Source organism: Telmatherina bonti (assembly GCF_933228915.1).
Source record: "Telmatherina bonti genome assembly, chromosome: 14".
Classification (NCBI taxonomy): Eukaryota; Metazoa; Chordata; class Actinopteri; order Atheriniformes; family Telmatherinidae; genus Telmatherina; species Telmatherina bonti.
In genome coordinates this window covers 17,756,561-18,044,918 of record NC_136612.1, presented here as the reverse complement: position 1 = coordinate 18,044,918, position 288,358 = coordinate 17,756,561, and the positions used below count along the sequence as shown (strand labels likewise).

At 38.9% G+C, this 288,358-nt stretch overlaps 4 protein-coding genes across 4 annotated transcripts; 2 read left to right on the top strand and 2 right to left on the bottom strand.

Moving 5' to 3' along the window:
• Positions 1 to 14,147: 14,147 nt before the first annotated feature.
• grapa (GRB2 related adaptor protein a) lies at positions 14,148 to 50,016 on the bottom strand. Its single transcript, XM_079253609.1, has 5 exons — positions 49,769 to 50,016; positions 44,239 to 44,336; positions 43,079 to 43,198; positions 27,369 to 27,537; positions 14,148 to 15,398 (listed from the first exon to the last, which is right to left on the bottom strand). Exons 1-5 carry the CDS (start codon positions 49,844 to 49,846, stop codon positions 15,213 to 15,215), a joined length of 651 nt encoding a protein of 216 aa, XP_079109735.1. The 5' UTR covers positions 49,847 to 50,016; the 3' UTR covers positions 14,148 to 15,212.
• Positions 50,017 to 64,183: 14,167 nt separating this feature from the next.
• On the top strand, positions 64,184 to 75,372 carry epn2 (epsin 2; the record flags this gene model as incomplete). Its single annotated transcript, XM_079252880.1, has 9 exons — positions 64,184 to 64,611; positions 65,577 to 65,731; positions 70,724 to 70,836; positions 70,940 to 71,044; positions 71,496 to 71,646; positions 72,463 to 72,615; positions 73,076 to 73,168; positions 74,259 to 74,492; positions 75,020 to 75,372. The coding sequence occupies 9 exons, from the start codon at positions 64,184 to 64,186 to the stop codon at positions 75,370 to 75,372; spliced, it is 1,785 nt and encodes a 594-aa protein (XP_079109006.1).
• A 5,044-nt stretch (positions 75,373 to 80,416) lies between these two features.
• Positions 80,417 to 82,924, bottom strand: b9d1 (B9 protein domain 1; the record flags this gene model as incomplete). The annotated part of the gene is made up of 7 exons (XM_079253033.1): positions 82,785 to 82,924; positions 82,580 to 82,648; positions 81,822 to 81,930; positions 81,593 to 81,689; positions 81,405 to 81,467; positions 80,783 to 80,850; positions 80,417 to 80,571 (listed from the first exon to the last, which is right to left on the bottom strand). The coding sequence occupies exons 1-7, from the start codon at positions 82,845 to 82,847 to the stop codon at positions 80,417 to 80,419; spliced, it is 624 nt and encodes a 207-aa protein (XP_079109159.1). The 5' UTR covers positions 82,848 to 82,924.
• Positions 82,925 to 157,810: 74,886 nt separating this feature from the next.
• Positions 157,811 to 287,958, top strand: cacna1ha (calcium channel, voltage-dependent, T type, alpha 1H subunit a; the record flags this gene model as incomplete). Its single annotated transcript, XM_079253285.1, has 37 exons — positions 157,811 to 158,274; positions 216,658 to 216,769; positions 217,250 to 217,383; positions 218,440 to 218,537; positions 227,116 to 227,275; positions 231,819 to 232,140; positions 234,174 to 234,266; positions 239,765 to 240,003; positions 240,098 to 240,636; positions 248,820 to 248,986; positions 249,198 to 249,392; positions 255,007 to 255,158; positions 255,252 to 255,437; positions 255,569 to 255,686; positions 259,277 to 259,432; positions 260,336 to 260,423; positions 260,507 to 260,790; positions 262,818 to 263,189; positions 265,909 to 266,012; positions 266,390 to 266,513; positions 268,136 to 268,204; positions 268,336 to 268,520; positions 268,624 to 268,750; positions 269,182 to 269,307; positions 269,652 to 269,741; positions 270,445 to 270,658; positions 272,896 to 273,047; positions 274,991 to 275,100; positions 275,538 to 275,671; positions 275,880 to 275,950; positions 277,498 to 277,576; positions 281,719 to 281,840; positions 282,646 to 282,804; positions 283,002 to 283,142; positions 283,621 to 283,789; positions 286,349 to 286,506; positions 286,633 to 287,958. 37 exons carry the CDS (start codon positions 157,811 to 157,813, stop codon positions 287,956 to 287,958), a joined length of 7,539 nt encoding a protein of 2,512 aa, XP_079109411.1.
• Between the last annotated feature and the right edge of the window lie 400 nt (positions 287,959 to 288,358).

Here is a 288,358-nt window from a genome sequence, read left to right as displayed (position 1 = left end):
TTACTGGTATGTATGGAGTTGTTATTATCAGTTATTCGTTTTATTATAAAATTATTACTGAATGTCACAGGTTAACTTGACGAGTAAAAACAATAAATATAAATAGATAGTTCAAACTAAATGTATATAAGCAATGCCTATTCCATATTAAGTAGAGTGACCCAACATACTGAATGCAGTGGTGGAACAATGTGGGATGTCCTGTCTGAATCCAGTTACCAGTCAGCCAACAAGCAGCAACAGCTGAAAAACAGCTGGAAACTAGCGACTTTTATCATTGTTACAGCAACAATCATGTGTCTAATGTCCACATGGTCAAATCCGGAGACATATATCCCAACTGGATAGCTACAACAGCTCTTTCACTATATTTGCATCAGGTGGACATACAATTCACTTTTTTTTTAATCTCAAATATTGTCCATTTTTCATATTTTGACACTATGACAGTAAATTGACCAAAGCTTTAAACATTTTTTAAACCCTGACAACAACAAGAACAAAAAGAAAAAAAAAAACTGATGTGCAGTCTGCACACAGATCCCAGTTTTCATTTGAATGCAATATTGTCCCATATTCTACCTTGATTCTACCTTGAATAGAAATCTATTTAAGAGTTCTTACAGTTTGATGATTATTTAAGTAATAAATTTCATCTCACAATATTACTTTATAGTGTGCTTGTGTGTTCAATAATTGATTAAACCTTACATTTATTTTATATGGCTGTTGTTCAATAATGTTTTGAATTGTGTATTGCACCTTGGAGGTGGAGGGGGAAATAGGGTTCGTAGGAGCATGGCACTGTTAAAAACATAAAATCATAATTTCTCTATTTTCCTGCTGTTTCTTCTTGATCAAACCACTTTTCATGGTTTCTGTGATGAGTCATACCTTGAGGTGTCCAGCATGCATATTGGCCCTGTGACACATCGACAGGAAATGAGGTAATGCTGTTCGCTCCAACACAACATAAACAGACACCCTCCGTTTGAAGCCAGCATCGAGTAAGTCTCTGAAAATGTCGACATCTGTGAAGACATCCATCACCACTGCTATTACCTGGAAATACACACAAGTGCAGAGGCACAACTTATATTAGATAATCAAACATTGTGCGAACACACAGTTTAGAGATATAAAATTATAAACACACAAACCTCATTACAATGCGCAGAGAACTAGAAGATGTTAATTACACAAAGCCATAATCATTCTCTCAGTCCTTTGCTTTTATGGTAAATATATATATATATATATATATATATATATATATATATATATATATATATATATATATATATATATATATATATATATCTGCAATGGACTGGCGAGCTGTCCAGGGTGTACCCTGCCTGTCGCCCAAAGCCAGCTGGGATAGGCTCCAGCTTCCCCGCAACCCAGAATTGGATTAAGCGGTTCAGAAAATGAATGAATGAATGAATGAAAAAAAAAAAAAAAAAATATATATATATATATATATATATATATATATATATATATATATATATATATATATATATATATATATATTTATTTTCATTCATTCATTCATTCATAAATATATATATATATATATATATATATATATATATATATATATATATATATATATATATATATATATATATATATATATATATATATATATATATATGACTTTGCTGACTTATGCCAGAGGCTTTCCAGGAAAATGATCTAAGAACATTTCAGTTCAATAATACATCACATCAGAAGAACAGCTTCTAAGAAGAGATTGTGGCCTTAGATGAGTCAGCTGCATGAACAGACACACTGATACAAATGAACTATGGCAGTATATTGCACATGTACATGCAAATCTCTAGCATAGCACACATGCCCCAAAGTTGCTGGGGCATATTTGGTGTGAGGTGCTTCTTTGCATTCCAGATAAAGCAGCTTAATCTAGTTGCACTTTACTCTTGGTTGTCAGCTGGTCTCTGTACCCTGACGCCATGGCTGCTCATGCTAATGTTATCTCAACGTCCAACCTACTGTATGATCAGTCTTTGGAATAGGTGAAGCAATTATGGAAAAGATAGAAAGAGAGAGTTAAAAGTAGAAGCTTGTGAATTTCTAAACCACTTCTGAGAGAGATCTAATTTTGAGGCCATGAAAAATAAATATTAGTGAGTTGTTTAGGTTAACACAGCTGACAATACAAGCAAAAGGCCCAACACCCATAAATGTTGTTAAAATTTCATTATTTTTAACCCTTTACAGTAATGGTCTACCATTTGGTAGTAGTAAATTTGCAGTGACTTTGATGAATTTCTTTTTTAAAAAATTGTGGAAATGAACCTGCCTGGGCCATCTCTCTACCAAGTGGTTTGGGTGTGTAAAACACAAGTGTTTGTTATAACAAAATCTAACCATCTCACTGTTGGAGCCTCCAACTCAATCTGTTGGTTTCCTTTTAGGCTATGATGAATTGGCTTTCATTATGGGTTGTTTTTTTTTTGTTTTGTTTTTTTCTGTCTGTAAAGCGTCTGGAGATTATGTGATTTGACGCTCTAAAGTTGAATTGAATTGTTACATTATGACCAACCTCTTCTTTTTAACATTTCAACTATTTGAAAAAAAAAAAAAAAAAAAAAACATTTTTTCTGTTCATTTTTGTCCAAAACAAATGGAAAAACGTTGTGTTAGTGTGAAAGTTAAACTTAAACAGGGGAAAATAAAACATATATTCATAACCTAAAATACTCTACGCACAGGTATTAAATGTTAAATATTAATGACATTTAATTCACATAAGTAGCCTCTACTACATTAACAAATTATAATTTTATCATTCAAATACATAAACAAACACTAATAACGGAGTCGTATAATGGCGCACATACCTTTTGCGCCTGCACAATCATTTTCCTGACAACCTCCTTTATGTGGGCCTGACCGTCCAGGGGGGGCTGGGTGTACACGGTGGTGCGCGTCACCCCCCGGTACGAATCAGTGTCGGGCCAGCCAAGGTCCAACTGCGGGATGGATGTGTCCGACAGCTCCGGCCAGTAATGCAACGAAAGCGGCGTCTGGTTGTCTTCTCCCGTCCCAAATAAAAGCTCCGAGCCCGGGTCAAAAGGTTCAACCGCACCGGAGAGGACGTCCAGCTCCGGGTCCGAGAGGAATCCCCGCAGCCCACGCGACTCCAGGTACTTAACGAACGCCTCGCGGCCATCCTGTAGCAAAGCCTCGAGCGCGAGCCGCTGGTCTTCACAGTAAAAAAAGTCAGGTTTGGACTCGTGCGTCCGCGGGTTCACGTGGTTATCGTCCAGGCACTGTATCTGGGATAGAGCCATACCTCAAGTCCTAGATATTTACCAAGAAACAAATTGGAATTTATCTAAATCAACTACGTTTTATGAGACGAATTTCTCCAGACTTTATGTAAACAAAATTGTACAAAGGCACTTTCACTCCCAAACTGCGGTTCAAAAAGCAGACTGGTGTCATGCAGGTTTTGGTATACGATATTAGATAGTGCTCCCTTCTTCTTCTTCTTTTGCCTGACTTGTTGTTTAAATAGGCCATAACGCGTCAACACTCAGCCATTCCCTGTTAATAAATGCAGCACTCAGCCGGCAAGACAGCGAAAGTAAGTGAGTGACGTGCAGCCGGTTGCTTTGCCCGACAGGTGTGATTCCTGACAGGTAACACACACCCACTTCCACGTGACCTTTAAGACTGTCTAAGCAGGGCCCATTTCACGACAGCTGATCGACATGGAATGAGGGATGGTAACCCCCCCATTTTCCTAGTCTCTTTAAATCATTAGCCGTCAAAGTTATGAGATGTCACATGTCAGATCACGTCATAGCATCAGAACTGCTGTTTTTCTTGTTCTGTCAGGTAGCTTACAGTCTTGCTATCCAGTATACTGTAGCTGCCAAAAATGGAAAGTCACAATCAATGTAGTAAAAGTTCTGAAATCATCTTATTTCTTGTATGAAAAAAAGAGAACTAGAACTAGAACTAGACTAAAATCTTGCTTATCTTTTTTTTATTTTTTTTAAACAATTATGATCATTTAAAACTGACAGTCTGCAGCAACTGAAAACAAAAGAAACATGTCCCAACAAGGACAGCAGTCAAATAAAATGCACAATCTGTGAGTTTTCTGTTTAGGCTGTGCATCTCTTACATTCAAATATTGTTATCTGAACTTTAAATAAAACTTCAGAGGCAATTTCCTGCGTGTCACCTGGTGATCAGAGTGTAACTGACTCAAGTCTGCCTGATTTGATCACAGCAGCTATTAGGTCTTGTAAGTGGGACAAAAAGAAGAGTGTTGCTGATAAAATGGGTGTTTTGTTGCAGCTTTGCACCTCATGAGGTGTTCATCAGTGAGTCATAACATTACTGCAAATGTGTTTAAAGTGCGAATGCATGCAGTAAGTACCTGGAATGTGAAGTTTTGCTTTTATTTAAAATCAAATGCAAAAAAATTAATCATTGCATGTTGTAATAATTAACATTTTTAGCGAATGTTTAAGCTTCTTAGAGATAATTTTTTTAACTGACTAACATAATTAACTAAAGCTGAGGCAAGCACCACTAAATCAGTGGCAGTCCTGCTTGTTTTACACCCTGGGTGAACACCCTTCTTTGGGCCCCATTACATTTTCTAAATCCACAACACAAGAGCATGTCGAACTCCGTAGTTTTCTCTGGTCCCTTGCCAAATTTAATCAGCGATGACATGTTTAGCCGCATGTCATCTTTCAACTGCTGGTTGTCTAGGTGGTGTCCCGATAACAACGTGGGTTTTATAGATAATTGGAGCGCTTTTTGGGGAAAGCCTGGTCTTATTAGGAGAGATGTTATCCATCCCACGTTGGATGGAGCCGCTCTCTTATCTAGAAATATGGACTCTTTTATTAGTCAGCTAAATTGACTAGTCAGGGTTGGGACCAGGAGGCAGAATTGTAGTCCTACACACTTTTCTGCAGCTTCCCACCTGCCGCCGCCCACCAAAAACCCCATTCTGACCTTACACAACTCCCCAGCAGTAAGAATTAAACAACACAAAAACACTTCTGGGGTTAATCGTGAAAACCTCATAAAAATAAAAACAATAGATCTAATAAAATCTGAAAATAAGACAATAAAGTGTGGCCTACTGAATATCAGATCCCTCCCAAATAAGTCTTTATTAGTCAATGACTTGATAGGTGATCACCACATTGATTTATTCTGTCTTACGGAAACCTGGTTACAGCAAGAGGATTATGTTAGTATTAATGAAGCTACGCCAGCTAACTATTTAAACTTTCACATTCCTAGAACTACAGGCAGAGGAGGAAGTGTTGCAGCTATTTTTCAGTCAGAATTTTTAATTAATCCTAAGCACAAAACTAACTATAAATCCTTTGAATTCCTGACATTAAATTTATCTCATCCAAAATGGAATTCAGAGAAACCGCTCCTTTTAGCATTAGTGTATCGCCCACCTGGACCTTACTCCGAGTTTCTGACCGAATTCTCTGATCTCTTGTCTGAATTAGTGCTGACTACTGATAAGGTCATTGTACTAGGTGATTTTAATATTCATGTTGACGATGAAAATGATAGTTTAAACATTTCCTTTAGCTCTATTCTAAACTCAATTGGGGTTTCACAAAATGTTAATGGTGCCACTCACTCTCATGGTCATACTCTTGATCTGGTTTGTAACATATGGTATTGAGACCGATAAGCTCAAAGTATTTCCTCAAAACCCTTTCTTGTCTGATCAATTCTTATTAACCTTTGAATTCACTTTATTTGATTACTTACTGACCAAAAATAAATTCTATTATAGCAGATGTTTATCAGACAATAATATTACAAAATTTAAACAATCAATTGAATCAATTTTTTCACCTCTACCATGTGTTAGCATGACTGAGAGTCCCCCTTTAAGCTTTAGTCCCGCTCAGATTGATCAGCATGCTGATACTATAATAGCTTCAGTGCGTACAACCTTGCATAATGTTGCCCCCCTAAAGAAGAAGAAATTAGGTAAGATTATGAAGGCTCCCTGGTTTAATTCCCAGCTTCGAGCTCTAAAACAGGCGTCAAGACGTTTGGAAAACAGATGGCGTTCATCAGGATTAGAGGAGTCTCGCTTAACCTGGAAAGAAAGTTTACTTGTATACAAAAAAGCCTTACGTACGGCAAGAACAGCTTATTATTCATCATTGATAGAGGAAAACAAAAACAACCCTCGGTTTCTTTTCAGCACTGTAGCTAGGCTTACTAGGAGCCGGAGCGCTGTTGAGCCATGTATTCCTTTCTCACTTAGCTGTGATGATTTCATGTATTTTTTCAGGAATAAAATTGATACTATTAGAGATCAAATTCACAATACTCTTCCTTCTACCTATAATGTTGAGCCTGTTGTGGTCTCCGAAGCATCCTTAGAACCAGGATCTGACTTGTGTCTAAATAGTTTCTGTCCTGTCCAACCTTCTGAATTAACTAAAATAATAGCTTCATCTAAACCATCCACCTGTATCTTAGACCCTCTCCCAACGAGCCTCTTTAAGGACATTTTCCCTTTAATTAATACATCACTACTAAATCTTATCAATATGTCTTTAGTGACAGGATATGTACCACAATCATTTAAAACTGCTGTAATCAAGCCTTTACTTAAAAAGGAATCTCTGGATCCAGAGGTGATAGCAAATTATAGACCTATATCTAATCTCCCGTTTATGTCCAAAATTCTGGAGAAAATAGTTTCAGCTCAGCTACATGCCCACCTAAGCAGAAATAATTTATGCGAGGAGTTTCAGTCAGGATTTAGAGCTCATCATAGTACTGAGACAGCATTGGTGAAAGTTACTAATGACCTTCTTATGGCCTCAGACAAAGGACTTCTGTCCGTACTTATCTTACTTGATCTTAGTGCTGCATTTGATACAGTCGATCATAACATTCTGTTACAAAGACTAGAACACCTGATTGGAATTACAGGTACAGCGTTAAGCTGGTTTAAATCATATTTATCTGATAGACTTCAGTTTGTTCATGTAAATGACAAGTCCTCCTCCCAAACTACAGTAAGTCATGGAGTTCCTCAAGGTTCTGTACTTGGACCAGTACTCTTCACGCTATATATGCTCCCTTTAGGCAAAATTATTAGACAGCATGGAATAAACTTTCATTGTTATGCAGATGATACTCAAATGTACTTATCCTTAAAACCAGATGAAACAAATCGGCCCAATAGGCTACAAAATTGTCTCATAGACATAAAGACTTGGATGTCTAGAAATTTTCTCCTTTTAAACTCAGATAAGACTGAAGTAATTCTTGTTGGATCTGAAAAACTCAGAGCTAAATTTTCCAGTTTTGTCATGAACCTGGATGGCATTACTTTAGCTTCCAGTGCTACAGTGAGAAACCTTGGAGTAATATTTGACCCTGACCTGTCCTTTGGCCCACATATTAAGCAGGTTACTAAAACAGCCTTCTTTCATTTACGTAATATAGCCAAAATTAGGGACATTCTGTCTCAGAGTGATGCAGAAAAACTGGTTCACGCTTTTGTTACTTCGAGACTAGATTACTGTAACTCTCTATTACTGGGTTGTCCTAAATATGCCCTGAAAAGCCTTCAGCTGATCCAGAATTCTGCAGCCAGAGTCCTGACCAGAACCAGCAGGAGAGATCATATTTCTTCAGTTTTAGCCTCTCTTCATTGGCTGCCTGTTGAATCTAGAATAGAATTTAAAATCCTTCTCCTTACATATAAAGCCCTCCACAACCAGGCACCACTATATATCAAAGACCTCATAGTTCCTTATATACCAACTAGAGTACTTCGTTCGCAGACTGCAGGCTTACTCGTGGCTCCTAGAGTCTCAAAGAGCTGAGCAGGAGGCAGAGCCTTTGGTTATCAGGCCCCTCTCTTATGGAATAAGCTCCCAGTTAGTGTTAGGGAAGCAGACACCCTCCCCACCTTTAAGACTAGGCTGAAGACTTATCTTTTTGATAAGTCCTATAGCTAGGGATGGTTAGCATCCCTTAATTATGCTGCTATAGGTTTAGACTGCTGAGGGACATTTCCTGATACACTGAGCTTCTTTCTCTTTATCTCTTTCTTTTATCCCCACCCCCAATAACAGTGTTGCATCATTAAAATGTATGTCTCCTGTCTCAGCAGGTCTCCCTGGCCGGGAGTAGCAGTTCCTGTTGTCTGTTGTCTTTCTGTCCTGTTCCCCCCACACAGCAGAGGCAGATGGCTGCCTGTCCTTGAGCCGGGTTCTGCCGGAGGTTTCCTTCCTGTTAAAAGGGAGTTTTTTCCTTCCCACTGTCGCCAGTGTGCTTGCTCAGGATGGGAGATTGAGTTGGACTCAACTCAATCTGTTGGTTTCCTTATATAGGCTATTATGAATTGGCTTTCATTATGTTTTCCCCTTTCTGTAAAGCGTCTTGAGATGGCATTGCCGTGATTTGACGCCATATAAATAAAGTTGAATTGAATTGAATTGAAATTGAATACTTACTTAGGCATAAAACACTTCATAACTTATAAAATGTTAATGTACATTAGATATTAACATAGAAACCAAGGCACTCTTTTTTGCAAACAGCTAGTTCATGGTAGAACGAATAAAATAAAGTTAATATTTGCTGACCACACTCTGCCTTCATCAGGGTTTAACAATTATAATAATTTATACAATAATTTATAATATAAGTAGTGACAACATGTTGCTACTTTTGGTTCCTATTAGCAAGAGGCTAATTTGCACATTAATTTACATTAGACTGTGTCTATCTGTTTCTTTGCGTGCTTAATGCTCAGAGAGATGACACCAGAATCAAATGAATAGCTCATTACAGCCTGCGCAGAGCTGGATGACATGTGGATGAGAGAATTTGGCCATTTGATTAAAAGGTGTTGAAGAAAGGTTTTATGTAAAAGTTGCAGGATGGTAGGACCTGACTTGTGCATCACTGGCTTAAACAGCCTTCTCATTTCTCTTGAGATGATAAGTTGTCATCATTTTTATGCATGAGGACTCTGTACAAGAGTAAAAACAAAAAGGTTTGGACAGAATTACTGAAAAAGCGCTCGAGATTTGTCACCTGGCCTTTTTTGGAGTGGCAAAAAGGATCCTAAAACATGGTTACACACACACTGTCTGCTCATCAACTGATCATGCAGAACATCTGCCATCACTTCAGGCGTCGTGTTCGGCAGCAGGAACTAAAAGAGTGATTATTTTCAGCTTCTGCTCTGGCTGACTGTCTCTGCTCAGAACACTTTGAGTTAGTTAAAAGACTAATCTATGTTGAAGATCCATCAACTCTCTGACTAATTTGAATGTTCAGCTGGTTATTCCTCTGCTTCCTTGAAGAGCCCTTAACCAGCAGCCAGAAGCCAGTTTACACAATCAAACTGGTTCAGCTTTTCTCTTCCGTCTACCTCTCATGTCACTTTCATTGGTCTTCTGGTTCTTCCTGTTTTCATTTTAATTGCTGTACGTATTGTTTTTATTGTTCTCAGCCTCGTCTCATTGTGCTGTTTTCTACATCTCAGTTTTCTTTCTGTTTGCCTCTCCGTTTCCTCTTTCTGTGCATTTTGCTTCATGACAGTGCAGATTTAAGGTTCTTTTACTGTCTCACTTTTAGCGTATGACACAAATATGTCACACCGCTCAGATGGTTAAAAATGTCTCGATAGTTCTAAAAGTATCAGACGAGGAGCACAGCTGCACTATTTGAAGTAGACTTTTTAATCTTTTGTTCTTCTTTCCACTTGGATGCAGTTCGTTTATTGACTAATTGTCACTGGAGAGCCAAAGGTTATTCTGTCAGCAGGAATGAAAAAGTGGTTTATTAAACACAAAAGAGCAAGCAGTCAAGTGAAAAGGAAAAAAACAGGAATGCGTTAGAGGGAGTTAGAAGCTATAATCCTACTTCCTGGGACATTATGTTCAAATGGGACACCAAATGTCTGAGCATGTTCTGGTAGCATGTAACCTTTGACCTGATATGATGTTTACAATAAACATTACACAGGAGAAAGTTCTATTTGGATAATTTGCATAAATTAGATACTTCAAAATGTAGGAATCAACTAAGTATAACAATTGCATTAAAAGAATAATGACTGGATGTCAAATATGACTCAAAAACTTAAATAAATATAATATATTACTAAAAAATGTGTTTCAAAACGTATAAAATTAGTTTACTGAAATAATTTTTTTTACAATCTTATATTGCCATAATTTTTACTATGGTGTCTCTGAATAGACAAACAACAGTGTGTGAAGTGAGAAACCTTTTAGTTTTAGACTTGCAGCAGAGAGATGCTAAAGCACCATTTTGGGCAAGTAAGGCCTTAAAACATATATGACAACAATGCACATGAAGACAATTTGAAATAGTTTATCTGTAGTACAGTCATTGCTACGCCTGAGGCCACTGGATCCACTTACAGCAGGGGTGTCCAAAGTTGGTTTTCGAGGGCCGTTGTCCTGCAGGTTTTCAATGTATTCCTGCTTCAGCACACCAGACTCAAATAACATGGATCTCACAGCCTGTGAACTTCAGCACAATGACTCATTCATCTGAGTCAGGCGTGTTTGAGCAGGGATTCATTGAAAACCAGTAGGATTGTGGCCCTTGAGGACTAGAATTGGAAACCCCTGACTTACAGATTAAATCATGTTAATGTCTGGAAGTATTTTGGCCACTAATGGGGACTGTACATTTACAAATGTGCTTGGGATTTGAAGTAATTTCTACATCAACAATTACTGCTACATTTCAGTAATTCTTACATACTGTACCTTTAAGGTGTTTCCAATTTGGCTAGATTCAAGTAATCACAGCTGAAACCATTGACATGAAAATGTAATTGGTCCGTTCCATAGACTGTGTTGATGAAGGTTGCATGTGATTTGAAACAAAGCCAATTTGATTTTAACCCACAAGCATAACATACATTTTCTGAGACATTTAGCATCACATATGGTACAAACTTTGTTCAATGTCCTGTTGAACACAATATGATTTTTGTCTTCTGCCCTTTAAAGACATACTACAGAACCTTTGCCTTTTTCCCCATCATGTGCTCCCTATCGACGGCTAATTCTGCCTCCATCTTGAATTCTACCAAACCTGTTAGCTCTCCAGCCAGCAACAGATAATCTTACGATGACTCTTGTTTTGTCTCTTTCTCTCTTTTAATCTTCTTGCATTTCTTTGCTGAATCAGAGACGTTGCATGTTCAAAACAGCCAGTTCATAATTATACAGTGACGCAAAACGTCATGTCAAATGTAAGAGATGTATGGTGTGGTTGCTCTGCCTCAGGACGTTGCTGGGTAGCAGCGGCTCTAGAAATGCACATGACAGATGTCACTGTATCATCAAATTAGTCATGAGTTTTAAAGTAAAAGATACCACAAAGCAGAAGATATCACTATAAAACTTTTAAGTGTTACATGGTAATAAGTAATAAAATCCCTAAAAAAGTTTAATATTTTTTTTAATTTTACATTTTCTTAAAGGGACAAATGGAGACCTCATAATGAAAAATTGACTTATTTGATCATTTTTGAATGGGTTTGGTCTTTGTGGGTTAAGTGGCACAATCATGATGATGTTCTTTCAAAAGAACCCAAGCGTTATCAGGTTGGCTTGGTGTAACCCAGTAAAGAAAACTACTTCTTTTTCTCTTCCTTTTTATTTGTACAATTGTGCACTTTTATTTTGAAAAAATGTTTACTTTGAAGAGAGGAAATGTACTCCTCACTGCCTCGCTTTATTTTCCTGTTTTATGGTCATGTCGTGTGATAATGACCTTCTCATTTGTTAAGAGAAACGTTAGTCCCGCCTTCCAGGAGTGAACTGAAACACGGATTAATTTAGCGGTCTTTTTGCGTTCTGAACATGAGTGAGACAGACCGAGCTAAACTTTAATGATCGTCTTGTGAAAGGGAACACAAGCTAGAGAGGCTGTTTGACTGTGTCCTAGATGTGCTCGTGCAGAAACCTAATCTTGGCTAGGTTCTTTTGATGGTTAAGAAAACCTAATCTAGTCCCGGATATCTGATGTTATCCGGATGGAGATGGCGAGCCTGTGTCCTGAACTGAGCCAGACTCTCATCTGATGATCCCTGTTTCCAAAGGGTTAACCAACAAAGTGGTAACAACTCAAAACAGTGGAAAAGAAAGGAACTGGAACTAAAGAGACTATATGACCCGACTAACGACTAAAAAAAAAAAAGACAACCATTGAGCTCAAAAGGACTGGGGTTTTGTTTTTCAATTGTAGTATTTGTACAAATTATATTGTTTATTTTTTCCTGCTTTATTGCAAATAATAATAATTATTTTTGCTTATTTCCTGCCTCCAGCCATTTCACACTGCACCTACCGTAGTGCCCATTGTACTCCTGCCGAACCTAGTTATTGGCCTATACAATTACATAATCTTACTTTACTTGACGTCAGTCAGGGGTTACATTTGCATGTGATTTTTGTTTATTGTTCTTATATAGCAAATGTGCCACCTCTTCATCAACTTTCTGGAAAGTTTCCTGAAAGATAAATAAAAACAAAACATATTTTTAATGGAATAAAACAAAAAGGACGATCATCCACGCAGTATTGAAAACTTAGTCTCCCGAGTGGTAAAAAAAACCCAACAAATTGTTGAGCTCAGAACAACTCGGTTGAGTTATACACTAAGCCAAAAACCATTGAGCTTGTGTCTTTTTTGTCCTTGTAGTGTGTATCACATCTTTGGTTCTGTCAGATTCTGTCAGAGTGTATTTTAGTCGAGTCAACAAATTGAATCAGGGTAAGGCCTTTCTGTCAGAGAGCTCTCTGACTGGCCTTTCAGTGTTGTGAATTGGTGCACAAGAAAGGAGGTGGTAGTGATGACAGAAAGCTTAAGACTGGTTGATAAGAATGATTCTAGTTAGACCAGCACGTTTGGCATACCTTAAAAGCATAAAGCATGTTACAATGGAAACCTCTTTTTTTTCCCCTTCAATCAACAGGGTCTCACTACTGGCCCCTTCTTCAATGGCATTTTGGATCTTCATCTGCAAGTGTAGATTATATATTCTGCACACCAGTTGGATGTTTTCTTTGTGGTGTGATGGACTTTACAATTTTTATATTTACTTAGTTACCATGACATTATATTTTTAACATATCCGCTTAAGGAGTGGGATGCCGGCTCCTCTTATCTGGGTTTTCCCCTGAAGATGTCATCACACTCCCTATGCATATAGGATGAAAATGTAATGTCAAGGTAATTGCTTAAATATTAAAAATCTAAATTTTACCATAGTGGTGTGTTCAAGTGCCAGTTGTGTGCCCAGATGCTAGAAATGTGAGAGCCCAGTAGGGGTACTCATTGGTACCTCATGTCAATTTGATTTGTTGGAGCGAAATCTGATGCCAACAAGGTTGTCTCCGTTGTTCATTTTAAACTTACAAGACATCATTTCATTTACATTTTTATTGTATTGTGCGGCGTCTGCAGTAATGTGGACTCTGCACCAGTCTGCCGTGGTGAGGAAGGAGCTGAGCCAGAAGCCAGTCAATCTATGTTCCTACATTCACCTATGGTCACAAGCTGTGGGTAGTGACCAAAAGATCAAGATCCAGAATGCAGGATTAGATTAAAATTAATTTCCTCTGCAGGTTGGCCGGACTTTCCCTTAGAGATAGGGAGAGAAGCTCGGTGATCTGGGAGGGGCTCAGAATAGAGCCGCTGCTCCTCTGCATCGAGAGGAGCCAGTTGAGGTTGGTCGGGCATCTGGTTAGGATACCTCCTGGACGCCTCTATGTTGAGGTGTTCCAGGCACGTCCCTGCAGCAGGAGACCCCGGGAAAGACCCAGGTATCTCTCAGCTGGCCTGGGAACCCCCTGCAGAGCTGGCAAATGTGGCTGGGGAGAGGGAAGTGTTGGCTTTCCTGCTGAGGCTGCTGCCCCCGCGACCTGACCCCTGATAAGTGGCAGAAAATGGATGGATGGATGGATGGATGCATGCATGGATACATATTAATTATTATAGAAAGAATGCTGCAAAAAATTCAGAGGTAAATGTACTATTTTATTTAAATTGTCATTACAGGTAATGGAAGACCAGTCCAAGTTCTTCACATAAAATGTGGCTGTCTTTACCATTTGTGGCAACAGAAACAAAAGATTTTACAACTATTGATTCTAATTGCAATATATGTATTTTAGGATTATACATGAATAAGAATAAATACATAGAAACAAATGATCCACAGATTGAGTTTAAGGTATCACATTTTAAGCAGTGTTTGTTGTTTTTTAACAAAGCGCCATCTGATCAGTCATTGAAATAAAGCAACATCCTCTCATCCACTTTACAAACACACATACACCCACACACACAAGCGACACATCCAAAATCTTGCAAACTTTCATTCACTCCCTCAGTAACACACAACATTCACTCTTGTATGTAAAGTTCATAGATATTTACATGTTCGGAGTTACATTTTACAAACCTGTTCACCCACATTCACATACACACACCAGCTCAGTGACACCAGTGACAGCAATCTGCTTTGTCAGTATCCTTAATGTTTTACCAAAATATTCCCAACACAACGACTCACTAGTTGTGACCTTCCGGATTTCCTCATGGATAATGCTGAAGCAAATGTGCAGAGGAAAAAATTGTGCCCTTACTTGCCCTTTTGTCACAGGATCCCAAAACCCACACACTCTTGTTTTTTTCTCTGTCAGGTTAGTGTTTGTGTGTGTGTGTGTGTGTGTTTGTTACTTATAGTTAGCCTGCACCAGAGCTGATAAGCTGCAACAAATGATTATGCCTTGGAGTATGTGTGTGGATGTTTATTTATGACTGTTATTTGTGAGTCTTCCACAGTGTGAGTCCATGTCTGAATTTGTCACTTTTAAAAAGAAGTGGAGCTGAGGGGATCAGGCGGAAGAGACCGATGAGCCTGCAAAGCTTTGTTTGATGGGTAACATCACAGGGAGATGGGATGAGCCCCTCAGGAGTGACTTGATCACTAGTTTTGCTCCAGAAGTTAGAGGGCAAGTGCAGAACAGGGGAGCGGTGTTTGGTTTTCTTTGTTTTTTTTCTTTTTTTTCTGAGGGATTGGTTGGGTCAGAACGGCTCTTGGATGAACCTGTAGGAATAGCTGTTTGGTCACGTCACACATCAGGTCATTGGCAGTGGTAGATGGACTGGACGTATTCTGGGGGGAAGTAGCCCACACGTCCATGGCAACGACCCCTCCAACGTACTGAATCTGAGCAGTCAATGAGTTCGATGACATCACCACGCAGGAAGCGCAGCTGGGAGGGGTGGTGGGGGGTGAAGTCAAAGAGAGCATGGGCATGGTGGGTGCGCTGGGGAGGAGGGGAGAGAGAGAAAAAAAAGGAGGTTGAGAAAAACAATATTATTAGAAAATTGAGTCCATTACTGTTGATAAAGTCAATGTGAAAACAATGAAACAGAAACAGAAACAGCATTTTAAAGTAGATTCAGAACAGCAGAATATAGTGAATGTAAAAATACCACACATTTGCTGAATCCTGATTCTGAGTCAATGAACAATACACTAAAAAGAAAAACATTCTTAAACTCATGATGCATGAATTATTAAAAAAAACAATGCCCCAGTTTTTTCACTTGCAATATTTTACTTCTGCAGACATGTAAAGAGACATTTTTCATTGTCTTTAATATTAGACTTTTCACTTTGTTTACTTTATCTACTCTATAGAAATATTTTTAAAATCACATATTGTCATATTTATATAATAGAAAATATTCTATAAAAAATTGACGAGCATCATTGTCTTTTCCTGTTTATTACTGAGGTAAAGTTGGTAATTATGTGTACATGTATTGTTTATTCCTCAGTGAGTGGCAGTGTGTTGGGTGACTCTCCTAATGTCCACTGTAGAGGCATATATGCAAATATACCATCCCCACTTAATAATATGATAGAAAACAGTCTTTAATTCATCAAAGGGTTAAGGATATTTGTGTATGTAAGAGGTAATACTTGCAATGTGGGATTTAGTGCCATCTAGAGGCAAAGCAGCAAATTGCAACTAACTATATATTCTCATCTCATTCTTGCGAAGATTTAAGAAAATATTAAAAACTTGCTCTAAACTAAGTATCAAGTGGAAAAGAATTTATTCCTAGATGGAAGCGTCTACAACTAATCCAAATAAATGTTGGCATGTCAGGAAGCTATTATATACCACAAAAGCAGAATTAAAAGGAAGAACAGTTTAAACTTAAAGCTTCATGACTCAAGCAAGAGACAGACACGGAAACAGACGCACTCCGTATGAAAATGATGAGCTTGATGAACACATTAGAGTGAACTGTGATCCACTTACTATAGAAAATGACACCAAACAGGAGCGATGTGCTTCCTGCTATGACATGAATTGCCTTCAATTCCTCAGATCCTGTGCGTTCTCTGTCTTGCTGTGTTTGTCTTTGAGTAGTGCATAAGTAGTGCTTTTTCTTCTCCCCTGATAGCCGACCTTGTCTGATCTGTGTTGACTGGCGATGTGAAAGCAGTTTAAGAGCAGCAGAATAAACGTGGCTATTTTAAGGAAAGCATCTTGAACTTAACCAACCTCAGCTGTCAGCTGTGCACCCACAGAGGAAAGTGGATGTGGAATGAGCTGTGGGCGAACTGAGAGGCTACAAGGAATACCAATATGGTTTTGTTATGTGTGTGTGTGTGTTGAGGTATTTATGGTGCAATTGGTCTTTATCATTGTGGACCACTCTGTCATAATCTATCCATGCAGCAGCAGGGACACACAACATGAGTCAGACAGCAGAATTAGGGTTCAAGAGACACAGACTCAGACTTGCAAATCCATAAAACCCACATAGTCTCACACCTTATTGCATCCTGATCTACTCTAGTCTGTACTTTTACTTTGAGTGGGTTGCAATATATGTGAATACGGATGCACCATCTTAAGTGGATATGCATGTGTATGTAATGGCACATGAGGAGCTCATTCATTTTTCTGTTTCAGCCTGTGGGGAGCAATGGTTTGGAAGAAGAAATAGGTTCTATCCATTTTGGGATTGTCTCCAGCACTGACAGCAATCACAGTGGGACAATTCAATCTGTAACATCAATGGGAAACATCTTTGTACTAAATTTGGCTCTGCACACTTGCAGGCATGACATTTAAAGCTGAAAAAAGGCTTTCATGCTGCTTGCATTTGTACTTGGAAAAAAAATTGACAATGTGTCACAAAGAGGTCCATGTTTTGCATGGGGAAGGGCTGTTGTATAGAGAAAGAGCTTAGTGGCACAAGGACACAGGGATGTTAGGGATGTGTTAGGGGGAATTAATGAAAAAGCCAAGAATTATTTCCTATTCTGCCATGTGGTGATAAGAAGCCATCTTGAGACTCGTAATGAGCTAAAGAGGAATTAGCTTTTAATAAGTCATGACAGACTCAGCCTATGTTTGGGAATATGACCCATATAGTTAAACCAAATAGAAACATTAATAGGAAGAAAAATCGTGTCAAATAACCACTGCACGGTGCAAATTGATGTTAAAATTTCCTTGAATCATTTAAATATTTCACAGTCTCTTTCTGGACAGGACGTTTCAACTTTTTCTTGTGTCACTGAAGAAAGAACGATGTGTGACAGTGGCCGATGTAAACCATTACTATTCTAATGTTGCAAAAGGACAAAGAGGAATTGAAACTGCAGCTCGGTGTTTACTTTGTGGTCCTCTGGTAAACCACAGGTAGAAAGAATTCTTATTTCCTGTGTAATGATTCTCAGAACTATTGAAGAAAAAATTGACGCCCTATCTATAAACAGCTGTCTAAACAGCTAACTAGATAACTACCTGTTGCTATTTATCTGCATGGTTGTTTCCAGTGCTTTAAGTGAGCCGATATGCACTGGTACGCAGTACCGGCACTGTTAAATTCTATCCCTTTCCATACTGGGACTATTTTTTACAGCGTATAGTCCATACCGGGACTTTTGGGACTTGCCCGGCTTTCCTCAGCAGTCAGTATACTCTCCTATGAATTCACCACATATTACAGCTTAAATTAGTTGATTTTATTAAAAAAAAAAAAAAAAAAAAAAAAAGTTGCCTCAAAAGAAATGTATTGATAAGACCGGTTGAGACGCACAACGCTTGCTGTAGCCCACAACGTCACGCTGGACTTCATGTTGTTCACTCGCTTCTGTGCTTACATTGAAGTGGACATTCTTTGAATGAGAGTAAAGGTAAAGAAAAGAAAAAACTATCGCACCTGTAACGTTAGCCTGGCTCCAAAAGGGCTTGAGGACATGAACTGGAGCAGAGTTGAGTGATGACAGTAGCACTACTTAAAAGTCATTTACTACACCAGACAATGAAAGTCAGCTGCTGCAAACTAAGTGTATGGCTGGTCAGTATTTTGAGTTTTTGAAGATTATTTCTAGATTAAAGATAAGATAATATTGTTAAGTGGCATAGACCAGGCCTAATGCTGGGAAAAACATATTTCACACAGGAAAAGTGTAATTGTAATACAATGTTAAATTCGTCTGGTCATAAGCTAAATAAGTCTAAATGTATAACTTTTTTTTGTTTTTTTAACCCTTTTATGCATAATTGCCCTGTAGTGGGCACCTATTTACAAGCTTTTTTTTTTTTGCATATTTTATTCATGAATGAGGATGGTATTTTTGTAAATAAACCACTTATGTGGATGTTGGTGAGTCATCCAATATGTTTCCACTCACTTGACAATAAATAAAAATATGATACAATTGAACGTAATGCAATTACTTTGCCTTTTTTATAAATAGGAAAAGAAAATGATACAGCTATATTTTATAGAAGATTTACATAATATAATTATGATTATATGTTATTTTATAACATAAGTACATTAAAATAAATCATAAAAAATTCTAAATATCACTCAAAAAAGTATCATTGCATATTTGTAGAGGTAAAATACTGTATTTAAAAAATGTTGCATTGTTGTTTTTTTTATTTTTATTAATTTATGCATGAAAGGGTGAATGAACTTTAAGTTTATGTATTTACTTTTCAGTGTTATTTTTAATGTTCAGCAATCAGACTTGAAGTTCATAAAAGTGTCTCCATGGCACTTTGAATTTGGCAAATGTGGGTTTGATTTAGAACTTGCTGTGTTTGTTTTTATCATTTCTGTCCAATAAAACTTTTAATTTATAGATCAATTTGTAGATCTACATATAAGTATCACCCATGTTTTTGTTCCATATTTGCATGACAGCAAGTCATTAAGGGAGTACCACCACTTTTTTGTTCCACTTAAAGCACTGGTTGTTTGTAACTAGATGACTGGGTTTCAGTGATCTATCACTGTTCAACAAGTTTATATAATAATTAGATAAATGAAACTCTGCTAGCTAGCTACGAAAGCAAATAGCTAAAATTTGCTAGTTATGCTAATACTAAAAAAAAGGATAAATATGCCTACAGCTGACTATATTTAGTTGTTTCTCATTAAGTAGACAATAAAAGACACACTTAAAGTATCTTGTCAAAACGGCAAACTAATCTGTTACTTCTGAAACTGATGACTTTCTGTCCCTGAATAGAAGAAGGAAAACAGGCAGTGTGTCTTATATAAAATGCTGCTGGCTTTGTTTTGTAGTTGGCTAGCATAGATGTCCTCTCAGGGTGGTTGTGTGGACCCAATTACATCCTGAGCTGCCTTCACCACCTGCTTCAAATCGCTGCAGCTGCCATACCATACTGTGGAGCAGTAGGTAAACAGGTTGTCAATGGTGACAGGATAAAAGTTTACCAGCAGTTGTTGGGGTTGATGTATCTGCTTTAAATTACTTAGAAAGTAAAGTCTGTTTGGCCTTCTCTACCTGGTCAACAGACCACACTGGGTAAAGAAATGTGGAGTTGCAGAAATCTGAAGTTTTCTTCAGTGTGGAGGGCAGGGGGGCTCAGTGCATGTTGATTTTTTCAAAAACCTGTGGTTACATAATTAGTTTTAGAGCATTTACAAAAGCATCTGTGGGAAGTAAAATTTCAACCTACAAGGAAGCGGTAAGGGAATAGTGGTCTCAAATCTCATTCTTCTGGTTGCAGCTGATGTGCTTTACCATTTTCTACTAATACTTCAGCATATCTGTAATATCTCAACAGAATCAGTGCCCCGTCACCACATGGACATCCACCTACCACTCTCTGTTAACACATGATATATCTGCACTGCCGAAAAAACATTGAGTTCACACATTTCTTTGGGCCTGGGTTTAAAAAAATTCTAATAAACCAAAGTGCTTTGAAAGATTTCTGGTTTCCATGTATTAGTGGCTTCCATTGAACAGAACGAGACTGTCACAGTATTTAGGTTATACAGTTTATTAGCCTCCCACGTGAGAGCTCTCGTTTTGGCCCGTTTAACCACCATCACAACACCCTCCAGCTAAATTCATCCTTTGCACCTGCTCCAGATGCATTTCTTCCAAAAAACTTAATACACCACTTCCCCAGTGATTTGAAGCATGCTTCACTAGCTAGCAGTGATGCAGAATGCTACCAAACATCCGACAAATACATTTACGAGACTCTGCTGTATAAAAGCCAAAAACCTCTGTTTCAAGATCTGAACCTGCCATTTGACAGTTTTCTGCTCCACCAGGGGGAACAGATCGCTAACGCTGCTTTGCTTGAATGAAAGAAATACAATTCAAACTCATCTACCATTTTGAGCCAGTAAAAACTCAGAGCAATAAAATCAGGGTTTTAAAAAGTTGATTGGAAGCTCAAGTCTGGTTTTATTTAATGGCACACTATCGTCTATTCCAGTTCCACAAGATGGGGAGAAAAGAGCTCCCTTGCATCTGAGGGGCCAGATTTACTGAGGTAAATCTCACTCATCACATAGATCAATAAATGTGGATCAAATTTAAATGAAAGTAAGATCCAGACTAGGTTTTGTATTCAGCTCAATTAATTAACTTTATATCACCACTGAATCTATTTGACTCTGAGCCGAATGTGTCTGCTAAGATTTATCATTCTCTTGTCATATGGCACAAACTTGTTGGATACTAACAGTTCAAAACAGCGACCAGCTACCTGCAAGCCACAGCCCACAGAGTCACAAAGAGCTTATTTTTAGAATAAGATGACATTTTAAAATAAATGAAAGTAGCTGCTTTCAAAGCGGCATTCAAAAACAGCTCTAATCTGCAGGGCTGCCTTAAAAAACAGATGGTAGCATTACCGACAAACCACCTGGATACATGCAGATCTGGTCTGTTTGGGAGTTTTGTTAGGACGAAGTCCTTTTAATGAGGTTGTTAAAAACCTTCTAAGCCCATTAAAGTCAAAGCAAATCACAACACCAAAAAGCACTTGAAACATTATCAGGTCCTGCATGTTTTCTGCAAGGCAACTCTACTTTGCTTTCCAGACCTGGTTTCAGGTTTTTTAGCCTCTGCATGTGCTTGTGATAAGAACTAAGCAGTGCATTTTTTATTGAGTCTTTGTCACTTAACGGATATCACATTAGAGATGTATATGAAGTCAGAATTAATATTTGAGTAATACTATATTTACTGCTGCAGGGGATATTCTACTTTCACATGAATAATGAGCCAGTGACCACAAATGATGAGATTTATATCTAAAGACTTGCATGACCTTATTGTACTCTGTCACATCCCATTAGTTTCCTACATGTGGGGAGTACAGCAATGTGCTCGACTCAGCATGAGCAGGTCCATGATGAACATGCATTACAAGTCATTACGGGGTGAATTTTAAATAATTAACTGGATTTGACAATAACATGTAGGCTGCTGTTACTCATGTTATGGCAGCCTACATGGGAATGATATCAAATAAATCAGCCTGTTTAAAAAGCGTAAAGAAAGAAAATCATTCTGGATGCATCAAAGTTAAGCTGCTGCCTCCGTCTATGAATATGATAACGTGGCTATTTCTTCACATTAATAAAAGGGGTGGTAAAAAAAAAGTCATGTCAGATTTTCACTGAAAAAATATTCATGTAGATTATGTATGAAACATTTTGTTTGCTAATATTTTATCAGGTCCTGAATTTGCCCAGAGCTGCTGGAGTGTGTCAGACCTGACAATAAAAGCAAACAACACATTATCATTTTGAATGGATTATTTAAATCCAGCTGTATTAAAAAAATAAAATAAAATGAAATAAAACTAAACTGGTGTCATACTTTGAACTTCTATGCTTCCTGTGTCTTTTACTCTTCACTTAGTTCTTTAAATTCAACCATAGCTCCTGACGTGCCATCAGTGCTCCTCCAGGGTTCAAAATCTGTCCACCTTCATACCTAAACTTCATGTGAATTGTTTCAAGTAACCTGTTTTCATTTTAGTGTGTGGGGGTGTTGTTTTCTGCAGTGTCACAGCTTTTGTGTGTATTAAGAGCTTTCCCTCAGAGGTGGTATTTACAGAAAAAATGGAGGACTAGTGATGTCTTTGATACATAGCCTCAGGTTTTAATGTTATAGAATCTATTTTCATGTTAGAATATTAATATTTTAGTCATTTATTTTAAACAGTAAATTATGAAATTACAAGCATATTGGGAACTATGTGAATCATTTTTTCTTCCACCTGCTATTGTTATATGTGCAATAAGGCACAGTGTAGCGGTGGAATAGCGTGCCAATCAGTCTCTTGGTCCGTAGTAGTCATGGGTGGAGCATTTTATCCTCATCAAATAAGTCTGTGCCCTTTTTCATACTTTATCAGTTTGCAGATGTGCAGATTCTTGCAGAGCCTACATATCCATATGTTAATATATCTTTCTCTAGATCTTATGAAAGGAGTAAATAAAAGATTAATTTGGAGTTATGCTAAATAACAAGACTTTAGTCGGTCAGTAAACTGTATGCACACTGATTTTTTTTTAGCTAAATGTTACACTAAGCGGGCAAACATGTCCACCGAGATGAGGCAACTTTTTCCATCTTCATCCTCTCTAATTGGAAAGTCATTTTTATTTGGAGATCACTTCAGTTATTAGGAAAATAAAGAGTCTGAGAGAGACATTTTAGTCCTTCATGGGGACATGTTTGTACCAGAGGTGCAAACTAATCACATGCAGTGATCTATCCCTGTGGCAGCCGAATCTGAGATGTTGGCCCTCTGTGATCAGTGCGGCACGGCCGCTTCGCTAATGAATGGAGATTTAATCTCAGGTGCTGAGCCACAGGAGGGAAAATGATGTGATAAATATTAGCACACAGCTGGTTTTACAGTGATACCAACATGTTCTTGTGTCAGTATCGCTCTGGATCAAACCCTCCGTAGTGACTGAGAAGCCTGGGGGTGTAGTTCGTCTGCCACTCCCAGGAGCGCTTGTCATGCAGTGTGATCTTGTCTCTAATGCCAGGGAAAGCAACAGCTTTTCCCATGGTGACACCATTATGAGAGCTGCCTGACTTTTCATAGCCTGCCTATTTATTTCTTTTTAAATAAATGACTTTAAGTATTATCAACAAGAAATATATAGGATTAATATAATTTATTGTTTAAAAAATAATTTGTTATGTGTCACACATGAAGGCCCATTTGCTGTTTGATTGGATAGAAATTATGTATCAAAGCTCAAGTGATTCCAGTTGCCTTTAAAATCTATTTTCATTGAGGCTGCTGTGCTAAATCCCTCTGGCTAAGATTACAAATTTTTCTGCTCCAGTGTAGCAGCAGTCTTGTAATCTTCCATTAAGCGCTGCACCTTTGCATCACATTCTGCCGCTGCAGACGTTTCACCCAACATATGGAGCGTTCCCGGATTTGACAGCTCCATTGCAAAAACAGGCTCTGCCTTGAAAGTCGAGGCAAAATGACAAATGAACACTGGGGAAGCGTGTTCAGTTTGTTTCGATGCACTGATTTGACAACAGCCAATTAAATCACCATGTGTCTCAGTCTCACCGATACCTAAATTAAAAGGGAGTACATAAAGACAGTTGATAGAAAGAACAGATGTTTTTTGGTGGTTTGATGAGGAAATTTGTTGTGGCGTTGTCAGGAAAAAAAAATCGACATATGAAAAATTCTAATGTAATTCTTATATTTTATTTATGAGGGCATGCTAAAAAAAAGAATATTTCTAACGAGTGCTTAAAATAATCAAATACGTCCTCAGATGAACAGCAACACATAATAACTCAACTATGCCACTGTCATTTGACAACTGAACCAAAAATTGTGTAAAATGTTGAAAAAAAAAAAACCTGATTCAGTAGCTTGTAAAAACACCCAACAACAATAACTTATTAGTTTCTCTATGGACTAGTCTCTGATATTGTTGTGGAGGAGTTTTGGCCCACACGTATGGACTCAATACAAGGTCATAAATACTTTGCAGGATAAAATAAATGTTTGCAAATATTTTTAGTTTATATTTGTAAATCAAATTTTTGTTTTCCTGCAAAAACAGGAAATAAATTAACTTTGTAAATGTGCAGAATATTATTTGAATGGTCGTAAAAAGTTTTTTTGTTTTTTTTTTAAATATCCTGTCCAGAGAAACAAAACGCAAAACAATTGTAAGCTTAGCATGCAAATTTTGTCCTTTTCTTTATACCTTTATCTGACTGAATGGTAAACTATTTAAATTGTTCAGTCGGAGAGCAGATGGCTTCTTGTGAGCTCTAAAATGGGAGTAAATGTGTTTTAAAGTGTGATAGGGTTGTTACTGTCTTAGGGTAAATATAATATGGTGTGAGAAAAAGTGCTGCAGATTCTGCCTCTTTCTGCAAATCACCACTCGGCCGTTATTTGCAGTCGCTCGGCTTGTTTTCCTCCAACTGGCCTCCACGTGCCGCAGTTCTGGTACTTTGATTCTGAGGTGACTGCTTCTTCAGTCGTCTGCATCCAGCTCTGTCCCTGACAGCAGCTCTTCGGGGACAGAATTGAAGATTATACAGCGATGGGGGAGCGAGAGGCGGCTGTTGAAAAACAGTCATCTACAGTATTTCCCACATCCTGTCTACACGGGGGTGGGGCTAACAGCTTGTTTTTGCAGGTGCTGGGGAGAGCCATGGTGAGCCTTCGAATGCAGCAGCAGCTACCCAGAATCTAAACGCTGATTAAATAGTAACTGTGGCGCAGAGAGGCCAGCTGGAGGAGAACGACCAGGTGGAGGAGAAAGTGGGGAGACAGAGAGAGAGAGAGAGAGAGAGAGTCTGAAACACCTGCTGCTAGACTCTGGGTATAACTAATATCAGTTTATTATATTTAGTTTTCTGTTCAAGACCTGGTGGTTCATTGCACAGAAACACCATCCTAATCAAGTTACACCTGGTCGTAAAAGTGACTTCTTTAGTTTTCCAACGAATGATTCGGACTGCATTGGCTAGTTTTGGTCGAATTTAAATTAACTTAATTAAAAAAACAACCAAATATATAATTTGTTTTTATTATGTAAAACACTTTAAGCTGCTTTTGTATAAAAGGTGCTGTATAAATAAAGTTTGATTGATTCAACCAAAAGGACAAAAGTTGCATCTGAAACTTCCAAGTCTTGCATGCAGTTCTCACTTATTTGGCAGTCTGGACAGGATATTTGTCTTTTTTTTTTTTTTTTTTTTTAACCTTCATTTTCTTAAATTTTTGCATAAATTTATACATACATATATGCATGTATAGGTACACATTCACTCTTATACACACTTACATGCACATTATTCATTGTTTTGTTTTTTTGTTTTTTTTACAACCATGCAAATCATTTTCCTGCACATTTACAAACTTGTTTTATTTTTTTTTGTTTTTGTTTTTGTTTCTTTGGGCCAAATACTTCAGCTTCTTTTTTGCAGGATGACAGGACTTGATGGACAAACATAAACTCTGAAATGATTTGCAAACATTAATTTAATGCTGTAAAATATTTATGACTTCATACTGAGCCCATACATGTGGGCTTTACTGCTTTGGCCATCATGGTTTGTGGGCATTTGCGTATGCACATCTCTTTAATGGTGCCAGCACACCATTTTAATCAGACTGAAGTTTGGGTTTCACTGGGTCACCGCAACAATGGGATTCTTCTTTTTTCAGCCATTCTGATGTAGATTTGCTGGTAGGTTTGGGATCATTGACCTGTTTCTTGACCCAGTTTCTATCTTTGGCTATAAGACAGATGGCTTCACTTTTGACACTATATAGTGGATTTTATGATTGACTCAGGAACTACAAGGTATCCAGGCACTGTGGCAGCAAAACAAGCAGGAATCTTCACCTTTCCACTGCCGTGCTCAGCTTGTTTGAGGTGTTTCTGATATGCCAGGATCATTTGCCCAGAAGATATTGTTCGGAAGTTTTGTGATTGGTTCAGATGCAACTTTGCAACTTTGTAGGTTGTGTTGTCATGTTCTTTTTAAACAGATTGCATATTTCCTGGCAACCTTTCTAACCTATAGTCACATTTCTTTATCATTTATCTCTGTCATAAACTTTAACTTTTAACATGCTGACTGAAGCCTTTAAAGTCAGAGATGTAGATGTACTTCTTTGTTGTTTCTATCTCACTGTATGGATTTCAAGATGTTTGACCTCGTAAGCATTTCCATACTGATGCACGGCAACAAAACCTTCTCTGACCTCATTGCTGATGACTTTCCTCCTTGGCATTGTGCTAACACACACCTGAATGCCAAAGACCAGCAAGCAGCCAGTCTTCATCATATGGAGTCACATGGTCTCACTGCTTTTTATTTAAACATTTCAAGTGGATTTGATGAGCTGCTGCTACCCTCCTAATACCTAGAAATAATGATAAAAGTGTAGCTCATTTTATTATTCAAATGAATTAATAATTGCACATTGCAATGTGACATGGGTTGTTTTTCTTCTAAGTTTTTTTATATCAAAATTTAAGACTGATTAGAAAAAGCTTTAAATTGTGTTCTTATTTTTATTTTTTAAAGATCATTGATGTCTACACTGTACTCAAATGCATTTTGAGAAGTTTGTACTAGTCTAAAGAATCCAAATGACAAAGCAATTTTCATTGTTAGTTACGTGATTAAAAAAAAACGCCTAATATAATATTTTGTTAATACTTCTTGAAATAATTCTCTATATAAGTGTTTTACATATAAAATAACCTCTTCATCACAAAGTGCCATTATCTGCTAATATTTTTTCATTTTGCGAAATAGTAATCATCCAACAGTTGTCCAAAATGTCAGCTGTTTTTTTTGGTCATTTGGTCAAAGTTATTTCTTTGGTCATTATGATAAAACCAAAGGTGCTAAACACATACACTACACACATAAAACAGTCATATAAACTCACCCTGGCAAATTGTTCAGGGTCCTTCAGATACACCGACCTCTCCTTAGCGATGCTGTTGTTATGGTAGAACTCCACCAGCTCATTCAAAGACGAGAAGAGCTCGTCCCACACGTAGTACTGACCACAGCGATCCTGTAGGACCTTGAAGTGCTGTACATGATCCCCATAACTGCAAAATACAGAAACAGACACTTAAAAAGACATTATAAGTGTTTATCATTTGACCAGAGAGACAACAGATATGTGGAGGAGATGATTAAAGGCTGCTCATCAGATGTTGCTTTTCTACCTGTGAGTTTTTGCATGAACGGAAAGATGTCTGCACATCAAAGCCATTTGAGAGTGATATTTAACTAAAGTAAATCTTACAGTTTGAAGTCCAAAGATGCAATAATACTAACATAGAATATAGTTCATGTCCTCCCAGACGTATTTTAGTTGTGCCAGTGTCACTAGCAAAGTGTCACATTTATACACTACCAAGTGTCTTCCCATCGCAAGTTGTTTTTTGGCTTACAATGCATTTGGTCCAGCTTTGGGTTGACACAAACACTCTTGGCCTTAAGTCCACAAAGCCTTCCCTCAAAGCTGCACAGCTGTCAGCTGTTGGAGCTGGCATGCATTCATTACAGGCTTGTTCATTTATCCCCTCAAAAAACAAACCAAAAAAAAAAAAAAGAAAAATAACTGCAATGACCTCATTCCATACATAATTTTGTTATTCCATCTTTAAATTCAACCAACCTAAAACAAACCAGGTCAAGATGAGACTAGGACTAACAAAAATGGTATAAAAGAAGACACGAAAACTTAAATAAGAGCTATATTTATGTAAGTGTGTTTCACCTTTGGAGGATGGATGCAATTACCAATGCAAAGTTGCAAGCTCAGACAATGACATTTACATGGGCTGCTCTTGGGGATTCTGTGCAAAGGAGATCATGTCAAACAAATCTTTTTAGATTTCTGAGGCTTTCCAGAAATCACATTGCTCCAAGCAATGCTTTTAGAAAATGAACTGTGAGCTTTATTTGCAACAATCCGGTCATCACCAGGCATTTTGTAACATTTCATGTTACGTATCGATGAGCTTTGGTTTCCTGGGAGTGCAGTGAGATTTCTGTACAGCTACCTCATGAAAATTTAAAGCCAGTGACAGATAAAAATAGCAACAGTGTTGGAGTACATGCCTTGTTCCTATAATTAATACAGTTTGGCCATTGGTCATTGGCATTCACCTGCTTCTCTGTCCGGCTCTTTGGTGGTTGCTAAGTAACTTGCAAGCTTATCTTTAGAAATCTGGACATCTCCCAGTGATTATATGGTTATATAACTGCATCCAATGTGCAGCAGAAATCAGTACAACACCCCCATATTTCTAAACACATCACAGAGTGGGGGTGTGTGTTAGGCTTATGTTAATGATTGCTAAAATGTCATCTCACCACAGAACGACACTGGTAACGTACTCTTTTCTTTTTTTTTTCCACAAATTGTTCTCGTTGCTAAAAATGAACACATTATAGTATTTGTGGTGTAACCTCACCGATCTCTAGATGTTTCTGACTTTACTCTTTCGCTTCCAAGCCTTAAGAAGACCACTGATTTTTTTCCCCTTTCTTTCTTTTTTAACCAGGAATTCCTTTTCCATTCAGAGGCTGAAGTGTGTGAACAAACAGAGCTCTCTCCACGATGAGTGAACGGCATTCAGCCACACCTCCACCCTCTTTTGCTTTTTTACCCAGTGTGCCCTCATTTCTCTCCTTTCACCTTCAGTAAAACTCCCTAACATTATGAAATAGTGAGAAAGCAGGATACTGTTATGTTCAATATTCATCCAATCAAGTTATTAGTTTAGTATATTCAGATGTATTCATTCATTCCCATGTATTTTTGCCAAAGTTAAGGGCTGCATGGTGGTATAGTGGCTCGCACTGTGGCCTTACAGCTCGAATGTTGCTGGTTTGAGGCTCAGATGGTGGTCTTTCTGTGTGGACTTTCCACATTTTCTGTGCATGTGTGTATTCTGTCTGGGTACGCTGGCTTCCTCCTACTGTTCAAAGACATGAATGTGAGGTGAACTGGTTACTCTTAATTGTCCCTATGGGAGCAAGTGTGAGACAAACAACTGTGGCTTGTCCAGGGTGTACCCTGCCTTTTGCCCAGTGAATGCTGGAATAGGCTCCAGCTTCCCTGCGACCCTGGAAAAATGATGATTTCTTAATATTAAGCCTGCTGGTGTCTGTTATCGGACCTCAGTGTAACATTTCTTTCTACACTATATTCTCTCCCCTGTACAATACATCTGCTTCATTGTGAATCCATCACCTTGTTTGGTTCAGACTTATCCTTTCACATTCATGCAACAGATCTACTTTCATCTACATTGTGAATGATATGTCTTAACCCCACTTTGCCGCAGTTGTCTGCCACCCTCTGCTGCACTGGTGGGGCTCTTCCAGTAACATTGGCTGAGTAGCTGCATGTTTGTGTGGGTAGTGAAGCAAACGTTGTTTACCAGACACTGACTTTCCCTTTGGGGTATCCATTATGATGAAATGTAGAATGATTCATATCACTTTCAGGGAGGAAAAGAGTGAGAAAATATAACATTCTGAATTGCTCTACTGTCGATTTGCCATATATGCTAAGTGAGTCTCAAAACCAGAGAACTGAGCATGCCCAGTGGGCAGTGGGTCCTTTAACCGCAGGGTTTTCTGGAAAGCCACACGTGTGGACAGATAGTATAGGTGGGCTGTGGTGAGATTTATCACAAATGTAATGGGTTATGTGGAGAAAGAAACAAATCATTTAGACCAAAACTTCTCAGAGAGCATTTTTATGTGATGAGAAGTAGGATCAGTTTCATCTCAATGTCTACATCACCCAAGCATTTGATCTACCTTTCCAGATGAAGACATTATGTATGTGTCACTCCTGTTTCATCACATAGTAAAGCTTTTTACAAGCACATTTGGTGCCTTTAACCACCTGTTCAACCATTTGATGGGGCAGATTTTTTAGTTACTGTAATGATTTTTATTCAAAATTGTGAAAATAAACATGTCATCTCACCATCGGCTTGGTTTGGGTATGTTTTTGCAAAAGACTATTTCCAGTTTTCATTTAATGACTGTTACTCTGACATCCACCATTTGTTAGGAACATTGTTGTTATTATTCTCACTCATATGTAAGTCAATTTGGATAAAAGTGTCTGCTAAAGGACTGTAGAATAGAATAGAATAGAATAGAATTATTATTGTCCCAACGGAAACAAAAAAGGCAAAGAAACATTTTCTCTTCCTTTTTTGAAAGGCTTTCTTTCTTTTTCCGTTAACTAAACCCAACCCTTTCTGTGACTGTTTTATGACATCGTGCCTCCATTTAACCACATAACCTATGTTCTAGCTTCATAGGAAGTTTTCTAGTTTGATAACACAGACTGCAATTGCAACATCTGTGACCAACTGCGTGTACTCCATTTGCATAGCTCATTGCTTTGTTCCAATATGATAGTTCTGAAAAGCTAAGGAAGAAAAAACATAATGGGTTGTAAATGTATTTTCTAGACTCACAAAGCTAAAGGAAGTTAGTCACTTCAGTATTTGTGAATGACATGTTCTTCCCTTTATTTGAACTGCTAAACAGGATTTAAATAAAGAAAATTACACTTCAACAACATTTGTTTGTTTGAATATCAACTTCTCGTGCATGTAAACTGTAAGCTTATCCAGTGAGCTCTCCTTTAAGTCACCTTTGACCATATTTGGACTGAGGCCACATCTCCAACTGGTCATTTGTCAGTCTAATTACAGCTCAGACCTATGCAGACATTGCACAGTGTAAATGCTAAAAAGAAGGTAGACCCCATCGGCTCAGACACAGACTCGGACTGCAACAATATAGGATTTTAACTCGCGCTACCACCACTCCTCTGAGAGTTTGTGTGGGGACGGGAGAGAAAGGGAATTATTATTTACTGTTATAGTGTTGAAAAAAAAAATGAATAAACAAAATAACTGGGGCACGAACTGTAAATAAAACAAGAACACTGGCCTTGTCATTTTATTGACAAAGATAAAATGATGACGCTATCACGATGTGGATATTTTGATCTTTCAGTTCTTATCAGTGCTGCTGTGCAACAACTCTGCAAGCAGAAAGCTTGCAATGATATTAGGCAGAGTATGACTCAGCCTACTTGATGTCATTCTTGGCTTACTGAAAATATGGCAACTTGATAACCTAGCTGCTCCTGCAGCTATTTATCATTCTCATGCATAGAACAGCATGGAATATAGATTTCCAGAAAATCTTTGGTGTGTAAAATTAAATCCAGCCAGACTGCACTCAATTAAATCAAAAGAATAAAATGCTATTGTTTCATTGATTTTAATTGTCAGTAGGAGTTGGAGTACAGCTATCTGTTTGGATAGTATAAAAGAATGCGGTCCGAATTCTTAGAATGGGATCCATAACTTCACGTTTGTTTTCATGTAACTGGGCAGCATTCAATCAAATATTTATAGTTCAAAACATTGACAACAGCATTGCACTTCACACTCTGGCTCTGGTGTGAAGATTACAAGCCCACCTCTGTATCAGTACAAAAAAAGTTATCAACTTTAAAGGTGGAGTATGTAGGATTTTCAATATTTTCAAAATAAATTAACTAAAAAAATAACTACAATCATAATTAGATAATTTTTTAAAACATGTAGGTTCCAGTCTGTCTATATTTGATGTGTTATTAAATTACAAGTTTAATGATTGACAAAGACCCTTCTTAAATGTTTGCCTACCAGTAAAAAAAAAAGTGCTTTTTGTCATTTGTCATTAATTAAACTTGTAATTTAATAACGCATCAAATATGGACAGACTGGAACCTACATGTTTAAAAAAATTATCTAATTATGATTATAGTTATTTTATTAGTTAATTTATTTTGAAAATATTGAAAATCTTACATACTCCACCTTTAAGGGCAAATAATGAGAAAAAAAAAACAAAAAAAACAAAACAAGCGAAACAACTGAAAAAAAAACAACCCAAAAACTTAAAGACCTAAAACTCAAACAGCTAATGAGCTAAATCTCTGTTACATCACTATAAATGCACTAACACTGCCTTGAAAATCATATTCTGTTCTTTTTAACTAAAACTCTAGTCAGACGTAATAATTTTTTTTTTTAATCTGCAAAATTAAAACAAAAAAAAAGGACGGCTCTGTTGTATCATCAGCTGCCATATTGAAAGTTTTGATAATTAACATCCAGAGATGGCAGAGAACCAAAGAACCAGTTTGCTGTAGTAATGCAGACCACATCTGTCTCAGCTTGATCACTAACACACTCTCTCAAACACACACACATTCTCCAAGTGCCCTCTCATCTCGGATCCAGTGTAATTAAGGCCCACAGCGATGGAGAGATTGTGTTCTTTCTTTTTCCCAAGTAAAAGGAAATGAGAATGAGGATCTAAGGGAAAGAAGGAATGACATATTGAAAGAGAAAAAAAAAGAAATTGATTTAGCGATACAGCATAGACAGTTATACTGTAGATGAGAGCAGAAGTTATTTTTAAAACTTTTACCCCGTGCCAGCGCAAACTGAGATGCGTGAAGGTCAACCGTCTATCTTTCTCTCGACTTCCCTTGTCAGTTTATTCTCACTTCCCTGTTCTTGCTGTCTCTGTCATTCTGCCAGGCTCCCGTCCCCTAATCTGCTGTTCAGCTTCTAACCCGCGGCAGATGTCTGGATTACTTTGCGTGATTAGACTGACACCTCCAGCTGTCAATTTATCTCTGTGTGGTTATGCTGCAAATCAGCGATTACATCATGTTTTTGTCGGGCCATGTGTTTCATTTGGGGTGGACGATACCTCCGCGTTTCAGGCTGAGCCTATTGGTCATGCGTGTGTAAGCTTGTCCTTGTTTGTCAGCCATGCATTTGAGAGGGGTTCAGAACCGCTTGTCCCATTAATAAGGCATCACTTAGTTCAATAGCTGGGCTACAAGAGAGGCAGTAAGTGTGTTTGAGTTTATTTCTGTGTTCTCTGGTGGGGAGCTGTGAAGGAGCAAACCAGGGGAAGGATGATGAAAGATGTTTGTTAGAGTCAGTAAAGCTGAATGCATGTTGACGTGCATGTAAGTATAGTATTTACTAAATTCTTTGCACATTTTACATCTACTTGATGTCTTAGATGAAGACGTATTTATTCTATGCTAGCTTTTAACATGCAACCTACTGTATGATTTTAGCTAATTTGTTTTGTTTTTGTGTGTGTGTGTGAATGAAATAAAAATAAAAATAGTCGTAAAATTTTGTTCCAGAAAGACAGTTGCTTCAAGGGTCGACATAATCCCATTGTTTCAAAAGAGCCAAAGAACGACAGGCCTACGTTTGGCATGTGAGGGAAGAAGTAGCCCCTAAGCTAAGCTAAAGATACAGTCAAATTACTTTTCTAAGTAAACTATTTTAGCTTGAAGATCTTTAAAACTCTCGTTCAACCCTGCAAATCATACATTTTCTGTTACTGAAGACTTCTTGGACTGCCATGTTCATAAAGCAAGAATCAACCAACAGTTAGCTTGAATGACGTCTGGCAGCATGTAAGAGCAGCAAGCCTGATCAAAAGGAACCAAAATGGATAAGAGCGCCACTGAATCTAAATTAGTTTTGTTAAACAGGCAGCGTCTGCAACAATAACATTGTCACAATGTACTCATCCATAAACGTTTCAAACAAAAGAGCCCAAAAAAAGACCTCGGCAGACTATTTTCACTTCCTTTACCTGCTGTTATTTTAGTACTGACTTGTGTCTTCAGTGGAAAGGTTGATATGCTGGAGTCTGAGTGGGTGGCTGGTTCCTTTTTGCTAGAAAACTTGAGCCTGGTATGTCCAGGTTATGAAAGACCCAGCTCTCAGTGTCTCACTTTCTCTCATCTCCCTGCTAGCAGAGGCCACATTGGTAGGAAGTTTGGCTTTTGCACTTCATTGCAGCGACAAACATTAACATCTAATGATCCCGCCAACTTCTACTCTTAAACATTTTTATACACAGCTTGTATTTGTGTAAATATAAAGCATAATTTGCTGGCATTTTGTGTGTTTTCTCCAAATTTTTCAGTCTACCATGCTGGATCATGACATGCTGCTAATCAAAGTTCAACTTTGAAGTGAACACCCATTAAACAGTGAGTTCAGTCAGAATTTGTTTTTTTTTTAATAGTAATTACAGCACCACAAATGCTGTAATAAAGTTATTTAGCCAGTTCTATTCGTGAATGTGATTTTTTTTTTTTTTTTTTAATCTCAAACACATATACAGTACAAGAAGTAAATTTCACATTTCTGTAACAGTGTACCTTATTTAGATAGGCTTATTTAGATACGACTCCTTGATGATCTTGCCATGTTAAAGCATTATATACATTTCACAACATGGTTTAAGACACAGAAGAAAAACTGCAGACTTAAAAAGATAAATATAAACCGATAAAATGAAAGCACTTTAGTGAATCTAAACTAAACATCTTGGCAAAAATGTCTTCAGATGTTTTCAAGACCACTTTATTTAATCTATCTATGTTTTATATGCTCAACTTCAAAAGAAAAATACCCTTACTTCTCTTTTTGTAAGAGTTAGTATCCTATCGGTATGTAAATCTATAAAAGAATTGTTTATTTAAAAAACTTAGCACAAAAACCAGCAAATACATGTTAAGAAGGATTGCTAAATAAACATATTATAAAGTACTATAAAATATTTATTGTTTACATATGCATTATTACTATTCAAATATTGTTTCTATGCAGAGTCACAACCCTGATAATGTTCAACCACAATTTTTGCACAATGACTTCTGCATATGCATTGTGTAATTCCTTCATTGCTGGTTGGTGTACAAGTTATCAGATGAAGGAGAAGAGGGTAAAGGCATAAGTAAAATGAAAAAATAAATAAATAAATAAATATATATATATATATATATATATATATATATATATATATATATATATATATATATATATATATATATGTGTGTGTGTGTGTGTGTGTGTGTGTGTGTGTGTGTGTGTGTAGAATGATATAGGCTACAGTAGGGAAAAAAAGGGGGGAAACCCTATAAAAGCTTTATCTTCCAGAGGACTGCCAGCTTCTTTTTACGCTAAGTAATAAATAGATATGAATATAAAAATATGAAATAAGAAAAGAAATAAAAATCATATACCAAATCCATCCACCATAGGCTATTGTTGCTCCTATCAATTTTATGCTGCTCGCTCTTTCTCTTCTGTCTCTCTCCATCTTACTTTGTTTTTCAATACTTTTCTATTTCTCTCTGTATTCATGTTTTTCATGTCTTTCTCAATTGTTTTATGGTCACTGAACTGTGATATTGAACCGCGCCATATGATGTCAGTTAAGTGTCAGACACTTAACTAAAGAATTTAGAACCAAATAGCACTGTGGATCAAAAGAGAAATCAATGTTGAATATTAAACAATAAAATGAGAATATTTTACTGAATCCCAGCTAAAGATTTTGGAAAAATGCATATAATTCATTTGTTAGTTTTATGCTTAAAGCTTCAAAGGAAAATGAGCTGATTACTTCCAAAGTTGTGCCACGCAAGGTTAATTTAATCTTAGCAGTCATCTCAGGTTTGTCTACCTTTAGAATTATGCTCTCAGTATAGGTTAATACGAAATAGTTCTCACAAAACAAAAATACTATTGCAAAACACTTTTAAAAAGGCAACACAACTTTACATTTCAGAAAAAAAGTACAAAACTTGCTGATGAAAACTTACATTTGCGACTTTTAAGTTCCGAACACATTGCTGGAACATTCCTAACCAACAACAAGGCAACTTTACATTTACACAAAACACTTTTACTATTTTCAGAACACTTTTACAAGTTTACCAAAACCCTTTTACAAGTTCAGGAAAAGTAATTACAAAGACGTGACCTGGAAATGATATTGTGATGTTGGGCCAAAACAGGAAATCACTCAGTAGGAGAACCGGTTAGTGAGCAGCTTAACTAGCAGTAGTCTTTAACTTATTTTGTGGCAACTGTTGACACAGATTGGACTTTCTTGCTAATGTTGAGGGGGACGTGATTGACTTCATGGACTGCTTTGCTAAGTATTTTGATGAAGGCCACACATACAGTGTGATTGTTGACATGATGGAAAGGCTATATACTGTCTGCTTGTCTTTACGGACTGTAAAAGTTCAATTAAAGTATATAATGTAGAAATTTTCCATAGAAAAAGCCTGCCAGCATTAAATTCAGTCTGCTTGCTGGCATTTGTTCATGGGAAACTGGTAAAAAAAAATGAATTCTCACTTTTACAATTTGAACAGTCAAAGTCATTGCAAATACGTAATATCACCTCCGCATCACGTCCTTGTAAATGTATTTCCAGAATTTGTAAAAGGGTTTTTGTAAACTTCTGAAAGTATTTTGGAAGATTTAAAATTGCCTGAAAATTGTAAAAAAAAAAAAAATGTTTCATGTCAGTGTAAAGTTGCTTTGTTGTTTGTAAAAATGTTCCAGCAATGTATTCAGACCTTTGTGGAAATGTTTGGCATCTGCACATGTAGTCTGCATCAAGTACTGTAAAAGTGTTTTATACACGTTTTTTCCTGCAATGTAAAGTTGCTTTTCCCCTGCTAAAGCGCTTCATAATTATGTTTTTGTTTTGTAAGAAATATGTTGTGTTAACCTCGATTAAGCGTGTACATTGTGAGGCAACTTGTGAATATAAGCCACCTCAATTTTTTCAGATATTTTTTCAAAATAACAACATGAGTTATCCTAACTTTTTGAAAATATTGTAAAATATATAATTAAGGCATTTCTTTCAGACTGGGTCGTTAATAACACATTTTTTTCAGTGATGTAACAGGGTCAGATGTGTTTTCATTTCTGATTCACCCACTCTTTAAAGAAGAATTTGACAGGAGAAAAAGTGCCTGCCGGCCCTGCCCCACTTTTTCATACCAAGGGGATGTTACGTAACGTTACTTGCTCAATTCTTCACTTCTTTAACACATTTTCTCTGCATGCATTAATTTATCCAGCTAGTGTTTTTCAGAGTTTGTCCAAGTGTGAAATTACCCCCCAAGTGATGACATTCATGGGACACTGAACCCACTGCGTGTTGCTTAAAGCTCAGAGAAGATGCAGCTGTAACGTAAGCAGAGCCTACAGGGTCACTTCTCTTTAATGGTTCGTCTTTGAAGTAATGTCCCTGATAAGAGACTAATGATGACTGATAACAAGCTGCATGAACAGTCATTTCATGCAGCATAGGTGTTAATCTGAGTGAAATAATAAAGCAATAGACAAACTGCTCTTTTTGTGGGCGTCAGGGTGTCGTAGGATTACTCTTTCAACATATTTAGCTTGTAATTCAGCCTTTTTTTTTTAGACATTACCACCTGTTCAAAGTACAACAGGATGCCATTTCACTTTTGGAGAGTGCTATTCCTCATTAAATGCAGAAAAAATGATGTTGTACAAATTTCATATTGGGATGGGTGGGTCATGCATGTTTAAGCAGTGATAACTCAAAAACTTATGAAGAAATTTAGATGGGTGCCAATGCAGCTCCTGGTCGCCACCATAGGGTGCAGCTATTTTACAAAGACAGAGCACCTGTGTGGCTATAGACACAGAAAAGATCCTAACATGTGTGACTAAGGGGCTGTAGACTGACACTAACATATAAACACATTTACAGCATGATGTATGTGTGTGTGTGAATGAGAGAGAATAAGAGCAGAGGTGAAGGGATGCGTGTCTGTGTAAAGAGCGCTAAAAAAAAAAAAACATCAAACAACCAAGGGCAATTCACAAACATGCTATAAAAAAATCTTGAACCATGAGTGCCAGAAGGGTTGGAGAAACACATGCATGTAATTTATTTTACCCTAATGTGAACGGAGTGTAAAAAGTGCCAAGTTTAAAACACAGGAGATTTGCTTTTTGGTTTGAGAATCCAGGTTTAATTTGAATGGGGGTTAATGAGAGAAAAGTTGCTTGGAGCATAGCTCCAAGTCTGTAAGTCTCAGCTCTTTCACACCCGAGGTTCATTCTGAAGCCAACTTAAATTCCTCTGTTTTGTTATTTGATTGGTGTATGCAGAGGAAAAACTGAGCGTGAGACACACTTGTTTGAGAAATGATCAGAATAATGTTTTGCAATGGACTGGCGACCTGTCCAGGGTGGACCTTTATTGGACTAAGCAGCATAGAAAATGACTGAATGAATTTTTGGGGCCAGATGTAGCATGCAAAGGGATTTTGGGGAATTTTCTTTTTTTTTTCCCTAAAAAATAATCTGCGTTTGTGTCAAATCTGTAAAAGATACAAAAATGTACTTTTACTCAATTAAGATTTTTTTTTTATTTTTTTTTTTTATCTTTTATGGCCTCTTAAAATGTTGAATACTGTTTTAGGTGAAAATACACCTGAGCTGTAAATTTCCAAAGTAAGCAAAATTTTTCTCTCATTTCAGCCAAATTCCATTCCTTCCTATGGAACAAAAAAAAAAAATCAAGTATTTTACAAATTACAATAACACCATAAGACTTTTGTACAGCAAAACGTATAACATACTATTTGCAGTCAAGATGCATGTTTTGATATAACCTTTGTGGAGGGGTAGAGTTGAAGCTGTGGGTGGAGTTGAACGCTGAAAGTCATGAAATTCACTGGGAAATTCACAGACTTAACTTCCCAAATGTAAAGTGAACGTGCAGAGCTTCACCTATGACACACACTTTCATTCACTCAGAATCATTGTTTACAGACACCTGACTCATACCAACAGGATCAGGCTGACAAGGGAAAGAAAATGTCTTTTGTTTTACACGACCTTCACCTGATAAAAGATGCAGGCCACAGGAAAAGCAATTGTGTGCCACAGCGGAAATTTAATTTCAATCTTGAGAAGACAGTAAACAGGAAAAAAAAAAATCTCAAGAGCATATGTCTGAGGGGAAAGGGTTGGCGATACTGTTGCTGGAAATAGTCTTGTCTTCATCTACTATGCTCCTGTCCGTTTTAAGTTTCAGCTTTTTTTTACCCCTGACTTTGACTCTTCTCCTACTGAATCCTAACTTACCAGTATGTCTTTATACTTATAAATACTGTTCAGGATAACAGGGCTGGAGGTTTCACTGCTTCTTTTTAGTTGTAAATACATCTGGAAAGGGTTGAACATTTCAAAGCACTGACTAGAGACAAATAAACCTAGCCAAGACTTTGCCTTCTCTTTGGCTTCCCTTGTCTCTCTGAGTTCCGCTCTGTTCTCCATGTTGCTGTTTCCTAATGAGACCATTATGACACATTTTTTAGAACAATTTCACTCCTCTCTAATTAAGACTGTTTCAAACTGCCCCACACATCACTAGGAGACATTTATAGCTTCTGTTTTGGTGCATGGAAAAATGGCTGGATGTCTCTTTTTCTTTGAATGTTATTTTAACTGACTTACAAAAAGATATATGTAGTAAAAAAAAGCACAAAAGACATCAAGAGGAGAAACAAACTTTTATAACTGAGGTGAACCAAGTGAATATAGCTTAGATTTCTTAAAGTCATGTATCTCTAAGGATATTTAGTGGATCTGTGAACCCAAATTACTATTAAACCATCCAGAAGCTTGCCTGATTTTTAACTTTGAGTTAAGCTTTAGCCTCATTCACGATTTAACAATTTATTTAAGAACTTAAAGCAGTCCTGCTGAACTTTGTGTTTTTTAGTAAGTTACCCCCTAACAATGTCTAATTTGGCATCAGCCTTGTATTCTGTCTCTTCTCTGAGCTTTCTCAGGCCAGTAAAAGTCAGTTAATTTTGTCTTATCGCTCGCTCTGTCACTTTCTCTCTTTCTTTTCCTGTTTTATGCCTTTGCAGAATTGGACATGGTACCCATTCAGAACAGCCTTTTGTTTGATATCCGGTTGCCAGAATGTGACACAGTTCAGTAAAGAGAAGGTTATGCTCCAGGTTAGAACACAAAGTTGTAAAGTATGTTTTGTTTTTGCATCAGGGTGCTGCAGGGTGATTACGGCTCAAGGAATATGCATAATTATTGTTACTGTCCCATCAAAACAGGTCAGGAAACAATAACAACATACACCACCTTATTTGCAGTTAAAAAAAAAAAAAAAGAAACTGTGAGACTAGACTTGACTAAAAATTGCCAGACATGGGCCACTGTTAGCTTTCTGCATTCTCTAATCACAACTAATGACGTGATTTTATGTCCACAAAGATCACTTTCATAAAGACAAAATATTATGTTACTGCTGTATGACATGAAATAAGTTACAGGTTCAGAGATCACAAAACCCGGTTTGTCTCATTTATGACCTGTGATTGGCTGGAAGTTAAATGGGACATGTTAACTTTTTGATTTGTGTGTGTTTTTGTGTGTGTGTGTTAAAACAGGATGGAGAGAGTCAGTACATGTTCGAGCTGTTAGTAGCTGCGGCCAGTGGTTACAGCTCCAGTCCCCCATGTCTTTCTCTGTATAAATCATTAATCACGCTGAATCACACTTGGCCATTCCTTCAGAAAAAGACCAGTTTAACATTTTAATACACTCTGACTACAATTTTTAATTGACTTTATATTGTTTTTATGTATATCCGGGCTTCGCACCTAAGCCCTTAAAAACCGCATAAAATTCTGCAATTCATTCACAGGTTTGCTTTCATAAACAGATAATATGAAAATAATTGTCACAATGTAGATAGTCACTAAAAATATTAAGTAGTGAGTTGTAAACATGTAGGTGGAAAAACTGCTGCAAAGTGTGAACCAGGAAGTGAAATTTTCCATTTGACATTAAGTGAAATTCTTTTCTCTTCTCTGCAAGAAACTGAATACTCAAAACTCAAAACTCAAAACGGGAAGATTTACTCTTAAAAAAAAAAAGAAGAGGGCTGAGTTGCTGAATTGTAGTCAAGTAAAGAAAGAGCAAATCTCTCCTTTGGATGCACCTGCTGCTGAGTCAAAGAGCTGGGAAAATGCCCAGCTAGGCAAAAAGGATTCCTCATCTCTTGATAAGTGTCTCAGTTGGCATCACTTCACTTTCCAAAAATAAGCTACTAAATAAGCCATTGGGATAGTTTCACTGGCATAGTGTGAAAGGAACTTGTCCCCGTGCCACATATTCTACCTTTCAAAAAGTATTCAAAGTTGACACAGTTTTAATAAGGCTCCATATGCTGCTCAGCAAATCTTTTCTTTAAAATAAAGTTATCACAGAGCACACCGAGGTCTAAAATTCTCTTACTTACAGGGACTTTCCAATTCATCACTATAGTTTCTGTATATCTACATGGTTTTTACATGAGACCATCATGTTGACCTGCTTTCAGGGTGCAATATGCCCATATTCTAGTGAGATCTGTGGTCTTAGAAGATAGTAGATACTTTTTACGAGTGGATTTTTGTGCTGGGTCTTAACAAACCAAACCGTGACTGTAAATAAAGTGAGCAGTTTGTGTGGAGAAGAGATTTGTAGCAAAATATGCAAATTTGATCAAAGATTAATCTCGGTTTCAGCCTGTAAAACTGGATTGCATTGGCCACAGACTGCAAAAGACTGAGGTTTCCACAGTCAATGCCGTCAAAATGTCTCCTCTGACAGGAGCGCCATAAGAACCACAAAAACACCTGACCCAGTTTTAAAGCTGCTGCACCAACCTAGCAACAATAGCCAGACAGACGTCAATAAACAGCAGGGAAAGAAAACACAATAGGCATAAAAATCCTGTTTGTCGCTTCTTAGATCTATTTTCCTTGCAGCAGCTTCTTTTCCCTGCCCTCTGTCTTCTCTAATTTTCCCTTCAAAGTTCCCTCTCCTTTCTGGCTTCCCGGGACTTGTCTTCAGGCAAATCCCTGGAGGGAGAGAGATATCATGCCAAGGAATTTTCACAACCAACCACAAAACAACCTGCAAATCCAACACTTTACCCCTGACTTGAGCCAGGTTTTCTTAAAGCCCAAGGGTCCAGCGAGGAGCCAATCCTTAATTCCAGTTCTAGCCTTTATCAGCACCCAAACTCAGACTAGAGCCCTCACACACCCGGACTCTCCATCCAATATCCACATAGTCCCCTGAGGCACAACGCCAAGCCTCAGCTGCATCCTTCACCGTCATCCTCCCCTTGACAGGACGACCAATCCGCTACACCAGCGGCTCTGGATGCTGCAGTCTGCCACACAGGATTAACTCACATTATACCAGAGGGATTACAGATCCCTCTCTTACCTTCTGCTTCACACCTTATACTCTAGCCCTCCTTCTCTGTCTGCTCCAATGGTCCCCTACTGCCATTATAAAAACTGTTTGCAGGCACCCATGCTCTTGAATGCACACACCCAAAGCATAGTAATGGACAAACATGGAGAAATCCTGCTAAATAAACATGTGAAGATGGATCTACTAATTCAATTACTTTGCAACTGATGAAATGGAAAAAAACGTCAATGATCCGTATGAAGAAACATGACGGGTTTAGTAAAGGGTAATATAAAAGAATATAAAAGAATGCATGAATCACATCAGTGTGCCAAGATGCCATCCTGAGAAAAAGAAGTATTAGCATGGCAAAAGTGGATGCACATGGTTAGCATTTAGCTTGCAATGGCACGTGTGAGGAATAATTATCTCTTACCTGACAGACATCGAAAACTCCCCTGGAGCGCTCTCGCTTTCTCTGACTAGAAAAGCTCCACACTCTCTGTGTCTGAGTCGACTTTCCGCCACACCACGAGATATGCGGCCTGCAAACCAGCTGGAGGCACGGCAGAAAAAGAGAAAGAGGTCATTGGCGTAACCGTTTTATACACATTTATGAAAATGACTGCGTGGGGGTCTGAAAAGCTGCAGCGACAGTAAAGCACAAAACCTTGACAAAGGAGTTGTTGTTAATGGATTTCTACTGGCTCTGATGTTTGAAGAGCATCTCAGAAAAGAACAGCGCTGACAGAAATGAAAGAGGCTCAAGTTAAGAAAGGAATGTGTGAAATATGTGAAGTTATTTAAAAAAATTTGCTGCTAAATTTGTACATGAAACAAATCCCCGAAAGGCTTGATTTTAGTCGTTGGCTGTGTAGCGTGAGTAACAGTGTCATATTTCATCTCACTTTTTGCTCATTGGCCTTGCTTAGTAGGGTAGTTTGCTTGGATGCAAGGCTTCTTTAAGTGACATTCTGTCTTCATGAGCCGATCGAGTCAAATGAACAGAAAGTCCATACAGTAAACTGTACAAATCATGTCATCCTGCTAATGGTTTTAGCTGTTAGGCCATAATTATATTTTTTTCTCGTGGCCCTAGGAAGAAATATGAAGGGCTGAAAAGGAAAGATAACACTCTGAGACACAAAACCCTGCAGATTCATCATAAGGGGTGCACAAGCTTGACTAGACAACTCCAACTTGACCATACGTCCGTGTTCATTAACAAGCCAAAGCTGATGGAATTGCTGTCTTGTCAGTTTGCTTTTTGTCACCACAAACGTAGAGCCCAGCTGGTGTTTGACTATCTGATGGGGAAAACAGGGTGTACCAGCAGATTTACTGTAAACACACGCCTATGGGGGGGAGGGGGCTGGATCGTGTGATTATGTAAGGCAACGAGCGAGAGGGTCCCTTTGGGTACGCTGCCTTATGCCAGGGTGCAGATGTCCAAAGCAGAGCAAAAAAACGCCCAGAGCTGTCCGCTGCACGCATCCTCACTGATGAGCTTTTAGATAGACCAGCGCTGGATGTGTTGAGTGTATTCATCTGATTCAAAGATAAGCTGAAACTGTACGTGCATGTGTGTGTACTTACGCATGTGGCCGCAGGTTAATGTAATTTTTTGGCACAAAGCCTTTCCTGTTGTGGAGCTCAGCTGTGTACCAGTTGGGATCATCTTCCATGTTGGTGATCTAGGAGCAAACACACACACACACACAAATGAAATGTCTGTAATAGTGTTTGGGTAGGCTTAAATGGTTGTGAAAGGTCACGTTTTTTTGTTTTTTTTTCAGCTGACATATATGAACCTGCCTTATTTTTATAACCCATTCTGAACTGGTTACGTATTGTTTCCTGGTCATTGTTACTTTTTATTGGTTTACAATCAAGATTAGTTATTCAGTACCATCAGTCAGTGTCTATATACAGACGTTTACATTGGCGTATATCCTTGCTCTTTCTCTCTCATACACACCGTATATATATATATATATAAAAATATATATATATATATATATATATATATATATATATATATATATATATATATATATTTATATATATATATATATATATATTTATATATATATATATATATATATATATATACATATATATATATATGTGTCAGTGTCAGTTACATGGCAGCCAATAGTTATATATGAATGGGCAGTAGCTGCACTGGCACCTATCAAAATCCATCCATACATCCATCCATCTATCCATCCATTTTCTTAACCGCTTTGTCCAATTAAAGGCCATGGAAAGCTGGAGCCTATCCCTGCAATCATTGGACGAGAGGCAGGTGCACCCTGGACAGGTTTTCAGTCTATCAAAGGACAGCACAGAGAGACAAACAACCATCTATGTTAACAATCACTCCTAGGCACAATTTAGAGTAACCAATTAACCAAACATGCATGTCTTTGGATGGTGGGAAGAAGCCAGAGTTCCCGGAGAGAACCCACGCATACACAGTGAGAACATGCAAACTCCACACAGAAAGGCCACTGTTCAAATATGCAATAAAACCTTGGGATGTGTGTTATGTCCACCAATTATTTCTAGTCAGAGGGGATTAGCCTAAGGAAGGAAACCCTCTCCCAGCTTAGGCTGCTGCGACCCACGACTCGTGGCCTGCAACGCGACCCCGGATATGCAGATGAAAATAGATGAATGAACAGTGGCGATTAGGTGGGTACCTGTGTTTGTCTGTGTTGTTGCTGTTATCACTATTTATATAATTACTTATGGTTATTTGCAGTTTGTTTTTGTAGCTAAATTTAAATTTTAAACATTTATTTTATCGCTTTTAATAATTTTATTTAGTCACACGACTTGCCTCATTTCTTTTGTTTTTGTTTTTGTTTTTTTGCTGTGTAAAGCATTATGGTTTACTGTTATATGTTTGATAAAGTCCACCATGAATACTGGAGGGAGTGCTTATAGACTATAACTGCTTACTTACTGTTTTGTCTTTTTTATGTATTTTTATGGACTTTTTTTAAATCAATCTTTAAATAAAGATTGATTGATTTATTGATTGGATACAGCTTACAGTGGCTATATTATACACATTTCTGTCTAATTTATTTTAATATGCAAGTCCAGAAGGGCAAGAAATAAACAAGCATTTTTCACACACCCCTTCATTTATTTTGTGTTGACCCTCTCAGATCAGCGTCTGCCAGAAACAAGCAAACAGAGAAAGCTCCGCCCTATGTCCTGCCTGCGGGCTGCATCTGATTGGTCAACTACTAGGAGTAGTTATACTGAGCAGTGAAGGTGGATGTGGCATTCCTCTCTTCAACATGCACAGCCTCGGGAAGATGACCAATCACTGAGTCCCTCCACAGGACCTGACTGAAATTTCTAAGTAGAAAAAACTCTCTAAAACCAATCGTTTCTGTCGCCATGGAAATCAAACGTAGAGTGCTGGAAACCATGTATTTGGGTAATAAAAGAAACAGTGCCGCTCATATGTCTGATGAGTATTCAAAGCTATAACACCGTAGAGAGCTCAGAAAACTAGAAACAGCATAATAGAACCTATATAAAATATAAATGTATGTTGTGACAGAAGATGATAACTAATGTTACAGTGGATTCCAGCAGCTACAATACAAGAACAGATACATTGATTGGTTGGTCTTTCTGTGTTTACTTTCTTTCTGCAGATGCTTTTACTTCAACAAAATAAATCTTAATTTAACAATATGAATACATTATTAAATCTGTGACTGAAAAAATAAGAAATTGTACAGAATTTAAACCAATTTTTTTAACTAAAACTCAAAGTTTTGCTTTTGACAATGGACAAGACTATAAGCTGCTATGTAAGCATTTCCAAACACTCACAAAACTCTCAATATTTAACCAAAGTTTATGATTGGTCCTGCAATGATTCTTCTTCGCATTGCAGTTAGTGCTATGTGTTTTATTGGTTCCTACTAAAGTTACAGTCTTGACACGAAGATTAAATTTAAAAGCAACCAGTAAAATCTTAAATGTTTAAAGTGTGACTCAGTTCAGATAGTTCAGATAATTTCGTAGTAATTATAATGCCGGTTTAGATGAGGAAAAATCCAGTCACAGTGTTATATATTGTGCTTATATCACATATGATTAAAAAAATATTCCCAAGCCTGAAAATTAACAGCATTTTTTCTGCTTGAAGGGAGAAGTGTTCAATTTTATTGTTATAAAAATAGGCGTAACATCCTTGAAGTAACTTGTGCTCCAGATCAGATTTATTAAAGACATCGGAGATTTGTGACAATGATTTGTTTGTATTTATTTGTGTTTAGAAAAGCTTTTCAGAAACACTGTGCTTGTGATGAGGGCAGTTAAAAGCACATCCCATCGTGGTGTGCTCTTACTTTAATGTTTATCTGTTTTATTCCTTCTGTCACTGCTGCATTCAGTAGTCTAATCCAGCAGTAGCAAGGCTTGTCATTCTGATATTTTAAGATGCTTTTTTCCCTTCTTTTTCCCTTGTTCTGGTTGGCTTGCAGTGACACATTTTATAAACCTCTTATTCTCTTTATCCCTCATACCAAGCTTCGTTGCTTTCTCAGCGTTTGTCAAATTGCTTCAGTGTTTCATCAGTGAAATTAAAACGATTATAGTTATGTAAGATAAACAATAGTTGACCAGTTAGACCTTGTTTTATGTGGTATATGATAGATAAAACCATGTTTTACACTTAGTTCCCAGAAGACACTTTCAAAGGATCAGTCTAATATTGTACCTTCACTTCTTTTATTGGCTGAAAATGACTTTAAGTCCCTTTGAATGGAGGCCAATCAACAAAAGCAGCATTATTTCAACACTGTTAACAGCAACAGGTTTGCCTAACAAACTCTGATTTCTATTATGTTGACTGATGGAAGTACTATTAGAATACATGGTCACTGTAGCTAAATTTCGTTGAAAATAGAAAACGAAAGTCTTTGTGTCCGTTGTAACAGCTTGGTCATACTGTCTTTAATCTTTAAACAGAATATCAAATCAGCCCGTTTTTTTTTTTTTTAATCTCTATAGCTATTTTTTATCATTTCTCTATGAGTCAACACTCATCTCAGTCTGATGGATCCAGCCACGCACAATTCAGCACAATAAAAAAAATTAACAAAACAATTCACCCCAATAGCATGACACATAAGCTCCTATTCATACTGTCAAAAGGATTTGGAAATTCAGCATCTCTAGGACCAATGGCACTGTTTTCTCCTAGAAATGTCAGTTACGGCATATAAAAAGCACTTATTAACACCCAGGAGTACCAACATGGAGCGTTTGTTTATTTAATATAATTCTTTTGCTTGACGCATTTGTGACTTTTTTATGCTCTTTTAAATCTGAGGCCATCTGGTGCTTCAAGTAGAAGTGAACAAATATGAAGAGTCATTTAAAAGTAGCATTTGACACCAGTCTGAACCAGGACTGGAGGCAGCCAAGACAGTCATTTATTCATCATGGGGAAATAAAGCGTGACACATAAGCCAAGTAGTGTCTAGGTGTCTAGCCTACCTAAGTTTATGCAAATGCATGACTGCGACCATAAAGCAAATCCACATTAAAGGCAACTATAATTACTCAAGCATCAGAACTAAATGCCACCTCATGTCGACTGCAAGCACAAATTGGTCTGCAGCAGAAATTAGAAGAAACTTTAATGATGTGTTCCATTAGAGGAGAGTGTGTAATAGTGTACAAAAGGGAAATTACATACTAAGGTGTTATTATCTTGTGGGATCAAAGGCATATCATGGCTTGTTTTATAAAAATCGACTTTACTAAAAACTTCTCAAGATTTCCACACAACCTTTGAGTGTGAGGGGGAAATAAATTAAAGCTGAACAAGTGAAGCACAATATAAAGAAGCAATAGATCCCACTGTGACCTATCAAGGATTTATCCATGTATGACTGTCAAACAGCTGGTGCCACAGTGTGAGTGGAGAGTAGAGCTCTGGCTCTTTAACCCCGAGGTTTACAGTCAGTGTTCTAAAGGGACAATTTTCCACCACAGTAATTTCCAGCTGTGCAGGGGAAAAAGAGAGAGGAAAAAAAAACCTAAAGAACTACACTGCTATGCCACATCGGGAAATGTTTATCTTCTGTCTTACTGATGGATGAAAAGATTGATGTGATGCCTCTCTTGTGGTTGTAATGTAAATATCAAGCTGTACCCAGGTGCTAAGTGGAATGAATGATTAAATATTAAGAACATAAGAAGCACAAAAAGAGGGGAAACTGTTGCATAAAATGTAAAAATTTCATTTGTTTGATTTAAAATGCTGTGGATGTTGTGTGAGGGCCGATGTTCAGACAAACTGCAATGTGTTTCTAAACCCCAATCATACAGGATACTGAGTCGGATGCTTAAATGTAGGCAGAAAGGATATGAAATTAATTAACAATTACAATAATTATAAAAGGCTGAAAGTAGGAAAATTACTGTCAAAACTGAGCATGACAATATGATGGCAAGATGATTTTTTGACAGTTTAAACAAAAACATCCAAAGGATTGTCACTGCGTCTACTCATTTCCAGCCTGTATGTAAAACTAAGCTATAATCAGCAACTCATTTACTTTAAATCAAGATGCTATCAGTTTATATTTTCTAGAGCAATAAAGGAATCAATAAACTTGTTTCTAAAACAATCATCAGTTTAATCATTGACATTTACACAGCTACCTGGGGTCTAAAACAATTCTTCACCAACATAAGCAACAGTAAAAGAGACAGTGAAGCCATTTCTGTGCTGGTTTTGTTTGAATCTTTCTTAAACTATCAAGCAATACCTGTACATCTATTTATTTATTTACACATTATTTATTTATCCCAAGTGTTTAGGATGAGCAGGGCTAGATAAGCATAAAACCAGGACTTTAAACAGGAAGTCGTTTTGTCTTAGGAAGTTAAAGTTCTTATTGTAATTGTCACATAGATAGATGGATAGATAGATAGATAGATAGATAGATAGATAGATAGATAGATAGATAGATAGATAGATAGATAGATAGATAGATAGATAGATAGATAGATAGATAGATAGATAGATAGATAGATAGATAGATAGATAGATAGATAGATAGATAGAACTTTGTCTTACCTTGAGCATGTCTCCCTTGTTGAAACTGAGTTCATCAGCCTCTGTCGCCCGGAAGGTATACATTGCCACTGCTTCCATGCTGAACCCCCCCAGCACATACACACTCACTCACACATACACACTCAAACACACACACTGGTTCCCCCAATAGTTCCCCAAGAATGGGGAGTTAGACAAGGAGGAGATTGGTATGACAAAGACAGATGACAGGAAAGGACACAGTTAAAAAAGAAACAGGAAGAGGAGAACAGAAGAAGAGAGATCTGGTCTGTCCTTGGAGCAACAGAGCGAACGGCGTAGGAGAGTCAGAGCAGAGGATGAGAGTGAGCGCACTCGGTGAGGGGAAAAACACGACTGGCTGCTGCTCAGCAACACACAGCCATGAGTAACACTCTGAGAGACACAGAGCAAGAGAGAGAGAGAGAGAGAGTCAGATCGGAGGGGCAAAAGAGTGGGAGGCACTTCCTGTGTATATATTTGTCTTATGCACCCGATGTGGCTTCTGTGGATTGTGTAAATGCTTCATCAATCTGTGTGTGTGTGTGTGTGTGTGTGTGTGTGTGTGTGTGTGTGTGTGTGTGTCTGCGGTTTGTCGTTGCAATTTTTCCAATTCGAAAACTATGTTCAGTGTCACACTTTGAAGCTCTTGTTAGTTCCTGCTCATTTATCATTGCCCATTAACCTGTTTCAAATGAAGCAGGAAGTACATTTAAAAAGTCATTTAAAACCAATTTAAGAAGTTATTATTGTTTTACTTTTTCATTAACTTTTTGTTCAAAAAAGAAAAATAAAACTCAACAAGGAGCCTCTTATGTTGTGTTTGTTGTCTCGTGATGGACCAGATGCTTTTTACTGGGTCAGGGTCTGGAGTGTAGCCAGGACAATTTAGCGCTAATGCTCATTTCATATCCCAAAAAATTCTGGATTGGGCACGTTTTTTGGAATAAAATTAATTCACCTCCATATATTAAAACAGCAAAACAGGTGCATACATACACACACACACACACACACACACACACACACATATATATACATATATATATATACACAGATAAGGTTTTAGAATCAGGCAACCTGTTTTGGTTGGTACAAGAGACCTTAGGATAACTGGTTGAACTTTCCACTCTGCCGCCCAGAAGCGTGCTAATGAACCAATGAAATGATCTTGTCTGAAAGATCATGCAAAGGCAATGATCATGACCACACCAAACAGGAGTCCAGGTGGAGGCTGTGCAGAGAGTAGCAAAGAGTATCGTAAAATGTAAGCAGGTACGGCATGCATGGAGCATCATAATAAGGTGGCTGGAATAGTATTCAGGGAACATCTGTACCGAGTTTGGGGTGGATGTTTCATGGTCAAGTTGGGAAATACCATCTGAAAAATGATTAAAGATCATCATGATAATGATGAAAATCAATATTTCTATGCTCCATTTACATTAATGGATGCCATGTTTAACAGTTGTCATGACATTAATATCATGGCCACAAGGTCTCTAAATTCTAAGCGTAATTAGTCTTTTCGATGCTTGCATGTGTAAATGAACCAGGAGGTCATTTATGGAATTTATTGTCTGATCTGATCTAAGTTTCTCTGAAAAGTTGCCATTTTCTACCTGTCTTACAGCTGCTGCTCTTGGTGTGCACGGTCTAGTGTTCTCTGCTGGTCGTATCACAAAGAAAGTGAAAGTAAGTAGATATACAGAGGGCAATATACTGTATGTCATTACAGACTGTTAGGGCCTACGTGGAACACATCTGTCTCGTGTTGTTGTGCTGTTATCAGCAGGAAAAACATACAGCTGTAAATGAAGATCTGCACCATGCAGCTGGATTGACCGTTCACACCCAGAGACGGCTGTAAATCTGGCTTTACCGATGAGCGCGGGATAAAGCTGTCAGTTCTACTGCACTCATTCAGCACTGTGATAAGAATGAATTTCCTCTGCACCTGATAGGTTGTTAGAGACACGCCCATGTGTCAGCTTTAGATAAATGTACATATCAGCTTGTTGAATGGTAAAGGTCAGAAGTTAAAAACGTGAAGGATTTGTGTTAAGAGTTGGAGACTTGGGAGATTTTCTTTTTCTTCAAATGTAACAAAGCAGTCAGATTAACTACCGATGCAACTTCCACAAATGCATGACAACCATCTGGCTGTTCAATGCGTCTGTGGCAGGAAGTTGTGGACAAGAACAGAACTAAGCAGAATGAGACAAAACAGAAGAAGTGTGTTTTCTTTAGTATGATCTGTCCAGGAAATCCCCTGTCAGCTGGCTGCTTGACTCAGCCATTAGAAGAAGGATTAAAGGAGGAAGAGGGGGGGCGATATGCAGGGATGGAAGAGAAGAGGAAGAGGTGAAGAGGAAGTGAAACTGCCTTTCAGCTGAAGAGCCAAGCACTTATCTGTCCTGGACTATTTTATTCTCCTCGTGTGTAATTTACTGTGTGCTTCTGGTCGTCTCAGATGCTTTGAAGATAAATGGACGTCCCCCTCATAAGCTTTCCTGTCCCCGAGTGGAGCCTCTCAGCTTCACATGTCAAATATAATACGGGTGAAAACTTTTTTTTTTCATTGAATTCACTCTTTTTTCAGTTCAAGTGTCTGTGGGTGGTTCTTTTTTCACACCATTGTCATTTGTTCATGCTCAGCCAAAGCAAGGATGTCGCTTCCTGTGTACTTTTCAGTGCAACCAGCAGTGTATTTCTTTTGTGAAATTTTGTAAATAGATTTATTTCATTTTGATTAAATTGATAAGTAAATTTTGCAAAAAATTGTGAATGCCAGGTTGCATTACATACTCATGCATAAACCATTAAAAAAAAAAAAAAAAACTGTTAAAATGTTGGTTAAATGCAATCTAAAATCTTTGTGTGGCTACAGTGTTTGCGCATTACTCATAAAAGACAAGCCAAGACAAGGTGCAAGCTTTTCTGTTTCAGTGACATTAACACTTCATGTTATCAGGTGCACCGATGCAAAAGGTATGAGACAGATGAGCAGGTTTATATTTGTTCATGTGTCCGTGAGTGTTGGCGGAAAAAACAAGAGGGTACCAATTCTGCCAGCTTCCCCTATAAAGTAAAACCAGCGCCTGCCAGCCTCTGTTTAATTCTCGACCCACGTTCTCATGTTTCTTTTCTTGACTTTAATTTTCTACAGATGTTGTCTGCAAAAATGTTTGCAACTGTTGGGTTTCTTCTTCTTTTTGCCTCTTGTCTCTGTCATGTTGCAACAAGACATATGTTCTTTCTCCACTTTTAACCATCAACAAGCAGAGTCGCTGAGTGATTTTAAGAAATGTATGACACTTGTGAAGATTGATTCATCTCAGTTGTTGATGCTCACCACCTTTTCTTTTTCTTTGCTTTTGTTAAATATCTTCAAAAACTCACTAAATAAATTCATAGTTGATAACTTAGCTATACAGCCAGTATTCATTCACTACTATGGGCAATTTAGAGTACCCATACAGCCAGTATATTACCTGGAATCTTATCAGGTTAAATTGTTAGAGATGTGTAATGCAGAGTCTTTTGTTCAAATTTATTAGTTACAGAAAGCACTGAATCAAGGAAACTGATTTTCTTTTAAATTAGATTAAATGAGTTAGAAATTGTATTACCCTGTTTATGAGGAGGTAGGGATATAGCTTTAAAAATCAAAACAAAGCTAAAACTAACATAATTTTTGTAAACATGTTTGTATAAAACTTTTTTTTTTTTTATTTAAAGGTGACCATCATCCTATTTACAGCCATGGATATTATTGACTTTATGCCAAATATTAGTTGAATTAAATTAAATTAAATTATTAAAATTACACATTTTTCAGACCTTTGCTGTTTTGTTTTGTGTTTTTTTCTTTTATTATAGTAAATCCATGTTTTCTGTTCAAACATTTCATTTTGGACAATATTTTTTTTACTTCTGTTTTTAGTTTTGCTTTTCTAATCTCTGTGTATATTCTAGTTCCACACAATCTAACTAATCTCAACCCAAATTTGACATCACAAGCCTTGTCCATTGATCTTCAAAGCCAGTGGAGTCTGTGCCACGTGTTCCTGAAAAAATGGCTGCTGCTCTGTTATTCTGCCCTTCAGACTATATCCAACACCTGTTTTTGAAACTATTACCACTTCTATGGCTCTTGTTCTAGCTGCCCTCATCACACACACCGCTCAGAAAACTTCTTCAGAGTGTAACCACCACATCTTTTACTTATAGTTTAACACAAATGATGTATTCAAAATCTGGAACAATCTGTGTTTAGTGGTATTTAAACTGTTTGGATTACATTTGTAGATGAGCTTATAACCTTGGCCATCTTTACATAAAATGTGAAACTATCCTCTGCTCCCTTCTCATCTTTTCAAGTAAAATTTCTACCAACCTCTTTTGAAACTCTTGAACATGGTGGCATTTTTACTAATAACCTGGCAGGACTGGTAGGTCATCCTCTGTCTGCTTTTCTCTTTTGCTGATTCTGGCTCCACCTGCAATAACACACACCTTCACAGACTGAAAACTGAATCCTATTAATCCATTTCTTCTTTTTCCATGAAATGTTTCCTATTATAAACCGATATACCAGTATCAATAATCTTTAAGCTTATAAGTAAACTGAAGACAGGTTTTCAAACTGATGTGACTCACATGCATAATCCCTGCCATTGTGGCTGAGTTTCTGATGTGTGGCAAACACAGCTCAGTTATGTAATTTGAGTGAGATATAGCAAGTGTCTGACAGAAACTGAACATCGCGAGCGCCTCTTGATTTGTGGGGCTGATGCATTTTCTGACATTTTGATATGTTGACAGAGTGAAGAGGCAGATGAGGAGAATGAAGCTGTCATATGAATCTGGAATAAGTTTTGAGGGAATTTACTTACTTGTAGATGCAACGGTGCCTACATAGATGTATGCTGCTCAGCTAATCCTTTGACACTTCCTCTACTACTTATTCTGCATGATAAGGACGTGCTTTGTCATTGTATTTGACCGGATGGTGCTAAAAGGAAAGTTTCTGCCTGCTACTCACTCGGTTCCTAGGTGGGTGGCAGTCCTGCAGGTTTTCAGTGTGTCCCTGCTCCAACACAGCATACTTGAATTGAATGGTTTCAACAACCCATGAAGCTTTGCACAATGACAAATTAATCTGAGTCAGGTGTGTTGGAGCAGAGATCCATTTAAAACCTGTGGAATGTGGCCCTCATAGGACTGAATTGAGTACCCCTTAATAAGGTATAGACGTTTTCAATAGGGCGATAAAAAGGAAAGCAAAAAAATTATTGAAATACTGAAAAACACATTGCTTCAGGCAGCCTATTAGGGAGATCTATTTAATTACTTTTAAATGGCAATAAAACACACATCAGTTTGCAAAGTAAAACGCTCCTGACCTCTAGCGGTTGATAGAGGAACTGCATACAAATATGTCATGACATGACATTTCTGCCCTGCATTTGCTGTCCAAAGTGACATATACTGAAAATACTTTTGGTTTGATAAGTTAGGTAAGATTTGATTATTCACTGAACATGTGATTACAGTCATGTAGAAATGATTTTATTTATTCTTTTATATTTTTTTTTATTTATTTTTCTGTGAAACTCATCTACCACATTAAACAGGTTCAGTGTATCAGATTCCCAATTCACCTTCAGGATTCTCTTTTATTGCATGGAGGGGTAAATGAAAGATAGAAATGGCCACAATTCCTCCATCAGTTCCATTTTCTTTCATTTCTGTTGTATTTTGGAGAAATACATACACACACACACAGACATCACATCCTCTTCACTTACCAAACCTGATCTGATGCATAATCTTCCTTATAAATACAGTCATATAATCAAAAATGATAACTTCTTTGTGGTAGTTGGATGCCTGCTGAGATGAGTTATCAGCTTAGATTCCCACAAAACACATTGAAACCTATTAATACAGTAAGGAATCAGCGGGAAATCAAAGTAAACATCTTTACAGCTGCTACACATATAAGAATTTATTTCTTTTAAATCCTGGCCTGCCATGGTCTTTTCTTTTTATTTCTGCTTGAATCAGCATAACTAGAAAAGCTCCATTCATCAATGTAATGTTACAAAAGTCCATTTCTCTTTCTGCTTCATTCTGTCAGAGTAACATAGACATAAATTGGCCAGGCTTAGACGTTGTTAGGCTTATCCTGTTCTCTGAACAACCTCAGCAAGATAAGGATAGAGGATGAAATGCCAAAAAATCTCCCTGCCATTCAGGAGATACTATAGCATATTAAAAGAAAGCGAAAAAGCCGCCCCCAGGCGTCACATTGGACATACTGTTTGGCTGTTGCCAACTCTGCCATCTGTGCCGGGACAATTACAAAACAATGACGTTTTCTTTCCTCCCCACTATTTCTAAGTAAGACGCTCTAATCATAGCTCACTCTTCACTAACCTGAGAAACTTTAAGCCTATTTATTAACCTGGTTGGACTAAACAAAAGTGTGTGATGCACGTATGTCTAAAACGTGTGACGAATACGTCCCTCCCTTTATTTAAAACCCTCTGAGACAGTTCCACAGGAAAGAGGAAAAGTCTGGTGAGTGGAATGCTGCTCTGCAAAGTTTGTGGTGTACATGGACACACCTGCAATACAAACTCTCAGCCCTTCCTTGAACCGACAAATCACGACACGCACTTGATTGTGAAATGATCTTACTGAGAGCTTCCTCTACAAAGACGTACTTTTCCCCAAAGAAAACTTTATCCCTTATCATAGTTATCATTTTTGAAAGTAAGAGGATGCTAGTTGTTTCCAAACTGTGACATCTACCTGAAATTTGAAAAGGAAAGAAATACAGTAAGATAAAAACAAGTACATTAGGGGGAAATCAAGGCATAATTCAACAAAAATTAATCTGAAACATGTAAACTGACCACATGAAGGAAAATTAAATTACAAAGCGATGTAAACTTGTTAAGACACAATGCCTATAAAATAGGGTTGTGATGATATGCTTTTGTCCCGATTTGATTCGATTCCGATTTTTTGGGTGCGATTTGACTTAAATTGCGATTCTCAAAATTCTTCAATATTGCTGATTTTTGTAGATTAAAAACAAAATTTCTTTTATAAAACTTCTTTTTGCGAGTAATTTTTATTGATTTCAGTTAGGAGAAAACAACACAGTAGCCAGACCATCATTCTGCTGCAATAATGCCCAAGAAGACAAGTAAAAATATCAATAAAACCAATAAAAATGACAGAAATTTTATAGATTAATTTTTATTTCATTGAAAACATTTTTTTAAAAAAACAACTCGATTTTAAAATTGAGAAACAAAAAAATCCCAATTTTCGATTTTTCGATTCGATTTTCCCACCCCTGCTACAAAACATATACAATGAAACAACACAATAATGATAGTTTTACTTGCTTTGAGCTGACATTAAAAAAAAAAAAAAAAAAAATCTGCTACAGAGAAGAAAGAATAACTTTAAGAGAGTAAAAAGAAGACCTAAAAGACACAATTAGCAAAATATTTGCAAATACAAATGTTGATACTCAAAAACTGATCAAACACATACAAAACAGAAGAAATAAAATACCAAATGAGGAGGGGTTACTACTATATCTCATGTCTACAGGCCCGTTTTTCCATATTCCGAGCATGTCCGTGCCCCTGGCAAGTCAAGCCGCCTTGGTCACACCCTTCCCGGCTACCCCCCACCTCCACACTCTGCCCGCCATGTTCTGAAGGAGGAGGAGATACGTGTAGTCCTGGCTTTAGCTCGTTTAGCATTAGCAACACAAAGGTAGGCGGAGGCGCAACAAGCTCCTTGCCGAAATAACTACTCACTCCTGATATCTTTCCTTGGGAGCGTTTAAACTCTTTCAAAGGTTTACGGAGTAACACCAGAACCCAACATTGCGCAAACATTACGGTAAGTGGCCCCTAGCTTTGGTTACAGTGTAGTTGTTTGTTTTTCCAGGATGTCCTGTAATCCAGTTTGCTGCGGTGATGTCTCCACCGAGCACCCGTCTTGGCTGCTAGCTCCAAGTACTGCTAACTAGCTTAGCATGATATTTTACTGACCTGAGATAGAAAGTACGTTTTGGGGGCTTACTTATATGATTGTCGAGTTGAATATAGCGTTGATAGCGAAGCCAATAAATAGTACACATTGTAGCACATGTAGTTGGTAAGAGATCAACAGTTGTGTTTTAATTAAAAGTAAACGAGAAAGACTGTTAGCTGATTCATCACAAGCTCGGCTAGCTTTGATCCAACTTTTTAAAAGCCAAGTTATGAAATTCATTTTTAATTTTAGAAACAGTCATTGCTGTTTTTTTTTCCAAGTGCAGTTGTGTGTCAACAACAAAAAACGACTTGTACAGAGTATGTAATAAAACTAAGTTGGGGACATTTATGTAGGGTTTGTACTTTTTGAGTAAGCTGGGGAAACTGGTTAGCACAGTTCCAATCAAAGCCTCAAGTTCTTCGCTAGCTTGTTTTGCTAGCTGTCCAAAAGTACTTAACTCAAGTTTGCGCTCTACTTGCTATCATTAGCGACATCCATGAGCAGCAAGTGGGCGACTTATTCCACCCGATGTATAAATATGACGTCGCTCTGACTTAAATTTCCCACACACATCATTTTTGCTTACCAAATGTTATGGTTAAAATTTCCATACACTATTCTTAGCCGAAACCACTTTAGCTTTTATGCTAAGTGTACCGCTCCACATCAGGGGGGCGCCGTGATTTATTATTTATTTATTTCCTTTTCTTTTTCTTTAAAACCGGCGTAATTATTTTAATTTATTTACCAACGTTTCACTTTGGAAAAAAGGTATTTCTGAATTATAGTTTAATTATGATAATTTGTAAAAGAAAACTTTACGTGCTTTGTTATTTTTAGATAAATTCTTTTCGGTGTTGGGCGCTGTCCTCATTTTTGTTACTAATCGCGTTGATAGATCAGCTGTAAAAGAGGGTTGTTATCAAATATATTAATGTTATCGATAAGAATTTTATAATACATGGTCATAGATATTGTTTTTTTGGTGTATGCTTTTAAAAAATTGACTTTCGTTAAAGACATACTAACGTTGCCAGGGAGAGGGACAGGGCTTTGTCTATTGTCAGGATGATCTGTCAGTCACAGTGGCTGACAAGTGCATCATCATCATTATCATCATCATCACTGTCCTCCTTCCATCTCTCTTAGCTTTTGACTCTCTCGGAAAGTTGATAATTAGAAAAGGAGATGCGAATCAAAAGTTATCTTCCCCTCCTGTCACAGTTGAAGCTCGTGTGTCTCACAATTAAGCATCATTTGTGTGATTGACTTTGTGTGACTGCTAGTTTGACTTATCAGGGGCTTAATCCTTCTGTTACTGACCAGTGTCAGCTTAACTGGTGTGTTAACTGGCTTGTTGTAACACTGCAGCGTCATTAAAAGGAAGTAAATGAGTGGTTAAGGAACTTGCTGGATAACTTGATGGCACACTCTCGCACCTCCTGCTCTGTCTTAATACACAAATATACTCTGTCACACTCAGACACAGGTGCCTGGTTGTGCAAGACTTCTATCTCAAGATCAGCTTTACTCTTTCTGTGCGACAAGGTGTACCTGTTCTTGGTGTGCTTCCTCTCAACCCTTAATGCTAATCAGTTTACCTTGCCAACACACACACACACATACTGGAGCTTAGTTTAACTTGTGTTCTTTCAATTCAATTCAATTCAACTTTATTTATATAGTGTCAAATCACGGCAATGCCATCTCAAGACGCTTTACAGACAGAGGGGAAACATAATGAAAGCCAATTCATAATAGCCTATGTAAGGAAACCAACAGATTGAGTTGAGTCCAACTCAATCTCCCATCCTGAGCAAGCACACTGGCGACAGTGGGAAGGAAAAAACTCCCTTTTAACAGGAAGGAAACCTCCGGCAGAACCCGGCTCAAGGACAGGCAGCCATCTGCCTCTGCTGTGTGGGGGGAAGAGGACACAAAGACAACAGACAACAGGAACTGCTACTCCCGGCCAGGGAGACCTGCTGAGACAGGAGACATACATGTTAATGATGCAACACTGTTATTGGGGGGGGGGGGGGGATAAAAGAGAGAGATAAAGAGAAAGAAGCTCAGTGTATCAGGAAATGTCCCTCAGCAGTCTAAACCTGTAGCAGCATAATTAAGGGATGCTAACCATCCCTAGCTATAGGACTTATCAAAAAGATAAGTCTTCAGCCTAGTCTTAAAGGTGGGGAGGGTGTCTGCTTCCCTAACACTAACTGGGAGCTTATTCCATAAGAGATGGGCCTGATAACCAAAGGCTCTGCCTCCTGCTCGGCTCTTTGAGACTCTAGGAACCACAAGTAAGCCTGCAGTCTGCGAACGAAGTACTCTGCTTGGTATATAAGGAACTATGAGGTCTTTGATATATAGTGGTGCCTGGTTGTGGAGGGCTTTATATGTAAGGAGAAGGATTTTAAATTCTATTCTAGATTCAACAGGCAGCCAATGAAGAGAGGCTAAAACTGGAGAAATATGATCTCTCCTGCTGGTTCTGGTCAGGACTCTGGCTGCAGAATTCTGGATCAGCTGAAGGCTTTTCAGGGCATATTTAGGACAGCCCAGTAATAGAGAGTTACAGTAATCTAGTCTCGAAGTAACAAAAGCGTGAACCAGTTTTTCTGCATCACTCTGAGACAAAATGTCCCTAATTTTGGCTATATTACGTAAATGAAAGAAGGCTGTTTTAGTAACCTGCTTAATATGTGGGCCAAAGGACAGGTCAGGGTCAAATATTACTCCAAGGTTTCTCACTGTAGCACTGACAGCTCTCCTGTGTCCAGTGCTCACTTACTTCTGGATAGCAATTTGCTGTCAATATCACAGGTTTGGATCAGCCATTGTTGTAGCAACTATGGCTGTCTCTCTCTGTAAGACAGTTGAACAGGGAGAAATGAGGAAAATGCTTTCATTGGTCACACTGCAACAGCTCCTTTGAGTCCTCTGCCAAACCAGTGGTAATGATTCTCCAATTATGTTGTTCTGTTGCGCACATTAGGGTTTCAGGCAGATCTTCTATTGTTTTTGACAGTTTCATATAATTAAACTGTGGTATTGTTTTTATTTTTCTGCATTTCACCTGCAGTTCATTCACTTGGGGTTTAGAGGTTACAGTGTTTGGATCAGGGTGATTTGGGAAACGTTGTTTTAGTTTCCTGCCAAAACTTAAAATGCAATATTCTTTATTAGTGCTGACAAGGAGATGGTTTGCAGTTAAAGTAGCATTTAGATAACAATCTATCTTGATTTAAAATTGTACTTTGTTTAAGTCATTATGCAATCATTGTGTTATCTGTCTTGACCATAGCCACTTATGTTTGTTTGGCTTAAAGAGATGCAGTTCACTGCTGAATTATTTGGATAAAGATGATTTTATATTTGAGTGGGATTTGCATGCAGCCCTCAACTCAAGTGTCAAAGCTTCCAGCAGAGATAGTGTAGTGTATATTTGGTATAACATGTATTTGCAGGAGTCTTTTTCCTGTCTTCTCTTGAAAATTTCTGGTTTTGTTCTTCTGACCAAGGTTTTATTACCCATTTGACTTGTGTGCTTCCACACCACTGACAGTTTTCCAAATTCTTTTTATGGTCCATGAACACAAAATGATTATGGTAAGCATATATAGAGGATATGTCATAAATAAGCTGCAAACATAAAATATAACTTATGATGTTTACATAAGTGAACAGTTTTTTTTTTTTTTTTTTAATTCTTGCCACCCCAAAACAAAAATCTGTGTTTAGTTTTAATAGCAATAAAAGAGTAGGTAATTGTTGGTATAAATGTGTAGAAAAATTATTGATTTAATTGTAATTGGTGCTGTTTTAAAGGGAGGAATAGGGTAAAAATTATCTTTTCATCTGCCTCTGTTTGACAAACGGTGGATGAGATGGGTTGGCAGATGTGTCCTTTTCCTTCATGCTATGCAGACAGTTTGATCAGACTGATGAGAAGTAAAGTCATTTTTGACATAATTAACATGCAATGATATATGATGATTTCAGCTCTCACACAAACACAGTCTTGTGTGCTGAACGAAGGATGATCGGGGTGTCTGTTGGTAGGGGGGTTGTTCCGGGATGTGAAGTGGGCACGGGAGGGTGGGATAGGACGAGACAGACTCCCCTCTCTTCCTCCTGTCGGCTATGGGTGAATAGGTGATTATAGCAGCAGATGTGTCATTAGGTCTGATCTGTATTCATGCGGATGCAGTGGGTAAGATGGGTGATGAGGGAACCTTTGGAGAGGGGGGTGGGGCTATGCCCCACAAGAATCATGTTTCAAAGGTTTTAAGTGAATTTATTTGTTAGATGTGCCTATTTGTTGACTTATTACCCAACCACATACACTAGTTTCCTTAACTTTGGTGCATTCAGCTGTTTCTAATAGTTCCAGACTCCCCATGAACAACATATCGCTAAAATTTAAAGGGGGGTTTATTATATGTTAACACTGGATAGGAAAAAAAAAAAGAATTTCTCATCAGGAAGGCTTTTGGTTGCAGGGCCTGTTGATGCACGCTCAGTGCAGAGATCAGATTACTGAATGAGATAAGTCATAGGTTTGTGGAGATGGTTGTCAGAGTATAATGATGATGGGCACAGAAAATCTTTTGCGTTGCTCTTGTGCTTCCTGACAGCATGCAGTGTTTCCATTTGAGCTTTAAGTGTTTTGCAACCACCCCGCTTCCAGCAGGCTGTATTACTGAAACATCCAAATACTACTTCGTTAAAAGGAGACTCATGACAGTAAATGTGTGTTCCATACAGCTCAGGGTTTTCATGATCAAGAGTTTTCATGTGAACTTGGAGGCTGCACAGCTGTGGGTCTACGCCCACTTTTTTCTTTATTTGTCAGGAAGTGATTACAGGCTGGGACATTGATCTTGAAAAACAAGACAAAGGCGTCATCAGTGACTCAAGTCATCATTACACTGGAAATGTTTTGTTTTTTTTACTCAACCACTAATAGGAAACAGTTTTATTGTGAAAAGTGTGTTGCTGTGTAAGGATGTAGATAATTTGTAGAATGGCATTACCAACTTGAAATCAAGTTGTGTCTGACTAAATATATCTGTTTTGTTTTAAGGTATGATTGGCATTTTGTGATCATCGGACCAAGTGGCTGATTTAAAATAATTAAATTGCAGCCATGTGTTGATAAACTGTTTGTCAGTAATGTGACGCCAGATCAAGTCTGATCTGCTTAGCTTATCTGCAATTTTGTGCCTTTTTCTCTTCATGGTCTGTCAACGAGTAAAAAAAATACAAGTTGATAATGGAGTTCATTATGTGTTTTATTCATTTTAAATAACCTGTAACAATTTTCTTTTGCTGCCATTGACAAATTAGCTTGAGAAATGAACAGTTTTTGTGACCTTCTCATGCTGCTAAACTATTTATTTTGTATTGATTATCACAATAAATTGTCTTTACATTGTGAGCTAAAGAAACACTGCTAATATTTATTGACATCACTTCATTCACCTTTGCAATAAGGTGAAGTGCATTCAGTAAATCATATGCTATGATGTTTGCATTGCATGTAAACAAAGATTGTCTTGCGAGCCCTCTCATTGAGCCCTATCTAAGGTTTACAAACAGTATGACCACATAGACCTGAGGTGTTCAGCGTTATTTTTTCCAGCATCCTACTTTTTAATTTGCCATCATGTTAACTTACTGTAAACTTAAGTGGCACTTTTGAAAGTCAAAGTTGCTGTATGATATGCAAGTAGGCAGACATGGAAAAAGCTTATCTCAGTCTGAAAGTATGAAACATGTTTGTGTAGTTTCAGAAGGGAAAGCACAACAGCTGCCCCTGTAAATAGGATTCATCAAGATGTTATTGTTGAGATGTACAAATTGGCAAAACGTCTTTTTGTAAGTTATGACTTAAGCAGTTGTCCAAAATACTTCTTTCCCCCCCCTGAATGTCTATTTCCTATCTTCCCCACACTAATCTATTATTTGTCTGTTTGTCCTAGGTAATGGCGTGGTCATGTGTGCAGCCTGCACTGCGTGTGTGGAGATGGTTTTAACAGGCGCCGCTCTAGAGGACACGGAAACACTGCACTGGCCTGGAGACGGCTCATAAACGCATACATAACACACTTTAACACACAAGGATAAACAGAATTATACAAACCACTGCCGTGCAGTGAAAAAGGGCACAAAACTCAAGCTACACCTGAAGGTTACACACATTTACACCCCGTGTACGTGTGTGTTAGCCTTTTTTTTTTTTCATTCCAGCACTACTAGTGTCCCAAGTTCCTCTCTAACGAGAGTGCACATTTTATTTTATTTCTTTGTATCTGTCCCATCTTCTCCACCGCCACAATGCCAAGCACCATCCGCCGGCAGATGAAAAACATGGTGAACAACTATTCTGAAGCAGAGAAGAAAGTCAGAGAGGCCACGTCCAATGACCCCTGGGGCCCTTCATCTTCACTCATGTCAGAGATCGCAGACCTCACGTACAATGTGGTTGCCTTCAGCGAAATCATGAACATGATCTGGAAGCGGCTGAATGACCACGGCAAGAACTGGCGTCACGTCTACAAAGCTCTTACTCTGCTCGACTACCTGATCAAGACCGGGTCTGAGAGAGTGGCGCTGCAGTGCAAAGAGAACATCTTCGCCATCCAGACCCTGAAGGACTTCCAGTACATCGACAGAGATGGGAAAGACCAGGGCATCAACGTCAGGGAGAAGAGCAAGCAGCTAGTGGTCCTACTCAAAGATGAAGACCGCCTTAAAGGAGAGAGGTGAACTTAAAAATTCAGCTTGTGTTTTTATTTACTGGAAGTGGAGCGATTGATTATTTTTATCCCCTTCAGGGTGTATTTAATGCCAAGAAGCTCTTGTCTTGCTTCTAATGGTTTTAGTCAGTGTTTGTTCTCTTCCCTGCTTTTAGCTGTGGCAGTGAAACCAAGAAAAGCCAATAAAAACCAAAAACTAAAGTCTGCTGCTTTGTCCCAGACTTTCGCTCTACATCCTCTGCCATGCAGCGAGCAGCAGAGTTCTGCATTTAGAAACGGCTGCACAGTTCAAGCATGACTGACACTTGCACTGTTTTCCTTCTTTCTCTTATTTTGATTATTATAAAATAAATGACTGCTACTTTAAACTGCGTGCAATGCAAAGCCTTGTCCACATAAAACTGAATCAAGCTTTGATCCCTGACAACTTCATCTGTGGTGGAGATAAGAAACTCAGTTTCCAGTTTTATCTTCTGCACAGTGTAAGGAGGAATTTTGGCCATGTGCCGTTATCTCTTGTCTTTTACTTGCAAATAAAGACATGGACAGGATGGTGCTTTGTTAACAGGGCTTTTTTTTTTTTTTTTGTATCTTTACACACAAATGTACAGTTGCTCATCTACTAAACTGAAATGCTAGTCTGGGAAGAAACTTGATTTAAGCTCTAATTTCTAGAAAAGTTTGAGAATGTGGAGGTTCTTGCTGCAGAATGATGAGAATTCCTGCTATAGTCTGAAGCTTTGACAGAAATGTTTCTTTATCTAATAAATGTTTCCCTGTGAAAGTGAAGCCATTATTGTCAAATTAAATTTGCTAAATAGATTTATTCTTGTCACTTTTTGCTCCATAGACCTGTCACCTTCACATTTCTTGCTAACTTGTCCATTGGGACCTCACCTGAGGGATTATGAGAATGTGGCGTTAAAGTAAACAAATTAATCAAGCTCTGTTGTTCTTTTTTGCCTTATTAGGTCTCAGGCTTTGAAGACCAAAGAGCGTATGGCCCAGGTATCTACAGGGAGCAGTCAAATGGGTTTTGGCCGAGGTTCATCTCAGCCCAACCTTTCAACATCCTACAGTGAAGAGTATGGCAGATCAGAGGGCTCGCCTGCCTCTTACCATGGCTGTGAGTACACACGAATAGATTAAATGCACACACATAATGCTTATTCCTGTATTTAAGCAACATTTCTAATGGCGTCGAGTTGATTGTTACGACTGTAGCTCAGATGCTGAAACTTTGGCCTGCATCGTGAAACTCTCCCCTCCCCCTGTTCTGTTTCTGGCTTGCAGTCCTGCAGTAGGGCTGCATTCCTGAGTGCCCTCCTTCTCCCCCCCACACACACACACGCATACACGCACTCACTCACAAAAGAGGAAAGAGAATCCCCCCATCAAAAAAAAAAAAAAAATCATCTTTCATCCACATGACACAAAAATCTGCTCTCTTCAGTGATGCGCTCATTATTTTATAAGACAGTGACAGTGTAGCGAAGCAGATCACGCTGTGATTTCCTTTATGGGAACTCCAGAATCTAATCCATTTTTTTGTACCTGCACAAGGGGACCATTTCTGGGAATAAGAGCTACTTTCCTTGGTGTTTGAACTGGTCTAGTTGGATCCAACAGCTATCGGGGGTGAGAGTCCACCATGTTCGTTGCCATGCATGTGGTTGGAGCCGGTGTGAATTTTGCATTTAACGTGAAGGGTCCATTTCAGCCTCATGTTTAGGCTCACATTCCTGTGTGCTTTATGTTTGAATTCGTGGCTCTGGAGCGGAAACTTCAGCAGCCGGGTCATCAGTGGAGAAATCTGAACAACAGACTGACCAATTGGAGGTTTACTAGACTGTGGATGTGGGAAGTGACTGGGAATCGTTGAGATTCCAATTGAACTTTCAGAGAATGATCGTGCAGACGGGGCGTGAATAAATGGTCCTGTGAGAGTGGGTGTCAATGTAAGCCTGTTTTAGAACTTTTTAATTATCCACATATATTTACAAACAAGATTAAGACAAGGAATTTAGTTTTGGCTTTCTAGTACTTCACATGTTAACAGTTTACATGTTTTTTTTTTTCCAGATAGAAAACGTGGATTTTTTATTTATCTTTTTCAGAATATTCATATGAAGTGTAATAAATAGGAATTGTGTGAGCAATTCTTGATTTTGACAAGAAAAGTTTTGGTTTCTCAGACTTTTCGCTACTGAAGACTTCAGTGAAAATACAAACGTTTTTAGGTTTATCATTTAATACTCTCTAATCCCAAACAGTGTTTAGTCCAGACACTGCTTTTGATTTATTTTGTTATAATTATAGTTTGTATGTAATTAATGATATATTCTCAGAGAGTATACACATACACAGCTGGTCATATGCCTTCATGTTTTATTGGACCGCTTTTAAATTTGATTGCAACACACAGTTGATATTGTTTTGATATGTTTCTGCAATTTCATTAGATTTATTTCCATCCAGTGTTGCACTAATTTTCACCAAGATCTTGTATTGATGATGAGGAGTCTGTTTACTGCACAAAGCCTTCTCCAGCACAGCCTAAAGATTCTCCCCGAGGTTCAGGGCTGGACTGTCTGCTGGCCAGTCCATGAGCATTCCCCACATAGGCTTTTACAGTAGACACTAGACATGATCCCAGCATCACTTCATCTGCTTCTCTTCTTAGCTTGATGCTCCTATCACTCTGGAACAGAGCAAACCTGGACGAATCAGACCACATAACCTTCTTCCATTGCTCCGGAGTCCTTAGCAAATAGAAGCTTTTTTTTCTCCAGTTAGCCTCATGAACAGTGGTTTTCTTATGGCTAATCAGCTGTTCAGTCTCAATTCCTGTCGCTCCCTTCACATTGTTCATGTGGAAATGTTCTTACAATCACAAATAGACATAGCCCTGAGTTCTACTGTTGGTTTTCTTACTAAACTTCTAAGTGATCACTGATCACCACAGTAAAAGATGTTTTTCTGACCACAATTCTTCCTCAAAGATGGTGATTCCCCACAATACTTCCAGTTTTTAATAATGCATTGGACAGCTCTTAACTCAATTTTAGTAGCTTCTGCAGTCCATTTTGTACTAGGTGCATGCCAATGACTTGACCCTTCAACAGATAAATATCTTTCCTGTGAGCACTGAATGTGTCTTTCCACATGGTTGTTCAGAAATGTTGAGTATTCATTGCATCAGTTAGGATTAATCAACTTGCTGTCAGCTGAAAGATGATTATATCTGCAGTAATTATCCAATAGGAGGCCCATATTCTTTTGCTGAGTTAAAACCAGGTCAGGTGATGACCTTTTTTTTTTTTTTTTTTTTTTTTTGACCAGGCAGTTTTATAACAGTATTGTAAAAAAAAATCCATCCATGGCAGCCTAATTCTTCAAAATAAATAGCCTTTGTTTGTCTGTTTGCACTCTTTACTGACACCACAAGTTCACCAGTCTGTAAATGTAGTTTACTGTACATGGCAATAAAAGCCTTTCAGATCCAGTGTTAAGGAATCTGAAATGTGAGTGTGTGGAAAATGTATCAAGTTTTCAAGGGTGTCACTATTCAGTCGAAGTTGTGTGCCCTGTTATCACTCCCTAAATCTGCTATAAAAGCCCGTTTCATAGCTGCAACTCCATTTTTATGTTATTGCAGAAAGCATTAATATGACTACAGATGGTAAGATAAGAAATAAGGTCTTTGCTTCTTCAGCCACTGGGAAACGGTTGTGGGAAATTGACTGACTGAGAAAATTAAACTTTTTATCTTGCAGGCAGAGTTGTGTGTGCGTGTGTGTGTGTGTGTAGACTACCAAGAAGCCATATATGGTCTATTCCCACAGTGGTGGGCAAGGAACTGGTATGTTTTAGTTGGCTTTAAGTTTTATTTATTTGTCTTTTGTGACCAGAAAAGATTAAATGTTGTGATGTTTTCATTTGTGCACCAGTTTGCCCTTTCTTGTAGTGTTGGAGAAGGTTCCTCTTTTTTTTTTTTTTTTTTTTTGCTTTGGATGCAGTTTTTTGAGAAAACATCACTCAAATTTTACTTTTTAAACAAAAATGTCGTGTGTGTGTGTGTGTGTGTGTGTGTGTGTGTGTGTGTGTGTGTGTGTGTGTGTGTGTGTGTGTGTGTGTGTGTGTGTGTGTGTGTGTGTGTGTGTGTGTGTCTGTTTGAAAACAAGTGAAACATAGTTTGACAAGTGAAAAAAAATGTTCTGAGGTAAAACAGTCGTGTAAGCTAATCACTCTGTTCACTTATTTGCTTCATATGGATAGACTTTTATTTTGTATTGTATTTATTTGCTTGTGTGTATCTGATATGATCATATCAATCAAACGTTGTCTGGCGGATCGCATTGTCTCTCCAGCTTTGCTGCAGCTGTCCTCACTGTCTATTTAGGGCAGATATGTAGCTGATGTTGAAGCCAGGGCTCCAGTTCCATCAGCTAAACAAACACACCTTTAGCCCTGACCACTTTCCCCTGAGATATGTAGCCCAGAGACGGAGCGGTGGGGCATGGGCTTGACAGGAAGGCGGTGGAGGAGACGTAGAGACGAGATGTAGAGACGTCAGTTAAGATTTAAGGTAGGGAGACAAGGAATGAGACGTGAAGCTGGAGCCAAAAGCAGATTAAGAATCATTTATGAGGAGTTTAGACTGGAAATGTTTTAGGCTCTTGGAATATCTGATTGATTACTCGTTGTACAAATGTCTTCATTGTCATTTTCTGGAACATTAAAGTGAGTAATTACTGATAATTTGCTGACAAAAAAATAAGGTATTGGCGTGTTTAGACGTTTGTCTTTCTCTTGATCAGCTGACTTTTTCTTAGATGTTTAACAACAGCATTATTGATGACAAAAGCCTTGTTGGTAGACTGCTAATGCTTGCCGTAACCATACAGAGTGTCATCTAGCAGATGCTACAGCACCCAGGTCGCCAATTGTCAAGTTCGTCAGGGATTGCATAAATAAGAACAACGATAAAAGCCTAACCCACAAGTGTACAAAACCCAGCTTAATGCACTTTCTATGACAACAGTTGAACTATTAAGAATATAAAATAATGCTCCTTCCAGGTTGGGATTCTGCTCATTTCCAGGCTGTCTTAACAGAAGTGTACATTTTCTCTTAAAATCACATCATGAAAATGAAAATATTTTATGGTATATGGCTCTCAGACTGACTCTCATTTGTACAATATTCTAAAAATAAAAAAGTTGAAGTGTTGTGTGGACAGAAAAATCTTGTCAGAGAGCAGGCGCATGTTAGTCAAAGTGAGAAGTTTCAAAGACTGTCTTGTCAAATAATGAAACTATTGTTGAGCCATGTCATGTCTGTCTATACTGTTCTATACTGTTCATTATGAACAGTATAGTGAAAACCCGCATGCATACGGGATTCTGGTAATAATATGATCAGTCTTAAGACTGTTGAGGGCTAATAGCCTCTGCCATCTGAAAATGACCCCTTTTCTTTGTCTCATTTAATACTGGTAAGGATAAACAACCTTTGCATGTGAATCATCACCGAGAAAATAAATTTAGCTGAAGAAAACTCCGCGGGCACCTTTGTACACCCACAACATTCACACAGAAATGAAGTAGACATAATGACACTACACAGAGAAAGGAAATCAAATAAGTGCTGTTTCATGTGGTTCTCGTGGAAATGTGAAAGCAGCAGTTTTGAAAGTCAAACCTACAAAGTGACTCAGAGAATTAAAACAATGGATGTTACCTTAATGAGTGTTGTAACATTCTTATCCTGGGAAGGTTGTGTGTTTGTGTGCGTGTGTATTCGTCACGTGTATTGTATGTGTGTGTTTCCCTTAGCTGCCACATGGTCTTAGCTAATCCCATTAGCTGAATGGACATGTCTTCCCCTCAGACGCTCGCTGATGGCTGATAATCACACATACATTAGCACATACACACTGCTTTTATACAGTTAAAATCATGGGTAAAAATAATGAATAAAATGCGATTGTAAATATTGTGTTTATTATGGTTAGAGTATACAAAAACCAGTGACTGGAACCCGTGATGTGTATTAGTTTATAATCATATATACAGTATGTTATAACAGTGACTTAAACACACCTTCTGTTTGTTAGCCACATCTCCCAATGCTGGGTCCGAGCTGGAGCAGGCCAGGCCTCAGACCAGTGGAGAGGAGGAGCTGCAGCTACAACTTGCCTTAGCCATGAGCAGAGAAGCTGCAGAGCAGGTACACTGTACACTGTCACAAACACACATCTGAAAAACAACCAATGAACTTGATGTAGGCTCTATAAGAAATTTGTGTACATGGTGTATCTCCATTTGTTTAGGAGGAACGCATTCGCAGAGGGGATGACCTGAGACTACAAATGGCTTTGGAGGAGAGCAAGAAAGAAGGTCCAGGCTCTGCGAAGCTGGCCAAGAAGAAGAAAGAGGTAAAACGCACCGGAACATTGGGGCTGGGCTGACTCAGTTCTTCCATTATCAGAAACGCATGCCTGAAATAGTCTCGTCTCTCCCCGTCCTCTCTTTCCTGACTGACCCCATGTGCTCCATCAGCAGCAGTAACTGGCAGCAGACTGCCTCGTTCTCTCATCATTATTCTGCCTGAATAACTGGCTGCCTGGCTGGACTTTTTGGGCACACAGTGCTTAAGTGTTGAAGTATGCTTGCATGACATGAGCTCTTGTTTTTCTCAATAGTTAGTGACATAAATACCATCACTATGTTTGAGCAGCTTTACTTTTTTTTATAGACCAAACGATCGTTTGGTCATTTTTTCTTTCATATGTTCTTCAAAATCCAATTTTTTTCCATTGTGTTTTTTTCAGTCTTCCCTGTTCAGTTGTCTTGTTTTTTCACCCAAGCTCTCTTGTATTTTACTAGCCACAGTCATCTTTGATGGATCTAATGGATGTTCCTGAGCCACGTGCTACTGCTGACCCGTGGGGCTCAGGAGCCGGAGCCGGAGCCGGAGCCGGGGCCGGGGCCGGGGCCGGAGCTACAGCTGCATCAGCAGACCCGTGGCAGCCTTATGGTAAGTGTACATATATGATCTCACAGGTAAAGGTCACATTTAATTATATCCACGTACTGACTGACTTTATCAAGAAGTACAAACCAAAGTTGCTGCATGTTTGTGTGTGAGTGCGCCATCTCTGCTCTCCACCTGCAGCTCGTAGGACTGTGAGTCTTTGTTCAATAGGAATGCTGCTCCACTGGCTCGGCAGCATTGCTGGTCTGGGAGCAGGGAGGTAGTTAGAGGAAGATTCTGTAGGCAGGGGGAAAAAAAAAGGGAGTGTGAGAGGTTTGTGATGCAGGAAGGGAGGCTTAGAGATTAAAATGTGACACTCTTTTCAGTGTAGACAAAGTGCATGTTTATGAGCTTATGGGAAGGACATTTCCTTTCTTCATTAACTTGACACCAACCAACCTTTGATTCTAATTTCATTTATGTTGGTCCACATTTGCCTGTTGGTCTCAACATAGCTTAAATCTAAAGTCTATGGAAAGTAATGGATGGATGCACATAATTATGGGACTTTAGATGACACAAAATCTGCATTTAAAAGGAAATCTCTTCATGAAGTGATTACATCAGTAAAACCTGACTGCTTCAGTGACAAAGTTTAGTACACTTGATATTCCACAAGTTTCTTGGTTTTTAACTACTCTTCACCGCTGCTACCATTTACACAACCACAATGTTTTCAAAGCTAAGTGGGGCAACAGGAAAATGTCACGAGGCAGGAATGGGAGGTATTAGGTATCAGCTCTTTAGTGTCATATATGAAACTAGATAGAATGAATTATTGTCAGTAATAATCCCATTCCCCCCCACCCCCTCCCCCAGGCTCTGTCCCTAAACAAGCAGCACCAGTGGACCCATGGGGTGCTCCTCCCTCTGTCCCACCTATGAAAAGCAGTGATCCTTGGGCAGCGAACTCTACTCCTGCTGCAGACCCCTGGAGCTCTGCAGCTGCCCGCCCCAAGACTTCCAACACAGGTGCCCACTTTTTTTCCCTCCCTGTTTGTTTTTATTAATCAGTCTCCTCTGCAGTTTAACATTCACCTAGGATGTTGTAATCGTGGTGTTTAGTTAATCTGACCATCAGTAAGGAGTGACTGGAGAAACGCAGGATGGTTTAAATATTCTGTTTATTTGGTTTAAAAAAACATTTTTAATCCATTGTTGGCTCTTTTTTTTTTTTTGCTTAATCTCACAACGACACACATTAACTGATGAGTAACGCCTTTCAATGCCCATCCGCATGCTTTCACCTGCTTATTGTGTTTATTTATTTACTTTACCAAAGTATCTGTACTCATCCGTGTTTGTGTTGTCTGTTTCCATTTGTCTGTGTGTGCTTGTGTTTTGTTTTTTTTTGTTTTGCACTTGTCTGTGTATTGTCTGCTTGGTATGTATGTGTGTGTGTGTGTGTGTGTATGCATTGTCTTATTTACAGGTAGCTTTGACCTGTTCAGTACGTCCAATGGTACATCCAAAGAAGACTTCTCAGAGTTTGACAGCCTGCGCTCTTCCTCCTCTGTTCCCACTGGTACTCACCCTGTCTTTGTCCCTCTAATGACACGGAGTCTGTGTTGCTTCCCCCTCAGTGTGTGAAAAGATGCCTGTCTGCGGACACAGTGTTACTGCAGGGCACAGACACGCACGTCTCGTCTTTGTATGTGCCACCAGACTTGAGCAAAGACGGCGTTTGTACCGCTGGAGTCATGGTTTTACGTTGTTGGCTTCACACGGCAAATGCATTCAGATTCGGCTTAGTTGAAATGTAATGGTTCAAATAAGCCGTCTTTCTAGGTCTGGTCTGATTTCACTGTGGTGTGACCTAATGCAGCTTTCGTGGGTGCAAAACTAAATAGATTTTCAGCCCTAGGCCATGCAGTTTATGGAAACAATCTCAGATCTGCTGTGACATTGTAATGGTTTGTCCAGCGCGTCTAAATTTGAGGCAAATTAATCTGAAATTCAGAATTTTTGGTGCTGTTTGAGATTATTCCAGTGACTGGTTTGGCAGAGGTCTGAATTTTTTTTTTTTCTTCTTCAAATTCTCGGTGTGGAAGGGTGACTTAGTCCAACATAAGACAAGGAAAAGACCTTTGGAAAGACAACATTTTTAGAAATCCTTCTGTAGGCAGAGGCCATCCAAACAGATTCAGCTCATTCTTCATATTATTTTGATTCAGTTACCGTCTCATTTTTATTATTAAGTTTTTTTTTTGTTTTTTTTGAAGCTCTGCCTCAGCTTATATCCTGTCATGTTGTGGTTTTCACCTTTGACACTTCTCTCTGTGTTTGCTGGCATGCTGGGTTTGTGAGAGTGCATTAACAAATGTCTCCACTGCTGTCTCCCACAAAACAGCCAGGCTGTCTGCCTCTGATGTCCTCTCATAAAATAACGTTACTGCTTTTATTGCATTGACTCTGCTTGATTTTTCAGTAAATGCGTATGCAGATACTCAAGTACAACCACACTTTTGAACGTGCTAAAGCACCAGTGAATAAGAAATCCAGACTGAAGATTTGGCAAAAATGAACACAAAGAAAATCCACACTACTGCAAAATTCAAGAACAAAACAAGAAAAACAAGGTTTTGGTCAAATAAGCTTATCTTTTGTGTCTTCAGGTGATGTGGGCGTTGCATCGTCTGTCCCCTCTCAACACAGTTTGGCAAGTAGCAGCAGCCTGGACCTGTTCGACCCCTTGCCCACCTTAGGATCCTCTTCTGTTACCATCAACCCGATGAGAAAGACTCCAGAATCCTTTCTTGGGCCCAATGCCGCTCTGGTCAACCTGGACTCTCTGGTGACTAAGCCAGCCCAGCCTGCACCAGTCGTGAACCCGTTCTTGAGTTCTACAGGTAAAATAAAGTTCTCCAAAGTGTTATTATTGCGGTTCCATATGAGGCAAAGCCTCCCTAAACTTTTACTGTGTGTAAATGATAGGGGTGGGAAAATTGAATCGAAAGTCGGGATTTTTTTGTTTCACAATTTAAAATTTTTTATTTTTTTTTGGTTAAAAAATAGTTTTTTTTTTAGTTTTTTTTTTAATGAAATAAAATTAATCCACTATAATATTTTTGTCATTTTTATTGGTTTTATTGATCTTTTTACTTGTCTTCTTGGGCATTATAGCAGCTACTGTGTTGTTTTCTCCTAACTGAAATAGAAAAAAAATTACTCGCAAAAAGAAGTTTTATAAAAAAAAATTTTGTTTTTATTCTACAAAAATCATCAATATTGAAGAATTTTAATCAAATCGGCACCCAAAAAATCTGTATGGAATTGAATCGGGACAAAAGCATATCGTCGCAGCTCTAGTAAATGATGGATGAAGCTACTGATCCATGACTTTATATTTAGGTGATGATCTGTTTACTTCATTCAGGTGGCGCTGCTCCAGCTCCCCATGCCAACCCTTTCCAGGTGAGCCAGCCAGCTCCGCCTACCCTCAACCAGATGCGCGTCAGCCCGATGCCCTCTGGCTTTGGTGGCATAGCGGAGCCCATGGCCATCTCTTCCGTGCCCGCTCAGCCTGTCGCCGCAGTCCCCCTGACAGGGATGGCCCCCATGGGCCGCATGATGCCAGGAATGGGGGTTGGCTCTGTGGGAGGTGTGGGAACAGGCGTCGGAATGAGTGCAGGGATTCCAGCCTCCATGTCCATGCCCCAGCCACTGATGAGCATGCCCCCCCAGGCTGGGGTGCAGCCTGCCGGAACCACCAACCCCTTCCTGTTGTGAAAGGGTGACTGGGGGGAGTTTTTCTCCAGAGTAACCCCTTTTTCTTCTTCTTCATCTTTTGCTCCTTCAGAAGTTTCAGTATGAACAAGAAGATGTCTGACCCCAGTTATCCATTTATAACCCAGTCCCAGCCATATCCCAGTCCAACCTTCCCCTAAACTTCCTCCCGTTCCCTCTCCTCTCTCCTACGCTACAAGCTGCCCAGTCCTGTGTGTTCCAGACTGATCTTAAGATGATGCTGATGATCACAGAGATTTTTCATCTGTGTACAGGCTCAAAGAGAGACAGTGTTTAGTTTTTTTTTCCCACTGACACAGGACAGGATCCACACTCTCCTCCCTGTTTTTTTTTTTTTCTTTCTTTTTTCTCTCTCATCCAAGCAACTCTTCCACCTTGCGTATTTCCCTTTGGACTGCTCCTCTCCTCTCCTGTGCTGGAGTGACAGGAGAGTAACTGTACTAATACCAGGATCTTATCTGTTCAACAGAACTAATCTTTTATAAGCCCTGTCAGCTGGTGTGTGTGTCTGTATGTGTGAGTACACATCTCAGTACTTTTTACACTCTGTATATTCCAGTGAGTTTTACTGAGATGCACTGGAGTAAGGATGAGCAATGATCAAATGTCTTTATACTCTTTGTGTGTACGTGTTACAAAGCAGGAATTTTGCACAATTTTTGCTTTTTTTTTTTTTTTTGTTTCTCTTTCTGCGACTGTTGGACTCACCGTTACACCTTAGCTTAGGGAGGAAGTCTGACAAAACAACCGAGACAACATGCACACACTGTCTCGGCTGTTGGTACAACTCAGTTACAACTCTACCACTTCTCCACCCCTCCAAACTCGGACTTTTTTTTTTTTTTTTTTTTTCCCCCCCTGACCTTCCACGTGAACTTTGCTCTCGAGGGGTCACGGATTTAACAACGAACACTCCTCACAAGACCTGGCCCCCTTCCTTTCAATCCTAGGTGATGAAACGATAAGGAAAAAGACATTTTGTCAGTATGTGTTTGTATTTTACTGCTCAGATACTAACAGCCACATGTTAATGTGCTTTCCACCAAGCCCCCCCCCTGCCCCATGTGAGTGTTTGTTTATAAAGGAAAACATGATTTGTATTTGCATCAGTATTTTGCTATCTGAACAAATGGATGCAGCGAGGCATTGTTGGACAGTTTTTTTTTCTTTTTTTAAATATGTTTCTAGGGTTAAAGGGATGAGAGAGGGTTTGTTTGTGTGTTTGTGTGCGCACATGACACATGCATTTAGCTTCCAAGTGTACTTTAATGAGCAAGTTTTTTCCATTTCTCTGGTCATTAGAAACTAAGCTTTGAATTTGCTCTGATTAGCTTAAATGCAACTGCAAACAAGGGTTTAGCTCTCAGCAGCCTTAAACATGTGTGTGTATGTCTGTGTGGAGCCATATATCAAGGGACGTTACTACGGTGACGATGTTGTGAAGAAAACTCGGGGTTTATAAGGGCACGTCGGCCACTAATCATTGTGAAACGACTACCTCTGACTGGATTTGCTGTGGCTAATCTACGTACAAGAACATCACCTTGTGCTCACACACACACACACACACACACACACACACACCATTAAACAGGGTTGCACCAGGATCAGCCTATTCATAGCACAGGGAATCCCACAGCAAACAACAGTGTGTCATGTCACGTAAACAAGCTTTTGTTGATTACTTTTTGTTGTTATTTACTTGTTAGACGTAAAATCCGTAGCCGAGCCTTTCTGAGTTTTGGAGCTGTGCACAAGCAAAGCCATGTGTCACCTTCATTCTCTCTCTCTTTTTTTTTTTTTTTTGTCTTTCTGTCATTTTAGCTTCTTCACCCTATGGGTAGGCTTTGTCATTCTCTTCTCTTAGAAGCACAACTGTTACCAAAGTCATAGCGATTGTGATTTCTGAGGAAGCCACATGTGGAATACTTTAAAAGTAGGGTCACACTTCACTGACATCATATTGTTTTTTTTTATGATCATTTTTTTCTGTTTATGAATGCTAATGGTATGCGAGACAACATTGTTTAAGTGTTTTTATAAGTCAGAGCTTATTTCCAGTTGTGTGAGAAAGTGTTTTCTGTTGGCCACATGTTACAGACGGCAAGCTGAGCATCTCTGTCTCTGGACGCACAGCAAAAGACAAACTGCGCCAGTTGTGTAAAATCTTTTCTCTAAAGTTACTGTTGTCTCTTCACGTCTGTCACTAACTGCCAGTGTTTTTAGATGTTCAGGGCTTTTTAAAGAATCGCTCTTTTCTGGTGGGAGTGGACCCCCCCTAGTGGTCTGCTGTAGAATATCGGCCACACTGCAGGAAGACCTTACAAGGGGCTCCACTCTGATTTTGATCATTCTAGGTGCATCAGTGATGATTTTTCAGCTGAGAAACCTTAAAGTCTAGATGCAGACCAGCAAATATTTTTAATCCCGACTAAATATATGCAAAAATTGGAGTGGAAAAACAAAAAAGAAAGGGGACTAGTAGACTTTGACTCTTGATGTGTTTTGCGATTTGCTAATAAAGTCTGTTTATTGAAATGCAACTGATATTCTAGCAGAGATATGTCGCGTGTATTTCGCTGTAACCTGACCTTAAACTACTGCAGCGACTGTGGAAAAGTTTGTGTACGCAGTGAAATAGAAAGGTGGGGAAATAAAAGCCTTTAATGTTTTGAACAAATGAAAATGGTCCGCTTTTGAGACACTTTTTTTCTTGATCCCTGGCAGCGGCAGCAGCAGCAGCAGCAGCAGCATCAGATTCACTCCGGTTCAGTGAAAATGTGGCCTATGTGTAGCGAGTTCCTCTGTCTCATGTATTCACTATGCGTTTATCAAGATGACTAACTGACTTTATGAGCTGTATGTCTTTATATGCATAAACTGACTCCTTTATTCTTTTTTTCATGTCTGTTTAGCTACCCCTCTCATAGTACTGGGAGCAACCTGCTTTTTTTTTTTCTCTTTTAAATTGGTTCGTGCTCAACCTGTTGGCATTATAACTGTATAATATAATTTATCATTTGTACTATTGTAACATACTGTTCTTCTGTATACCTTATTATTCTGTGTAATGGGATTTTGTAGGAAACTTCATTGTGGTATTTTAACGGCATCTAAACAAACGCAGCAGACCGCACCAGGTTGGATGAGGACAACTGTAGCTGCATCGGTTCAAAATAAAAGTGAGTTTCACTTCAGCTCTGTAAGGCGCATGTCTGTCTTCTCTTCATATCAAATCAAACTAAAGAAACTTTATTCATCCCCAAGGGGAAATTCAAATAAGACTGTTGATGCAAATCCCTGTTTCACTTATGGGTATTTAAATCTAGAACTTTCTTGTCTGTAAGTATGGGGCAATTATGGACCAAAGCTCACTAGCCATGTTAATAGATACAGCATGATGGTTCATTCAGACTTACCTTCATTCTTCATAGCTGTAATTCAGCAAAGTGTTGGAAATATGGTCACAAAAGGGTGTAAATGATCAACATTATTCAGGTAGGCTGCTGTGTTCATGTAATGCTCAGTTGGTACTAAGGGAGCCAAAGTGGGCAAGGGAAATATCCCCCACACCATTACGCCATCGCCACCAGCCTGATCTATTGATGCAAAGCAGGACAGATTCATGTTTTCATGTTGTTTTACACCACTGTCTGACCTCCATCTGAATGTGAGCGCTGAAGTGGAGACTTGGCAACCGTTTCCACTTTTATATTGTCCAGTTGTCAGGCTCAGATTTGATTGAACCCAGTATGGTTTTCTATGGTTGTAGCCGATCTGTTTCAATGTTTTATGTGTTTTGTTATAATATTTCATGTCTATGTCCCTAAATATGTTCAGTTTCGGGTGTGGGATTGGATGATTACTTCTGTTAAGCAATGGGACAGGTGTACCTTTTTTAAAGTGCCCAGTGAGTGTATTTCAGTATCTGAAGTCACTACTGACTCCCAAGTGCTGTAACAAAAAGCAAAACAAATCTTATTTTATTGCAGGTCCTTTAGTCCTGACAAAATGTTCTTGAGTGGTCTGCTGTAGACTTCCAGAGTAAGTCATCACTCAACAGTTATGTAATGTGTATTTAACCTCAGAAGAGGCTACGTTTGATGTGCTGTTGGTTTAATTTTAAACTTCAAATCTCATCATTAGCTAAGTAGTTTGCAAACTTAACTTAAATTAGCTGATGGTTGATTGTTGGGACTCTGTTTCATATTTTACATCCTGAAAAGGAAATACGACTTTTATTAGCCTTTAATTTGCTTCATGAAAAATGTGAATCTGTCAAGAAGGCACCATCAGTACAGAGCTCACAAAAAAAAGGACTGGTGAAATATTGCTTAGTTGAGCAACGGTTTTTTGGTGTTTGCTGCAAAAACAGGAACTGTTGGAAGTCCAAGATTTAGGGATACAATATGTGACTTACTAGCAAGCGGCAGTTTTCTCCAGCGGTGGTGTTTTAACAACTTGGGTCAGCCGAACACATGACTGATGAGTTTGTGCCTAAGATTCAGTCGTTGTCCAGCTGTCCATGTTCCAGCTAGAGGGAAATGTATTTCACCAAAGTCTAGCTGCATTCTGCATCTCCAGTGTGTGGAGCTGTCTATCAACTGGATGGTCTCTCATATCATAATCTGCTCCAAGGCTTATCAATCACTGTACTTGTCAATAGAGGAAAGATAAGAAGGAGATTTGGAAACAGGAGTGGTTCCCGCTACGCCACTGAAATAAAAGGATCTACTGCAGCATCTCTATCTATTCAACCATAAAATGTCACATATTTCATCAAGACCTCAAGTAATGACATCATACTGAAAAGGTATGCCAACCTAGAATTCAAACACAGATTATCTGGTATGTATTTATTTAAAAAAAGTATAAAAGCATAGTGAGAGTCCAATACATTATATATCTAAAAAAAGAAAAATGTCCAGATGACTAATGGCTGTTACATTTATACAGAGTCCAATGGGAAAATCCATTTTTGACTAATGTGGAGATACGAACAAAGGAAATTGTGATGAAATCTTTATTACATGTGTGCTCTTTCCTCTGTTGACCATTCTGACGTGGCAGACTCTAAGTTTAATGGGACTGGTGGTCCTGTGTCGTAGCCCATCCTCTTCATGTCTTTAGTCATGATATTAAAGGAGATGGTAACAAAGCCTTGGGAACGAACTCTTGTCACTGCAATGCCAAAATAACACATTTAATTCAGCAAAATGTAGAAAAAAAACAAAAGCATTATACAGATGTAATGTTTAATGGGTGTAGTCAGCGGTTTCACTTTAGCATGTAATTTGTCCCTGACCTGAAAGGATGAAGATAACATTACAACTAGCATTTTGCTGTCAGTACTCTGAAGAACCAGATACTATATGTACACAGCAGCACACACCTTCTCTGCCTTCACCCTGCGCCACTACTTTAGGGTCCGTGTACTCAGGCCGCCGTCCCAACAGCCAGCTAAAAAAAGAGTAAAGTGTTTATAAAGTACACAAAAATGCAACTAATGATGCAAATGAACTGTCACCCTGAAGTGATGCTTAGTATGCAGAGGGTTGAATTGTCAGCATGAGTGTGAGATTTTAAGACAATTAGAAGATGAAACCTTAACAAAGTTGCAAGGCTTAGCATAGTTTATGGAGCTCATTGAGGTCAGCCTTGAATGTTTATCCGACTTCAAATGTTGCTTTAAACCCCTGTTTAGGTAGCTTGATTTTCTGATCCTGAGTGAACCGTCTCACAATGTTTGAAGAGTTACTATTTGTAAAGCTCTATGTTGATCTGCTGACCATCCTTATGACAGCTTTACACCTGTCCTACTGGTCCTGACAAGTCAGTTACATGATTCAGCATATTTAATGTTACTAACAGCCCTTTGTGTATTCTTTCTCACACTGATGACAATAGCAAGCATACAGAGCAAATATACCCTCGATTGGAGTTCCATACACACAGAGAAGTATTATGGAGTGGCTGCTCCCCCCTGCAGGCATAAGCCATGAGGCACATCTCACCCTGTGAACTTCTGCAGTCTCCACGTGGGCTCAGGAACAAACATGGGGATGGTTTTTGTATGTCTGAGAAGTAAAAACACATTTTACTTGTTAGCATCTCAATTTGAAATTAATACATTAAACCAAATCTAGTTAGAGTTTCAATCTAGGAATGATAAAAAGGTTTAATAGATAAAAGGAACACTGACTGTCCGGGTGTGAAGGGGACATATGTTGCCCCGTAGCCCCTCACCACATCGTTGCCAAACACATCTGGTCCATAAACACTAACCACAAGCTGAGGCCCTGGAAAATAAAAGAGGCATAAATTATTACTTTAAAACATCTGATTTCTGCTTGTTCTGGATATTTTGAACATCCAGTTAAAAATATTATGGCTACTAACCAAACAAATATTTGTATGAGGAAAATACTCACAGCCAGATGGGTTTGTGCTCTTAAACGTTATCTCCAATGGAAAGTTCCAGATTAATTTGTGTGAATGACTGCTTTTACAGGTTATCTGAGTAATGCCTTCTTCCAACCCCTGAAAGGACAGAAGCACACAGAAAACTCAAAATGAAAACTGGTCCAACCAAACATATTGTATGTGCTCAATGTCAGCTTTATTTATATAGCACATTTAAAAGCAAACGGCCATTCAAAACACATACAGTTGTACTCCTATGTATTCATACCCTTTCATTAAAAAAGGTTGAATTTACAACAGTCACTCAAATAACTGGAGACTTAAAAAAGGAACAATAACTAAAAAATTTTTTAAATATAATTTAGTAATATAAGACACAGTTTTTTCATTTAATTGAGTTAAAGAAAGAAAAAAAAGACAAACAAACAAATTGATCCTGGACAAATTAGAGCACTTTTCTGTTTAACAGTGGGACAAAATATCTGTCAACAGGTGCAGAAGTCTGACTGAGAAGAACAGACTATGGTAAACAGGTGAGTCTTAAGACGAGCTTTTAAAACATTAAAAGCCTCTTTGCCGAGCCTTTTAATGTTTTAAAAGAGTAAAGAGTTCCACAATGTTCATTACACAGTGATAACAACATAACATGACACTCCTAGTCAGTTCCACAGCGTTCATTACACAGTGAAAATACTCCTTGTAATTTCTATATCAGTAAGTCCATTAGATGATTATAAGGCAAACAAGCCATTAGCCATATTCTCACCGTGGTGGGAGCCCAGTCGTGGCCGTAGACGAAACAATATTTGCAGTACAAGCTGTCATATTCTGGAAACTGTAATAAAAGAAAAAAATGTATTATAAAGTAAAACAAACCAAATGTGTAGTGAATAGTTTTAATACCATGCTATAGGGGTTGCTAATGTTAGCTAGAGAGTGAAAAAATAGAGTCACGAAGCCAAAAGACTCACGTTAGCGCCTTCTATTTGTCCATTTACTGTCAGAAGAAATACAGAAGTGGTGCTTGTAGCCATTACGGTTTTTATAAAAGTCAATTCTACGAGTTTTTACTAAGCTAATAATGTTTGACCTGCATTGTCGGAGCCCGTTTCTAAGGCAACGTTTGTTCTTTTCTACGGCTGCCTGCGTGGATCAAAATATGTCGGCGCGAACGCCCAAAAACGTGATGCGTTAATCGCAATGTCCACGAGGAAGCGACAGTGTATCAAAAGCTTTTATATACAGTCTGGTACAGACCAACTATGTGGTGGTCCCAGGTCAAGCTGGTTTTGTTAGAGCATGCACACGACTACAAATAAGGAAAAGAGAAAAAGGAAAAGCAATACAATGAGGAATAAAGTTTTCTTGTGTTTCAATTGCAAAAAAAAAAAAAAAAGCAAAATAATATTTGAGATTTGTGTAATCAGTTCACTAAAAGGCAACAAAACAATCCATTGAATCGTAATCTGACCATCTTGGCAAAATGTGACTAAGTACAAGGAAATATGATATGGTCTTCAGCGCTCATAAATACTCGTAAGAGTCTATGAAATATCTATAAAGCTCTGAGTTAAAAAATGCAGCATTATTTAAAGGTGCTGGACTTAAAACCAACAGCTATCATGGCGAGCAAGATCTAGTACCGAAGAAGAAACAGTACAGAGACCCTGACATGTTCAAGATGTGTGTAATTTGCACTTCTCACTTCAACTGGCTCCAAACTATAAAATACAGACTGAGACAAGCTTAGAAAAATTAGTTGATAATCAATAAGTACAATCAAGGTTAGAACTGTGGGCAAAATCTTCAAAATTATAATGAACAGCAAGAGAGTGTTAATCTTCCGGAAGCCCCAACAGGGACTTATATCAAGACTTTCACAGGGGCAATAAAGCCAATCAGGATGATGAAGTCAATTTATCACACAAAGACGTTTCACATTGTAACACTGTTAGGAAACCAAATAACTTATACCTAAGTGGTTGACAGTTTCTACTGTTGATTACTTTTCTTTTTGCTCTTGTTCACACACTGTGTCTGCAGGAACGTAAAAGGTTCCTGAAAGTAAAACACTTTTGGATTGTTTCAGTCTGTGGTTTCCAATGTTGCACATGAGCAGGTTTTATGTTCTGGTGTGTAAGATATAGGAATACTTCATACCAGATATACCAAATTGTTGTTGCTATTCATTTTATTGCAAATGCATTTGCTTAGAAAAAACGTGCAGCATATAACCCATATACAGCATATACAGTGTTTCTCAAATGGGGGTTAATTTACCCATTTGGGATACTTGGGACTACAAGAGAAAATTTAAAAAAAAAAAAAAAACTAAAAAAAAAACAGAGCGATGACTTGTTATATTTTCTACCTTTCTTGCTATCAGATTGCAGTTTGTTGCCAGTTGAGGTGCTCATGATTAATACACAGATGTGGGAAAGTACACGTATGTACATTTCAAATAAATTCTAGATATTAAAAATTTAAAATCATATATTAAATACTGTATTTGTCAGTTCCAGATATGTGTGAATGAACATTTTGTGATTGTGAAGATCCATTGTGATCTGTAAGTTGTAATTAATTTGTAAATGTAAAAATATACATGTAATAAAATTATATATAAAATTAAATAAAAATGTTTATAGCGATAGGATATAAAGTAGAAATACAATAAAATCATATATTTAATGTATATAAAGTTACTAAAATGCATTTATAAATATATATGTAACCAGTGCCACCTGGTGGGTGGAGGCTGCCTCTCTGAGTTTATAAAAGTGTGAGGAAGTGCCAGGTGTTTTTGAGGCTGGTGAGGAGGTGAGCCTCATGTGGAGAGTGAGCTTGTGTGGCCATACAAGATTTTAAAGAAGGTACAACCTGTTTATGGCTTCGCTGTGTGGGGGCACCGACGTGGCAGTTGCTGAATGGGTTTTTTTTTGTCACTGTTTCCTGCTGTCCTAAGATTTTGGTTTTGTTATAGTACTTAGTCCGCCTGGCCTTGCATGGCATACTGAACGGTATTGGATTATCAGCTGTGAGGCGGACTAACTATTTTTGTTATCTTCATTTAATTTTCTTTTGTTTATTTGGAGTACTCCCACCCCCTCCCCCCCCCCAAATCTGAGGGTTGGTCTTCACAAGTGAGACTTGCAGTGTTAGCTGATTGATGTGCTTCGTGGTGCCACGTTTGGTTTGTTCTTCAGGGTTCTGGATATGCTGGGGTTATTTGGAAGTGTATGACCAGTCTGGGTTAAATTGAAGTGGGATTTTCTCTTAAGTCTCTGTTAATAAAATTGCTTGTTTGTTTAAATACCGAGTTCTATGTTTATTCTTAGTTATTCCTGCAACATATACATTTCATCAGTTTTATAAACAATTTAAAAATAAAAATTTAAAATGTATTTAAAAAATGTTTTTAGAAAAATAGTGCTTTTTTTTTAAAAAATAAAATCCCAGTATGTAATTAAACATAATACAATATTTTTAAATAGAATACATAAAATAAAATTTCAGAGTAGACAAAATAAAATAATAAAAATGAAATGTGGAATTGACAGAGCCAAAACTCTGTTGCTTATGATGTTTTCTAAAAGCATAGTTTATTATATATGCATAGCTTAATGATGTAACTTGTACTTTACGCTAAAACAAATTGAAAATGTGGAGTTTTTGCCTTGTTTAGGTGATTAAGCTGTTATTTTTCCAGCTCAACCACTTGATATCAAATTGGATTGAATGTGGCTCCTGAACCTAAATGGAAATAAACACCCCTGGTTTAGGGGTTAAAAAAGATTTTTTTTAATAAGGGCTACAGTAATGAAAACTTTATGGGAACCACTGGCCAAAGACACTGCTAATCACCTTCCTTGCCCTTACGTTTCATTGCGCCATCTTTTTATAACAGCAGCCATGTAGTGGAAAATAAATTGCTCCAGAGCAGGTGACCAGGGAGGTCTGGGTGTAAACACGCTTCTCATCTGATTGCAATTTGTGCTGTAAGGTGTCATTACACACTCTGGACCTTTGGGTTGTTTTAGGACCTCTGGGTTTCAAATCACACAATTCAACTATACTGCCCTGGAAATGGCTTCATCTGTCCAATTAAAGCCCCCCCTCCCAAATAGTTGTTAAAACATAAAGTAGCTCTTAAACTGTGAATATAATGTTTCAGTATATCGCTGATAATATTCAACTCTGCAAAATACTTTTCTCTAAAGGCCAATTAATTGTGACGAGCACAAAGTACTTTCATATCACAAATTAAGTAAACAGAGCAAAGACTAAACCACAACATTTAAACTCCCAACTTGCCTGCAGGTAATACATTATCTAGCTGGGGATCCAACGTGGTCTTCTTGGATGAAGTGATTGCAGATGCTGAGGCTTGACGTTCTCTGCTGCTTTACAACACTGAAGAAAAACATTACAAAATACTGAAGCAAAACAATAAATAAAGTCTAACTTTTAATTAGATGTTCTCATACTGTCACATAGTTATTGTTATAAATATGTGCCGTCTCTAACTTATTTCTCCATTTTCTGCAGGTTGTACATGTTGTTCTGTCTTTCCTGTCCTCTCCTCCCCAACCAGTCGAGGCAGATGGCTGCCCTCCCCTGAGCCGGGTTCTGCTGGAGGTTTTCTTCCTGTTAAAAGGGAGTTTTTTCCTTCCCACTGTCGCCTCGCGTATGCTCAGGATGGGGGATTGGATCAAAGTCATGATTCGATGCAATGATTTGGTTTCTATTATAGGATATGGATGAATTGGCTCGAAATAAAGAGCCCTGTGACAACATTGTTGTGAAGAGGGGCTATACTAGTAAAGCTGAATTGAATATTTTGTTGCTTAGATTTCAGTGGGAAAAATCAGCGGTTTCCATCAGCTTGCTCTCCGTCTGCCACCTACATTTCTTTCTTTTCCCTCGTGTCTACATTTATCCTGCTGTCAGACACCAGACACTCCTCTGAGTTTCTGTCCTTTACAGAAGCTCGCTCTGCTTTCTCCTTTACTTTACTTCTTTTTCGTTACTTCTCTTTTCTATGTTTCTGACTTTAGCTAACTACTCCACTCTTCTGTTTGTGCCATGCATCTGGCTGCCATTTGCAATTACTCACCGTGTAGCAGAGAGCTCTTCATCTGGTCCTCAACTCACTGTCCTGCAGGTTTTAGATATTTCCCTGCTGCAGTGCACCTGACAGGCCTTTTTATTTGAGAAAAGTCTGATGTAGCAGGGAAACCTCTTAAACCTGCAGGACAGTGGCTCACGGAGACGGGAGTTGGAGATCCCCGTGTCAGCTATGCCAGGTTGTGTTCCCTGCAACCGCTTGCAGCGTTTATTTCCTACATAACATTCTTAACTGAGCATCCGTTTTTCATCTTTTGCCATTCTACTGGACTTCCATGTCCTCACCACTGCTGTATCAAATAACCCCCCCCCCCTTAGGGAATTTTACTTGTCTGTGTCCTGTCTTCCGCTTCTCCATCTCTGTTAAAAAAGGAATCTCCGTTTTTTTTTTTAAATTTATTTATTCTTTCATGCCTGTACAGTTTTTTTTTTTTTTTTTTTTTAAATCATTCTATGTCCTCCTTCTCTGCTGCATATTTGAGTATTTTTCTCCAAGCCCTTGGCCCACACCACTACTCCCGTCACTTTTCATCTTCCTCCCAGCATCTCCCTGTCCCTCCTTTTCTTCCACCCACTATTTTACTGTCTCTCCTTTTTCTCCTTCTGCCAAATTAGGCTCTTTTTGTTTCCCCACCTCCTGAATTCCATCTCATTTTCACTGCTTTGGCTCCTTCTGCCAACATTATCCTCTTGTTTCCTCTCATCGTCCAAGCTGTTTGTTTCTCCATCCCCCTGCTTGCAGTTTCAGTAGCATCCTTGCCTCATTCCTGTATCTCTTTTTCTCCTCTCTGCCATTCACATTCCTGTCCCTCTTCTTTTCCTCCTCCATCTCCCAAGACCTCCTTACTCCTGCCAAATGCCTGATTTAGGGTCAGCCAGCAACACGAATGGCGGCCCATTTATAGATGTTGCAGGGTGGTCAATCCAAAGGGGTGATGCAGCATACAGCGTCTTACTTCTCTGAACTCTTTAACTGAAGTGTTTGATGCAACTTGGCGTTGTATGTATGAATGAATGAGCTCAAAGGGCTGCGCATTTATTTCCTTCATTGGTTTTAAATCAAACTCAACATAAGAAAACAGACTTTAACAGTCATTTGCACTTTGCAGAACAAGATAGAAATGGATACTTCCTGTTTGCTTTTGAAGATTTGTAGATTATAAAAAAGCAGTCAGAGATTTAAAGAAAGAAGTCTTTACATCTACACTGGACGAGTGATTCATCAGGAACAGGGGTGGGTGATAATAATAAGAGACATAGTATTAATGACTTTTTCTGGCTTTTAAAAACACAACATATTATGCTTGACATGGTTGATTTAGTCATATTCATCGATTGTTTTTAGTTCCCAAAGAATGCAGGCTGTTAAATAGTTCAAACACTTTGCTACTTAGATGAGACCAGTCATTTCCGTACACTTCCCCCCCCCTGCAGACGCAGTGCATGAACAAGGTGTGTGCAGGGCCAGTGGGGGGTACAAACAGAAGAAAAATATGGCAACGAGACGGAAAAAGAGCAGAGGAGGCAGAAGTGTGGAAAGCAAAGTGGACAGGGAGGGAGAGAAGAACAAGATGAGGAAGGAGATGGCGAATAATTAATAAAGCAGCAAAGCAGATAGAGGATCGAAAGTGGGGTGGAGGAGCTGCACGAGGGAGGAGAAAAGCTGATCGGTAAATATTGATGCGATTCAAAATTACTGACGAGAGGCTACAAATGAAGGAACTAAATCTTTTAGTCATCTTGGAAAATGAATGAGTTGGCAGCAATATTGTGAAAGCCCACCCAGGACGACTCAGACCTTCACAATACATTGACTCGTTGTTTGCTTTGCAACTATCAGGAGGAATAAACCTCAGTATCACACTCAAATGCTAAAATTTAATTAGTTAATCCTCATCACAACATGAGAAATCTGTCCCTCCAGATTAGGACTGCTGGTCAAATTTCACATGGCAAACTATAACTAGAAATGATGATGGACAGGTTAGCCAATAAATGCAATCACTAAAGTGCAGAGGAAGTGTGTGTGTGTGTGTGTGAGAGAGAGAAAGTGGATAGTTATGGTTTGAAAGGATTAAAAGAAGCATTTCCTTAGCAATTTATTACTGCTGACACCATCATGACCGCATCTGTACTGCCACAGAAACCCACCCTGTTTGCTACTGACTTTTATAGAAAGTCTAGCCAGCAAGGCACATTTTTGTTGATTTGTCCCTTTTTATTCAGGAGATGCTGATTTCACACCATCTGCTTTTGGTGAAGACAACTACTGATTAAAAAACAAACTATCTGTGCAAGTTTCTGTCTAAGTCACCGTCCACTCCTGCACTGTAGTGCGGTTAAATCCTACAGTTGGATGTGCTTGTGTGGATGTTTGTGCATGTGTGTGGTCCATCTTTGGCCCAGTTTGGATCTTGTATTCCCTGTGGGAGAAGCACCAAAACTCCAAATCATATTTTTAAACTCACCCTCCCTCAGACTTTGAGTCCTCTGGGTTCCCAAAAGGCCTATGTGTCCAAAGTGAAGCTGCTCCTTTTAAACTGAGAGCTTCCTTTTCAAACGCAGTGCAGGTTTGTGCAGTTATGAACAGACTTCATTTTCTTTCAAGTCAACAACATTATCCCTGAAGGAATAATTTAATAATTTGAGGAGATATGCTTCGTTGGTTTCTTACTGAGACTTGGAATGGAAAATAAATAATATCACTAGGGAAAAAAAGGAGAGAAAAAGTTAGAAAAGCTCTGATCAAAGTCCAGACACATTTTAAAAGTCAATGCTGACCTGTTCAGAATCAAATTCAATTACTATAATGGAAAAACTTCAACCTGATGGTATAAACTCATACAGAAAACAGAGGGACCTGCACAGGAACCAGTGTTGCATGCAATACTGGACAACATTCTTTTTTGTGAGGGCTAAAACTCAACCTGTCTCTTTAAAATATCCTAGAAGTGTTGTTTTGGATCTAAAATGAAAATTAGCCAGGTCTAAAGTTCAGCCATTTCTTTCTTTCTGTTTTTTTCTTCTTTTTTAAAACCATTATAAATAAATAAATAAACATATATATATATATATATATATATATATATATATATATATACACATATATATATATATGTATGTATATATATATATGTATGTATATATATATATATATATATATATACATACATATATATATATATATATATATATATATATATATATATATATATATATGTATATATATATATATATATATATATACATATATATATATATATATATGTTTATTTATTTATTTATTTATAATGGTTAAAAAAAAGAAGAAAAAAACAGAAAGAAAGAAATGGCTGAACTTTAGACCTGGCTAATTTTCATTTTAGATCCAAAACAACACTTCTAGGATATTTTAAAGAGACAGGTTGAGTATATATATATATATATATATATATATATATATATATATATATATATATATACCATTACCCCTCATTTACACATAGGGCTACACTATATAGCACAGTTTATAGTGAACTCATTCTGTTGGCAATTCAGACACAAAGTTGGCAATTTTCATTTTTTTTACAGATCATGTGACTACCACATTGTTCTCAATTCAATCCAACTTCCTGTGAAAAAAGATATTTTCTCATTTTCTATTTTATTGTTTCTTTGTTGCATATTTATTCATTAAATATAAAATGAATATTCTATAATTTTTTCTTAACCTTCTTTGACATTTGTGTCACTTGCGCCACTATGAGCACCTGCCCTCAATGCATTGTGGTCTCTATTGACCTGTCTAGTGATCATTGATGCTCGTTACTTTTCAAGATGCATTATGGGTAATATTGAATGCACTTTTTTTTTTTTTTTTTCCCTCTTTCTGGACTTTTTGACATCCCTAGAAAATAGCTGGACCACTATGCAGGGCACTATGTAGGGAATAGGGTGGACATTTGGACACAGCAACTGACTGTTTTTTGAGTGCATTGGGAAAACATTTAATCACCATTCTGCCTCATTTCAAATGAGTCATCTGGCTATCTATTGGTTTAGCTGCCCGGGTGCAAGCATTTATTCTCACAAAGGATGCTACTCAGGTGGAAACAAAGCAGGAACAACTCACTTCATCTGTTCATAAACCAAGTTTATCAACTGTAACTTCTCCCACTGAGGCTTTGAAAGAGACAGCTGCAACTTATAGACAACAAGGAGCAAAACTGAACAATTTTACTTGTCCATGAGACAGTGAGAAGATACACTGTTTCCAGAGGGTCGATGTCACTGTTTTGTTAGAAAATTTATGGTGCAATTTATATAAAAGCCTTGCGATGGACAGGCGAGCTGTCCAGGATGTACCCTGCCTTTCGCCCAAAGAATACTGGGATAGGCTGCAGCTTCCCTGCGACCCTTCATTGTACTAAGCGGTTAGGATAATGAATGAATAAATGAATTTATATAAAATATTATCTCTCAAACATCTTTAGCATCCATACAAAGCCGTATCATGACACTTCCACCTCCGTGTTTAACAGTCAAGACTGTGTATGCTGTGGATTTGTACTGAACCTGATTTGAGCTGAACAAGTTAGTGCTCACATATAAAGCAACAAGCATCTGCTCAACCATCCGCCATCAGGTGTTTCTTAATATTCTGTAGAAAAATGTAGGTTTCTGATCTGTTCTGACATCATTCAGAGGTCACCCATGTGTGATTATCTGGGCTGTGACAGAAACTCTGACCTCAGCGGATAATTCCCACACCAAGTCGAGCACCTGCCAGACTGACCTAGATTGTACAAGACTAAACATCTGCAGCCACGACTGCTTTCTAAAAAGAAGTTGTTTGATATTCTCCTTCTGCCTTTCTACATTGCAACAACTGAATATTCATGCAAAAAAAAAAAAAAAAAAAAAAAGTTATTGAGGGCTCAGTGAATACACGATTGGTGAATAAGGCAGTGATATTCGCAGCAGCAACCTCGTCCTCTACTCTGAGATCTTGCTCTGCCCCCAGGGTACAACCCAGCATTATAACCTCTACTGTCCTTCACTGAGGAGGCAACAGGAGATGAGAGGAGGAGGAGGGGGAGGAGGAGGGAACAAGGTGGCACACGAGTTAAGTGCAAGGACAAAAAGAAAAAAAAAAAGGAAGCAGTCTACTTGTTTCACAAGACTGATGCTTTCAAGGGTCATCAAGATGTGAGCAATGGTGAAGAGGATGTAATCAAACAGCTGTTGAGAAGGGAAAAGGGGAAGAAGAGAGAGATCTGACGATCTCAGAGGGGAGGTTATTTAGATATTCATCATTGGAGTCAGTATTTAAGGTCAGGTGAGTCTACTGAGCCCCCATGGGAGGAGCAATATGTCCTGATGCTGTTGGCGGTGGTTGGGGAGGAAAATGTGATGAGAGATTTTTATTTATATGCATTCAAGTTTCTTGGATGTGAGCAGATTTTCTTTAAATAACATCTTATCAATAACAATTTTCCCATTTCTGATATGTTTAGGAAGGGCTATTAATGAGGAATGTTCCACAAACCTGCCATAAAATCAAACTTTGTTATGTACTGCTGACTTCTTGTGATGTAGTTTAAATGAATGAAGCCTATTAAGGAGCCACTCATTGCAACTATGTATTGCATTTAATTCCATGTCCTGGGAGAGGATGACTACCTGCCCTGAACTCTTACGTTTACTATTTGGTATGGTATATCGAATAAAATCAGAAGCCAAAAACTTTAAATGCTAAATAAATAAAAATGCAAAAGAGCCTGAGTCATCGCTCCCATGCACTGCCATGAGCTCAAGTTGCATTTGTAGTCAGGGGGAGCAGAGGAAGGCTTAAGTGATCCAATTGTACGTTTCCCTCCCGTTAATCACCCGTATCTTTTCCAACAGCTGGCAGATCTGAAACGCAGCTGAATAACCTGGTTTACTCAACACCTGCAGGACTTCAGGAAGTACAGGAGAGGAAGGAGAAATACCTTCTACATTGTAGCTTTTGCAAGGTGGAGCTCACCAGACCGGACAGGTAAAGGAATTTTTTAGTCTTGAAAAACAAAAAAAAAGACTTTTACTGGGATAACAGTGTTTTTCAGTTTAGGATTATGTCACCCCTCGGATTTCACTGACACGGTTTCGCCCATCTCAGTAGTTTACCATTATATGACAGCGGAGAAACCTTAAATTTCACACCTTCAAACTGGTAGATGAAAAGATTCCCCCCCCCCCCCCCCCCCCAAACCCCCCGATCCCCATGACCCTGAACACTCGCTGCATGAATGGTCATTTTTCACAGTTTGCTTGTATCTGGACAGATGGTCGAAGCTATATAACTCACTCATCTGTTCGATGTGATCTATAGTGGTGTGAATACCACAGTATATTATATCCCCAGCCAGTGGGGGGGGGGGGGTAGCATCCAGAAGATGTTCCCACCTGAAGAACCAAATCATAGTCAGAGCATTGATTTTTATCCACAGAGAAGAGAAGGTTTATATGCTATAAATAGAACATGTGACAATAACCAGAGGCAATAGGAATAGAGGAAGCATGGCCAAAGCAATAAACAAGCACCTAATCCTATTTAAGACCATTAAAAAACAAATAAATAATCCCATTAAAAAGACTATTTTTAACTCCCTAAAATGATCCAAATATGGAAGATGGTTTAAAAAGAAGTCACATTTACCTTGTAAAATAAATTTACAGTGAATCCATAAGGCACTGAGCTTAACAGAATCTCAAGTTCTGTCTACTAGAAAAGATCAAAACGTGTCAGTGCTGATCATGTAGAATGAATTTCATTTGTCCTGAAAATGTTGTCTGAATTCATCTTAAGTTCATTTTTAAAACCCCATTTTAAAAGTCCATGAGTCTGGCCCTCCGAGCAGCCTGTCAGAAGACCAGACACATTCGTGCATATGGACAAATTGACCTCAGCTTTACTTAATCTCTGCCTTTAAAAAAAGGATGAATTAGTAAAATAAATAGAGAGGAATTTCTTACTGGGATTAAAACGCAGTCTGCACCGACATGCACACTTGCTACACTGACCAGCTGGATCCATTTATCCATAGTCCATCCATCATGCCCACATCCATCTCTCAAGAATATTCCATCAGACTGACATGTCTGCCTTCCCTTATTGCAAAGATGAGCTCGGCAGCCCTCTGCACAACCTCGTCTGTACAGACAGACACTGTCAGACATGCATGTTTCAAAAAGTAGGAATTCAAAAAGCAGCACACAAAGACAAGAAACTGAATACAGAACCACCTAGGTCTCCCTACCCTTCTACATACTGTCTTTATTTACTCTTTATGTCTTATTGGTTTGGATCTTTCTTCTTTTTTTTTTTTTTAATCATTTTGCTGACAGAGATCAGAGGTTATTATTCAACACATGACGACTTTTTTCTGCTTGGCATCCAGTACTTTTACATGTATGCGTGTGTCATTGGTAAAATGCCAGATGTCTGCATCTTTTTGCTTACAGGGATTAATAATATGGCCTCCATAAAACTTTAATCAATAGATGAAATGGCTCAGAGAAGAAGAGCCTCCAACTGTCTCTTCATACAGTTTGCATCAGCAATCGAGTTAAAGAAAGGAGGTCAGGTAAAAGTGTCATCAATTTATGGATGTAGTCTGAGCAATGAAAATGGCATTTATTATGGACGTTGTTAGTAATGTATGCATATCTGGATCTGTGTGTGTGTGTGGAAAGAAAAAAAATAGCGGCTAAGAGGGCGGGGAGACAGAGCATCGTCATTAATATGGCTCCTCCATTAGCTTGAGTGCTTCTGTGACAACATAATGGCCGTCACCCAGACAACAGGGTCAACGTAGTTATGAACACGCCTGGCAACTGCTGATGTGGATGAAGAAAAGTGGGTCCCGAAGTCCCCCTTCATACAAAAATGCACAGATATGCTCAGCTTGGATAGGGCAACTCTGGGATTTGAGAGGTTTTTTGAACTAATCAATAATGAACGAACTGTGGATGGCAAATGAAAGAAAGAGCTTGTAAGAGTGAGCGAACGAGGATGACTGGAGGGAAACAGCTAGTGGATGAAATTGAGAGAGACGGAGTGTGATGGGAGAGCCGTCCCATGAGAGTTGGTTTTCAAGACAGCCCAGTTATGATGGGGTTTTTTACCGGTCACATTTTCCCCAAAAAACATTCTCGCAGTGAAATGATCTGGCCTGTGATGAACCGATGGACAGAGAAGTGCTCAACATGGTCATGCACACACCTGAAAGCAGGAATATTTTATATTTTATGTATATATATATATATATATATATATATATATATATATATATATATATATATATATATATATATATATATATATATATATAGATATTCATTCATTCATTCATTTTCTGAACTGCTTATTCTAATTCAGGGTCGCGGGGAAGCTGGAGCCTATCCCAGCCGGCTTTGGGCGACAGGCAGGGTACACCCTGGACAGCTCGCCAGTCCATCGCAGGGCCACACACAGAGAGATGAACAACCACACTCATGCTCACACTCACTCCTAGGGGCAATTTATATATATATATATATATATATATATATATATATATATATATATATATATATATATATATATATATATATATATATATATATATATATATGTATATATAAATATACATATATATATATAAATTGCCAAGCAAGTGTTTGCCATGTTTCAAACTAGTCCAAAATGCAGAATTTTGGTTGGAAAGTTACCAAGTGTGTATTTAAGATAGACTAATGTGCACATTTTTTATGAACTTTCATCTCTATTACATTCATGTTTTGTGATATCTTGAACTGCCAAATTGAAATCTGGATACTCACAGAAACCAATTTAAAGCCCAGTGTAAGCGCTGTCTGAAAAGCACAACAACACCACAATGTGATAGCAACAACCTCCAACAAGCAAGGAAAAAACTAATCAGTCATAACTTGTGTTGAAACATAAAACTAAACATCGTCTCTATAAATTTAATCCCTTATGTAACCTTTGTGTTCCTCACAATCTATCATTATGTGACATCCACTGTGCTCCTTCAGCTCAGGAATGATCCTTATTGTAACGTTAGGTTTAAGAATTGTAAAATGACAAAAGAAAATTCTGACAAATCCATACAAAATGCTGACAAATTCATAAGCCCCCAACTAAATGCACTATTTTCAATAAATTGTCAGGGAATTAAATTTAAATCTGGCAACCAGGTTGGTTGCTGGTTTTGGATGAAGCAGCTGTCCAATAAATGATAAAGATATAAAAAAAAATCCCTGCTTCATGCACTCCCATTCAACAATGTAGAAATATATGTATATAGGATCAGGTTACACAGTAGTCATAAGAGTTTCTTATCTGCAGTTTTTCACACATGGACCTGCACATCTTTGCTGTTCATAGAGCTAAAATATGTCCATTATTACTGTGTGTCAGACTGATTACAGAGCAGTGAGCTGCTCAGCTGGAAGAAGTAGTTTCTATTCTAAAAGTTCACTTGTATGTTATATAAATGTTGGGATAGGAGGAATAGATATTTCAGTATTGATCTGTACATCACTGCGCATTAATCTTTTCAGATTACAACATAGATAAAAGTGTAGATCAGGGGGCAGATACGCAATTCTTCCTGGGGTCAAAATTGTCTTTACATCTAAAATTTGTTTTTCTTATACATTTATTTATATTCTATATACTATACTCTAAATTAATCTGTACAACATATTTGTACACACTGTGATCCAAACACAAGTGTTTTTTAGATTTTGTATGTTTAACATGGTGTGGGCTCTACTGTCCTTTACTGTCCAGCAGTAGATGAGAAAATGGGTCAGGGAGATGTGGGAACTGAACACCTGCATGTAATAAGCAGCTGCTTCGCCCATCCCCCTTTTCAAACCAAAATTGTAAAAAAAATTTTGTAAAATTGTTTTTGTAAAATTGTTTTTGCAAATTGTGAATTTGGTTTGAAACAAATGAATAAACAAACAAACATGTGAAGGAAACACCATTTAGCATTTAGCTTAAAAAAACAGTTATCTTTCTGTCTGGTAATTTTGGTCCTGAAGTGCAACATTTCTTCAACGGTAGAGTAACCCTGCTGCTCTGCTGTTGCCTCCACTGTCTGAAAACTCAGACAAAAACCTCTGATAAACTTTCCTCCTCGGGAGACTGAGAGGAGAAGAAGCTGCGGCTAGCTTCAGTTAGCTTCGAGGTAAACTCCCTTCACTTCACCCAGCAACGGTGAAGCAGAGACCGCTTTGTGGTGTTTATTGCTCAAGCTTGCAGCAAAACTGGCAGCTTCTCAGAGCTAACTTCCTATGCTCCCCACCCAGCTGACATTCTGTGTGTCTCTCTCTCCTCTCTCTAGCTAAACCATTTTTAAAGTGGCCACGCTGTTCTGTTAACACAGCACTGTAAACAGCACTGTGTCCTGCCCAGTAAGTTATGTGTCTGTTTAACACAAACATTAGTTGTCCAGTGCCAACAATCTTTTTTTTAAATTGTACTACTTGAATTCCCCTATGAGGGACTGGCAACTTGTCCAGGGTATCGCTGTTTGTACCACTTATTTGCTGCATGGCTGAACTTTGTGAATCACGATGAAAGTGAAATTAAAAATGTCATAATGTTCAGATTTTGGCCTTTATTTGCTTGGTTTAGTTCAGTGTTAAATTGTATAATTAAACTGTTGATTAAAACACTAGTCATATTTTTTAAATGAAACTTAAATAGAAACTCTGAAAGATACAAAATGCAGAGCCATCTGGAAGCCAAAAGAGCCGACTCTTCTAAGGGAGCTGAGTCAAAAGAGCCAAATCTTTGAAAAGAGATGAACTTTCCATGACTTTTCATTTTGGACATAAAAATAGTCACAGAAGAAGGAATCTGGTAAGAGTAAAGTTAGTACAGGAAGTTCTGTTTTCTGCATCAGCTGATTGTATTAAAAATAGAAGACTGCAAACCTAAGGATGGATAGATGAAGGACTGTAATGTATTATGTATCGTTGAATGTTTAACACTGTGAGATAACTGTGGTTATCTTGAGCTGAGCAACATATAGAGCTGTGTGTGTTTTTGTGTAGAAATGTATCAGTGCAGTAGGCAAGGTCCCACAGGCAATAAAATCTATATTTCAAGAGCTGCAGAGCTGCTGTAGACTTCTGCCTGCTGCTTTGAAGACCAACGGGTGGTGTTGGATGGGGCTGGGGGAGGGTTTTCGGTTGGGATGGGTGAAAGAGGCGAAGCTGTAGTGGGCACGGACAGCGGGGAAAGAGAATATGACACTTGTAATGAACGGAGAAGGACGTGAAAGATGGGAAAAATCTGAAGTGATCGTCAACAGATGCGTGCAGTGAGAAGAAGTTCTGGTGGAGCCATGCTGCCAGGTCCCATGTTGGAAAAAAACAACACTCCTCGAGATATCTGGCACCAGGCAGAGCTGCTCAGCAAAACAGAAAGGAGATTAAAAAATATATATATATATATGACTTGCTTATCTGCTGTCCCTTCACTGACATTTTCAAATACCCTCTTGACACACTTTGAACATATCTGAGGGCACAGATTACAGAGAGGCTCTGCTAAAGATAGATTCCTACACACAGTATATCCATCATTCTTTGTCCATTACAATGTCGCATAAAGTGCTCCTACATCTCACCGTGTGACTCATTCCAAATTGCACAAATAATCTAACATTTTTTTTTAAATAATGGGAATAAACCAAGCATTTGAATTACTGTTTGTTTACGTCACATGAGCTGAGGTCAGTCTTTTATGGTCAGGTCATTGCCTTTAACATTCATCTTGGTATTAAATGACCGGCGGTGTGGAGCAAGTTAGTTTTGTCCATTAGTTCAGAGCTTTACCCAAACATTACAAAGTAAAATGTTTAGACGGCATAAAAATGCTGCATTTCTCCCATTATTTAGATTTATTTAAGTTTATATCTTTTATGTTGTAAAATAATATAACACAAGTAAAAAGTTTGAACACTATTCACAGACATTAATAGAGTTTTTGATGGGTGCTACAGGTCTCTCTCCAAATGGCGTTTGTTGATGTGAGATAAACATACACACCTGTGTCAAGCAGCGTCTTTCATACACTGTTTCTCTTCATCCATATTCAGTGACTGTAACAAAACCTTTAGTTTCTGCTGAATTTAATGTAGTAAATTTAGGAGTTGATGGTGCACTTTGAAACTTTAACCTTTTAAAAAAAAGCCATCCTTTCTTCATCGCCTTTTTGCAAACTGTGCGATATTTCTGGATTTGAAGTTTTTAAACTTACACCATCACTTCCCCTCTGTGAAACCTCCCCTTTGTCACTGACTGCAACAGACACCAAACGCATGACTATCCACTCTAAAGCTTACCAGTTAGAGAGAGAGATCCACCCCTCCCATAAAACCCCGTTAAACCTTTGAGATGTACCAGAGTGGCTTTATTAGTTATTGTGTGAACTCAATTAGTGTGACTACAACAAAATATCTTTCTTTTCGTGGATGACCTTTTTATAAAAGGTTATATTTGTGCAGGTTTTCCTGAATACTACAACAGTGCACCAGTACTCCAACATCTACTAAATTTTTCTTCTCCTTGTTTCTTAATTGCACTACGTTACCAGAGATCACATCACCACCACCTCTCCAGCTCTTGAGCTAATAGAAGAGGATATTTTAGATTTACTTTTTTTAGAGAGCCCTTCACATTTATTAATTAAGATGAAACTTGGGCAATCCAATTCCTCAATTTGTAGTGCAATTAGCTGACATGGCAATTAAATTATGAGACTCAGTCAACCCTTTACAGGGCAGTCAATGAAACACGTTGAAATTAGAAATTAAATTGTCCAGGTATGTACCAAGACCTCCATTCTGTCGTTACATTAACAAAACAAAAAAAAAAGTTTCATGCTGAAAATGAAAGAAAACAAAGTGATCAAAAATAGTCATTTGCCCCATAAAGGGTTAACGTTAGACTTTGCTAAAAACCTAATTGTTAAAATATATATTAATATAAACTAACATATAAATAAACATAATCATGCATAAAGACAGCAGAAGGATTTATATAAATTCTTTTTTCCAAGATAGAATAATCATGACATTAAGTGATCAAGGTTACCTTTCTTCAGGAACAGCTTTAAATTTAGTCAATTTATTATGAAAATTAAGCAAGTTAATCATGATGTAATTCATCTTATACTTATTCAATGTCATGTCATTATGTTGTCATGTTTTTACAAGCTATGCCGCACGCACTTCATGTCAACCTCATGAAGAACAGACAAAAATATTTGCATTTTTAAACAAACCTTGGGTGGAAACACTCGCTTACCTGTGAGCATGTGGTTTGATGGGGGGGGGGGGGACTCGTAATGGAAAAATCAGAATTTTATTGTAATTGTTGTCATTTCTGAAGAGTTTTACAGCTTAGATGGGCTTAAATGGACACCTCACATTCAGCTTCCATCTCTTAACAGTTGTAAACTACCTTGGTAGATAGCTGCTCACTCCATGCCTCCACAGTTCTTCCTCGTCTCCTGAAACAGCACACACGTTCAAAAGCATTTTCTGGATGAGCTGGTTGAGTGTTCTCTCTGTCTGCTGTTAGTGAGAGGAGCCAAACTACAAATAAAATCACATGTAGACGGTTCAAAACACTGCAGTGGCATTTTGTACTTGATGTTTGAGACATAACTACTTTATACATCATATGTCAAACAAATCGGGATGCATAGAGTATATTCAGTACATATGCCTACCTCTTAATGTAATATATCAGAAAAACCTGCATCCTGTTTACATGGATGTAAAAGAGCAGCAAGGTGGTTAAGTGTCACCTAATTTCCAATAACATCAGATTTGTTATGCTGTTAGACATATGTGGGAAGATCAAGCCTGTTAAATATGTTACCTATACATGATGCAGAGAGTCATAATGCTATGGCTGACTGGTATATTTGCTCATGTACAACACACAGAGAGCAAGTGCGAATGAGCTGATCTGTGAGATGTATAACAATGTCAACTCAACAGACAACTCAACAGTTTGAAATGCAGCGGTGAAGGGCTGCAGCTGGAAAACTGACTAACTGGTCTTTTCATTTATTTGAGCAATTTGTCCTGGTGGGTCACACGACAGCAGGATGGCACTCTCACTGAATAAACAATAGACCTCAGATCATTTTTTTTTCTGACTCAAGCTACGCCCCTGAGGGAAATTTCTATCATGCTGAGAAGAGAAGCAGCTCTGATCGCTTTCAGAGGATCAGTGATAACAAACGGGAATACCAGCCAATGAATGCATTAATATGCATATGAACCAGAGTGGGAGCCTTTGACATCACACGACAGGACGATTCGCGCATCGAACGTGTTGATACATCTGAACGCTTGCTGTCTGCGGATTCCCACACTTTTCTGCATGTGCGTGGGTGCATGCATGTTTGCTTGTGTATGAGAGTGTGCACACATGCATGCACTCGCAGCAGAGTGCACGCTTCTGCGCTCAAGCAGCGCAGTCTGGTTGCATAGCAACAAAAACAGCCCATTCCCCTCTGTTCCCTTCTTCCTTTTTCTTTTTTCCTCTGTCTGAGTGTTTGAACTGGAAGAGTAACCTGAAAACCCTCTTAAAGCTTCCACACGATCACCTCTGAGTGTGCTCGAACGCGGCGTGTGCGCGGCGCATGAGTGCACCTGTGTAGATGTCAGTGTGTGTTTGAGCGCCTGATATCTGTAGATCCCACTAAGATGAAAACATGAAAGAGTTAGTGAGAGGAAGAAGTCATCCTCCCAGCTCTGCAAACTTACAAAAGGGGTGGGGGAATAAATCAAGCATGCATTTTGACTTCAAACTGTATTTGAACATTCATAATTTCTAATATCGGTAAGGGCTTTAAAATTTGCTTCCATGCTGCAGATTTCTTTCTTCATCTCCTAATGTGTTATTTTTTTTCCCTTTTATTCTCTCTTTACTCTCTCAGATGCACACAGCCACAGCTAAAGTGGGAATTCTGCATGTCTTGACAATCACATTACCTCCTTCAACCGCCCCAGTGGCCTAGTTGGAGAAATATGCATAACTCCTTCATTTACCCCTGCAGCTGAACAAGTACACCAGATAATTCACTGAACCAACAGATGCAGCGGAATTGAGTGTTATTATCTAGCCTGTATTGTGCTGAGACATCCTCCTGATGTTACACTTTTACCAATGTCCCTGTATGAAATGCAGCTCTGATATGTTTGTGTATGTAACCGACACGCAGCCTCGAAGCATCATCTCCATACTTAACAGCAATAATCACACACACAATTCAAAACAGCATCACTCCCCAAAACTACAGCCGCAGATTAAGGCCATACATATGGTGTAATTTTGTCTTCCCAGATGTGACACAGCATGCATGTACTGGGATTGTTTAATGTATGCAGGGAGCGTTGAAGTATGAGAGAGGGCCCAATTGCTGGCTGTGGCCAGATATGCTCAATTTTATGCCTTTGACAACGTGAGAAGATTGGATTTGGATAAACGCAAATGTAATGTGGTATCTCACTGTGCAGCCAGCGGAGAGGTTGTTATGACCCAGTGATCCAAACATTAATAAAAAGTTAAATCCTGCCAGGGGAAGGCAAAACAAAGCAGAGCTGGTGAATGCAAATGCTTTCAGCTTCCCTGCCCTGCATGAAGACAAGCTTTTCTAGATGACGGGCATTCATTACATCTGTGATAAAGACTGTTGTTTTCTAAATGACTCAAATTGTCGTACTGTCAATGTGTTGTGTTCATTATATCCAATTCTTACACTTAAGGGATGCATACTAACATGATGTGATGACAATCATCCATTGTTCATCCACTGAACAAAGAACAAGTTCTGTTTACAACCTTTGTAGACAAAATTTCTACAGGCAGCCAAGGAAAAGGAAAATTTCTCGATTGAATTGTGTTATTGCTTTTTGCAGATGATGTGGTTTTATTGACTCGAAAGAATGTTGACCTGGTTTTAAAAGGGTGGATTGGTCACTTCGAGTTTGAAGGTCATTGGCCTCAAATATTTAGGTGTCTTGTTCAAGAATTGGAGTAGAAAGTAAGAGAAGAGGGGTAGACTGGACCTGCATGACGTGGTCATTGTGTTTGTTTGTTGGTAGTGAAAAAGCTGAAAACATGCCAACATGATTGATTTACCAATCACCCTGTGTACCAAGAACAAACTAAGATCTTGAGCTAATGACTAATTGAAATAATGACTAAAAGAGCAAGATTATGAAACCAAAGGCTTGAAATAGGTTTCTTTCAAAAGGTGGCATGCTTTACACTGGATAATAGGATGAGGAGCCATCCAGGAGCGGTTCAGAGTAGAGCTGCAACCACTCAGTATTGGAAGGAGCCAGTTGAGGTGGTTTGGGCATCTAATCAGGAACCCTTCTGGACACTTCCCAGGGGAGGTGGTTCAGGCATGTCCTATCAGGAAGAGGCATTAGGGAAGACCTCCTGGAAGGATGATATCTAGCTGGTGAGTCAGGAACACCTGTAAAAAAAAGAGAAAGTACCTCTTCTGAATACTTCCTGCCCAACACTAAAATAAAGTAACAAATAACTGAACATATTCTAGTGTTGTGCATAAGCTGCTGCCGCCCAGAGGAGGATTGTTCTCTGAGGACCCGTCCCAAACCAGGATAAATGCATCAGAAAGGGCATCCGGCGTAAAACATGTGCCAATTCACCCGAGCGATTATTTGCTGTGGCGCCCCTTCAGAGGGACGAGCCGAAAAAGAAACAAAAATATTCCAGTGTAGCGCACAAGGGAGATATTTTCTCAGTTTGGAGATCAAAAGCTTGTGTGCACTGCACTTAGTTAAAAGCCAGTCTGCTTGGAAGAAAGGTAAATTTGAACGTGATCTCTACAGATTTAGGAAACCACTTTTGTGACTCTTCTACTGGAAAAAAAAAAATCATCTGAACTACTGGTACCTTTATAGTGGAAGAATGTCCAACATAAATGTTGGGACACCCCTCAGTTTGTTAGTAGTCTGTAAACATGACAAACGGTTGACTAATCGAGGCAAACATCCTATGAGACTCTGGTTGCAGAGGCGAGAGGTTACTTCCCTGTACCTTTTGCCATTCCTGTCAGATTAATGAGACTGTACAAGTTGAGAGTGGAACTGCAGCTGTAGAGGTGAAACGGGCCAATCTGCAGTGGTTTCAGCAAGCTTAATCAAAACTTAGATAAGATGGCTCATATAGCCAAGATACAGCAGCCACTAAAACAAACCTCATTAAATCTTTATTGCTTATATGCACATTTACATCACCAAGGTAGATTTAGATGATGGGGCATTTTTTAAGATAATTTTGAGTCACATTTAAAATACACATTGTGAGATTGTTGTTCATGGTCTGCTGCTTCTCATACTGTCTGCACTCTACCTGAAATTAAATTATTAACTACTTTTGTGGCTGGAGAGTTTCTATACTGCTGAAAAAGCATTTGTGTCTTCTCTCTCTCTGTTTTTATTTTTTTTCTTTGTACTTGCCTTTCATGTCCATGGCTGCTAATGCTAAATGTTTAGTTGCAGTATAGCCATGTTATATAAGAGTCATGTAATGAGGTATTTTCAGAATATTTCTGCTGTTTTTGGTAAGGCAATGGAGTTACAGTTACAGCAACTGCACCAATTTGTCACAACACAATTAGAATTTGTTCAACTGTTATTTAATGGAAAGTAAAGTATAAGGTGGTAGATGACAAATAGATAAAACCCAGATGTTATACAAAAAGAAAAAAAAGGACAAAAAAAACCAGAGGGCAGTGAAGGAAAAGAGCCAAAAAAGGGTTCAGCTTTGCTGCCAGAAATGCCAATTGTCTGACATGCTGTGATGGTTATGTCTTACTGGAACATCCACCTGGCATAAATGGACGGTTAGTGTCAGGAAAACTTTTAATATCTAAAGATATCGAGTGCACTTGGTTTTATTGTTTGCCTGTGTGTTTGTATTTGTGTACATTGTTCCATATTAATCAGACTCTGTGACATCTCATGAATTAAACATAAACTACAGCTTTTTTAAGAAACTCCAAGTTCTACAAGACTAATAAAACCATTGTCTTAGTGCAGATTCTGCTTCTTGGGCTACTTCAGTTCAACCGAAAGTGTGTTGATGGTCATATATAGTCATTGTCTCTTTCAGGCATATTAGCCTTTAATTGAGGATGAAAAACAAATCAACACACCACAACACAAAGTAAAAGATTATTTGCTGGGAAGAGAAATATTAAACACAATATATGCTGGCCCTGCAATGGACTGGCGACCTGTCCATGGTGTAACCCTGCCTCTCGCCCAGTGGTTGCTGGGATAAGCTCTAGCTTCTCAATAACCTTTATTTGGAAGAAGCAGTTAGGTAAATGGATCGATGAACACATCCACATAATGACTGAATGATTCTGGTTGAGAAAAAAAAATTTGTACAGATATAAGCTTTTCCAGAGAGGTTTCCAGAAGAACAAAAACCAGGATGTAATTATGCTAGAGCTTTCAATTCACACATGGTTCTCCTTAAGCTTGTTATATACTCCACAAGAAGCGATGACTTGGTTTTTGGTCTTGAGGCTGCAAGAACAAGAAATTAATTTTTTTATCTGGTCAAATCATACTCCACTAGAACAGGGGTCACCCACTCTTATCCTCGAGGGCTGCCATCCTGTTTTAGTGTTTCCCACGTACAACCAACGTGATTGATATGAAAAGGTTCTCCAACCACTTGTTGTCATCTTCTGCACCTACCTATTAATAAGCAATTAATTCTGGTCAGGTATGTTGCAGCGGGGAAACACTAAAACCTGCAGGATGGTAGCTCATGAGGACTGGAGTTGGTGACTCCTGCTCTACAAGCTTTGTCTGCAACAGGACTGAAATCACAGCAATGAACCTGATTATTTCACATTTGTACAGTTTGTAGGTCGTACTCGTAGCTGGGTCCATGTGTTTAAATGCCACATTCTTGTACTTTTTCACCAATTTGATCAGCTGTGTTATTAAAAGTATCCCTTTAACCTGCATCAGCAAAGATGTGGAAGTGGCAACTGTCTGCTTCATGCTTTTCCATGTTAACCACACCCACCTCAAATCTCAGATTGATCCAACAATACTTCCCGGAGCCCCTCAGAAGGAAGGTTTTGCCAGCCCAATGTGTCAAGAACTGTCTTCACCCACATCTGCTACAACACACTGACATCATTTTATTCTCAAGGCCTCAAGAACAAGAAACCAGCCCCGCATCTTGCAGAGTATATGGCGAGCTTTTTGGGGTCTCAGTGCTTTCTGGTGAACCAGCCTGTGTTCACACCAGTTTAACCAGAATCAAAGCGGACAGATGTACTCTGATGAAGTAAACATCAACATCTTAGAGATTTGATCCTATCAGGTGACAGTTGAATGGTCCAACTTTCTTATAACCTATAGTTTCAAAAAATAAACAGGCTACATTCAGATGACAAAGTGAATTTCATAAAATACAAGGATGTCAGCATAACTTGGCTTAAATTTCAGTCTGTTGCCAGGCAATAAAACAATGTTGTAAATATATGAAGATGTTACTCTATGGGGGCATTCACATTATTGAGATCCTGTTCGGCCATTTTTATTATTATTCCGCCAAACTTTGCCGTGCTACTCCTCCTGCGCTGTTCAAGTCACTTCAATCATTCAGATCTTAAACCGTGCAGCTCCTTCGGGACATGTGTGCTAGGATTTTTTTTATTTGAAATCTTTGTAGTTTTTGAGATATTTAGCATTTTGTAAAAATAAATTCAGCCTTGTGATTGGATGAAAGTCCTTCCAACCAAATGCGGGTTGGACCTTGCAAAAATTCAGCACAGCGATTGGTCAACATGGTTTCAGAGCTCTGCACCAGTTTGCAGTGTCCGGTTCATCAATTTGCCGTCCCCGGTGTCTTTCCTGCAAAATATTTGAAATGCTACTCTTCCGTCACAGTTTGTCTCACTTCAACCATTCAAGTATCAAAATCTTCAGCCCATTCAGGAGATATGTTCTACGGCTTTTGGTCTTTGTAACATGTAAACTTTTTAAGTTATTTAAGTTTTTGTCAATGTATTGAAATCTGTTCCTGTGATTGGACGAAACGGAATTCAGCTCAGCAATTGGTCCATTTTGTACACCGGAACACAGGTACACATACAAGGCACTGGTTCAAATGCAGCATTTAACATATAGATCCATTGTTGTTTATCGGCTGTTGCTTGTGTGACGGCATGCAGTTCTGCAGACTGCTCAAAGTGAACTGTTGGTCTCAGCTGTGCACTTTAAGGAGCAAAGGAATTTATTTGCAAATGTCACAGTGAAATATGAAGGATCTGTTACAACAATGCTCCCTGCAACATTTCAACACTTTGATAAATCTTAAACAACTTAAAAAAAAAGTTTTTCACATTAAACAATAAAGTGTGTCACATATTTACTGGAGTTTAGTTCAACCTCACATATGTTTTTGCAATCCCGCTAATTACACCCTGCTGGAAGTGAAAAAAAAAGGCGTTCCCATCCCAACTGGAAAACATTTAAATGCTTTTTCCAGGTTGCATCTATGAGAACTGCTGGTGTATTGAGTAAGTCAGTGTGCTGCAAACCAGGAGTTCATGGGTTCAATCCCGTTGTGGGGCAAATAAAGAATATTTCAGTTGTGCTTTTTTATTCCAATTTCTTACACTTATACAATTTCATTTCAATCATTCAGCATAGTTCAATAAATGGGCATTCACATTTGCTATTATTTCAATAATAGCTGGTTCTAGTTTACATTATTAAACTTTATTTTATCTTTTTTATAACACAGCTTGCAATAAAACACGTATATTAAAACTGAGGGCCAGTGTTGTGGAAAAACTCTGGAGCGATTGCATCATCAGGTTGTAAAACAAGATGCAAAACAAGGTAGGCAAGTTTGGTCCTAGATAACACCAGTCCTGCGGGCTTTTGGTCAACTGAGTGGCCAATTTTATTAATGAGTCATTGTGCAGGACTTTATAGGATGTTTGATCTATTTCATTGTAGTCAAGTGTGTTGGATCAGAGACACATTAATAACCTGCAGGATTGGAGCGCTCATAGGACCAAATGTGCCTAAACCTGGTCTAGGGTGGTACACGTAGAATGGAAAAGGGTAGTGTATCACTTTGGGATAGTTACCTCCACCAAGGAGGTTATGTTTTTACTTGTGTTTGTATGTGTTCAAGATAACTAAAAAAGTTATGGATGGATTTTTCATGAAATTTTCAGGAGTTGCAGGAAATGTGAAAAGGAAGAACTTATTTAATTTTGGTGGTGATCCAGATCACGGTATGGATCCAGGAACTTTTTAAAGGCCTTGGTGGAAGTTTTGCGCTCTCCAGGTGCTTTTCTATTTTTAGAAGTCCTGCCTTTTCAGATCATTAAAACACAACACAGTTTATTTTTAATCTTTATGCTGCTAATGAGCAAAATACTGATATATTTATCAGTTTCTTCTACTTGTACTCAGTCATACTTTACATACATTTTGTTTCATACAACGTTTGAAACAAATTATGCATATGAACAACATAAGCATTATTTCTCTGCAGCGACAATACACACAACACAATAGCTACATGATTGCTGCTACACAAAACTCAACAAGCTATTTAGCATTGATGAAAGTCGCCTTGCTGCATCAATGAATTGAGACTCTTAGACACAACACCACTTAAGAGCCTCTTGTAGGACAGCACAACTACTGCTCAGATATCCACACAGAAAACACTTGAAGATCCTTAACCTTCTGGTGTTTGAATCATGAAAAAACAATGCTACATTTTTTCACATGCAATGTTTTACATACATGTACAAAGATACCATTCATTGTCTTTAATATTATTTGACTTTTTAATTAGTTTATCTTATCTGTTCTATAGAAATATATTCATTATTATCATTTATTTGTCTTTTTTTCTATTACGATATTGTTCTGTTTATCACTGAAGAAAAGTTGGTAATTACATGTATGTGCATATATAAAATTTTTACTCTGTATGTGTTCATTCTTCAGTGAGTGGCTGGGTGTTGGATGATTCTCCTAATGTCCACTGAAGTGGCAAAAATAGCAAATATACTATCCTCACTTAGGTGTAGGTGTCCACCTAAGCTTGTTATGACTGTCACATCTCCACTCCTCTTGTATTTTCATACAGAAAAGGTAAGGGGTCATTGTTATTAAGAAAAACTGTTGCTGCAAAGGTTGCTCGGAGTCTCAAATGTCCTAAAATACATGTTTAAATCACATTTTCATCATTCCCAGAGCCTAAAGTTTCATCAAGAGAACCATGCAGCCGCCACTGCTCTGCTTTCTTTCAACTCTTTATTTTGCTGTCATGTTTTCCCAAGCTAAATAAGTCAAATATATCTGTACTCTTTATGAAAAAAGATGACATGATAACCAGGCCAAAATAAAGAACTACTTTGCAATGCGGTGTATCTGGCAGCTATATGCTCAAAATCAGCTCATTGAGATAAGGTATTTATTGGATTTAAACTGTGCTGTAGATATACTGCCCTACGACAGACTATTCTGTGTCATTGATGCCCCACCTGCAGTCTTTCAGCACTATGTAGGGTTTAGCATGGGCACTTGGAAAGGCTGATTATAATCAATTCACTGGACATTTTGACTCTACAATCAATCATAGGAGAAGGTCATCGATCATAGTTTTACCTTGTTGGGTTTTTATAGTTTATACATATGACCATAGGGACTGTACCTTCTTATGTTCTTCTTACAAGCTTAATCAAATATGGTACTTTTGTAGTGTTTGGCAAGTGATAAAAATTAAAATGTATGTGTTCAGCAAAAAGCAACAAAACCCAAGTCTCTGATAAACTGGATAATAAATTGCAATTTTGGCAGATCACACAGTTTTCAAGGTCAAGAACGAAAACCACATACTTAGCTTGATGGGTCTTCACCTTCACTATACTACATTTTTCTAATACTCTTAAGCCAGCAGTAATGTTTGTAGGAGTTTGCGCTAAAGCAGCTCTTAAGTAAATTTCAACCAGTGCGACTGCTATCCTAGACCAGTTTTAGCCTGCAACAATAGATACACCACACAAGACAGTTTTATATAAACCTTAACACAGTTATTCAACAATTGCAAACTGAACCCTGTGGAAGTTACACAGAGTCTAATGCTTACATATTTATCTCCTACCAATGCATTAACTGTCGGGGTCACCGAGTTTTGGATGTAAGTCAGCAAAAGTTTATCATCTGTGAAGATTCAAACTGCACTTATCCTGTTATTATTGAAAGCTTTGGGTGTCAGGTGCCCATATCTCAATGCTGAGATCATGCATTACATATATTCATAAAAAAAATGTGTCTAAATGCACCCTGAGGTCAAAAGAACCTTTAGAAATTAATTAAACTTACAGTATGTGCTCTGCAAATACTAAAAGCTTTTTGGAGACAATTTGGGTGTTATGATGTTTATATAATGACTCAGTTTAATTCATATACTTCATTCTAGATCTTTATTCATTTCCATGAGTGATCTACTGCCTAAAATACCCAAACCCCTTGACAGACATCAGCATAGGAAGACAATCAATGCTGGTTGCTTTGTTTTACAGTAGTGTTCTAGTTGCAACTCTTATAGGCTTTCTGACTGACTATCTGGCATGTTTCTGTTCATGATCTAATTGCAGCGCATTGTTGTGAAGATAAATTGGCAAGTCTATGAAAATGCATAACAGGGGTACAAATATGTCTGAAGTAATTAATAAGTGGAAGCAGGTGTGCTGATAATGAACTGAAAACAGGTGTGGGATGTCAGAAGCTGGCGATAGATATGGGAGATCTCTGGTAGGTGGGAGAGTACTAGAAAAAGGACAAAATCTTTCATCCTGGGCCACACATTTCAAAACAAATAAGAACATTTAAACGTCACAAAGAATTTTTTCATTTTTATTAAAAACTACATTCCTTCAGTGAATAACGCTTAGCCAAACACAAGATTTGATGATTGGATATCCCTCATATTGTAACTATGGTGCTCCAGGTAAAAAAGACATTACATGTTAAAAGTGGGGGCCAAAAAGCATGCAAATGATCACCTAATATAAGCTTATCAGCTTAATTGCTCCTATGCAGCCATTCATTTGTGTAATTTGGCATGCATCCAGTCCTTAAATGCTTGTTAATTATTTTTACTGATGGAAGATGAGCAGTGAAGTTGTAAGAAGGAAATCCAGTGGAGAGGGGAAAAATAAAAACATGGAGGTCATGTCGCAACAATTAGATCATTATGCCAAGTTCCAAAGTCTTCTATGGCAAAACAAAGTGAAGTAGTGGGCAGGGCATCAGCACCTGTTTGGAAGCTACTGACTGAAAGGGTCAGCATCAGTAGGTCACCTCTGAATATTGTATGTGCTTTTCGTCTGAGTGAGGGATCATACCCTTTGCAGCTGTTCGACAAAAGAATGCTGGAGTGGTCAGGACGAAAGGATGGATTTAGGACTGATCTATTGTGAAAATCCATAAAGGGTTACTGCAGTATTGCACATGTGTTGCATTGTGAACCTTTGTATGTTTTTCCACATAATGTTAAAACTTGTATATGGACAAAATTAGCTATTTATTCCACCTTAAAGAGTGGAGTTGTATTACGAAGGTGCAAAACCCAATTTGTCACTTGTTATACTTCTGTTCTAAATCAAATTTCTACAATACATTCACCCCCGAGACAGCCAGTTGTGACCACAACAATTAACTAGCTAACTTAATTTTCCCAAACTTAAGTCTGTTTCGGCTAAAGTCAGAGCTCCATGAATCTGGGAAGATGTAGAAAGAGTAAACAAACAGACTCCCATCCCTTTCATTGTAAAATGACTTTTTTATGTTCACCTAGCTAGTTAGCTACTATGCTGTCAGCTAGCTAGCTATCAGTTAACGCTTGTTGTTCATGTAGCACGTTATTTGACCCGAATAGCAATTCCTAAAACCTTGCCTTAACACTGTGAATATACTGAAATTTAACAATATTAAAATAGTCAGCATTCCCATATATTATAAAATAAATATTAGGACATAACAATTTATATTTACTGAAGGTTTGGGATGAAGCAAAGTAAGCAATGAGCTATGAGATGAATTAGTGGTTTCAATTTATCTATTTATTTAATTCACTTGCGCATGTATTTTAAAACTGCAACAATTTATAGCTGGGTCTGCTAATGTTGTTGTATTCCGTGTGTCCTGAACACTGACATTAACTGGTATGTGTAATCTACTGTATGTGGATGCATGTGATTAATGTCCTGCCTTAGCTGCTAACCATGTTTGCAAACGGAATTGCCCCTTGAGGAAAAATAAAGTTTTCTAAATCTAAGCATAAAACTTGTAAATGTAGAGATAATGATTTGATTTTTGTCTTTTATCACTGAAAACGAAGCGGCAACTTCCGGTGGTTAAAAGTGAAACCTACGCTGAAGTGCCAAAAATTTCAGTTAATCTGTCATTGAATTAGCTCCAAAACAAAGCAAATTCCCATTGATTCCCATGTTAAAAAGGCCAACTTCACAGCAGAAATAAACACGTTTACAGCCTGGTTTAAAAAGGTGGCTACTAGGAGACATAGCTTTTGCCCACCTACTTCCATTAGCTGGTTAACTCCCATTTGCTCCAGGTTAGCTCAGTTAGGTCTTTTCTACAGGTTGGTCGGGAGTTTGTTAGATGTTAATCATCTACTGCCACGCTCCCAGACCCCCTCTCAGTTCTACCTCTTTGCCCACTTTTGTACTTTCCTGGAGCGACAGCACGTGTGACACTGCCAAAATGGTAACAGTGGGAACCTTCCGGTTAGCTTCACTTGTTGTTTTAGTGTTTTAATGCACATCACAGAGGCTGTCTATCTTTTATGTAGTCAACGGTGAAAACATTGTATTACTTGTACATGTGGTTACCTCAATAACAGTTTTAACTAAATCCTACATTTTACTTTAAACAACTCTGCACATTTCAAAAGATAATTATTGTTTTTTAAGTACATTATCAGGCCATACTCAGCGGAATCAAGGATTAGGAAATGTTATCTTGAAAGAAAGTGAAATGATGTTTCACTCAGTATAGAAGTAACAAAGCACATCTTACAGCTGCAGGGGTGCCGCCAGGAATTTTGGGCCCTATGAAAGACAATGCCATAGACCCCACCACTTGATTGCAAATTTTAGATCTTTGTTTTTGCTGCAACTGCTTCAAGCAGAACAAATAAACAGCTCCTCATGGGAGGATGACTGGGATAGGGAGGGGACTGGGACAGAGAAGGGACTGGGGGTGTAGCAGACTCATTTATGTGATGGAGACAATGTGAATTAATTTAAAATAAATATATATTGCTAAAAATTTACTAGCACTAGTTAAATGTTAAACTCTGGGAGGCATTTTCCTCTCACCTGGTCTAGTTGTGTCTGAATGCTTGAGAATTCTCAGACTTGTGAGCTTTCTGACTTAAAGCTCAGCCTCTAAATTAGGTACAAACACCTGATGGGCTTATTGCAGAAACTGAAGACCCAGGGTTTTGTTATTTGAAAAAAAAAAAAAAAAAAAATACAACACTTATTTTCTGTTTCAGAAACACCCGGTGTGACGCGCGGGTCAAGTTATTCTCTCCCCCATTTATAAATCCATCTTTCCTGACCAATTCCCGTCGCTTCACAATAAATATGCATGTGAAGGCTGATTTTATTTGGCCTGATATGTGCTTGAGAACAGAGTGAATGTAGCAGCAACAAATCATGCATGATCACCATTTACAGGCACCGCATCGGCGCATTTACTGCGCCGCCCACAATTACAGCGAATATTTCTAGACCCAGCCTGACCCAACCTGCAGGAAATATTGAGGGTCATGTGTCGCCCTGCACCACCAGCTGACATAATCAATGATAGGATGTTTGCAAGCTCAGACACTGAAGAGGGCAAAGTGAAGTTAGCAGTAGCCTGTTGATTGCTAGCTTATTCTACGGAGCAACAGGTTTATTTAAACTGATTACAAACTAAACCAGGGCTACTCAATTAGATATTCAGATTTTCAATTAAAAAAATTATCAGAGCCAATAAATAAAGTAAGGGAAAATAAATCAGTAAAAATAAATGAATAAAAATAAGACACATTTACATTTAAAAAAAAATTAGCATTTTATTAATTTTTCTATTTTAAATTCAGTCCCACAGGACGAATGCACAATATAGAATAAGGAAAAATCCAGTCAGAGCCTATTTTTCTCCTAACTTTTAACATAAAAAGGTCATATCAAAGTAAACTTCTCTGGTGCCTCCTCACGCTATAATCTTTAAACACCGCATATTAAACACATCGGTTTGGCGTTCTCGAATGTGACGGCAAAATAAACAAATACTTATCAGTCCAGACGGGATTAAATCTGCGGTTTTTGTTGTCAATTTTGCGTTTTGGGACAGAGAGCGACATGTTTGCTGGCGCTGCTCTTATGGCAAGCTGCCGTATGCTCTTACAACTTCAAAACACAACACTCGCTGGGGTTAATGTTGCTAGGCAACCAAGAGTTGCATTCATAGTCTGCACAACTGGAGGATTGTAGGCTACTTAATCAGTGTAGGAATGACGGAAGGTTCTTGATTAAAATCTTTATTCTTTACATAGCTTGGCCACATAGAAGTTGGTTCTGGGCCGCATGTGGCCCACGGGCTGCCATTTGAAGACGCCTGAACTAAACGGATATTGGGCTCTTTCAAACTGCTGCTGATGGAACTGATGCTTCAGAAGGGTGATGGTGGTGGGGGCGCCCCTGATATCAATTAATTCATTCTATTTTGGTAACCACATCACTTTTAAACACAATAAAAAATGTAAAGCCTCTTTTCCAACACTTGATGGATTCACAAAATTTTATGCAATGTAGCATAGAGTTGAGCAGAGATCTTGGCAGGGTGGCACAAATGTGAGTAGATATAAAAAAAAACCCCCACTATTCTTTGTGAAATTATTTCCATAATTTTAACTATCAGTAGTTTTTTGTCATAAAAGCGGTTGACAGTATAAACCAGCAATGTTAAGATGGGAAAAAAAGGAGTGTGCAGCTATTACTGGTTTCCATTAGGTCATGTCTACCCACTGTTTTATAAAACCTGTTGTTCTTTTATTTTGCTGTAATGTTGTGCAGTAAAGCAGTTCACAAACATTTTACAAACATTTATAAACTAACAGGAGCTTGGACATCCTCAGTGAGCACAATTTAGTTGTTGTTAATGTGTGCATGTAAATAAAAATATGCCAGAGTTTAATCAGTACAGGTAGATAGGTTAATTCATATAGTTTATCAGCAAAACAAGCACGTTTTTAAGGTGTTACTTAGGACGGAATGACCGTCTGCTGCAGCCCTGCACCCTCATGCCCATTAATAACCACTTGTTTGATGATTCATGATGAGGAACTTGTGCTGTGCACTTCACAAAGCAAATACTTGCAAAAGGACTGCCGACACCTCTTGTATATGTCGGTTGTTTTAAAGTGACAGAGATAGTTATACTGTTTAATTTTTTTATATAAGTCAGTTCGTTAAAAATAATTGATTTCCTAAGAAAAACAACGGGTTACATCAAATCTTTTCTTTGATTCAGTCACCCATCATGAGCATGGATAGATGGGGCAGCAGGCAAAAATCAAGAGGGAAAATTCCCTTTTGACAGGAAGGAATTATAAGTAATTCATGTTCAAGGAACAGCTATGCTCCTGCAATTTAGGTTGGATATTTCAAGATCTCTTCACAACAGCACTAAACATCAGCTGCTTAGGAAGTAGATGTAAAACAGATATTGGGCTAACAGTCCCATCTTGCACTCTCAATCAGAGAGTCAGGTTTAATGTAAAATAATAAAAATAGCATAAACAGCCATAAGACATACAATCAGTTGAATGCAGATATGTTCTTTTTATTGCCTTCATCTGTTCTTTCTTCAAGTATCTTTTAAAGTCAGATTGGTGAGATTAATGTGATTGCAGCCATTGCTCCTTCCCATTACTGGCCTCAATCAATGATGCTTTAAGACACCTTTAAAGACTTTGAGTTGCTTTCAGTTCACATCATTTTCACATAACAGCTGGCACACAATGTAACAATGACAGGCTGTTCCTTATGTAACGGAGATTGACCTACTGGACCGATACAATCCAAGATGTCCTACAAACAGAACATTGATATGGATCATTTTCTTTCATAAGACTGAGTAAAAAAAAACTGACAAAGAAAGATTCTTAAAGCATCAGAGTGATAGCGCCTTAAAGGAGATTTCTGCCTGAGGGTTGGGGTTAGGGTTAGCATGTGAAGTCCCAAATCAAATGTACAACTAAATGAGAGTATCAAACATAATTTTGTTAAGCAACAGATGGTTTTCCCTTCTTTCCCTCTTAAACACATGCATGCTTACAGATCATAAATATGTAAACTGCTGAGATTTTTTTTTGACTTGCTAAATGGGGTAAGTGTTAAAGATGCAGATATTGCACAAGTTCAGTCTTGTGCACTGTCTCACACTGATAAATAATATGAAAAGTTGGAATTTGGTCTGATTTGTTGCCAAAATTCTCCTGAGAAATCCCTCACTACTGTTCATAAAACTGTTCTTAAACATGAAACTGAATATTTGATTTCTGAAAACAGATAATGTAGAGAGATTAATCTTTCCCCCCCAAAACACTTTACATTCCATCCATTTATAATATTTGCCTGCTGCATACCTGTCCCCTTGCCAGGTTTGCAGTGTGACAGCTTTCAGTGTCTAACTGATAGCAGCTAATGGAGTTAGTAATGCTGGAGAGCAAAATTAAATGATTTGACATGCAAATGCAAAATAGCCTGGCAACACATTTTTGGGTATAATGTTCCCTGCACCAGCTGGTCATTTGTCAGCCTTGCCAATGGTTGTGTATTGGCTACAGACTGGTACGGACATGGTGTGAAGCTGTACTATTTGATTTGTTTAGTCAGAGAACTATGTAATCTGCATTTCAAATTTTAGTTTGCAAGCACAAACTGATGGAAAATATTTGTGCAAGAAAACTGAATGATATGCTCAATTTTTACCTGTTAAATCTTTTTAGACATTTCCAAGTTGTGCAAGTTAGGTTGTCATTTCCTTGATGGTTATCACAAAGTATAGCCATCAAGGAGGGCTAAAACAAGTTGAAACAAACATCTGCACACATACAATCATTTTCCATCTAATCCTGGTCACATGGGTGGGAATCTGAAACCACGTCAGACATCCTGTTCACAAGTCCATAAATATAATTTCTGCACCATCCTGCTGAGACCCTTGCCCTCCCATGTGAAGAAGGCCCTTCGGATTATCACTAAAGACAAAAATATCTATGTTGTCCTAGTATATCAAGGGCAAAAAACATGTTTCCCTAATGCATTTAATAATTTTCATTTCTGCAAACTAATGTCAAATATGAAAGGAAGGGCAAGCTTATGTAATCACTGTCATAGAGAGCAGGAAGAACAAAGAACAGATGTCCTGGCCTCCTTTGTTTGTTTGATCCTAATCTGGCTCCATTATGGTTAAATATAGAAAATTTATGTCGCAGTAACAGATAAGCTGTTAGAAATCGTAGCCATCACCATATCTAAACGTGCAGGATTACTTTCTGCTTTTTAGAGGACGAGAATTTGATTGGATTGTAATTATTATGTGTAAATCCAGACTTTTATCCTGTATGCATCTAAATACAGTCCAAGTAGCTTTTTGTTTCTGGTGTTAGTTTGTCTCCCAGCAAGTAAATAAATAAATAAAAGCCTGTTTAAGTCAAGATTTTTGTTTGGAAACTTCACAACATGCATTCTTTTCACACACAAGTGAGCAGCTTGGTTCCTTCTCATCAGTATGTGCCATGATGCAGCAGTGAGGTTTAGTGGTTTGTTCTGGACTCTAACTTCATCAATAATCCATACACAGACCTGACCTGTCCTCGTGACCTTAGCATGTGAACACCAATTGACACATTACATCCAGGACTGCACATTTGTGATTATTTCATCTGGGGACTCAAGTTTAGATTAAGGTAGCACCTTCTGTAAAAGTGTCTTCCTTCCCAAAGCTAAACAACCCTGAGATAAACAAGAGAAAAAAAGATTGTTATTAGCGTTGAATCAAAGTAGAAATGAAGCAGTAAGATTGTTACGTCATACCAAGAAGCTGAAAGTACTTATGTAACAGGGGGTGGCCGGGGGCGTGTTAAAATAAAATAAATAAAGAAAATAAAAACAGGTAAAAGAGGGTCCTTCCGGCCACCTTGGTTCTTTTAAAAATCAGGGGGAGCAGAGTCAACCACACGAAGTCTCAATAAAAACCAATTTAATAAAAACAAGATAAAATAATAAAAAAGGTTAAAAAGTTAAAATAATAAAACCCCAGTCCTCTAAAATGTCCTTTGAAAACGTCCTTTAAAATGACCACTGTGTGGCTTGGGGTGGCCCTCCTCTCTGCAGCGACGGATCCAGTCTTCTCAGCCTTCCTTCGGCGACGCCACGTCCAGGACCTGCAGAGAGGAGCATACGCGGCAGTCTACACGCTTAGGAGGGGAACCCTCCTGCCTGGCCCTGCAGCCAGCCTCTCCCTCTGGACCCTAAACTAAGCCATTTTTACTCACGCTTGGTCCTGGGCCAGGAATATCCGTAGGCCCAGGACTGAGAAGCAGCGCCTTAGGGTCCAAACCGGCTGCTGCACTTCAGGCTCCGCCTTGCCACCATCAAGCCGCGGTGGGACCAGTCATCACTGGCCCCTCAGCAGTCTCGTCGTCGTCATTCATTTTCTGCTTATCAAAGTAGCTGGCCGACCCATTGGCATAGTTTTTACTGTAGATTGCTTCTGCTGTGCATGTAGCCATACTCTGATGCTAAAAAAAGGCAAATCAAAGTATCAATTTTTGGTTTTAATCTCTTTTATACATGTTCTCTAAAGAAGCAAAAGGCAAAATCCTTTCACCGCAAGGTTTGCTGTTGAGCACTGCCTGTAGAGCAACACAATATGTGTGTCATGATTTGCTCCTGGCGGTGGTGTTTTCTCCTCTGGGTTTTAGGTGAGGCTGAGCGGACTTCCTGGAGGATCAGGGCGGAGTCTGGAGTGAAGATGGAACACACCTGCAGCTCATCTGGCACTGGCTACTTCAGGACCTGCAGGAGATCCAGTCTCTTCCAGAATATCTTGCAGTATCTGTGGTAAATCTAGCTCATTTGAGAATACTGTGTGTACCAAGTGACTGAGCCAACCTTGTCTGTTTACTCCCTTCTGCGACATAATGTCACCTGGATCCACTCAACCCCTTAAAGATCAATCTCCAGCTGATCCACCTGCCTCCTCGCCCTGCCATCTTGGTCTTCCTCACCACTCTCAGAATCTTGAACAACTCTCTCCAGCCTATCAACCACCTGTGGACACAGTAAGCCATATTTCCCGACCCATTTCCTCAGTCAGTAACTTCATTTTGAACTTCACTAATCTTCTCCTCGTGAGACACTTCCTGGACAGAACAACTGTTTATATAACCATCCAAACTCAAGCAATAAAATGATTCATTCCTCCACTCATCCCACCTAGTGTACAGTTTCCACTGCTGTGACAGTGTGCCATGAGACACCCCTTCCTTTATCTCTCCTCTTACTTGCCTCAAACAAAGTGTAAAAACACTGACCTACACAATGTCACCACTTTGTGGAAAGTTTCAAAGTAACATATAATGTGTATGTAGTTTACTTCCAGTAGAAGACGTCAAACTGTAGCCCAGCTCTCGTAGTGCTCTCCACTTTGGAAATACAAAGCCATTGTTCATCTGTTTTTTACCTTTCTTCATCCAACAACTGCTTCACCAATGACCCTAGTCAAGAGATTTTAGAGGTATACTGCATTGTAGTTGTATTCAGTTAAAAATTTGTTGCGTTTTTCATTTTGCTTTGAAAATACACAGTGCTATTGTTCTCTTGCTGCAGCCTTTTATAGGTAGGGATAACCTGCTAGAAAAGTGAGGAGGTTGCATTTCACAAGAGCTCGACCGGCTGGTAAAAACAGGAGATCAAGACAGAGAGACAGCGTGTGATGTCATATGTCCATGTGTAATCATATCTTTAGTTCTTCACATAACAATATTTTAATTCCTTCAATCCAGACATAGCAATTATTGTGTCTTTAAAGCCTGGACTTCATTCTGAGTCATGTGTTCTGTGCTACGTTTCATTTACAGCTTAATCCGCTGGTTTCTTTGCTTCAACACCACTGCAGGTGCTGCACTCATTTATTCAGCTAATCAACAGTAGCCTTTAGGTGATCTTTACCTGCTGCTGTACAGCTGATGGCTCTTCTTGTGTAGTGCGCTCATGTGCTCTCGGAGGTAAACATCTTCTCATATAGTTATTTTATTGACTGGAAGGGTTCATCTTCCACAATGTAGGAAGTGCAGCTAAAACATATTTTATAAAGGTCTGTTTTTTCCTCTTATTCTATAGGTTTAGCTTTGGGAGCATAAAGTGAGTCTTTTATGATTATAATTCCATCATGAAGTTGAGATCACATACAATGAATGTGTTTTCAATGAATGAACACATGAACACATGCCGCTACATTGGTTTAATAACAATAAAAGATAAAGTGTATCATCAGGGAAGTTACTGTCAGGGAAGTCCAGGGTTTACTGGAGGGATTACAGGGATATTTCATATTTATTTCTGGTGCATTCTTATATGCACTGCAAACACAACCACTGAAAAATCCATACTGGTATGTCGTCCTACAAGAAGGTATTTTCAGCAATATTCCAATAGGAGCTGACTAAGAACCTGCAAAAAGTCTCAAAGCACTGCAAATCTAGAATTTACAATTTCTTTAAAAGCTCATTTATGGTCCCTTTACGTAAAAAGATGTGTTTCAGATGTCACTGCCCTTGTACTTTCTTATACCTCACACTAGTGTCAGTCGTTAGCACCAAGCATAAAGAGATTGTTTATAATTGCCCTTTGTATAATATGTGGATTAGGAAACTCTTTTACAACTTTTACAGTTACTTTAACGTTCTTTTATTTGTGCAGAGTGGCTCAGGTGGAAGAGAACTTGTCTTCCAAATGGATGGTAGGTGGTTTGATTCCCTGACTACATGCCTAAGGTCCTTGGGCTAAACATGCCTGGAAAAGTATAAGCCCAAGTCCATTTACCATTAAATCACAGAGCATTACGCAAGATAAAGTAGGTTTAGGATTTTTAACTGCTCAACTTTAAGCCTTCCCATAACATTTTCCTTGACGTTTTCACCCAAACTGTCATTGTTTATATGACTGGGAATTGCTTTTCATCCCTTTAAGAAAGGCAGGAGACAAAGCAAAGATTTGGCATCTTCAAAACTGACAGATTTTAATAATCAAGAGTGATGTATTGATGCAAGTTAAGTGGATTTACAGTTTTACAGCGCCATTGACTGTTTTACAATCACACAATAAACCTCTCCCCTTAATTATGTCAGCCCTGTGAGGTTCACACGCATACATTAAATGTAACACACAAAGAGCATACAGTGTGTTTCCTTTGTGCACTTAAGAGCATGTTATCTCTTTACACACCAACACACACCATTAGTTACAGTTCAGTTGTTATTGACAGCCGAGTGGCCGCATCTCTCGAGTTATCCTGTAACAAGTCGCCCAAGGGTTCAGGAACAGATTACCCAAAGAACCCAGCTACATCACCTACCTGCACGTACGTGTTGTGAGTTCAGTGTTATACTATAGGTTTCTTTGCATTTACATGTGGCTCATGTGCCAGCATGACGGAGATGAAAGAGAACGTAAATAAGAGGGTGATTGATTTTATTTGAGTGTAAAAGAAACACATAAATCAAACATCAACAGACAGAAAAGCAATGTTAGGAACTGGTGATTTCACCCTAGTTCTTTAAATCTGTGAAACATGGACTCACAATCTAAAATTTCAAGTTATGTCTTTCTGTTTGTCTAGATATGCATAAATATACATACCATTTTGCAGGCATGATCTTCTCAATTCTCCATATCAGAGCTTATTTTGTCAAAACAGCTGCTGTCACAGCTGTGGGCCATTTGAATAGCAAACATTTTGTTTTTTTTGATAGCCTTGTAGCATTGAGCAATGATGCATTGCTTTTATTCTCTCTACTTCATTGTCACACAATGAGCACTCATCCAGTAAATACAATTTAAGAACACAACCTACTCAAACACTTGAGGAAAACACTCGGAAATAGGAGATTTATTTCATGTGCACAACTTGTGTTTACACGTGACTTTGTATTTTATCGTGTCATTGACTTGCATGTGTGCAGGTGTTCCTCTCAACGTGTACTTCAAGAAGCTTTTCTCTTCAACAGACTGAGGGCTACTCTTGTGGAAGTAAATCCTGCTTATACTAAAGCTGTTGTTAATACAGCCATCCTTTGTCCTGCACAGCTTGAAGCTCCACTCAGTTTTTTTTACTCACATTTATTTACTATCTATTAGAGCTCTCTGTAGTAACCATTTTAGATTTTCTTTCTTCGTTTTCACGGTTTCTTAAGCTGATTTATTATTGAATTGACCATGAGCCTAAAGTCTTGCAATCCACTACAGGGAGTATAATTTCACTTCCAGCAGCAGCACCTGGATGGCAGTTCCTGTGAGCTCACTGAGCAGCAAAGATGCTCGGAAAACAAGGTGACAACACAGTCATTTACTTGTTAGCATAATTGGCACTAATTGTTCAGCATGATTATCAAGTGGTGGGGTAAGGTCATAGAGAGGGAATTGGTCCTCTTCTCATATCTGACAATATACAATTTAAACACTATGCTTAAATTTGATATAATGGTGAAACACTGCTGTTGTACATCAAAATATCATAAGCATTATATGAGATGCTGAGATCCAGTATTGGCATGATTTAACATGGGAAAAAAATGAGTCTTCAGTTTACAGCTTTTGCAATAAATGTTATGCAACAAGTAAATGGACAGAGTACTTTGACATTTTGCAGGAATATGCATATTTGGTTTCTGGCCATAAATCAGATCAAACCATTGTTACTTGAGTGCAACCAGCAGTCAATTAGATGAGCCCAGCACAGACAGACCCTACAGAGTAAAAAGGAAAACTACTTGGATCTGTCCACAGGTAACAAATTCAATCCACCAGCACATCTAAATCTCACTAATTATCACTGTTGTTGCCTGGCAACTTCATAGTGGCCACTCTTTTCAGCTGTGAAACAGATTTGTGCTTATTGTAACAAGCAGAACATGCCAGTTATTTTGCTAAACGGTTAACTGGAGTCTTTTGTGACTATTTTATGTTTTGTTTTCATTTCATTCCGAAAAGACTTAAAATCTTCTGTCCGGAAAGCTATTCATTTAGGCGGGATCTATAAATACAATATAAAAAAGACACTAGTTTCCTTTTGTCTGTATGAAAATCTTTCATGTGATGTAATCTATTTACATTCTCACTTAGTGATGCTGTGTAACTGGCCAGTTAACATGCTACATGAGTATGCAGACACATCACAACCTGCTTCCTCATATTAGAAAGAGTCTCATGTTTTTTTTCCCCCAAAAGGTGACAGTATGTCCGAATTATAATCACCAGTGGAACCAAGCTGAACGGAGGTTACACTGCATTTCAGACAGGTGATCTGCTGGGGTATTAGCCAAATGCTGCTCTGACATGGAAGCATAATGGCCCTTTAAATCAGGCGGCCAAAACAGAGTAAGTTTTGCAGATTAGCTTAAAACCTCTACCAACTGATAAGTCAGGTCGATCTTTGGCCGTCATTTAAGTTCAGCAGGTAACAGCATTAAAATAATTGTTAAAGCAATTTCTGATTATGTTTCTATTCAGCTACTCTAAGCAACAAAACATGTCCCAATCTAGCCCATTAATACTGTATTGTTGTAACTTTTTGTGATTTTTAGTATTTCTAGTTTACTTTTATGCTTTTTGACACCACCTGTACTTCTTTTAATATTATATGTAAATCACTTTGAATTGTCTGTCACGTGTGTTCCTGCTCAAGTGTGTTCCTGCTCTCGGTGAGGACAGACGCTTTTTCTCTCCCTCCCGTTCCCACTCTGACCTGCTGCTTCTTTGTATTGTCAATCTATCTATCTGAGCCTCTTGTTCCTCTTTCTTTCCGAATTTAAATCATAGATGTGGTCAGCTGATCTCTCAATGCAACATATCAAATCCTTTTTCCCCAAAGAATGGGCGAAGGGGAGCCCGCACGTCCCGATGGAATGCATGCTGCTGGATACGTGATGAAGGTCAGGTGCCTGCTCCTTCTTTCTGTGGAGGATTTCTACACAATTGGATTTATGATAACTGGGTTTCTGCTGTTTGGTGTGTGCGGTTTCCTGGTGTCTCGCAAATTTTGGAAGATCTGTGATGGACTTTGCCGAGCAAGTAGCACTCGAACTCATGCGTGACAGCACTGGACCGTGACTGGAGCTGGTCGTGGTTCTGGTGCTTATCCGAAACATCTTGGAGAAGCGGTTGCTCGGTTTTGGTGGAAACTGACCCCCAATTCGGTTGTTTCTGAGTCCGACAGAGACCACTAAGGACTCAAAGCTGAGCCAAACGAAGCTTAGCTTGACCCAAAACAAAGCTGTTATCTGAATCTGGCTCCCTGCACTGGCCTTGGGCAGGCTGGTTATCACGTCTCCTGGAATGTAATGCTGTCTGATGCTCAGTCCCCCTCCTAACCCTCCTCCCTCTCTCAGGCCTGTGGAACTTAAACTGAACTCAGCTCTCAAGGCTGCATTTACATCAGGTGGCACAGATGAACTGGGGAAAGTTCACAGACTCACTCTCTGAACGCACACACTCACACCCACTCACACCCACTGTTACAGACACACTCTCCTAACTGTCACTGCTTTCTCTGGACCTCACCCCTCCTTCCACTCACAGACGACGAGTTGGATGGGCATGCTGCCTAGCTGGCTACAACCTCACTTGGCTGTCTGGCAGACCCCCCACCCCCCCCATCCATATTGTGTGTTGTCTATTGTCGGAATTTGTGCTTATGCTTAGAGATGTGTTTTTCTTTTTTTTGTTGCAGCTTCATCCTTCCCCATTAGGTGAATTGTCGAGGTACTTCTTTTTTTTTTTTTTTCCAACACCCACCCATCCTTCCTCATGTCAAATTTCCTCATTTATAAGGCAGCACCAGTAAAACTGGCTGCAGGGCCTAAGTATCAGTTTCATTCTGTAAACTTGTCAAACGTAAATGTCTGTATGCCTAATCTTGGGCGAGCTGGCTTGAACCTTGAATTTCCCCTCAGGGATAAATAAAATATCTTTGATTTGATTTGATGAAAGAGATGTACAAATAATTTTTCCTTGCCTGTAATTAATGACCTCAAACAGACACCATTGCACTTTGTTTAAAGTAGAACTATTATGTGCATTTCAGGCTAATTTATTTTTATTTCTGAGACCAGAAGGGCTGGGATTGATTGAGTTATTGTCACAAATTGCTTTATTTGCTTCAAACCGACCCTCTCTGTAGGCTGTCAGATCAGCCTGTGGGTAAAACGAGTGGATTGAGACTCTTCTGCATTAAGCCCCGCCTCCTGCCACTGCACTACATCGCAGCGCAACTGCTTTCGCCGTCATTGTAACATCTCATAAACAGAAGGATTAGGCTAATATGAACTCAATAAAAAAACAAAATACAATGTCATCACATAGCATACAGCCCTACATGTTGGAACCTGAATCAGACCCTGAAAACGAAGTGGAAAACAGCAACCCACAGCAACGAATGCAGCAGGATGTCTCTCTTTGGTAAACTCACCAGCCATCGTTGGAAATAACTTTATCCCACGTTTTCCACCCGCCTGATGTATTTGTACATGCCCTTGTTAACCAGTAGAAGGTAACCAATCACCGAACCTTATCCCCCGGGACGTCACAAGGATTTCCAAGTAGAAAAAACTCTCTAAAACGACACGTTTTTTGTCGCCATGGAAACCGAACGGAGAGAGTGCTGGTACTCAAACTCGAACTCGAACATGCATTTAGGTGATAAAAAAACAGTGCTGTTCACATGTCTGATGAGGATTCAACACTGTAACACTGTGGAAAGGTAGGAAAACTTGAAATACCATAACAGCACCCCTTTAATGTTTTCCGTCGCCAACTATCTACAAATTGACAACCTAAATAAGTGAATAACTTTTTAGATGAGTTCATCTACAGACATTTTCTCAAAAAATATCCCACTTTAACCCATTCTTTCCTTTCTTTTCTTTCTTGATAGAGCGTCCCTTTTCTCTCATGCTGCGATGTAGTTTTGGTTGCAACAAACTTTGATTGCTCTGAAAGATACATGCTTTCTTTGTTGTGGTAACACCGTTTTCCTGCCAGCAATTGCATTCCCCTCCATTTAAAACGTATTTGGCTCGGGTCATTGTCCAGCTGAAGGAATGGAACAACTGTTTATTTTTTGAGCATTTGGACAAATATACCTGCTACATATTTTTTTGTTAGTTCAAGTTTGTGTGTGAAGTATTCCCCTCTTCAGTCATAGCTAAGTCAGCAAAGCATATAAAAATGTAGCAATAATACCACATGACGCTCTGTTCTTGTTTGCAGGTTCAATATAAAAGGAAGCTACAGTTCCCCTCTAGATGTGTGTTCTTTGTGAAATAATGCATTGTCTTTAATCCTAATTTTCCAAAACTGAAAATTTTAAATTTGATTTGCAAGAAAAGTCACCAAATACGCCCTAAGCCAACAAATCTGCCTGAGAAGTTTAGTCTATACTGCAAAACTGCATCGTGTTCTGTGGATGAAGAGCTACAATCTTCTCAAGAACCTGATAATACATGAGTTAGAAATATTTTTTTTTCTATCGTACCTATTGCACCTATGGCACCACAGATTTTACATGGTAGATTTTTATATAGCTATTGAGTGTAATTATTTTAAAAGTTTTTTTTAAAGGTCCTAAAGTGAGAAACAAGCTTTCTTAAAAGTTCTGAAATGGCCCATGTCTTGCATTGGGAATCTATTTTTGCATACTATTAAAGCTCATTCAACAACTTTAAACACATATTATAGCTGTATGAAATCATCTGAACTGAGCTGGTGCATGTGAATAAAAAGTCAATTGGTAAAAAGTAACAGGGACTGGGTTGGATCAGTGTTTCCAGTTGTGCGTTTCTCCTCTCTCACTGGGGCGTGGGGGGATTTAACAGAGTACATTTATTTGTTGGAGCAAACTGAGTTAATAAGTCAGTGTCAGAAGGAACACAAAACTAAAACCGTGAGGAATATATAGTTTGAAGGCAGAGTTTCTGCTGCCTTAGAGCACCACCCAGCAACACACGCACACACACCTGTCAGGAGATAATGTTTACCCACAGCGTCATCTGCCTGAAGGAGTATTTTCCTGGTAATTGGACCTGACCATCAGTTGTTCTGGCAGTCTTGTTTCGATTTTTTTTGTATTGCTTTTTTTTTTTTCTCTGTCTTTGTGTCTGCATCATGTAATTCAACTTCATTTAGGCTTCTGCTGCTTGTGCTGCTGTTACACTGAATTAATCAATATAATGTGAATTTTGCCATTATTATCCTATAAGCTTTTCTTTAAACTACTCTGTAAGCACCTACCTCAACTCAGTCCCACTTTCTTATGACTCATCTTCTTTTCGTTGACTCCAAGTTATCCCACACTCTCGTACCTGTCATGACAGTTCTCTTCACTTTCACCGCTCGCCTGTCTGTTCTCTTCTGTCTGTTTCACTGGCCTGTTTTAAATGTGTGTATTGTCTACATCTTTTCCTAAAATGTGAGAACATTTGTTCACAGATTCTGTAAAACACGACTGCACATCCCAGTTCTCGTACATACTTTTTTAAAAATTTATTTATATTTTCTTGAACTGAAAGAATTCTTTAGGACAGAACAACCATTACTGTTTTTCCACTGGGATAAAATAACATGATGTAGAACAATAACTTCTGAGTTCTGGTTGGAATAACACACATATCAGATTCAAATTGAAAACATAAAATTAATCCAAGGGGGAAACCATTACATCACATGTCATTACATTACAATAAACCCATTTGTCTTAGAATCCAGTAAGAAACGTCTTTTTCTTCCAGGATGCTTTATGATGTCATGAATTTAGCTCTGAACACTGAGTAATCCAGTAGCAAGTGGATAAAAACACACTGGCTGTTTTGAACAAGCACTTTGGCTGATAAAGAAAAACCTAGCAATAAAACATTATTGGAGGAAGAAAGGAAAAGAAAGAGAAAAGACATGAGCAAGTAAAATGCACAAGTCTTCTACTGGCTGGACAGAGCTCAGAGTACAAGTAGGATGCAAGATGAATATGGGATTACCAATCTTTAGGGAAATATCAATGAGAAAATCTGTAAAAGTTCTCATATGCATGTTTGCTTTTGATAAATAATCATTCATATATTTATCCAGACGAGGGTTATGATTCCCTTCCTTTTTTCTGTCTTTGCGTTTTTCACTGAGTTTAATTGGCAGCAGAAAAAAAAAAAAACTTCAACATTTTTTTTTACTATTTCACTAGTATCCACTAAAAAGTTTGTCCTCCAACATAAACTGCATCCACAACATTGAAAAAGACAAGTTTATTTTACTAACTAGATTAAAAAAAAGTTGTATGTTTTGCAGCAGAAAAGATGCATTATCAAATCAAAGATACTTTATTCATCTCCAAGGGGAAATTTAAAGTTAAAGACAGCTTGTCAAAGGTTTGGCAGACAGACATTTAACATTTATGACAGATATACAGGCTCGACAGCCAGTTTTACCGGGGGCACCTTATAACAGATAAGAACAGAGATATATTATGATCATAGGGGTCGAGGGGAAAAAAAAAACAAAACATGTACCTCCAGACTGTGCCTCAAAATGGCACAGTGTGGAGAGACAGAAATAAACACCTCATATAGGTTTGAGCGCAAACTCCTCCTTATTTACTTTCATTATGTTTTGGTTCCATGTCATTTCTTATCTTTGTGATGAGACATTAGGGACGTAGCAGACTTTTAATGTCTCTTAATACCTCTTTGTACCACTTAGTTGGCTCTTGTCCAGAGTTTTTGGCAAAAAGAAATTAATTCTTGGATTTAACCAAACAAAAAGGTACAATCCTCTTATTTAAATTTTACTTCATAGGTGATCATCTTTCAGGTATAGCAACAAGTTAATTAACCTGAACTGATACAATGAGTAGCTTGTATTTTCACAAACAATGTTTTCCTGTGGTTGTGAAAACGCAGTTTATCCCTTCAGGAGAGTTGAATCATTGGTGATAATCATGCAGAGGAAATAACTAAAAAGATTCTAGAAACTACTAAAGTTGGGTTAAGAACTGTACAATGCATGAATAAAAGCTTAAATGATAGTAGGGAACCATCGTCTTCAACAATGAGAATGTTGATGATCATGATTCGTGATTGTTTAAACATTTATGAAATATCAAGAGAAATGACAAAACTCAGGGGCTTAATAGAAGAGCATGTCATCATATACTATGCGAACTCGAGGAATTGGGGCTCAACAGCAAAAAGAAACTACTGACCAGTGGGAGTAACTGGGGGAAAAAGGCTTGCATTTCTCAGGAAGCATAACAATTGCACTCTGGAGCAACAGAAGAAGGTCATGTAGTCTTATGAGTCCCGATTTACTCTGTTCTATCAGGATAAGAGGCGAGCCAGATGAAGTGATGCAGCCATGCTTCATGTGTACTATACAAGACTGTAGGGGCAGTCTATAATCTGGGGTGATTGAAGTTGGTCTGGTCTAGGTTCAGCAACATCATGAGCCCAAACAATGAGGGTGTTAACTAAAATATACAGAATAACCAGGTTATTTCATCAATCGATTCTTTCTTTTTTGATGGCTTATTTAAAGATGATAATGTGAGGATTCATCAGACTCAAACGGTGAAACAGTGGTTCAGGGAACATGTAGGATTATTTTCACACATAGATTGTTTTTTTTGTGATAGTTTATATAACACATCTTGGTACATCGTAATGTTTTAATTTAATCTCATACAGTATTCTAATGATACCTGTAGCTGATTCTCTCTCTTTTTTTTAAAGTTTTAAACATTTATTTCTAGCCAAGACATCTTTTAAAGTTGAAGTTGTTTACTATTTTAGAAAAGTCTGTTGGCAAAAGCCTAAAAGAACAAACCAACTTACATGTTGAAATGCAGTGAACATGATTTCACTGGCATAAAAATGAATCAAAATAGAATTTAGTGAGGGAAGTTTGCACCCTAAACCTAAATCTAATAGACTGAAAATGTATAAAAGTTAGCTTCTCTCAATGTCGGTTTCAGATGAATTGCTAATTAGGAACACAAATTAGTTAAACTAGAAAAAGCACTCGAAGAGTGCAGGTCACATTTCTAAAAGATTCCTGGATCCAAATGGTGATTCGGATCACCACCAAATTAAATCAGTTCTTCCTTTTCACATTTCCAACAACTCCTGAAAAATTTTGCGAAAATCCCTCCATAACTTTTGAGTTATCTTGAACACAAACAAACAGACAAACAAACAGATAAACACCGGTAAATCACAACTTTCTTGGAGGAGGTAATAACAATTTCCATTGCAGAAACACTGAAGTAGCCTTTGTGCTGTTGTGTTAAGCAGTTTTAGTTTATTTGACATTTAACATAAACGTCTTTTTTAACAAAATTAAAGCAGAACTTTTAATTTTTTTAATTTATTTTTATTTTCTTACTGAGGCAAAACCCCAGTGGCCTCAAAGTGTCTTGTATAACTCTGCCTAACTTTAACCTACATTTAATCGGCCTCTTTAAAAACACCTGTGTGTGTGCTTGTAACCAGCCGAGGTCAACAAGGTCCAGACCTCATTAATTTTTTAAAACTAAAAATACAAATTGAACATAAACACAGCTGCTTAGAAATAGCAACTGTTGACAATGTCATAGGTTGAGTACATTCATGGCATATTTTGAAACTTTCAATAACTTCTAGAAGGAAACTGCTCGAAATTGTCAGTCGCAGAGAAGTTGAAACTGGTATGTTGTGTCTGAACACATAAAGATAGCAAGCATTCTATAAAGACAAAGACATAAAAAGAAAAAAATATATATATATATAATATATATATATATATATCGTAGCATTATAATTCCGAGGCAGCAAAGCTTTTGTCAGTCGTACGGCATCTTTGTTAAAACATCTGAGCTTATAGTGAGGTGTGCATGCCATATAATCACAAACATTGATATTACTGCATGTCTTACTCACTTAAAGCAGCCAACAGTCTCATAGTTTCTTCATCATGCAGGAAACCTTCGATGAGACGTAAAACTAGAAAGGGAAAGGGCCTTTTTTGCAATCAGCCCCAAACTCCGGAACAACCCCTCCATATCAATACTGTCTCCACAGTGGACTGTTTTAAAGGTGCATCACTTAAGTTTCAGACCTTAAAACTCTGCTTTCCATACTTGTTTGATGACACAATGACATCCATCATGTGTATTTCTGAAGCCAAGCAGCCCAACAGCATCCTGAGGCTGAGAAACCGCACTATACAACTTTTACATCCAGGATGCTGGTGACGTTGCAGCAGAAATTTGCTTCTCGCTAGAAAATGCATCAGCTGTTTTGAATGCACAGCACTGCTGATTCAGCAAAGAAATGCAAGAATAAAAGAGAGAAAGAGACACAACAAAAGTCATCATAATATTGTCATTTGCTGGCAAAAGAGAGCTAACAGGCAAGATATAAGATTGATGCCATATTAGTCGTCAATAGGGGGCACTTGACGGGAGAAATGGCAAAAGTTCTTTAAGTCACATCTATAGACACTTTTATTCTTTGGCATTTAGCACCATGACTCGTTTTGTGGACCACTGTTTTTTTTTTTTTAATTTTTTTTTTTTTAATTTTCACTTCTGTTATTTTATCTATTATGTTAACAAGACTTGGCTACTGTTTTACTATATTCATTAATATTGCTGAATTTTTATGTAGAGCACTTTGGAGAAATGTAGAGATATGTTTTTAAAATGTGATTTATAAATAAAGGAGATTGGACTAAATGTATGTGGAAAGTAAGGAATGGATTTTAATTTCTTCATTACAGAAGAAAACCAGTTGGAGTCCTATTGTGCTAGTCTATATCTACAGTATAATCTATAAAAGCGCCTGTATTCCAGACTTGTTCTAAATGATGAATGAGTGTTATTTAATCTGACTAATAAAAATTGCTGTTGTGTCTTCTTTTTTTCATGTTGGTGCACACTTGCCACCAGGACTATAAGTGTTCATCTGAAAATTGGATAAACTGAGACTGTTTCCTGTCCAGTTGCCAGTTGTAAGGTTGAATCCTATTGCCCCTTGACCGTACCTCGTAGGGGGAAGTGGTAGGAGTAATGTATAAACCCCTTCGAACAAAGATTTCTTTAGAAGCAAAATTCAAATAAAGGGGTACAAAAATTTTCTCAGAATGCCAAGAAAATCACCGACTCGAAGGCTGCTAGCGCATCCAAAGAGATTCACAAATGTATTTTCTCCATTGGTAAAGTTTGAACATTTTACAACAATTGTTGTATTATCTACTTTAACATTATTATGATGTGTAATAGTTATTTTCTTCATAAAATACGCATCGTTGTGTAAAAGTCACTTTCTTCTTAAAATACACATGGAAAAAAAAAAAGATGGAATTATGTTCAGGTTTCAGTAAAATTAACGTGACCAAGCTAAACACAAGCAGTCCTCTATGTATACAGTGATGATTTTATCAATACAAACCTTGGCAACCTCACTGCTGGTCTTCAGTTACAGTGAGGGATCCAGTTTATGCAACTGTCATGTACATATCGGATGTAATGTTAAAGTTACCCTGTAATTTTAATGAAGCAGGGTCTATGTGAGTTGATTGGTTGGTGCATTAAATTTAAGTTGTGTTCAAGTTGCGAGCATCCATGCAACACATTAAAGGATGCCAGTAGTTCATGCAAGAGAGATTTTGTTGAGATTTCCGGCAGCAGCCTGTCATGTCCACTTATCTAATGGCCAGCTGTGACTGCTGATAATGTATGCGACTGTTGAAGGGGTATCCCAATTCGTAGGGGTTGACTTTCAGCCCGATCACTTCTAGCTCTAATTAAGGGGCAAGTGGCAAGAGAAAGGTGGAAAACAGAGAAATGCAATTAGGCCTAAGAATCAATAGATATTTCTCACTTTCTTGTGCTATCAGAGTGGTATTTTTACATCACCAGCTGCAAAGATTTTAATAAAAATTTTATGGTGTATTTATATAAATGTAGCTAATTTGAATGTTTTTGTATTATCTAATAGGGTTCTTTTCTAAAGAAAAAAATGTCCTAATATTCCTTACCAATTGATTTTAGTTGCCTATTGCATTATTTTATAAAAAAAAAAAAACAAAAAACAAATTTTGCTGATGCATTTGAACTTTTTTGTGACACTTTTATGTCCCGAAATGATTTTTAATGCCATCTGGATTGACTTCTGCTGATTCATAGAATTAGCGGCTGATGCACCAATTGGATTAGAATGGCTACATAACCAGCAGCAGGACAGATAAGCATCCCTCTAGATTAGGCTAGATGATTTAATGATCATTATGAGATTAATGGACCGTTGCAGCAAACAAAACAAATCAGACAAAAAGCAATACATAAATGCATTGCAAGTTCACTCTTTTCTTCAAATAGAAAGTCTGATCAAAATACTATTTTTGCAATATATGATGCATGATATACAAAAATATGTATATAAGATACTATATGTATATCTGCATATGTAACATGAATATAACACTTCCTAACAGTACAGCAAACTAAAGTAACACGCAGCAGAGTCCAAAAACTGTCTGTCTGTCTGATCTAACTCTGAAAATAGGGATGCATAATTTATTGATTAATTGGATAGTCTCACTTGGAACTTATCATATGACTTCTGTGTTAGATTAACGCTTTGTTGCAGTGGGTTTTGAGATCAAACGGTGGACACAGACTTATTATCTGATGGCTAACCTCATCTGCCACGCAGAGCAGAAGCATCTTTTGAAGTTCGGAGAGCAGCTTCATTAAGTCATCTTCACTGCATCAGCCTCTCTCCTTCTCCATCCAACAAGTCACCTGTCCCTCCTGCCGTCTTTCTTCCAGCTTGTCTTGGAATCCCCTTTGATCTGTGGTATGACAGCAGCTGCACTCTGTAGCTTCCGAAAAGTCCATGAATAAACTGACAAGTGCTTTTCCTTGCTCGCCACACACACACACACACACACACACACACACACACACACACACACACACACACACACACACACACACACACAAAAGCAGGTCACAGATCTCACAGGAATGCAGTGTTTTAGGGCTGAGCAGCCAGCTGGTCTGTTTACAAGTTGAACCTATAAATTCTGAGAACACAAATAACATTGGGAGAGCATACAAACTATAAAAGAAAAAAAGGACACAGATTGATTGGCATATTACCTCACAGCAAGTATTTCAGGGGAGATTTATGGACCAATTGCTTTTTGTCTGTGCACTTTATATTTTTTGTGCCTTTGTGATGCACAGGTAGCTGTGGTTCAGGTGCTAGGATGTGTCATCCACTAATAGTAGGGTTGATGAACAAGATGTTGAACTGCAGGTTGTCTGTTTTGTGTCGTGTCAAGGCAGCACAGGCCATAGAATTAACTGAAGAAAGAGGCATGACAGCTCTACAAAGCTTAATAATGATGAAACTCAGGATGCGTGGTTTATAATGTCATGCGTTTTAGTAACTTGTAAAAAAAAACAAAATATAAAACTGAATGAATCCAGTAGGCAGTGTAAACCCCAAATGATGCTTCAACAAGCTATTTGTACTTCCTTAAGGTGTGTGAGTTTGTTTTTAAATATATGATGTACATTGTCAGGTAAAGAAACAGACAGCACAGCCAAAGTAAATTACATGTGCAGCCATTGCGGTTGTTGAACTTCTTCTTTGTTGCTTTTACTGGGTGCATGCCACTTACACTGTGCAACACTGTGCCGATGGTTTCTAATGGTACTGCTCCATTTGCGGCGTCAGCAGATGCAAGCAGTCCGAAAACCGACCAAATCATGCATGCAGTGGGTTTATTGGTGCTCCATGTGTTTAGAAGTTTCTCTGTATTTTATAACCTTTACCCAGTATACTTCTGCAGAACTTTGATTTGACTTGGTTGGCAAGCCCACAGTTTTCCTGTGCACCTTTGAAAGTGATGTTGTAGAATTTGTACCCTTCATGAGGTAGTAAGTATGGGGTTCCAGTCAGGACGGAAAGCTCTGTATATCATGACCATATCTACTGTATGAAACACTACATTTTTTGTTTTTTTTATTACAATAAATCAAAAAATCCTCCATAGTTGGTTTCCTTTAGTGAAGAGAAGAGAACAGATAAATAAGTCATTGGTGATCAACAGATGACATGACAAGTTGTGTATCAACCAGATGTTGGGGCATGTCTGAAATTGTTGGCACCATTTTTTTCATACGATGACACGGTACATGTGGCCTGGTTGTGGTTTGGTTCATGTGACCCAGATCTGTCTGTGCCCTCTGAAATGTAAACCACAGAGACCTGTTAAGTCTTACCTTTAAAATGCTTGTCTACCTTTGCTGGTGTGTCAGATATTACAATCTTATTTCAAATTCAATTGAGTTTCTTAGAGTTTACAGAAACGGAGTTGATTAAAACTCACAAAAACATCCACATCACATTCGGTTCAAAATGAAAACTATTTGTATACTTACTTGACCACTGTTCAGGTGCTTTTAATCTGGAGATCACACATTATTTCATGGTTTGATGAAGATATACATGTACCCAGGGCTCATATTACAGAGTTTTTGTGGGTGAGCCCTACTTTTGGGAATGCATCACAACTTCATAAGTCATGGCATGCCAGTATAATTTAGTGTATGTACAGTCAAAAACAGTGTTATTAACATAACATTCAGCTACTGCTTTTTGGTGCTGATACATCAAAAGCATCTTATTCATGGATGGAAAACTCTTTAAGCAACCACCAAGAGCAACAATGGTCGCTGTTAAGTGGGTTGCTCCTGGCACATAGCAAACAAACAGTGCTACTGTCCATTCTGATGAAATAAATGGAACAGGATGGATGTGCACCTCTGTCAGACAGACCAACCCCTGCTGCAGAGCTTTCCTGTCATGATCTGTGAATTTGATCATGCTTTTTGTTTGCCTTTTGTCTTGTTGTTTTAGGACTGGACACTTTTGAAAACCCAGCTATACCTTACAAAATGGTACAAGTCATATACTTATGTAATTTGTAATTCATGATGAATTAATGATGATCTCAGTGTTCAGTCATGTGATTACTTTACCCCTAATTCAGTGTTTCTCAATTCCGGTCCTCAGGCAGCCTTGAGGGGGGTTTTAGACATGATCCTCCTCCTAAGCACCTGAGTCAGATTTTTGAACTTCCTCATCAAGTTCTTTGCAGCCTGTTAACAAGCCCTTTATTTCATTCAGGTGTGTTAAAGTAGGGTTGTCTATAAAACATGCAGGGCAGGGCAGCGTGACGACCAGAATTGAGAAACACTGCCCTAATTGATCATCAAGTGATGAACATTAGTTCAGTTAATTCATCAATGTGGCATATTTGCCAATTTAGATGAAAATATAACATTTAATTCCCTGCAACTGATTTTTTCTTTCATTTTTATTTAATGCAAGGCACTCAAAGAAGTTCACTTGGGTGAACATGGATTTTTAAAAGTACTTGGACTGACTATTAGGGTTTCAAAATCACTGTATTAATGTGTATTAATGTATTAAAGAAAGATTTGACACTATATATGGGAATATTCTATATCAAATAGATAGCTGCTTTAGATACAACAAAACAAACAAAAAACTCACAATCAACCTTTATTCATACTCACTGCTCTCTGGTTTGCTTACAGTTCTTCACCTGCCTATGTGTTGCTTGTCATCTTCCATAGCATTAATTTTTACTACACTTCTGACATCAACAGCTTCCTCAGGGTAAACTTTGCTCTTATTACCTGATTTATTACCTCTTCATTATTTGACTGATTCCCTGTTTGTTGGGTCTGTGATCTTTTTGTGGTCTGTCCTTTTTCTAGCAGGTTTGCTGCAACGCTTTCTTCATATTTTGGCAAAGGATTCAATGGTTCCCCATATGTTCAGAAGTTTCTCTGTATTTATAACCTCTACCCAGTCTACATCTGCAGAACTTTGATTTGACTTGTTTGGAAAGCCCACAGTTTTCCAGTGCACCTCTGTAGGTGGATTTGCAGAATTTGTACATGTCATGTGATACTAAGTACCCACTCTGTTATTCCCCACAATTTTGATTTGACGTGTTTGGAGAGCCCGCAGTTTCCTGTGCGCCTTTGTAGGTGGTTCTTCACAATTTCTTAACCAAGTTAGAGTTCATATGATTCCAAATACATGGCAGGCAATCAGCAGCATATATGCATAAAAAAGTAATAAAAAATGAAGTTGAAAAACATAAATCTTACTGTCTAGTCACAATTTTTTTTTCTCACTGTGCAGCTCTACGCTGCTGTAAACAATGCTCCTTTATTTTATACATTTATCAATTATTGATATATTATTTTGAAGATGTACAATAACCCTTTCTCTCTCTCTTTTTTTTCTTTAAATAAATAATCAGTATAGATTCTGCCGGTAGAAAATTTGTGTTTTCGTTGAACAAAATCTACAACTTTATCCAGTTTTCTGTCCTAAATAGAAAGATTTCTAGTTTAAATAAAATCATGGGTGTATTTGAAGTGATCGCTGTGCTGAAAAAATGGAATAAGCACAACAACAGAAAACAAACGTGAACGGATTTCTCCAGAAGTTATACCACAAGGGTCCTCCTTTGAACTATTTGGTTTCAGTAAATCCCAACACACCATGTAAAGTCCTACACAGTACATTTACTTCACACAGCAAACAGCCATGAAAACAAAGGCTTTACCTAAAGATACCTCAAGACAGAATTACAAAGCTCAAAGAGAAATCATGCTGTCAGATTATATGGTCCATCTGCCAACGGTTCTTAGATGCAATTCTTTGATTGGACGGCAGAATGGGAAGGTGATTATTATACAACGATGCATAGGTCTGTTGATCCAGTTTGTCCATCCTCAAAGCCTCTTCAGATCAGGAGTCTGTTTGCATGATCAGTATCATCAGGTTGTTCTTCTGCAGCGACTGCGTTCAGATAAGATTGCTATAGTGGACACTAATCCCCCTTTGATGAACATATGTTTTAATCTCCCAGCCACCCACCCTCATTCGCACACACAATGCACAAAGACTGAAAATTACCAACAGGAAGGAAAATGTGATACACACAGAGAGAAAGAGAGAGAGAGAGAGAGATTAGACAGACAGATAAAAAGTGTGAAATGTCACAGACAAAGAGCAAGGCATGATGAGAATTAACCATGAGAAGCTATCAGGACAAAGACCTTTTGGCCTCACACGTGCACTTTGCCTCACATGCACATACCCAGGAAATGGATTAGTGAGTTTGGTTGTTTGGAAGCGGATTGGGGGAAATGGCGATTCACTATATCTGCTCTGATGCCCTCAGGTTTGCTCTTGCAGGCGTGTGTATGCATGTGTGTATTTATGTGCATGTGTCGCACTGTCTCATTAGGAAGAGGAAACCAACTCTGTGGGGGCGAATTTGCCTCAAACCTTGTTAGAAATGTTTGAACCTTGTGATACTTTACACATACAAATAAAAACCACACATTTACACACACACACACACACAAACACACACACACACACACACACACAGCACACACACACACACACACACAGCACAGATAAACACTGTATTTTGTTGGAGGGCAATACTAGATGCTCTAATATAATAGGCCATATTTAGTGTGTGTGTGCGTGTGTTTCCTCTTTGTGTGCAGAAGATGATGTAAAGAAGCTGAAATTCTAGTGAAGATGCAGCAACTAAGGTGAAAATGACAGCAAATAATAGTTGACTGAGCATTACCTGTCAAGGTACAAGCGCTTCTAACTTTTTTTTCTTTTTTTTTTGCTTAGTATTGACTCTGTCCACACAGAAAGACAAAACACAACCAGAGAAAGTTCCATGGCATCCATCCATCCATCCTGAGGTCAGGTCACAGAGATGAAAGGTCCAGAGAGGAAACACATACATTATCCTTTTTTTTCATACATCTTTTCCTCAACAACATTCTCCACTTACTACTGGGGGATCCCAACGTTTTCCCACTGGTATTGATAGAACTGTGTTCTGGCTCTGCCTTGTGGTCGCCTCCCATTCAGAGGCACAGAGGAGCAGTACTACTATTTCAAGTCCTTCCCCAATCATTTAGCTCTACGCTGTATCCCGCTCTACACCCTGAGCTCAGACAAAATCAGAAACACACACTTATTTCAGTCACTTGCACTCACAATCTCATTCTGCTGGTCATGACCAAAGGGCTAGCTAGACCATTTAAACAACAGTTCTGCTCAGTTTCTTCTTTAAAATGTGGGCAAAAACGTCATTACTGTGTATGAAGCCCCAAACCAGTCCATCCAATTTTCCACTTTGTCATTACTGGGACCAAGATCCTGAGATTCTTAAACTCCCATGGTGAAAAAGCATTGCATTGGATTCAGTAGGACTTCCTTTCACCCCATTACTCCCCACTCATCAGAGATGAAGGTCAGTTTGTATGCATGCAGAGCCCTTATGGTACACACTTGTGTTTTTATTCTCTAAACAACTTGTTCTGACAATCCAACACACTTCTGGTTTCATTAATTATGCAGTCACACTTTGTCTTTTCCTCAACGTGCAGGTAGAGTAACATGTTTAAAAAAAAAAAAAAAACAAGTCTTTTATGTGTATTAGTGTAAATTTATGTAAAATATGCTAATCTGAAAATGAATGAAATGACTTTATACTTTATTTATCCCTAGGGAAATTATAACATTGTGTTTTTTTTCTTTCTTTTTATTATCCATCCATCCATCCATCCATCTTCTGCCGCTTATCCGGGATCGGGTCGCGGGCGCAGCAGCCTAAGCAGGGAAGCCCAGAGTTCCCTCTCCCCAGCCACATTTGCCAATTCTGCGGGGGGGATCCCGAGGCGTTCCCAGGCCGGCCGAGAGATATAATCCCTCCAGCGTGTCCTGGGTCTTCCCCGGGGTCTCCTCCCAGAGGGACGTGCCTGGAACACCTCACCAGGGAGGCGTCCAGGAGGCATCCTGACCAGATGCCCGAGCCACCTCAACTGGTCCCTCTCAATGCGGAGGAGCAGCGGCTCTACTCTGAGCTCCTCCCGGATGACCGAGCTCCTCACCCTATCTCTAAGGGTGAGCCTGGCCACCCTGCGGAGGAAACTCATTTCAGCCGCCTGTATACGAGATCTCGTTCTTTCGGTCACGACCCACAGCTCATGACCATAGGTGAGGATAGGAACTTAGATCGACTGGTAAATCGAGAGCTTCGCCTTCTGGCTCAGCTCCTTCTGCACCACGACAGACCGGCGCAGAGCCCGCATTACTGCAGACGCCGCACCGATCCATCTGTCGATCTCGCGCTCCATCCTTCCCTCACTCGTGAACAAGACCCCGAGATATTTAAACTCCTCCACTTGAGGCAGGACCTCAATCCCGACCCGGAGAGGGCAATCCACCCTATTCCGGCTGAGGACCATGGTCTCAGATTTGGAGGTGCTGATTCTCATCCCAGCCGCTTCACACTCGGCTGCGAATCGCTCAAGCGAGAGCTGGAGATCACGACCAGATGAAGCCAACTGCAAAAAGCAATCTGCAAAAAGCAGGGACCCAATCCTGAGGCCACCAAGTCGGATCCCCTCAACACCTCGGCTGCGCCTAGAAATTCTGTCCATATAAGTTGAACAATGAACAGAATTGATGATAAAGGGCAGCCTTGGCGGAGTCCAACCCTCACCGGAAACGAATCCGACTTACTACCGGCAATGCGGACCAAGCTCTGACACCTGTCGTACAGGGACCGGACAGCCCGTACAAGGGGGTCCGGTACCCCATACTCCCAGAGTACCCCCCACAGGAGCCCCCGGGGGACACGGTTGAATGCCTTCTCCAGGTCCACAAAGCACATGTAGACTGGTTGGGCAAACTCCCATGCCCCCTCCAGGACCCCAAAGAGGGTATAGAGCTGGTCCACTGTTCCGCGACCAGGACGAAAACCACACTGCTCCTCCTCAATCCGGGATTCGACTATCCGGTGGACCTTCCTCTCCAGGACCCCTGAATAGACCTTACCAGGGAGGCTGAGGAGTGTGATTCGGCGCCTCTCACCATGAGCAACTCCAGAGTGGAAGAAAGTCCAGCCCCTTTCGAGGGTACTGGTTCCAGAGCCCAAGCCATGCGTCGAGGTGAGTCCAACTATATCTAGCCGGAACCGCTCAACCTCGCGCACAAGCTCAGGCTCCTTCCCCACCAGAGAGGTGATGTTCCACGTCCCCAGAGCCAGCTTCTGCAGCCGGGGATCGGACCGCCAGGGTCCCCGCCCCTTGCTGCCGCCCAGCTCACGTTGCACCCGACCCCTACGGCTCCTCCCGCAGATGGTGAGCCCCCGGGAGGTGGGGCCCATGTAACCCTTTTGGACTGAGCCCGACCGGGCCCCATGGGCGAAGGCCCGGCCACCAGACGCTCGCTCTCGTACACCACCTCCAGGCCTGGCTCCAGACGGGGGTCCCGGTAACCCACGTCCGGGCAAGGGAACATTCATGCCCAGGTTGGTCGTCATCATAGAGGTCGATGATGATCTTTTTATTGTTGTTCATTAAAAACCCTTATAATAATTTATTGCGAAAAGATTGTACCTTGTTCTGCAAAATAATGGCTACTGGCAGAAATTATTACTGGCACCATCCTGCCTTGCGTCGGACCTAACAAAGCCTCACACTGAACACACTCCGTTGATTCATCAATGTGGTTTTAAGGATGTGAAGAATCTTCCATTATATTTAGCTATTTGTGCTGCATTTTTGGCAGTCTTAAGAGTCCAAAGTACACGGAGACATCAAATGAGGAGCACAGCCTCCAAACCAGCGTGAAAAGAATCATCCTTGAAAATTAACTCGATGGCAATTGTCTGAAAAAAGTCAACTGTGTCTTAAAAAAATCACAACAGTAGGGTCGGACTTACTACAGTTTATTGTCATCTTATGGCATATTCTAGACTAGAACATGCCAGAACCTTCACTTCCCTGCAACAATCTACATATTTTCACTTTGGATGGAGATTTCCATAAGTGTGACTCAAAATTGAATTTGCATGTGGATAATAATGCACAAAAAAGGTAATGTATACAAAGGTTTGATGGAGGAAACTCAGGGCTGAAAATGACGATAGTCAAGGGGGTTATTTTCCGTGTTTTAAATTTTTATCCTGTGCTTTCATGCAAATTATTGTTTCTGTTGGTTTGATCCGTTTAAACTAACTTTTTGCTAGTCAGCATTCAATAAACTTGTTGCATCATCTCTGAAACCCTTGCTTTGTTGTCCTTTAAGAAAACCTGAATGCACAAAAACAAAACAAGAAACATGTCTACGTTTGGCGTAATTTGTGTAATAAAATGGTATAATGGTATAATAATTTTCTGTGCAAGCATTATTAAAATTCTGAGGTAGCATTTCCAGTCATTGTCCTTGCAAATAGTTGAGTCAACTCATAAGTGCTTTATCATGCATTGCAGAACCCCGATACTGACTAGTTTATTTGTATAAGTTGTTTGTGGACAGAGGAACATGTAAAATACGTAGCTTGAGACGGTGACCTGATGTAGATACAACAGTTTGAAACATATTAAACTGTAAACATTGTTGCTGGGTTGTTACTGCTTGGTGAGAAAATTCTGCAAACAGTTATTGGAAACAAAACAATTGTATAATTAAAATAATAAGATAGCAATCTTTGATCCCGTAAAAGGAATTCATGTAAAATGTCCACTTTTTTTTTTTTTGCAAATGTCAAATGTAAAAACGGAAACTGACATATTTCTAACTCGACTGGTATCACGGACTCTCCCAGATGGTAGGAAATGCAGGGTATTAACATTGAATGGGGGTGGATGGTGAAGCAAGGAGGCAAGAGGGTTAAATCTCTTTGATTGGAATGCACAGCTGCACAAGGACACACACGTGCACACTCAAAAATGCACATGCACATTGTTACACAGCTGAGTATGTGAGGAATGTGCGGGGTTTCTAGAAGTGTAGCAAGACTTCACAGAGCTGTGTGAGTCAGCACTGGAGGTCTGCGTCTTCCTGTCTGCCCCTCATCTTTCTGTTTATCTCGGTGTCACCTCGAGCACATCTCACTCTTTCACCATCTCACTTTTATTGGTGCGTCTCAGAGCAGCTTGCACTTGGTCTCAACACACTTTCGTACGTGTGTCTGTGTCTCACTTTGTGTCTGTCTCCCTGCAGGAGCTCATAATTTTGCAGTCAGTGCATACACATCTGACAGCTGTTTAGACACACTCAGTGGAGTGGAATGTAAAAGACGAGCACAAAGTGATATAAAGACAGTTAGATGCACTAAGAAAAGTTGTTAAGGCGGATGAACCCACCAAGAGAAAGCTACCTGCACATGCCCCCCCACCCCGTATTTGAGAATCTTTCAGCTGAAATAAAAAAGCAAATAACTAGATTTCCATGTTCTAAGGATAGTTATTTCAAAAAGAAAGAAAAGCACTGTCAAAGACATTTCTCTCACAATCTTCTCACATTCACCTGCACCCCCTATAAATCCCACTTAGTATGTATGGATAAATAGAATTAAACAGTCTTTTTGAGAGTTCCGGTCATTAGAAATTATGTCACTGAATGTTTTTTTTTTTTTTTATATTAAAGATTGTACAGTGTTTGTGATGCTAATAAAAGATTATTTCTAAGTTGTTTTCTAATTGTAAATCTTATTTAAAGACTCATTCAGTTTGGATATCTCCTAAGCAAAAACTAAATATTTAACACATCCCCAAGTCTGCTTCTACCTGCTCGCAGGTCTGTTTGTTGCAGTAAAATATAGGCATACAGTAGCAGTCAAAAAAGTAGTCAAGTAAAACAGTAGGAGAATGTGTCTCAACCTTTGATTAGTAGCATATGGGAATTAATAATTATAAAATCATTTCTAACATAATGATTTATAAGACTTATATCTTTAATGCTTTGTGATCCTGTTTTAAACATCTACAACCTGAGTCATTATCAACTTGGTCAAAATGACGTCTTTTGTTTACTCACACTAAAAAGCGGAAAATTGTCATGGTGGCAACAGAATGTAAAATCTTCACTAAAATAACATTTTCATTTTGGAAACATGTTTATGTTCATAGCTTCCAAGTGGTGGACGGAAATAGAAGTAACAGTTTAATATAGAACAAGTGACCAAAATGAGCAAAAGTCATTTGGAAGTAACATTCCAACAAAGGCAAAAAAAAAGACATTCCTGCCTCAATGAGTCAGAACAATTTCATTCATTTTTTTCAATCATGTGAAACAAACAAACTAAGGAGTCCCACATTGTTTACTTTAGAACATATTAAATTTTACTTTCAATTGATGACGGGATACTTCTCTGTTCACACAACAGCCAGTCGGGGGATTAATTTCCCTCCTTCACAGAATGCCTCCTGCATATCAAGCATCATTTAGCATTAACAGTTGACTTTTTGGATATTTTACCTGCTATTCATTTGCTGTTTTTATATTTTTGTGATTTCATAGACACGTTGTGTAAAAATCCACCTTAAAAAATCAAGAATACCATATTTTTTTAACATTATTATGCCATTATATATGTCTGCTCTTTGATATTTGTTTATATGTTAACTGAAGAAAACAAAATACTTTTAGTCAACCTGATCAAGTGACAAATTATAAAATAAAAAAAGATGGTCCACAGAAAAATACATCACAGCTGCATGATAAAGACTAAAGAATGGGACATTAGCTAAGTTTTCCTGCCTCAGGTCTCAGGTTGTAGAATCTAGTTGCACCACAGCTTTTGTCTTGAGGATGGTAAATGAATGTACTTATGTAGTGCTTTTCCAGTTATGCTGACCACTCTAGGTGCTTTACACTACTTGTCACATTCACACACACGCACTCATACTTGGGGTTCAGTGTCTTGCCCCAGGACACTCCGGCATGTAGTCAGGGAAAGCCTGGAATTGATCTCCCATCGTTTCAGTTGGAATACGACCTCTATTCCTCCTGAGCTACAGCCGCTGATATGTGCAATGTTGTGCTGTTAACCGTCACCAACATTCATTAAAAAACTCTTGGAACGGAGAGGAGGGCCTCATTTTTGTCATCAGACTGTAGTTGAATCTCAAAAGAAGATTTAATGCCTACAAGCGAATACTGCAGGCAATTTGGGAACATTTTTCAAGAGGTACTCCCCTCATGTTTAGCCATATTGCTCATGCCACAGAAGTACCATCTTCACAAGTTACACCTCATTGTAAAGGCAACTAACAAGGCCTTGCAATGGTATATAATACAGCACCAGTGATTTTAAGCAGAGAAATAATCAACCAAATAAAAAGTGACTTTATTTTTGCGCCAACAGCAAAAAGTAGCAGACATGGCTCAGTACAGAGGATTTAGAGGATCGCTACTAATAGCATCTTGCTTTACCATTAATGGCACAACTGCTGGTTTAAAGAAACATATTTAATAATGAACTCAAATAACATTAGCTTCATTTGTTAAAGGTAGAATTACATAGGTTACAGGGCTGACATCTTTGCCTGGCAAAACAGTGGGAAGGCAATCTACACGTCACAGTGGATGTAATTCTGAAAACCTTCACGCTGTGTTCTACAGCTGCTCAACTCTGGATTAAGGAGAAAGAAAGAAATATGTTTGTTATTGTAACTGTTCACCCGCTGGTCTTATCAATGACTAAAGAAAACTGTAATGGCTTCTTCTACAAAAAAGTCTGTGACCAAGGATCATGTTCTACCGTGTAACACTGTTACTTTACACAGTCACCATGTTGCTTGTGGGAAAGTTTTTGCCTCATATAGTAATGGTGTCTGTGTGATAAAATGTCACAGAGGAGGCTGAGAGATGATTTAAAACATAACCCGGTTATAATCCAGTTACTGATGTGATGGTGACACATCAGTCTCCGTCTCACTCACACTCTATGTGTCAGTGTGTTTTTTATCTTTTGCTTCCCACCATCTCTCTCACTCCATCTCACTGTGACTTTGATCACCTTTATTCATCTGTATTTACTCTCTGCCCTGTTTTTGGTCTCAGCTTCTCTGTCTCTGGATCGGTTTGAAGTCTACCAGTAGGGGTATACGTGGGCTGCAACCTGCAGGCCTTTGTACTGAAAATGAGCTTTATTTATATAGAGAGGTGTACAGGCAGTCAGCTCCTCTGTGTGTTTGTGTGTATTCAGTTTTATGTTCAATAGATGAAAACGGAGAGGATGCTGACACAACATAATCGCACTTCAGATGCTGCAGAATCCAGGAAAAGGTTGACTTGTCGGATGCTTTTGCATTAGATCCTGTACAGTTTTGACTCGTTACTAATCAAATATTTCTCTGAAATCTCATTTTATACAAATATAAAGTAAGTCTCCATTACATTACATTAAAACATACAAACATGACATTCATAAAACATAAACGATGTAAAAGGAAAAAAAACCACTGAAATGTATAAATGGTAGATGATTGTCTAGAAGCTCTCAGGTGGAGCAAACTGTAAAATAAGCTTTGGCCTGGCGCTCATCATGCGACTAATTACTGTTCCTAGCATATGTTATTAGCATTCTTGCTTTAAAAACGAGTAGATATTGAGGTATTCGATGTCTAGACTAATCTGAAATGAGATGTGTGACAAAGTAGCGTTGTCACGTACGCTGCCGACAGACGCCAAGTGGATACACAGACATACACATCCATGCTCACCTGGCTATTGTCATGGGGACGGCTGTGCCACAAGCAACACACCGTAGCAGCCATATTCAAGCCATTCCATCTGCCATACAGCATGATATTAAGGGTGCACACTTGATATTTTCGCAAATAATACAGTGAATATGATGCTGGTCTGTTACTTGCTGTGTCCATTCCACTCACGCTTGTGTTTGGTAGAAACTGAGGCAACGCATGAGTCGCGCTGAAGACGCCTATCCATGTAGAATGCGAAAATGACGTGTTGTATTGAGATGATTGTAATGACGGTTTAGTTTTACCAATGTGTACAATTGATCTGTACATTCTGGATCTTAATTTGTTGTGGGGACACAAGAGGAACTTGACAAAACCAATAAATGCATGGTAAATGGGAAGTTTCTTGTCTGAGGGGAGGGGCTTCAGGTATATAAAGAGCTCTTTCAGAGCTGAACAGGGAGAGGAGTCGGACGTGGAATTGTTTCCAGAGCTGGCAACAATAGCGAAACCATCGATAAGAAACCTAAATGGAAACACGACTGCGCCAGAGTCTTTGTATAGCAAAGAACCTTGTCACAATATGCCTCTATAACTGGTGTAAATTTCAGCAAAATTTGTAAATGTAACATTAAACTAAGATTGGCAAGACTTTCATCATGTCAGGTTAATTCTACTGATCACTAAGATCCTCTGCGTGAGGCAGAGTTTTATTAAGTCCTGATCACATCAGCTGTAACTTCTCCAAGGGGTTTATGTGTTAATATTTAAAGGACATCGTTTCATATCCACTGCTGCAGCACCTCCAGTCAACACCCAGTCTAAAACATCTGTCTGCTGTTACTTTACAAAAGGTCTGCCACACTTGCCAACAGACAGACGGTATACAAATGTGTTTAAAAGCAACATGAGCAAATGAAAGAAGACATGAAGATATGAAGGAAATTATCCACAGTTTATGAGAAGTTTGACATAAACTTTAAACCTCAAATGTGCAGTTTTTCAGAAAAGAAAAATGTTGAATGTCTCTCTAAAACATCAGCCTTCATGATGAAAACAAATGGAGCCAAACCTGAAAGAGAAGCTCAAAGTAGAGGACAAATAATTTAAAAAAAAAAAAGAGTAAAGAAAAAATGAATTTTCTTTCACTGAAAGAGTTGCTCATGAACAAACATGCATGGCCTTCCGGCATTCAAAACAGAGAGCTTATGAACAAAAAATATGATGCAATGAAAGGACATGGGCTGTCTACAGAGAACATCAGCACACAGCACTTTCTCCACTTAAATGCAACTTTTTTGCTGTTTAAAATGTCACACAGTGACACCTAAACTAAAATGAACTAGCTTTCACCAAATGATGGACATTCTTGAAAAAAAATAGCAACTAAGGAAGTTCATATTTGCTGTGGTTTAACATTCACTGTGCATTTCAGGCTAATTTATTTTAATGTCTGAGATCAGAAGGGCTGGTATTGATTGAATTATTGTCACAAATCGCTTTATTTACTTCAGACCGACCCTCTCCGTAGGCTGTCAGATCAGCCTGTGGGCAAAACGAGTGGATTGAGACTCTTCCGCATTAAGCCCCGCCTCCAGCCGATGCGCTACATCAGGAGCACACACCGCACCTGCTTTCACCGTCATTGTAACATCTCATAAACAGAAGGATTAGTCTAATATGAACTCAATAAAAAAAATAATAAAAAAAAAATACAATGTCAGCACAACCCACAGCAACGAATGCAGCAGGATGTCTCTCTTTGGTAAACTCACCAGCCATCGTTGGAAATAACTTTATCTGACGTTTTCCACCCGCCTGATGTATTTGTACATCCCTTGTTAACCAGTAGAAGGTAAACAATCACTCAACCTTTTCCCCTGGGACGTCACAAGGATTTCCAAGTAGAAAAAACTCTCTGAAACGACGCGTTTTTCGTCGCCATGGAAACCGAACGGAGAGAGTACTGGAATTCAAACTCAAACATGCATTTAGGTGATAAAAAAAACAGTGCTGTTCACATGTCTGATGAGGATTCAATACTGTAACACTGTAGAAAGCTCAGAAAACTTAAAATACCATAATAGGACCCCTTTAACTGGGAGGTTAGGGTAAATGGGAGATTGGTTGGTGTTAGGCCATTGTACCTGATACAGACGACCCCTTGAGATGTTGTTTTCTGCGTTGGGGTCGTCTGTATTAAGTCACAATATTTTTTTTTATAGTTTTTTTCGAAGTTTATTATAGGTTGTGTACACAGTGTGTGGGTGTGTACATGTACCTGTATGTGTGTGTATGTATATGTGTATATATGGTGGTGGGAAGGCTGTGTGGGGTTTCTAAGTGTGTCATGAACTTTGTGCTCTTTTTGATTCATGAAAAGTGCTTTATAAATAACATTTGACTTGATTAGCCACGATACCTCTCAAATGCGCCACAAAAGCAGGCTATACAGTCTGCAAATGTTCAGTTGAGTAAACATTTTGGCCAGTTAGCAGCCAACCTAGCTTGAAAACCTGAAAAGTACTGGTATATTATAAGCCAGCTGGCATCTTGCACTACATTTCAACTCGCAGTAGCAGTTTAGGCACACATTATATCGGCAAGCTTCAAGCTACACCAGAGAAATCATAGCAAGCGTGCAAATATGTATCAACTTTTGACATGTCAAGCAAGTAAAAGCCAGTCAAGTGGCCTTTGATTCATGCACACGATGACATGGTTATCCTTAGCATGACAACATATATGACTGAGCTGCATGACTGGGTAAGCTCTGTAGCATGACAAATTTTCTTCTAAAGCTGTTGGTTGTGCCACTCTAAACTCTGTGCGTATGCTTGTGTGGACGTGCTGGAAGATTATGCAACGGTTTCCTGTTTACCAATGCACTGATATTTTCGCTTCTCCCATGACTTCATTAGAACGATTACGTTGCCATTTGGCTTGACAGAAGATTGACATAACACCAGACAGCTCCCCATCCATGCAACATTTCCTGCAGAGTCATATTTAGTTCTGTATCACATGATCTTGTATTCAGTAAAATACCAAGATGTGCGTATTCATTGTCCTCATGCAAAAACATGACACACACTCATGTGTGCATATGTGTGGAAAAGGAGTGCCTGTAACTTGGAAAAGCCCCCTGAAGGAGGCAGGACATGCAGGGTATCCCCTCCTCAAATGCATCGGAAGGCCTAATGACAAGGGTGCAGTCAGCAAAGTCACAAGGGGAAGGGATGAAGAGGAGAACATATGCATATAAGGTAAGGCAGAGCGGAAAGAAACAGGTTGTGGTGAAATCTTTATGAGCTGCGTGAGATTTGGTTGTATTCAGTCATTACTTTGAAGACTCGATGTCTTTGTTATGTTTTGTGGCACACAGCTTGAGAAATCCCTTGTCAGTCAAGGAGTGAGTTGACATTATTTCACTTGCAGTTTCTGTCACATGTTTAATTTTTTATTTGTTTTGTAGGTGATGTAATAATCTTTCAAATTCAGATGTTTTCATACAGCTGCACACAGCCACTTTCTACCCTCTTGTGCTGTAATGCACATTTGCTTGTCTTGGTAAAGCTGCAGACCAGAGTAGTCTGGTTTTCCAGATGAAAACCAACAAACATACTAATTGCATACATCTCACATCAAGTGTCATCTGCCATTGTTTATGTCTTATTAAATGCATGTTTTTATATCTAATTTTTTTCATTTCAAACAACACATCTTTGCTTTCCTTTCTCTGCTGCACAGCACTTCAAAAATCCCTCTAAGCAGGATCGAGTGATGCGAGATGAGACACAGATGAGAAATGCAGGAGGAAACGGCTGGATGATGAAAGTGTAGGAGTCAGAGTGAAGAGGAGGATGGAGGATGATGGGATGAGGGGGGGATGGGGAGCTGCATGGAAGAGCCAGCAAATGCATGGCAGATATGTCCAGCTGAGGGACGAGTTATTGATCGTCTGTGAGAATCACAAACATTTAAACTGACTTAGACTAGTGGTGACACATAGAGCCTGAATGAAATTAATGCAGTGTGAAGTTAGAGATGTTTTCTTTAATCAACACATAGCGCATTTGTTTCCTTGTGAGATTGCAGCCACACGCATTGTATAGAATCAGCAGAATAATTAGACGCTCCAGATACTTTCTGTTGAGTAATAAAAGGGAACAAAGCTGAAAAAAGCTGATATATTTCTTCTCTGTGGGAGACAAGCTGTACTACTTGCTAATAACACTTTGGTAAAGAGATGCTTGGAGAAAAATGTAATTTTTATTTATTCATTTTTTTGCTAGTTCATGAAATATATCATGTTTGGCTGCATTTCAACTAGTACAAATTACATAAAGGGTAAAAAGGGGATACTTTGAGCAGCTGAGCAGGGCATGACAGAGGAGCCAACATTTAGCTAAAACCTCATGGGAGCCATTTTTTGGGCCAAGCCCACAATAATGAGGATAAAACTCCAACTGTGCATGAGCGAAAGAGAGCCACAGCAGTGGGGGAGAAAGACAGGTGTCAGGGAAGGGGTGTAGTGCAGAGCTTGATCTGTCAGCATGCTCCACGCTTCTGCCCACAGCTGAGAATGAATGGACACACAAACATACTGGGGGTCTCTAACTCCTGTTATGACTTCTATGGGTCAGCGTGTTGGGTTTTACTTTTAAAAAGGAAATGTCACGTTCCACAGACAGATACTGCTCCACACACAGATTTCTTTTCCAGCTGTCTTTGTTGTAATTGCCAACAATTACAACATCATGGAAGAGAGAAACTGTAATTAATCACAACTTGTAATATTCTCTCTTTTCTGTTCATCCTTGCGGTTGTTGCCATTTCTTTAGAAGATTGCACTTGTTTGCAATAGTTTCACTTCTATTATTTTCTGAAGATAATATAGTTTATGTACATCCATGTCAGTGGAACTAATTCTGATCCAACTTCCAAACCCTCCTTTGTAATAATTGTTAATGTTTGAACTCAAATGATCCACAGCTTTTGGGTCTAGCTATTAGGCAAGAAATAACGATAGACCGTATATAAAAGATGGACGGAGCCTCCGGCGATTAAAAGTGAAGCCTATGTGGAAGTGCATAAAACTGCAGTTCTTTCTTCATCCACTAGGGGCTGCAAAACAGAGCAAATCCCCATAGACTCCCATGTTAAAAAGACCAACTTCACAGCAGAAATAAACATGTTTACAGCCTGGTTCAAAAATCCATTTTCGCTTTAATAGGTCAGGTTTATCTTCATGACAACTGTGGGGGGAGTGTTTTTTTTCTAACTTGCCCGTTTAAAAGTAATTTAATCTCCAAATTTGGCATATTTAGGGCCGTGTCCTTTTGACTGACAGTTACCCGATCTTCAAAAAAGAAGAACGTAGAACAACCACGATTTTTAGCCGGGTAACAACGTGACTTAGCTTTAGCCCCCTTACCTCTGTTAGCTGGTTAGCTCCTGTTATCTCCAGGTTAGCTTGGTTAACTCTTAGCTTCAGAAGCTCGGAGTTCGCTCGATGTCAATCATCCACCATGGCGCTCATAGCGCCCCTCTCAGCTCCACCTCTTTGCCCATATTTGTATTTTCCGGACGAGACGACCAGCATGACCCTGCCAAGATGGCGATGGTAGGAACCTCCCACCGAGCTTCAATTCAGCTCTTCAGAAACCAATGGGTGACGTCACAGAGGCTCCGTCCATCTTTTTATATACGGTCTATGGATATAACACACATCATCACACAGGCTATGCATGTTTGTATGAAGTACAGATTGAATGAAGTTCATACAAGAGTGTCCACAAGATTCTGCATGTTTTAGTTTCGCTGCTTCAAACAAATTTCTGTTTGGCTTTTTAAAGATGTGGCTTTTCAGTCAGAGAATTGAATCAGGGCGTCAACCTTCTGGATAATTCTTGATCAGCTTCACTGTGAAAAGCTTGGAACAGGCTAACATCTGCGAGCCAACTATTTATCCATTATGTTCCAGTGTTGCTGACGCTTTGAGGTGATATTTAAGCCGCTGTGGCACCACGGCAGAGCAAAAAATTGGATTACCTGCAATCCGATTACTACAGATTGTATTTTAAAGAATGACATTAATCAAAAAGATGAACTACTAACTAGGAAATTGAAAGACTCTCACTGGAAGACTGCTTTGGAATTCAGCATTGTTTTCTGTTGGCTGATTTTACTTTGTGTTTGTTTTCTACTTGGTCGTCTACATTGTAAACTTTTGTACTTTATTGCAGTTCACAGCTTACTTGGTTAACTTGGTACAGTTTAGGCAACGAAACCACCTGGTTTGGTGTTAACACTGCTCTGCTAGGCCTCAAAACAAATGGTGGTGGCGTGTTTGTTAAAGGTAAATGCAAACAAAACAGAAGCTGATAAACTTCTTAGTATTTCAAGGGATTCTTTTGTGTCCACAACAACGTTTCTGATTAGCTTTTTAATGGCTTCCAAAGAACATCTTGGTCTGAACCAATTTTTTTTTTTTTTTGTGTCACATGGATGGGGGAAGAGGAAGAATGCAGGATGAGTCAGGCAGACAGATATAGGAAGTAATTATCTATTTAAAAAAACACAAGGAGTTTGACAGACAAATCCAAAGCTGAAAAACCTATTACCCAACTGACCAAGGCAAAGAGAACTCATGAAAACCAAGACATAGAGGTTGATACGGCAAACAGAAGTGGCAGAGAACAGTGGCAGCTCAGCAGAGGATGTGCCGAGGGAGAGGGATGAATGAGGAGCAGGTGTGATAATCAGAAACCAAGAATCAGGTGAGCAGCCTAACCAAAACCCATAAACCACGACATTTTCTTTAGAAAAATAAACAGTCCCTTTGAATTATCAGAAAAGATCATTTGTCACGCATAGCATATGATCCATTTTATGTCACTTGAGATCGCCCTGAGATGGAAGCAAAAAATACATTTAAATGCAAAAGATTTTGAAATAAACTTCAGTTTCATTAATTTATTTTGCAGTTAAAATGTTCTCCCTTCAAATATGACCCCATGCAGGGCGTCTTTATGGAACAGCACATATTGGTGCTTAAATATTCACCCTCCAGGTCTTGTGAAACCAGCAGCGGATGAGTTGTAAAACTCTTGTCCCCCAATGGTAACAGTTGACTCATAACATGGACATATTTCTGCCTCTAACTAAACTAAATGACTGGCTAAACTCAATCAGGAAATGACAACATTTTATCGTTTACATGTAACCATAGCAACTATGGAGCGATGCTGGTGATGGCTTTGTCGTAAACTGCTATTTCAGCCCGAAACAAGATCATTTTATAAAGCAAACTGTGTCATTTTGATTACTTTTCAGTCCCGATTAGCAGTGTTATGATGTTCTTCAATGAATTTCAGAAGCAAAACAAGCAATTGTTGGTTTTGAACTCGCATCATGCACTCCCTCCTAATGAGGATTTTGTCACCTAAATGTAGTTTTATTTGCATAGCCCCACTTTACAACATCATTTCAGGGCACTTTACAGATACATCAACTTGAGCTCATTCATAATAAATAACCTAGCAAAGGGAAACCAACAGACTGGATCCAAGTCAAGATTCAATCCAATCCCCCAAAACTGAGCATGCATGAGGCGAAAGTGGAAAGAAAGACTCCTTTCAACCAGAAGGCAAAACCTGCAGAACTCTGCTCAGGGGGGAGGACCATCTGCTTGGACTGGTTGGGGTGAAGAGGACAAGAGAGACAGGTCAACATGCACCGCAGCTTTAATCTCAGAAGACTTGTGGAAAAAGGGGAGATATGTTCACGATTTCAGTATTGTCATATATTTATATGTGTAGGAAACAGAGGCGAGTAATGAAATGAAAGTGCCCAGTGAATTAACTATATCTAAAAATGATGTCTGCTCAGATGTGGTAAACTTTGACCTCTCACCTTTAGCGTGCAGTATTTTACAGGATACCATGATGGATTGTTTGTTCAGTTGGAGGAGTTGTGGAACTTCTCTAAGTAAGTCACTGTGTTTCTGCTTTGTGAAGAGCTTGACTGTGACTGATGCATTACTCCCAGCTTCAATTTTCAAAGATGTTGTCCATCCAGAGATGTGTTACTTAAATGCCAACATTGGTTAATTAAATCACAACCGACTTTGTTTCCATGTCCGTTTTATATTTTCATTGAATTAATTAAAAATTGACCCAGTCACGCCGCTCATTTACAGGGTATAGACGGCCAAAATGAAGAGTGATGGACTGCATGCAGAAGATAAAGGCAGGGACAACAGGATGGGGAAAGAGTGCTTATGTCAAGTTGTTGGCTGCCAATCTGTGCAAGATATTAAAAATGAAAACAATTTAATACGCTGCTCAGTATTTTACATAATATTCTCACTGTAACAAGTTAACAGAATTGTCCATAGTAAGAAAACTGGATTGGTTTAGATTGGATTAATCTTAATAACTCTTAATGAAGGAAAGACTTGCTGTATACAGTTGTGCTCATATGTATTCATACCGTTTCATTAAAGGAAAGGCTGAATTTACAGTCACTCAAATAACTGGAGACTTAAAAATCAAACAATAACTAAAAATTTGCAAAAATACAATTTAGTTATATAAGACACAGTTTTTTCATTTTATTGAGTTGAAGAAAGAAAAACAAACAAACAAACAAATTGGTCCTGGACAAATTAGAGCACTCTTCTGTTAAACAGTGGGACAAAATACCTGTCAACAGGTGCAGAAGTCTGACTGAGAGGAACAGAAAACACCTGACTGTAGCGGAAACATGAAAGGATTGTTTAACAAAATATTAGTTTATGAGTGATGTAATATGTAATAAATTATCTTATTTGTTTGCGTTTAAAAAAAAATAGTTCCATTGAACCAGAATTAGAAAATAATGTAATGATGTTCATAATTTTTTTTTATTCATTATTACTTTAGTCAATTTCAGCTTATTTTACAGGTAGCTGTTTTCCATCTTTTAGGGTATGAAGAAATACGAGCACAACTGTATATATATATATATATATATATATATATATATATATATATATATATATATATATATATATATATATATATATATATTATACACAGAATTTGTGTATATATATGAACCTCAAAACGCGCACTACCTCGTGCGTTTTTAGCGTACATAAAGCTGTGTGCCCACGATGTGAAACATTCCCTTCACCGGACGCCACGTCACGTGTCAAAGCTTCAGGTTCTTGGCCAAGTGTTGTTTCCTTTCTTTTTTTCTATTTCCACCTAAGATTTTTCACTGATCTTCCGCGCAGTAGCCTAACCCGCTTGGTCCGACCCACCCGCGCGCATCTCCGCTCCACGCTGCGTAACCAACACCTCAGCAGGGATGGACGGGTGGATGGACGCATGGATAGATGCTCCCGTTTAATAGAACGCGTAAGTCAAGACCACTTCAAGTGACTTCCTTTCCTTCTTCCAGTGATTTCCAACGACCACCGGATTATCTCTGATCACTGACAAGCAGAGAAAGAAAAGGAGACTTGTTTTGCGGAGAGAGGAGGAGAGGAAGAAAGAGCTGAAAGGGAAGGTCCGGGTTGCTGAGAACGACGGAAAGTCACGGATCATGCTTATGGGAACTCCCGATTCCGTTTTGATAAGGTATTTTAACTCACATAAGTTGTTCGTGTTACATTTAACGTATACATTAAAAAGAAAACCCAGCACTGAACGTACTTTCCTTCAAAATTATACATTAAAAATCATAGATGCCGAGCGCTCCATTCCCCGCGGCGCTTTTTGTTTCCTTTGACACAATTTAAAACGCCCATACGAGCACTTCCCAAGTGCAATTCATATTAAAGTATGTTAAATATTCTCTCCCTTCTTAAATAACCATCAAGCCCTTTAAGGATGCGAATGATTGTCTTAAATATCAGATGCGTTTTTCTTATTTCCTTGTAGTGGTAAATGACGGACAAAGCCCATTAAAAAGGGTAGAAAAAAACCCCCGAACAACCTTTAAACAGTAAAGTCTCTTTAACTGAATTATCGTTAGTAATGTTCTATGTTTCTCCATATTATTGCACTTATTAAAATACACAGTATTATTGTTGCGTATTGCTTTTTTTTCCCTCTCCATATTTTTTGGCGCATTCCCTGCCCACCATTGAGTGGTGTGGGCTAAAAAACGTTCACTAGACCAGAGACAGAGCGGTCCATCTGTTCAATCACATAGCAACAGGAAGAGAGAGGGAGACAGGGTGAAAAATACTAATAGTGAAAAAAAAAAAGAAAATCCAACTACTTCTAGGTTTTTATATTGTAAATCAGTAGCACTGTGTCCGTGTTGCAGTGTAAGACAAGTATTTAAGTCCCAGAAACCACTCACAGATTTCCAGCCTGCAATCATTTGTGTTTCTGCTGTGAAGACTGAGTTATGTCATATTCTTATGCGATTTATGTAAGACTCTGACAAAGACTCATCGTTTTGTGCGATGATGAAAAACACCGCTTTACGTTCCAGAAAGGGCTGAAAGATGACGAAGGGTGTAAAGTAAAGGAAGGTTAGAGAAATAAAGGTTTATTTGGTTTGTTTTGTGATTTCTCTTCGCTGAGCTCCTCCTCTCTCTCCTCCTGTTTTCCTCTGTCACTCCTGCTCATCTCTGCAAAATGATCTCTCCTCCACCTGCACTGCCTGGCCTCCATCTCTCCCGCTTTCTGACCTCCCCTTAGAGTGGCTCTGCCTGATGCTCTATCATGACTGATGGCGAGGGAAGAGCGCGCTTTCAGTACGCAGAGTGCCAGGAGCAGGAGGAGGCACAGGAGGACGTGAGGGTTGCTGTGTCAACGCCCCACAGGAGCGACGCCCCAGGTCATGATGCTGACCCAGGAGGAGGCCAGGATGAAGAGAGGAAGGACAAGGAAGTGGAGGAGAGGAGAGCGAGGAGTGGCAGTGGTTGGGGAGAGGCTGGAGAAGGAGGAGGAGGAGGAGGAGAGGAGTGGAGTCCTGAAGTTCAGGAGCATGAGGAGCAGGAACCAGAGCTAGAAGTGGAAGTTGGACCAACTGTGGGAGTTCGCATCACAGCTCCTATTCGTGATCCAGACTGCGTCTCCGAGGAGGAGGAACAGCAGCCGTATCCAGCCCTGGCTCCCGTAGCCTTCTTCTGCTTGAAGCAGACAACAAGGCCTCGCAACTGGTGTCTTCGCATCGTTTGTAACCCATATCCTTTCTTATGCTGGAAATCTAACTCCTGACAGCCGGTAAGACGAAAAAAATGTGCCGAATCCCGCGTGTGTGAGTATAACCATTGCATGTATCGCTCAGTTTACACATTCAAAACACACAACACAGCCCAGAAGCACACTCAGGCTTACAGGCTTTAAAGCCATGAATGATCCCTGTAATGGTATCGGCTTGCATGTTTCTGGTTGGTGAAACAGGTGGTGAAATCTGAGACGTCATTTGACCGAACAAAGGAACGCCATTTTTGGGTTCAGCAGATGAGTGATGAAGTGCATGACTTCCTTTTGGTGTTGGTGCAGTTTGTTTGTACTGGTCTTGTCCTTCAGTAAGCCAAACGTTTGGGCTGTTTTCCACTGGGTTGGATATTAGTTGAACAGTTAACATCCACTGAGCTTGTAATTCTCATCGTGTAATTATAGTAGAAGTTTGGTTCTCATCAGCTTCCGTAAGGTGGCTCCGTCTAAAAAAAAAAATGTCTTTGTGCACATTTTTGGCCTCATTATTGTGTTTGTTTTTTTTTCTCAAGCTTAAACTAAGACATCATCTTCATTATTGTGAACAGAAAAGGCAAAGTGCAGTTCAGCAGGTCTCGAGCATTTTTCAAACTCAAAGACTCACTGTGTGCTTTTCGTTTTCCTTTTCCAAATCACCTTTTGGACTCTTCAGTGATCACACTCCTCAGCTGTCTTCGGTTTGGCTTGGCATGTGTATAAAGTTTACTCTTATTCCTTTTAAGGCTGACTGGGTTTGACTTGCATGTGTGAGTGTGGGTTGGATTTCAGTTTTTTTGGATGACATTCCTTTGGGTTCTTGGTATATAATCTACTGTTGTAGCAGCATAAGTTCAATATTGTCTGTGACATTATGGTAAATCTCCTTATATATCATGTCATTTTATGCTCAAAGTCCATGATACATATTTAAGTTTGCAAAACTAATTAGGTCAAGTGATATTACCTAATATACTTACTAGTTAGTCTATGAGGCATTATCACAGAAAAACTTTACGCTGACAGTATAATGTCAGCACAACGTTCAAGAGCGACAAACTTCCATCAAAAAGATGTAAAACGTTCTTGGATTTGGATTCAGATCAACACCAAATTGTAATTCTAAGTCCCAACTCTTGCAGGACTTACAGGTACATGTGGCCACAACTTTTCCAGCAATCCTGCAAACAAAATGAGGCAAACAACACTGAACATGTTACCTTTCCAATCAACAATTCCCAAACTTCCTTTTGAACCGATTCTCTGTGTACTTACATCCCTTTGGCACTGCAGAGTGAAGCCAACAAAACCCTCAAAGTGAATTTAACCTCAGTTGCCAAATTCGAAGCATTTTTTAACTCATTTAATCCAGAAATGCTGAAAGTGGGGAATAAAAATGCGACTGCTGATGATACAAAAGCCAACCCTGAAAACATTTTCATTTCAAAGATAAAAGACAAAACAAAGGGAAAATCATTTTTCCTCATCTTTTCCCATGTTATTATGCATAAAGCTGTATTTTCTTAAGCAATAAGCTCTTCCCAGCAGACATCTCCTTTGGTCCTCATCTATTAATTTTGATAGTTAAAGCCCGATTCTGGCTGATTGGCATTGTCATCCTCAGCCTCCAGTGATCGATGATTGGCCCAGACAAGCCTGATTGGAACACTTTTATTGTTATTGTTCCCAAACTGAACATCCTGCCTGTATAATCTTCAGCTGTGGGACGTTTTAACACACTTTAGCAGAGACCGAACTGAACGAAATGTTCATCTAGAAGCATCTTGAAGATGAATGATTGCAATACTATTTTCACTCTCGCTGCCGTTAAGTAGGTGGTGTATAAAATCGCCCCTTGTGTACAATCCTGAACCAAGAATGGAGAATATAAAAACAGAATTGTAGTCTTAAATGCCAACTACACCTCTTTTAACTGCTTAAAAATGACAAATGTGTCATAAAAGCAGATGAACTTGATGCTATAAGCGTGTGTTGCATCCAGTAATGACATGGTAACAGTAGCGCGTGCTTTTGCTTACCGTTTGTGTGTCATTGTTTCGACCTCTATGTCCGTGGTAGTCAGGATGTGGCAGCTGTCTGTCTTTTGGAGATGATTTGGCAAAACTTTTCAAGTTCAGAAAGAAATTGGTAAAGCGGAGGAATAACAGCAGATCTGAAGAAGACACGATTTTTTTTGTCTTTCTGCCGAGTTCTCACAAAACCCCCAAAAATGTACAAGACCTTAAAACAATTTGATATTTACCAGCAATACAGGGGGTTAAAAAGTCGCACATGAAGGGCTACTTATTTATTTTAACAACCCTACAAAGTGGAGTTGATGAATCACGGCCTTTTTTAGCCTGACACGAGGACACAGGTCAAGCCGCCGTCGAAGATCTGTTTGAGTAGGTCGATAAACGTCAGGCAGCTCTTTCTCATGACCCTCCCTTCTTTAGACAACTTCAGTATGGCGGTGATGTCACCTGGCTTTGTTGAACTGACAACCTCTGGCAGCGGTGAAATTGATTTAACGTGTTTTCTGGTTAAAAAAGAGTGATGTGTGACATGTTTTGTAAGGGACTGAAACTGAAAAGTAGCACTTGCTCCCCATATGTTTGGGACATCTTGGGTCTAAAATTGTTGATAAAACATAAACATCAGAGAAGAAGCTCTTATCCAGACATTCACAGAAAGCTGGATCCAATAAATCACAGCCAGATGTGTACATCAACGCCTCAGACAAATATTGTAAGCAAAGTAAGCATCCAGAAGCACTTTCTCCGATCTGCATGGGTAAACATTGTTGACTTCAAGTCAGAATTGTTGCCGTCAGTTTTGCAAAGATTAACTTTTGCCTCGTTGATTTTTCTCTGATTCACGAGTTGAGATGACGAAATGATTGCTGCGACATTTAAGAAAAGTTTTACAACATAAAGCACCTCCACCAGCTCTCGTGTCTTACTTAAGAAGTGAACACCAGACTCAGAGGTGAAGTTTTCCTTCTCTGGGGCATGCTGCTCTCCAGAGATGGCAAGGATCCCAGCCATGAAAGTGCAAGGCCTGTTATGGTAATAGTGATATTATGGTAAATTATATTTAAGAGGGTCTGCCCTTCAGTAGGAGCGTCTGCATCTACAAGTAGTACAAGTATAATTTAAAGGCCTTTCAGAGATAATTCAAATCTATATCTTAGTTGGCATTTGACATAACTGGAGAGGAATGCTTGATTTTCCTTCCACGTTACTTTTGTGCGTTGCGTTTAGGTGCATTTAGTCAAAGGAATTTTTAAAGTCTTGTTTTTTTCATCTTTGTTTTATTTGAAATATTGCTCAAACACTAAATCCAGGTTTTTCTAACAACTTTTTCAGAAGTTTTAACAGCGTGCAAAGGAGGATTGCACATGAGTTGAGCGTTCAGAAAAGAAGAAAGAGAAGTTTTTCAAACGATCCATTTTTAACCAGACAAGCACAAAGCCCTAAATACAAAAGGACGCATGTTTTGGCAGCCTGCTGTTTGGCAGATGTTAATGTTGCATTACATTATGTCTGTTTTGTTCACCGCGCTGTTGCAGGGATAATACTGCAGCGGCTGCTGAGGCAGCTTCCCTCCTGTAAAGAAGCAGATGCTACTGTGGTCAGCACATAAGCATTTTCCTGCATGTGTCCTAATCACATTTGTGATTTCTTTGAGCTGACGGGATAGGATGATTTTGGTTTTTTTTTAGTTTTTGCTGAGAGGGTGGACTGTTTGGATCGAGACAGCATGACTGATGAGCGAGGCGCACACTGTCACATGCTTGGTATTGCTTTATAACTGCTTGTGTAGGACCAGGTTGCTCATCTCACAGGACTGCTTTCTGTGTTTTACTCCACACTGTCCATGAGTGTTTGCAGGCCCCGCTGTAAGCAGTTCAAACTTGGTGGTCCACAGTAGGGTATGTAAATATTATTCAGAGCATAAATGTTCTGCCACTCGACCGCTTCAGGGAGACGGACACACTGGTTAAACATGCAACCTGGAGAGGATGAAAAGAAAAAGCATTTTTATGGGAGAGTATCTTTTTGTTTTGCTTTTTTTTTACAGCTTTACCTTTCCCCAACTTGTGTCCTGGATGCCAGAAAAACCAGTGATTAACAGTTTTCAATAAAATCGTGTCGATTGTAGTCTTACTGTATAGTTTCTTTGTGCAGCAAAATAACCAAAGTGAGGTGAAAAGTCATTAATCAACTGTAGAAATTAAAACAGGTCAAACAGGTACTCACAATTACCAGAATGATATTTGAACAAAAGAACAATTCCAATTTATCATTTTTATTATGCTCATCATCACTGATCAACCACAATACACTTGTCTCGACTTATCTGCCTTTTCCAAAGCTCCACTTACAGGAGTTGGTGTCTTTACATGAAAGGCTTTATGTACACTATCAGTCAAAAGTTTGGACACACTTTCCCTTTAAATCCAGCAGGTCCAAATTTTAGACTAATATTGCATCTCTGCAGAAAATGTTCAAAATCAGACAAAAAGAAGCCATATTATTAAACAAAACAAAAATATTACATGTCTTTAAGGAAAACAAATCAATATTGCCTGTGAGTCCAAAACGAATGTAGTCCGCTGAGGTTAGGAGTTAATCCAAGGATGAAATGAGAGGGAAGCATCAGAAGGCCTGAAAAACTTAACATGTTTCATGACATGTGTCATAAAATAGAAATAATCATTAAAAAAAGCAAAAATTGATGCTTAAATGCAATGAAAGAAATTCAACACCGGTGCCAAACTACCTCAGGATGATAAACTAACAAATAACACTCAAAGAGCAGGATATGGGGTCACAGATAACAAAGGAAGCAAGGACAACGTTAAAAAGCAATGACAGTCTCTATTACATCGGCAAATTTAATTGAATAAAGTAAATTACTGCATCGTCATTGTTAGGTAACGAGGAACGGAATCAGACAGAATTTTTACACAATTGAAAGCTGTTGACCAATGAGACCAAAATATTATATACAGCTGGTCATGTATTCAGTGGTGTTGGTTGGTCTGCATGTCTGTTCGCAACATAACTCAAAAGTTATGGACGGATTTTGATTACATTTTCAAGGGGTGGTCTTCTGAATGCTTAAGAGTAGAAAGCTTACTGCATCTGAGAAACATGGTGGTGGTAGTATTATGGTTTTGAGATCCTGTGCTGCACCAGAATCAGGCTAAAGTTAACATTTTGGAGCATTCAAACCACATTTCTGCCTTTAATCCACTAGGAATGTTGTGGAAGGACTTCAGCCAAACACTGAATGTGAGAAAGTTCATTTGACGTACCAGAGATGAAACTGTTTCGTGAAGAGTAGTGAACCAAAAATTCCCACTGCCTTGTTGCAGGATGGATCACCAAGGGAAACGTTGAAACATTTAGCTGAAATTAAAACTTCACATTGAGTAACAACTGATACCTTAAGCAGACGTTTCAACACATTTGACACTCGCAGATGTGCAATATGAGACAGTCAATCCTACAAGCTGTAAATCATCATTCAGTCTGTATTTTCTCCATAATCTTCTTTTTTCTAATGTGTTTTAAAATACGGTGGGGTGTAGTAGTATATGGGAAAGTGGATTAAGAACTTCCAAGCAATAATGGTGAGTCATTGGTTTACCAATTAAGTTGAATAAAATATTCATGAAATCAATGGATGTTTGGCAGAAGCTTAATTAGAAGTTATTTGAGAGCTACAATGTACAAACCAGCAGGGTGTGTTCTTAACTACAGTCCTAAAAGAAATCAGTCCAGAAATGGCAATTAAAGCAAGTTAAACCAGACATGTTTTTTCAATGCTATCGTTGACTCCATTTCAATCTGTAAATGTTTTGTTGGTGATAAGATGTTTTCTGGCCTGATTCGGGCCGATAAGATCCCTTGCTGTGGGCCAAACAAGGTTAATCAATCACTGATGAGTGGACTCATCCTGCCATCCATTAACCACCTCATAGTTTCAATAATTGGCCCCTTGCACTTTCTTGGGAAATTGATACAAATGAGGCAGGACAAAGTCATATTTAACCCTTTTAACCCTCATTAAAGCAGAGGAAATCTGCTGGTCATTGGTTCAGAAATAATTCAAGTGGAGGGGGATCTTATAGTCCATTTGGCATTCCCATGCATTGGGCTCTCCATAAGAGGCTGGTTGAGGGGAAATCTTCACTATGATGGGGTCCTGTTTTGCACAATCAACTGCAATGAATAAAAGGGGCTTTACACAGCGATGTCCCTGGGCAAGGAAGTAGAATTGTTCAATTCTTATCACTCCTGGAAAGAAATCATTTCGCAGGTGTCATTTCATTTTGTCTGTGAGCATGTCTGTGTATTTATATCTTCAAAATGACAGCAACTCTGCTGTGTCAGGAATAAAGGAGGTTGGTCTTGATGTCAGTGACTTGTCGTCCCTCTCCCACTGTCACTGAGACATGACTCCTCAGATGGAAGTGTGTGTGAGCGTGTGCACTCACATTTCTGTGCATCACTCCCTCGCTGCCACTCTCAGTTCTTGCCTTGCTGTATTAATACCGAGCAGTGCATCGATGTGTGTGTGCGCCTGAGTGTTCAGTGACTCATTATATTTGGCCTGTGCTCGTCATAACAGCAGATTGAGGGTCGTTAGGTGCATATCTCTGCAGAGAAAGAGGGATCCTGCCTTTCTGACGTATAAAATCCTGGCAAATCCTGTGGAGTCCTCACAATAGTATATGTGTGTGTATTTATGCGTGTAATGGCCGATGCTTTCAAGGATTTTCAGGAACAACAAAACATGGCAGCATATGTTCCCTTAAAATACAGAAAAACAAAACACTCAAACTGGCTCTCCATAAAAAGGTCCCACGAGAAAAAAAAACAAAAACAGAAGAAGTGCTTAACAATGAACTAAAACAGTCCAAAGTACCACCTGTCCAAAACATAATGTCTCCATCCATAGCTGCAAACATGGAGAGCAACATTTACCTGGGACAGTACCTTCTGCAGGACAATAGCCATGTGATCTGACAGGAAATGTGGCCTCTGGAATCTAAGAGGTGTCATCTGTACGTTTGTGAGCTTTTATAACTCTCCAACAGTAAACTCTGGGAAACATGGATCTAAAAAAAATGTGCCCTTAACTGCTGATCAGAACCGTTTCAGGTGAGGTTGGAGCAGAAAAAGCGATTTAAAAGTGCAATGAATGTGAAAAAGGTTGGACAGGATGTGGACTTTGTGGTTAAATGAACAGCAGGAAGATGTGGGAAGTTAACCGATTTGATGTTCAGTAGGAGAGTGTAGAACTTAACCTCCTGTTCTGCTTCATATTCATCTAAGTGTCATAACTTGCAGGCTCAATACATTCTGTGTTGCCTTGTTGAAACAGCCAAACATCATCCTGTCCAGGTTTGGTAAAGATTAGCGTTGTTGTAATGTAATACATACCAGGGATGTTTGAAATCATTTAGCTGCTTATTAATAATACAGTAGTAGATTTATTACAGGGAGTATTGCATGTAAGTCTCATCAGAAAAGTGGACTTGGCATTAGCAAGAACTTAAACCAATCAGCACCAAGTTCTGATGTTAACAGAGGCAGATCCACAAACTGCAGTTGGTGGGCTCTAGCTGCACAATCTGACTGCAGTCTGGGGGGGCTCCTGTGATGTTTTATGGTCATGTGGTCTGGTTACATTTCCTGGTGAAGTGCAGGTGCAGTCCGAACAAGTTTGCATGCAGGTTAAGGAGAGGGATGAGGCTACAACTTCATTGGTTCAGAGAAGATGCGCAAAGATTGCAGGTATGGAAACTAAACAGTGGCATTTTGAGATTTATTTGCACATCCAAACAGCATCAAACTTTAAAGGGTACACTTATCTCCATGTTTTCCTGGCCTTGTCAGATTTAGCAGACAACATAATAAAGGAAAAACTACAAGCTATGCATCTATAAAATGCATGCTAAACACTTTGATTAGACACATTATCTTATCATTGAAGAATAAGTGAACTGCGTGATGTACAAAATGATTTTATCCAAATCGAGAGAACAGAAAATGTTACATGTTTAGTTTCACGCGCACACCTTGAACACATTTTAAACAGAAGTGCATTCAGTTAGACTGCTGCAAAAAACAAGGTTCCCAGAGATTTCATTAATTCATTATCCTAACCTCTTAATCCAATGAAGGGTCACGGGGAAGCTGGAGCCTATCCCAGCAGTCTTTTGGCAAAAGGCAGGGTACATCCTGGACAGCTCGCCATACCATCACAGGGCCACACAGAGACAAACAACCACACACACTCACTCCTATGGGCCATTTTTTAGTCATCAAATAACCTAACATGCATGTCTTTGGGTATTTGATGCATTCAAAATTTTGATTTCTGCCATTGTTTAGTTCCTTAAGCGAGGTTTCATAACTGTTATGTGCATATAGCTAAAAAATGAGACCATATGTTTTACTGGGGAACAGTTTGGTTGCGCTTCATATTTGCAGTCAAAGCAAACTTCAAGAAATCATTTCTGGAGCTCATTACATAATGTAGTCAAATCTAATAAGTAAGTAAGGAGTTTAATAATGTTCGTGTCTATGTATGCTCATAAGCCAGTTTGTAAACCATCACACCTTGTGTGTGGGGTGTTAAGGTGTGTGTATTGTGGGATTACTTCAAATGCAGGGGGATCTTTGTTTATCCTGAGGCTCAGTGTTTACGGGCTGTTTTGCAAAACGATCTGGAACTAATAGTGCTGTTTTTCATTTGTGTAAACGCAGCGTGTTTGTGTATGGGAGCACACATGTGTATATGTAACTGTAAGAGCCTTTGTATGCATTCACACACACACAAACAGAGACACAGTACACAGTGTATTAAGGCAGTGACCCTTGCTTGCCCTGGGCGCTGACTGTCTGACTTCAGCATCATCGCTCCTTTTTACTCACTGAAAAGGACTTTCGTGCATGTTTCAGTACATTTCAGCTGATAACTGTGTCTTTGAAGTTAAGATTACATCTGTGTTATAAGCAGAAACATTGAGAATTTTTTTATTTTTATCCAGAATGACTTAGTGCAACAATAAAGACAAAGAATGCGGAAAGAGTCTGGCCTGAATGGCAGAGGGTTGCATTGTGTCAGTGTTAAATGTCTCGCAGAGCCTTCTGCTACCAAAACCAGACTTGCCTTTGTGGGAAAAAACTGATGATTTTTTTTTTTTTTCTTTTTTAAGTTAAAGGTCAGTGTGAATGAAGCTGCTGGCTGCTGATGCTCAGGGTCAAACTATCAATGCTTTAAGGAATGTGTTTGAATCTCCATCTGCTGACAGGCAGAGCATGTTGTATTTTCTTTCTTCCATCCCAGCGCATCACAGTTACTGTCTCTGCTTAACTGCACAGCTTGCTGTGAGAGCTGCCAGATTCATCTCTACACCTGCCTGCATTGAGCTTCATTAGAAAATTGGGTAAGCCATCACCCTAATAGTCTAAGACGGTGCTTGAGCACATTGGGGCTGCCCATTTATACTGGATCGTCTCTTCTTGTGAACCATTTGCATGAGGGTAATACCCGACTGAATGTAAAATAAAAAGCAGAACAAAGCAACATGCTGAGGAAAAGGTAACTACAGTATTGTATCTAAATTCTGTCAGCCCGGTAGGTGTTTTCACTCGGCAGGCTGTCAGTTACGTCCCCTGTTGTGGCAGTGCCACACTGATTGGCCATATGATACTGTGGGAAGGGCTTTCTCAGCAGCTGTTGCCATGGAAGCGCATTATGTTGATGCTGTTCTGTGTTTCCACGCACTGGCTCGCAATCCGAAACCAGGAAATCCATACATGTTAAACTAAGCTGAATTTTACCATGCTGATAATGATGGCTCTGATCAAAGGAAATGACTGTGCATCTGAGTGGATCAATGCAGCTGGTGGTGAGAGGGGAGTGTAGAACGAAACCACCATGGATGGATGACTCCATTAAGAAACAAAACAAAAGCAAGAAAAAAGGAGGCAAATGAAGTCTGAGACAGGAAACAGACAGGCACCGGGAGAGAAGGGGGAGGATGAAGTGGATAAACAGGATAAAGAGAAGAATTAGAGCGCAGAGAGGAGCGATAGAAGAGCTGAAGGGAAGAAGATGTACAGAAACCAAAGCGAGAAGTGAAAAAGAACAGAAGCCGGCCATTTATATCCAATCTGTTCTGCATGGCATGTGTGCTTTAACAAGGTGCTGCAGTCGGACGCAGCTTTCAGCCAATCACAAGTGATGAGTGCGTACCTCTCTGCATGTTTCCCATTGCCTTTCCCATGCGAGGTGATGCATGCTGCAGTGGAGATGCAGTTCTTAACTCAAGATGCAACTTCCCTTTCAACCGCTCCACCCCCCCCCCCCCCACCTTTCTATCTTCCCCTTAAAAAAGCACCAGCTGAATAATGCGTCCTCTTCCTTTGGCCTTCTTTTCATCCACGCACCTTCTTTTGTCTTTTTTCTCTGCTGAAACAAGTCTTGACTGCACTCCTGGATGTAATTTTTTTTTTTTTTTTTTTTTTCATGCATTGTTTATCGTGATAATCTTTATCAGGGGCGGGGATTAGTTATGCATGTTATTTTCGGTGCACTGCAGTATGAAATATGCATTTGCATGCACACTCACAAAGGCAAACGGATCTTTTCTCCACACAAGACCAGTCGCTGATTTAAACTGTGCTGGTATTTATTTCTCTCTTATCAATCATTTCTTTCAGTGTCTCCGCATTTGACGTGAACTGAGAGTGTATTGATTTATATGCACAAGTTGCGCGCTCGGTCGGTGTGCGATGGTGGCCAGAGGGGTTGAGGTGGAAGGGGGAATAGACTTCGGCAAAAGTGGATTTACCCGGGCAATAAAACAGGGGGTGGAAAGATGGAGAGTCAGCAGGTATAATTGAAAAACTGAGAGATTCAGAAGAGTCACTGCACATAACAGTGCATCTCCAGCTCACACACACACACACTCTAGATTTGGATGCAAATATAACTTGAATAGGTGTTTTTTTTTCTTTTTGAGGAGGAGGAGCTGGGTGGGGGAGATCAGCGAAGGGCTCCCTAGGGACGCCGCATCGTGTCGGGACTGGGATCATCAGCAGCAGCTCCTCTTGGTCTTCTTAAAGCCCTGCTCATTCCGTCTTCATCTGCGTGCTTAGTATTCAGTTATGTTTTTAGGTCATATTGCTTTGTTGCGCTTGCTGTTCAGTAGCTGCGCTTCTCCTTCTAATGAGCTTTTCTTGTTGGTGTGTGACTGCATGTGTGTGTGTGTGTGTTCTTGCTGTTCAGAGCCATTTCTCCACAGTCAATCTCCACATGAATAACACAGCAGCCCTCGTCTCTCCGCATCACTGGCTATAAGATGGGTAGAAACACAGAAACAAACATCAAGAAAGATCCAGAAAATCAACACACTGACACATCGCTTGACCTTCAATGGCTGCGTTTGCGAGGGCCGGTTTTCGTCTCAGGAAGTGATTGTAGTTCAGACGTTTAGAGTCACAGATTATCTCTGTGATAAAACCTCTGAAAATCGCAGCCGTGTGCACAAGGAAGTTCAGGCGAGTACATACATGTAAGGGTACACGTCTGCGTGTATCTGTGTATGTATGAAAAAGTAATGGGAGAGGGATGAATAAATAAAAGATCTGGGAAACCCATCAGCATCCAGCACAAGGTTGTCATAGCAATATGGACAGTGCAGCATGGTGTGTGTGTGTGCATGAAAAGAAGATAGATAATATCCCTGCAATGTTAAATCAATTGTGTGTAACTTTGTTTCAGTACCGTTCTCCTTTAATATGGAAAAAAAAAATCCTTCTTTTTCCTCCTCTCCATCTCTGATGCACATAAAAAAGTCTGAACACACTTTTAAGTAAATAAAGAGAATATAAAATCAGTTTTGTGCTTAAAAAAAAAACAAGAAAGGGGATTTTAGTGGATGTTTGTGCATGGTTTCCTCTTTCATGCAGTTTCTCCACACTCACCATGTTTTTGCATTTATATACATAAAAGGAGGCAAAAAAAAGGCTACTTCTTAAGCCAAATGCGTGGCTACAAGCTCATTGGATGCCAACCTTTGTGTACTTGCTCACAAGTGATGCTTTTAGTGCAGTAGTGTATAATGGATATAGCCTGATACACAACTGCTTCTCCGTAGAGACCAGAAAACTGCAGCCTTTCCTTTCTGGTTCTGTATCTCTCTCCACGCTGCAGGACGAGTTTCTTTCGAGCTTACGAAACGGGCGTCTGGACCAGAATGTGTGAGTCTAGGTGGAGGCAAAGGTGCACAGAAAAGTCTTACAGCAGCCTAGATTTTGTGGCAGAACGGCGACTGAAGGTTGATGGCGGGGGGGAAAACTGCTGGGCGAATTTTTACGGCTGCGTGTAATGAAAGCGACTTCAAACGGAACTAACCAGTGGCGTAGTATGACTGTGGAAGCATGAGAAAGAGAGGCGAAGAGCTAGAGAGCGGTTGAGGGAGAAGTCCAGGGCAGTGGGATTCTCTCGGCACTAGGAACTCTACCTGGTTACTAGGCAACAAAATAGCTGCGCTGCAAGCTCTGGGGAAGGGGAGAGCTTGTCGCTCTACAACATGTGTGTGTATGTGTGTGAACGTGTTTGAGTGCTGAGTCAATAACTGTATTATTTATGAGTGTTCTGTAGTAAAAGAGTGCAGGGGAGATAGATTCTGGGGGAGGAGGAATGAAGGGTAAATTAAGGTTGTGTGCTCAGTTTTTGTGCCACATCTGTGCCATGACAGCAGATGTTGATAAGAAAAGCTGAAAGAAGGAAAAAATAAAAAGAATTACTAACAAAGATATGGGGGCTTCCATAGATAAACATTTCAGAGCTTTAAATCATGTCTTGAACTGGCAGTTTTACTGGGAAGCGGTCCTCGCTGGAGATTGGGTCAAGTGATGCAGCATACAAGTGACAGCTTGGAACGAAGAAAAGGAGAAAGGCGGGACCCGACCGGCCGGGTTGACCCTGCCTTCGTTCCCAGCCCTGAATCACTGCCCATGCCTGATTCTTTTGGTTGACTTCATATCCATTGGAGAGCGTAACGGAGCTGACAGTGAACTCTTGCAGACACGTGTGGAGCGAGAGAGGTCCTCACATCTGCTTCTTTTGCTGCATGACTGAATATAAGTAAACTTTATCACCCATTTATAAACATCCTGCAACCCATACAATTATAAAAACAACCCTCAGCTGCACTCTGAGCAGATACTTAATAATGTGTGTATTAAAAAAACTTCCCATCAGTTTGAGCTGATTGCAGATCAGCGCCTCTGTGACAAAGTTCTCCATGCTGCATTAATTACTTACAGCAGATGCACTTGGATGTACATGAGGTTAATTTTTGCTGTCAATCTCCCTATGAAGCGGGAAGGAGGTGCAGACTGCTGCAAGACGAGCAGCATGATGGCAGCGTCTGGTGTAAACCAGGAACTAGACGTCTCCATGTCGGCGTGATTAAACCAAAACCCAATGAACTGTCCCCCTCTGTAAATGATCTATTGTTCTCTGGATCGAACTTGGCATTGTTTGTCTCACCTCAAAAGGCGCACACGCGCTCTCGCACTCGCTCGCACAGAAGCCCCGGGTCAATATGGATGGATTAAACTTCTGACAGTTCAGATGATCATTAATTTTGTAATGGCGAGGAGGCAGTCTTATCTAAAAGCATTTCTGATTTGCTGCTGCTCTGAGTATTGTCTGCATGCTGGATGCTGCCGTTTAACGTCCATTAGGCTGTAATGAAGGAACACTGCACTCAGTGGCCCCTTGTCTGCTTTCTAATGGACCTCTATTATCACTGTTCAAACACACGTGAAAACTGCTCCACATGCACTGCATTTCCCTTGATGTACACACACACACACACACACACACACACACACACACACACACACACACATACACAGATAGACATGCACAGAGCCTTTGTGCAGGATGAAATGGTGATGTGTGACAGCTGACCCAGCTGAAGTGCAGGAGGCCTGGCATATGTTAAACAGCTTGATTTTCGCTGAAGAGGCTACTTAATGACGCTGTTATATACTCGTCTGCAGAGAAATGGTCGCTTGAGATTGTTCCACTGAATATAGATCAAACAATTAGCTGGAAACTCATCATGGTTGTGCAACACAGTCATGAGAACATATGGGAAAGTGGAGAAAAGAAAAAGTTCTGAACACTTCAAACTTTCATAGTCTTAGGATGGAACAACGTTTTATGGTTTGAAAAGTTTGCAAAAGCTCAGTTTAGACCAAGAAAATGGTGTAGAAGTCGATTTGGATGCATAACACCAAATCTCCTTTGGCAAATATGTACATCTATGATCACATATTATTTAACAGGCATATTAAATTCAGACATCATGTCAGTGTTTCCGACTTCATTATTTTATCCTGCTGAGTTAATCAAAGATTTAAATGTGCTTGCATGGATGTGAATATTTCTCTTCATCTGCACAGCTTTATCTATTGAGCAACAGGGGAGTATTGAAGGCACTAAAAACAACAAGCCTAATAAGTTTTAATCTGTCACTCAGAAAAATGGCAACATTCTGTCATCAGCTATTCTCGCGCAGGTGATATTAAGTTTCACATAAAACTGTAAATCTTTAGGCTGGCTTTACATCCACCGCATAATGGAGGTATAGTCTTGAGCAGATTTGACTGTGAAGATCTTTAACGCTAACTGATGTGCATCAGTTCAGCCATCTTCACTGTTGGTGGCATCAAGCAGATGATAACACTTTGACAATGAATTGTGCAGTGGGGCAAAAAACCCTCATAAAGTGACTCACTTATTTATTATTCATCATTTTATCCTTTTGCTCAGTCAGTCACCCAGTTAATGGTAAATAGTTGGAAAGTTACAAGCTTTTTTCTGAAATATTTGCAAGTTGCCGACTCTCCGTGGTAAAGCTTTCAAGCGGTGGGAGCTAAACGAAGGGAACGCAGGGAACCATAAAGTGAAAACTTTAAGATGTACAGTATGTATGACAGACCTCAGGTGTTATATTGTCTGGAAAAGCAATGATTAACCTAGTCAGATTAACCGCGCACCATGAAAATTTCCCATATAGACGGAAGGAAAAACTTATTAGTTGCTCCTGTAATGGTGTGATAGTGTTTGTGGTTGTTGGTGTGCAGAAATGTCGAAGGTTAGTGTTCATCTTTGGCTGTTAATGAATTATTCAGCTGCCATGAGCTCGTGCAGCGGTTGTCTTTTGCATCTCAATGTGTGTCACCGTGAGTCTATCTGTCAGGATTTCCAGTAGTTCATAGTATGTGTGTATGACGAAGTGCACTGTAGGCGGACGGGTGCTAACATGAGTGTGTGTGACAGACCTCCCACGCATCGAGCGCTGATCTGGTTATTTCCGGCTGGCGGCCCTGTGTCAGCATGGTTGGGGATACTGGACGGACCCTGTTTTGGCAGAGCCGGGCACCAGGAGCGGAGACTTAACGAGGCGCTGCGCTAACAAACAGATCAGAGAGCGACGGACTGAGGGGGCGATGTGTGGGCATGTGCAAGAGAGGAGGAGGAGGAGGAAGATGAGGATGCGTGTCTGATTGGAACGCTGTCTGTCAGCCCAGCTCAGCGAAGCAAAACTGAAGTCCATATTGGCCCGTTATTCTTCACTATATTAGTCATTGAGGCAAAAAAAAAAAAAAAAAAAAAAAAAAAAAAAAAGAAGTAAAACTCTTTAATTCAAATAGAAAAAAAAATTTACACACAACAACAAAAAAAAAAAGACTGAGGCAGAAAAAAAAATCTCCATCAAAGAAGCTGATTATTAAGCCACAAGTGACTCCAATGGCAACGGCATCGGTCGGAGGAAATCTGTTTGCAGCCTTTGAGATGATCAGAGGAAAACTGTGACAGAAATATCAGAAGACCCAATTTTTCATGCTGTAATGATTGCTCAAAGAGTTGTGTCTTTTGGCCGTCAGCAACAGATCAGCACCCTTTCAGATGATTTCTCAAGTTTTACAGTGGTAAAGTGATGTTTTTAGACTAATACCCGCTCATTGTAATCATAAAGCGGAATATCAGACACTTCAACACTGCATGAAATGCTTTTAACATGGTTGTGATGTAGAAAAGAATGTGTTACGTTTGAGCACAGATAATGGCTAATGTTACTCTGTTATAATCTAGCTAAAGCCTTTTTCAACAGCTATTTAATCGACTTATTTTATGGTTCCTATAGATAATCACAGTCTCAGTGGGAAGGTTGATAACATAAAAGGTTGTCCTGAAGTACTAACTGTTGGATTGATCGGTCCTTTCCTTAAGCACCATCAGCAATGTTTTGTTTTATGACTAAATTATTGGAAATGATGATATTTTGTCAGTTCAGCTATAGCATATGTTAGCTAATTAACACTACAATGATTTGTTGTAAACTAAGATAAATAACTTAATGAAACTTATACCCACTAAACACTTAAACACCAAAGACCCACCAGTTCTCATGTCGTACAGTTGAGAAGGATGACCAGACAAATGTGGATTTTCATGAGTTTTTGTGAAATTTGCCTCTTGTTAACAAGGACATGCACACTGGGGGATGCCATACAGAACCAGAACCAGAACCAGCAAGGATTACACTGACTGATAACTTGGTGTTAAATTTTTCTGGATCAGCCTTGAGGGTTGCCATGATATTCACCATTCTGTTTGCTTGTTTGTATTTTCCGTTTGTAAAGTAGAATTAAAAGCAAGATTTCCATCAATTCAAGCAAAATCTCTTGACTCTATCCTTGATTTTTTTTCTTTTTTTTTTTTATCTGTCAAGTACTGCTTTGAAAATGCCAAAATCCTCTCAAGTATCATACCCAATCAAATTTCATGGAGACAAGCATTCTGAGAGTGTGTTTCGTGACACTGTTGCTGTCACTGCTGTTTGTCTCGTCATGTGTGTTTGATTTCACCTGGATGGCTGTGAATTTCACCTGTCTGTGTTGTTTGCATAGACTGTATATAAAGAGATGGACAGTTTCTGTGATGTCACCCATAGGTTTCTGAAGAGCTGAATTAAAGCCCAGTGGGCGGTTTCTGCCATCGCCATCTTGGCAGCGTCATGCATGTCCTCTCGCCCGGAAAATACAAATATGGGCAAAGAGGTGGAGCTGAGAGGGGGGCTGTGAGTGTCATGGTGGTTTATTGACATCGAGCGAATCCAAGCTTTCTGTAGCTTACAGCTAACCGAGCTAACTCGGAGCAAACAGGAGCTAACCAGCTAATGGAGGTAAGCAGGCTAAAGCTAAGTCATGCTGCTAACCATATTAAAACCGTGGTTGTTCTACGTTCTTCTTACTTGAAGCCGGAGATTGGTACCTGTCAATCAAAAGGACACGCCCCTAAATATGCCGAACTTCGAGATTAAATTACTTTTAAACGGGCGAGTTAGAAAAAAAATCTCTCTCCCCATAGTTGTCATGAAGATAAACTTGACCTATGAACCAAAAATGGATTTTTGAACCAGGCTGTAAACATGTTTATTTCTGCCGTGAAGTTGGCCTTTTTAACATGGGAGTCTATGGGGGTTTGCTCTGTTTTGCAGCCAGCCCCTAGTGGATGAAAGTGGAACTGCAGTTTTATGCACTTCCGCATAGGCTTCACTTTTAACTGCTGGAGGTTGCTGCTTGGTTGTTTGCCACCCCCCAAGCGGAGGGCCAATAACACTTCTGTCTGGGTTTGTTTTGGCCGGCTCACTTTAGAGGGACACTCCGTCTGCAGGGGCTGTATGGAAACAACACGTTTGTCAGCGCCATGCCTTATGGAGGTGGAAATATAGTTTTTATATAACACAGTTATAGAATAATAAAATATCATGGATGGGTGGCTCATCTTCCTCTTATACTCAGCTGTGTTTGTGTTGTCGAATCCAAATCTGCACTAATTCTTTTAAGCTTAATTTTTAAGCATTATCATGTCTTTAATACTCCCTTTAGCTAATGTTCTTTCTTTTCCCTCTCTGTTTTGTTTTAACTTCTAAATTTCTGATGTTTCAGTGTCTCTGAAAAGCACTTTGAATCTCTGCATTGTTGAATTTTGCTATATTACTGAACTTGCCTTATCAGCATTCTAGTCCCTTGCGAAGGGGTGGGGGTACTGTGCGGAGGCCCTCTGCTTCTTTCTCTTCCACGTTAACCAAGTCCACCTCAAAAGTCTGACCAATTACACAATACTTCTCAGAGCCCCACGAGAAGAAAGTTCTGCTTGGCTGATGTGTCGAGTACAAACCCAAAGATGTCCCCAATCGAGTCTGCGAGAACTCAACAACGCAGTTTTATTCTTGTGGCTTCGAGAACCAGAAAAGAGCTTTCAGTTATTGCAGCGTATGTAACAAGCTTTAGGCACAAAGATTGCTTATTGACTAAATCCAGTGAGATCCTGTGAGTTCACAAAAGAGGTTTCACTTTAATGAGCTTCTAATTTGAGTGGGACCTGTGATTGGCTAAATGCCCCTCTGAAACAGGAGAATAGTTATAACAAATATACATTTTTCTTCACAATTTGATGAGTCAAACTTCTAAATGTAACCACTGCTAATGCTGGCATTATATAAACAGCCACTGCCCATTCCCAGCTCATAGCATACTCTAGCTTGGTTAAAGACGTGCTGCATTGGTTTTAAGCTTTCTACAATACAGTGCAATGTATGGATCACCTAAATGTTATGTTTTCTGAGCAGATATGGGCACCTATCAATTAGGTGCCCATATCCAAGGGATATGGGCACCTAAATGATAGACTTACAAATCAGAATAAGATTCAGAGCCAGTGATGTTTCCAGATTTCCAGAATCTGGTATATAACTGTATGTTTTAGGTTCTCCACTTCAAAGTTAGGATCATCACAGATTAAATTTCAGAATTTAGTAGTAGGGAGGATGAAATGACCTGGAATAGTCATGCTGTCTGTACCAGAGTGACAAACACAACCAAGCTGGTTAACCTTCAGAAACTGGTTGAGGAATGGGATGCCATCCCACAAGAAAACGTGGCCAGTCTGGTAAACAGCATGAGGAGGAGGTGCCAAGCTGTTGTGGCTACGAATGGACAGTGTAAAACGAACAAAGTGCAAATATGTATTGTTTTATCTGTGTAATCATCCAGCCCGATGAACAACTCAAAACAAGAGTTAACACCAACAGGGAAACATTGCAAGAGAATTTGGTGCATTTGTTTGGATGCATCCACCAACCTGTGCTACACATAAGCACAAATCCTAATAAGTTATCCCTTGATATGAAAGTAATTAATCAGGCTTTCCAAAAATTATGACAACACAAAACTGGTTTTATCAAAGGGAAAACAATCAACTCATCAATCAACTTCTCCAGTGGAGCAGTGGGCTATTCTCATGAAGTACTTAATCATATTGTAAATTATTCTTTTCAACCCTTAGTGCATGTTGACAACTGTGTGTTTGCGAGTGTTTTTCTGAGTAAGATGAGCATGAAGTCTGTGCGATGTTGCATATTATATCTCCCAATATGGCTACTGTAGGATTCGAGTTGAACTGTGTGTGTTTGTATGTGCGTGGTTTCTAAAGGTTTTTCTGAAATATCACTATCAGATCCTGTGAATATGTGTGTGCGTTGTGCTTTTGAGGGTGTTAATATAAGGAGGTAAGAGTGTTTCCTGTGTTATGTCACAGAGAGGAAATAAGCAAAGGAGAATAAAGACAGAATAGAAGAACTGAACTATTAGAAATCTGTGGGATTTTTCTTTTAAAACAAACATTTGCACTAGAGATTTTGTACCATTAAGGGATGACCCCCCTCCCAATAATGTATATTCAAGTATTTGACATTAACCCAGTGAGATGGCTAAAACAATGTTAGCCGTGGGAGGACGGATGTGGCATTAACAGCTCAGCGTGGATATACACATGCTAGCCCACCTAGCTTCATGTCTATAGTTGTTTGAAGTGCACTCTCATCTGAATAGGAGACTGTCATCCAGAATGTGTATAAGAAGAAAGGATGGATGGACTGAGACATAAATGAACAGAAACAGATGCTGCTTTTATGTGAAATTCAGTGTGGAGGGACATGGTTTGTGTCACATAACACCATAATGTGATTTGTTTTTGTTTTTGTTTTACACAATACAATTTACACTGATGCGTCACTCATACTGAAGACAAATGAATTGCAATGTCTGAGAGAAAAAAAAAAAGTCATGTTTAAGATTAGAGTTTTGATGTTGCAAAGCTTACACCTGATAAAGTTGTGCCTCCCTCACAAAATATCACTAAGTTGAGGTTGTCTTGTGTTTTTGTTTTTTTTTGAAGTGATGAAAACACTGTAATGCAGTCATTTCGGCTCAAGCTAAAACACCTTAAAGCAAGTGTTACCGCACTGGTTTGAGAAAACTAATACTGTGGATTGACAGTGTCAGAATACCAGCTTGCCAGGCATGTCAATGTGCAGCAGGCTAACAAATTTCAGTATCTCTATGTGCATCTAGACAGAAATGATTCTCAGATGATGAATCCTGGTGAGTTTAGCTGCCCTTTGACTTTTAATTTCAGGGATGTTTACCCTGTTTTAGTTCTGCTATGAAAATTGGTTCCGGGATCCATGTCTTGTTCAGAGTGATTTATGAGAATGTCAGAAATATCTGTAGTTTTGACTAAGCCACAAATGCTTTCTGATTTGAAATTGACCAAATCTCAGACCATGAGGCCAAGACGGCAATGCATGGCATCGCTGCTTAATATTGAAATGTAATATTGAATTCAAGGATAGATCTGTGTTCAATCCTCTGGACTGCTAATATAGGTGAACCGCTGTTGGCCCCTTTAACAATACAGAAACTGCTTTACCAACTCGGAAAATGAAATAAAATTGTTATTAATTACTGATTTGCAGGATGATGATAACATTGAGTTTAAGATAAAACTATGGAACGGGTGCCTGTAAGGCTCTAAATGCCTTCAGCAGAGGTATGCAATAGGGTCTCTGAAGACGATCATGGAAGTTTTGTGACTGTCATCCGTCTGACTTGTCTGTTGACTTACATGCTTTACTGCGAGGCAAGCCATCATGTAGAAAATATTGTATAACAAGAATGAGAGGATCCACATGGGGGCAAAACTGTCCCCTGCACATATCTGCAGCCAGTAGGTTGACTCACAGCATAATTGGTCACAGGGGGTATTTTGACAGTTTGATTCTTCTATGCAAGAGCTACTCTGAGAATTTAGACTAAAAGTAGGCTGATACGAAGCCTAAAATAGCAGTTATCAATATAAACCAACAACCTGGGTGGAAAGTAGCTGTTAAGATATGGGTACAGCTTGAAAAGCCTCATTCCATTTGTTAGTGTTTGATTCTTAGGTCGTTTTCACACTTAATAGTCTGCTTGACTTCAGTGGGTCCGAGTTTTCTTTTATATTGAAATTGAGCAAATCAAACTTACTGAATCACATATTCTTGTCCTCACCTGCAGTGCCGTTGCATCGAGAATCACTGATAGAAAACAAAAGCCCAACTGTGAACAAGAAAACTCTCTTATGCATTGGCTAATGCGGGGCAAGATCAAATTCACAACTCAAATATTAATATGCATCAAATTACTTTTTGTGCTGATGATGGTACCCAGGCGTTCTCAGCGTATCTTTGCCACGTAGGCCGTGGCATAACGAGAGGTAACGTGTTACGTGTGTGAGGTACAACATTGAGTTGAACACTAGAGGCGCTCATGCAAACAAGAGCATGAACGTGATATCGGAGGAAAACAAAATAGCTTTGAAGAGCGCCTCGCTGACCTTGTTTGCATCCACTGACATTTTTAATAATATTTCTCCCTGCTGCACAGTGACAAACACACATACCCCGTTAGCAACGGACTGGTAAACAGCTGTTTACTAAACTACCACAGAAGTACAACATAACCGGCGGATTTATCTGTGCTGCCCCCTAGCAGTGACCTCCAGTATTGAACGCTTTGGCGACAGCATGCATGGTGTACCCTGCCTTTTGCTCAAAGACTGCTGGGATAGGCTCCAGCTTCCCCGCGACCCTTTATCGGATTAAGCGGTTAGGAGAATGAATGAATGAATGAATGAAGTATACACAGCAAGTATGTCTCCCAGCCCTTAGTGGGAAATGAATGTATTCTCTTAAAATAAAACCAAACAGTTCAGTGGAAAGCACTCATTCTTTCAGTGTTTTGCGGTTTCGTTGAATGATGTTGTGGAAATGAAAGTAACAGGAATAATAGTTACATAACTTAAAATATCTTCTAATCGAACTGCTATCAATTGATCATGACATTAAATGTGCATTTCCCGATCTTAGTGATATTTTAATGGAAGTATTTGGAAGAGGCGGTTCCAATTGGACTGTAATAATGTCTGTTAATGAAGTTACAGCCCGAGTGTAAACTCAACTAACGAGAGCAGGAGAGAAAGATGATGCACAGCAGATAGAATGAGAAAGGAAAAGAGGAAACTGAAAGGAGAAAGCAATGAAAAAACAAGACAAGGCAAAGACCACGGCAACGACAACAGAAATGGGAGGAAAGAAAGTGGGTGAATAAGGAAAAAACAGGAGATAACAATAACAAGAAGCAAAGAGGAAAGATGAAAAAGGAGAAGACGGGTGACAAAACAGTACGAGGAAAAGGAAGACAAAGTGAAAAGAGACTAAACAAAAAAGGGAAGGGGAATGATAACAGAATAAAGGGGGCAAAAGCAAGAAGATGAGGAAGTGAGGCAGGGACTCCAGTTTCCTGCAGTAGAGACAGACTGCAGTGGAGCGCAAAGCCAAGAGACGTTTCACTCTGTGACTTTAGCTGCATAATGCTATAAGAAATGCACAATTTTAAAAATAACTGTTTATGCCCATGTGTGCCTCTCAGCTGTGATACACCAACCTGCACTGAAACTATTTTTTTTAACATGGGATGTGGGAACACTAGGGGGAAAGTGTTCATGTTTTCCTCCCTTTTCAGTTTATTAAAGTGGCTCTGCTTGCCTGTGCGTGTCTGAATGTGCACGACTCCCCCAGGGCAGGGCTCCAGATGGCCTTAAAACAACTAACAATTTCTGCGACCCTTTTGTTATGCTCTCCATTTCAATTAGCAGCTGATCAAGCCAAGCAGGCAAAATGGTTCACTGCCACAGGCTTTTTAAACCACGTCTGCGACCTCGAGTCAAGTTATGAGCTTTTGGTCACACCCAGACATGGAGAAGCATAAAAATGCCTACAGTTAATGCAGTGCTGACACACCGAATATAGTCATCAAGCAAAATGGGAGATTAGGGGACAGATAAAGGGAAACTGGGAGATAAAAAGGGAAGGGCAAAACTTGGAAGAAAAGCAGAGGACGTTGTGAGAAACAGTAAAAGATCGTAACTCAATGCTTTTGAAGTTCTTGGACAGAGAAGGGCAGAGTAGAATATGAAGACAGCTTGGGTTCTTAAACACACAAATGATAGCGACACACTAAAGTTAAAAATTAAGTCCCTGATATAATCTATTAGGTCCTGTAGAACCCTATTCATTTGTTATGATGACAGAAAAGTTGCATTATTTGTACCTGAAAGAGGCATAAGTTGCGATAAAACCAATATGCTTTGGTGTTTTGTCTTGTCTCGTGAGGGATCTGTGCTTAAAGTGGAACTATTATGTGCATTTCAGGCTAATTTATTTTTATTTCTGAGACCAGAAGGGCTGGGATTGATCGAGTTATTGTCACAAATCGCTTTATTTACTTCAGACCGACCCTCTCCATAGGCTGTCAGATCAGCCTGTGGGCAAAACGAGTGGATTGAGACTCTTCTGCATTAAGCCCCGCCTCCCGCCAGATATAAGTTGCCACTGACTGGTCAGCTGCCATGCACTACATCGGGAGCGCGCACCGCAACTGCTTTCGCCGCCATTGTAACATCTCATAAACAGAAGAATTAGGCTAATATGAACTCGATAAAAAAGCAAAATACAATGTCAACACATAGCATACAGCCCTACATGTTGGAACCTGAATCAGACCCTGAAAACGAAGTGGAAAACAGCAACGCACAGCAACGAATGCAGCAGGATGCCTCTCTTTGGTAAACTCACCAGACATCGTTGGAAATAACTTTATCCCACGTTTTCCACCCGCCTGATGTATTTGTACATGCCCTTGTTAACCAGTAGAAGGTAACCAATCACCGAACCTTATCCCCCGGGACGTCACAAGGATTTCCAAGTAGAAAAAAACTCTCTGAAACGACGCGTTTTTCGTCGCCATGGAAACTGAACGGAGAGAGTGCTGGTACTCAAACTCAAACATGCGTTTAGGTGATAAAAAAACGGTGCCGTTCACATGTCTGATGAGGATTCAACGCTGTAACACTGTAGGAAGCTCAGAAAACTCCACATACCATAATAGCACCCCTTTAAAACAGCCTCAGCCAGCCAGTTTTTCCACACCTTGAGGACGAGGACTGTCTGTTAGCTACCAAGATAGAACGGGAGGCCAAAAATGATGCGCCTATGAGCCGGTATCGGACTTTGAAGAGGATTCTCAAGGCACCAAGTGTGGTCATAAGTCTGATTCAGCAATGTTTTTTACATTTGTTTGACAGAAGCTCTTTATCCGAAGTGGCTTTCTTAGAAAGGAGCACCCTACTGACAAAATGTAGTTTATGTAGATGAGGAAGCTGGGAATTAAACCAGCTACCTTCAAACTGCAACACAGCTGCTTTATCTTGAGTCAAAGCACACACTAATATGGTGCCACATTGTATATATTATTCCTTGTCAAAGAAGCTAAGAGGGCATCTTCTGTATGAAGAAATCCCGACCCTGCAGTCTGCCATATGGACACCATGACTATAACCAAATGTTAAATGGATCAAACAACTAGTTTGCAGGAAGATTTAGTGCAGGATTTGCTGCGTGCAGCTGTGGGTCGCACAGTAAAAGCGAAGAACAGTGAGTCATGCTTGTCAGTCAAAACACGACATGTGCTGTGAGTGCGTTGCTCCCTGGCCTCTTAAGGCTGCTGTCACTTCTCATTTGTCTCTTTGCGAGTGAATCTCTGAATGTCGAATTGTCGAGTGTCGTCAAAAGTCTTTTTCGAGAGTTTTCAGATTGCCACAGGTGACTCGCTCGTCTTTCACCCCCAGCCGTCGTGGCAAACGTTGTTCAAACGCCTGCAGTGATTTTCAGAGCTGGGAGCTTGGTTTTTCAACAGTGATGGTAAACATTGGTTTGTTCCTCTTTTGATGGATGCGCTGAGTTCTGGGAGTTCGATGTTGCGCGGTGTAGGTCTAGAAGAAGTTAAGAAGATGACAGTAAGGAATAAGCTTGGTAAAAGAAAAGAAAAGGGACAAAGTTGTGTAGCAGAGCAGTTAGCCCTTATTGTTAACCAGCATTTATTGCATTTTAATGCTTAATATAAGTGAAAGTGAGTTGAAGTTGGACATCATCAGTCACAGCTGACCTCATTACTGATAGTCACTTCTTTAAAACAACATAAATGTGACTTTCAGGCAATTTGACTGTGTGTGTGTGTGTGTACTTATGTGTATTTGTTTGCATGCATTGCAGTGAAAGAAGACACTGATGAGGTTAATGGAATGACAATCCTCTTGCACAGCCTCTTATTTGGAGTAATGGTGGGTCTGTTAATGGCTCCCGTGGCACACACTGACAGAAGCACACGTATCGTAAGACAGAGATGAGAAGAGCAGGGCTGAGAGGTGGAGATGGTGACATTTGATTTAAGGGACATGCGCGTCATGTAAAGAGGTAGGTGGAAAGTCAAAGAAATGGAAAAACAAGGATTTTTTTTTTAAAAGAAAATGTAAAAAGACACATTATGAGGAGTCTAGAAAAAGCTTATAGTTGTGCTCATTTGACGGTCCTCTGGCTGGCCTTTAAATCTGTCAATTTGAAGCGAAATACCATCAGTTTAGGTTGTGAATGCGTCTCTCTCTGTGCTGGTGTGTCTGCACACTTACTGGTGTATTATCTTGGCTGATAACCGGCCGTTTCATGAAGGAAAAAAAAAAAAAATCCAATGCAGTCATGTCACCCACCTCGGATATAATAGCTGCTCCACACTGTGTATGATCGATTTCTTTCTGTGAGACTTGTCAAGCATCATTGTTTGCTTATACAGAATTTTATTAAGGCCAGTCGTACTCCACTGGTTTCATTGGATTTGATGGGAACTGCCTAAGTGATGAAGGATCTTCATAAACTAAAATAAGTTAGTTTTTATTAGTTCCTACATTTAAAGTGATTGTGGACTAATAAGTCTGAATATTTGGGGTGGGCTTTCTAAAGGAAGTTCACTTTGGAGGTCATTTACAGTGTTTGCATGAAATTGGCTTCACACCACTTCTGACCAGAAAGAGTTATGTTTTCTTTGCTTGTGAGCTCAGATTCCAGGATCTGCTTAGCATCTTCTTAAAACAGTAACAGCACCTTGAGCTTGGTGTTAGAAGTTTTGGGGATTTGGGCTTGCTTGTTTATTGTTGCTCTGTAATAAAACCATTTGGTGTTGTGTTATACGTCGTTGGAAAGCCTGATTAGTCATCTTTTCAATGGGCTTCTGTAGAATGAGTAACACTGTTAAATGTGTGGGTGGTGTCCCCCAAAAATGTGCCAAAATCCCTCAGTAATACGACTGGTGTTTACTCATTTTCTGAGTTGTTTGGTGGAATGGATGGTTGTGCTTCTCCAGAACAACACATATTGACCATTTTTACATTTTATGTTATGTGTATGCAGTTGTTTTGCAAATTACTGACTTTTTTTTTTCTATATTTGATTCCAATAGACAAAACAAAAAGCTAAATATTAAAAAATAATTCAATAATATCCCTGCCACATTGGACCATTAAACCTTCTTCAGTCTGCTAGATAAGGAACCAAACAACTGGCTGCAGTACTTTCATGCTACATTAAAATTTCCATCAATAAATTGGAGGTCAGAGTGCGGATCAACAGAAAGCACCATCCTATTAAAGTGTAAACCCTGTTCGGTTTGAAAGACGTTGACATCCTTTGAGTTTGAAATTCCTTGATTATTTCTTAACCGCTGCTTCTGTTTTCCATGTAAAGACCTCAAAACCCCAAAATATTCCAGCAACATTAAAAGAAAAACAATTCCGAGTATGCATTGAAGGATTTATAGGAATACATATAAATTATTAAAATGAAATGGAGAGAAAAGAAAAATCGCAAATGTTAGAGAAGCGAGCGTATCGAACTGGAACTCAGATTTCCCTGAATTATGGGAAGGTTGGGACTTAAAAAGGTCAGAAATGGAAGAAAAGAAACAAGAAGGAAGCAATGCAGCCAGTCAATACTACAGAACGAGTGAGGTTGGGTTAATTACATTAGGAGTGAGTTGAGACTGAGTGAGGAGGAGGAGAAGAGGAGGAAGAGGAGGAGTTACTGGTGGACGAGACAGGGGGGAGAGAGAAGGAGACAGAGTGGAGGAGTAATGGGTTTTGAGGGTTGAATGAGTGCCATCAAGAGAAAGTATCAGTCCATGCCTCATCTCTCTCTGACCATAAAAAAACATGCTTGGAGCCAACACACACACACACACACACACACACACACACTCGTTTATGCAGTGTTGAAGCATTGGGTCATATCTGGTTCTTCTTCTCGGAGAGAAGAACATGCTGCTTTACATTATTCAATCAAAACCACACAGAATCCCTCGTCTTTAACCCTCTCTCAGGTTTTTACTCTTAACAAGATGATAACTTTTTAAAATCGCACAACAATAAGCGGCACAAACCATAATGTGTCCTTTATTCTCCACGCAGGAGCACTTCGCTCACAAGGAAATGGAGAGAGGGCAGAAAGCGATTCAGCAATAAGTGCCTGTGACACAGGAGATAAACGTGACATTAAAACTCTTTGTACAGCTGCGACATCAAACAACCAGACCTCTGCGTGCGCGAGAATCTGTGCGTTTTGTGCGCTTGTGCCGCTTATTGTGCGAACACGTGAGCCACAGGCCGACTGTGGAAAATGACTCCTTTAATCATGTTCCCCGCGATGTTTCTTGTTTTTGTGCAACTCTGCGGTGAATGCCACTCATGTGAGGGGGTCTGCGTATGAACGTGTGAGCTCATTTTCATGTTTATTCCGGTGCAGCGTAGAGATGTACACACCGTGATGTGATGGGAGCCGATTTATCTCCAAGGCGGAGACAGGTTTAACCTTTAGCTTTGCTGGGAGAAGGAGGAAGGAAAAAACGGCATGGGGAGAGAAAAAGGAGGAAGGCGCTTGGGGAAGGAGCTAACTGCAAAAGTGATACTCATTTCCTGTGTTTAGCATCAGGAAATCACTTTAGCCATTTATTAATTTAAAACACCATTTTGTTTTGGCATTTGGATGTGTTTTCCTGGTTATAACCCTTTAGAAATCCTACCTGAGTTTGTTCCCTTCAGATCTTTCACTGAATTTTCTTTCATTTCTTCCTGAGTTTGAAAATTTTCCAGCAGAAATGGTCACCCTTTTTTTCTTTGCAGCATGAAATCCTGAATGCTCTCAAATCTTAAATGATTTAAAATACAAAACCTAAACTGTTATGCAGCCACGTGCGAGTGCATCCTGCTCCTATCAGTGGTCCTTGAGATGCCTGTGCAGCTTGACCGTTGTCCAATGGGGCCCAATCCATTATTCGGACAAAATTAAGCAGTTGCATACCTTACTATATAAGGTTGATGATGTACCTTGAACGGAAACCAAGTTATGAGAGAGGAAGAATTGTCCTAAAATAGGCCTGAAACACAAATGTTCAGAAAAGGGAACTGTAGCATGAAAGATTTTGCAGCATTTTACGTAATCAGATCACAGCTGATTTGATCTTTTTAAAGTGGAATAACGTTCGGATCCAGCAATAAACTTTATTGATCTGGCTGCGTAGTCAAACAGCCAGCAGACAAGTTAATGATCGCTGCAGACTTTGGGGATCAAAGTTCTTTAAAACTGAACATATTTTGTTGTAACAAGTATTTTTTCTTACATCTGAAAACTTGTGGATGAAAAAAAAAAAAAAGGTGAAATATTTGCCATCTCTTTTTGAATGCAGGTACAACGTGTTCCCATTTGCTACACATCCTGGAACCGCGTCTAGTCAAGCAGCCACAGCGGATCTCAGATGCTTAATTACACTTTGATAATGCACATAATTAAAACTGCAGGCTGCAGAGTGAGCACATACCTGCCACCTTTAGGTGGATGTAAAGAAGGTTAATCGGGTGTATGACAAGGCCTTATGTGCAGTCTGATGGAGCAGACAGGAGCTCATATTAATCACAGAGGACCGCCTTGGAACATTAAAACTTCCTAAATGTAACTTTTTCAAGCTCCCAGCTTGTAACATAAAATCCCTCTGATTCATTAAGGCAAAAGATAGCATAGTCATTGGCCTTTTGATGTGACATGAATAACATCCTGTTGTTAAATACTTCAGTCTGTTGTGTGTTGATACTTAAGTCTTATCTTCAGTGATAATAGGACTTTTTCAGCCCACATGACTGTAAGAAAACATTCGGTTTAGCAGGCAAACCATGTTTAACTGAAGGATGACACAATGATTGATGGCTAATTTTGCTTTTTTGGTGTAATAAGTTGCAGCTCATGAGCAATTTCTTTTTCTTGTCAAGTGATGTCTTTAAGTGGATCCTATTCAGTTCAGTGAAACGTCTTGTATAAATTTGGAGAGGTCTTTGTGGCTATGTCAGGGTGTCATGCACAAAATACTAGACAGACAAAACAAGAAAAACGCTCCTGAAATGATAATTCCTCTTGATAAGAGAATAATAATAATGCAAACAATGAACATTTTATTTTGTTTTTTTTTCTCTGTATCATGCAGACAAATACAATAAATGTCTGTATTTAAATGCTTACAGACTTTATTGACAGCATACTTGTGGTTGTTTGACAAAATTCCCTCATAACAATATGAAAAAAAAAAAAAACCAACAACAAAAAATTCAACTGGTGGTTGATGGGAAATGTTTTTCCCGTCATGCACCACTGTACTGCCAATAATCGCACACGCCTATGCGCATACACACGTGTAGAGCAAGAGGCTGTCAAGTAGGGCCGTAGTGGTCTGTTCAGTTTCCTCGAGCATGTGACAGGCCTCATGGACAGGAGGAGGGAGATGAGGATGGACAACAGAAGGGAGAAAAGAGCTGCCAGAGAAGCTAAAAGATGGCAGCAGTGCTGAGATACATGTTGTGTGGTTTTAGCACTTTTCTCCATGAGGCGTTTATTTCCACACTGGGTTAGGATTGTACTCTATGATTCCTCATGCAGCTCCTTGGAGAACTGCTGTAAGATATTTTATGCTTTTGATTTTACTGCTTGGTTATTTTACCAATGATTCTGTGGCTTCTTTTCCTCAAAGATAAACAAACAAATCCCCAAATGAATATCAGACAACAAAGAAATATCTGCACTTCCACCACAGATATGCAGAAGCTCCTGGCAAGCATTGATATCAGGGACAAGTTTTCTGGTTTTCACCCAAGTAGTATTAACCAATCACTATTTGGTGATTTCAGGTTCATTTTTAAATTAATAAATACTACTACTACTACTACTGCTACTAATACTAATAATATTAATATTATATTTTTTGATAAAAATTTGTCATGCTGTACAATAAGAAGTCCAAAAAACGGTCTGCTGTTGGCAAAATAATTCTTTAAGAATTACAGTTGTAAAGGTTTTTCTCGACTCTTTATTAACAGCATTTAGCCATACTGTCAATATGATGTATAAATATAATACATTAAAAAACCCATTTTTTACTGATTTGAAAATGTGTTATTTGAGGCTGAAGGCTGTAAAATGATATTTTAATATATTTCTTACATGATGTAAAGCTGTTCATGCAGCCTCACATCCTTTCTGATACTGTTGCCTAGAGACCAAATAAGATTTTCCTCCTCATTTTAATACATGTTCTTTCCAGTAATATTGTCTTCTTTGTATTTTCCTTTATACCAAACAAATTTGAAGAAGGTCAAAATGTAACTTGGCATCTTTTGTGTGGAAGTTTCAGTGTTGTTACAGTTATAGGTTTGAGTGTGATTGCATGAACATGAACTAAAACAACAACATTGTCCCTAAATTAGTTTTATTTCCTTTCAAATAATTAATTTCAATGTCCCATTTCTTCCTTTTTAAATTTTCTGCATAATCAGTTTTAAATTACATATAAAAAAGACCTGATGCATTTGAGATTATGTTTTTCAGTACTGTGTTTTATCCTGAGGTCAGGAAGTACTTGATCGAAAATCCTGAGCACGTTTTGAGAAATGTCAAATGTGGTGAAGGGTGATGAAGCCAGATCTGACCAGAGAAGTAGCCGAGGGTCACAACATGTATGGTGAGATAAGCCGAAGGTGTGTGTGCCTGTAAACATCACAAGAGTGAATCAATATTTGGAAAATCACATCTCTCCACGTCTTCTGGGCTGAATTTCTGGTCAAAGTAATCGCTGTCCAGGGAAGTGTTTATGGTCAATCGGCTTCTCTGAGAGACAGAATATCCTGCAAAGCTTTGTGTTTTATCTCCATCTGGATGTCACAATAGATGAGTAAGAAAAACCGGTGTGAGGTAAAAGGCATCTAAACTTGGGATGTTCGATATTGGCCTTTTTATAGACATCCGATATCCACTAGATGACATGCTGATTTTATCCAACTCTTAATTTCCAATACCAGTACAAACTGATGCCAATGTTTTTGGAGCAAGTTGTGCCAAACAAATGAAATATCTGGAAAACTAAACATGACATCTCTTATATTTTGTCATTTTTGAGGTAGAGCAGACTTAGCTAAAGAGTTTTATATATTATATATGCATGTAGATATTGCATTTTACTGTCAATGTCATCCGATAATAATGTGATGCCAATAACATCGGACCACTAATTTAAACTGAACTAGCTTTTTATGCCATGGTGGTGTTTCTTTGGCCAAATCTGTTCAGATTCTGCACATTTGGTCGCTGCTTTTGTTTAAGCTTTTTTAGATTATTGTTGCCAATCTTCAAGCATGACGTATGTGATCTTTTTTTAAAAATTATTTTTAGGTGTTGCTGTGCTCTTCCAATCTAAAGAGTAGACAAATGTAAGGGAATCATTACTTTTATTTCCATTATTCCTATCCAGGTATTTTTTTTCTCTTGTATTTTGGTCCCAACCTTTAGGAACTGCTAAGTGTGTACTCATCTCATGGACTATAGTTAATTCTCCTATAACTCTTCATCATTCGTTCTTTGGCAAAAGACTCACTCTATTGATAAAAATATTTTTCTCTATTTTGACTGTTTGACCATCAATTTGCAGTTAGAAAAATCTGTATATTTCTCAGTAACCCACTTAAGAAGCATCATTAGCCATTGTTGTCTGCATGCTTCTCAGTGATTAAGTACTCTTTGGTGATTCATCTTTAATACATTCTGTGTGAGTCTCTCAAATTAATTAATTGAGAAGTAACAAAGTAAATAAGCTCCATATTTTCTATTAGAATCTGAGCCTGAGTGGAAATTAAATCATACAGCAGGCTAATAGCTATGGGAAGTTTTGCTGATGACCTGTTGTCGGATCCTAATACTGTTATGTTGTAACTGAACCACAAACACAAGCTTTAAATGTAAACATATGGTATTCTAATGTTTTTATTACTTCAACAGATCCCATTAAAAACATCCAACCCATTACACCAGGACTGTCATATCCTAATCCTCCTTTTCCAGTTTGTGTTGCCTCACACCTACACAAGGAGGCTGTATGCTAGCATGAGCCTCCAAATCACTGTATGCTGTCCCTGATAGAGCACTGTCTCTATCTTGTGATATCTATGTAAGAAAAAGTTGCATTGAAAAAAACAAATGCACCCAGTTTTATTCAAAATGTTTTTAATGTAAACCTTCCATCTAAGTTTGAACTGCTTGAAAAATATTTGTTTGAAACGAAGGACTTCCTGTATCATGGTAAATAAATAAATAACAACGATATGCAGACGGCGCTCTGTGCTACACTGTGAAAAAAAGACTCCTGCAGTTGGTGCCTTTCCACCCACACCAGTTGAGGCATTATGGTATGGCTCATTCACACTGACAGAGAGGCTACTGTACATACTTTATTTGTTTCTATGGAAACGGCAACTTGAGTCGCAGTGAGCTACGAAATCAATGACATTTACCTGGCTGTTAGTCAAGATAAAAATGCGTGTACCTTTGTGTTTGGCGTCCCTGACAAACAGATGCGCTTACAGGTTACAGGGATTCTCAACAACGACAACACAAACACACGGCAGCTTTTAGTGATGGTTAGCAGACTTGACGCAACAGAGCGGTCTGCTCGTGTCAGAGACGAAGCTTAAGCAGCCTTCCTCACAATCCACACAGTATTTTCTTTCCATTTGTAAAATGTGACGGAGAAGTGAAGGGTAGTATAAATGCGTGTTGGCTCCCTCAATAATTCCCCAGCAAAGGACATTTCATTCAATTTATATTCCTTTTAGAATTAATTTGCATATATTTTGCTATGCAACACAGCTCAGTCATTTAGTACCATTTTAACATGCAGAAGAGAATAAGACCATGTTGAATAGTGAGAAGCTGCCAAAAGAAACACACAATGGGAAGTAAAGTTTGCTGTATGAACAGGGGAGTTGTGCCTCTACTTTTGCCTCATAATGAACTTGACAGATATGTAGTAGCTATGTCGTAGTTTTCTTTTGGGCTTTAAACACCTACGGAATAGTTCCATTGGTTGACACTTAGGGAAATGGTCCATTTGGCCCATTTGAAGTTTGAATACATAGTTTGGAAGCTGCGAAAATAACATAAATGGTTTTGATTTGGTGTGCTGCATTCACAGTCACATCATGTGGCCAAGTATGCCAATCTACCTGAAACACCATTTGTTGCAGTGCGGTCTGGCTGTCTTTTCATGCTTCTCTGTTTGTCAGAGAGATTCATGGCCACTTATCTGCTTTGGAGGATCGGCCCAAAGTGGTTGGAAATGGGAACAGTGGTCGACATTTCCCTGTTGGCCTTGATGAGGGAGCTTGTTACCAGCACATGCCGCACCTAGTAGAAGAGTGAGAGGGAGAGAACTTTGCGTGGTGAAGCTTCATGGAATAAACACAAGTAAATGAAATAAATACAACGCTTTGATTTTGAATTAGGTTAGGTTTGGCTTTGCAAAGTGGTAATTATGGGCAGTGTTAGGGTAAAGCAAGGCAGTGTCCTCTGAAGTGATGGAAATGCCAGCATGTGAATGTGTGTGTGTGTGTGTGTGTCAAACAGTGAGAGGCAAGGAGAGTGTGGGCATAAGTAATGAATGTATTGTCACTTTCTATTTGCTGTACTGAAGCTTCATTGCACTCCTCTCCCATGGGATGAAACACTACCTACCCCATTTAGCTCTACGGTTGGAGTGGAGGGAGCAAAGGACGGCGTAAGTGCGGCTCGCAACGATAAAAAAGAATCGTATAAAGTATATGAAATTGAAAAGAGATTCGGAGATGGACATTTCTGTTACATAGCTGTACTGAACACAGACTTTGAAGTTCAGATCTTTTTCAGTTAATGGTGTAAGGAGAATAGATAGGGAAAAAAAACCTCAATTAGAGCATTTTAGCTCTTACCTAAGTGGCTCTAATGAACCACAAGTCAGTAATCACCATTACATGGCTATTAATTGCAGATGTGTGACATGGAACAGGTACACGATCAGCATTCGTTTATTTACATACAAGCTTGTATTATCTGGGACGCTCAATTATTCATTCCTTGAGATGCTGAATATAAACAACTCTGCATATCCAATTTCCATAGCAAGGATCCTATATCCTAATCTGGAAAAAGCTGAACGGAACAAATTTTAGCCCATGATGTCCTTCATTTTTGTATTTTGCAGGGCATGTAAGCACTGTTTCCATGGTAATTTTCAGTCGGCTTGTAGTCTGGTTTTTAATATGCAGTACAGTACGTGGGGATGTGGCTTGTCTGTTTAGAAGGATGCATAAGAAGGGTTTATTCTGATAAAATAACTCATATGAATGAGTGTTGTCTGTCTTCTTTATTTACACACAGTAGCTAATATTAACCCGTGCACCTCCTGTTTGAACAGGACCTAGCCACACATCCCTGCTCACACCGACCCCTTCTTATGGCTGTCTAGCATTTGACCAAGGTGCATGCCTTGTTGCCAGCTGCTGCTATGGTTACAGTAGATTTAGTTTTACTATTGTTTACTGATGACTGTGAACCAGTGATCTGAGTGCCAGCATGTTTCTAAGCTAAGATTATAAAGGTCGTGTGATAGATTCATTTTTTAAAGTAGGCTACAGGTTGTTTCTTCCCTCCCCTTTTTTACATTGCAATGTTACCTTTTTCAATTTACGATAGAAAAAACATTTGCATTGATTTCCTTTATTAAACATTGACGATTGACTTCACGCTGTGAAGAGAGTGTGGACGCCTGTACCTCCCTTTCTCTCTGGATCCAGTCCCACTGAAGCCAGTCTGCTGTGTCTCTCGCTGTCTCAGCAAGTGATAAAACACTGTGAAGATTCGACTCGCTCTACCGTGGCCGTGCCATAAAAAGGTTGAGCACCTCTGGCCTGGTGTGCAGTCATCTATACATGGTTCTGTCTCCCTCCCTGTTAAACACAGTGGAATAGTGAAGGATACCAAGATAAGTTACAGAGGAGGGTTCATTTCCACTAAGTGATATCGAATATATTTATAAAGTATGTGATGCATGATTCAAGATAAGTGTATATAAACAAAAGATTTGTTCAAACACAGTGAGATAGGACCAGTAAGGATATATATAATTGGGAAAAAAGAGAATTACAGGATTCTGTTGACTCTATAATAATAACAAAAACTAAACGTGGAGGCACAAAGTACATGGTGGAGTCTGACAGCATTCATTTAACTTATGATAATTTTATTGACTTAGCTTTACCTCGCTGACAAAAGCTTTATTGACTATTTAAACCACTGAAAAACTTATCTCATCTATGATTTCCTGTAGCTTTTATTCAAAGATCAACAACTCAGTGCAATTACTCACTCTCACACACGCACACACACACACACACGGTGCCATTATGCTGTTAAATGCACTGAGAAAATAAATTACATTTAACACAAGCTATGTTTTGAAATATAATTATAAAAATATAATATAATTATATAAAAAAAAAATGTAGTGTAAAAATTCATAATGTATGTAGATTTGGCTTTTTAACTGTTTAGGTGCCTTAGATGGAAAAAAATTCTAATGGTGGTCTTTTGTAGCTGTTGGCACTACTGGTCATTAATCTTTCCAATTCTCCAAGCAGTGGGCCTGTCTACGCCAGGATGCTGAGACAATAAAACGCTAAAGTTTTGTTGCGTTCTGGCCTCTTGTTTACACGGCAACAGAGTTTTAGGTGGATAACACTGTAAATATTTGACAACAGCCTCCAGAGTGAAATTTTTCTCAGAAAGGAAAATAAGTCCAAGTAAGTGTAAAAGTGTAAAACTTGGTGAAATCAACAGAAGTAACATTGTTGCATGTTGTTTCCTTCTGTTGGTAGAATTAAGTGACATTATGTTGCTGGATCCATATTCTGTTGCAAACATTGCAGATTTGTTGTGAAGTTTTTTTTTGTTTTTTTTGTCATGTTATTTAAGAATTCAAAAAGGGAAAATAATCTTTTATTTGTGTCCCAGTATTAGTTTCCAATACAACTGCTTTTATCGTTCATCAGGATGTGTTGTTTAATTATTCTTCACACTACAAAACTGCTTTACCATTAAGAGAAAAACTGTATTTAAACGCCAACCATACATTTAGAATTTTTTACAACTTCCCTTTTTGCAGCGCTATAACTGTAGTTTAACAATGCGATTTAAAGTCACTCTCCAAAACGTAGTATAAGCTGGATTTAAACTGCATTAATTCACTCTAAATAATAAATATCCACATCGTGCATTATTATCCAGTTCAGGTTTAAGTGCAATTTTCTCAGTGGACGGGTCATTGTGGATCAAAATCAGGGACCATTGGAGCCTTCGGGGGAAACTGGAGTTGCCTCTTTAATTGCATTAATTGCGCCTAATAAATAACAATTAGAGGACCAGCCATATGCTCCAGTTTCCTTCAGGGTTCCACTACCAGTGGACTGTGATAAACATTTTTTTTTTCTTTTATTTACTGCCCTCAAGGTTGAGGGTGGGGGGGCTTTGGACTATGCATAAATGAAGAGAAACAATGTGATGCGTGCAAAACGATGTGCTGCTGCAAACCGGTTCCTATGGTAACATGACTTAAAAATATGTAAACAAATTCAACGACTCTTTCCCAGGAATTCTCGCATTTCCAGTCTCTTATCTCCAGCTCAAGTCTCTTCATCCCGCCGCTCTCGGCCCGCCTCGCAGTAATTGTTGCGATTTGGAGCTGATTCTCAGAACGGAAGCTGTTGCGTCAAAGTTCTGCAGATTTAGGACTGAAATGAAAGCGAGCAGGGACACATCGCATTCAACAGTCTGTCGGATTTTTTGGCTCTCTGTGTGTGTGCGGAGGTGTGTGTGTGTGTGTTTGTTTGTTTGTTTATGCTTGTGTATGGTTGGCTGTGCTGGGGATGAGTGCAGTGAAGAGGAGTTCTTTTACAGCTCTGAGGCAATAAGCAGAAAATTTTTAGCAGAGTGCGCCAAACCTCCGTCAATGTGTGTGTGTGTGTGTGTGTGTGTGTGTGTGTGTGTGTGTGTGTGTGTGTGTGTGTGAAATATTACCATGTTAGCGCAGGAGCAACTGAGAGCTCTACCCTCTTTCTGACTGCTGCTCTTTTTTCAGGTTTCCTTCGAATATTTTAACTCTCTAAAATCTCCCCTTGTTTTTCTGTCAGTCTATCTATTAATCCACTTTTCTCCTCTCTTTCTCGCCCTTGCACGCCCCTCAGTTTCTCAGCAGAGGCAACCATCTCTATTCCAAAATTTAAAAAAGGGGGAGCCTGATGGAAAAGTTTAATGAAGGGAAGACAAATGTCAGCTTGTAACAGCTCAGACTGTTTCTTCTGCTGGAACAATTCTTTTATTCTGAGTGTGATTAAAGGACTTTATTTAACCTGAGGAGCCGCAAACCGAAAAGAGGAAAGCTGGCGGAAGTGAACAGTAAAGCTGCATTCTTTCCTTTTCTTCTGTCACACAGTCAGACTGAATGTAAGGTCTCTGCTGCTATGACTCAGCTGCAGAAACCTGAATATATGCAAACTGTTATCTGACCTGTGCATCATTTTTGAGACCCACATTGGACTTTTAATGTCTATAGTAGCAGTTTTATTTATTTATTTTTGAGTTTTATTCACTCAGCATCTTTTTCATAATTGCTATGGTCATTTTAGGTAATTCCACCAGCTACATTTGTAGCTTATCGAGTTCAGACAGATCTCAGTTTGGAATAAGATTTGTTATTAGAATATCTGTTTCCCTCCGGCATCAGCTTATTAAAACCAATTAAAACCCATGAAAACAGAATTAAATTGGGGATTCTTCCTGCATATACCACTTAAAAATCTGCAAAAACCGCATGAAGGCTCTCCAAATGGGCGCAGAAGAGCAATTATATATAGTCTTATAAGCATGACAACGACATTCATCCATTGTGAGAGGTTTTAACAGAAAACATATCGCACTCTTGCAAGAGTTATTTTACTGAAATATGGCACATATTACCACTTATATCTGTTTTTATTTAGCTCCAGTTGGTGAATTGCTTAGAAAGCATCAGACACTAACTTGATTTGAAAGTGGCAGCTCTGAGTAATCAAGGATGACCTTGAACAGGCGGCTTGGTGCTGTAATACTTGTAGACAGACTTCTGCATGGTTCGTGTACAGACTGAGGCAAATCCTGACTGCAGTACTCGAGCGAGATTGTACACAGATTTGCAGTGAAATACATAGCAGAGTTGATCAAAGACTTAGTTTAGAAGCATTTTAAAAGCGTGCAGATTGTCTGTGAACGTTGCAAAGTGAAACACTGGAAGAACATGAGGATGTTATGTGGAAAATACACCAATCAGTCATAAATTATTACTCACATACTTAAAATTGCATATCAATAAATTGGAATATCACCAAAAAGTTTGAATTCTTTTTCTTCATTTAATGAATAAAGGATGAGACACATTTTATGTCAGCTCATCAACTGCAGCAGCACACACACAATGGGATTTCTGGAAAAATCTGCAGGATCAACACTTTAAAATATTTCTCTGTGTGTGTGTGAAGAATCTGTGTATTATCATTTGTTTAATGTTTTGGGCGATTAATTGAAAAAATTAACTTTTGGGTGAGCCCTGTGATAGACTGGCAAGCTGTCCAGGGTGTCCCCTGTCTCTCGCCTGAAAGCTGCTGGGATAGGCTCCAGCTTCCCAGTGACCCTTACTTGGATTAAATGGGTTCAGAAAATGAATGAACTTTTTGGTGATATTCTGACTTATTGAGACGCACCAGTTATAACTCTGACTTGGAGTGTCCTGTGTCGTTCAGGTTGTTAGTAGTAGGTTCTTCTGACGGATTATGAGAGGTGGAATTTCTGTAAATTGCGTTTGCTCCATCGCTTCCCAGTGATTCTCAAAACTACTCCAGTACAATGGTTATATGCAGCATCAGCACTTTGGGTGTTTATTGTTCTTCACAAACAACTACTTTGTATGTTGTTGCCTTATTTTCTCTTTCAAGTCTTCAGGAAGCTGGTAAATTACACCAAATTTGTAGCAAAATGTAAAAAAATACAAAAGTTTTTTTTTGCAGTTCAACTTCTAATAAAGACTATTATAGGTATTCAAACATGTTCAGATGGTTTGCTTTAGCTGTGTTGCCACAATAACGCTACTATACTAAATTCAAACAAAATTTGCATTATTATTCACCTCATGAAGAAACAAGTTTGTTAACATGGAGAAAATGATTATTGAATGAAATCATGATTAAAATTAGAAGAAAACAAAAAGCTGTGCATGAGCTTAGCAATACAGTTTACACAAAAGCTGTGGCTAAGTAGCAAATGTATACCCAATACTAATTAGTTTTTATGTATAATGTTCAACAGTGATTATCTTCAGCGCTAACGCAGCACAGAAGTGAGATAAAAACCTTATGGCTGGTTTATATAATAGCGACTCGATAATGTGCCCGGTCATTAGAGGCTGTAGTGCGATCGTGAATCAGGTGAGCTCATAGAGAGAGCTGCCAAGATTAACTGCTCACGCATGGCTACACACACATGCACACTCGCACACACACTGGTCCATACAGTGCGTTTGCATAGAAAACAGCACACATAAACACAAGCAGACAACATATGCACACATGCAAGACATGATTGTCATGTGCATACACACATTTGCCCAGATTGCAGGCATTCAGTTGGGGGCTTTGTAAAAGTGTGTGTTTGTATTCAGCATATAGCTTATAAAACACACATTTTACCACTGGAGACATACACTATAGATAGATTAACGAAAGAGATGAAGATCAATTAGATTTATTTGCTTTTTTTTAATGTATATGTGTCTGCATATGTTGCGTAAATAAATATATGCAGATATGAAGTAAGAAATTTGTGTGGATGTGTGTGTGTGTGTGCATGTGTGTGTGCACATTGCTCGGGGCTTGGTTTGGGTCCAGATGCCCATATGCTGCCAGGCAGGGCAGGGCATATGGCCATCTGGTGGTAGAGAGAAATACAAGCAATGGGCTTTGACCTTTTGGTTTGGTTCCTGTAATGGGGCCTGTGTGTGTTTATGTGTGTGTGTGTATGTGTGTGTGTGTTGGTCATTTTACAAACATAGCTTCAAATTGGTGCCGAAATTTTTCTGATGAGTTTAGTCTCTGTTTTCCTGCTGCTGTTTATTCCTGACTAAAACATGTGGTATGAAATGGCTAATTTTAAAGCTTTGCATCTAAATTGATCTCTAGCATGAGTGTTTGACTGTGTGAAAGTTAATCAGGGCACCAAAATAAATGCTACAGCCGCACATACCGGCTCACATAATCATTGCCATTGATTGCTGCTTGTACAGCAAGTATAAGGGCATTCTGCTTTTTCCTGTGCTTACAGTTGATTAAAAACAAGCTGTACTTGGCTCTCCTCAGACTCTCTCTGTTACATTTAATTAAAGAATTTTGCATATTCCACCTTCTATCCCATTTTCATCTTTTTTTAGTTGCTGGATCGCTTTATTTCATCGGTTTTATTTTAGCCTTTTTGAGAGTAGTGGCCTTATTGTATTTTTATTTCTTGCATATTGATTAATGATGATGGTATTTTTGGAAATAAACCACTTCAGTGGATGTTACTAAGTCATCCAGAAAAAAATAAATATATGATATAATCAAACACAACATAGTTACACAAGTTTGCCTTTACGATAAAGAGGAAAAGAAAATTATACAGCTATATTTTTTTAGATTTACATAATTTTATTATGCTTATATATTATAGAAAAATAAATGAATATAAATCATAAATCATGATCAGTTTGAAATATTCCTAAAAAAAAAGTATTGTTGCATGTATCCTTAGAAGTAAAATACTATATTTAAAAATAATGTTGTATTGTGTTTTATTAATTCGTGCATTAAAGGGTTAAGTTCAATCTAAAAAACTTGTAACAGATGCATTTCTTCACTTGGCCAAAATGTCACCGTCAAAATCCATGTTGTAAACTTCATTATTTATTTATGTTTCAGTGTGTTTTACCTCATAACTAATAGAACTTGAAAATATACACCAAGTGACAACTTTATTAGCAGAACCTGTTAAATTGCTTGTTAACACAAATAACCTATTAGCCAATCACATGACAATGACTTAATGCATTTAAACAAAGATGATAAAACTGACCTCGTAAAATCTAAACCTGTTGATGACAGAGGAGCTGGTTTGAGAAACAGCTGATCTTCTGGGATTATCCAGTACAAACCCCACATGCCTACAGAGAATACTATGAACAAAGAAAATAACCAGCAAGCAGCCTGAATGAAAATATCTTGTTGATGTGAGACATTCAAACAGTTTTGAGCTGATGGAGAGAAAACACAAACTGACATAACCACTGGTTACAACCAATGTCTGGAGAGCACCAGCTCTGAATGTACAACACACTGAACCTTGATGGGCTGCAGCTGCAGATGCCAACATCAGCTTCTACTCCTATCAGCTAAATGCCGCGAAATGTGGCTATAATTCACACAGAATTGCCTTGTATCAACGGTTCAGGTTGCTGCTGGTGAAATGATGTCAGGGACACTTTCTTGGTTCCCTTTAGGACCCTTAGTAACAACTGATTATCAATGAATCACCACAGCGATGCTTGTGTATTGCTGCTGATCATGTCCACCCCTTTGTGACCACAGTGTGCTTATCTTCTGACAAGCCCTTCTGGCAGGATATTACAGAATGCCCCAAAGCTCAAATCATCCTTTTCACCGGTGTGTTGATCACAAAAACAATTTCACTGTACTCCAGTGTATTCAGCAGTCACCAGTACAGCAACCATTGGGATGTTGGGAAACACGAGATGGCCATCATGGATTGACAGCCAACAAATGTGCAGCAACTTTATGATGCTATCATGACAATATGGTTAAAGATCTCCTATCATCTTGTGATGACATCTATGCCATGAAGAGTTTAGGGAGTTTTTAAGACAGAAGTTTTCAATTTTATTTACTTTTCTTTTTTGCCATATAGTCCAGAAACGAAGCACAACAGTCCACAGAACAGATCTATACAACACAGTACAGCAGTGAAAACAATACAGTTGGCTCAGCGCTTTATGGTTCTCTGGAGAGCCATGAGGCCTCCAACTAAACACTTGACCAGATCAGTAAAATACTGCTGTACATTAGTCAACTGCAGGAATGTCTTCAGTACTCTGCACCTTAATTAATCTTATGTATAATTTTGTTATGGGAAAGATTAAGTCTGAACCGTGCTGATATGATTATGATAATCATCTGAGAGTTTAACATAACAGTTTAAGAGGATTAATATGAAGGTACATTTAAGCATATGCATATGTGAAGAGATTGAAAGCAATATATTGGATTACATTTGCATTGTGTTACGCGCATCGGTGATGTGGCCGCCACGTGCAGGCAGAAAAAGGCCAAAGGAGAGGAAACGCTTTTCCCTCGAGAATTTAAAGCATATGACTCGGTTTAGAAGAAAAGGAGGAGGAGGAAGAAGGAAAATATGAGGGGAGGGCAGAGTGGAACAAAGGAGGAAAGGTTGTGAAAAGAGGAGAAACTACAGAGAAATCAAAGTATGTAAAACACAGGGGCTAAAATGCAGACGAAAGACACGAAACACTCCACCTTCCTGTCCTCAACTCCTCTCTTCTTCCTTTCTTTTTTTTTTTTTTCTCTCTCTCTGCGGACGCTTCTCTGGAATCCTCGGACTGCGGTTGGTTACTAAGCAACCAGAATCCTTTCAAAATTGTGTCAGAGAGACTGAGAGAGAGTACCGAGCTGGATGAAAGTGGGCCTCGTCACTGCAATGATCTGTCAGGATGTTTATGTCTGACAGTCCTCCACGGTTTACATGCTGTAACCAGAAATATTTACCAGTGATATAATCTACACAGGCCTACTGGAACCCTCCATAAACGTCTCATATTCTTTAGATGGTTTTAGTATTAAGACACAAAACACAATGAATTAAAATCCGTCTGTAATGACTTCCTGGCTTCCCAGTCATGCCTGTGGTAAAACCATCAGCATTACTGTTCAGAAGATTTTTCCTTTTTTTTTTAAAAAAAAAATCTCCCCTCAGGTATATTTACAAAGATTACAAAAGGAGCTGTAGTCAGCCTGTAAATACAGTTTTTATAATGTCTCCTTTGGTTCCAAATGAGCTTATCCAGTCACTGAACATTTGCTTAATAATGCTGGTGTTGCCATCAGGGCTGTCTTCTGTGATATACTGTGATAAATATTCTTATAGCTGTGTGAACTGGTGGGGAGAGTCTTAAAAATGGTGGCAGTGGGTTGTATAAAGGAAAACTATGGCTGCAGTCTTATGTAAGCTCAGGCTTTCAAAAGAAATAAATGTTCAGAACATTTCTGCCTCTCCTGCTTTCGTTTGAAACCTTCTGCACCTTTTGGTTTCTATTTAATTTGATTCTAGTCCTTATTAAAGCATTTTAAAGAAACACTTTCAAAGTTTCTTAATTCTCTACTTTGCCATATTCCTGCAGCGGTTATTACTGCAGGAATTACTCTTTTTTTTTTTTTTTTTTTTTTCAAATCATCACAGCACTTTATCACATGCCAGCGAATGGATTTCAACATAGTGGCCATTTTAAATGTGAACCAATGGCTGATTTAGCAAGGAGATACAGGAAGACATTTGCAGAAGAAGTGAAGGAACGAAAGACAGAAGAGACGCAGCTAGAGTCAACATCAGAGTAACTTTTATTGGCTGGGGTAGCTCAGGAAAGAGACAGGATGCAAGAGGGATCCTAAATTAGCCTTTGTTTAACGTTGCGTCACAAAAATTCTTGAAGAGATATCTGATAAATCAAATTGAAATGACTGTGCTTATTTCTTTTGCTGATTTAGTATAAATGTTGACTTGTCTAATTACAGAATGATAGAATCAAGATTTGGAGCAACACTTTTAAAATACTGAATAAACTACTTTATTAAGGACTGCAAGTAAATCTGATCTGATTTTTTTTTTTTTTTTGTATTCTTACTGATGTTTCCATTTGGCAACAGAAACAGAAACAAATGTGTAAATGATGGCAGGTTTACTGGCCGATATAGGTTCTCAGCTTAGATGTAAAGTAACCAAGTAGAACTACTTCACTACTGTACTTAAGTAGTAAAATGTGGTATCTCTACTTTATTGAAGTATTACTTTTGTTCTCTCCCACTTCCACTTTTACCCCACCACATATTTTGGATCACTGTGATACTTTCACTCAGATACATTTTTATTGTCGTGCGTGGTTATTCGTTACAACAGAAAAAAAAACATGATGGTAATTTGTTTAAATCCATTATACTTGTTAGAGTGCGTAATGTGTCACTATAGAGGATCTCTGTACACAAGTGCGTAAATTTCAGTTTCATGCCAGTTGAAAAAATAAAAAGAGTGAGACCTCTTTCCTCTAGCAAAAGGAGCTTTGGCAGCTTTGTTGGGCAGGAGTGAAGGAGTGTCAGGCAGCAAGTTAGCAGCAACATACTATGCCTCTTGTGCTTTTTAAGTAAGCGACATAACCGTATTAAAGTGTGTGTGTGTGTGTGTGTGTGTGTGTGTGTGAGTCTTCGGAAGAGGGATCCAGGATCCAAAGGGACACATCCGCAGCCGGGGAATCAACAATACTAATTACTTTAGTTTTCACAGAAGAACCATAAGTGGCCAACTTGCCTCTTGTTGACATAAGTTATAGATGAAGAGAGACATTTTTACATAAAAAAACATTCAAAGTATACTTACTGGTTTAAGAAGGGGAAAAAGTTATGGAGGGAAATGAACACACTTGATATGTTTTTTGTTTTTTTTTCATGGATGTTACTGTTCATGTACTTTTTTGCTCCAGTAAAATTATTTTTGAATGTCAGGCTAAAAGTTTGAAATCATAAACAATATGATATGTAAAGTTTAATGTTGTCTTACATGACTACACAACACAATGAACTACTTTTACTTTCAGTACTTAGAAAAAAAAATGTTAAAATAAACTACTTGTAATACTTAAGTACAAAAAATGTTGAATACAAATAAAAAGTACTTCTACTTAAGTGGGGCACTTCAAGAACATTTCAACTTCTATTCAAGTAACTTCATTCATAGAATACTTGTACTTTTACTTAAGTTTTGATTTCTAGTACTTTATACATGTCTGGCTCTCAGGCAACTATTATTACAGCCTGAGATTTTCAAGCATTTTAATATCTCATGTAAAGAATATGGAAAATGTGGTCCAGACTAAAAAAGAAAAAAAACAAAATGAGTCAGATTTTTTTCATTAAGTATTGGTTTTGGTTCATGGGATGGAATTAATATAAAAAAAAAAAAAACCTGAAAGCAAAAGGTGTACTATCCCATGTTTCTACAGGATGCAATATTTCAAGCTTGAGCTGAATTGCTTTACCGTCTCAGACATGTTTGATACCCTTTAGTGTTTGTCTGTGTGTGTGTGTGTGTGTGTGTGTGTGTGTGTGTGGTGCAGTACGGGTTTAAGGCCAATCCCCTCCAGATGCAGCTGTTCTATTTAGAGCCATGTCTCCCTCTTTCTTTTAGCTCCCCCATTTACCCCTATAGCACACTGTGAGACACACACACACACACATATGTGTGTTCATGTTTGTGATGTAATGGATGACACAGAAAGGGGGATCTCACCTTGGGATGCCTTCTGTTCAGGTGTGCTGCATGTCAGGATGGCTTCAGTATCAAGTTCACCCTGTTCAACCAGCACATCCCATTGCACGTTTCTATTCTGTCTTTTGTCGCGCAGGACAGAAAAGACAATGTGATCTTTATCATAGCAGCTATAATCAGTGCTGCCTGTTTGGTGTGAACTTCTTACTGTGGGTAAAAAAAAAAAGTTTCATCATCATCATAAAAGATTAAAAAGCTTGAAATTAGTTGGAGATAAAAGAGCACGATAAAAGTAAGAGCGAGACGGAGGGAATCCTGGTGTAACTGCGTCACTGCTTCCTCCTCAGCCGCCTCTCCCGGGTGCCTGGTGGAGAAGCGATGGAGGGATTCGGCAGTGGAGAGATGAAAGACAGAACAAGGAGAAGTGGGATTGAGGTGCGAGTTCGGGGACGGACTGATTTATGAGTTTCTGTTTCTGAACTAGGCTGTCTTCGGGGACTCAACTATGATGAGCCAATCTGGAGTTCACACATCCACAAGCACAAAACATGCTCACGCAGCAGACACACGAGACACATGCGGCTCTGCAAGTAGTCATCCTGTTGGCAAAATCCTTAAAGCAGTACTCACAGCAGGGGAGGGAATCTTTTTATCTTCGAGGTAATGGTTATATGTGTGTGTGTGTGTTTTGCTTGTGGCAGATGGTGAAATAAATGAACAATCAAATAAATCAAACAGGACTTAGGCAGAATCTAGGCTGGAGGCACTCCACTGCCACACTGACAGAGTGAGGCAGATCACCAGGATGTGAAGCAAAGGAAACAGCGGAGTTAGGAGAAAAATGTGAGGGGACGGGGAGGGGGGGGGAGGCATTTTGAGTTTGAGCAGACTCACAGCAGAACTTGAGATGAACAATAGATTGTAGAGGGGACAAAAAAGACAGAAGGAAAAGTGAGCTCATTAACAATGAATGGAGGGATGAAGAAAAGAGGACAAACTGCTTGTGATAGTCAGTCAGGCGACGCGGTTGGAGACACTGGGAATCCTGCAGAGCTCTCCAAACCTGCTGGTTGGTTTAGAAATAAATTCTTCTGAGATTTGCTCACGATGGAATCAGTGAAAGGTGTTCAGTTTGTCTCTAAGAGTCAAACATCGTATTTGAATAGTGGAGAAAGTGATTGTTTATTTAAAAAAACCAAGATATGAGATGACCCTTTGACATTTTAGGTTTTAGAAAAACAAGTGACCATCATCGTTTTAGGGCACTACGACTGTTGGTCTGGTCTTTGACTTCCAGTCAGTTTTGTTCAAGTTCTTTACTTTATATAAACAATATTTTGTCCAACAATCTACTTTTTTCTCCAGGAAATACACATTTCACATCATAGCACCTATCTAAATAATGTTACCACATGTTCAAACATTCATTCATTCATTTTGCTTGCTTCTTATTCCAAATCAGCCTCACAGCAAAGCTGGAGTTTATGACGTCAGCTGGGGTACACCCGGGACAGGCATTGCAGTGTGTACAAATGAACAAATAAAAACCATACAGCTCATTCAGCACAGCTAGGAGCCTTTTGTTGATTTATGTGGCGCAAGTCAAGGCAACAGCAAGTCTCTCCACCCAAATAACTAGTCCATATAGGACTATTAAAAAAAAAAAAAAAAAAAAAATAGAAGGAAAAAACATGAGAAAAGGAAAATTATGGCACCATATGAGGTGTTTATATTATAAAACAAAACAGTCTAAGATTGTATTAGTACATTTATTAGAAAATTTACCAACTTCATGACAAAATCAGCTTTGTTGTTCCACTGCCACACTTTGTTGTATGTTTCGTGAACAACAAATTCCTTTATCTAATTAACTGGTCAGCCCTGCGATGGACTGGTGAGCTATCCAGGATGTACCCTGCCTTTCGCCCAAAGACTGCTGGGATAGGCTCCAGCATCCCAGCGACTCTTCATCGGACTAAACAGTTAGGATAATGGATAAATGAATTAAATTTATAGGTCAACAAGAGGCTGGTGCAAAACCTAACAACAAGCTGTTGGGAAACCATTTCATGTGAGTCAAATGTGTTGCAGCAGGGAAGCATGTAAAACTGGTGACACACAAGAGATCCAGAGCGGGTAAATCACTAAAGTCACAAGCACTTATATATAGCAGTCTTATTGTCGTCTATTTGTTACTTTCCCAGTTTGAGAGTATGGAACATGGTTTATTTGATGAGCCTCATTGCTGTCATATTCATCACGTCGATTACATACATCTGTCACTTAAATCTTAGTCATAAAAACAGGAACTCACTAAACATTTTAAATAAAATGTATTCATGTGTACTGTGATCATAATTAACGAACCAGGGAAATATGCTAGAATATATCAATGTACAGGTGGGTGAATTGTCCCCCCTGTCGATCTACCTTTGGTTATAGTTTGATTAAAGACATGTTTTTATTATTATTGTTATTATTATTATTATTATATTTATTTATTGTTTATATTCAATAAAAGCAAGGATTAAGTAATTTTATCAAATGTAAATATCAAAGTGAAAACAAACTGTTATTTTCCCCCAACCTAAACAGCTCAAACACATGCTTTCATTAATTAATTTTTACTAAATATACACACAGCTTTGCACATACAGCTAACATGCCGACTGACCTGAGTCAGGACTGAATAAGGTTATTATAAAGTACAGGAGTGAGTTGTGCTCCTTTGTGGAGCGATGGACAAGAGTTTGAAATATGAGAATGAGGATGCAGAGAAATGGATTATAAAATAAACTGGAAGGACATGAACATGGAGAAGAGGAGGATGGGGCTCACATAGCAGGGTGGGGTTAAAAGGCTAAGAGACTAGAGAGAGAGAGGATAGATAATGGGAAAGGGGGGAGAAAGTCAGAAGAGAAGTGACAGTGACATTCAAGGAGAGTAAGATGGAGAAGGAATAAGTGAAAGGTGTCAGGGGGTAGATAGAGTTAAAAGAAAGGTAAACCCTATTTGCAGAAGTAGGATGAGGTTAATATTCCTGCACTGTAGTGTGATTAAATTTTCTTTGACATCAGCAAGAATTTATGTCATATTAGAAAATTAAATTAAATCTATATAGTGCATTAGAGAAATTGCATGTATTAGACATAGACATGGGGAGGGAGGATGATCTAGTCCAGTACAATGAGATTAAAAAGAAAAAATAACATAGTAAACATAAAGAATACTGAAAACAAATAAGAATGTCTTCGTACCTGAAATACCCCCCAAAAAATCACAATGTTATACAAATTCAGACAACAACTTCATTTTAAATTAAATATAATCAGAAGTGTATATATATATATATATATATATATATATATATATATATATATATATATATATATATATATATATATATATATACAGACTTCTGCACCTGTTGACAGGTATTTTGTCCCACTGTTCAACAGAAAAGTGCTCTAATTTGTCCAGGATCAATTTGTTTGTTTGTTTGTTTGTTTTCTTCAACTCAATTAAATGAAAAAACAGTATCTTATATTACTAAATTATATTTTTGCAAATTTTTAGTTATTGTTTCTTTTTTAAGTCTCCAGTTATTTGAGTGACTGTTGTAAATTCAGCCTTTTCTTAAATGAAAGGGAATGAATACATATGAGCACAACTGTATAATGTTTTTTTTTTTTTAATTGAAACTGGCTCAATTTCTTTATTCTGTCTCCTTTTTGTCCCTTTCCTGTATTTCAACAGTGCTAGCCTGAATGTACTTCTGAGCTGCCAACAAGTTTGTTTCTGTCTCTTCCTCCCCGTGTCTCGCCCTCTCTAAGCCACCTTTTTCAGTGGCAGAGCAGAGCAAAGTGCTGCTACAGGTCACTTATGCAAACTTTTAAACCCTAATTACCTATCATTTATCCTCTATTTCATTGGAACAGCGAAACACATGGACAGGTTCAAATGTATCCATTTGGCTGCATGAGAAATCTAATCTGACACATGGAAGCAGCTACAAATGGGCTTCACGCTGGAGCCATGTAGCTCTATAAATTGAGACTACTTGCTGTGACCAGTTTTAGTTGCACAAAGCCTTTGGTCAAGCATTAAAAAATTCTCACGCTGTTGCAAAGGAAATTTTAGGAGCTGTAGCTAGAGGGGATGTCCTAAATGTGTAGCTTATTGTAAAAGAAAAGCATGAGGCCATGAAGCAGATAGGGACAAATTCTGCTTCTGAGCTACACATATGACTTAAAACTGTAGTTGAGGAGAGAAGAGGACAAGGGAGATGAAAACACAGGAAGTAGCAGAGAAAAATAAGCTGAAATGTGATCTTCAGATGGTTTTAATTTGATCAATTTTCATTTGCATAAACTGGAGCTGTGATGGAAGACAACTCGCCATCTCTTTGTCTGTAGTGCATCTTCACTGTTTACTGCTAGCTCTTTCCACCCCTCTGTGCTCTCTGCAGCTTGCTTGCGTACTGTGGCACCGCTCTGACAGCTCAACTGGAGTGGGTTTGACACTGCGTGCATTGTGAAGTGAGCTTGACATTGTGTGTGTGCTGCGAGATCTCTCCTGTGTAATCATCCTGGTGAGCATCCATATATGCCTTGTATAAGGGCAGTGCTGGGTCAACACATTCTCTCACCCAAATGTCATTAACTAATTTGCGTCCTTGGCATCACACATTTACACACTGGGTTTTTTTTTTTTACCATAATTTTTTTGATGTTAAGGGTATTAATGTACATTGACATGTTTCTGGTAAAAGACATCTGTTGAAACACAAGCAGTAATGGCAAGAAATGACACTAGGCTGCCAAAAGAGTTTGAGTCGCGTGAGTAGAATTAAAAAGCTTGTATTGGACTATTAATGATAAACACTTCTTTCTTTCTCAGTCTTTTTGTCATAGTTTGTAAAATGTTCTGTTTATTTTTCATTTCTACTAATGGCAGATAAATTACTGTGTAGAGACTTTCCTTTAATCCAGTATGTTTCTTCAGTTGACTTGCAGGCTAATGCTAGCTAGCTAATCTTTCTGTATGACATCTTCAAGTTCGCATTTAGCTCTCAGGATGTGTGTGTGTGTGTGTACACATATGAGACCACATAAGATATCTTTGTCTGTATGTAGTGAGAGTTAAGTTTTCTTATTTTTATATCAACAAAATTTATACTGGAAACTTTTTGTTTGCATATGAATATTTTTCTTAGCTTATAGCATCAATAGCTACTTGTCTAGCAAACAAGCTAATAAACTGTAATTTGGGCTGCAGCAATGTTTGTCCAATAATTGTTTCTAAATTTGTTTTTTCACTTGCAAAGGTTCTTGAGTCATTTTCATGTTTGCCATAAATAAATGAATGAAGGTATTAATGTAAGCTGTAATTCATAAACCAAACCTTGATTGTGTCTTTACACTTACTAGTTTGGCTGTGTGTGAATGTTCACTTTGTGAATGTGTATAAGTGTTATCACAGTCAGTGGAGGTGTGAGACTTTGCAATGACAGAATGTGGAAAATTTAACAGGCTCTTACTGACGCTCAATAATGCATTACAATTGTTGTGTCATGTTTACCTTGGAAGGTTTGCACTCTTTGATATTTGTACAACAGAGGCAAAAAATTGCTATTGAGTCATTTAGTGTATTTTATTCTGATTAATAGATGGCAATAATGCAGTGGTGAGAAGTTTGGGCAATTTGGACAATCTCTGTATATAAACAACTCAGTGAAGCTACATTTAATTGCAGAAGTTATAACATTGAATGTAAAACAGTCACTAAGTCATATAACTGCATGAAGCAGTAGGTTATAAGTGTATTAATATTGGTTTTAATATTGGTTTAAAATACAGTGTATGTCATGCATTAAAACTCCTTACTGCACAGATCCAAGTTTTTCACCCGTCCACAACCATTTTACAACAAATGTTTTTTTTTTCATCTTGTAATGACTCGTGAAGACTTACCCCCAATGCGTTCTGTTTATTTTACAGTTACCTTATAGTCTAAAGTGTTCACAAGTTCACATGAGATTTGCAAGGTCATGTACATGAGCGAATTCATTAGGCTTCAGTTTTAACTGGTTGCCACCAGTAGCAGTGGGGTTTTGCTGTTACCAACAGCGAGGGCTCATATTCATGACTTTTTTTTAGACTTTCAGACACAGATATGTTGTTACTTCCTGATGTACAAGTGCCTATCTTTTCTTCATGGAACTATATGGTTCTGTGAAACAGAATATGTGACAAGCTTTGACTTTGTGTCTATGTTAACTTTAAAACCTTCAAATATGCTGAGTCTTACCAAGTCGTCCAAGTGATTTTGTGCCTTCCTTTTCCTTGCCTTCTGATTTTAAAGACACACTACAGAACTTTTGCCATTTTCCCCGTCATGTGCCTCCTATCCACGGCTAATTCGACATTCATCTTATATCCTACCTTACCTGTTAGCTCTCTCCAGCTAGCAAAAGTCCATCTTACAATGACTCTTGTTTTGTCCCTTTCTCGTATTTAATCTTCTTGCGTTTCTTTGCTGAATCAGCGATGTTGCATGCTCAAAACAGCCAGTTCCTTCTTACTGCAAAGCGAAACGTAACATCGCGTCCCAGATATAAATGTTGCATAGTTCTGTTTCTCAGCTTCGGGTCGCTGCTGGGTATCAACAGCTCTAGAAAAGCACATGATAGATGTCACTGTGTCGTTGAACAACTCCAGGACGCAGAGTTTTAAGGTCAGAATGTTACATCATGCATCTTTAAGTGGGACTAAAAAACAATGACTCCTTTTTGGCAAACAGCTAAATAAATAAATAAAAATCAGTTTAATTGATGCTAACATACTTACTGAAGGGAAACTGCCACTTTGTTTTATGGATGGGAGATTCCCGATCGTATTGAATTGTCATTCAAGGTTCGGCTTATTAATACAAACAATTCTCCGCATGCATTGTCATCTAGTTTGACACAGCACAGACCTTATTTGATTTGCTGAAATTATGCTCAGGCATACAGTGACCTTTACCACTGGGACATAGAGCATTGTTTATTGGGCTATGTTTAATCTTGCAGAGGCAGCATAGTTTTGCTTCTGCATCGAATCCCGTATATGTGTGAGAGGCACAAGCCAGACAACATTTTCAAAGAAATACAACAAAGTTTCTTGTTTTCAGTTTACTGCATGTCAGAGTGTGCTGCGCTCACTCTGCAGGAACGGTTTGGCTTTGCTTTGAAGACTTGCACATTATGCCTGTGTTTGTGTATGTGTGTGTGTGAGTGTGTGTGTGGGTGTGTGTTTAGGGGGAACTGAAGACAGAAAACACAGAAGGGGGCTCATGAGGTGTTGACTTTGGAGATTAAATAGGAATGAGAGAGAGCAGAGCACAAGAAGGCACAAGAGAGCAAGAGAGAGGCAGCTTTTCTGAATATTAAAATCTCTGTTTAATTCTGCTGCAGATTACTGAATCTTTCATCTGTGAAGGAAGGATCAACCCTATGTTGCTTGACTCGCTGTAGGCATATGTGTGTTTGAAGCATGTATACTGGCAGAAGACTTCCAACGTAACTGGAGATGATTTTTCTCATCGCAGTTACACTTGCAGCTGCACCTTGTAATGTAACACAGCTCTATTGATAATATTTTATTACCGCTCCCTCGAGGGAGTGCTGTACATGGATGTAATTGTTAAATAACTGCTTGACATCATTCTAGACAGGCATACATGACAGACAACAGGCACAATGTTGCAAACACGCCGTTACAAACCCCAGGTTGCCAGAGGGAAAGAGGATGCACACATTAAGCCTGCAAAGAAATTGAAAATGAAATTAATTAGTACTTGGATTCATGGAAACATGCTCTCTCAATCCGCAACACCTGAAACAACCCCTTCCTGTTTCTCATTGCTGTGTGACATACTGAAATGCCCCTTGTTTTTTCCCCATCTCTTAGTTTACAATGTATTTATCCATATCAGTCTGCAACATATCACAACATCAGGAGTTTAGCCCTTTGACAGTCATATTTTCGAGAAATACACTCCAATTTCTCTCCACATCAAAATCACAAAAACAATAGTCCATAAATCATCCTGAGCAAATGAATAAAATGAGACGTGAGTTCCCTGCATAGATGGTCATGCACACAGCTGCTGTAGAAAGGAAATAAACAATATAAATGCGGTTACTCCTCAGTTGATGTTATTTCAGTAAATTTATATATTTTATCATAACATAAACATCTTTACATATCAATATATGCACCACGGAAACCCCACAACAAAACAGAAAGCAACCCGCTGAAGGTGAACGAGAAACACGAACAATTCCTCCCTTTACACTGAGAGCAGACCACCCTCACAACTTCTTCCTACCCGACGAGTCTGGATCCAAACCAGTTCAGTTTTATCAACCACTACAGAATCTTCTGACAGATTTTAATGCATATCCGGGTAAGGATCCCATATCTTCTGAGGCTTTAATCATGACATGATGTCGAAACCACAGGGAGGCTATAAAAGTGTGGGAGCATTGTGTTTTTCTGCAGTTTTTGCCAGAATTGCTGGACAAAGTGACCAGAGCTTTGCTCAGTCTCATTTTATAGATGTGTGAAAGGGTGTGAAACACCTCTGTGTGGTCTTGTGCATGAGAGAGGACCAGTACACTGCTTATGAATCATGGAGCCTTTAATGGATCTGCACTTATCAGGATAGGCACTAACCTCAAGTTGATATGGGAACGTTCGGCTTTTGATATATGGGCCAGATTGAACCATTTTGAACTGAATCGGGCAGAAAAGAACACAGACAGGATGAGTCACCAAGCTTTAACACTGAGTTACAAATGTCTTCTGAAGGATCATTATGATTGGCTCTTCAGCTTTTTGCTGTAGATCAGTGATGTCTCATTCCGGTCTTTAGTGACCCCTATCCTGCCGGATTTCAGATGTTTCCCCTCTCCAACATATCTACTTCAAATGAATGGATGATAAACAGGCTTGTGCAGCTAATTTGAATCAAGTGTGATGGAGCTGAGAAACATTTAAAACCCGCAGGATAGGAGCCCTTGAGGACTGGAATCCTGTTCCATAAAGCATCACACTGAATGGAATTTCTAAATTTGATTTGATCTTATGGAACATAGTAAAGAAAAGCTTTACTTTCTGAAATGCATCTAAATGGTTCGTGTTTTACAAACTGAGTTGCTTCCTTTAAGGGAGGAAGTGAGGTTTCCAGTAAAAGCTGGGAGAAATGTGTTCCACTAACAGTTTAGATCCACTGCTATGCAATCTGGATCACTCCGATTAGCCATGAAATATGTAATGTACAGTATTTTAAACTTCCCTCGCTGTTTACAAGGTGAAAAACTATGTGCTAGCATATTGGACAAGAGTGTTCGTCTGGTTTGAGTAATTAAGAAGAAGTGATAAGCGGCAGCCAGTGCTCAGGAAGTTGTCTAACAGATGTGCTAAAGGGAGCTGAAAACGGATGATGTGGTTGAGGAAGAGCATAGAGTATTTTTTGTGCATTCACAAATGGTTGATTGGGATAGCTTGCTTTTCTCTTTCTCCATCCTTCAATTATTAATATTTCCTTTTTAGCTCCAGCTACAGCCCGATTCCCTGATTAAAATCTTCATTGCATGCAGGAATACTCGCGTTGATATTTATTAGATACGTGCATGGAGTGCTGTTTGCTGATACAGAATGCAAATAATCATTGCTGTGAAAAACTGGTTCTGTTTTGCTTTGAGCCGATTTTGCTTTAATGCAACAATAAAGGCCAAGTAGTAAAGGTGTAATAACAGACATTTCCAATGTTTTTTTTTTTTTCTTTTCTTTTTTGTGTGTGTGTTGAAAAAGCACATATAGGGATTGTATGTTCATGTTGCTCTGTCTGTGAGGGCTTTTAATTGTATATCACAGTTGCTTCTGTCTTGAAAAGGGGCCGAAAAGAAAACGACGTAGGTCATACTGTGCTGCTGATACATAACTCTGTCTTGGGAAGTGATCATAGAGAGAAAGTTCTCTGTGAACACAGAATAAAAAAACTGCAATTTGTCAACAGTTTTTGTCTGCTACTGTTTCATGCGACTGCGGTATACTCTGTATTTGAGGCGTGTAAAAGACAGTGGTGACCTGTAGTTTCTCTGCGTATAGTTGCTTTCCATTTACAACAGCATCTTGGGAATGTATCAACACCGCAGCTGACTACACACTCTAGATCAGTATGTTAGTCTGAGAGTGTGTGTGGGATGTGTATTTGTGGCAAAATCCAAACCAAAGTAAAAAAAAAAAAACAAAAAAAAAAAAAAACAGGAGCATGACTGCATTCTTACCTTCCCTTTTTCCTGCCATGATTTAGGTACATTCAGTTTCTTTCGCATTTTTTCCCCATTTAATCTGTTTCAGCATTCTTTTCACAGCCCCTCTTGCTCATCATCTCTTTATCCTTTTGATTTACTTGGTGTATATTTTTATGCTTTTCTCATTGCAATGATGAGGCATCTTAATAAATTAGTCCCACTGCAGAAGATGTGTGATATTCCTGCCGTAATGCCTGCGTGTTGAGTTTACTTGTGTTTTTATGATCTGTAGTGTTAAACAATACTGCTGCATGCTGTTTGAGCCAGCGGGGATTATAAATCTGTCGTCAGTGGGACTATGATTGATACACTCTGATAACGTTCATGTCTGTTCTCGCTGTGAGCATCCTTTCGTTCCATGAAACACACAGCACATCGCCCAGATTTTGGGCCTATTGTGATTATAAGAAAAATCAACGAAGAATGATTCGGATTTGGAAGCTGGTGGACAGTTTTTAGATTGATCGTTTCATAGAAAACAGCGATCCATTTGATATCACCCTCCCTGCTGATCGACTCAAACTGCATCAAATATGTGATTTCTGTGTCGAGGCATAAATGCGGGCTGAAGACACGCTCATATTCAATAACAGCCAAGAAATAAAAAAAACAAAACAAAACTGCTCCTTGTACCGTTTGTAACTTATTGCTTTGCCCTATATAGATAATCTTCCTGTTTTCCCAAAAAGGATAAAAGAAGGATTAAAGAAATAGACGGAAATCCATAGAAGATTACGCACAAGTACTTTTTAAAGTCACGTCAGAGGAGACTTGACTTTTGAACCCTCTTAAGTCTGTTTCCTCTTTATGACAAGAAAGTAGGACAAAGGTTTTCACCAAAGACTTCTTGAAACACACCGAAAGTGTGATGGATAAATACTAACGCTTTGAACTAATTGTCCAAAATGTGGATCACCTAAACTGTTTAAACTGTAAACAACAACAAAAAAAAAAGCTTCTTAAGTTCGAAAAAGGGTTTTGGAAGAAGTTGGGCACTTATCTAGTCCAAAACCCCCTTTATCAATGACAATGTAAAATTTATACAGCATGAAAAATACAGTAATACACATTAAACTCCAATACAATGAAACTTAAACAGTATACTGTCATAATACACACAATAAATCATAGAATTCAACAGACACTGCTTTAAAAAAATAATCTCATTTGACTCATAACTTTTAATTATCTCATCTTTCATCATTTCACCGTATCCATAGATTTTTTTTACGCTTTTTTTTTTTTTTTTCCACTAGGTGACATGATAGAATATATAAATCATGATCTTGTGTGCACTGGAGCAGATCTTCATGCCGCTGTCACTTTTCTGTCAGTCAGTCTAAAGCTGTGAACGCTGCCATGAATCTGCTTGTGGATGCACCTGTGGCTGCATTTTCTTGTCTGTGAAACACATTAAATCTCCCACAGAATAAACGGAGCTACGCAGTGCACGTCGGTTTTACTCTCTTGCATGTTTTGCAGCCGTTGTTGATGATTTAAAATGACATCCAATGTGTTTTTGACCTTAACTTTTTCTCCTCGCACGTGGTTTGAGCACGTGTCCATGCTGGTGATCCTGCTTAACTGTGTGACTCTGGGGATGTTTCAGCCCTGCGAGGACGTTACCTGCCAGTCAGAGTGGTGCCGCATCCTACAGGTTAGTGTGACACTCTCACCGCGTTAGCCAACATCACGGGAACAGTCCCGGCCGTGGGAAGTGCTATTTTAATGTGCCATGCTGCATTTGGTTTCTCTCCATGAAAACTCATAGGTGACGTTCGCTGTGTGCATTCCTGCGCTTCACTGACAATAAGTGCCAAGTTACGTGCTATTTGGGCATATTGTAGTAATGGCATGGAAGAATGTGTTGGTCCTGTTTATTTTACTACAGTGCAATGTTCATTTTTGGCATAGATGTGCTCATTATCCACAAATACAAATTCTTTTTTGTGCTGGAACAGGCGTCAGATTTACTGAGACATGAACATAGCCATCCTACATCAGAAATGGTTCCTGCTGGGATGACACTAACTAATGGAAACAGTACATTGTTTTTCCACTCAGTCGCTTCTGATACTTCATATCGCTGTGTTTCATATTAACTCAGTGTTTTTGTGTCTTTACCATGTTCGACTAGGTGTTGGATGACTGCATTTTTGCTTTTTTCGCGGTTGAAATGGTCATCAAGATGGTGGCCCTGGGAATTTTTGGGTCAAATTGTTACCTCGGTGACAAGTGGAACCAGCTTGACTTTGTCATCGTCATGGCAGGGTTGGTATCTAATTATGTTTTTGCTCATGCCTGCAGATTGATTCTTTCCTTTTCCTGCCAACACAGGTTAAGTAACGGCACCAGATGCACATGCAATGTAAATGATTTGTTTTAACGCCACCTAGTTCCATATTTTTCTTTTTACAAACTCCTAATAAAAGGTGCAAAAGAAATCTTGGTGAAAACCGGATGCATATATTTATGATTCAGGATGCGAGTCCCGAGTTGAACAATTCTGTATCCAAGCAACCATATGCATAAATAATAACATGTTCACCCTATTTACACCAAATTACTGGGCAGAAATATGACTCAGATTGTGGCTCATAATTTGAACCTCCCTATAATGGTCACATCTCATCCAGAGCTCCAAAATAGCTTGTTTTCCTCCACTGATATACACAAGTGCACAAAGTAAACAAGTCCAAATTTAGGCCCTCACAAGCCAGCAAGTAAACAGTTTTCCTGTCTGAGGAGGAAGTAGGGTTACTCACAGCACACAAGCGGCATAGCACTCAAACAAGATGTTTGATAGGTTTATCCTTATGTGTTTAGTTTTCTCTCTTTCTCTCAACAGGAGGGGATGAGGGTACAGCCTTGAAAGAACTTGACAATAACAATGTTAAAAATCCTTAATTATATATATATATATATATATATATATATATATATATATATATATATATATATATATATATATGTATATTATTAATTTAAATGATTATATATTAAAAAACAAGATTTTTTTTGTGCACATAGTCCATGTTGTAATAACCCAGGGCACAAAGGGAAATTAAAGCTAAAACTGTTTCCCTCTACCATTTTGTTGATTGTCATATTTGTTATTTTTGTGTGCTGCCATAAATATCAACCTTCTTGATAAAATAAAAAGCTTCTGTGTGTTTAAAGAGAAAGTGCTCAGTAATTACACAGGTTGCTTTACTGTATTACTGCTGTTGATCTTTTTTATATTGTTTCAAAGTGTGATGTCTCTGTTTTGGCTTTTTGAAGAACAGTATATTAAAAGAAAGTTTATTTCCCTGCATTCTTCTGTAGGGTGATGGAGTATTCTCTGGACGGCCACAATGCCAGTCTGTCAGCCATCCGTACCGTTCGAGTCCTCAGGCCACTGAGAGCTATCAATAGAGTACCAAGTAAGTTCAATTGTCCAAACGTGCTCTGTCATAAGTCATCCTTGATAAGGACATAAAAAAATAAGTTTTCTTTAGATCATTTCTTTACATCTCATCAGTCCTGAAATGTTCTGGAGTGGTGGCATGTGAGAGTTCAAATGTCTGCAGAGAACTGGCCCCACAGTTCTTGCAGAGCTGCTCTACTCAGTGCCTTGATGAAACGTAGAAGGTTAGTGCATGAAACAATGAGTTTACATGAAGGATTTATAGTGAGGAAGCAAGTGTGCTCAATTTTACACGGGCTGTTTAATGTTTTTCTCTGCTCCATGTGTTGCTTTTGACTCACTTGTTAATGTCACTGATATGTTCAGACACATGCTGCAGTCTTATCTAAACAGAAATAAGTTACTGAGAAGTGCCATTGAAAATACGATATTTCCTTCCTACTTTTATCATGCTGGTTGTGTTTCTTTATTCAACATTATCAGTGTAAATAAAGTTTCACCAGGTACTCGGTATTTATGTTCAATATATGTATTTCTGACTAGTTACACTTTTTAACCCGCCAGAACGCCTCAAACTGTTTAACGAAAATAATAATTTAATGATCTTGAAGTTTTTCAGCATATTTGTCTAAGTGTTCATTTACTGTCATCCCGCAATGACAGATTTAATATAAACTGATGGAGTCCAAGCAAACACTGTTGTAATTGTGTGTAAATTGCATAATCTGATACAGTAGATGGCATTTAGATAATTGAGAATGTAATTAAGTGTCTTTGTGAAGCAAAATGTAGGATGTAAGTACAAAAACATATCATATCTTTATGCTTTTTCTGCTGTTTGAAGAGAAAAATTTTGGTGACGGGATGGTTTTGCATGTTGAGACTTAAAGTAGGCACTGCAGAGACTTTGTTGCCTTTGTGACTCATGGGACCTGAGTCTGCTCCTTCACTGGCCTGGATTCGCAGTCTTCTACTCTTGGCAAAGGGCTGTGATCCCTCTTGAAATTTTGCACATTTTTCATTATTCTATTTAAGGGATTGGCAAAGTTAACTCCGTGTTCACCTCTGCAATGACTTTGACGCATCTATGGAGAGAAATGAAAATGGAGACAAGAGCAGGTGGGAAACTAGAAGAAGGCCAAAAACACTTTTCTGTTAAGTTTCTAAGTTTGATCCATTATGTGCTGGAAAAGCTTGTTTTGGATATTTGGTTGTAAATTAAATTCTACTTTTCATCGGGACCTCCAGTACCACCATATGGAAACCTTTTTTCGTCCCGCATCAAATGTCTTTCCTGGAGTTAATCATGCATCGTGTCTTTTCACTATTCTATCAAAGCCAGGATCTTTCATAAGCTCCATGTGCTTATTATTTACATAATTTCAGATGGAACAGTAGTATATACTTGATGTGCAGTACGTTACTTTAATGTCTGCATTTTCACTTTGGTGTTAGTTGACGAAGGATATGGGACTTTGGGGATTGCTTTTAGCCCAACGGAGCTCACACACACATTTACCCGAAAGCTCTGCAACAGAAATGACTATGAATCTACAGCTAAGGAGGATCCTTTGACAATGGTGTCATAACAACGTACACGATTATTAACCAGCACACATTAGGAAAGCAGCCAGGCTGTTTTCTCAGACTAAAGGCTGCCAGTAACAGAAGCACGGGTTACTGGAAACTAACATGATTATTCTTGTGGTTTTAAACAGTGCGCATCTTACTGCATGCATCTTGTTTAGCTTAACAAAGCAGTGGAGTGTAAACAGTTTATGCTGAAAATGGAAGCTTGATCGATGCACAAGAGCGTATAAATCTACTATATCACATAAAATAAGTGTTACAGATGCATGTTTGCTGCCTTGTGTGAACAATGTGAAATAATCATGAGCCCATAAATGACACGTGACCAGAGATACAGACATGCATCGTGAATGATGACATTCTGTCTCCACAGCTTATGTGTGTGTGTGTGTTAGTCTCTATGGCTACGTTCACACTGCAGGGCTTGCAGCTCATATGGGATGTTTTTGTGAAATCCGAATTGTTTTGAAAGTCCGTTCACATTTCCGATCAAATGTGACTTGTATATGATCTCCTGTATGAACCTCATGCGCACCAGAAGCGTCCTGCATGCGTAGAAAATACGGCGATGTGCGTGTGACGTCTTTGTGTTTTTGGAAGTAAATATGGATGGCAGCAGAGCATTTGCTATTTTAAAAGTTTTGTTCAACTGTAAAAGTTAAATAAAATGTCAAAGTTTTGTCCAACCGTAGCCACAACATTGGGAATGGGTTCGTTTTAAGGAGATGTTTACAGAATGAGGAAAGTAAAAGTTTTGGTCAAGGCCTTTTGTGGAGCTGTGGCAGCAACAACTGTAGAGAGAAATGTTTGGGTACGGAGTCGCAGTCAGGATTAGTGAGAGTGATGTGTGCGCATTTACCGATAAAGAGTTCATAAACAACAAACACAGAATAATGATGTTTGTCGCGTGTCAATGACGGGTCGGTCGGATTAATGCGACCTGACCATTCAGACTGAAGTCGCATGGCAAAAGATCAGATACATGTCGGATTTAGGACCACATATCCAAGCGGCCTGGGTCGCATTTGAAAATATCACATCTGTGTCGTTCAGACTGTTAAGAAAAGATCGGTTACAGGTACCATAGAGGCAAAAACATCGGATTTAAGTCACTTCAGCCTGTAGTGTGAACGTAGTCTATGTGGCAATTTAGAGAACCCAAACACAATCACAAAACATTTCAAGTTGTAATATTACACTGCAAAAACTGAAATCTAAGTAAGATTAAAAATCTTAAATTGAGTACACATATGCTTATTTTTTTTAAAGGTAAGATAATTCTTCGTTTTTATGCCAGAGAATTTCTCTTGTTTTAAGTGTATTTTTACTTGTTTCGGGAAGTCTTGACAAGCCAAGTTTTCTTGTTCTGTTGGCAGATAATTTATCTTATTTTAAGCAACATTTACCTCATTTTTGTATTTTTTTCTTGTTTTTTAAGGCTGAGTTTTTGCAGTGTATCCCTCCATGAAAAGTGAGCATGTTGCGTTAACCTCATCACTGAACTAACATCAGAGCTCTTTACTGCCATGAACAAGGTGAAGAGAAAGAGTTTAATGTGTGTAAGTCACTACCTGATGGTGGACTAAAAGCTGGAGGTGGACAGAAAGAGGAAGGCGAGGGTTGACAGTGATTGCTTTTACTAGGGGCTGAAAATCTCAAGGTTAGCGGAGACACGTGCACAAAGTCAACACACCCCATAGCACACAAACAACACACACACACACACACACAGACTCATACAACCAGAAATAAACATTAGTTTACATCATGGGTCTTTAATTCTGGTTCTCGTGAGCTACCATCCTGTGGGTTTCATTGTTTCCCTGCTACAACACACCTGACCCTAAACAGCGACTCACTAACAGGCAGGTGCAGAAGATGACAAGTTGTTGGAGAATATTTTCATTTGAATCAAGTGTGTTGTAGCAGGGAAAGACTAAAATATGCAGGATGCTAGCTCTCGAAGACCGCAATTGGAGTCCTTTACTTCATGCATTTTTAAAAATTTGTTTTCCTGTGACTTATGATCAGAGATGTGGTGTTATAAAGATGAGAAGCTAATCGAAAAGCTAATGTTTCTCCCCGCTATGCTGTTGTCCTGTCTTTCTTTTTATATCTGCACTGATGCAAGGGAATCGTTATGTGGATGTTGAATGTGTTTTTGCCCGGTAGCTTAGATACAGTGAACATGTTTAGAAATCTGCTGCTTGCAGGGGGCTTCTGCAATTTATCTGCCAGTTGCACAGCATAAAACAAGCACGCACACACACACAGACACACAGAGTGTGTTTTGCTTTTGCTTACAGTAAATAAGTCATCAGAATTTTTTAGTGGTGTGTGCAACTCCTAGATTTATCCTGTGTGAACTAATAGGGAGTTATTTTGTCATCCATCTTGGTTTGTCTGCATGACTAAGTTAAAATAACTTGGCTCAGACAGTAAAAAATGAGAACCTGCAGACTAATGAGATCTCAAGCTGAGAATAAAGATAACAATGTCATCAGGGAGCGGTATTTAGAAACTTGTGGCCCATAAACTTTTGAACAAAATGCCACTGCTTGGATTCCTCCGAATGACTCTTTAATGGTCTGGATTCTGGAAGCGTTGTAGCACAGCAGAAATGATGAGAGGTCTTAGTTTTTGGATATATTTGCATCCAGTGTGACATTTATCATGAAACACGGGTCTTATATGCGAGAAAACACAACCCAATAACCTTCAGCTGACTTTCTGTCTGGTCCTCTGCAGTCTTTCTTATTAGGACTTCATGACTTTTTAATTAGACATTTATGCAGCATAGTGCAAGTCATTACTTTTAACCAGTTACTGTATTGTTCTCTCACTTACTTTACACGTACATTTTGACAGTCTCATATTTAGCAGTAGTTTCCATTTTCTATTTTCAGACTCTACAAGACTTTGTAAGATATTAAGCCCCAGCAAGAGTTTTAAAAAGCTTTTTTTTTTTTTTTTTTTGCATACAAGCAGGCAGTTCAACGTGCAATAAATTATCAATTTTTCTATTATGTTTTTGCATTCAGATTTTGCTGGTTATGGAGTGCATTTTTGTATTCATGTATTGTTATTACCATCCGTAGTAGTTTAACCCTAACGTGCCTGTATTTATACAATGAGTGTTCAGGTTGGTTGGTGAGTTTGTCTGCTCAGGTCGACCTGTTTATGTGAATTCCACTCAACAGAAAGTCCCACTGTGTCACATGGCTGAATGAGTCATGAAATAGGAGCAAAGAAGGCCACCAAAACCAAAAAAAGGAAAGAAATACATGACTGTCTCTGTGTTCTGGTCTCTTCGTTTACAAGCACAAAACTGGACTTTCCTTATGCTTTCTTTTCAGTTGAAATGAAAATAAGTTGCTTTTCTGGTGTTGACAAGCACTTCACCTGCCCAACTAGAGGAATAAACAAGCTGCAGAAAGTTACATTAAAGGGATTATTTGCATCTTTAACTAATTTAATCACAAAACATGTTGATGTGATTGCTTCACGTTTGTGCAAGATTTCTCAAAAGCTTGTTTCTCATTTTATAGGCTCTTTAAAGAGTATTTCCAAACTTATGTAAGCACTGAATCTGTTGTGAAAAGATTATATAATTAATAAGCTCGTATTATCATTTCAATTAAATGATGTACTGTAGGCCATCTGAGCATCTGTGTGATTCTTCTGTTCTCAGCACATCAAAGAGGAAATCCTTTAGAGCCCAACAGCCTAATATCATCCTATTGCCACTTCCAAGTTTAATATATACCGGTACTCTCTCTGCAACATACTTTTTAATTAGAAATGGATCTTTTAGTGCAGAAGTCCCCAACCACCAAGGAAAAAAAAAAAGGAAAAAGACAAAGCAAACTTAGAAAAAGTTACAATTAATCCAACTGCACGGTGAAACTTTGAAAGCAGAGTTTTGTGCTACAATAACTGCAGTTTCAGAGGAAAAGTGAGACTAAGATGGTTTGGGCATGAACAGAGAAGGGATTTGTGAATATATTAGTAGAAGGATGTTATGGTTGGAACTACCAAGCAGGAAAATAGTATCCCAGCCAGCATGGCCATGTTGGGCCCAAAGGGGTTAAATGCTAAGCTAAAACTAACTCAGATTTGGGCTATGTGGGTACTGAGTGGGAATTAGCTTAAACATACCAACTTTTGCAGGTTTCATGGGATTTTTGGTTATATGTGCACCATGTGTGAAGGGATGTAGGTGGTCTAAATGGACATGGGGAGCTCCCATATGGGCAAGCACAGGTGAGGTCACCATGGAAACTGTACATAAACCCACACTGAACCCTTATTTGTACCCCAAGTTAACCCTCATGGGACCTCCAAGGCTCGAAGTGCAAGAGGACAATAGGACAGGAAGTTGGTTGGTGCAACAGAAGATGATGAGACGGAAAGGGTTTGATGGAGGCAGATGACTCACTGTAGCAACCCCTGAAGGCGACAGCTGAAAGGGAAAAGAAGGCGACGAAAGTTAATGCCCTTAGATATCCAAATGCTTCTTAGCTAATTTGTAATGACCTTATATTGACAGCTACTGCTGGAAATTCTGCAGCATGGTGTCAGTATGACTGCTGGTCAGGTTGGAATAAAAACATTTAGTTGGAAATGTGTTTATGAATTTCATGGGATATTTGTCACCTTGAAATAAAAATGGCACGATGACATTCTGGTGCATTCCAGCAGAACTGCACATATGGTGGTTATTTTTAGACAGATAAACCAGTAAACACATCTGATCTGGACATTCACAAGGTGCAGTGGTCTTAATCTTGAATTCTCATGTTATTTAAAAAAAAAAAAAACAACAACTTAAAAATCAAATGATAGCTTTCATCATGTTAAGTACTGATTTAAAAAAATATATATTATCAGTCTGAGTGTGAGAACATTTCATCAAATCGAATCAAATTTCATTTATGAAGCCCTTTTTTATACAATAAAATACATCAAAGTGCTTAACAGATTTGAAAAACACTAAACAAAAATCTACATCAATGTGTGCTTTCCATTTTTCCAACTTTCTGCACTTAAAAGCAAGTTTAAGCAAAAATTGTGGGATTAGATTCTTAACCACATGCAGTTAGAAGGTTGTTTTCTTTACAACAATGGTTAAAAATGGACTTTTCCACACTGTGTGTCTGACTGACCTAAAGAGCTTTTAATGGATTGACCTACACTGGTCTGCTCACCCTACAAACAAACAAGGAACACAAAAGAAGAATCATTAGATCAGATTCAACTTTAACTTACTTCAAAGTGCTGAATAGTTATTTCATTAGTCTTGTCTGGGTTGTAGGAAGAACTTTTGAATGCAGAGCTTTAATTCTGTATGAAGTGTGAAAGCCCTTCCTTGGCAAAAAAAAACAAAACAAAACTAATAAAAAAAAAAAAAAAACAGCAAAAAAACACCAGGGCAACATATTTGTATTTAATGGTTGCACAAAGGGGCAGACATGAATGACTCATCCCCTCTAAGTAGTTGCAGCTTCTATGGCTCAAAATAGCATCTAAACGCCAACAAAACTCGCCAACAAAAAAACTCTTGGGTGACATATACATCAGCATAATTTAGTTTTTCCCAAATCTGTTTTTATTTTTCCCACAGATCATAAAATAATAGTGACTAATTATAAGTTTTACTATTGTCAGCCAGGGCTTGTTAAACATGTAATTGAATTAAATTATTTGTATTGCATGTATCCAAAAGAGTGGATGCAGTATGGAGACATAACCAGGTCCTGTTGATCTGCCTGGATGAGCCCTTTTAGCCACTGCATATGGCTGGATATGAAAGCTTGTTAATCCTTTCATGCAGTGGCCATATAGTGGACACCTATTTACAAGCTTTTTTTTTCTTGTATATTCATGAATGAGGATCGTATTTTTGTAAATAAACTACTTCAGCGAATCATCCAATATGTTTCCATTCATTGAAGAATAAAAAAAATATATGATATAATTGAACATTAATGTCATTACGCATGTTTGCCTTTGCGATAAATAGGATAAGAAAATGATACAGCTATATTTTATAGAAGATTTGCATAAAATACTGATGATTATGTATTATTTTATAAAGATTTTATAGAATACATTAAAATAAATCATAGATTGTGATTAATTGAAAATATCAGCAATAAACAAAGTACCATTGCCTAAGGCTGTAGAAGTAAAATACTGTATTTAAATAAAAAAACTGTTGCATTATTTTTTAATAATTCATGCATGAAAGGGTTCATGTAAATGGTACATAAATTGTTGGTTTTATTTTGGGTCGAGAAATATTTTCCTTCCCTCAAAAATACTGTAGGTCTCACTTCCAACCCAGTAAAAGTGAGACTTTAAGGATACTTCCTCTTTATCCTCTGGTGTAAATGTAAGAGTGGTGAGTTGTCATTTGTCGATGCTTCCTGGGTATTTTCATCATTATAGTGGATTCAGGTGATGTTTTTTTGTACATGGCACAGCACGAACAGCCTGAACCTGAGAGGTCAAAATTAGCTGTAGCAATGTGGCATCGCCACCGAACGGTGTTATTGAGCTGTAAATGTGATCAATGTGACAAGGCTGTGGTGTAAGTGAAAGAGGAAAGAACACATTGTTTCAACCCCAGGGACTGGATCCACAGCTCTGCTGAGGCTGAACACAGCTGACATCTGGAGATGAATGCTGAATGCACGTGGTTAGATAACATTAGCCACAAGGAAGCTGTGAATTCAAATCCCAGAGGATGAAATGATGTCAAACTGTCACTTTGGTTACTGTCACCACATGTAAAGATATTGGCTGTGAGGATGAAGTTACTGGTCTCGCACTCTTTAAAAACAATGGAGTTTGTCAGGGTGTTGACTAACCAGAGGGCTAGGACAAGGCCAGCTGTTGCTCCAAATGCAAAACTCAGCTTTCTTCCATTTGAACTTGTGTGTGTCGGACAGTCTTAGTCATTAATTTTTCATGGCATCTCCTGATTGTGCCCCACTGTGTAGGTATGAGGATCTTGGTGACACTACTCTTGGACACCTTGCCCATGCTGGGAAATGTCCTCCTCCTCTGCTTCTTTGTCTTTTTCATCTTTGGCATCGTGGGAGTCCAGCTGTGGGCGGGACTGCTGCGGAACCGCTGCTTCCTGGGAGAGGACATACGAGCGTAAGCAACTCATCCTTGTTCTACAGATTCCGCATTTCCTAATTATTTTAAAGGCTTGAAGTCAGGCAGTAAAACATGACATGAAATGACAAATAGGAGAGTTAATATTTGAATTAATCAACTTTAATTCCACTTCCTGCACTGCTTAGAAGGTAGCAGCTGAGGTAACTTCAGCTGGCAGAGAAACATTTTCAAATTTGCCAAGCACTTTAAAGCTCCAGCCTTACCCTTTGCTTTATGTCCTGTCAGCCCCCATACCTTTTTTTTGTCTTGCCACTGAATATTACTCATTGTGAGTAATGTGTAGTGATCACATGACCATATTGTAGCTTGTTAGAGCATACAAACTGCATAAGCCCCGCAGGATGTGCGCACTATGCGACCTCACACATACAGAAAGAAGTAAGAAGTGAAATGAAGAGGAAGAGACAGTAACATTTACATGTCTCAGGCTGAGTTATATAACGCGTGTAATAAACCTAAAATTTAGAACAGCACCATCATTGATGTTAGAAGATATGGTAAAATATCTCTAAAATAATAAGGTTATACTTTAGAAACAGTATTCATAGGGAGAACTCTACAACAGGGAACAACTTATAAAGCTGACAAGCAACAGTTTCTGTTTATTTATTAGTTTATTATATGAGTTTAGGTAGAATAGATTTGAATACTTAACAAAAATTACACTTAGTAACACTTCATGTCACGATAAAACAATAATAGCATGAGGCAGCATTTCATTCTTTAATCACAATGTACCACACTAATCTGTAGACCAGTAATACCCATCCTTCAGGGGCCAAAACCCACCCACCAGTGGATCAAATCAAGTAAAACATTTTTAAAGCAGGAGGATAACGTATCTTGTTTACATGTTTCTTAACAAATCTGTAGTTTGTATTATGATAAAATTCAGTTTAGTTTGACATGATCAATACACAGATGTGGGAATATGCAAGTATTTATTTTCATGACAAATTTCTTGTATCAGGACATGAAATATGGTATTTTTAAGATCCAGACACGTATGTTAAAGTATTTTGTGAGTTGGGAGATCCCTTGGGATTATATATATATGTATATATATATATATATACATATATATATATATATATATATATATATATATATATATATATATATATATATATATATATATATATATATATATATATATATATAGGATAATTAATAAATATCTTGATAATATGTTGACCCTCTTTGCACTAAAATAATATAGATTACTATGCTATTATTTTACTGGTCTATCCCAGTTGATACCAACTTGTGGCCCCTGAGCTGAAATGAGTTTGACAGCCCTGCAAAACCAAATCACAAAGACATTACTTATTAAAGGTGCTGTCCACTAAAAAATGTAATGTCCACAATTATGAATACCAGGTCGTATGAGGGTCAAACACAGGGATCAAAACCATAAGATGCCTGCTTTAATGAAGCAAAAGACTAATTTAAAACTTTTTTATATATACCAGCTATATATATATATATATCTAAGATTTTCAACCTGTCCATGACGATCCACAGTGCATAAAACTAAAACCCGCAGTGTTATTTAGTGTTTCCAAAGAAAGACGGACAGAAGCTGGAAACTTTCTCCACTACACATATTGTGAAAATAGCAGACAATATCATTTCCCTTCAGTTATCCTATCTTGTTTTGTGATGTAATAACATCAGATATAAAAACAGCACACAAACATTCCCCATCTCAAATCAAGCAAACACATGGGCAGACGGGGACACAGCAACGAGGCAGAGAGAGAAAAGCTCGGTCACCTATTTAGCCAGAGGGGGTGAAATTATATGAAAGGACAGAAAAAAGAAAAAAAAAAAAAGAGAAGAGCCTCCATGTCTGTAACCTCAAGAAGCCAATAATGTCACGTTGAGATCCTTGAACTAATTCTGCTTTTGATGTAATGGTACAAATTGTACCAGAGTTAAAGCAGCTGAATCGTCTCTGTGTTAGAAGGAACAGAAAACCGCAAGTTCATATTTAATGCACAAGGCTGCTTTGTTTCCTTTCGAAGAACAAATAACTGTCTGACTTCCTGAACAATATGGTACACGAGTGTGTGAAATAACAAATATGAACATATATTCATAGATTTAATGTTCTTACAAATAAAGCAGCAGAAATTGGAACGGTTTCTTGTCACTAACGCATGTTGTTCAAACAGTTTCCAGTTTAGTTTTTTTTTTTTTTCCATCACTTGCCAATGAGAAGTGTTCCTCTCCACAGTTTTTTAAAGCAGTGAGGACAAACAGGAGTCCAACACACTCTGAAGCACTGAGAGCACCAACATGGAGCTCAAAAGGCAAAGAATGTTTAAAAATAAAGCATATGGATGATCTTTAGAAGCTTTTCTGATCTGTGAGTACCTATCTGAATGTGTTTTAGTGACATTCCTTGTAAAGACAGTCGCTGCTGTGGAGCGCTCTCCATTTTAAAGGGTTTGGGTGTAGACCCACTCATAATACTCTAACATAAGTGTAAAACCTCTGTCACCATGGATACCAACACGATGGGTTCTCAAATAACAACAATAGTCACTGTTAAACAGTAATAACTGTTGTTATTAAGTATCTCTCTGTTAACATCTCATGAAGCCGTGGAGATGGAGTAAAATGAGGAGGGGGGTTTAAATGAAGCTATACATACCTGAGCCTTTCTATTATAACCTGCAACAACTATAACATGGTCATAACAACGACTGAAGCAAGCGGTCGTGAGACCATTAGTAGGGTTATGTAAGGGTGGAAGCTGAACGTTCTTGTTGGTCATTTTTAGGGTTTGATTAAGTTTTGGCAAAGACAGATGATTTTTAATGAAAGTTTTTGTTGAAGAGGACACAGAAGTTTTTTCTTTAAAAGTACCAAGGCAGGAAAAGTGATTAAAAAAATTGCATGAGTAATGTTGCCAGTTCACAATAATATCATCTCTGGGTACCTTTAAGTCACTTTATGACTATTCATTGTTATCTAATCCATTTTCATACAAGCCAATTTTATATTAACCTAGTGAAGGAAAACCAATCCATGCCATTAAATTTAGACTGCATGGTGCATTTGGTAACTGAAAAGCAAAGAAACTCACTTTTTCCAGGAAGGAAAAACCTCCAACAGAACCCATCAACCATTGTGTTTTTTATTGTACCTCACTTATATCCATCAGTTATCTCTATTAAATGACCGTCTATTATTCCACTAGTTAGTTGGAATGTCAGAGAAAAACACCAAATTTTCAGTTTGTTTATTTTCATATTTATTTGATTAAAATACTGCCAATCGGCAAAGTAACTTTAATAGATTAACATACAGCCCAGGTCAATCCATTGATAATTTAAATCATTCCAGTTAATTGTAATCCTTTTCTTAATCTGATATGATTCCATTAATTTAAATACAACTAAATATAATTAATTATAATCCACATTAGTCCACTTCATTATTCAGATTTCTAAGTTTTTTGGAGTAAATCCAAACAAGCCTTATGGCTTCTTTGTACCCTCATTTCTATACCTGCTTCATCCTTTTCAAGGTCGCCGGGCTTCTGGAGGCTTTCCAAGCTGTCATAAACCAGGCGCAGATACAGAATGATAAACCCAGCATTTGCCAAAGAATGTCTAAACATGTTAAACAATGCTTAAAAGTGCTTTACACAACAAAAAAGGTGTAAGGACATGAGCACAAGGAGGAGAAGTCATGATGAGCTCTTTGATTGCCTCTGCGTATTTATTTCAATGCTGCAGGCCTTTTGCGGTGTGATTTCTGAAAGCACTTACATTTTCACCATGAGCATATCATGCTATTATTAATGGAGGAAGTGCAGAGAAATATCACATTTCCAAAAAATCAGGAGCCTCTTTGATAAATCTTACAGGGCAAGTAGGCCACGGCAAATTCGTTGAACTCCACTGTCCCTTCATTTTTCAGGATAGCGGCCGTTTGCAGATAATAGGGGCTAAATGGTGTAGCAATAGCAAAATATCAGACAATTCAAATTTTTGCCCTTTTTTTTATTTCATTACAGCTCGCTATGATGGCAATAAATGGCCAGTGGGGGTCACTTTCCTTAAAAGCCTTTTTCTTTCCATTTTATGAAAGCTTTACCCATCTTGTTAAGATATTACCTCTTCTTGATTATCATCATTTCTGTTTGAATGCGACTCAACACTTATTAGTGCTGCATTCTTATGATTGAATTGGTCATTAGTGAAATCATCAAACTGCTCCTTTGGTTAAAAATCATGTTGCTCACCATTTTATGATATGTAATCCAGATCTCAGTGTGGTAGCTCACTTTAGACTAAATCAGTGGAGTGTTTTGGTTGATGTATAACAGGAAAGATTATGTCAGCGTCTTGCTGCTTATACTGACTATTTAAATTGTCCTGTAATTACATAGTTAGTCACTATGGATACCTCTCATTTCAAACTGTATTAAAAAAAAAACATAAATTATTGCATCTGTATTGCCACACCGTATTCAATTGTCGCTCTCGCTTTCCCCCCCTCCTAGAATGTACAACTTGTCAATAAATCCTTACTACATGTCTGAGGAAGGTGAGGACAGCCCGTTCATCTGCTCAGCTCCCCGCGAGAACGGGATGCTACGCTGCCACGACGTGCCACCCTACACTGAAAGCGGAGTGGAGTGCTCATTGGCTGCTCCACACCAGAGTTCTGCTCTGATTGGATCACCTGCAGTGGGTGGGGCCAGCTTCAACAACTGTGTTAACTGGAACCAGTACTACAATGTCTGTCGCCCTGGAGAGCTAAACCCCCACAATGGAGCTGTCAACTTTGACAGCATTGGCTACGCATGGATAGCCATATTCCAGGTAAGAAGGGACGAAGGTGTCGGCGCGGATGAGGAAGGTGAATTATCCAAATTATTATTTCTAACATGCTTTCACAGTGTGTGTACTAACTCTGCCTGCAATGTGTAGATATGGATTTCATCCTGTCTCACAATTCAACCCGAGTCTCTATGATGGATATGTGTGTCTGTGAGTGTGTCAGAAATGCCTTGACTTACACTTTACTTTCTCAAAAGGAGTCTTACTTTTAGATGACTCCAAATAGCACAAATACAAGGCACACACACACACACAGTCTAATCCCTGTTAGGAACTTTTCTGTGTGTGGTCTCAGCTTACGAGGCTTTGAAGATTAGATTTTGCTGTTTCTTTACTTTTTATTTCTTTTGGGATGGTTTAGTAAGCAGCACTTCAGGTCTTATGTTAGATTAGTTCTTTTTTTTTTTTTTTTTTTTTTTGCCAGGTAGGTGATTTGTACGTATAAAACCTGCAGTATGCTTGCAGTGTGTTGCCAAACAGATTTGATTGTTTGGATGTTTCTTTTGTTTTTTTTTTTCCCACAAGTATTTTGATATCTGCAAACATTTAAAATGCAGGTGCCAAAGTTGTACATAGTGATGCTAAGTTTTGGTGTGATGTGGAGACAAAAATCCAAATTGCATCGTACAAACAACATATTTGATATATTTCACTCAAAGAAAGGATGGGAGGAGAAAACGCAGCAGAAATAAAAGTGAGACTTTTTGACATGCTCTACATTTGTCTTATCGGTGTTTTCACATGCATTGCACATTGAAATCACAGCAGGCCCTGATTCTAAACCGAGTTTCCTTCAGGTTACTGTTTGGGACTCATAATGAGTAAAAGCTAGCTTGCAACACATCACATGAATTCCCAGCTTTAACAGTCTGCTGTGTTTAATCGGTTTTGGTTAACGGAAAATGATATATCTTTAAAAATAACAAAGTTTGTGTTAGTCACTGATGTTAGACTTCTGGTGACTTGTTGCCCAGTAAGGATGGAGCCTATCACAGCAGATTCACTGTTAATATCTTATTCATCCCGTGCCAAAAGCGTAGACGGCCTGCCCTGATTAACATATTACTCTTGTCTTAATGCTGCATCTCCAGTCCAATATCTTTATTGTCTTACCCTCACACAGACGTCCTGTAATGTTAGTGACATGGAAATAAAAACTGCCATGATTGCAGCTGATTATCAGATAGCACCATGTGACCACTACAGTTGCTGACTGTTTGGAGATCCCCCAGAGACCAACAGATGTGTGTGTTGGTGGGAACTTGCTGGCAGTTTTCTTGCCAGTAGATGAATAGATGAGTCAGTACATAATGGGCTTGGTCCTTAGTGTCAAAGTGAGATTTGTCCAACTTATCAGCTTTGTTTCATATCCGAGGTAAACAATGTCAGCTGAAATTAACTATTTTCTCTCTGCGCGTATCATAGTTGACCTTTACAAAATAACTCCACTCTTCATTTTTCTCCCCCATCGATGGTGCAATATCTTTTCTCTCATTCTAATCTAGATATTATCATTCAAGATGATAATTCTTCAGTACAAAGTGAAATTCTTAAGTAACATTATGAATGCAGTAAGCATTTGCAAGTGTGTGTTACTGTCTATAAGTGTGTTTTGTACAGTTTTAGATTTAAATATTTCAGAAAGAAAAAAGTTTTGTTACTTCTGGGTCAGCATGTGTCCAAAATTAGCATTCGTTTAGTCTGTAATCATATAGAAATGATTTTATTTATACATAGATACACATGAACAGTTTTTTTCTCATTATTTTCTGAATGGAATATGGTTGTGCTGCACTCCTGCCGTTGTTGTGTGTGCTCAGGCTGTTTGTGTTGTAAACACGCTAAGCAAGTGTATGAATGTTGAAGTGAGAGAGGATTATTGGTTGGAAATAACTGCGATACAAGCATTTGACAGCAATGTAACTGGAAGTTCTTTTTTTTTTTTTTTAATTCTGCCACTAATTAAATTGTAACTAAAGATTCCCTTGTCTTTTTCTTTGTCTTGTTGTTGCCAGGTCATCACACTAGAAGGATGGGTGGACATCATGTACTATGTCATGGATGCTCACTCCTTCTACAATTTTGTATATTTTATACTGCTCATTATTGTGAGTATCACTGTGTTGTTATTGTTGTTCTTGTTGTTAACTGAATATCTGAATGTTTTGCTTCTGCTGTAAAATGAATTATAATTTGATGGGTCTGTTATCTGATAAATATTGACCAAATATGCAGTGGCTAAATGCCACTGAATTTCTTATTGCAATCACAGTTACAATTTGTTTTAATGTGTAATTTTACTTTTATTTTGGTAACAGTCACCTGCGGCTTTTGAAGCTGTATCCAACTCAGCCTTAAAGAATCAGATTGCAGTTCTTTAACAGAGTCCATGCAGTTATTTTCTACTTTTAATTCATTAAAACATTTCAAATTTAGATAGTACAATTAAAATAGTACAATATGTATAGTTCACAAACAAGACAGTAAATATTTGGTTAAATGTTATTTATTTGATTTATTTGCACACTGTATTTGTACATTGTTACACTAATTTGTAGCTGGTGTCATGCAAATAAGAGTTTTCAGCCAAAAATAATTCTCAACCCTTCTCACTGGGCTTTCTAAACTGCATTACATTATGCAATGATTCATTACTTTCTAAGTCACCCCATTTTTTGGTAAAGATGGTGTGTTCTAGTCATTGTCCTTCTGTAACGCTCTGCCATGGCAGATTCTGGATTGTTTATTATCCAACTGAGTTTTAAATTAAGGTAAAGTAATGTGGACTTCTTCCTTACAGGTACATCTCAGAAAATTAGAATATTATGAAAAAGTTCAATATTTTTTGTCACTCTTTTCAGAATGTGAAACCCATATATTATATAAATTCATTACACATAGAGTGAACATTTCAAATATTCAGTCTCTGAAATTTTGGCAATCGTGACTTATCGATAATGAAAACCCAAAATGCAGTGTCTCAGAAAATTAGAATATTGTGAAAAATTTAGAAAGTCATGGTGCCACACCCTAATCAACTAATGAACTCAAAATACCTGCAAAGGTATCCTAAACCTTTAAATGGTCTCAGTCTGGGTCAGATGGCTACACAATCATGGGGAAGACTGCTGACTTGACAGATGTCCAGAAGACGATCATTGACCCTCCACAAGGAGGGAAAGCCATAAAAGCTCATTTCTAAAGAAGCTGCTTGTTCACAGAGTGCTGTATCCCAGCATATTAATGGAAAGTTGAGTGGAAGGAAAAGGTGCACCAGCAACCAGCGAGTTTTTCACTGGAAGCTGAACCCTGACATCTATGAAATGGGCCCAAAGCTGGAGCAGATTCAGAGGAACCAAGGTTACACCTACATGGACATCATCACCATGCAAAGAGACACGCTGCGGAACTACAAGGAGATGCTTAGGATGTTCTACCAGGAACATTTACATCTGGACAATGAGATCTGCTATATCCAGAAGGACCAGGCCTACTTCAATGTCAGGGACATGGAGGACCGATGGATCCGGATTGCTTCGAGTAAGGGAGACCTGATCACCATGCTGGCAGGTATCTACCACTGCTTCACACTGGACGAGACAAACTACACTAAAGCCATGTTTTCAGGTAACCTGCTGTGGAAGGTGTATTCCAAGCCGGCCGACCACTTGGAAGTCTGAAAGAAGTACGTAGTTTACCTGTGGGGATACTTAGACGGACATGAAGTGGATTTTAACCTTGTATGCAGATATTTTTTGATGAAGGCTGAAGCCTCTCAGTCTGTGGAAGACTTTTATCCTTTTAGAGCACAAAGTGCTTTTAACATCACATGTTCATGGGTTGGTGCATTAGGATTAATAAAGGAGAAGTTCTGAAAATAAAAGAAAGTTCCTGTCAACCGGTTCCAGCGGCTAACGTTAACCATGGCTCCACTCACCTTTTCATCCTCACCTGGTTGTGTTGACCGTGGGTGTCTGGCATACAAGATATCCAAACTAGAGAGGAGGATATCCAACCTACACCAGATCTGAGAGGCCACATTGCTAATGGACACCGTTATCCGCACAACCTGACCCCCGGGTGCCGGATGCCACCACTCCCCATCAGGAATTGGACGTTGCTGGAGCAATGTCCCCCGGTAAGCTTGATAACATCAACCATGAACCCACCACTAAGGTCCATCCACTGCCTGCCGCTGCACACGAGACCTGGCTTGGAGCCAGATCAAAGGTCCCTATAAGCGCAACACCACTCCACTCCTTGAGAGGGGAGATGAGCGCGTCGCTCTGGTGTACCTCCACCCGACCACATTAACACCTTTAATCACACAAAACAGAAATAACCCCAGATTCCTATGATCGTTTATTAAATGCAGATTTTAACAGGTCCTCCATGGCAGCATCAGATGCTGCATGCGAGGACTTTGCAGACCACTTCAGAGGTAAAATCAGTGCTATCAGATCCAATCTTTTATCTTATCAATGTATGGATTTTATCAGGTCTGAAGCACTGTTTTTACCTGAGGAAATGATGGAGAATTTTGTCTTGGTTGATGCAAAGATGCTTGGTCGAGTTCTCCCCCACCTACTTTGCAATCTGTACTTGTTGCCCCTTGGGGACGTCATCAGGAGACATGGCATTGCCTTTCACAGCTATGCTGATGATACGCAGCTTTACACCGCCATGTCTCCTGATGACCTAGAGCTGATTAACACCCTTTTAAACTGTATTTTAGATATTAGGTCATGGATAGCAGAGAATTTCTTACACCTCAACCAGGACAAAAACTGAGGTTTTAATTATCGGTCCTGAAGAGATCCAAGCTTTTATTTCTAGTAGAATAGATTATTGTAACTCCCTGCTCTCTGGTCTTCCAAAGAAGAGTAATTCCAGTTTGCTGTTACTCCAGAACTCGGCAGCACGAGTTCTGACGAGGACCAAGGGGCGGAAACACATTACACCTGTTTTAAAATCGTTGCATTGGCTCCCCGTGTGTTTCAGGATGGATTTTAAGGGCCTTCTTATTTATCTGACTTTGTTTTAAGTAATGAGACCTCGTGGACCCTGAGGTCTTCTGGTACCGGCCTTTTAAATATACCAAAAGTTAGAACTAAAACATACAGCGAGACCTTGTTCCAGTTTTATGGTCCTCGCCTTTTGAACAGCCTGCCAGGGGACCTCAGGGTCACAGAGAATGTAGATTTTTTTAAAAAGAGGCTCAAGACCCACCTTTTTAGTTTAGCTTTTACTTGAATTTTCTTCTTTCTTATTTATTTGTCTGTTTATTTATTTATATTTAAATAAATACATTTATTTATGTATTTTTTCTGTTAATTTTTAATCTTTCAATAAATAAATGTTTAAAATGTTTCACTGTATGTAATGAATCAATATAATAGATGGGTTTCACAATCTGAAATGAGTGACAAAAAATTCTAATTTTTTGAGATGTACCTCTATGTACAAGCAGGCGTTTGAAGTAATGGTCTCAGAAACTGCACTTTGACTTTGAGATTTTCACTTTTCTTTCCTGGATTTGCATCCAGATCTGTGAACTTTCCCATTGTAGTGTAGTTTGATTAATACAATGAGTGCTGTCAACAACAAGCCTTTTTTACCTGGACCCACTAGGTGTTATTTTATTTTTCTATTAAAAAATACATGTTGTTCTTTAGTGTGCACCAGAAACAAAGCTGAATCATAGAAAGCCTAATATTACCATGACATTCATGACCATGATAAATCAGTGTAAACTTATGTTCAGCGCTATATGGCAATATGTTTAAATCTAATAAAGGTAAATGGCTAGGAATAAGTGATGGAAACAAGATCTTCCTGTTAAGAAATAAGGCACCTTCTACACACGTGGACAGGTCAGTTTATACATTGCATTAGTTCATAATGGGAAACAGCATAGCATGCCAGTAAAAATCACTATATATGCAATTCTTGATTTAAGAGTGTTGACGAAAGTACAGTAAAAGGAGCTGCAAAGGGTCATTTTGGACTTGGATAAAGCTTATGGCAGAGTGTCAAGAGAAGAAGTAGTAGAGAAGTATGTAAGAGTGTTAGAGGACATGGATGAGAGCCATGCAGCAGCAGTGTGCAGTAGCAGAGAGGCTGAGAGTCCTATCTTGTTTGCAGTTGTGATGGGCACGTTAAGCCTCTGTGGACTGTTTCCATTATTTTATGATCTGAAATAGGATTTGGTGACATGTTTAGGAGATTCTGGAGGGATGGAGGGATATTATGAAAGGAAAGTGGAGGGAAGATGGAATACATGTGATGTGTCATTCAGGATTGTGGTGAAAACGAGTAAAAACGTGTTGATAAACTGTCGAAAGACATAAGAATTCCTTAAGAGGGATGACAAATGGAGAGCTGGCAGAGTGGAGAGGAATGGAAAGGTAATGGCAGGAGCAAAAGGGAAATTTTACAAGATGGGAATGAAACCAGATTTGTTACCTTCAGGTTGTCGCCAACACAAAGACTCAAGGCAGAGTTGGAGAATTCTGAGTTATAGATACTGACATTTGCACCGCAGAGATTAAAGATGGAGTAGATTTGGAATGAGTATATCCAGAGGGGAACTTTGTCTGAATGGTGTGTAGACACAGTGAAAGGGGAGGAGGACCAAAAGAATATGGTCAGAGAGCCTGCAGCGCAGAGTGAGGTTAGAAAAAGATGGACCCCCAGAGCAGTCCCTCGGACCAGCTAAAAGCATTGGATGTTCAATCTGCTGTTTGCTTGTGAAACACAACACAAGATGTATGCTCCGATTTAGACTTTACAGACAATGTAATAATGATTTATTTTATTAAAGCTGAGCAAGATGTTAGGAAAATAAAATTTCAAACTCAAATCTTGCTCCTGTCTTTACAACTATACACACCATTTTCTGCCATGTTGCTGCAGAAAATCATTTTTAGGTATTTTCATTATGTTTCTGGTTTTGAAAAAACCAGAATAATTTTTTTTGAAGTTAACCAGTAAACATCACTGGAAGCACAGCCCTGCTTCTGCTGAATTATGTTAACTTCTTATTGTGTATAATTTGACTCTGATCATTTTTGATGACTTTCAAAGATCTTAGTTTCAGCTATATTTTACACAGAGCTCCCCGCCTGCCTGCTTTTTGATGTAGCAGTGCTTTTTATGCAATAAAGGCAGAGGAGGAAATATTTGGATAGGGTGAAAAACATATATATATATATATATATATATATATATATATATATATATATATATATATGTATATATGTATATATATATATATATATATATATATATATATATATATATATATATATATATATATATATATATATATATATATAAACAACAGAACACAACCAGAATGGCAATAAAATATATAATGATGTCATCACTTGATATGATCTTATTTGCCAATTTGAAGGTTGTAGTCAATGCATTGCTTATGGACTAGTACTGACAGTAGGGGTATGTATTGCTGCATCCCAAATCTTAACACTTTAAAGAAAGATAAAACCCTCGCTATCAATTTAAGCCAGTGTTTATTTTCCATTGTAACGGTTAAGATGAGGTGTGTTAGCTTGTTTTGTTGATGTTTTTTCTGTCCTATCAGGTGGGCTCGTTCTTCATGATCAACTTGTGCCTCGTGGTCATCGCCACCCAGTTCTCTGAGACAAAGCAAAGAGAGAACGCCCTGATGAGGGAGCAGCGTGCTCGCTATATGTCCAATGACTCCACGCTCGCCAGTTACAGCGAACCAGGCTCGTGTTATGAAGAGATGCTACGTTACATCAGCCATCTTTACCGCAAGTTGACCCGCAGACTGCAGAGGATGTACTACGGATGGCACAGGTATGGAAATGTCCACTGATTAAAAGTTTATCTGCATGTTGATTTTTCTCTGTGCGTGATCAGTGATTCTTTGCATCTTTCGTTGTTTGAACAGTAAAAGGCGTAAAAAGGTGAACCCCAACGGCAGCGGGGGAGGAATTAACATTGGTGGTAATGGGCACGGCCAGGGTTCCAGCAGGGGCTGTGGAGGCTCAGGCCCGGGTACTTCATTGTGGCTGAGGCCAATCCACAACCTCCTGCAGCATCACCAGCACCAGCACTGTCGTCTCAGCAATGGCGGTCAGCACACCATCAGCGTGGTGACCACTGAGCACACAGAGAGAGAAGGACATATTATAGGAGGAGAGGAGCTGGAAATGAAATCCCTCCCTGTCCGCAGAGGAAGTACAAATGGAAATACTGGCGACAACCCAACCGCTGTCACTCAGGGCATGGGGACATTGCTCGGGAGACTGAATGGGGGGATGAACTATCCAACTATTCTGCCATCTTTTGTGTGCAGCTACAGCAGTAAGACGCCACCCCCACACTCAAAACAGTGTGGGCCAAGTTCAGAGCAGCACCCGCCCAACCACCCAGCATCTGAACACACAGAGACAATGAATAGGCTTTACCAGCTGATGGGACAGCACAGTAAGTAAACAATGCACGCAAACACAAATATTTACAAGTAAAACATAGATGTACACGCTGCAGATTATTCTTTCGGAAACTGAAACAGTTTCCACAGAGGTAGCTTCTGTCATATCGCCAAAAATTTTGATTTGTCATTAAACCAATAATGTTACCCCAAAGTTACATTTGAGTTTGGGTGGCTGATTCAGTACCCAAATCCCAGTCCACATGCTGAAGAATCCCACTTTCCCCTAAATTATTACCACTTTCCCATTGCACATTGTTTTGAATAAAAGCATCTGTTGAATATGGTGTTATAATAAGAACAGGAAGTAAAGCTATGCCTGACTGTTGAACTCTTCTTGGTAAGCTTCTTTGGGATGTCCCTCGAATAAGTGCTGACAAGGAGACCCAAAGTGGGGGCTCTGTCTCAAGCCCAGACTGTATATCTAAAGATGGACAGAGCCTCTGTGACATCACCCATAGGTTTCTGAAGAGCTGAATTGAAGCTCGGTGGGCAGTTCCTACCATCGCCATCTTGGCAGAGGCATGCGTGTCGTCTCCCCCGGAAAATACAAATATGGGCAAAGAGGTGGAGTTGAGAGGGGGGCTGTGAGCGTCATGGTGGATGATTGACATCGAGTGAACTCCGAGCTTTCTGTAGCTAAGAGCTTACTGAGCTAACCTGGAGATAAAAGGAGCTAACCAGCTAACAGAGGTAAGCAGGCTAAAGCTAAGTCACGTTGTTAACTAAAACTGCTAAAAACAGCAGTTGTTTTTACATTCTTCTGACTTGAAGCGGGAGATTGGGTACCTGTCAATCAAAAGGACCCGCCCCTAAATATGCTGAACTTTGAGATTAAATTACTTTTAAACGAGCGAGTTGGAAAAAAATATTCACTCCCCCCACAGTTGTCACGAAGTTAAACCTGACCTATAAACCGAAATTGGATTTTTGAACCATGTTTCTTTCTGCTGTGAAATTAGTTTTTTTTAACATTGGAGTCTATGGGGATTTGCTCTGTGTTGCAGCCAGCCCCTAGTGGATGAATGGAGAACTGCAGTTTTATGGACTTCCACGTAGGCTTCACTTTTAACCGCCGGAGGCTCAATCCATCTTTCATATACGGTCTATGATCTCAAGAGATTATTGTCCTGAGCGGACTCCACGCAACTTAGATCATTCCTGAAAAAGAAGGTTATAAAAGAACTGGTGTAAACACGGTAGATAATGCAGGGAACAAAGCTGATGTCTGAGAGAAGGAAGGGTAGTGATACAGGAAGGAAAGGTAATAGATGGATTGATGCATGGATGGAAGAGGGAGAAAACATATCTGTAAGAGGAAGAGTGGAAAGGGATGGATAGGTTAATTAAATAATTAAACAGGCAGAGTACATGGATAAGGCAGGGTGTGGGGCTAAAATACAGAAACTAACAGCGCTTAACAGCTGAACCAAGTATAAAAGGTTCACCAGATGATTAACTGTGTTGTTTGGATGTGGTTGTGCTCACAAACCTGCATTACCAGTTCATTTTCAGCATCTTATGGTGCTTCCCATACCCCCTTGGCCTCCATGTTAGTTCTACTACCATATTTGCATCCATCTCCAGTTTGCATTCTCCCTCGTTGCTCAGTCTTTTAGCACGTGTTTATGTCCTCTCCCCGGGCGTGACCCGAGGTAGCCCATGTTTTGGTGCGTGTGTCTCAAGCAGCACTTAGAGTTCTGACAGGAAATCCATGTCTCAAGTGTTACAGTCATCTGTGCAGAGAGGTGGATAAAGAGCCAGGTTTGAGTGAATCAATGCAGTGTGTGGGGAGTTGCAGAGGGAGGAAAAGTAGGCTGTGCAAAGCAAGGTAAACATGAACAGGTGTGTAATGCTATTCTTTAAAAAAAATATGGAGGATGAAAGAAGAAAATATTGAGTTCAAAGGAGCAGCATAAAGTATTAAAAATATGACATCCAGAGGAAGAGGCTAAAGAAGGGAAGGCATGGAGAGAAAAATAAATTAGATCAATAAGAAGAAAGAGAGAAAAGATAAGACAGGAAGGAGGAAAGGAGGTTAGCTCAAATGAGGCGGGAGCAGGAAAGGATGGAGGAGAGGTTGTGCGGGAGATGACACGATGCAGTTTTAGTTACAGAGGAAACGTGGAAGTGGCAGCAGTCTAACAGACTTGTCTGTTCTGTCCTAACAGGCTGAGGCTACCGACTACACACACCGCATACACTTATTCACACACTGCTGGCTGCAAAGTCCATTAAGCACACATAGATTAATTCCTGGCTAAAGTGAAATGTTATTGTTTAATCCGATATATTCAGGAAAGACACTGCCAACATCAGTCGATACACTTCTAATATCAACACACTGAATCGTCTGGAGAGATAGTGTAACATGTACAAAAAAAAAAAAAAAAAAACTTTTGTTGTGTGTTAAAAATTACAGAAGTTTACAGATTATGTCTGCAGGATGGGATTAAATCCTTATTCTTTGCTTTGGAAGAACAGCTCCTTTATGTCGTCCGTGTTCTTGGGAGTGTTTTCTTTAGTCCGTCGCTCTAAAATCTAATTTTAGTAGAGATGTAATCTGATTAAGACTAATGCAATACAAGGTAGTGTTTTTGTTCAACACGTGTTCTGTTTTCCCACAAGGAATTTACTAAAAGAATGTATAAACATTGTCCAGAACTGCAGTCAAAATGAACCTGCAGAAAAATGTTTGCAGCTGCAATGTGAAGGGTGATGGAGACAATAGAATGTGATGGTAATTTTTACGACATGTTAGCTGCGGTTCCAAACATCTTTAAGTGATGCTGAAGCCACTTTTCAAGCTCTGATGTTTCTGAGTCGTACTTTACCTCTGTTAGTTTTAAGCTTTGCATTTCCTCTGTGCTGCTTCAGAAAGGCTTTTTGTCAGAGGACTGAGGATCCGAGCAGACAGCCAGCATCTTGAAATATGGACAAGCTTGCAGTGCTTACTGTCGTAACTAGAGTTTATTGGCTCCATAAAGAAAGATGACAAGAGGGGAGGGGTGGAGTCACCATATTCAAATGCTGCTTGATCTCTTTTGTCGGCCTCTGTTCAAGTCGTTCTGGCAAAAGTCTCCTAACAAGCAGCTAAAAATGTAAATGCATTAACCTTCAAATATCCCAAATATCCCATCCCATACATGAATCATCTCAATTGTTGTTTCATTTGCAAATAATTGGAGAGTTTGGCCATGGTGATGTTTCCCTGTTCCAGAAATAATGGAACGGGATAGGTTTGAGCTTTGAACACAATATATCGACATCAGTGTCCTCCTCAGCTGAGCTGTATGTGACCCAGGCGTATAAAACTACCAATTTTGTTTAGCACTAGTGAAATGTAAAATCTTTAATCAGTTCTCATTCTGTTACATGATACCAAAGCAGAGTTGCAGTTATGACAATGGTTGCACATTAACGTAGTATAACTGTATATATAACTTATAACATAACATAATATAACGCTTAACAGTCAATGAACATTGGGTTGTTTGATTCGGTGGCTCGGTATATGTAAAAGACATTTTAAAAAATGAAAAGTAGGACAGATAAGGCTGTAATAAGCAGACATGCAGGTGGTGGTGTGAACCCAGATGCAGGACGGGAGGCAGGAATGCAGAATGAAGATGAATTTTAATGACCAAAATACTCAAAATGCAAACACATGAAGCCAACAAAAGCACAAGCACGAGCAATGGACCAGCATTGAGAACAGAAACCAAGGTGTCTAAATGCACATGAACAAAACGAGACACAGGTGAAGTGAATGAACTAAATAAGACCAGGTGACTCTAACGGACAGGAAAGCAAAACAGGAAACCAGACATGAGGGAACTAAACAGGAAAAACTAGAAAATAAAGCAGGAAACCAGGAACTAAAGAGAACAAGTTACATTACATCACGACAATGCTAATCCTTTACAGATGGCATTGAGGGCCCTCCTCTATGAAGACACTTGTCTTTGGATGCAATTTGATGCTGTTTTACAGCTGAGAACTTTACCAGTTTCTACCTGATACTGGTTTGAGTCAGGCACTGCAATTAGCCTTGAGATGGCTGTGAAAGTAGGTACCACTGCTTCACTCAAAGCTCTGGCTGAATCTGTCTGTTGCAAGGCTTTGTGTATGATCGGTGCTTCATATAAGTGTTGTATGACTGAGATAGTATATTCAGATATTGATTTACTTTTTTTCTCTAATCTGCCAGTTTGTTGAGATAGTAACAAGCTATCTGTTTGTTTCCCCGAAATTGACATTTGCACCCAGTCACAGTGTCATAATCAGAAAGTTTATACTGAGAGGACTTGTGCTTTGGTCTCTGCGGCAACATATTTCACAGCCTAAGTTTGCTGGAAGGATGTTATATTTCCCACTGATATAGGGCCAGAGGAAAAAGACATCTGCACCTGATTTGGGGATGAACTTTCCTTTAATTATTTGCAAAAACGACCCTTTGTGTCACTATGGCGAATCTATTTACACAAACTACTCTGGCTGTCCAAAAAAAAAAAAAAATAGAGTTTCCATATAAACCAGTCACACACTGTACTGTTTATTGGACTGCCTTTAGCTCTGATCACACACTCACTGTGGCACCGTTTGGATGAGTTTCTAAAATGTCACAAGATTTTTTGCCTTCCAGGGTTGCACTAATTGTTCACCAAGACCCAGTGTTGATAATGGGAGAGCTGGACTAATTGTCAGTGCGATTCAGGTCAGGACTGTGTTGTGGCCAATCCATGTGTGGAAAAGATGTCTGATGCTCCCTGAACCACTCTTTCATAGTTTGAGCCCAATTTATGCTAGCATTGTCATGTGGCAATCTGCCAAGGCCATCAGTGAAGGAAAAATCCATTGATGGAATAACCTGGTCATTAAGTATATTCCAGTAGTCATCTGATCTCATTCTTTGGGTATATAATGTTGCTGAACCTTGACCTCACCAACTGCAGCACTCCCAGATCGTAGACGGCTACCACAGGCGTGTGAAGTAGACATTGGTCATGATGGCTACACCACTTCCGCTGCCTCTCCTCTTACCCTGATATTCCCGTCACTCTGGAAAGTAATAAATCTCGACTCATCAGAGCATCTGACCTTGTCCATTGCTCCAGAGTCCCAGTTCAGTTCCAGTCCTTTGAATTCCTTTCACATGTGGAAATGCTCCTATATTCACTATTATACTTAGCCCTGAGTTCTACTGTTGTTTTTCTTCTATGTTATTTTTCCATGTGTATAAGAATTTATGATTTTTTTTTTTTTATTTAAATAAAATTCCTTCCTGAAAATTCCTTATGGGTCCCCATTCTGCAATGCCCATGCATGTTTCCTCTGCTTGATTTGACCCTTCTTAAAAAGAAATGAACTTGAGAAGAAAAATTCATGCCACATTCAGTCATTTCCAAAGAGAGGCTTGTACATGTATGCATAGTTTAATCCATTTTTTTTTTTTTTTTTTTTGGCTATTTAGTGTATTTCAGTGCTACTAAACATGCTTTTATGTTTTAAAACAGCTATTTCTTCAACACTGACAGAGTGTGCGAGAGACGGTAACAAAACCATTTTTAATTCAATCACTTCAACTGAGATACCGTGTAAATTAAAACATAAAGTTGAATTTGTCAATGGGTTACAGCCAACAGCACTTAACCACTTAGGCTGTTGTTTTTACTGATTTTATAAAGAGATTGTTTAATGGCAAAAAATAAATAAATAAATGAACAAATAAATAAAATGTTGTAATTGCTGGTACACCTGCTCTCAGATTTACAGCGAGGCAAATAAGTATTTGGGCACCCTGTGATTTTGCAAGTTCTCCCACTTGGAGAAATCATGGAGGGATCTGAAATAGTCATCTTTGGTGCATGTCCACTGTGTCCACTGTGAGAGACATAATCTAAAAAAAAAAAAATCTGGAAACCACACTGTCGAATTTTTAAGAAAAAAAAAAATTTGAATGTTAACGCTGCAAAAGAGTATTTGAACACTTGAGACAATCAATGTTAATATTTGGAACAGTAGCCTCTGTTTGCAATTACAGAGATCAAACATTTTTCGTAGTTTTTCACCAGGTTTGCACACACTGCAGGAGGGATTTTGGCCCACTCCTTCAAACAGATCTTCTCTAGATTAGTCAGGTTTCTGGGTTGTTTCTGAGAAACATGGAGTTTGAGCTCCCTCCAAAGATTTTCTGTTGGGTTTAGGTCTGGAGACTGGCTAGGCCACTCCAGATACTTGATATGCTTCTTATGGAGCCACTCCTTGGTTATCCTGGCTGTGTGCTTCGGGTCATTGTTATGTTAGAAAACTCAGCTACGACCCATCTTCAGTGCTCTAACTGAGGGAAAAGGTTGTTCCCCCAAATCTCACAATACATCGTCCCGGTCATCGTCCCTTTAATACTGTGCAGCCGTCCTATCCCATGTGCAGAAAAAAAGCATGATGCTACCACCCCCATGCTTCACAGTGGGGATGGTGTTCTTAGGATGGAACTCATTCTTATTCCTCCAAACACGGCGAGTGGAATCAAGACCAATGACAGCAGGGGAACCTTCTGTGCCATGTAACCTTGGAAACGGTCGTCCCAGCTCTTTTCAGGTCATTGACCAGCTCCTCCTGTGTAGTTCTGGACTGATTCCTCACATTTTTTAGGATCATTGAGACCCCACAAGGTGAAGCTTGTTACATACTCCACGAGACGCACGAACTGAGTTCTTGTTCTCGAGACTGCAAGAACAAGAAAAAACGTCTTGTTCGGCAGGTCCATACATACTCCACGAGAAGCACGTCTGCAGCAAGGAGGGATGTCTGCTTTTATGTGCAATGAACCCAGTTGTTACCTCTGCCGAGGAGGTTGTTTTCCCCGGCGTTTTTTTGCTCAAGATAACTTAAAAGGTTTAGGACGGATTTTTATTAACATTTCAAGAGTTGTTGCAAATATAAAAATGAAAAACTGATTAAATTTTGGTGGTGATCCGGATCACCGTTTGGATCCAGGAAGTTTTTAAAAGGGTTCTTTAACATTGTGCTTGACGGAGGTTTCCGCTCTCTGCGTGCTTTTCTAGTTTCATATTAAACGAGCAACTTCGTCCGCGGCAGGGCGGGTTGTGCACGCGGCTGGGTCCGAGTGCTTTAATGCCACATGTAAAAATGTTCGTACTTTCTCACCACCTCAATCAGCCGTTTTATAAAAACAATCCGTTTTGCCGGCAACAGCAAACACACGGAAGCAGCAACTCCGCTTCATGCTTTCTCCGTGTTAACCACGCCCACCTCAAATGTCCGACCAATCACACGATACTTCTCGGAGCCCCGCAAGAAAAAAAGTTCTGCCAGCCCGGTGTGTCAAGAACTGTCTTCAAACACGTCCGTGAGAACAAAATGACAACATTTTCTTCTCGGAGCCTCGAGAACAAGAAAAAAGTTCTCGCTTCTCGTGGACGATGGAACAGGCTTGAGAGTCCCCACATCCACCACACCGCCACTCTTTTAAAGGTGGACTACCAGGTCTTTGAGTGTCAGAAATCTAGCGGATAGACAGATGTTCAAGTACTTATTTGCAGCTTTCACATTCAAACAAATTATTTCTAAAATCATACAATGTGATTTCCAGTTTTTTTCCCAGTTTTTCCCCTCTCACAGTGGACATGCACCTAAGATGAAAGTTTCAGACCCCTCCATGATTTTTAAGTGGGAGGAACTTGCAAAATCACAGGGTGTTCAAATACTTATTTGCCTCTTTGTATGTCTGTTGAATTTATATGTTTAACACAAACAAACAAAAGTGAAAGAAACAGCTGAAGCACCAGATCGTCATTGTATTTGTTGAAACTCAGAGGCTGTACAAGCAAGTACAGATTTATTTGTAGTTAGTTACACTCATTTAACAGCTAAACTTCAATGCAAATGCATCGCATCGAATCAGCGAAACAATATGAACATTTTCAGTTTATGAAGCTGACAAACTTTTAATATTTCCTCCTCTACATTTATGTGCATGTTTGTTTTACAACATGAACTAGAACGTTTATAAGAGGATAAGAAAAATTTCTAGTGAAACATCAGGTGCACAAAACCCATTTTTCTGCTCAGTGAATTCATAAAAACATCATTAAGACAGTCTGGAACGTCCCTTCAGCAAATTTCTGACCATTTCAATCCTCTCTCACTTCAGGTCGCCGGAGGCTGCTGTCCCAGCTGGCAGGCATGGTGCCCAGTCCTCTGCTCTTGGAACTGCTCAACTGCCCTCAGTGCACCCGCAGCCTTGAGACCTTGGAACTGGATATAGGAGACCTGGATGGAGGCAAGGGAGATGCTGATGGACTGCATGACTTACCTCAGGTCAGAATGAGCGATGTTGGCTGGTGATGACGTTAAAGCCTGACCTTAAATCTCCACTGATTTCACCATAAAAATGAGGGTTAAAATAGAATTAAGAAAAATTCTGTATCGCTTATTATAATTTGATGTAGCTGTTCTAGAATTTTACCTTTTGCAAAGATTTCCATTGACTGCTTAATATGAGTTGTATTGTTCAACTTTTTACATCCAGGGGGGCGATCTGAGAGGAATAAGAGGTCGATTCCGACGGCGCAGGGTTGTGGAGTACAGACACGGAGCCTGTCGGGCTTGGATCGACTTCCGGGATAAGCTGAAGAGGATTGTGGAAAGTAAATACTTCAACCGAGGGATCATGATTGCCATCCTTGTCAACACTCTCAGCATGGGGATAGAGTACCATGAACAGGTAAGAACTCAGCCGCAGGGTGTCTGTCAGCTTCAGTTTTTTTTTTTTGTTTTTTTTTTTTCATAAGCGCTGCTGGTAACTGTTTGTGAAAAATAGCAATTGGTTGCCTGAAAATGTTTAAGAAGAAATGACACAGGGTGGATTTTTAGGGATTGAGGGAGAAAAGGGAGGCGTTTAGCCCTCTTCTTCTTTCTCAGACACTAAGTACAAGTCAAGGTGCTGTCACACACTCCAGGCTTGTCTTTCTGGTTTAGTCTCTCTGACCAACATCTGGAAAATTTTGGTCAGATGTCTCTATCACACACTTTCTTTGCTAAGGCATCATCATCTACTTGGATTTACTAACCATCTAAGTATATCACCAGGAGATCAGGAAATGGATAACGACAACAACAAAAACTGCCCCCTTTTTATCTTCTTCTATGTTTGTCTTTGCCTCCTTACTATCCAATTCCCTCTCCAGGGCAAGTGTGTGTGTGTGTGTGTTTCTATCTTTGTGCTATAAACATAAGAAGTGACTGAGTGAGCCATTGCCTTTTTTGGGTAATACCCCACACACATGCAAACATAAGCCAGACTGACGTATTATGCATGAGTTCTTCCTCGCCTCAGTGCTCACTATCACACACAGTTGGGACGCTGTTTTAGACATGAGTAAAGACAGAATGATTTGCAAATCTCATCAAACTATTTTTATTTACAACAGATAGAAAGCATATTGAATGTGGCAAAGCAAATAAATGACAGTTTTCTGAAAATAAATGTTGGCTCAACTTTGGTGGCCGCAGCGCGTCTCAAAAATTGCTATTTTAACAGGAATTCCTGGGTAAATTTTTGGAAATGTTCCCAAGCCGAAGCAATACTATCCATAACAGAATCCTACCTAATGAAGTGCTGTCAAATACTGCTGGGAGGTGGTTTCTTTTACACTGACCTGCCTATAGATTCTTTCATATGATTGTATGCTATTCTATGCTATGCTATGCTATGCTATGCTATGCTATGCTATGCTATGCTTAAATTTTGAGAAACAGTTCAAATTGATCAATAATATTTGGACAGTTTTTTGCACACCACTTAACCTATACCTATATTTACTTCTCAGAGACTTTGCCTCTGAAAGATGCTATTTCTGAACCGAGTCATATTAAAGACCTGCTGGTAATTATTCACATGGTGTTTCTTCTTGATACCACTTTACCACATCAGTCTTTTCCTGCCACAGTTTTTGTTACTGCACGTTGCCACCTCTAAAAGTCAGAAAATATCAATAACTGTTTTCTGATTTTACTTTTATTTTGACAGCGTCCTAACATTTCAGACTTTTGGAGTAGAAATGCAAATGTGAAAAGTCAATGCGAGATAGTGTGCTTGTAAACAACAACAATAAAAGCTTGTTTAAACGGAGTTTAGACTGAATTCAGATTGCCAATCCAATACTGTTGTCAACCCACATGAACATAACAACCAATTTATTTTTAATTTAACAGTCTGGTGATTCAAACAGACATCCACGGTGACCCATGCTTAATGTTCTGCAAAGCAAAGTGATGATACACACGGGGAACTACAAGTTAGTGTCCAATACTAAAAAGAAGCTTAGGTTTAAAAAAAATAAAAAATCACCAAATGATGCGTAGGTAGGTTAACAAAGACAACATCACTTAACCCTATAATGCCTGATAATTTACAACAATATGAAAACTAAGTAAACATCAAAAAGTCAGGAAAACATAACAGAACTAATGTCTGGTGACCGGCCTCCTGCCTGCTTATCGCTGGGATGGGCACCTAAAACAATGTAAACAAATTCATTAGAAACAAATGAAAAGTGGTTTGTTGCAAACGTAGGATGGCAGGTGTCAATCATTTAAAAAAAAAAGACAACTGAGATGATAAATCCGTAGTTATGTTCAGTAAACAAATGAAATCCTGCAGCTATAAGTCTCTTTTCTGTCTGTGAACTCACAAGCAAAGAAAAAAGCTAAAAACAAAACACTGGGGTAAAAGTATGATAAAAGTTAGTATACCACAACACTCCAACAAAAGTATTTAAATTGTTTTCATCCCGTCTGTAAATAAAGTGCATATTATATGAGCCCATTAAACTGAGATAGACCATCAGTGTATAAAGAGATGTTTCAGCTCACATTCCCCCATTTACCATTTTTCTTAATGCCTTTTTGTTTGTCAGTTTCCTGCTTCATGGTCAAAGTCCTCCATGTCCTCTGCTTTGAAACAGAAGGTGTGTGTGGGTGTGGGTGTAAGAGCCTCGATCTCTGATGTGAATTTCATCCTGATGTCCCTGAAGGCGACGTCATATGCAAAGCTGGATTCAAATTCTTTCATTTTCAAAATGTCTCCTTGTATATGATATGAGATTTCATTTAGACTGATTATGTCCAATAAAGTTTATCAATTAAACTGAATAGAATAACAATATAAAAAGGAATAGACTGCATTGCTGTGAGACTGATTTACAGTTATGTGAACTGATATAACACCATTTTTCTTACTAAGCATTCTCAATCTACTCATGTCTGTAGTTGTATTGACACAAATGTCCCCCAAACAGTCCCAGGACAAGAACAAAAAGACAAAAGCAAGCTGCTTTATGACCCACTTCTTTCCCCTTTGTGTGTGTAATATTGTCATTAACCTGAATAGTTAGCTGACATTCTGTTTTCTGACTAAAACAAAGACAGAGAAATGACCAAAGCATCAATGTGCCCTCATTCCCAGCCCCTCAAGCTTTGTCCCCTTTAAGTGTTTTGTATTGATTTGACCCACTATGTCAACCATACTGTACTGTCCTTTCTCAGCAGACTGTAAAGTGAAATGTAAAGATAAATATAATGTCCTATCAACTGGCATAAAAACTACCATCTGCAGTGTGCTTTTTCACCGCCCCCCCCCCGTACAGACAGCAGGCCACAAAGGTAATGAAAATGCCAGCGAGTCCATTGTTCCAAAATAATGTATGTGTTTCTAGTATCTGCTGAATTGAAAAGCTGGCTGGCAGCTCTGATGAGCTTTGGGGACATTTTAGCAGGTTAGTCAATGAGAGACTTTTCTGATTAAAAAAAAAAAAAAAAAGAAGAGTTACAGTCTTTCTCTTATTTGAAATTGAACACTGTTTTCCTCATGCAGTACAGTGATACTTCATATAGTTTAGTTTACTAATCAAGATCAAATCCCCTCAGATTACCAAACACACAGTATAACAGATTGTTAAATCAGAAAGAAGAAATACCCTTAAAATGAGTTACTGTTAATATATTTTTACATTTCAGTGGGAAACCTGTTCTTGTTTACTCTCAGGGAGGGTGGCTGTAAAAAACTATGTGGTTTCCATGCCTCTTAGAAGAAGCTGTGTGTGTGTGTGTGTGTGTGTGTGTGTGTGTGTGTGTGTGTGTGTGTGTGTGTGTGTGTGTGTGTGTCTATGTACTTCTGGAGTTGCAGAGGTGTGTAATGTTTGGGGTTGTGGCGCCCTCTATCATTGATCAAGATAATAATCTCTTCAAAGCGTCATTCAGTGTGTCCGTGGCCTGAATGGCTACAGCTGCTGTGATTGTTCTTACAATGTAATATAAGAATTTATCAAAGCATTTTATTATAGATTCATAGCATGTTAGATAACGTGCGAGCCAGAATGTACAGGATGTGTGACTGCAGCGTTCAAATATAGCCTGATTGCTTCTATATGCTGCAGTTAAGGAGGCAAAATTAGCTTAGGGACATTGCTTGTTGATCCCCACTTGAAAAGAAATGTAATATGTTTTAATGAGTCCCCCTTGGGTGTAATAAGACAAAAAATCTGGATCTTTGGTTTAAGATTTCTATACACTGTGAGTTTGATAGTGTGGGATTTAGAAGGCTTCAGTCGTCTGGGGATCATAATTATTCATCCCATGCACAAAGCTTGTTACCAAGGAGTTATGCACTGTCCAAATGGGGGAAAAAAAAGGAATAGAAACGCCAAGACAGAAAAGAGAATAAAATATAACTTAAAGGAAGCTACAGCAGGAATATTTTTAGGATTAGAGCGAGTGGAGGAGCTTGATACAGTCTGTGGTACAGAATATAGTTTTTTTTTGTTTTTTTTTTATTGCAAGAGCATCACAGTCAGTGTAACAGTATATCCATGTGTAAACCTTTAGCTTTATAGGTTATATCAAGTTAGAGACATATTATATGAGGAAAGATGTGTAGTCAGACTCAAATGAAGCAGCCAATCTGATATATTAAAAAAAAAAAAACAAACACCAAAAACAAAGGAAGTGATGAAAGCTGACGTGATATATTTGGTAGGAGTGGGTGGCACTTGTTGAAAACCACTGTGTAGATTTATTTGACTTTTCTATTCTGGGATATTTTCAGGTACTTGTACCTTACATGAGTGTTTCCATTTTATGCACCTTCCTGCTTCCACTCGAATACATTTTAGAGAGAAATGCACTTTTTATCCCACTTTGTAGAATTTGGACAAATATTCTTTCACTTATCAAATACTATTACAAACAGAAATAAACCTTTTTGTTTATGTATTTTAATTTTTTACCAAATTGTGTTTGAAAATGAAGACTGTCAAAGCATTTTAGGTTTTTTTTTGTTTTGTTTTTTTGGGAGTTTTACATTTAAACCATAAAATTACTTATATTTTAGCAATGAACAAATAAGCAAATATCTTATGAAAGAGTTAAGATGAGAGGACAACATCTATCAGAACAATCTTCTTTTCTTCTGTCATTAATCATTTCCCACTCAGATTTCCTCAGTGTCCCAGTTAATAAAAGTTGATGCCCACCAGTTACATTGAATTCTAAGTAAAGGAAATCTAATGTTACCTTGAATTATAGTGCTCATGTATTCTTCCTTTTTAATGTTTCAGATATTAAAAGAAAAAAAAAAACAACAACGCTGTTTTAGTAGCAAAGTTTTAGGCCACATTTATGCAGCCCTAAAGAGAATGTGCTCAGGTTTTTCCTTATCTTTTTTTATCTTACTTGTGTGTTGTAACACTTTGACAAGATGATCAAAGTCAACACTTCAATACTTTTACTCGAGAAATTCATCTCAAGTTGGAAATTCACTTTCAGGGAAGTATTGATCGCTTTTCCATTGGCACTTTTGCTTCAGGAAAGAGTCTGAATTTCTTCACGACTGGTCGGTGGAGTCTGTCACATCCTTTCAGCACAGACAGATCTCTGATTCAGCTCAAGTCAAACCGCTTCTGTAAGAAAAAGTTGCAGATTTAGTCCCATAATGCATCTAGCCGAGCACAAAATTACAGCATTTTTCATAAAAGGCTTGACTACGTGCTTTATAGAGGGGGGGGCTCAGTTAAATCTTTTCTGGATCACTGAGCATGCTGTGAGGTAAGTGGAGTAGATCAGCAGTGATGTATTGGTGCTGTTGGTCCCACTTGATTGATTGGGGCTGACTGCAGCTCTGAACTTGATTGATAATGTTTTAACTCGGAACACTAAGACCAAAAAGGTTTTACAGCTCAGGGAAAACAGAGTGGAGATTTTAACTGTCTTTTATTCTGTTCTCAGTTTTTCTCCTTGTCGTACTCTCTCTACTCTTTTTCTCTTGAATTCTGTCCTCCCAGCCCGAGGAACTGACTGACGTATTGGAGATAAGTAACATCGTCTTCACCAGTATGTTTGTCCTGGAGATGGGCTTCATGCTGCTGGCTTTCGGCTTGTTTGGATACATCAGAAACCCGTATAACATCTTTGACAGCATCATTGTGATCATCAGGTAACATTTTATCATCCCCTGTTATCTTTGTGAATTTAATTTATGATCAAACCGTGATTTATTCTGATCTATGATGATGTTGTGTTTTCTCAGTGTGTGGGAGATAATCGGCCAATCGGATGGTGGATTGTCGGTCCTGCGAACATTTCGCCTGTTGCGGGTGCTGAAACTTGTTCGCTTCCTGCCTGCCCTGAGGAGACAGCTGGTAGTGCTGATGAAGACCATGGACAATGTGGCCACCTTCTGCATGCTGCTGATGCTTTTTATCTTCACTTTCAGGTGCAGACATAAATCACACGTTTGCCTCAGCTTGCAGGTTTCTGTCACAGAATTCTGCAATTTTAGCAGGATGAAAGTAGCATTGTTTCAAACAAAGAAATACACATGCTATGTTTTTTATTTCTTTGCAGTATACTTGGCATGCATCTTTTCGGTTGTAAATTCAGTCTCCGAATGGAGAATGGAGACACCATCCCAGATCGCAAGAACTTTGATACTTTACTTTGGGCCATCGTCACTGTATTCCAGGTTAGTTTTCAACTCCTTGTTTTTGTTTGTGTGTTTTTTTGCTAACCCATGAATAAATATTCATCTTGTTTTTGTCTGAATCATGAAGTTATTCAGTGACCAGATTTCTTGATCAGATCAGATTCTGTTGCAATACATCTGTTGTAATTATGTATCAAAATCCTGGGTTCCTTTAATAGAAGAGGAAGACCTTTAAGGGATAAAAGAAAAAAAGGGAAAGGTTTAGATAAGATGACATGACGACCAAAACATAACTTCACAGCCAGAAGCAGCGCTCCACCTCCGACATTATGCAGAATTATGATTTGAAACTAAATTAATACCCATAGCTAAAAGGAAATAAATAATTTAAAAAAACAAACAAAAAAAAAAACCATACAAATATTTATATATATTTATATATATATATATATATATGTGTGTGTGTGTATATATATAAATATATATATATATATATATATATATATATATATATATATATATATATATATATATATATATATATATATATATATATATATATATATATATATATATATATACACATACACTACTCACAAAAATTCATGGAAAATGCAACATGTTCATGCTACAGTGATATAATATCATAAAAGTAAGACATTTAAGTAGAAGGATGCACTACTGATTTCCTCATCTCAAAAAATTCATTCAACACAAAAGGTAACAACAATGGTAGTTACACCACAACAAAAAATTTGAACGTCTCAATATCTGGTCATGTGCCCTTGAGCATCAATTACAGCTTGACAACGACGTCTCATGCTGTTCACAAGGCAACTTATTGCCTGCTGAGGCATGGCATCCCACTCTTCTTGAAGGGCAGCCCTCAGGTCATTGAGGTTCTGGGGTGCAGGGTTTCGAGCCTCTACACGACGGCTCAGCTGATCCCACAGGTTTTCAATGGGATTCAGGTCTGGAGAGAGTGCAGGCCATTCCATTTGAGGTACACCAGTCTCCAACAGCCGTTCCCTGATGATGCGGCCTCGATGAGCAGGAACATTGTCGTCCATGAAGATGAAATTAGGCCTGTGCTGTTCATGTAGGGGCACAATCACTGGATTAATGATGTTATTCAGGTAGTTTGGGCTTGTCACTGTACCATTCACAAAGTGTAGGGCAGTTCTGTACCAAGTGGACACCCCTGCCCACACTGTAACACCGCCACCACCAAAAGCTCGCCTGGTGACAACAGTGGCTGATGCATAGCGCTCTCCCTGACGTCTCCAACATCGTTGCCGGCCATCATTTCTGCTCAGTGTGAATCGACTTTCATCAGAGAACAGCACTGAGGCCCACTGGTTCCTCGTCCAGCGTAAATGCTCCCTGGCCCATGCAAGACGATGATGCCTGTGCCTGGTGGTGTGGTCAGGTACCCGTGCAGGTCGTCTAGCACGCAGACCACGCTGATGGAAACGGTTTCGAATGGTCTGACGTGACACTTGGGTGCCTCTCACCTCTCTTAAACGTGCCTGGAGTTGAGTGGCATTCATCATCCGGTTTCTCAGGGCAGTGTTCACAATGTAGCGGTCATCAGCACGGGATGTGGCCAAAGGACGTCCACTTCTAGGCCTTTCTGTGACTCTTCCAGTCTCTCCATATCTCTGTTGCAACCTGCTGATGACACTCTGTGACACTCCAAGCTCAGTGGCCACTTCTGTCTGAGAACGTCCTGTTTGAAGCATCGCAATGGCAAGGGACTGTTGTTCCATTGTTAGGTGTCGTCTTGGTCTCATGATGTCAAAATGTGAACAGCATGATGAGGACAACTGTTTAAACACCAGCTCTAATTGAACCGGGACATTTATTGGTCAATTCAAGGATCACACACCTGCCGTGATTTTTGCCATTAAGCTCCTTGTTAGAGAACAGCAACTTGTGCAAAATTTATTGAAACATTTAACAGTTGGACATGTGCATTTAAAAGCTTAGAGAAGATCTCACCCAAAAGCTGCTGAACTGAGCTCAAAAGATATTAGATTTAAAATGAGAGCAAATTCAGTCATCTATCGTAGCATAAAAATCTGCTGCTCGTCATCTACCTTGCTGCTTTTCAGGCATGTATTATCTCTGAAAGAAAATGCGGTCACTTTCTTCTCAAACACATTGCTCACTGTTTGTGAGTCAGAAAAACCTGGTAAAATGATTGGTAACTGTTTGCACAACATGTGCGAGAAATGCGTGAGGCATGTTTCTATATACAGTCGTTATGTCATTAGATTTTCATTGTGTTCTCAAACCAGATTGACATATCCCAATCTGCAGATGTGTAATGTTTGTTCTCTGCTGTTAAGGTAGCTACACCCAGTTTTTGTCTTCTGACTCCTCTGCAAACCACACTGTTGCAAAAGGCATCTTTAAACCATAGTCACATAATGTGACTATCTCTCTCTCTCTCTCTCTCTCTCTCTCTCTCTCTCTCTCTCTCTCTCTATATATATATATATATATATATATATATGTATATATATATATATATATGTATATATATATATATATATATATATATATGTATATATATATATATATATATATATATATATATATATGTATATATATATATATATATATATATATATATGTATATATATATATATACACACACATATACATATATGTATATACGTACATATATGTACACATTTACATATATGTATACATATACATATACATATACATATATGTATATATATATATATATATATATATATATATATATATATATATATATATATATATATATATACATATATATATATATATATATATATATACATATATATATATATATATATATATATATATATATATATATATATATACATATATGTATATGTGTGTGTATATATATATATACATATATGTATATGTGTGTATATATATATATATATATACATATATGTATATGTGTGTGTATATATGTATATATATATATATATACATATATGTATATGTGTGTGTATATATATATATATATATACATATATGTATATGTGTGTATATATATATATATATATATATATATATATATATATATATATATATATACATATATACACATATACATATAAGCTATGCTTCTGCTGAAAAGGGGTAGGCTGAAACTGAAAAACAGATTCTGAGCTTCACGTTGACATTTAGCAATACCATATGAAGCATGCTGTGAAATGCTAAATTTTGCCTAATTGCACCCAGAGTCTACTTTCATGGTGGATTATAATTTGTGGACTTTGATGATTTTGTCACTCACGTAATTATAAGCACATCTACAGTATGCGCAGAACAGTCAAATTATGGTCCGTTAGGTTTCTTAATCCGAAGTGTTGTGTTTAATCTAGCTCATAAAAGAACTTAATAAATCATACAATGTGTTCCTATTCCCTTATTCAACCTCTCAGGCTCTACTGTTTTTCCTCTCATCACCTCTGTGAATATTTACTCTTCCCTTCACTTTTTAATAATACATCTCTAAACCTCCCATTCCCTCTATTTCTGCTTGTATCCATCTTTCCCCTTCCACTCCCCTCTCGCTTATGCTGAAATTTCTGTCTGTGTTTCATCCAATTCTTCAGATTCTCACTCAGGAGGACTGGAACGTGGTGTTGTATAACGGCATGGCTTCTACGTCTCCATGGGCAGCTCTCTACTTTGTTGCTCTCATGACATTTGGCAACTATGTGCTCTTCAACTTACTGGTTGCTATCTTGGTCGAAGGCTTCCAGGCTGAGGTGAGAGCGACTGTGCTGGTTTTTTAACGCTGTAATGGGCTCACTTCTGTGCGATTTGTAGCTGCGTGGTTTATCGCTGCCATTATGCAACGTGAGCACTTTGAAAGATACAGATGAATAGAGACTTCCTTTTTCTCTTGATTTGCGCCTCTTGAAATTGCATTTACATTAAGATGCTGAGCTCCCTTTAAACGCCCCATTTTCTGCTCTTTTCAGTGTTTTTTTTTTTCTTTTTTGTACATTGGGGCAGTTTTGCTGTTGAAGCATTTAGAGCAATTTAATGATGCTATTAAAAAGCATCAAATAGAACATTTGTGGTGTGTGTGCCAGCAGTTGAATTGGTATAAATGTACGTAAAGTTACCGTTCAGACACATGTAATTACACAGAAAATAGGCTTATCCCTACTATGCCGCCAGTTTGAGAAAGAAATACATGCTAACATCTTATTCTTAAACACACTCTCATCCACATCTGTGTGCCTTCTATGTGGGACCCTTGTGATGCTGCTAATTAACTCTAGTGGGAGTTCTCTAAGGGCCTCAGGTCCAGAACTCCATTACCAAACTATACCGTCACTAAACCAGCACTGCTTTTAAAGGGGATGATGGGAGGAAAAGGTTTCACCTGCTTCTAGCGAACCCACTGACAATTTTAAATCATCAGTTCTTCAACCTTCCAATTCTGTCATCACGTTTGCCCCAGTGCTCAGGAGAAGAGCTAAACTTGGCGCTCTCAATGCACTTAAATATGCGTGTGTGTGTGTGTGCTCTTTATGTGAGTTAAAAAACTTCAGCCCCTGCGGTTGTCTCCGTTATGTTACAAGTGACAATAGATGAAGGAAACAAGCTCAATTGCATGAATATACTGTGTGTGTGTGTGTGTGTGTGTGTGCGTGTTGCAGGGTGACGCGAATCGGTCAGAGTCGGACGATGAAAAGAAATCGGACAACTTCGATGAGGATGAAAAAGTAGAACAGCTCAGAGACACAGGTGGGTGAAGAAAACGTTTATTTCATTCTGCACATAAATGCCTCTCACACATGGTTAATAATGATGAGTCCTGTCGTCCGCAGAGCTAAAGATGTACTCTCTGATGATGACAGCTAATGGTCACATTGACCCGAGAGGCACTATGGCTCCTCCGATCATCATGCACACAGCAGCCACGCCCATGCCGACTCCAAAGAGCTCCTTAGGACCTGAGTCTGTTCTGGAGGAGGAACTCTTGTACAGGGAAGGTGTGCCTCAGTATGGAGAGGTTGGAGTGGGTTTTTCTGATGCGGGGATCGGCCACATTGAGTCTCGTCGTGGAAGCTCCACATCCATGGACCCCTCAGCTTATGACCAGCGTTCTTTGGTGAGGAAGACTAATGACATCAAGCTTCTTCCTTTAGTGCAGAATTTAGATGTTTATTATTATTACTAGGGAAAAGATCACGTCCCCTCCACCCCCTTTTTTTTTATTGTGTAAAAACAAACACGACCACCACTCTTCCTCCATTACTCCCAGTTTTGAATATTAGATTTAATGGTTTTCATACAATACTAATCAAGCAATTAAGTGAACCTGCATCACTTCAGCATAGTGCCATTGACACCCTGGTGTATGTTTCATCACCCCTCCCTCCAGATAGAAAATGGAATCATTCTATGTAGCCTCCAACAGTGTCACAATCCCACTGCTTTTACAGGTCAAGCGTTCAGACTTGTATTCATGGTGTGAGCCACTAGGGGAGGAAGATTAATGAGGCCTTACATGTGTCTTTTGTCGAACAGAAACAATAGCTTTTATGCCTTTGAATTCTCAAAAGTAACAAGATTTACATGCAGACAAACTGCTCCATGACTTGCCTCTTGCCACCAGTTTGAGTTTGAATCCAGATATTTCATCAGTTGAGAAAAAGTTGCTCTTATGTTTGTTCTGCCTTACCAGCTGCAGCATCCTGGTCATTAAACGTATCATTTCAGGAAGTGTTTCAAATATCATTTACTGAAGTCGCTTTCAGATCTAAATGCTGATGTCATAGCTGCTACTGTTTATGTCCCAACAATTAACTCTGCTGTCTTCTTCTGCCCCAGTAACGACATGTCAGCTGTGTAATTGTACCATACAGTTTCACCATTCTGCTACGAGAGTTTTGTCTTTCAAAAGCCTGGAAATATTTTGCAAGCCATATTAAGATCCTGCAAAAACAAACACCATAGTTAAACAAACTGGTTTAACCTATGCTAGGCATTTAAAATCCAGTAAGTCTACTGGTCAACACTGATCAACAATAAAGCAGACAATGTAAATCCTCTAAAGCTGTTCCTACTTTGTTCTATTTTTTTAAAATGAAGTTTGTTCATTTGATGTGAAATCTAGCAATGCAGAGAAGATAAACAGATCACAAATCAGTGCCAGTTTTTAGTCACCCAAAAAGATATCCAGGAAGCAACTAGCTTTTCCAACTGCAGACGTGGTTGCAGAACTGTCAAACTGTCAGAGGAAAGTCGTGTCATTACTTTTACTGAGAAGAAGATGATCAGCTAAGAGGGTGAAGGTTTATAATATCTTCACAGTGAGAAAGAAGTTTAGAAAGTATTGCTCATCCATGAAATGTAACCTGTGTAGTGACCATTTCCTGGTCTACCTCAGCCTGAGTGGGGAGTAATGTGACAGCCTGTTGGAGAGAATCCCGTAGGAACTCACTCAAATTTAGACAGCTGTCATTTCATACAACTGTCCCCCGATTGGATGCGTTCAATTTTTGTCACAGAGCGCTGTGGCCAAGTTGAAATTATTGTAACTTGCAGAGCTCAGCTGAGTGTGGCTCCGGTTTGCTCTCCCATCACTCAACACATAGACTCCAATTAGTTTACAAACAGATCATGTAGCCCACTGTTTGTAAATCCTCCTTAAGAAAGTAGCAGATAAGCTACCCGTAAGTGATTTATTAAAATGCTTTTCTTTCTCCTCCAGTCTGCAAAGGATCAGTTTAGGGCAGTGTGAGTTCGGAAAGGTTGTTTATCCTAGATGCTGGTAATCAAATATGGGGAAAAAAAAATAGTGCCTGAAAGTGTCTTATCTTATCTCAGTGAAAAGAAAAGTAATCTATTCCCTATAAAAGGTTCGGTGATGATCATAAATGCAAACTGGTGACTTGCTAGCATAAGCTGGACACATAAAGTAATAAATAAATAAAATTACTTTCTCATCTTTCTCTGTTATGATTTGATCCAAGACTAAACTGATTCGGGAATATTACTGTGGGAAAAACAGACACACCAGAAGCTATTTGTCAAACTGAAATGGACAAAAACGAGTTAGCCCTCACAACCCAAAGTGACTTCCATGGTTTTCCTTTGATCACACTGTCTTAACCACAGTTCCTGTCTCTTCAGAGCTTCTCCAGCCCCGGCCGGCGTTCTCCTCTTCCCCCGCGTGGTTCCGGCAGCTCTTGGGGAAGCCGCCGCTCCAGCTGGAACAGTCTGGGAAGAGCACCGAGCCTCAAAATGCGAGACACCAGTGGAGAGAGGGAGAGCCTGTTGTCTGGGGAAGGTGGAGAAGAGGAAGATTGCCAAGATGAAAAAGGGGAAGCTGGGGTAAACAACAGATTACGGCCGGGGTCCTTAGAGCTCCTGCAGGCATCTACTCTCTGCCCTTCCATAATAGGAGAGTACGGCGACTGCAATGGGAGGACTGTGACATATGACCCAAATGTGAACTCCGACTCCAAAGACGATTTCTCGCCTGAGGATGACATAGATGATGATGTAAGTTACCGTGAGTCACCCGCCTTCAAAATGACATTTAGGAACTCTGCAGCAAGTTTTGAGTAGTTCTTAAAGGTCCCCAGAGTGATCAATCCTGGTGTATATCATCAACTAACCATTTGTTTGTTTTACATTCATGTACAGATGTCTAACCAATAAATGGTCACATTTATTGATTCTTAATCTCTTAATCTGCCCTCACTGACACATTAAGCGTTTTGTTTTTGTTTCGCTCCCAATTTACCATATTCTCATTTGTCATCCGTGCCCTTTGTCTCTCCGTTACTTGGAGATATTATTGAGTGCGGGTTGTGTGTTCACATCGCCAAGCCTGGTGGGAGACTGATTGTCATGCTGTAATTGATTGGCTTGGCCAGTAATTGTTTTCTCAGTGGGTACAAAAAACTTGTGCTCATACAGTCGCTGGAGAAACACAAGTGCTTATGACTGCGTGCATGTTTAAGCATTTTAGAAGTCTGGAGACGGGTCGACTCCCTTGCTGGTTTTAGGTGACCTCTGCTGTGACACCATTCACGGTTTTACTGGATCCAAATTGAGTTCATAAACCCATGAAATCCACTGAAACAAAAGGGATCTTTTGGGGCACACTGGGAGGCTTACAGCAGATATTGTTTGGATGCACGGTTGTGTGTTTGCATGTACGATGTGTTAAGTGAGGTATGTCCGTGTCAGAAATGTTAGACTTCAGCTCTAACAATATCTGAGCATCCAATTCCTTTCATCAACACATATAAACACCCACAGTGAAGGACTTAACCACATGCACACAAACTCACATCAGTGGCAACATGCCAAATAAGCAAAGTCTGAGAGGCTTGACTCTGGGCTGCTTTTTAATTAGACTCCTAAAATACAGAAGCTGTAGATCTAAGCTTTCTTGTTTGTTTTATTGCAAACTTTAATGAGTTCTGCACTGAGCTTGTGGACTCCCAAGGTTGGAAAGTCACCTGTTATCGTCCAATTATCTCCTAGCGCTTACGCAATGAAACATATGTTTATCATACCCTTATAGATTTAAAAGGCTAGCATCAGCAACCTAGTCAAGCCTTGTTAAAATGTGCATTGTTTCTTTAATGTTACAGTGTAACATTACAGTGTTATCAGTACATCAAAGGACGTAGTTCTCAAACTTTGTGAGCCATGACCCTAAAGATAACAAACGTTTGGGTTTGTGGCTCCCAACGCCATGCGATGATTGAGTGATTATTTATGTGATATGGGTCATCCTGAAGACATCATCTTAATGTAAAGTTGGATAACTGTAAGAATCTTCATAAACAGAGAAGATAAGTAGTTTCTTTTGATGGATTCAGGTGTTTGTTGTGATAAGGCACCAACATGGCCAAAGCTAGCTTCTCTTGGATGGATCCTGCCAAATTCAGATTTTTTGTCTTTGTTGTTTTAATGTGGTAAAAAAAATATTCAAGAAATTTTTCTTTGCATTGATGGCTTAATTTTAACAGCCCTGGTAAAAACCGCTAATTTATTTGCTAAATGTAGGCTAGATATTTTTTCTAGTTGTCTGGCAACCCCCTAAAATGGGGGCTCTGAGTCGAGTAACTAGTACTGCTCATTTTGTTACGAAGAAATGTTCTGCTTTGAAAACATTCACATTCACATCGATGCCATTTCCACAACTGGGATCAGCTTAAACGTTTTGCAGACCAGTAAACCCCATTTAAGCAGCTTGAAAAGTACTTGAATAATAAATATTCAAGGTTTTGTATCTTTCTTAAGGGCATTACGACTTGTGTAAGGGCTAGAGTTCGCACTGGGGGTGCACTTAGGGTGTGACCACAACAATCTCTGAATCATGACCACTTAGGAAGGACTTCAAGTATGCAATGATAAGTCCGAGGTTTCTCCTCAGGCTCTAAACACCCTGTTTTCTGGGGGGGTTTGATGGCATTTGTTGTGTATAACCCCAATTCAGACTTCCCTCGTATAGCCCATAGGTTGTTCTGCTAACTTCCCAGTACCAAACACTCCAGGACACACTGTTCTTTGTCCACACCTTAACTGCTCAATTTTTTTTTGCCTTCAAAAGAACTTAGTTTGTATCCTTCCATGTGATTGGTGCTTGTTATCCACATATAAAACTGAAAGTGCAAATGAGTCAATTTATCATTCTGCTGTGGTAGCCTTGGATTCATGACCAACGAATACTGGAAAACTTATTACTAAAGCCATGTACATCACATACACAAAGAGAAGTTTTATTATCAAGTATCCATTTTTTTAGAGCAGATGTGCAGTTGCTTTCAGCAACATCGACACCAATTTGAAAACATATGGAGCATTTTCAACAAGAACGGGAAGATTAACTGCATTTGGGCCTAACCAGTCTAACAGCATGTCAATTAAAGTAACATGCTTGCCATATAGTCAGCTTTATAGCGGCAATACAAAGATAATTTGCTGAAAAAAAATTAGTCTATTCATGAACATTTTTTAGGAAAAATGCCAAACAATATTTGGATACCATATTCGTCTTTTCATCTTTTTTGTTTTTATTCAAGGGCATGGTAACATTTTCTTACCCTATGTTGCTTGTAGACAACTAACTTTTTTCAAAGACTCCTCTGCAGAACAGTATGAATAATTATTAGTGTCCTATTACGAGATTTGGTTTATAACGTACAATAAAGGAGTCTTTATGTTATTTCAAGTTCCGATGTTTGACCTGTTGCTTCTCCAGAGTCATTTCTGTTACTGGATCAAGAGAGAGCTCCGAAACATGAAGCCACGCTGGTGCAAAGAACATGAAGACTGGACGCTCTACTTGTTTTCTCCAGAGAGCCGGTAAGCTTTCTACATGGACACACACTTTTGATTCCTTCATGCAATTACAAAGGGCATTACTCTGACCTGTATTATCTGGAAAATACCTGAACCTTCAGCTGCAAACTTACTCCATTTTTAAACTAGGTTTAAACCTCCAAACATTGTTATGTGGGCTTAATATTCATACATTTATTATAGGTTCCCATGTGGATTTCATATTGTATTAGGCAACATTTTTTCCTCCTTTTATTTATTTTTTTTTTACTTATTTTGCTATGTATTTATTGTTAGCCCTTTTCTTTTTTTTTTTTTTATTTGTTTCATTGTTTCTATTCCTTATTGCTTGATTATTAGCTTAAACCAGTTCATCTACAGATGATTCTGTGTGTGTTTAGATGCCGCGTATGGTGCCAAGCTGTAATCTCTCACAAGTTGTTCGACCACATCGTCCTGGTTTTTATCTTCCTCAACTGTATCACTATTGCTCTGGAAAGGCCGGATATACAACCTCATAGCTCGGTGAGACATTGCACAAATAACCTACACATTTCGCCTGTGTTTTTCAGCTCTTTCTGGCACTTCCTTATCAACCATGGCTTACTGTGCTAGCTGTTAACCAGTTCCTCACCTGTGTCTTTTAATTTTAAATTAAATGAATTTCTTAATTTTACTTATAATAATAATAATAATAATAATAATGCTAATAAATATAATCATCTGTTTAATTAAGCTATTAGTTTTGGATATATCAGAATCCGAAGCATTGATTGTCATTGAACCAGTATCCCGGCACAACGAAATTTCTCCCAGTACAAGCCATCCAGGAACGGATAAACAACATAGGCCTACACATGAATATAAACAAGACCAAGCAGATTGGGGCAGTTGCCATGTGAGCTGCACATATTTATACTTGGATAAGGGAAAAGACAACATGAGGAAAGCGTGTGCGAGGACGCATCCCTACATGCCACCTGAAGGGGCACAGTGTGGGTAGAAAACCAAAAAAAAATCATCAATACAAATAAGCACATATTTAGACAGTCACAACATGAGAGAGGGTGGAGGGTCCGATAAAGGCAGTGAAGCATTTATAGAGACAGCGACTATTTATGACTGGATTCTGTTAAGTATCAGTGACTGAGATCCTGAAATGAAATAACCATTTGGGGGGTGGGGCTCAGAAGCTTCTTATCATACATTATTATACACAGAGTTGTTTTGATTAACACATGAATTACCAAACTAATGGATTTACTGTTCTGGCTCAGATATTCCTGATATACTTCAGTCTGCCATAAAAACACAAAAGAAGAAAAAAAAAAAACTAAACTCTGAAATTTTGTCTTTAATCCTGAAACCACTGAGAGACAACACAGTTACTACACCCATCTTTCATAAATACTACCAGTTCAAACACTGGACACACTTTCCCATTAAATTTGAGTGGGATAGTGTGTCTGAGAAAGACTGGCAACCTAAAGGGTGGCCTTTTTTAATTGCTGGGACGGACGGATGGACGAATGGACGGATGGATGGATGGATGGATAGACAAATGGACAGGTGGACGAATGGATGGATAGATGGATGGATGGATGGATGGGAAAGAGTCCAAACTTTAAACTGATAGTGTACACTCTATGGTTTAATGTTACCTAATATTTATTTATAAAGTTTATAAATAACTATCCCAAAGGCTTTCTTGGCTTAATAATCGATAAATGGTTCTTCATGGTTTAAAGCAAAATAAATCCTGTTGCTTGTTTGTCTTATAACATGAAACAGGATCGGTGGGAGGGAGCTTTTGGTCCGAAAGTAGTGTCCAATCCATTTTGTAGTAACATTATCAGGAACAGTTGTATATCACTAAAGCCTATCACACAAGCTGACAAAAAAAAAAAAACCTTAGAAAGTCAAACCAAACACATTTATGCAAGAAGGACTTTGGTTAAACTGGCATTTGCAGATTTTCTTTTTAGTATACCAGGCTGGTTTTCTCTATAAAATCTGTCTTAACTGTCTTTGTTTACAATGTAATACAAGTGAGTGCACAATGTACTGTCAGTCGTCTTTACTTTCCCCCATGTAGGTATGATTTTCACATAAGTTTTATTTACATTTGATGTAATCTTTCCCTTTAGGAGCGAGTGTTCCTGAGTGTGTCAAACTACGTTTTCACTGTGATCTTCCTAGCAGAAATGGCTATCAAGGTAATAAAAATCTTTCTTTTTTATTTGACCTCTGCAGGTAAAATGGTTTTAATGTGAATCAATAGCTTCCTATTTGGAGTTTTCATGTGGAGCTGTTTAATGCATCCTTAACCCTCTTGTGTGTTTAACAGGTTGTAGCTCTTGGATTCTGCTTTGGGAAGCAGAGCTACCTCCAGTCCAGTTGGAACATTTTGGATGGATTATTGGTGTTTGTGTCTCTGGTGGACATTCTGGTCTCTCTAGCTTATAGTGGTGGAAACAGGATCCTGGGTATCCTCAGAGTGCTTCGTCTTCTACGAACACTTCGCCCTCTGAGGTACGCAGCGCATTTGTGAGAGCTTATAAAGAGCTTTAATCTCATTTTAGTTGATATATTGATATTTTCTGTCTGACTCTCGGGTTATGTTTGTGCTTTCCAGGGTGATCAGCAGAGCACCAGGATTAAAGCTGGTTGTAGAGACGCTCATCACGTCTCTTAGACCTATTGGAAACATTGTTCTGATCTGCTGCGCCTTCTTTATCATTTTTGGCATCCTGGGAGTCCAGGTAATCACTCGTTCACAACACGGGCATCAATACAGCAGTCATCATGCAGCGCTTGATCCTGAGAACAACCTTTTTTCTTTGCTTAAATATCAGTTTTGCTGAACAGCTTCACGTATGATTTTTGGCCTCAAAGAATTCAAGCGTGTAGAATTTTCCATAAACAACAAGCTTTTGTTCATGAAGAGTGTGAGTTTTGAAAGAATGACAGCTGGGTTTGGTGTAAAAAAAAAAGAACAAACATGACCTCCAGGCCATTTCTTTGCTAAGCACATAGAAAAATCTTCTGATAAGAACGTGCGGCTGGCATTTACTGCTGAGTGCTCGAAAAAGCTGCAAGCCTCACTGCAACAGAGATAATGAGTAAATGACAGCCAAACAGCCCTGAAGACCTGTTTTGCTTATTTTCTTTTTTTTTTTTTTCCTCTTTGTAGCTGTTCAAAGGAAAGTTCTACCACTGTGAAGGTCTGGACACGAGAAACATCACAAACAAGTCAGACTGTCTGCAGGCCAACTACCGCTGGATACGCAGAAAGTACAACTTTGACAACCTGATTCAGGTACGGATTAATAAACTGAGGTTGAGCTGAGGCCAGGAAGATGGGGTGTGATGTAAAAGAGCCTGCACTGCAGTATTATGTAACTTTTAGATATTTCCTGGTGTTCCTTCTCCTTTTGTGTTAACGTTCCCAAGCTGAACAGTATAATTGCTTCGGTTATGGAGCAATATAGTTTTAATCAAATTGAACAGAGTGTGGTTGTATTATGTACAACGAGATACCCCCAGTAATGCAGAGACCATGTTTGATTTATGGTTGCAGTGGCAATATATAGGTATTAGGATTTTACAGATATTAAACTCCAGGACGTTGATTTACGGTGCATCTCCACTTTTTCTCTCCAGGCCTTGATGTCTTTGTTTGTACTGTCATGTAAGGATGGCTGGGTCAACATCATGTATGATGGGCTTGATGCAGTGGGAGTGGACCAACAGGTAATATGAGGACTCAATGTCTTTACTGACCAACTTCACTGCTTGATAATATGTAAACAAATAAATAATTGCTGTTATTATGCAAGATAATATTCCAGTTGTGTTGTCTTATTCTCCTCTTGATGATGTGTCAATCTGTATTCTTTCTACTTGTGCATGTGACGGCATTGTTGTTGTGAAATAAATAAGATACTTACCTCCCAGGACAGATATTGCCTCAGTAGATCATGTCTGTCCAATGTTCTATTATGCATGTGCATGACCAGCACTAATAATGGACCAGCGACCTGCCCAGGGTGTACCCTGCCTCTCGTCCAGTGAATGCTGGGATAAGCTCCAGCTTCCCTGCCACCTTTAATTGAGACAATGACTGATTGATTACCAACGCTAATATACAATTCATCTATGACACAGAGAACATGTACTAGTTCTCTCTATCCATTCATGAAATAACCTTATGTCCAGAGAACTCATCATTTGAAGCTTTAAACCTTTTATTTATTACTATAACTGGAAACTGCATGTGGAGTAACCTGCCTTAGCAATGTGTCGTAAATTTGTAAAAACCGAGTGGTTCACAAAAACAAAAATGTCAAACCTCTATCAATGAGGTCATCAATAAAATGATCTTAAAATATCAAATCCATTTTGTTTGGAGTAATAATGCCTACAACTGAAATCTGTTACTCTCTCCCATCTTCAGCCTGTGAGGAACCACAACCCTTGGATGCTGCTTTACTTCATCTCCTTCCTGCTCATCGTCAGCTTTTTCGTCCTCAACATGTTTGTCGGTGTGGTGGTGGAGAACTTCCACAAGTGCCGACAGGACCAGGAAGAAGAGGAGGCCCGCTTGCGGGAGGAGAAGATGCTCAAAAGGATAGAGAAAAAGCGCAGGAGTAAGGAGAATGGAGGGGCTGGTCGGTAGTCTATTTTTCTGAGCACTGCCTGCTTTCAGAGCTTGACAAAAAAAAAAAGAAAAGAGAGAATGACAAAAGAGAAAACAGGGAAAATATATACAGACCTAAAGATATAAAGAGGGAAAGTTTAAATGACTGGCTGGCTCACACAAACAGTGCGAGTGCGAGCTACGCCACTCTGATGCATGCAACTGCATGACTGCAGCCCTTCCCCAACCCTCCCCTAACACTGCATGGAAATCTTAAGTGGTCACTGTAACCCTACTAGAACATTATGTGCTAATGGTAAAAAAAAAAAATAGAATATTTACTATTAATAATAACACTAAAACAGCAGCAATATTGGGAATGCTTAAATTATACCTTAAATACTGCGTCACTTTAAATGATTTATTGCTTTAATTTCTTTCATGGAACACCTCTGTAGGATCTCTGCATGCAAAATAACCAATGGCAATTTTTTTTATGTCCAAGGACAATTTGCTTGTAAAAAATGCAAGAAGCCCTAAATTTCCTCCCAAATGCATGTGCAAGCTTTCCCCTTGAGGCGCCTCTCGACTCTGGTAGAACAAGGACGTTTCTTCTAAACATGCTTTGACAGGCAGACTCAGAAACATAGCAGACATTTTGGCTGCTATACCTGCTGATGCCATGTGAAATAGAACTGTTAGTAGATCTCAAGTTGATTAGATATGCTTATTTGCATTTCTTACAAAATACAAGCAGGTAGGAAAACAAAGCTAGACAGAAGCTAGAAATTACAAAAACTGCAAACAATCACAATACTAATTTGCATTGAAGCTCTAAATTGCTCCATGTACATGTTTTTATGGCTATTTTTACTAGGGACTTATATTTAAAAGCACTAAATAAAGTTTGAAAAGATGACTTCTTATTTGTCAGTGGTCCAAAACTCCTGTTAACATTAATTAATTCCATCTATTTCCAAATGATAGGGCATACTATTAGCATAAAGAAAAGCCCAGTTTTAGAGACTCCAGTGTTCCTTCAAACATCACAGACATGCTTTCAAACGCAATATTAATAAGGAAATCTCACCATGAGGCTGCAGGGATCGATTTTATCAGATTTAACTCATCTTAAACATCAGATGTTGAATCAACAATGACTTGCTTCGAAGCATGTAATGACTCCATGGTGCTGTTTTGCAACACATCCTGTGTAGCCCCCTCTACACCAAAGACATCTCATCAAAGTCATATACGCATGCAACAGATAGACAGGGCATGATGATCATGGGTCACAGGCAAACACATGCACGTACAACAGTCAAAATCATCATCATGGACATGTGAGTACAGTCTGTTAAGAACTATTGTGTATGTCACTTTGGTTGACATTAATACTTTACATAATACCAGATCACTTAGGGCTGTTTTTGTTATTCAGAAGCAGGAATGCGTCTCACAGTTCCCTCCACGTTAATCAAAACATGCAGCTTGTAGTTTACTCAGTTTTCAGTGTATTACAAAGTACAGAAACATGAGCTTTGGGAAGGATTTAATTATTAGAGGCAATGAATGTTGTAAAACTGCTCCAATTAGACATACACCCCTTGAGGGGACTCCTTGCCATTTTTCTCCATCAAAAAACACTGCTACGGTACATTAGGCTGGTGCTCCGATGTGTCTAAATAATGTTTGTTCCCTTAGCGAAAGAGATGGTACGAGGGACAATCACTCAAACAAGCCAAAACGATTTGTTCAGCCTTAGCTGTACCTGGCAGCTGATATTAGATGGAATTGGGCTTAGATCATTTCTCTGCTCGTGTACAGTGGTTGTACGTGATATTTTAACTGTATAATCTTCATACAAGATCGGTGCACTGTGGCACATGTATCTACTAATTAGCCAATCTGTTACTCTCATGTCCTTTCTCATTTGAACACCATGCCAGCAGCAGTGTGCACAGACTGAGGAACTGGGGCAATCATTTAAAATGGGTACCACCTCCATTGGTGAAGTTTCAATTTGATTAACAGACATCTGGACTGCTTGATTTACTCCACAGTATGACATACAAAAACAAGACGTATTTTCATCAATTAAGACTGGAAAAGAATGGCTAAAGGTGGCGATGTCTGTCTTCTCTCCCCTGTGCCTCCTTGTGCGCACTACTTGAGACGTAACATTTGAATTTCAAAACACAGTCACTCACTGTTATCTGTCTATGTCCCACTGTTTTTGTCTCTTGTTTGTGTGTTTGTGTTTTGCAGAGGCCAAGCAGAAGCCGTACCATGCGGACTACTCTCCTTTGCGTTTGTCCATCCACACACTGTGTACCAGCCACTACCTGGATCTCTTCATCACCTTCATCATCTGCATCAATGTCTTTACAATGAGCATTGAGCACTACAATCAGCCGCAGGTAATGGACACACCTGCACACAAACATCAAAGTCTAACTGTAGAGGTAGACACCGAGATTACGTCCAAGAAGCCATTCGAAAGTGAAGAGTGCTGATGTGATTCCTGCTAATGTCAATTCATTTTCCTTCCAAGTTTGGTGTTTATAATGGAAGGTAGCTGATTTCTGGATCGCAAAAGAACCAACGAGCGACAAGGGACAGCCCACCAATTTAGCAGAGTTTTGATGCTATTTGGGAGGAAGTTTGTGGATGTAGCAAAGCCCAAAAAACCCCCAGTATTTTATTGTTGGAACCTTTTTTAAATCTGAGGTACCTCAACTGAGGGACTTGGGGTGCATTCACACAAGGATAGTCTGCTTGACTCAAACGCACTGGGACTCGGTTCAGTTGGGGGGGTGCAACCTTCTTTGAGACCAAAAATGGGCAACTCCATTCCTCGATAGCCACAGTCCTTCAAGTGTTAAGAGTTTCCCTGAGTCAAACCAATGAGTAATTAGCAGATTTGTTCAGAATTTGATGTCAAGCTTTATACGTGTTTGTCAAGTATGTTGCAGCAGGGAAACTCCTAGACTAGCAGTAGCCCTTGAAGACCAAAGTTGCCCACCCCAATTGTAGACCAAGTTGTCATTCACTGGAGAGGACAAGATACACAACAAAGGAGAAAATTCATTAATCTGTTGGTAAATGCAGGACAGCTTCTGTTTCTACCACATAGCAGCAAAAAAATGGAGCTGCATCAGATCCTAGCAGTTTTAAGTTGCCTGTATTTCTCTCAAAACTTGTATTGAGTTCTTCCACGCCCAACCGGGAGCCATTTTTTCCCATCCACAGCAGCCTATCGTCTCATAAGGGCTTACATTTTGGTTGTGTTCACCCAGAATACCATGCGCTGAACCTGCAGCGCACTTCTTTGAAGGCTGCTTCCTGCATATGGGCCATTTGAAGCATACCGAGACCCACATTCGTAGGATGATTGAGTCAGCTTCTTTGATCCAAATCCGAGCTTTTTTTTTTCGCACATTCACAATTCCCCAAACAAAGCAGACTCTCTGAACAAATGGAGTAGGATTCAAATAAAAAAAGGCCGGTGTGAATGCATCTAGATACCAGGTCGTACCAAACTGTGCTAAAATAGCCAATTTGGAGATACTGTATCCCCTTGTCTGCGCTAAAACCTCTATAATTTTGTTCTGCCTTACTTTACGATGTTTGGCTTTTGCATAGATAAAATTATTATCAGGGGTATCCAAAGTCAGTCCTCAAGCTCCCCTGTCCTGCAGGTTGTTGATGTATTCAACACACCTAACTCAAATTAAATGGGTCTAACAGCCTGTGAACTGCTGCACAGTGACTCATTAATTCGAGGTGTGTTTGAGCAGGGATCCATTAAAAACCTGCAGGATCGTTGCCCTCGACGATCGGAAGTGGACGCCCCTGGTTAATACAAATACTCTGGTTTCATAGAGATGTGGCGGTATCTCATTCCAAAGGGATATTCATGTTCATTATGAATATTCGGTTCTGTTTTCCTTTTGTTTTTCCTTCAGGCAAACTTTATACTTTTTGTGTGCAATGAGCCATCTTCATTTATTCTTCACCAGAAACATATATTAACATACCTTAACAAATCTGACAAAAATTCCATTTACTTCCCTTTGCTGAAATATAATCAATTCACTACAGTCTCACCAAAATGCACCTCTCTACCTGTTTTTCTTTGTTATTTTGTTTATATAACATTTTGGTTTATCTTTCTTTAATTTTCCGTATTTTTGAAATTGTTCGCAGTTCATTGCAATATAATGCCTATAAAGAAATAGTAGTCATTCATTTAAGAACCTTTTTTTATTGTAACAAGAGAATAAAGTGCAAAATCAGTGAGAGCTTTTCTAAAACAATGTCTTCTTTTTCTCTGTACATTTGTTTGCCTCTGTATTTCCAGTATTTGGAGGAGGTTTTGAAGTACTGTAACTACGTGTTTACCATCATCTTTGTCATTGAAGCCCTGCTCAAACTGGTGGCATTTGGCTTCCAAAGGTTCTTCAAAGACAGGTAACTCAGCAGGGTGAATGTGAGGGTGATAGACTCTGTCTTTCTACAAATCACAGAATTTGATGGTATGTAAAATAGTGACACATAATTAGAATAATTCCATATGCAGGCATACTACAGCTGTCTGATTTGAATAATCTGTAGCCTCCTTGTTTTCTGCACTCTGTGTTCAAAAGATTTGTAGTTTAGTCATCTGTTTCAGCGTTCCCCTGCAGAGACTTATTGGGTTGAACTGTGGTTTTCAGTCTGTGGAGACCAGTGGGTGGTCTGCAAAATAATATAAACTCTTCACTTAGTATTTACTATTTGCTGTCAGAATAACAAGTTTTATTTCTCTTCTCTGTTCTCTGACTTAACCAACATGCCCATATGAAATGTGGGTTTTTGTTTTACTTAATCTCTGAATGTGTCTAAATGATACTCTGCTGCATGTTTAGGTGGAATCAGCTGGATGTAGCAATAGTGGCGCTGTCCATCATGGGTATCACTCTGGAGGAGCTGAAAATGAAAGCAGCACTGCCAATAAATCCTACAATCATCAGAATCATGAGAGTACTCAGGATAGCACGAGGTACACACACACACACATTCACACACACTAAGAAACTAACCAGCCCACACCTGTTCATGTTGTATCTTGGGAAAATCTAGGAAGAAGATGGTATAAGATTTAATAATTATAAATCAGTTTCCCTTAGCATAGTTTCAGCACCGGTCTGCAGCAGGCTGACTAAAGTCAGAGTCATGTAGTTCACATTATTTCCTGCGTCTGTCTACAGTGCTAAAACTTCTTAAGATGGCAAAAGGAATGCGAGCTCTGCTGGATACCGTCATGCAAGCACTGCCGCAGGTAAATGCAGACTCTAATGTTTTAATCTCAAAAGAGTGCCTCCTATTGTTATTCATGAAAACAGGGTCAGTATAACAAATATTTTAAAGGACCATTTTGAAAGATTCATGCTTGTTGATTAATATTTAAATCAGCCTAGACTTTTCTAAATCACAACATACATTTAGTCTGAAATGTGTTTTGAATTTCTACTTTTTCTTTGACATTTTTGTTTGGCTATTGTGCATTCTGTTGGTTTTTTATTAATAAATGCGACTAGCTAGTTACATATATATGTTGATATAATATAACACACTAATGGCACAATGTAAAGAAATATATTGTGAAATGCTGAAAGTATTGTGAAAAATATTTTGCGTGTATACCAAAATAAAAATAAATACATGTCAAAATATAAAGAAATCAAATACTTGTGACGATATGGTTTCATCCCGATTAGATTTGATTCTGAGTTTTTAGGTGCCGATTCGATTTAAATTGTGATTCTCCTTGATATTGCTGATTTTTGTAGACTAAAAAAAAAAATGTACAAAACTTTTTTTTTTATTTCATTGAGGAAAAAACAACACAGTAGCCAGACCATCATTCTGCTGCTATAATGCTCAAGCAGACATGTAAAAAGATCAATATAAACAATAAAAAAAAAATTATAATGGATTATTTATATTTATTTTAAAAAAAAATTTCTTTCAATAAAAATAATCTATTTTAAAATTTTGAAGCAAAAAAATCTCAATATTCTATATTTTGATTTAAATTTCCCTCCCCTACAAATACTAGTACTTTAGGCTTTGCCTAAATATTTCTCATGATGACTTTATTTCATTAATATTTTCCAGATTTCTGCATCTGCAAGTAAAAAGTAGTTACAAATAAGTCAGTTAGCCCCTTTTCATGACATATGTTCTGAAAAACAGCCCTAAATAGACATGTTTGGAATAAAAAAAAGTATCCCAGCTCAATACAAAAAAGATCATGTCTCCTATCCATGTCTAGAAATCTTAGAAATTGTAGTTCCAGTGTTAACTCTTAGTTTTCCATTTTTCCTTAACAAAAAAAACAAAAAACTGGCTGTATTTGTTTTTGTGGGACACATTATTAAGCACTAGATAAGGTTAAAAGTTATGTAAGTGTAGCCGTTTTACTATTTACTGAAACAAATACAAACTAAATGTTTCCCTACTAATGACCAGATGTTAGCTGTGTCTTTTTTTTCTCTGGTTGATTTATGTGTTGTTTATAAATTAGCATTTCTTTGTGAAAAACATCTGAAATCAGAGAGAATTGTGTATGTAAATTTATGTTACGTATGTTTTTTTTTTTTTTACACATTACTACAAAGCAAATTCTTAATTTTAGCTGCAATTTCAACCTGAATCCATCTGAGAGTAGATCACCAGTAACAACGACATTTCTTAAGCACGGTCTCGATATTTAGAAGTACAAAGGTCAAAATGCTTCAAATTAAATAAATACAAAGAAATCAGTGTTAATTCTGGTATTTTTTATCAAGTTTTTATCAACATATTTTACATAATTTCTTCCAGGTGGGAAACCTTGGGCTCCTCTTCATGCTGCTCTTCTTCATCTATGCTGCACTGGGAGTGGAGCTCTTCGGCAAACTGGGTCAGTCACGTGTTTGTTCACACACACGCACATATTTTCACACAAACTGGTCCACTTGCTTTAGCAGAAAAGGGGTTTGAATGCAGCCGTTACCGCCGCAGTCACGACTTACAGCAAATTTCCCTGGATGAACCGTCTCCTCACGTGCTCCTCCCCATCTGCCTCCACGTCTCTGTGCCACTCGCTGTCATCAGAGGCCTGTTTCCACCAGGGAAAGATCACATTTGCATGATCGCATTTATTTACATATCGCTCCCTCGATAGGTGAGCTCTATTCCACCCATTTTTCTCAGAAAGGATTATAAAAATAAAAAACCAACAGGGAAGACGTGATGAAAACAAGTCAAAGGGACGACAGAAGTATCAGTTCCTGCTTCATCAGAGGCACAAATTTAACTTGTTTTCCAGATTAGGTTAAGACTTCCCTCTGTCTTAAAATATGTCCTTACATGAGTGAATGATATTTGGGCTTGCAGAGAAATTCAGTTCAGCCTCTTGGATACGATAAACTGCATCCACAGTCAGGCTCATATGACAGGAGGACATGTTGGGGGGTGTTTCAGGCTTTTTGGCAAAAAACTGAGCACATAGGATGAGTACAAAAGGTATTGATAATGTTTAAAGACTAACAGTCCTATCTAAGGTCTGATGAATTCCATAAAAAATGTTAGATTCAAAGTTTTTCCCTCCAGTGGCATTAAATATGGCTTTGGAACACGACCATATACCCTTTTCCTGATGAATGGAGATCTGTGAAAGTGATACTGTTAATAGAACTGGTTATTTTATTGTTTCACATGAAACATGCAGGTCTTTCTGACCTTGCTTTAATGGGACTCAAGGCGAAGTTCTTCATATGTCTTTTAACATATAAAAGTCCTATGAACATGTTTGCTTTTTTGTTCTTTGTTTGACTCCTTTTAACAGAGGGACACTGATGCTGTTGGGATAACAGATATTTACAGCATTGCAGATAGTGGAGCTGTTTCAGATCAATTTGACTTCTCCGAGATGAATCATGATCTCCTCCTCTGTCCTCCTACCACAGCAGAGACACATGCAGAGACGAAAGCGAAGGCCTTTCTTCCGAAAGGACGAACAGCCGATAGCAAAGAAACTTTTGGATTACATTTATTCCTCCTATCTCATCTCTTTCCTCTAAAATAATCTGTTGGTTTTTAGACTTTTTCCCACCTTTTTTTTTTTTTTCATTTCTTTTAATTGTTATACAGCATGACCACCTCCTCTATGTGACATAAATGTTCATCTTACAAAAAAAGGGCAAATTTCCGTAAAGCTAGTTTCTGTGTCACCGTTATGTAAAGCTGCCATATTCAGTTCCTCTAAGCTGAACTGTGACATTGTTAAATCCTTTCACCCTTCTCCTGGTGGCTGATATTGAGAGAAAAAGAAAAAAAGATACTCAAAGGACCGTCCCAATCCTCTCTAGCTGCCTGTTAATGTGACCCGGGGCTTGAAGCAAAACTGCACATCAGAGCTTTCCATCAAAATCAACACTGAGAGTACCGTCTCCTCTGGGAGGCAGATTGTTCTCCTGTCTTGTGTCAAGTCTAGAGGAGCATAGCTTTTAGCTGTTGAGTGTGTATACAAAGGTGTTGAAAGAAACATCTTTGTTGTTTCACAGTAGATTGTTTCTTAAGAGAACACCATTCATCAGGTCTGTCTCTCACAGGCATCTTTTACTCAATCAGATCATCGCAGCGATGCTTGCAAAAGCAAATACTTCGTATCTGCAGAGTGAAAAGATTTTCTGAACATTTGAGGGTATGTCTTTTTGACATTTTTTTTCGGTGAGAAATACTGTGCAGCACTTGTGTGACTGACTGCAAAACGGCTTTTAGACTGCAGCGGAGATGAGCTTGGCTGGGCAGGTTCCTGCATGATGCTGATCTTGCAGGTTTTAGGAGATGGGATACATGCAAATCTAAATGTAAAAGTCTTTTCTGAGGTCTTCATTTGGAATTAAAGTAGCAGTACAGATCTTTTGCAGATCTTCTCGGTAGCAACGGCTAATTTGGCATCGATCTCTACCTGTACCGTGAGTTCTCTCCTGTTACGGCCCCTGGCCTCAGCTTCTTATGTATTTCAATACGACTCCTACAAGCAGCGATCACACCTCTGCGATAGGCTGCCTCTGCAGGACACACCCGACTGTGCCATCACCTGCCTGTGATTGGTCCCTTCCTTGGCTGGCCAGCTGGAGCTTCCCTATTTAAACCAGCTTCTGATGAACATTCAGGGCAGCTGTTGTTCTGGTGTGGAACAGCTTGCCACTTTGGAGCTCTTAGGACTGGTTGTTTTTTTTTTTTTTGTGGCTGCCTTTGTGGGTCCTTGTAGTTGGTCTTTGTGGTTTTCTTTGGTTATCGTATTGTTTTGTGGTGTGAACCAGCAAGGTGGTTTTGTGACCAAAATGTTGGTAGAATATTAAATCTTTCATTTACCTCATTTACTCTTATGTCTTTAATGTTGCTGCCCCTCTTCCCCTAGAAGAGCCGGGGGGTTGTAACATCTCCGGACAGTAGAAGACAGACTTGCCATGACTCGTCTTTTTCTCATCCCTCCCTCTGTTGGTTTCTTTCTTTCTTTCCTTCTCTTCCTCTGGTAATGTGCTGTGCATTTGTTTGCTGAATCAGTCATGGTTCACGTTCAAAAGGGTCAGCGTGTTGACATCCGCTTGCTAGCATGTGACGAGTGGTGTAAAGTGGCGTAGCGTTGGGATGCTGCTGGCCAATGGCGGCTCCAGGAATGTGCATAATACTAAAGCGGCTTTTAATTGTTTTTAAATGTCTGAATGGTGCTGCCCCAATGTACTTCTCTGAGCTCCTCCATCCTTATACACCCTCTCAGTCTCTCAGGTCGGCTGACTAAATACTTTTGTCTGTACTGAGGACGAAACAGAAGCTAAGAGGGGACCGGGCTGTTTGCCATTGCAGCACCTAAACTGTGGAATGAGCTTCTTTTACACATTAGACAGGCCTCTACTTTGTTAAATCTTTACTGAAGACACATTTGTTTAAGCTGGCTTTTTCTTCACAAGAAATTGACTTTTAAGATCTGTCGATTTTATGTCGATTGTTTTAATTTGATTGCTTTTATTTTGATTGTTTTTAGATGACTGTAATATTTTTAAGTTGTCCTAATGCATGTTATTTATTCTATTTATTTTTTTAACCCCTTACAATGTGGCACTTTGGTTGTCATTGTTGTTTTTAAAGTGCGTTATGAATAAAGTTGTATTGCATTGTATCTTGTAATACATGTCATTAAACCAAGTTAGAAGCAGGATGTTTTATTGTCTGAAGGTTACATAGTGTGTATTTAAAGGTGGAGTATGTAAGATTTTCAATATTTAAAAATAAATAAATAAATAAAAAATAACTACAATCATAATTAGGTTTTTTTTTTAAAACATGTAGGTTTCAGTCTGTCCATATTTGATGCGTTATCAAATTACAAGTTTAATTAATGACAAAGACCCTTCTTAAATGTTTTCCTACCAGTAAAAAAAAAAAGTCATTGATTAAACTTGTAATTTAATAATGCATCAAATATGAACAGACTAGAACCTACATGTTCAAAAAACTTTCAAATTAGTTATTTTATTAATTTATTTTGAAAATATTGAAAGTCTTACATACTCCACTTTTAAGTCCAGGTTTAGAAAACATAGGATACAAACATTTACTTTGTGGTGCATATATTTCTTTGCTCAATCAGTTTCCGTCTTTATCCTGACATATCAGTGTCTATCTTTAAAGAGAGACATCTCTAAAACAGTTTATTGTGATCACCATGCTTTAAATTTCTTTATGAATTGAGTCACATTGCTCCTGTTGCTCTGGCTCCACCAGAGATGCAGATTGACCTGAAAGCTGAGGGTGGATTTTAATGTAATGTGCCCCCATAATATCCAGGGTTTTTTTTTTTTTTTTTTAGCAAAGCTAAATCATGTCCCTCTTCTCTCCCCTTCACCAAGACACACTTATGCAGACAGCAGTGTTTTCGCATCAGCTAATTTTTTCCCCCATCCTGCTAGCCTCTCTGATCAGTGTGAAAGTCTTGCAAGGGGGAGTTATTCTCCACAAGCGGTTATGTAATTCATGCTTTTGTCTGTCGATCAGTGTGCAACGATGACAACCCGTGTGAAGGTCTGAGTCGCCATGCAACCTTTGAGAATTTTGGGATGGCCTTCCTCACGCTGTTTCGAGTGTCCACTGGGGACAACTGGAACGGGATTATGAAAGTATGATATGCACACATTAACACATACGTAAACAATGACCAGATTATGTCAAACCACACACACAGCAGTGACCTCGAAGACTATTAACGGAACAATAAAGTAGCTCAGGGGGAAATCATATCTACACTGTCATGACTTTTGTTTTATCTACGATGAAAATGGGTTTTCATGAGAAAAGGAGAATTATTATTATCATTTTTGCTTTATTAATCCTGATTACAACATTTGAGTTTACCCATCTTTAGGTGTACTAGAGATTATTACTTGCCCATAAACTTTCCAAGATTACTTTTTATACCTAGAATAAATTAAATAAAACATAGTGTTGAAGTGAAATCAGCCTGTGAGGTTTTAGATATTACGTTATTTGATTTGATTTACATGCCAGTTCTTGGGGGTCACAATTTGAAAATGAAGTCTTGATTCAGTACAAAAGTATACAAATTTAGGATATAAATGAAGCCATTTTACTTTAATTTATTTTACTGCGTGTGTTAAATCTTTTTTTACTAACATTAACACAGTCTGTTGAACGTATATTAAACTGCAGTAGAGCTTTGCTCACCAATTAGTAATGAAACTCTAGAAAATGTGCAGCTTATTTAGTTTTTCTTGTGTGCATGTGTGTGTGTTAGTGTGTGTGTGTTTCAGGTTACCTTAACACAGCCTTGACTTGCTGTTTTATGCGTTTTCTTAAGCTACATATGAATCTGTATTTAAATGGTAAATCAGTCTGTTTTTCAGTGACTCTCTGTGTGTCTCGTTGATCCTTTGGTTTTCTGTTTCCTGCTCTATTTTTCCTCAGGACACACTGAGGGAGTGTCAGCCAGAAGACCGGAGCTGTCTCGCATACCTGCCCTGGATATCGCCGATTTACTTTGTCACCTTTGTGCTCATGGCCCAGTTTGTTCTGGTCAATGTGGTGGTGGCAGTTTTAATGAAACATCTAGAGGAGAGCAACAAGGTACAGTAACACGGAAAATGACAAGTAGGAATGCAGATATAACATGTCAGACTCCGCCATGTGATTTGATTGTATGGCAACAGTCTCTCATTGTAGTTCATCACAATTTAGACTGAGATTTTTCTTATTTTGATTATTGACCTGATTACTACCTGTAATAAGTTAGTTATAAAGTAGAAGGGAATCTGCTTTCACAGGAGGCCAAAGAAGATGCAGAGATGGATGCAGAGATTGAGTTAGAAATGGAGAGAGAGAGGCAACGCAGACAAAGTGGGGCTTCCAGCGACAGCTCCGCTGATGGAACCTACGTGGGCCCGTGTCCACCTTCGCCTGAACAGGTAGGAGACTCTTACGCTCATGAAATTCAAACTTCAAATCAAATCAAACTTCATTTATAAAGCACTTTATCATACATGAAATGCAACTGAAAGCGCTTTACAATAAAAAATGTGATGAACAAGCCTCCACCACTCCCTTCTTTTCCCATCCTCTCCCATCAACACCTACAATGAATGTATCATTGTAACATATGTATAAGCAGAGTTATATAGACACAGCATACAAGCGCAAATGCAACAGACACATGCACACACACATGTACGCCTATGTACATAAAACAATATCTCGATTCAATGAAATGATTATTTATTTATCTGTGAGGGAGATACCAGTATATTCCATGGCTGTTTGTTTCCAGCTGCAACTTCTCTGTCAATTTCAAACCAATTAAAGGTCTGACATTAATACCGTATCAGAGTATGGAGCGCGTCTTAATAAAACAAGATGAGAAGATGTGTCATCTGTCGCCCCCTGCAGGAGGAAGAGGTGCAGTACAAAGCTCAAGACCTGCTTTCTACCAGGAAGATGTCTGTATCCAGGATGCATTCACTGCCAAATGACAGTTATATGTTCCGACCTGTACGGCCCGCCAGCGCCCCTAACACTTTGGAAGAGGTGGATGTCAGTCCCCAGCACCAGCATTCAGGTAACTTCTTATTTAAGGTTTGAGATGAACATTCATTCATTAACACAGAGTTTGTTGGTGGTGTTTTTCTCTGTCTGTTTTAACAAACCACTGACACAAACACTGGTGTCTTTACTAGGTACTAAACTTCACATGGACTGAGAGTGTTCCACAGTGCATGTGCTTAAAACTGTGCTCAAATCAGTGCCTAAAAGTTGAACAGAAATACAGCTTTCCCCTCAGTGATGTAACCGCTTCTGTTTACGGATCAGTGCAGAGTTGTTCCAGGCTCTCATCTCTCTGATGAAGATAGTTCAACAGAGTTTACTTTTTAGAATTTAGACAAATATATTAAAGGGGAAGAAAAAAAAAAAGATTTAGTAAGCATTTTAACAACAGCTGAGATGCGGACCCAGACAAAGAGACCTGGGTTAATAAGCGGCGCTGTTGTTGGGAAGGTAGAGGAGGTCAAATGAACGATGGTAAAAAAGAGAATAATCTGACGCTCTGTGAAAACTTTCCATTAATAATTCCGTTTTATATAAATAAACATTAGAGCTGCGGAAGCTGTGTTACATAATATTACTTGTGGAGTTTTTTTGTTTTTTTTTCGTTTTGTTCTATTTTTTTTTCACTTAACAAAGCGGAAGCAGAAAAAGAAAAACTGTGTTGTGATCGCTGTTTCATCTGCAGTCAAAGTCTAACGGCATGTTGTGGCCAGGCCACGGACAGACCCCGCTCTGTCCCAAGGTACTCGCTGCAGTGGATGAGTTGAAACATGTGAATCTCTGCAACCTTCACACAGACTCATCTGCTCAGCTGTCACACGGCTGAATACTAAAAAGGGGAACGATGGCTTAACCTCATGGCCAAGCTGCAAAGTCAAACCATCTTACATTTAGAGCAAACATGCTTATTTCCTCTGCTGTCACATGTATGCTGTTCAGGATAACTGACTTTACAGCTTGAGCTTAGAATTTCTTTTTCTGAACTCACAGGTTTAATGGACCTGTGTGTGCAGAATATCATGGACCCTGATTACCTACACACACCGTAATATTCAAACATAAATTGGGAATATGGCATTTCTTTTCTCTTAACTGACACATGACACATTAAAGATTTGATATTGTAAAATAAAACTTTTAAATGTAACCAGGGTCTTATGCAGACTACTACATCTAACACATATCCCTGTATGGAGAAATCCTTTATATGTTTGCTAAATTCTGTTACTAAACCTCACATTTCCCTCCTGATAAGTAACTAACTGAATGAGCTTCATTCAGGGGAAAAACTTTGTTTCGATTGTAGATTTGAAACATCTGAAAATTATCACTAAACCTTTTATTTGAGTGTGTTTCATCTTTCAAATCTACTATAGATGAGTTGTAAAAAAAAAAAAAAAGAAAAGAAAAGACAAAACATAGCAAGAAAACATTGGAAAAATTGCATTTGGTATTTCTTTGTTATAACATTGCCTTTTTAGCAATTTGCCACCTGTGCAAGAAAGATATATTTGTGGGATGGAAAAACTTGCCAGATCCTCCTTGCCAATGCTAAAACAGATGATTTATCTTTGAATGCCTCGACTCTCCTTTAACATCAGGTCCATTGGGACCAACGTCAACAGCTTGATCCTGGGCATGTGAAAACACATTATTTACTGTTCATGAGTCCAGATTTAGCTTATAGCAGTTATAAAGTGTGGAAAAGATGTGCAGAATATGCTGATTGCAGGACTGACTGGGGAACAGTTTTTGGTGGAGGTGACGTATGGTTTCATTGGAAAAAAAAAAAACCATGGCCGATCACCATTGGAGGCTTTCTCAATGCAGAGAGATACAGAGATGAGGTTCCATATCGCCGCAGTCCTTATCCTTGAAGAAGGCAAGAGAGTGGGGTTTATCAGACACCACATCCAGAATATAGGCATAGAGAAGATGGCGTGCAAAGCGTCCAATACAACCATGCTGGCTGACTTGGAGACAAATGCAGGTTGAAGAATGGGATGCAATCCCACAGCAGATTATAACCAAGCTGGTGATGAGTATGAGGATGAGGTGCCTAACTGTTGTGGCTATGTATAGTTCCTCCACATGCTACTGAGGGCCTCTAGTCATTAGACATTAGACAGTTCAATAACCAAACCAAACCAGTTCAATAACCAAACCAAACCAGTTCAATGACCAAACCAAACCAGTTCAATGACCAAACCAAACCAAACAAGTCAATAGAATAAACATTTGGCTCTGGCACAGAGGATTTGGGAAGTTTTTCATGGCTGTAACCGACATACTGAACTCTGCTGCTCATTATACAAATGCACCATCCTTACAAATGTGGCGCCATTTGAAAGAGGAACATACAGGCTCTCCGGTGGGATTAAATAAACTGCCGAGAAGCAGTGTTACAGCAAAGAAATGATCAGCTGAACACAAAGTCCCCGACTTTTCATGCTCGGATTAGTTAGTGTGTATGGATATGCCAGACGCTGCATGTGTTTGCATGTCTTTACTGAGTGGAACGTGTGATTTTAGCCTTGTGTTACGACCGCCATGTGTCCTCCTCCTCCTGCAGTCTTAGTGACGTCGGTTCACTCCCAGCCCAGTGAGAGGCGCTCTCTGCTGCAGGTTCCAGATGTTTCTCCTGTTCACCATCCATCACCCCCCTCCCACACCCTCCCCCGCATCGCCCCGCCATCACCCAGCCCCTCACCACGGGCCCTGAACAGACAGGTGAGAAACCCCTTTCCAGCTGCTTCCACACAAACACACACACACACACACACACACACTAATATCATCTTGAACCAAAGCCGGTGGTGGTTATTGATGGTGTGTGTGATGTACCGTGTGCTGCAGGTGGCAGTTAAACTGGATTCTATGGAGTCGCAGGGTTATGAGCAACAAGAGCGAGCCAGCTCTGCCCATCTGCCTCCTATCTCCCCCTCGCCTCTGCACCCTCCTCCTTCCTCCCCCTCAGCTCTCTCCCTTTCCCCCTCTTCCTCTCCCCTTCCTCCAATAACACCCTCCCCTTCGCCTCTCCTGCCACCGCCCACTCCCCCAGCGATCCTCCTCCCTCCTCCGCCTTCCCCGCGTCTGCCCTCACGCTCCGCGAGCCTCCGCCGACCCCGGCCGCCGTCCGCCGTCTCCCTCTCCGACCCCGCCGACGAGGAGGTGTATCACATCACCAGCTCGGCCTCCAGCAGATGGCGAGACGAGGAAGGAGGAGCACAGGAAGGCCGACGGAAAGCTGGCCGCAGCCACTCTCTCTCACCTTACGCTCTGCCGTGCTCCCTCGGCGCCAACTCCAGGTCTTTGTCTCCTCCTCCCCCGCTGCCACCTTCCTCCACAAGGAGCACGCTCAGTCTGCTGGGGGCAGGTTCGAAGGACGTCAGGAAAGGCTTCAGCGTTGACAACCAGGGCTTCCTGGAAAAACCACCAGTAGCCGCCGGTCACTCCGATGACCAGCGGCGCCATTCCATTGAGGTTTGCCTTCCGCAGGCGGTCATAACCAGTGAAAGCCAACACTTCGGACTGGAGACACACCGGGGGGAGAAGGGCGGTCAGTCCTTTCCCATGAGGGTGCAGTCAGTTGGTAGTAACCACAGAAAGAAGAAGATGAGTCCTCCATGTATATCCATCCATCCGCCCTCAGAGAAGGACCCCTCGCAGATCGGCTCGCCGCCGAAACTGGCCGATTGCAGCATGATGCTCAGACGCAGGACGCCATCCAGTGACTCCACGCCATTCACGCTGTCAAACACGTACATGCAAGACGTGTCGGCAGAAATGCAGATCTGCACCCAGATGCAAACCCCGCTGACACCCATAAACGTACCTCTGCAAGCACATTCACCAACAACCCCGACACACACATACACTCCACCGCCCGCATCCGCACCAACGCCTCCAAACATCTTCATCCAGCCTCACGCCCCCCTTCTCCCGCACACACTGCCTTTCTCCCAGGCGCACCCTCTCTCGCCTGCTGCCAGGCACTCCCCCCTCACAGGGGAGTACATCCCCCTTCCTCAGTTCACCTTTGACCAACCGCAGTCCAGATACATGAGTGGGCTGTCGGCGGGGATATCCGACGCCGACACGGCCACCTGCTCTTCCGCCTTCGACAGCAGACTGGGAAGCGGTGCTGGATTCAGCGCAAAGAATCGGAGGACCGCCCAGTAAACACTCAATATTTCATTCAGGAGGTGAATTGTTTGGTTTCCAATTCCCTAAAGCTGGAGTACGGTGTGTGTGTGTGTGTGGGGGGGGGCGCCTCGGCCGATGTCTTCTGAGATCCGTGCTGAGAGAACCAAACAGAAAAGTCGACTCCAGGAGGGTTTTAATGTTTGGTTGTTTTTTTTTTTTTTTTTCTTTTTTTTTTTTTTTTTATGAATAATGAAAAGATATTGATCAGTCTTTCCAGAGAGATCCCGGTACAGACTCTTCCCAGAATAACAGACAACGGATCGATTTTTCAAAACCTTTGCTTGAGAAACCAACGATCCGCCGAGGCTGTGTCAATCAAATCGTACACACTGTACATGGTGTGTGAGCTGGGGACTGATGACTGATCACACACCAG

Coding starts and splice junctions, on each gene's coding strand:
- grapa (XM_079253609.1), bottom strand. CDS start 49,846: ATGGAAGCAGTGGCAATGTATACCTTCCGGGCGACAGAGGCTGATGAA. Junction 44,337..49,768: donor ACAAGGGAGACATGCTCAAG/GTAAGACAAAGT, acceptor GTTTGCTCCTAG/ATCACCAACATGGAAGATGA. Junction 15,399..27,368: donor ACCCTGAACAATTTGCCAGG/GTGAGTTTATAT, acceptor CCTCCTCCCCAG/CGCACCCACCATGCCCATGC.